The 257,645-nt window shown below is 29.1% G+C and overlaps 30 protein-coding genes across 37 annotated transcripts in view; 18 read left to right on the top strand and 12 right to left on the bottom strand.

Annotated features, from left to right (window-relative positions):
• The first annotated feature begins 33,183 nt into the window (after positions 1-33,183).
• Positions 33,184-33,800, top strand: LOC123294504 (NADH dehydrogenase [ubiquinone] 1 alpha subcomplex subunit 6). Its single transcript, XM_044875555.1, has 3 exons — positions 33,184-33,371; positions 33,433-33,548; positions 33,614-33,800. The coding sequence occupies exons 1-3, from the start codon at positions 33,251-33,253 to the stop codon at positions 33,737-33,739; spliced, it is 363 nt and encodes a 120-aa protein (XP_044731490.1). The 5' UTR covers positions 33,184-33,250; the 3' UTR covers positions 33,740-33,800.
• Positions 33,801-34,866: 1,066 nt separating this feature from the next.
• On the bottom strand, positions 34,867-36,421 carry LOC123294497 (venom serine carboxypeptidase). Its single transcript, XM_044875546.1, has one exon. It carries the CDS (start codon positions 36,285-36,287, stop codon positions 34,872-34,874), a length of 1,416 nt encoding a protein of 471 aa, XP_044731481.1. The 5' UTR covers positions 36,288-36,421; the 3' UTR covers positions 34,867-34,871.
• Positions 36,422-38,448: 2,027 nt separating this feature from the next.
• Positions 38,449-46,414, bottom strand: LOC123295861 (zinc finger protein 236-like). Its single transcript, XM_044877323.1, has 17 exons — positions 46,321-46,414; positions 46,078-46,248; positions 45,484-45,609; positions 44,858-45,025; positions 44,664-44,781; positions 43,135-43,715; positions 42,719-43,049; positions 42,176-42,341; positions 41,848-42,085; positions 41,695-41,791; positions 41,389-41,525; positions 41,155-41,328; positions 40,520-40,979; positions 39,730-40,001; positions 39,396-39,639; positions 38,643-38,904; positions 38,449-38,497 (listed from the first exon to the last, which is right to left on the bottom strand). The coding sequence occupies exons 2-17, from the start codon at positions 46,225-46,227 to the stop codon at positions 38,449-38,451; spliced, it is 3,573 nt and encodes a 1,190-aa protein (XP_044733258.1). The 5' UTR covers positions 46,228-46,248; positions 46,321-46,414.
• A 2,361-nt stretch (positions 46,415-48,775) lies between these two features.
• On the top strand, positions 48,776-49,658 carry LOC123294502 (WASH complex subunit 3). Its single transcript, XM_044875553.1, has 4 exons — positions 48,776-48,877; positions 48,958-49,122; positions 49,188-49,495; positions 49,564-49,658. The coding sequence occupies exons 1-4, from the start codon at positions 48,827-48,829 to the stop codon at positions 49,646-49,648; spliced, it is 609 nt and encodes a 202-aa protein (XP_044731488.1). The 5' UTR covers positions 48,776-48,826; the 3' UTR covers positions 49,649-49,658.
• Positions 49,659-51,501: 1,843 nt separating this feature from the next.
• LOC123294506 (60S ribosomal protein L44) lies at positions 51,502-52,238 on the bottom strand. The gene is made up of 3 exons (XM_044875557.1): positions 52,088-52,238; positions 51,745-51,918; positions 51,502-51,675 (listed from the first exon to the last, which is right to left on the bottom strand). Exons 1-3 carry the CDS (start codon positions 52,088-52,090, stop codon positions 51,538-51,540), a joined length of 315 nt encoding a protein of 104 aa, XP_044731492.1. The 5' UTR covers positions 52,091-52,238; the 3' UTR covers positions 51,502-51,537.
• Positions 52,239-54,148: 1,910 nt separating this feature from the next.
• LOC123294505 (acidic leucine-rich nuclear phosphoprotein 32 family member B-like) lies at positions 54,149-58,433 on the top strand. Its single transcript, XM_044875556.1, has 3 exons — positions 54,149-54,356; positions 56,980-57,151; positions 57,221-58,433. The coding sequence occupies exons 1-3, from the start codon at positions 54,246-54,248 to the stop codon at positions 57,274-57,276; spliced, it is 339 nt and encodes a 112-aa protein (XP_044731491.1). The 5' UTR covers positions 54,149-54,245; the 3' UTR covers positions 57,277-58,433.
• A 4,130-nt stretch (positions 58,434-62,563) lies between these two features.
• On the bottom strand, positions 62,564-63,342 carry LOC123295860 (serine/threonine-protein kinase 33-like). The gene is made up of 4 exons (XM_044877322.1): positions 63,241-63,342; positions 62,987-63,166; positions 62,699-62,917; positions 62,564-62,575 (listed from the first exon to the last, which is right to left on the bottom strand). The coding sequence occupies exons 1-4, from the start codon at positions 63,292-63,294 to the stop codon at positions 62,564-62,566; spliced, it is 465 nt and encodes a 154-aa protein (XP_044733257.1). The 5' UTR covers positions 63,295-63,342.
• Positions 63,343-64,883: 1,541 nt separating this feature from the next.
• On the bottom strand, positions 64,884-72,404 carry LOC123295859 (facilitated trehalose transporter Tret1-like). Its single transcript, XM_044877321.1, has 5 exons — positions 72,258-72,404; positions 66,085-66,660; positions 65,731-65,931; positions 65,560-65,682; positions 64,884-64,894 (listed from the first exon to the last, which is right to left on the bottom strand). Exons 1-5 carry the CDS (start codon positions 72,361-72,363, stop codon positions 64,884-64,886), a joined length of 1,017 nt encoding a protein of 338 aa, XP_044733256.1. The 5' UTR covers positions 72,364-72,404.
• A 7,670-nt stretch (positions 72,405-80,074) lies between these two features.
• On the top strand, positions 80,075-82,755 carry LOC123295858 (facilitated trehalose transporter Tret1-like). Its single transcript, XM_044877320.1, has 3 exons — positions 80,075-80,186; positions 80,629-81,221; positions 82,744-82,755. Exons 1-3 carry the CDS (start codon positions 80,075-80,077, stop codon positions 82,753-82,755), a joined length of 717 nt encoding a protein of 238 aa, XP_044733255.1.
• A 1,399-nt stretch (positions 82,756-84,154) lies between these two features.
• Positions 84,155-87,046, top strand: LOC123295857 (solute carrier family 2, facilitated glucose transporter member 8-like). The gene is made up of 3 exons (XM_044877319.1): positions 84,155-84,258; positions 84,950-85,418; positions 87,031-87,046. Exons 1-3 carry the CDS (start codon positions 84,159-84,161, stop codon positions 87,044-87,046), a joined length of 585 nt encoding a protein of 194 aa, XP_044733254.1. The 5' UTR covers positions 84,155-84,158.
• Positions 87,047-88,958: 1,912 nt separating this feature from the next.
• On the top strand, positions 88,959-94,137 carry LOC123295064 (facilitated trehalose transporter Tret1-2 homolog). The gene is made up of 2 exons (XM_044876276.1): positions 88,959-89,156; positions 92,508-94,137. Exons 1-2 carry the CDS (start codon positions 89,033-89,035, stop codon positions 93,860-93,862), a joined length of 1,479 nt encoding a protein of 492 aa, XP_044732211.1. The 5' UTR covers positions 88,959-89,032; the 3' UTR covers positions 93,863-94,137.
• A 13,676-nt stretch (positions 94,138-107,813) lies between these two features.
• Positions 107,814-113,090, top strand: LOC123295856. The gene is made up of 4 exons (XM_044877318.1): positions 107,814-108,558; positions 108,618-108,919; positions 108,984-109,729; positions 113,087-113,090. Exons 1-4 carry the CDS (start codon positions 107,814-107,816, stop codon positions 113,088-113,090), a joined length of 1,797 nt encoding a protein of 598 aa, XP_044733253.1.
• A 3,361-nt stretch (positions 113,091-116,451) lies between these two features.
• On the bottom strand, positions 116,452-117,067 carry LOC123295855. The gene is made up of 2 exons (XM_044877317.1): positions 117,002-117,067; positions 116,452-116,946 (listed from the first exon to the last, which is right to left on the bottom strand). The coding sequence occupies exons 1-2, from the start codon at positions 117,065-117,067 to the stop codon at positions 116,452-116,454; spliced, it is 561 nt and encodes a 186-aa protein (XP_044733252.1).
• Positions 117,068-118,857: 1,790 nt separating this feature from the next.
• On the top strand, positions 118,858-128,309 carry LOC123295854 (facilitated trehalose transporter Tret1-like). The gene is made up of 5 exons (XM_044877316.1): positions 118,858-118,870; positions 121,093-121,483; positions 121,832-122,252; positions 126,581-126,773; positions 126,985-128,309. The coding sequence occupies exons 1-5, from the start codon at positions 118,858-118,860 to the stop codon at positions 128,307-128,309; spliced, it is 2,343 nt and encodes a 780-aa protein (XP_044733251.1).
• Positions 128,310-133,501: 5,192 nt separating this feature from the next.
• Positions 133,502-146,720, top strand: LOC123295559 (globin). Of its 5 annotated transcripts, none has more exons than XM_044876953.1 (4): positions 133,502-133,527; positions 145,662-145,833; positions 146,224-146,449; positions 146,527-146,720. In XM_044876953.1, exons 2-4 carry the CDS (start codon positions 145,667-145,669, stop codon positions 146,683-146,685), a joined length of 552 nt encoding a protein of 183 aa, XP_044732888.1. In that variant the 5' UTR covers positions 133,502-133,527; positions 145,662-145,666; the 3' UTR covers positions 146,686-146,720. The 5 variants fall into 5 exon arrangements, with proteins under 5 accessions (XP_044732888.1, XP_044732886.1, XP_044732887.1 ...); XM_044876951.1 differs by lacking the exon at positions 133,502-133,527 and adding an exon at positions 133,557-133,812; XM_044876952.1 differs by lacking the exon at positions 133,502-133,527 and adding an exon at positions 133,557-133,816.
• A 1,990-nt stretch (positions 146,721-148,710) lies between these two features.
• On the bottom strand, positions 148,711-150,645 carry LOC123295586 (60S ribosomal protein L38). The gene is made up of 5 exons (XM_044876993.1): positions 150,509-150,645; positions 150,352-150,392; positions 150,218-150,278; positions 149,730-149,852; positions 148,711-148,764 (listed from the first exon to the last, which is right to left on the bottom strand). The coding sequence occupies exons 2-5, from the start codon at positions 150,352-150,354 to the stop codon at positions 148,739-148,741; spliced, it is 213 nt and encodes a 70-aa protein (XP_044732928.1). The 5' UTR covers positions 150,355-150,392; positions 150,509-150,645; the 3' UTR covers positions 148,711-148,738.
• A 1,512-nt stretch (positions 150,646-152,157) lies between these two features.
• On the bottom strand, positions 152,158-153,412 carry LOC123295493 (deoxyhypusine hydroxylase). The gene is made up of 2 exons (XM_044876868.1): positions 153,068-153,412; positions 152,158-153,002 (listed from the first exon to the last, which is right to left on the bottom strand). The coding sequence occupies exons 1-2, from the start codon at positions 153,345-153,347 to the stop codon at positions 152,371-152,373; spliced, it is 912 nt and encodes a 303-aa protein (XP_044732803.1). The 5' UTR covers positions 153,348-153,412; the 3' UTR covers positions 152,158-152,370.
• Positions 153,413-154,633: 1,221 nt separating this feature from the next.
• LOC123295429 (protein C10) lies at positions 154,634-155,331 on the top strand. Its single transcript, XM_044876775.1, has 2 exons — positions 154,634-155,226; positions 155,264-155,331. The coding sequence occupies exon 1, from the start codon at positions 154,822-154,824 to the stop codon at positions 155,179-155,181; it is 360 nt and encodes a 119-aa protein (XP_044732710.1). The 5' UTR covers positions 154,634-154,821; the 3' UTR covers positions 155,182-155,226; positions 155,264-155,331.
• A 6,093-nt stretch (positions 155,332-161,424) lies between these two features.
• On the bottom strand, positions 161,425-181,186 carry LOC123294542 (epsin-2). 3 transcript variants are annotated; one of them, XM_044875605.1, is made up of 9 exons: positions 181,028-181,186; positions 166,099-166,154; positions 164,255-164,522; positions 163,908-164,191; positions 163,357-163,568; positions 163,161-163,293; positions 162,335-162,733; positions 161,867-162,254; positions 161,426-161,551 (listed from the first exon to the last, which is right to left on the bottom strand). In XM_044875605.1, the coding sequence occupies exons 3-8, from the start codon at positions 164,520-164,522 to the stop codon at positions 161,871-161,873; spliced, it is 1,680 nt and encodes a 559-aa protein (XP_044731540.1). In that variant the 5' UTR covers positions 166,099-166,154; positions 181,028-181,186; the 3' UTR covers positions 161,426-161,551; positions 161,867-161,870. The 3 variants fall into 3 exon arrangements, with proteins under 3 accessions (XP_044731542.1, XP_044731540.1, XP_044731541.1); XM_044875606.1 differs by lacking the exon at positions 181,028-181,186 and adding an exon at positions 180,643-180,771; XM_044875607.1 differs by lacking the exons at positions 166,099-166,154; positions 181,028-181,186 and adding an exon at positions 164,858-164,882 and having other exon boundaries at positions 161,425-161,551.
• A 1,601-nt stretch (positions 181,187-182,787) lies between these two features.
• Positions 182,788-183,862, top strand: LOC123295013 (transmembrane protein 53-like). The gene has a single exon (XM_044876212.1). The coding sequence runs from the start codon at positions 182,910-182,912 to the stop codon at positions 183,780-183,782; it is 873 nt and encodes a 290-aa protein (XP_044732147.1). The 5' UTR covers positions 182,788-182,909; the 3' UTR covers positions 183,783-183,862.
• Positions 183,863-185,506: 1,644 nt separating this feature from the next.
• LOC123296476 lies at positions 185,507-186,349 on the top strand. Its single transcript, XM_044877955.1, has 2 exons — positions 185,507-185,632; positions 186,087-186,349. The coding sequence occupies exons 1-2, from the start codon at positions 185,587-185,589 to the stop codon at positions 186,320-186,322; spliced, it is 282 nt and encodes a 93-aa protein (XP_044733890.1). The 5' UTR covers positions 185,507-185,586; the 3' UTR covers positions 186,323-186,349.
• An 801-nt stretch (positions 186,350-187,150) lies between these two features.
• On the bottom strand, positions 187,151-199,664 carry LOC123294519 (splicing factor U2AF 50 kDa subunit). Its single transcript, XM_044875575.1, has 5 exons — positions 199,517-199,664; positions 189,641-190,335; positions 187,875-187,997; positions 187,448-187,771; positions 187,151-187,383 (listed from the first exon to the last, which is right to left on the bottom strand). Exons 1-5 carry the CDS (start codon positions 199,536-199,538, stop codon positions 187,252-187,254), a joined length of 1,296 nt encoding a protein of 431 aa, XP_044731510.1. The 5' UTR covers positions 199,539-199,664; the 3' UTR covers positions 187,151-187,251.
• On the bottom strand, positions 196,299-199,321 carry LOC123294518 (integrator complex subunit 8). Its single transcript, XM_044875573.1, has one exon. The coding sequence runs from the start codon at positions 199,272-199,274 to the stop codon at positions 196,314-196,316; it is 2,961 nt and encodes a 986-aa protein (XP_044731508.1). The 5' UTR covers positions 199,275-199,321; the 3' UTR covers positions 196,299-196,313.
• A 1,106-nt stretch (positions 199,665-200,770) lies between the features above and the next one.
• Positions 200,771-203,666, top strand: LOC123295853 (ribosomal L1 domain-containing protein 1). The gene is made up of 3 exons (XM_044877315.1): positions 200,771-201,139; positions 202,571-203,136; positions 203,218-203,666. Exons 1-3 carry the CDS (start codon positions 200,808-200,810, stop codon positions 203,664-203,666), a joined length of 1,347 nt encoding a protein of 448 aa, XP_044733250.1. The 5' UTR covers positions 200,771-200,807.
• A 3,389-nt stretch (positions 203,667-207,055) lies between these two features.
• LOC123295612 (ankyrin repeat domain-containing protein 40-like) lies at positions 207,056-209,522 on the bottom strand. The gene is made up of 3 exons (XM_044877023.1): positions 209,160-209,522; positions 208,780-209,084; positions 207,056-207,452 (listed from the first exon to the last, which is right to left on the bottom strand). The coding sequence occupies exons 1-3, from the start codon at positions 209,288-209,290 to the stop codon at positions 207,130-207,132; spliced, it is 759 nt and encodes a 252-aa protein (XP_044732958.1). The 5' UTR covers positions 209,291-209,522; the 3' UTR covers positions 207,056-207,129.
• Positions 209,523-210,671: 1,149 nt separating this feature from the next.
• On the top strand, positions 210,672-212,873 carry LOC123294896 (probable enoyl-CoA hydratase, mitochondrial). Its single transcript, XM_044876084.1, has 4 exons — positions 210,672-210,829; positions 210,893-211,215; positions 212,219-212,611; positions 212,679-212,873. Exons 1-4 carry the CDS (start codon positions 210,742-210,744, stop codon positions 212,742-212,744), a joined length of 870 nt encoding a protein of 289 aa, XP_044732019.1. The 5' UTR covers positions 210,672-210,741; the 3' UTR covers positions 212,745-212,873.
• Positions 212,874-213,982: 1,109 nt separating this feature from the next.
• On the top strand, positions 213,983-216,376 carry LOC123295177 (probable enoyl-CoA hydratase, mitochondrial). Of its 2 annotated transcripts, none has more exons than XM_044876424.1 (4): positions 213,983-214,054; positions 214,859-215,181; positions 215,770-216,162; positions 216,233-216,376. In XM_044876424.1, exons 1-4 carry the CDS (start codon positions 214,027-214,029, stop codon positions 216,296-216,298), a joined length of 810 nt encoding a protein of 269 aa, XP_044732359.1. In that variant the 5' UTR covers positions 213,983-214,026; the 3' UTR covers positions 216,299-216,376. The 2 variants fall into 2 exon arrangements, with proteins under 2 accessions (XP_044732359.1, XP_044732358.1); XM_044876423.1 differs by lacking the exon at positions 213,983-214,054 and adding an exon at positions 214,654-214,777.
• Positions 216,377-216,994: 618 nt separating this feature from the next.
• LOC123295580 lies at positions 216,995-221,347 on the top strand. The gene is made up of 2 exons (XM_044876984.1): positions 216,995-217,162; positions 218,212-221,347. Exon 2 carries the CDS (start codon positions 218,382-218,384, stop codon positions 220,863-220,865), a length of 2,484 nt encoding a protein of 827 aa, XP_044732919.1. The 5' UTR covers positions 216,995-217,162; positions 218,212-218,381; the 3' UTR covers positions 220,866-221,347.
• Positions 221,348-226,976: 5,629 nt separating this feature from the next.
• Positions 226,977-231,341, top strand: LOC123295852. The gene is made up of 3 exons (XM_044877314.1): positions 226,977-227,196; positions 228,416-228,664; positions 231,303-231,341. Exons 1-3 carry the CDS (start codon positions 227,044-227,046, stop codon positions 231,339-231,341), a joined length of 441 nt encoding a protein of 146 aa, XP_044733249.1. The 5' UTR covers positions 226,977-227,043.
• A 12,041-nt stretch (positions 231,342-243,382) lies between these two features.
• LOC123294880 overlaps positions 243,383-257,645 on the top strand; it is a 14,445-nt gene continuing 182 nt past the window's right edge. Inside the window, exons 1-4 of the mRNA XM_044876064.1 lie at positions 243,383-243,970; positions 244,059-244,214; positions 253,917-254,100; positions 257,177-257,645. The exon at positions 257,177-257,645 is cut by the window's right edge and continues 182 nt beyond it. Of these exons, the coding sequence (XP_044731999.1) occupies positions 243,437-243,970; positions 244,059-244,214; positions 253,917-254,100; positions 257,177-257,574 (1,272 nt within the window). The 5' untranslated portion in view covers positions 243,383-243,436 and the 3' untranslated portion in view covers positions 257,575-257,645. The remainder of the gene's footprint in view (positions 243,971-244,058; positions 244,215-253,916; positions 254,101-257,176) is intronic.

The following is a 257,645-nucleotide window of genomic DNA, read 5'->3' as shown; positions in this document are numbered from 1 at the left end:
TTTCCATTTGTCAAGTTAAAACAAAACAGCACATCTATGTGAAAGCGGTAAATTGAACAATAGGATACGAAACTGTTATATGACTGGAAATTACTAATTGTAAAACAATATTTTATAATTTTACACAGATAATTATTGAAATTAACTGTAAAATTAACGATAAATATGTGAAGCGTTCAAATCAATCTGAATGAAAATAATTAACCATCTATATACCTTTTATTCAATTTCCAATTAAATACATAAATTGGAAATTGAAAACATGTAATTTTATTAATACAAATAAATAATAACTACCTACGTATTTACGAACAATTTTAATATGGTCTTTGATTGTCATTAAAAATTTGATTTCAAATATTTGAAATGTTGTATCGATTTAAATCTTATTAATATTAATAAATTGAATCATGTAATTTTTTATTTACCTATTCAATTATCGCTTAATGTTTTTCTCAAATGTCCAACTTTTGTTTTAAAATAAATGAACAAGTACTTTTTTTGGTCAATTTTCTTCACCGATTTTGACGAATTATTAATCAACAAATATTATTAAAGTAATTGGGTCACGCAAGCAAAATCTTCAAAAGTAATATAGGGTATTATACTATTTTTGAAAAAAGTACTTCAAAATGTTGATTTTGCTAATAAAAAGCCACCACAAAATTAATTTCGGAAAAATACACACACTTTCTTGCCAAAAACTTAAATTAAATTTTAAACCTTTTTTAAACTGTCAAAAACGCGAGCATCCAATTTGATGACGTAGTATGGGTATCACTATGCGAATTAACACAAATAAGTTTGACAGATATATTCATAAACATCTGATTATAATAAATATAAATACTTATTATCTATGTATATATTATACCCAGCTGTCTACACTGAACTAACTGATGGTCTATGAATCATACCGCTATGACATCACAGCAGGGCTTACCCGCGTTTTGGGTCACGTGATATATAGTTTAAAAATTACGATTTTTAATTTTAATATTTAAGTATATTTTTACATAAATTTTAACTTTTTTCAAATTTCATGATTTATTTTTGACTAACGATAATACCCTAATCTGTAAGAAAGCAGAAGATTAAGTATTTCTCTAAATGGTTGAAAAAAGTTAACTTACAAACTATCAATATATTTTTTATAACCAGTTGTAAATCTATTATCCAAGCAAATGCTTTGATTTAAGTCGAAATTTGATTTGAGTCTGCAAAATAATTAAAGAATTTTGATTTGAATTAATTATTTGACTATGAATTAATTTTAACAAAAAACAAATTAAAAATTTCTCTATAATTTCATTTTTTATAGTTTCACATGACTTATTTTATTTATGCGGTTTATTAAAAATTAATTTCGAACACATTTTTTTTTTTTTTTTGTTAAATAAATTTTAATTGTTTAAAATTATTATATAAATTAATAACTTTCTAATTTTTTATATTTTTTTGCGTTTTAAAAATTGCTTTTTGTTAATAATAATAGTAATAATAATATTGAAAGAATTTTTGTATTACATAATCCCACCAAAAACATAAATGTGTAAAAAGGCGTAGATGAATTCCAATAAACTCAATTACGTCAGCCCAAAAAAGTTGTGAAATCCCGTAGAGAAAAAAATTCTTCGAAAAAAAATTATAAAAATGGCATAAATTTATTGCGTAACTTTTCCGTAAAGAAACATTAAAGTATTACATTAGCAACTTTTCGGTGACTTCATACCTACACGCACCTGTATAGGAGAACAAAAGATAATCGTTAACCCCCTACTATCTCCCTCCTCCCCTCTAATGTTATGACGTAATAATTTTTTCACAACTTTTATGAAACATCAAAATTTAAATTTAAACAATCAAAGTATTCTTTAGATTAAAGTCAAGCACCTACTTAACAAAGGCCTAATTTTTTTTACTAAAGTAAGAAAATTATTGGTTTAAATTTCTTGTCAAGTTTCTCCTTAGTACGTATTTATTTAATATTTTACTTCGCAAGTTTTCGGAATATAAAAACGAATCTAAAAATAAAAAACTTGCGAAGTAAAATATTAAATAAATACGTACTAAGGAGAAACTTGACAAGAAATTTAAACCAATAATTTTCTTACTTTAGTAAAAAAAATTAGGCCTTTGTTAAGTAGGTGCTTGACTTTAATCTAAAGAATACTTTGATTGTTTAAATTTAAATTTTGATGTTTCATAAAAGTTGTGAAAAAATTATTACGTCATAACATTAGAGGGGAGGAGGGAGATAGTAGGGGGTTAACGATTATCTTTTGTTCTCCTATACAGGTGCGTGTAGGTATGAAGTCACCGAAAAGTTGCTAATGTAATACTTTAATGTTTCTTTACGGAAAAGTTACGCAATAAATTTATGCCATTTTTATAATTTTTTTTCGAAGAATTTTTTTCTCTACGGGATTTCACAACTTTTTTGGGCTGACGTAATTGAGTTTATTGGAATTCATCTACGCCTTTTTACACATTTATGTTTTTGGTGGGATATCACTTCTTTTTGCCAGGCAATAGTATTTAAGTTGAAAGTGTTTGTAACAATTTTAACTCACCATTATGCATACATTGAATAACTGTTGAATACTGAGCCTCGTACGTCAAGAAATATGCCGAACAAGATGTCATCAAAATTGTGTTATTTATAAATATTATAAGGAAAATTTCATTTTCATATAACTGATATTGATTATTATATAATACATTCTATATAATTTACGCCTAATTTGCGTCCTCATGGGTAAACAGTCATGTTTTCGAAAAAATGTTTTATGCAAAAGTTGGTTATTTCTTTATAAGGAATATTTTTTACATTAAAATTTTTGTTATGTCTCTAACGGTTTACAAGATGGGTTCCACAGACCCAGGAATCAATTGACGTATAATGATCATTTACGAACTTGACCTCACTTTTTACGTCCTGAGTACGCTATAAAAATTTCATCTTAATATCTCTTTTCGTTTTTGAGTTATCGTGTTGGCAGACAGATGTGCAGACGGGCAGACAGATATTATGTAACTGCAAATATTTAGGCCTTATTTATGGGTAATACGCACAGCTTGATTTCATATAATAGTTCTGCACATGGATTGATCCTGAATATTACAACGGCTCATACAGGGGCCTTATATTTTGTAAGTGCGCATATTTGGGTCTTATATATTGGTATTGCGCACACTTTGATCCCATATAATTGTTCTGCGCATGGGATAATCTGGAATATAACAACTGCGCACACATTGACCTTAAATTTTGTAAGTGTGCATATTTGGGTCTTATATATTGGAAGTACGTACAGATTAATCACAAATTATAGTTCGGCCCATGCATTTATCCTAAATCTGACAACTACGCATACGCTGAATTTATATTTTGTTACTGCGCGTATGTAGGCCTAATATATTGCTAGTGCACGCATGTGGATTACATGAAATATTACTGCGCATGGGTTGATTCTAAATATTACAACTGCGCAAACAGGGACCATATATTTTGTTAATGGGCATATTTGGTCCTTAAATATTGAAAATGCGCATAAATTAATCTCAAATTATAGTTCTGCGCATGCATTTTACCGGAATCTTAGAACTGCGCATTAGCTTAGTTAATATTTTGCTACTGCGCATATGTAGGCCTTATATATTGCTAGTGCGCACATGTGGATTAGATGTAATAGTACTGCGCATGGGTTGATACTGAATATTACAACTGCGTATACAGGGACTTTATATTTTGTTAGTGCGCATATTTGGGTATTATATCCGGGAAGTACGCACAGATTAATCAATAATTATAGTTGTGCGCATGCATTTATCCTGAATCTTGCAACTGCGCATACGCTGAATTTATATTTTGTTACTGCGCACATGTAGGCCTTAAATATGGCTAGTACACGCATGTGGATTACATGAAATAGTACTGCGCATGGGTTGATTCTAAATATTACAACTGCGCAAACGGGAACCCTATATTTTGTAAATGGGCATATTTGGTCCTTAAATATTGAAAATGCGCATAAATTAATCACAAATGATAGTTCTGCGCATGCATTTTACCTGAATCTTAGAACTGGCATTAGCTTAGTTAATATTTTGCTACTGCGCATATGTAGGCCTTATATATTGCTAGTGCGCACATGTGGATTAGATGTAATAGTACTGCGCATGGGTTGATCCTGAATATTACAACTACGCATACAGGGACTTTATATTTTGTTAGTGCGCATATTTGGGTATTATATCCGGGAAGTGCCCACAGATTAAACAATAATTATAGTTGTGCGAATGCATTTATCCTGAATCTTGCAACTGCGCATACGCTAAATTTATATTTTGTTACTGCGCACATGTAGGCCTTAAAAATTGCTAGTGCGCACACGAGGATTACATGTAATAGTACTGCGCATGGGTTGACCCTCAATTCAAGCAAGTCTCTGTCGAATGTCCAAAATTGCATCTTTCTATAATTTAGAAGTCCCTTAGAATCGGTATGGCTGAATCATTTATAGATAAATCAATTATAGTGGAAGTGATGGAAAAATAATAACGCCACTAACCTTACCATGTTTTGTTATCAAATCTAAACGTGTATACAAAATTTCAACTCAATCGGTTGAAGATATCTGCTTTAAAATTTAGTAATAAGATTCCCTCCCCCCCCATTTAACAAAATATGGCGGAAGCAACGAGAAAATTCGATCAAGTCAACCATAAAAATTCAAAGTCAGCGTGCTTACAAAATTTCAACGTAATCGATTGAGGGTGTCGGCTTCAAAATTGGGTTGCAAGATTATTTATTGTTGAACATAACAATACCATTGTTTTTAAGAAAATAAAATTCGTTGTCATTGCAACAGTTAGTAGTAAACACTACAAGACAAATAAGCAAAATGGTTTAAAACTTCTTGTGAAATTATATTTATACTTTTTTTAAATTTAAGGACAAAAATAGTTGGATTTTGCATTAACGAAAAAAACAGGAGTGGTTATTTACTTTCTCGAGGGAAAATGATTGTTTTTTCGAAAAAATGTTTCAAACAAAAGTTGTTTATTTTTATGTAAGGAACATTTTTTACATTTAAACTTTTGTTCTATCTCTTACCGTTTTTTGGAAAATTGTAATTTAATTTTTTACTTTATTTGCTTTTCACGGGAAAACAATTACCTTTACAACAAAATTTTTCATACAGAATTGTTTAATTTTATGCAAGGAACATTTTTTGCATTTAAACTTTTGTTCTATCTCTTACAGTTTTTGCTATAAAAGCAAATTAAAATTTTCCTAATTAATGTAACATAATAATTTTAATATGTTTTCTACATGGTACTTTGAATTTCATAGGGTCTTATTATTTTATTTAATTTTTATAATATTTTAAGTTGGAAATATTGAAATACACAATTAATTTTTGATTATTTATTTAATATTTATTCAAATTTAATCAATATTTAATTAAAATTATATAAATAACAAATTTTTAAGCGTATTTAAGTTTTCCCATACAAATTGTATAGGAAAAAAACTAGCCTTCTGATTGGTTCATATTTTACCATGTATTTTTAAATGGGGAAAAAATGCACCTTCAATTAGCGAAATTTCCCATTTCCCGTTAAAAATTTTGATATTTGGTATTTTTTCTGGGGTATGATTTTTCTCTAATTTATTTTAATGAAAACCGCATCTTTCTACCATTTCTCAGTTTTGCTGTGAATTTATATGAGTCAGTAACAAAATTTCGGGGCGTGGCCGTTTTTTGACGCGTTATTGCTCGGAAACGATGAGAGCCGTGAACGTGAGCTTTGATTTACGGCGTCCCAGGGTAAATATCTACTTAAGTTGAAAGTTTCAACATTATAGCTCCAGTAGTTTCTGAGATATAAGGGTGTGAAAAAGGGCTATTTGACGTCCTGTATATATAGTCACAACAAAAACATTCACATTTCACATATACATCATCATACATCATCATACATTACCCTTTCAATTTTCCATTTTACTTATCTACGCTAACGCACTGTTGTGCTATATGATTGGTGTACGATTTGTTTTTTATATAGAAATGTATATTTTTAAGTATACAGGAAGGTACTTTTTTAATTGTCTGTAAACTAAATTGAATTATTATGATACATTTTTGTAGCGATAACAAAATACGGTACTGTCCCAGTTTATTGTAATTTCCAAAATTTATTTTTGCATTTATTTTTAACCCCCGAACTAAAAAAAGGGGTGTTATTAGTTTAACCGCTATGTGTGTGTGTCTGGCTGTGTGTGGCATTGTAGCGCCTAAACGGATGAACCGATTTTAAATTTTTGAGAGTTTTTTTAGCTATATGTCTCATAGTGTGCAAGCTTACAGTTACGTACCCGAAAAAATTCAAAAATTGGCGATAATCTTTATATAAGATAATCTATATATAATCTTTATTAGATAAGGCATGACATATAATTTTAACATATAAATAATTACTATGGAAATGAATGGTCAAAAAAATAACCTGGCCCAATTCATTACGAAAAGGGAAATGATAAAATAATTAGGTAATTTAAATCAATAATTCAAAAAAAAAAGTCAACTCAAATATTTCAATTTCAATTAAAATATTTCCAAAAATTTGTCCAAAAAAAATGATAGCTGCCTGAGTATCCTTTTCATTTCATCTGATGTCCTTGACCATCACTTTGATATTGATTTAAGAAGGAGTGTTATAAGTTTAAAGTGTTTATCTGTGCATCTGTGTGTTTCTCAGTGGCATCGTAGCCCCCAAACGGTCGAACCGAATTGATTGAGGATATTTTATAGCTAAGTTTCCAGAAATCGGTTTACAATGAATAAATTGCATTCGGGGGTTTTTTAATTTTGTAAATTCCACTTGTTTCACTTAAAACAATAATTACATCAAGTCAAGAGTGATTAAGTATACATAAAAATTCAGCTTTCGTATGTTGATGGCCACAAAATTCTCAAAGTAGTCGATGGATTGCCTTGAAATTTTGACAATTCCTTGCATTTATACCCAAAAATTGTCATACGTATTTTGCATGCCGAAGTTCGTCTTTATTTAGGTGAGCAATCAAAAGCCGATTATATTTATAATACAGATTTGGAAAAGTAAGTTAATGAAATTGTATATTTAATATTTATTTAACGTTTACATCGAATAACTGTCAAATTGAAGTCTGCGGAGATGATCGACTACTCTCCTAGCCACGTGAAATAGAATTTCTAATTTATGAAGGAGAATGTAAAGATGAGATATACGGTCGAACAATATATATTTAAGAAGCAGCTTACCGATAACAATTTGTATGGACATTTTAGTCAACTCCATCTTTAGAAATGCAGCCGTCCATATAATAAATATTTAAAAAAGTTAATTATTATTACAACAGTTGTTATAATATCTTTCAATTAAAATTAAGTATGATTTTTTTATCTGTCCAATTTTCTTTTTTTTTTCGCTTTTGATAAATAATGACCTCGACATTTACATAAATAATACCACAAATATATAAATACTTTGTGAAACAATAATGTTAAGAAATTGATTATTTTGACAAAACAGATTTCATACATTTTAAAATGCATAAAGATATGTGTAATATATATTTGTTATTTGCATGTATTAAAAATAGTACAATATGTTACAGAAAAAAATTGTTTTTTTTTTTTGTTTTTTAAATCCGACTGCGTTAAATAATAATAATAAAACAAGCCCGGTAGTTTACATAGCGACTTTAATAGTCAGGACCCATTAAAATCAGTTGTATTATAGAATAAACATGAATTTTTTAATGATTGAACCTATAGAAAGTTACAATGTGAGCGAGAATTAGTCCGTATCTCAAAATAATCTCAAAAACTATTCGACCAGTCAACAAATGCACCCGCTTTTTGTACTTTTTCTGTCAAAATTACCTTATATACTGAGTTTCATCAAAATTGGAGATTAAATAAAATTTTTCGATTTTTTGCAATTTTTTTACAATTGGGTTGGGTTGGAAAAATCGAAAAATGCGCAAAAATAATTTTGTTTTGGAATTTGATGAAACTCGGTTGATGGGGTAATTTTGATCCAAAAAGTATAAAAATCCAGTTAATTGCATTCTTGGATGCAGTGTTTCTGAAATATCGCAATATTTGGATCGATTCTAGTCCGTGGAAAATGTGGAACTATATATACAAAACACTTTGACTATATTTACATACGTGGATAGAAAACGGTATGCTTAGGGTAGCGGGTTCGATTCCCGCCGTTGCAACAAAATTAATTTAATTAATAGTTGTAATGGGCTGGTGTAATGCACATATATGGTATCACAATGGAATCCCTTTGAAAAAATCGATAAAATCGGATAAAAATTTTTGTTTTGATACAACTCAGTGAACAATGTCAATGGGGTAATTTTGATCCAAAAAATATAAAAATCACGTTAATTTAATGATATATGACGGCTATAACGTGATAGTCTTTGTTTTAAAAAGGAGAAATTGCCCAGCAAAGCGGACGGGTTTCTGCAGTCATATCAAATAAACGACAAAATTTAACTAACTTTTTTTTAAACGCGTTTTTGAGCATACAAAAAGAGAGTGCCATATCAAAAAACGAATGAAGATTTCGATGTTAATATTAATGCTTAAATTAATAAGTTAAAATTAATGCATAGGTTATGGCTATATTGACTGTCTTCAAAGGTAGACAGATATATAGAGTCCATTGTGATACCATATATGTGTTTTTCCACCCTTTTCGTTGATAATTTCATTTATCGGCTCCTCATTATTTTGAGAAGTCGAGTGCACCTCCTTCATGCATATACCATGGACTACACCAGCCCATCACAACTAATTAATTAAGTTAATTTTTTTTGTGACGGCTAGAATGGAACCCGCTACTCTAGACATACCTCGAACGCAATTGATTACGCTTTAACCAAATGAGCTACTAGGGTTGACAAATTAATACATAAGTCACGAAATGCGTAGAAATGAAAACTGAGATTTTAAAATAATTTTTATTATTCCGTTACTTATTTATCATCTTGTATATATTTATTTATTATTTGATAAGAATTATAAGAGAAGTTTTATTTTTATTACCATTCTAAATATCATTTTATTGATTAGAAATATAATTTTGTATTATCATATTTTTAGTATTTATACTTTTATAGTAAACAACTGATACCCCTTTCTTTTTGTACAATGAAATATAATTAATTATTTTGTTATTATTGTCTCTGAACAACAAACTGCTATTGTTTTTACTTTCATTGCGAGAAAAGATAACGCTTAACGTTTACACGTTTACAATTGAACTTAATGCAACCGTTCATGAAATATTCAGCATTCATTGCTCCTATATGCAGTTTCATTTTGACGATGTGTCTCGGAGCAAGCGTTTGACAATCTGATTGATATTTAATTTAAGTGAATCGTGTAGGAACATAACAGCAGAATAAGGTCGAAGATATGACGACAAGCTTTATTATTTATGCTTTGGAACTGTAACTAGGGACGTTTTTTACGAAATTAATGGTATAGGCTTGCCTGAAAAAATCGTTCATGAAAAAATTAATTAAAATAAATTTAATTAAAAACAAGTGAAAACAAACAATTGACTGAGTTAATTGTTGAAATACCACACAAAGACAGTGTTGATTACTCTATTACATTACACATACATAAATGTCACACATACATAACTGATATTCTCATATAATCCATACTATACAATTTATGCCTAATTTGCGCCTTCACGGGTAAACAGTGATGTTTACGAAAAAATGTTTCAAACAAAAGTTGTTTAATTTTTGATAAGGAACATTTTTTACATTTAAACTTTTGTTCTACCTCTAGCGGTTTACAAGATGGGTCCTACGGACCCAAGACCCAATTGACCTATGATGCTCATTTACGAACTTGACCTCACTTTTTACGTCCTGAGTACGCTGTAAAATTTTCAACTCGATATCTTTTTTCGTTTTTGAGTTATCGTGTCCACAGACGGACGGACAACCGGAAATGGACTAATTAGGTGATTTTATGAACACCTATGACAAAATTTTTTTCCTAGCATCATTATTTTTAAGCGTTACAAACTTGGGACTAAACTTAATATACCATGTATATTTCATATAGCCATTTTTCGATAAAAAGAATATGATAAGCATGTTTAAAAATCAATACAATTTCATAAAAAATATGTCTCAACTGGTGAATCAATGGGTGAAGATCGACCTTATACCGTCTCTTGTACTAGAAATACAATGAAATTTTTAATTTCACATAAACTTTGCGACATGTATCGTTTTTGGAAGCCCTATTTTTATAGTTATCAATGCAATTTACGAAATTTTGTAGAGTTTTGTATTTCACAATAAAACATTTGTGCTATTAAATTTTGTATGTAATGTTACTACACGTCATGGGAAAATTTAATTTGAAAACTGAGACAGTTATAAACAATCTTGTAACAAATTCAACATTTAAAAATTTTGTAATTTTGAAATATTTTTGAAAAATGATTTTATTAAATCCCTATTTTCATAATCCGCAGTGAAAATATACGTAGATCTAAGCTCTGTTACGTCAGCGACGCAAAATACGCAACCTCCCAGCCAGAAGTCAAAGCAAATAAAAACCGTCTTAACTCGCTCAGCTACTGATCCGGCTAACTATTATAGATTAAAATGACCCACACTGTATAAGATATTTTTCGTTTTCATATTTTACTGTTAGGTAGGTACATCACTACATATTATAAAATAAAGTCGCTTTTTCTGTCCCTATGTCCCTATGTACGCTTAAATCTTTGAAACTACGCAACGGATTTTGATGCGGTTTTTTTAATAGATAGAGTGATTCAAGAGGAAGGTTTTTATGTATAATACATCCATATTATAGTAGAGTAAGGGGTTGAAATAGGGGTTGAAAGGGATATGCTTCAAAAACTAAAAAAGTTGTGCATCGATTAAGCTCAAATATTGACACGATATACAACCAGCTTCAAAGATCTATTGTTTTTATCTACTTTTAACCTTCGGAGGGTAGAAAGGTGTAGCGAGAAAGTGGGAAGGAATTATCGAATATTTACAAATATACCTAATTGGGGTATCAAATAAAAGAGCATGACGTGTACATTACAAAACTGTTATCCCACGCAAGGAAATGTGGAGGGAGGGGTGCAAGTGGGGATGTTGCCCAGCAAAGCGGGTAGTTCACAGCTAGTAAAATTATAATTTATTATCAGTTGTTAGTTTCGTTAATAATTTTAATTCATGATCGTTTGTGGGTAAGTTTTATTATTATAAAAAAATTAATATTTAAAGTATCATCATAAAAATTTAAACGTCATATGTAATGAAATTATATTACAAAAACACTTGATAATATTAAAAATAAAAATATAATTTGTTATACATTTTATTAATTAATAAATTCATAAAAATAATTACTCTTACATAATAAATATACTTATTTATAAAATAACATTTTAAAAGAATGACCTGCTAAGTTCAAAAAAGAATACTTCATCTGAATAATTAAAGGTACATGGGAAGAAACTGACAAGATCATACTCCAGTCGCTAAAATAATTAGTGATAACTTTTACAATTTGTAATTTAAGAAAAATTCCAAAAGTAAAACCCCCGACGTCTACAAAATCGACACTAGAAAGTATGAAACAACAAAATCTCATCTGAAATTGTTACTATAAGTAAAATCGTCATTTATCGGGAGTTTTCTAAAATATTGCACATCTATAGGGAGCAAAAGTAAAGAATCGGCTTCGCCTCCGGCAACAAGCCACAACTTCGTTTAGCACAGCAATGGTTGTTAGTTTGGAATGCTATCGTACATGTAAAACCAATATAGAGTAACTGGATATCCAAGTTTTAAGGACGTTCATGCGTGTACCTGTTTTGCTATGTGCGTTCATAGGGAAACAGTATGTAAATTTTAAAAAATTTTTAAGAATTTTAAATTAGTATAAAATAGAAATTTTTTTTGAAATTCTATTAAAAGTTTAAATAATAGTTAACTGGTAAAAGTTTCAAGTATGGTTATCGATATAATTTTTGAAAAATATCGATTTATATTTTCCATTTAGTCTCATGTTAAACCTTAATTCGATAACAGGATATTTTTCCTGTTTTAAATCATAGAAAATCATTTAAACTATCGCTTTATCATATTGTTTTTAATTTCTCTACTAATATCGTTGACGCATGAACGTCCTTAAGCCAATAAGAATATCCTTCAATTAAATGATCGTCGACTGGAAGTTATTTGAAATTAAACAGTTTCGAGTCAGAATCAATTTAATTTAAGAACTGGAAAAGGTGATTGACATTGTAATCAAATTTACAATAAAAACCGTTCATCGATTTTGTTTATTAATCAAATTGTTATTATCAAAGATAAAGATTATATTTACTTGTGCACATAGAAACACCAAAGAGCGTGTATTCAACCATATACAGAATGATTCAGGGAAATATGATATTTCCGCATAGATTGAAGAAAATTAAAATGGCGTTTTGTCTCTTTTTTCAGATGAGCCAATCAGTCGAAATCGTGGACGAAGTTAACGTTTTTTTTTTTTTTTTCGAAGCGGATATCTTCGGAGTGGTATAACTTCCGCCCCAATGAAGATTTTTCTTTGAAATTTTAATCTCAAAGTTTTCTCTTTTCATTATTCGAAAACAATTCCCAAAAAATGTTTAAAAAATTTGCTGTCACACAGGAGGACTTCCTTAACACGGGTAAAAGACATCTACTATTTGACAAAAAAAAAAAAATTTTTGATAGAACTTTAACAATTTTTGAATAGAAATAAATTCAAACATTGAAAAGGGCATTTTTTAGTAAAAAAGCCCAAATGACCTTTAAATTGTTAATCCGTGACAGTTTAAAAGGACATTTACGCATCGCACAACCAATTGTCGACAACATCTGTTGGTGATGAATCAGGTGGTGTGATACTTGGAATTCATTTCTGAACCACTTTGTATATTTTGAAACCCGTTGCTACCGATTATATGAATTAAATCAATAATTCATTATCAATTAAATTAAATATATTTGAAATATATAAAAATAATAGAATTAAACATTTAAAAACAAAAATTTATTACTTTATTAAGTCTAGACCATTGACATAATGTACCATATACTCAATATACATTCCATATTTGTATGTTTTACTAGCAGATACCCGTCCGCTTTTCTGGATAATTACTCCTATTTAAAACAAAGACTATCACTTTATAGCCCTCACTTATAATCCCTTTTGTTCACAATTTTATGGACTTTAATTTTTCGGTGGGGAACTCTAACTTTTTTTAAAATGAAGTTTTGCCCATGATAATCGCTGATATTGTAACTTTCTATAGGTCCAATCATTAAATTAACCTGGTTTTTATACTTTTTGGGTCAAAAATACCCCATCAACCGAGTTTCATCAAATTCCAAAACAAAATTTTTTTTTTCCAATTCAAATTTAATTTAAAAGTAATTTTGACCCAAAAAGTACAAAAACCGGATGCATTTGATGACTGGTCGATTAGCTTTTGAGATACGGACTAAAGTCGATCCAAATATTGCGATATCTCAGAAACTCTACCCACCCGCTTCGCTGGGAAATTGCAATTGAGTGTTATATGGCGGATTTTACTCTCCTGAACCTTAAGGTAGTACCTACACGAAAGTGATATTCCAAGAATTTCTCAAAACTCAGAATATAAAATATTTAATTCATAATACACTTGCTGTTAAAATTAGAAGATGATTTACCATGCCATACATGAGATATTAGCAATTAAAAGTGACGCAATTTGTACGTGTACATGGGAGAAGTGTATAAAAATACACAAATTTACAAATATTATATTTATTTACCAATGAATGACGTCCACCATCTCTATGAAAAACTAATATAATGTAGAATACTATATTTAGAAAATATATAAATAAAAATAAAAATTATTTACCATATAGTTTCGATAAAAAACTTAAATAAATAACTCGTTTTAGCGATGATTTTTGTGGAAAGCATATAAAAACTAATGGTAAAGATAGATATCAAAGTATGTGTGTGTATACGTATAGAATATATAATTGTGAGTAACTACAGTCTTTTGAAAATAATATATGGTATATGTATAATAGTCATAGCACAGATAATGCACTGAATGATAGTATTAATCCAAAACTTTTTGACTGGACGGTCGCGGAGGAACTACCTTAACAACTAAGACATCGTTAATATTGTGGAGGACGATGCATTTCAATCCTCATACCAAAATCTTTCTTTCACTTAATAATTCTTCTTTATATATTTATTTATGTTTTTGATGGGATAGCTATAATTCTTTAAAATATTTCACTAAAATATGTAGCACTATAAAAATAACGCAAGACAGTATAACGGGAAATTACAAATAATAAATTCGTACCTATAGCTACTATAAGACTATTTTTAAAAAAAGTGTTATAACAAGGCTCTTTCGCTCACTGAGAAATGATTTTTGTATTGAAGAATAAATTTTTGTTGTTAAAATTAATTGATTTCATTAATATTCAAAGGTCAGTTCAATAATGAATTCCATTTGATTTTAGTTTAATTACACCTATAATCCGAATACATGCAATAAATATATATAAAAATACTTAAAATCATTTAAGCGCGTCTAAATCAAAAATATTTTTGATATTTTATGTTTGAAAGTAAAATAATAAACATGAACATGCATAGTTTGATTTATTCAATAACTAGAATCTGTTGTATTTCGAAAGAATCAATTGATGTTAACTTGCCTTCCGAAAAACCGATAGTAAATACCTGAAAAATCGTAGAAGTGTGGTTTAAAGAGACACTTTTCGGTTATACGCGACCCGGACTTGTATATATGTGCGTTCCGTAGAATTTTTATTGAATGTAGGAACCTGCAATATCCTTATTAAGAGTTTAAAAACCAAAACAGTCATGCCATTTATTCAGTTTTTTTTTTTAATTTCGAAAGTATTTTCTAGAATTTTTTCTCGTTTTTCGAGAATGTTTCACAAGATTACTAGTTGAAGCTACCATCAAATTTTCAAGTTCCTATCTTTTATAGTTTTTGGAGAAAAGGGACACCAAAATTTTGTCCTAATTTTCACCCTTACGAGCAAACAGTGATGTTTACGAACAAATGTTTTAAACAAAAGTTGTTTATTTTTTTATTAGTAACATTTTTCACATTCAAACTTTTAATCTATCTCTAACGGTTTACAAGATGGATCCTACCCAAGATAAAGGTGACCTATTTTGCTCATTTACGAACTCGACCTCATTCTTTACATTCTGGACAGACGGACAGACAACCGAAAATGGACTTTTAAGCGTTACAAACTTGTGACTAAACTTAGTATACCTTGATATATATTACATATATACATGGAATAAAAAGTGTGAATTTCTCAACGACTTTTCTCGACGATTTCTCAACAGATTTTGCACAAATTTTTTACTTGTTTACAAATAATTCAAAAAATGTTTATACTGGCTTCATATACGTATTGCTCATCACATGTTACTGTTCGTATGAAAATATTATATAAAAACACGATAAAATATTTAAAAGTAACAAAAAACTAATATAAAGGTGTTTCAAAGTTAATAAAATAAAAATAAAAAATCGTGAAGAATGTGTGTAAATCGTGTTTAAAGAAAAAAAATTTAATATATATTGCAATAAAAATATGTTATTGTATAATGGTTGTGTATATGTAAAAATCGCGAGGTGGATTATAGTAATGTTCACCACACTCCACATGCGAATACTTTTTTTTAATGGCTTCAATTATTATTTTTCGTAAACCACGATTTATCCATATAAAAAAAAACTGAACATGTATAAAATAAACATGTCTAAAATTAAATTGATACAGGCTTCTTCAACAAGTGAAATTTACAAACTTTACCCCCCCCCCCCTCCAAATTTTTCAGTTACGGAACCCTAATCTCGCACTTGAAGCATATACAAAATCACTCTCCATTAAATAATCTTTTTCCTTAAATCATTTTGAAGATCGTCGCCAATTTTTTTGTTTTTTTAAGATACTGAACTCTAAACTCGCACATAACTAAGAACACTCTCCGTTAAATTACCTTTCAAACGAGACCAAAAAAATTAAAATCGGTTCATCCGTTTAGGCGCTACGATGCCGCAGACAGACAAACACATATTGCGGTCAAACTTATGAGACCCCTTTTTTTTAATTCGAGGGAACACATTTTCGCGGACATACATTTATTGTACTAAAAAAGTAGAAAATATATTTTTGTATGAGTCACTCATACACGAATATTTGTAAAAGCTGGAGGTGCTGAATTTAAGATATCAAGAATGTATCAGAGCGCCTCAAACTTTTAAAGATAGATGTGTATGAGTGAAAATTATTTTCTACTTTTTAGTACAATGAATGCATGTCCCCGAAAATGTGTTTTTTAACCCTCGAACTAAAAAAAAGGGTCTGGTAAGTTTGACCGCTATGTGCGTGTGTCTATCTGTGGCATCGTAGCACCTAAACGGATGAACCGATTTCGATTTCAACCCATTTAACATAGTTCTTCGACTTTCATTTTTAGCCTATATATTATATATGTCTTTGGTCTTATTTGTGGCGCTCTAGAAACCAAACTCATGAGCCGATTTTAATCATTCTTACGTGAATCGATTAGTCTATGTAATAACCATTAATTGATATTGATTGATTTTCTTTTTCATATAACATGGCGTCTAGTTGTTGCCATATTGAATTTTCATTAACATCATTAGTGACACTCGCAAGATTAGGATAATTTGATTGACGTAAGAATCATCTAAATTGGTCCACGCGTTTAGGCTCTAGATTCGCTTTATTATGGACTCACTATACCATGTGTGTTTGTACCATCTAGGCATATACATATCTGTAGTATGACAGAATACATCCGTTTAGTAATGCATCTAAGCGAGAGGTATTATATACATGTATTGAACATTAGTTGGAAGACGCTTGGAGAGTGGGAGTTTTTTAGCTACAGATAACTAGTAAGTATGCAACAAAACTCCCACTCTCTGCATGCATACAACAGAAGATCTGTCGTATCGTATCTGTAGTCTTACAACACATGTATATAATACCTCTCGCTTAGACGCATTACTAAACAGATATATTTTGTCATACTACAGATATGTATATGCCTAGATGGTACAAACACACATGGTATATTATGTTTGTAAAAGTTGTATATAAGTAAAACAACAAAAAACCATATTATTTTGATTTCCATTTTAAAAGAAAACTTCTATAAATCATTTTTATTAGGTACATATATATTTTTTTTTAATTGATATACTTTTTCAATTATACAAACATTAGTTAATAATCAATTAAAAAAATATTGATATTTTTAATCATAAAAATCAAATATTTATACATATGATCAATTTGCACGTGTTTAATTCAACAAAACTTCATATTTAGAATGTGAAAATACAGTGAAACCTCGACAACTTGAACCACTCAAGAGTAATGCAAAATATTTCGAGTTAATTAGTTTTCGGCGTCACAAGTAGTTCACGAGATACAGAGTCTCATATACATCAATTAGGGATTTCATGAAGCCAAAAAACATTCGACTTGATGTAAATACTTTCTCATTATAAATAACATTGAACATTAAATAATGGAACCACCTTAAAAATATAAGGATATATAATATATATATCCACACATGATTTGTATCGTATCAAGTAATTTAATATACATAGGTACTTATATACAGGATGTGTCATATTAATCTATGTATACACCAAAATATCTCGCTGTGATGTCAGTTTTTCGCTAGCTAACACTTATGTGCTTAATTTCGGCATCAAACCTCCACATTCTTGAAATCTAATAGAGCTAGGTTAATTTTGATCATAAATTAGAAAAGTATGGCCCAAATTTAATAGGATTACATACTTTGTTTATCAAAATTGGATAAAATTTGGATGTGATAGAGAAAAATTAAATTTTTTGGATTCTGATGACGTCATAAAGTTAAAAAATTTGATTTTTTTGATAACAAAGGCAAATTTGATCCGATCTTATTGGAATTTTTTTTGAAACCCACTAATTTTGGGTCATTCTTTTCAGCTGTGATGTGAGTTTTAGGTTAGCTATCACTTATGTGCTTAATTCCGGAACCAGGACTCCACAATCTTGAAACCTAATAGAGCTAGGTTAATTTTGATAACAAATTTGAAAAGTATGACCCATATTAAGTAGAATTACATACTAGGTTTATCAAAATTGGATAAAATTTGGATGTGATAGAGAAAAATTAAATTTTTTGGATTCTGATGACGTCATAAAGTTAAAAATTCGATTTTTTTGATACCACAGACAAATTTTATCCGATCTTATTGGAATTTTTTTTGAAACCCACTAATATTGGGTCATTCTTTTCAGCTGTGATGTCAGTTTTTGGCTAGCAATCACTTATGTGCTTAATTCCGGGGCCAGGCCTCCACATTCTTGAAACCTATTAGAGCTAGATTAATTTTAATCATAAATTTGAAAAGTATGACCCAATTGGAATTTTTTTTGAAACCTACTAATATTGGGTCATTCTTTTCAGCTATGATGTCAGTTTTTGGCTAGCTATCACTTATTTTCTTAGTTCTGGGAAAAGGGCTCCCAATATTTATCTACAATTTTTGTTCAAGTTATTACTTGATTGGTTAAGTTCAAAACGAGATATTTAGGTGTATAGAATAAAATAGCCCAGCCTGTATATACATACATACATGCATACAGGTAAATAACGTAGATACATACAATATTATTATGTTATAGGTACAGTTAAAAAGTGATTGGCCTTTCTAAAATTAATTCATAATTAGCACAAATTCCACAAACAAAATAATATTAGTAAGTAATGTGTTATTATTATTATTATTATTATTTAAATATTATTATACATATATTTTTATAAAATGATTTCACATTTTGTTTCAGACATATTTATTTGTAATAATAATTGTTACATATTTTTTTTTTTTTCAATATTTTATGATGCAATTAAGGTCGTTCGATTATTATTAACAAAAAGATAAAAATCTGAAATTTTTATTCAAATTGATTTGAATTTTTAATTGTTTTTCATTAATTCAGAAGATTATAGAACAAATGTCGACCATTCAGATATTTCGGAGATTTCCCAAAATCAGTAGCAGTTAAAATGGATTTAAAAACGAAACAGTTATAGCTTTCAAAGATTATTATTGATCTATGATATTTGATTCTATTTTATGGTAGGATAGGTTATATTGGCTGTCCACAAAGGACACACTTATCCTATAGAGCCCATTGTGATACCATATATGCGTTTTACCACCTTTCCGCTGATAATTTCATATATAAGTTCCTCAATTTCAGAGGCTAGGTGCACCTCCTTCATGCATAAACCATGCACTACACCAGCCCATCACAACTATTAGTTACCGCGGACGAAATTGGTTACGCCTTAACCAACTGAGCTAATAAGGCGACTATTTTATGGTAAGTCATAAAAATTATACTCTATTTTTATCTTCCCGGATAAAAAGGCACTAAACGGAAACTTGCAAATTAAATTTAACTGCAGCAACCACAACAAAAAAATCACTGAAAATATAAAACGAACGATGGCTTCAATTATTCTAGAATCTAGAATAATTGAAGCCATAGAACGATTCTAGAATCAAAAATTTAAACTATTCATCCGATTGAAGAAATTAAGCATAGTTACTCTTTTTAAGATGTAGACGCTCACAAAGAATCGATTTTTGGAAATTTAACTTCTAGGGTGATTAAAAAGGGAATGAAACTTTGCATATGCAAACCCCATAAGATCAACGATTGCTAAAATGTCTGTGTTACAAAGGTTTTTTTTAAGTTTATGTGGTTTGAAATATTTACAAAAGATGATTATAACTATCCTTCTCATAAGCAGTATGTTACGAATGATTCTTTATAAATCGAAAATCTGATATAATTGTTATAAAGTTATATTCATAAAGATTTAATTAGCTAAAAAAGTCGAGGAGAAACCAATTGAAGATAGGAACTTGGAAAACTTTTTACGAATCTCTAAAGGAAACACCGTATAAAAGATTTTCTTACAAAATCAAATATCATAGAACGAGCATATTTGATACACAAATACTTACAGTTACAGTTCTGTAAAATATCTACTAAATTTTTCTTTCCTCTCATGAACACTTTGTTCCTATTCATATTTTAAGTATTTTAAATTGGCATCGAATTTCTGTTCATATAAAAATAAATAATTAATCAGGAAACTAAAATCAACTCCAGTTTTTTATAATACATATCTACACGCGTCGATTGACATAATCGACGATTGGCAAAACTGATCGACTGGCATAATCAACGCACAGCCCCAAAAAGAAATCTTGGGGCTAGGACCGTGAAAATTTGCATGTGAGCTTCTTTGACACTGTAGGGGGGACTAAAGAATATTTTTAACTCTTAAGGTGGTGAGAAAAAGAGAATGCAATTTTATGTGTGCAATAACAGATCAAAACTGAAAACTAAAATTTCGGATCCTTATCTACTTTCTTTTTTTTTTCTATTACTGGCGAGTCACCCTCCTTAAATTATATAATAAGAGACAGTATATCTTCATCATTCACGTGAAATTTTAAAACAATACAGCAGCTATTTATTACCTAAAAATTAAATTGCTAATCATTTGGAAACAATTTCTAATCGAATTTCTTTAGAATAAAATAATTTTTATGTTTTCAATTTGTCATAGCTTTTATATTTTTGCAAAAATAAAAAATAAAATATTTTTTACACTTTTAATTCACATTAAAAAATATGTAATTTTATTTTATATGGTTATAATTAAATTAGTTTTAGTAAATTTCATAGCCGCCTGTTTTAGGTAGCAAACCCTACCTAACAGTACGGAAATAACCTGAATTTTTATTTTGTGTTTTGCTCTATTTAAGGACACTTATATTGGCTTATATATAATCTAGAAGTGGTGCAAAGCCGTAAGAGGTAAGTTATATCTAAGAGTGTTTATATACATACTTAAATTCTCACGGGAGCGAATATATAAAATAAACGGAAAAAAGGGATGAAAGTACATGCCAAATTTGTGGCTACTAATTTATTCACTCCCTTAATGAATGATATCAAGCAAGGCAAAACAGCGAAGGATTCGGTGAATCCCCAGAATAATATATAATAATCTCAAAAACCCTCAGGGCATTGTTTTCTTAATATAATTATTTAAACTGTGTTTTATATTATCGGAACGGAATAAAGCTGAATTTTTTCGCCGCCATTTTGAATTTTTTACATTTTTTATGGTCAGCTTCGAATTTAGCAACCCCAAAAGCCCTCAAATTGGTATTTCCATCCTCATTTATTATTTTCAATACGTTTCGGTAACTCTGGGGTTTAAAAGTCGAATTTCCGAAAAAAGGGAGCAGAGAAGAGTCACAAACGAATTTAAAGACCTTTTTCTAGATGCAATTATGAACAAAATAAGATCCTAAACATCAAAATCGGTTCATTATCAAAAAAGTTCGTTTTAAATACCTTTATTTCTTGCACTATGTTAATATAAAAATTCAAAAACACAGTTATTCCAAAGTTTTAAGTTTTCACTTCTGTCGACCTTTAAAAATCTGTTAAGAAGATTATCAGACCCTAGATAGAATTCATAGAGCATTGCTTCTTAGAATAAAAAGCACACAGTTTTTAAAACAAACCCAATTCTATTTTTTCTGATGTAAATAATTATTTATGGGAAAAATCCTACTGTATTGCACAATGTTCTAAGAAAACTAAATTTCATTGATATATTTCATGCAAAACATATTTTTGATTCTATGAGAAAAATAATTTTTTCCCTAAATGTAATTTAATCGTTTGTGTTAAGCAATAAAATTTTATTTATATATGAAAAATAATCTAAAACACTTGAAAACTATTGTAAAATTTTCTTCCATTATTAAATTTTTATTAGAAAAATCATTTCAAAATAAATAAATAAATAAATATTATAGGTAACTGAAGAATTGAACAAGTTATTATTGATTTTTCAACTTAAATAGCAGTCACAGTATATTCAAAAAATAATTTAAATTCAGTTTGACTGTTCATTTAAGTATTTTATAAATTGAATAAATAAAAAACTAAACCGTTATTTGATGATACGGGCTAAATCAATAAAAAAATATACTAACAAAAATTATACTTTTAAATTTACCTCAAGAGTTCTGTGAAAAATCAACGAAAGATTCCAAAACAATGCCGTTTTGTTAAAACGAATTTTATAAAAACACAATTTTTATTTTTTTAATACACAACCTTTTTTTTTAAGAAAACTTTTGATTTTACATTTTTCACAAATTAATTTTTAAAAATAAACTAAAACTAATAATAAAGGCACTAAATTAATATATATATTTTCTTTTAATTATTGTTTTATTAAGTATCGTGTTGTCTCGATATAAAGTTTTTTTAAAATACCGTTTTTGTTGTGTTATAACAGTACCACATGTGTATCTGACAGCTATGTCTGTCCAAATGAATTTTAGTACTCAACTTGTAAGTGTGAGTGCAGAACTTTTACCAAGTTGTAGGAGTTGGAATACTTCTATGAATACTGAATACTGTCAACGTGGTCAGTGCTCACAATCAGTGTATTACAAGTGGGGTATAACAACAACATGCATTTTTTTTATACTTTATAGACTATTTGTCGTGTGTTAAAACGTTTTTTAAATGCAATTCAATTACTTGTTGCATTATTAAGTTTTTTTTTTTATTTTAATTTATATAATCATTTTTATTATTTTACTAGAGTGATACCCACCCGCTTCGGTGGGTTTAAAAGTAAAGATTGCTCTCGGTTATCTCCTTTCTATAACATTCGAAATAATGGTAAAGATGGTTTTACACAGATAATATATATGTATGGTTTTCTAATGCTTTCTATGGCCGTAATTATTCATTGTTTTCTATGGTCGTAATTATTCATATATTGACTATTTTTACAGAAATCTGTAATTTATGGTAATGTCAAATGACTACTTTTACAGAAATCTGTAATTTATGGTAATGTCAAATTAAATTAATTTTCAATTTTTTTTTTTTATTTTTTAAATTAATATATCTTTATAAATTATATCTCATGTGTTATTCTAAAGTATGAGCTATATTGCTGTACAGTTTTATTAAAAAACCATTCACTAGTTTTAGCGTGAAAGCGTAACAAACAAACAAACATGCTTACTTTCGCATTTATAATATAAAGAAATAGAGATAGAGATAAATGGAAATATATTTTACGTCAATAATTCAGTTTTTCTGATAAAAACTTTTTAATAAATATTACCTATTCATATCAATTAAAACAATTGATTGGAATGAAAAGGAAATGATTGCTTCAATTTTCTTTCTTTTAATTAGAAATAAATTGTATCAGTTTTTCTTTTTTATTTTACTAGCAGATACCAGCCCGCTTTGCTGGACAATTTCTCCTTTTTAAAAGAAAGGCTATCACGTTATAGCCTTCACTTATCCCCCCTTTTGTTCACAATTTTATGGATTTTAATTTTTCTAACTTTTTAAAAAAATGTAGTTTTACTCGCTGACATTGTAACTTTCTATAGGTCTAACCATTAAAATAACCTGCTTTTTATACTTTTTGGATCAAAATTAACCCATCCACTGAGTTTCATCAAATTCCAAGACAAACATTTTTTTCCCGATATTCTCGATTTTTTCAAAGGGTAGTACCCCTTATAAAAATTTCAAAAAATCGAAAAAAATTTTTTTATCTCCAATTTTGATGAAACTCAGTATATAGGGTAATTTTGACCCCCAAAAGTTCAAAAATCGGGTGCATTTGTTGACTGGTCGAATAGTTTTTGAGATACGGACTAAAATCCATCCAATTATTGCGATATCTCAGAAACTCAACCCACCCGTTTTGCCGGGCAATTGCAATTTTAAATATAAAGACTATTTCTATAACTATTAATTTATACACTCTTTTAAAATAACCTAAACCTTAATGCAGAAAAAATTAAAAATACAGATCCCAATATGAAAATTTTCGTCTAATCTTTCAAGATTAATTCGCATATAAAGCAGTACGCAAGCAATTCGCAATATTCGCAAACAAAATCGTATATTATATTAATTTTTAATAATTCATGAATGACATAAAATTCTAAGCGAATTTTTAAAAACCAAAATAAAATTTTTTAGAAAGTTGTTTAAAAAATTTACATTTTTATTCAATTATTTTTATTTCATTTTTTTTGTAAAAAAAAAAAATATAACTGCCGGTTTTTATACAAGAAATGTCTATAACATATGTTTATAATACCTTTTATAATAACATAATTATCTTAAAAAACATTTTTTTTTTTACAAAATATGTTAAAAATTGCAATGTAAGTTTTACCTTAAATAATATCATTAAGTAATAGTTTTCAAAATTAAAAATATGTTAAATTACTTTTTATTTTTTTGAATCAACTTCGAAAGTTGAATATTAATTTGCTGAAAACAAATTACAGTAACCAGCAAACCTGATTCTTCATTATTGTATGTCAATAAAAAAACCAAAAAAAAAATCGAAAGGACCTTGATCCCACACGGAAGTTGATCTATTCAAAGACATCAATCATTCTGATCAAAAGCTCTCTGGACAGCAAAATTTTCTAACTGGTAGATTTCGCGCTACGGGTGATCAAAGCTACACCATATTATAGTTATAGTGTTTGACTACCGTGTGTGGTATGTGTTTTTTTTATATAGAGGCAGGAAAATGCGTTTACGTATCGTCAGGCTAGTTGTATGTCGGACTCAGACGGTCAATACCGACTAAAAACCTCGTATTTTCTCTTAACTTTGCCTTCCCGTGGTACAACCACTAGGTATTACTTCGCGGGGAGGCTTCTTTCTCCAGTTAAGTTAGCTAAACGTTAGCTAATCTTCTGCTACGCTACTAGGTGTCCCTGATGCGTTCTTCTTTGCGCAGCTCCTTCAGAACAGTTGCTGCATAGTTTCAGGTGGCTATCAATTCAACTTCTCCTGTTAGTATACCTTCACTTAAATTGTCTGGTATTATAATTTGACCCAAAACTGCTTCTAGATGATTTCAATGGTGAAAAAATCGTGTACAATCGAAGAATACATGTTCTGCATCCTTCACCTGGGACCCAAGACCCAATTGACTTATGTTGCTCATTTCCGAGCTCGGTCTCACATTTTATGTCGTGAGACAGACAGACGAAACAACAACCGGAAATGGATTTTATGATTACCCATACCAAAATTTTGTTCGTAGCATCAATATTTTTAAGCGTTACAAACTTGGGACTAAACTAAGTATACCTTGATATATTTCATATATACATAACATAAAAATTGTTAGCCAGACAAGTTATACACATTTTTTTTTAGCTTCGAAAATTCCTAATAAATAGCAATTAACAAATTGTTATAAGTCTGGCAGGCATAACATATTTTTCAGCCATTTTCACGTTATAATCTTGAAGTGTTCGATTGGTTTCTTTTTTGTCTTTGGCGCTTAGACTATAAGAAGATATTCCGTTAGTTGTATAATATACATATTGTCAAAAAACTACATTTAATATTACAGATTTAAAAAAGTGATGAGATATAATCAATTTTTGGATATTCATTATATTTATTGCATTATAATTAATAGAGCGTAAACATTACAAGTACTGTTGACTTATTATAGCGAGAGCGAAATACAATCATCTTGAAAATGTCTAATTGTTATAAACTTAATTACAAAACTTGCGATATCTCAAAAACTCTGCATCCAATCATTCAATTAATCTGATTATTATACTTTTTGGATCAAAATTATCCCATCTACCGGGCTTCTAAAATTCCAAGACGCTAACGCTTAACAGCGTACTCAGGACGTAAACAGTGAGGTCGAGTACGTAAATGAGCAAGATAGATCAATTGGGTCTTAGGTCCGTAGTACCCATCTTGTAAACCGTTAGAGATAGAACAAAAGTTTAAATGTAAAAAATATTCCTTATAAAAAAATAACCAATTTTTGTTTGAAACATTTTTTCGTAAACATCACTGTTTTCTCTTGAGGGCGTTAATTGTATACTATGTATTATATGGGAATATCATTTTGTGTGACATGTATATGTGTAATGTGATAAAGTAATCAACACTGTCTATGCATGGTATTTCAGCAACTAACTCATTCAATTGTTTGTTTTCACTTGTTTTTAAAAATCATCTTAATCTTTTGTTTCACATGTTCAAGACCTATACGAACTATAAAAATATTGAATTACTAACTGGTTCAAATAATTATTACATTCAGATTCAGATACAGATACACAATATTTAACATTTTAATAATATACAAATCAATATCGATTAACGCTCAATTTTATAAATAACAATTTTCAATCTTGATTGTTCTAGTTTCTGATTGGATATATGTTTATATATTTTAAGCAAGATATTTGAATAAAATTTATATGTAAGCAAAAATAAATATATGTGAACATTGACGTATCTAAATCATTTCTTTGCACATTTTACACCAAGTACACTGAAAAAATAATTAAAATAATGACGACCTCATACCGAAGTTGGCCGTTTCATCTATATATATAAAACAAAGTCGTGTTAGTGACACTACTTATAACTTAAGAACGGCTGAACCAATTTAGCTGAAAATTGGCAGGGAGGTAGTTTAGAGCCACGAGAATAACATAGGATACTTTTTATCCCGTTCGACAGCATTCCTGTGGGACTTCATAATTGCACATATACCATTTATTTATTAAACAAGGATAGTTCAAACCTACTTACATTTAAATCTTATATGTCGATCTTTATTTATTAAATGTTATCTGTACTGTATATATCTATTTAATATATGTTTCGAGCTATCTTTGTTTAGAATATTCATTTTATAATTTAGTGTTCTCTTACAATAAATTCTAAATGTTTGTTAAAAAACTAATGTAATAAAATGAATAACAAATATCTTGGGTCTATGTCCAACTTATTACTGTGTGTCCGAAACAGTAATGAATCGTAATTGAAATGAAAAGGACAATTTCGGAATAATTAGATTCAATGCGGAATAATTTCAGAGACAGAACGGAATGAAAATGTTGGCTCTACAGTCAGATTCATAAAATATATCGAAAATTGCTCATTTAATGGTCAAATAAACACGATTTTTGTAATTTTCGGGTCAAAATTACCTTATAAACTTAGTTTTATCGAAATTGGAAACAAAAAATTTTTTTACACTTTTGCAATTTGTAAAAATAGAAAAAATCATAAAAAATTTAAATAAAAAAAAATTTTTGTAATTTTTGGTTGGGTTGGGTTAGGTTGGGTTAGGTTGGGTTAGGTTGGGTTAGGCTGGGTTAGGCTGGGTTAGGTTGGGTTGGGTTGGGATGAGTGTGGGTGTGGGTGTGGGTGTGGGTTGAGTTGGGTTTTTTTTTCAATTTTATTGATCTGTATATATAAAAATAAATTGCTGTGCGTTAGTCTCGCTAAAACTCAAAAACGGCTGGACCGATTTTCAAAATTAAACTAAACTAAATTAAAAAAAACCCAAAAATTAAACTAAAGAAATCAAAATTTATTAATTTTGTATCGGAATCGCTATTGTTACGCTTGATCCTCAAGGTTCCAAGAGTGTTCCAAAATTGTTCAATATATAGAAAGATACGTACAAGTATACTGCGAAGTTATACTATTTATTTATATTCAGTTTGTAAAACATAACCAAAAATTTCAAGAAGAAACTCAAGAAGAATGTTTGTCATTACTTTTGTTTTATTTGTGTTTATTCCCATATTGTTTATATTGTGTATGTTTATTAACATACCAAATCGCAAGAATTCGAGAAGAATTTCCATGCTTCTCGCATGAACAACTATATGGCGCGTGTTCACGTGTAGGAAAGCCATCGTCTTTATATATTTCCGAAAAACCAAACTAAAAACGTAGTATATCAAAAAGCTTTAAATTGAATAGATATACATATTTATTATGTTTTGTTATGTATTGATTATATTTTGTTGTGTTAATAAAACACATAAAACATGTTAAAATGACCAACAAGTTTCATTTAATAACCTAATACCGTTTTAACCGTAGATAATACAACCAGTGTTAATTTTTGACAAAAATAAATTAGAGTCTAAAGGTTGACATAATCACGAACCAAAAGTTGTAAAAAAAAAAGTTGCAGGTGATACGAAGTTCACCGGGTCAGCTAGTATTGAAATAAAGTAAAAAATAATTTCAAACAATTTCCTAATGATTGGAACAAGTACAGCTAAATATTTGTATTTACAATAGAATGAGATTGAATTTAAAATATGAATTCATTGATACAAAATCACTAAAGTTAAATAAACAAAATCATTACTTCTATGAAAAAGATTGATTTTATTTTAAAGACATGCATTTTATTAATGGAAAATCAAATTGTACTTAGTTGGAATATATAATCGAGTAAATAAAGCAAATATACAAATTAAAATAACATATTTACGAAAACATATCTATCATACCTAGTCCAAATGTGATTGAGCCAACCAGATGAAGATTGTTGTTACTAATAGACAGTGAATTTGAAATAAACTAATTGATCATCTTTATAGTATATAGGATATTTTTGTACTTTTTAACAACCATTGACAGCGGAATTGGTAGAGCAGTGGACTTAAGACACTAAAACCAACAGTATACCATATGTCGCTAGTTTAAATCCGACTCGAAGAAATGTCCGCGGTATGCTTAGGGTAGCGGGTTCGATTCCTGCCGTCGCAACAAAATTAATTAAATTAATAGTTGTGATGGGCTGTTGTAGTGCATGGTATATGCATGAAGGAGGTAAGCTCAGCCTCTGAAATTGAGCTGATAAATGAAATTATCAGTGGAAAGGTGGTAAAACAAATATATGGTATCACAATGGGCTCTATAGCCTAAGTGTGAAGTATAGCCTTCCTGGGCAGCCAATATAACCTAACCTAACCTTACCTATGCTCAGGAATAAACCTTTTATTTTTTTTGTTACCTGCTCATGTAGTTGTGACAATCACACCAGTATTTTGTTCCAGTAAAAATGCTCAAAATGCGAGTGCTGACGGATTAAGCTAGTTGATAGAACTACATGGACGGGTGCAAATAGATTAAATTCTTTGTAGAAATTCAGAAAAATTTAAATTTAATAATAAAATTTAACGAACCCAAGTATCCAATAACTACGCTACTGGTAAACTACGATGTATTTAATGTAATCAAAATACAACCGACTACTTAATAAAATATACGTAACAATGTAAGAATATGGTCTTATAAATTCCGGTTGTCTTGCTTGAAGGCTGGGTGTGGTCTCCAGAACGTTTCATAAATATCCACATATTATTTTACAGTATGCCTCACGTATAATAAACACATCACGTTATGAATAAAACTTAATACAATAATAATTTTGTACTTTCGAAGTTCAATCGAAAATAAATAATTACGATTAAAGAAATTAATCAAGAAATTCGAAACAAAGTTTTATGAAACTTAATTTTAAAACATTTTAATTGTAACCATTTTTTCTGTGAATCGGAATTTATTACTAAATAATGTCTTTTTTTCAAATAAATTTTTATTTAATTTTATTTTTTTGTTTCATGAGTTTCTGAGATATTGCAATATTTGGATCGATTTTAGCCCATAAATCAAAAACTATTTGACCAGTCAACAAATGCACCCGATTTTTGTAATTTTTGGGTCAAAATTACCTTATATACTGGGTTTTATCGAAATTGAAGATAAAAAAAATTTTTCGATTTTTTGCCCCTTTGAAAAAATCGAGAAAAACGCAAAAAAAAATTTGTTTTGGAATTTGATAAAACTGGGTGGAATGGGTAATTTTGATCCAAAAAGTATAAAAATCGGGTTAATTTAATGATTGGATGCAGTGTTTTTGAGATATCACAATATTTGGATCGATTTTAGTCCGTATCTCAAAAACTATTCGACCAGTCAACAAATGCACCCGATTTTTGAACTTTTTGGGTCAAAATTACCTTGTATACTGAGTTTGATCGGCATTGGAGATAAAAAAAATTTTTTCGATTTTTTGCAATTTTTTTAAGGGTACCCTTTTGAAAAAATCGAGAAAATCGGAAAAAAAATTTTGTTTTGAAATTTGATGAAAGTCGGTGGATGGGGTAATTTTGATCCAAAAAGTATAAACATCAAGTTAATTTAATGTCTGGAATTATAGAAAGTTACAATGTCAGCGAGTATCATAGGCAAAACTTCATTTCCAAAAGAGTTCCCCACCGAAAGAGGGCTATAACGTGATCGTCTTTATTTGAAAAAGAAGAAATTGTCCAGCAAAGTGGGCGGGTATCTGCTAGTTTTCTATAACAATTGTAAACTTTTTTCACTCTAAAATGTAACCTTTTTACTACCTTACGAGCATATTTTCCGATGATCATATTTTTTACGAAATTTCAACATTTGATTATAAATCAATAACAATTTGATTAGTGAACACACAGTATTTTTTTTGAATAAAAGCATTACCTATATTGATTTCGTAATTTCATTTGTGAAAGGTTTCTACAACAATTAAATATATTACATATATTTTTGTACATATATCCATAATATATACTGCAAAACTTCATATAATTATATTTACTTACCTGATCTTAGATTTAAATGTTTCACTTTTTTTTTTTATCTGAACAACTTTCTGGGTTCAAAAGTTATTTTTGGATATCAAACACAAATACACAAATCAAACTTTCCTTTCCAGTTTGATACTTAAGTCATTTAATTTAATGCTACATAAAGAGTTTTAAACATAACCAGTACCTAGTACACTTTACTTGCTAGACCCTTAAGGCATTTCGATATCAAAACGATATTGTTACCAAAAAACAGAAACAAAACGATTTACTTAAATGTGCTAATCTATTTTTTAAATGGCCTTTTGCCTCAAATTCACCACTGTAGGATAATATTTTTATGCCTCAGCCTGTACACGAAACTAAAAAATGTTAATTTTCTCCTTATAAATTTAGAAAATAATAATAATTAAATACACTTACTGAGATTTATTAATTTTTTCATTATGTTAAATAGATAGGTAGATAATGCATATACAGAGTGATTTAAAAAAAGTTTCTACCCTTGTATTCAGGGCTGAAACTATTATAGGGCAACCGGAGCCTCCTGCTAGCGAAAAATTGACATCACAACGAAAAAGAATGACCCAAAATTAGTGGATTACAAAAAAAATTCCAATAGGATCGGATCAAATTTGCCTGTGTTCCCAAAAAAATCGAATTTTTTAACTTTATGACGTTATCAGAATCCAAATATTTAATTTTGCTCTATCACATCCAAATTTTATCCAATTTTGATAAACCAAGTATGTAATTCTACTAAATTTGGGTCATACTTTTCAAGTTTGTGATCTAAATTAACCTAGCTCTGATGGGTTTCCAGAAAGTGGAATCTTGATCCCGGAATTCAGCACATAAGTGAAAGATAGCGAAAACTGGCATCACAGTGGAAAAAAATGACCTAACTTTAGTGGGTTTCAAAAAAAATTCCAATTGGATCGGATAAAATTTGCCTTTTTTACCAAAAAAATCGAATTTTTTAACTTTATGACGTCATCAGAATCCAAAAAATTTAATTTTGCTCTATCACATCCAAATTTTATCCAATTTTGATAAACCAAGTATATAATCCTACTAAATTTGGGTTATACTTTTCAAATTTGTGATCAAAATTAACCTGGTTCCAATAGGTTTCCAGATAGTGAAATCCTGGTTCTGGAATTAAGCACATAAATGATAGCTAGCGAAAAACTAGCATCACAGCGGAAAATAATGACCTAAAATTAGTGGGTTTCAAAAAAAATGCCAATAAGATCGGATCAAATTTGCCTTTTCATTGTCGAAATGTAGCGGTGGAAACTATTTAAAAAATCACTCTATAGGTTTAGGTATTTATTTAAATATAATGTAATTAAATATCAGTAATATCATAGCGCTACTTTTTAAAATCACTTACCTATTAATTTATATCAACAATTATAACTTTATTTATTATTTTAATTAAGATAATTAAAACTATTTAATTATTTCATCTTTATAATAAATTCTTACATAATATTAAGTACTTACCTACGCTAAGTCATATGTAACAAGCCGTTCTTACCGAACTAAAGGGTCAATGTTTTTTTTTAACAAAATACCTTATTAAAAAGGGCGTCAAACTTTTAACTTATGATTAAAAACTTAGAAAAATTGTTAAGCTTAAAATTTCCAACCGATCTGTATATTTTGATTATTCCCAATCTTTCGCATTTTCGAAATAATCGATATTTAAATAAAATTCTCCAAAATTGCATTAAATCATATGGAATTTCATCTAATTTGCCGGGAGTAATAGTTAAATAAATGGAACGTAGCGATCGAAGGTAAAGGTGCGAAGAGTCCACATTATATTGCTACAATTGCTAATATATGGATTACTCAAGTTAATTTGATTTGATTGTACCACTTTTGCATTGTTATGTGTGTATTTATTAATTTAAAATTTTTAACAAATTTTTCAAGGCATCTTAATGTATTGACCTTAAGGCAACAAATTCTCAGTCCAACCTTGAATAAACAGTAATCATAATCAGCTGTATAATATTGATTTATAAATTTAATTTTGCGATAATACAAAATTTTTGGGCTCAAGGCCCATAACTATATAAATGTGCCTTAGGGTATTTTCTACAACTTTTAATGCATATATGTTATGAGACTGCAGTAAAAAGGTGATTAATAATTTTAAATGATTGTCTAGTCTATTAACCTACGATAATGAATAGATGAATTTAAAGATAAAACAATAAAAAATTAAGAACAATTCATTATTTCGTAAATAAATTAATATTAATTATTATATTGGTTTTTATAATTGTTACAAACACTATAATCTGACATCTATTGTAAAAAATATCAACTAATAGATAAAAATCATGATAGATCGGTAAAGTAGGTAACAATAGAATAACTGTCAAATAATACATTCTACACTACTTTTCATTTAATTTTTTGCCATAAAATGGCTCAAGCAGTGAAAACTCTTCGACAGGTTAAACCGATCCTGTCCACAGATAAAAATGGAGCCAGAAGTCGTGTAATTACTTTGTACAAAGCCTGGTATCGTCAAATTCCTTCCGTTGGTAAATATCAATATCATTAATTATGTAACGTAACCTCTATATAAATTTGCTTTATTATTAGTTTTTGATTACGATATCCCAAAAACGGTACCAGAATGTCGAGCAAAACTTCGTGAACTCTTCGAGAAGAATAAAAATGTAGAAGATATTCGAGTAATTGATTTACTTGTTATTAAGGTAATAAAATATTGAGTGTTGAATGAATTAAATGCTACTAAATTTTTTTTTATTTATTTATGCAGGGTCAAATGGAATTACAAGAAACAGAAAGAATTTGGAAACAAAAAGGTCATATTATGACTTACTTTAAAGAAAGTCAAGAACCTCCACCAACTGATTTCTTAAGTAAATTCTTCCAAGGGTCATAGATAATTGTATATAATTTTCAAATTTTAAGTGTTTATAGTTAAAATAAATTAGAACGTTGGTAATAATTATAGTTTTCTGGTTTAATTTTACTATAATCCCGATAATAGGAGTAAGAAAGATTCTGCTTCACTTTTATGGTGAATAGAAATGTATGTATGTTCATTGACTCCATGCCTGTGAGTGTGTTACTGAGTCTGTCTAGCGCAGAGGTTCTCAAACTTATTTTGTCTATCACCCACTTTGAGAAACAATTTTTCAGCGCTCCTTATATTTAATTTTTAACCGATATTTTATGTTTTAATGTGTGAAAATAAATTAAAATTGAACCCTTACTACCCCCCTACATTTCCAAAATCCGTTGACTACGTTTTACCTTCTCCTAACATTGAGAACAGGTTCTCAGTAAAGATTCCTTCCAGACAGAATTGGGAGGAGAAACTAGTTAAGCCAAAGGGCGTTGTTTTCTACACTGACGGATTTAAATTAGAGAAGAAGGTGGGTTGTGGGATCTTTTCTGAAGATCTTGATCTGCGTCTATCATTTCGGCTGCCGGATCACTGTAGTGTGTATCAAGCGGAAGTGATGGCTATTCACGAGGTTTGTGAATGTCCAAGACTGAACACCCTTAGGTGCAGGGACATTACAATCTTCACCGACAGCCAAGCGGCTCTTAAATCCTTCAGCTCAGTCTGTCTAACGTCAAAGGTAGCACAGGACTGCCGTACGTCCTTAAATGAGCTAGCGGAACGAATGAATGTAGACCTGGTATGGGTACTGGGACACAGGGACATTCCAGGAAATTGTGAAGCCGACAAGGTTGCCAGAAATGGCACGATGCTGCCGGACACAAGCATCAATAAACACCCGGGAGTTCCATTTGCGAACTGCAAGTTACTCCTGAAAGAAGATATTCTGAAAAAGGACAATCTTAGATAGAGGGAAGAACGTACTCGTGGTACTACAAGACAGATATGGTCTGTCTCACCCCAGGACAGCCACTCTAACCTAACCTAACCTACTCGAAATTCCTGTGGCCCTATGACTTTTATATAAAGGTTTCAAAAATCAACATTTTTATTTAGACAAAAATATTTTATTAAATATAATTTATAAATCTATACAAAACAAAATTTATTCTTCTGTAACAAATGGTTTATTAGCAACAAATCTAGATATAAGATCTAAAGCCCATTTGGGTTGATCTGTAGGCACCATATGTCCAGCATTCCTTACTAAAACTTCTGTAAGATTACCAGCAGTTTTAACGTATCCAGCTAACTCTGAATCAACATACCACAATTTACGTGGTGCAGTTTTATATTCGTTTGCACCATTAAAATTTAAATTCTTTAAATAATTCACAGTTAATGGATATGCCACAATAATATCCAACTGACCATTATAAATCAGTACACGATAATTGGCTAACAACTGTATAATCCACGGTGCTACCGACTGCATTACATCCTGTTTCAAATGATCTTCAACCTTCGACGTTTCAACATTAAATGTTTTATTACCAACATGAATTGCTTTTCGAATATAATTTTTTTGAACATATGAACTCATCATATCCATGCTATCGTAGTCTTCACTATGCAAATAATTAAAATAAAAATGAAATCCAGTTATATTTGAAAATAAGGATGAACCATTAATCGTATCACCATTTAAGAGATTATCGAATGTTTCAAAAGCTTCAATCCAATTGCCGCCCTTTATAAACGCTCTACATTGATCTTCAACTTTATGGAAGTAATCTCTTCCGTTGCTATCTACCAAACCTAGTTGATACAAATAATCACCGTATAATAGTTGATTTCCAGGATCGCTCAATCCGTTTCCCATTGCAAGTCCTTGTAAATTAATTTTTAAACCCGCACTCGGATTTTTTGTATGGATTGTATATGAAAAAGCCGGCACATATTTTCCAGCATATGATTCACCAGTGACAAAGAATGGATTCTTTTGTAAATTTGGAAATAGTTTGAAAAATTGTACTAATGCATTATACAAATCCTCTCCAACCGCTGTCTCATTTTGAGCATATCCTTCATCTTTATCAGTAAAACTGTATCCAGTTCCCACTGGATTGTCTATGTATATTACTGAATGATATAAATGCCAGGAATATTTACGCAATTTTACACCATGCTTAGTTTTTATAACAAATGGACCGTTTTCAGTAAATAATCCAATAAGTGATGTTGCTCCTGGACCACCTTGTAACCACAGTATAACTGGGGCATTTTCAAAATCGTTTAATGCAGGGAAAAACCAGAAAAATAAATTTGAATTCGTTTTTTCATTAACAGTTAAATATCCAGCGTAAGATGTTGTATTTTTAAAACCGATCCAATCAACTTTTGCCGCATTCTGTGCTTCAGATATTTTTCCAGAATTTATTAGTGGTGTTAAAAATAATGGTGCACCTGGATCATCAGGATCAGGAGCATGCTGATATGATTTTAACTTTGGATACACATTTGGAAATTTACACCAACTCGATACAACGAATGTAAATAAAATTAAATTAAAAAACAGCATCACGAAATCTTATTTGTAACATTAATTGTAAACATGAAAATGTTTCAATGTAACTAAATTTTATGGTTATTATCTCACTTTTATTATTGCTTGAACTTCACCCTCTTCTCTTTTGACCCTTTATTTATTTGTACCATATAAGTACAGAAATCAACAGCAGCTGATGATCATAAATAAAGAGAAAATAACTAAAGACAAGATTTTTATGTTTAGAAACATTCTAAATAGTAGGGGAGAGACGCAAAGAAATGGGAGGCTTGCAAAGTTTGTTACCCGTAGTAACTCGAGCGTAATCAAAATTTTTTCATATTATCGAAATTTACATTTTTTAGCATGTAATTAACCCACCATATATTAATCTGGTGCTCTCGAGTTAATTCACCTATCGCAATTTTGTTTTTACTAATCTGACCGTCTGCCCTACGCGGGTCCCCCCATATTTAGGGCTAATATTTGGTGGAAGTACTAAGGAAGACCCAAGGAACCCCCCTTATTTTAATCTGACGAGCTCGAGTTACTACACAAATCCCCTCTTGGGCTCTCCTACTAAAAAGGCTTTATTATTTACTTTGGATTCAATATACACATAACGTAAAGAAATTGCATTTTAAATTAGATCAAAATTTTCCGAAGGGTCAAGTTGTTCATGTTGACTTTAGCGTATAGGTACACTACACAGGCTCAATGATAAACTCAGAAAAAAAAAATGGCAGTCATAGGGACTGCCGATAGAAGTGAAAAGTTCGCTTCGTATGTATTATATAGTGTGAAGTCAGTGTGGCTTTGTCAGTTTTGGATATAACAGGTTATAATCTATAAATTACAAAACAACTTTTATTAAATCGCAATTTGTTGAAAAAACTTATAAATGCGTTGAAAAACTTTCAACGCATCTGAAAGACTCTGGCCTTTTGCAACCTATCCTTAAGTAGATTAGACCCTGTTTCTCGCTCAGTATGGATCACAACGGCTGGAGGAAACCAATCCAATATTCAAACAAAGCTTTTAATGTGTATATAATTTTTGAAATTGTTTTTATGTTGACCTGTGAATATATACAGCTAAAAATATAATCCATTAAAATACCAATTGATAAGGATGATGATAGTGTTTCTTTTGTATGAATTCGTGTCAAAGATTATAGTTTTTAAAATATAATTAATAGCTTATTTATTAATTTCAAACGAAATCTTAGTTTATTAAATCAAAGTACATTATGAATTCGATATATCGAATTATCATAATCAGCGTTTTTAAATACAAAAATTTCACAAAATCAACTAAAAATTCAAAATTTAATAGTGAGATCTATAATCTAGCTAACTATTTTTACTGTGGGTCCTTGAAGGGATATATTTTAACAAAATGCATTATTATACCATGCATATATGAAATATACATAGTATATTAAGTTTAGTCCCAAGTTTGTAACGCTTAAAAATAATGATGCTAGGAAAAAAATTTTGTCATAGGTGTTCATAGAATCACCTAATTAGTCCATTTCCGGTTGTCCGTCCGTCCGTCCGACCGTCCGTCCGTCCGTCCGTCCGTCTGTGGACACGATAACTCAAAAACGAAAAAAGATATCGAGCTGAAATTTTTACAGCGTACTCAGGATGTAAAAAGTGAGGTCAAGTTCGTAAATGAGCATCATAGGTCAATTGGGTCTTGGGTCCGTAGGACCCATCTTATAAACCGTTAGAGATAGAACAAAAGTTTAAATGTAAAAAATGTTCCTTATCAAAAATTAAACAACTTTTGTTTGAAACATTTTTTCGTAAACATCACTGTTTACCCGTGAGGGCCCCAATAAGGCGGAAATTTTATAATATGTGTACAAACTATACACTAAATGTCGGTCGGTAATGCAGAAACCTATAAAGTCATTTACATATGTACTATACTTTATTAGTTATGTATATGTCACATGTTTGTATATGTGTAATGTGATAAAGAAATCAACACTGACTATGCATGGTATTTCAACAATTAACTCAGTCAATTGTTTGTTTTCACTTGTTTTTTAGATTAAATGATTAACACATTCTTTCCAAAATAATTAAAAATATAAAATTTTATTAGTGTATAAAAATAAATTATTCTATATAATCATTTATACATTTTTATTTAATTTTTCTATTTATATCATAATTTTTTTAAATCAACTTGCTAGTAAAGTATCAACAGTAACTTTTCCAGATTCATGTGTCCTAAAAATAAAAATTATACTTTTCATCAAATTTCAAATTAAGTCTTTATTCAGAGCCGGAACTATAAAGGAAATCTGCCCCGGAACTCAAATAATAAATCACCACTTCATCTCAAGTTCCGGCCCTGTCTTTATTATAAAATTACCTTTGGATATGAGTTTTTAAATTTCCTTTTTGAGTGAACTTATGTTCACAATGAGGACATTCATATGGTCGATGGTCTAAATGAGTTTTTAAATGCCGATCTAATGCATTCTTCTGATTGAATGATTTGTTACAAAAATTACAAACAAAAGGACGTTCTCCAGTATGAATACGTAAATGACGTTGTAACTGACTAGACTTTTCAAAAATTTTCAAACAAAATCCGCATAAAAACATTTTCTTTTCTTGAACTTCTTGTTCGGCTGAAAAAATAACTTTTTTTTATATAACGCATACTAAGATTCGATACAAAACAAAGCTTAGGGATGCAACATTCATGACTTAAAAGTTCAAATGGACCTAGAATGGGCAGTTTCCATATTTTTTGAAAATAAAATATATCCTGGTATAGGGATGGTGAACCAATAGCACATATGATGTATTACATTAAGAGCGAAAGATGGTGCTTTTGAAATATCTTGCACAATTTCTAAAGCATTATTGATTTTGTTACTAAATAAAATAGAAGCAGTTACTGCCTGACGATTGATCCCAGGGGGCCAAAATTGTAGAAAATTTAATTCCTATCAACTATGGTAATGATCTCCTGATTGTAGCCACGGGTAGCGCACTGCGGTATTCCGCACGAATCGAGCTGGTTTAGTATTATTATTATTTTCCCAATAATCACGAAGTCAAAATTACTTAACGACACGTCTTTGGTTTAAAAATAAATAAATCATGGTGCTTTTACCATTAGGAAAATTATTATGATCCTGAGTTTGAATTAAATTTTGAGTTATTTCACATTCATTATTAGTTACTAAATTTTGTGAATCCACAGATTGAACAATAATTTCATTGAAATCCATACATTCTTGAGAATTCAATGATTTCAAAACATCCGCATCTAATGGACTTATAGCTATATTTATTGGATTTTCTTGAAGCTGTGATAAATTTTCCATTTCCATTTGTTTTTGTACGAAATAAATGGTCTAAAACAAAATAAATAAATATATAGACCAATTATTTTGTTTTAGAAACAACCTTAAACTTGTTTAAGGAAATTTAGTATGTTTTCCCACCTCGAAGTCTTGATTTTCGTTATTTTTATCTGTTTCATTAACCAATTTATTGTCGACATTATCAGAATTTAAATTTGATTCATTTTCTAATACGAAAATACCATCATGTAACTTTCGCATTTTATTTTTAGTTCGAAAATTTTTTGAACTTTTACTGTTAGAATCACTTTTTTGTCGTTCAATTTCTTTTAAATGTGCCTGATGGTGTGCCAATTTATGACCAGATGTACGAAATCGCAGTCCACAGTAATCACATGGAAACGGTCTTAAACCTAAAACATTATAAAAATAAATAATAACTTCGACCAAGCGTAGTTTTAGTGAGTCATTTCAGAAAGGCTGAAAATTTCGTAGGGGTTAGCCAGCACTGCGTTCTAAATCATTAGCCTATTTCGCATTTTCGAAGCGAGGAGTTGTGACTCTAATAGAGTACCAATGATGCAGCGCCTGTCTCAAATTTTAACAGATTCTAGAAAGGATATAACCGGTTTGAATCGACAAACATTTCAAAAATGTCAATGTGAAATCTTTCGCAATGGTAGAGTAAGGGTTTAACTGGTACTAATTTCCTGATGAGACAGAACCGACACATTTAGCATTATGTACTAGCTATAGCTCTCCCCCACACTACCATTGCGAACGATCTAAATCGCTAAATTTTTGGTTCTCTATTAGACCCAAAGCCCCCGAAGAGCGCCGAATAGGTTAACGATTGAAATCCGACCATTACGGTGGGTATACTATGAATATAAAAGTTAATAAATTATATTAATTTTGATTTATAAATTACCAGTATGTAATCTCATATGAACTTTTAAACTTCCTTTTGTAACAAAAGTTTTACTGCAAACAGTACAAACAAAATCTTTGGTGATTGAACCATGAATTTTTAAATGACTTTTTAGAGTAGAATTCAAAGAAAATTTTTTATTACAAATGTTACAAAAAAACGGTCTTTCTCCCGTGTGTGTGCGAATATGACGTGTCAAATCGGATGGTTTACGAAAAGTTTTTGTACAATAGGTGCACTGATTTTTCTTCACTTTATTAACATCCTCAAAATTTATTATTTCAGGTACTAAAATACTATTAGGATTCGATGGTGCTTCTGGAATGTCTTGTACAATTTCTAAAGCATTATTGATTTTGTTACTAATAAAAAAATCAGGAGCAGTTACTGCCTCAGTGGCTAATGTTACTTCTTGAAAATTATTTAATGTATTTTCTTGTTTTGACACTTCTAATAACATCTAAAACATAAAACATAAATATTGATTAAATTTTATGTTACAAAATTGTTAATTAAATTTGTTCTTGTATCATGATTTCATGAAACTACAACCAGAGAAACATGGCAAATATCATTGATGTAACACTTTTATCCTTATAGATATTTAATTTTCTTGTACTAATATGGATACTTACATTATCATTCTCTTCAGAAACCGTAAATACAACATTTATGGGATTGTTATTTTCAACATCAACGCTTTGCAAAGTTTCTGATACAACATTTGTTTCAGTTATAATATCATCTAAACTTTCCGATGTTGGCATTAAATTTTTGTCTAACGATTCTTGAACATTTAGTAGAATATCCTAAAAAGTTAATATTATGAAAGTATACGATGAAATTGATAACTTTTATATTATTTTTACCACAGGTATATTGGATGTGTTTAGTTCTGCTAGAGTAACGTTTCCAGTTTCATCTGCAATTAACGTATTTATCACATTTATCGCCTGTGTTGCAGATACATTAATACAATTTTCAGCACTTGTCACATTTACCTCTTCTGTAATTAAAATTTTAGAAGTTATTTTTATTACAATTTTTTTCTAACTAAACCTTTTTCAAACAAAGTCAAAACAGTTAAAGTCGAGTTAGGAATTTCCCAAGAGTCTTTCAGGCGAGAAGAATTAAACTAAAATTAAAAACCAAAAAAATATTTAGATGTAACTTACCATTACTGATAGCTTGAGTATTTTGATCAGTCGTATAATTTATTCCTTCATTTAAAACAGTTTCATTTGTTGCTTTAGATTCTTCATCTTGCTGAAGCTATAAAAGAATTTAAACTAAACAATTGATATATTATATAACATTTATAAACTTACAGCGCTCATAGCTACATCAAGTTTGTGAGTTGTTATATGTTTTCGACAATTTGAAAAGGTTTTAAAACTTTTATGACAATATGGGCATAAAAATGGTCTTCTTGTACTATGTGATAATAAATGTCTTTGCAAACTTCCACTTGTACTAAATACTTGATTACATTCTTTACAGCTATACGGTCGTATTCCATCATGGGATCTTTTATGATTTTTTAAAACACCAGAAGATCGAAAATTTCTATAAAAATAAAATTAATTAATATTTATTACAAACATTAAAAACCGTTTTAATATCGAAACACGTTGAAAAATAAAATTAAAAGTATACCTGTTACAAATATTGCATGCAAATGGTTTCTCATTGGAATGTATACGCAAATGTTGTTTTAAATGACTCATTTTACGGAATGCTGCGTTACATTGCATACATGTATGAGGTCGAATCTCTGAATAATTAGTACGATTTTTCGGAGACACGTATGATTCTATCGTACCTAGAATACAAAATTTACAATTTTGTTGATTGTTTATTAATGGTATAGTGAAGGAATTCCTTCAGTACTTTTTCTTAGGATCATCTTGATAATATGAATATTCTTTATAAGCTTTTTTGATTTGCTAAATTTATTATTATTATTATATTATTATTATTTATTAGAATATCATTTTTGATAATATAAATATCATTTATACCATCTAAATAGAGTATTTTTTTAAACTGTGATTTCTTCTAAATCTAAAGACGTCGATATCTCAGATAGAAATAAAAATTTTACCCTCTTAAGAAATTGTAATTTTAGATATTCTCGTTCAACTACTTGTGAAGGAACTACCTTAAAAATGATTCGTTAAATTTAAGTAATTAAGTCACCTTTATCAGTCACATAAAATGGTTCATGCAATTGAATATTCGAAAGTAAACTTTTATTTGAATTTAAATTCGATTTTAATTCATGTCTTTTAATGTGTGATTCTAATAACTTTTTGTTTGGAATTTTTTTATTACAGAATGGACATTGATTGGTAACTGTAATTTCAGTTGAATTCTCTGGATTATCTACGGCAGTTCCATTTCCATTTCCATCACATATCGTATTTTCTTTCTGTACTCTTAATGGTTTTTTTGTCTTTTGATTTGTATGCGTTCTCAAATGAGATGTTAAGGTTGTTTTGACTGTAAAACTTCTTTCACAAATGTGACACTGAAAATCATTTAATAATTTAATAATGAAAAAAGTATTAAACAGACGAAAATATTTTAAAATCGAATCCAATTCGAAAACTTACCTTATAAGGTTTTTCATTTGTATGGATTCGTATATGCCTAACTAAATCCGACGGTTTTTTAAATTCTTTCGGACAATACGAACATTGATGCCAACGAATATTACCAACTTTACGTTGATAAACAACATGTCTACGAAGTGTACCATCTGGTCCTCGATCCGCTAATGCAATTGGTCGTATTTCAATATCATTGGTCGTCGCTGATGTTGTTTCAGATAAATTCTCATTCTTAATTTGAACGGTTGTATCTTGTGATTTATTTATTTTGTTATTCTCACTATTATCCCAAGAATTTTGTCTGGACGTTGTATCTTGTATAGCTGAATTCTCAACAGCTTGTTGTAATATATCAGTTGATTTATCATTATTTACAGATGTCATTGCTTTGTTCAACATCATTATTTCTTTTATAACATTGAATGGACTCGATGAATTTTCAGTAGGTAGATTATTGTGGACACGATTTATATGGGCATTTAATGTACTTAACTTCCTAAAGATACACTCACACTCATTGCATGGAAAAGTGTTTCCATTTCTTTCTAATGAATGAACTCTAATGATATGTACGCGAAGATTACCTAAATAATTATAAAATAAATATTTAAGATTCAGAAAATTCTAAATTTTTTTTATACTTATTAAGGTTATTATAAAACAAGTGAAAACAAACAATTGACTGAGTTTATTGTTGAAATACCATGCATAGTCAGTGTTGATTTCTTTATCACATAACACATGTATAGACAGTATGTATAAAATGTATAGACAGTGTCATACATTGCGCACTCATTTGTTTTTTTGACGTCACGTAAATAACAAAAGATATTCACTTTTAAACAAACACACATACAACATACAAATACTATAAAATTTGCACCTAATTATCGCCCTCGTGGGTAAACAGTGATGTTTACAAAAAAATGTTTCAAACAAAAGTTTTTTATTTTTTTATAAGGAACATTTTTTACATTTAAACTTTTGTTCTATCTCTAACGGTTTACAAAATGGGTCCTACGGACCCAAGATCCAATTGACCTATGATGCTCATTTACGAACTTAGCCTCACTTTTTACGTCCTGAGTAAGCTGTAAAAATTTCAGCTCGATATCTTTTTTCGTTTTTGAGTTATCGTGACCACAGACGGACGGACGGACGGCCGGACGGACGGACAACCGGAAATGGACTAATTAGGTGTTTTTATGAACAGCTATGACAAAATTTTTTTCCTAGCATCATTATTTTTAAGCGTTACAAACTTGGGACTAAACTTAATATACTATGTATATTTCATATATGCATGGTATAATAATTGCCATAAAAATTTGAAGTCGATTAATCGTCTCTAACTCAAGATAAATTTAAGTAAAGTTCGGATAATTAAAAATATAAAAAAAATACATGTACATATTCTCTATTGTAATTAAAAATTAAATATCTCGGGAAATATTTTCCCCTAATTTTCTTTTACTTTTTTGACGGAATTCGGTACTTTCTCAATGTCTTATTATTGGCGGGTTTTCTCTTACCTATTTGACCAAATGCAGCTGAACACAGTGAACACTTATATGGTCGAGTTCCAGTATGTTTATGCATATGTATTTTTAAGGTATTCTTTTGACTAAACGCGCTCCCACATGTTTTACACTAAAAAGATATATTCGATATATTTTTTCAACAATTATATAAATACATTTGGTTGATATACGTGAATAATACTTACTTTAAATGGTTTTTCACCACTATGAACTCGAGAGTGTCGAGTTAATAAACTATACTTGGCAAATGATTTAGAACAAACCATACACACATGTCTGCCTATTTTATTCCGTTTAAAACCTGCTCGTTTACCAGTTGATTTAGTTTTTAATGTACTTAATAGTTGGCGAATCTAAAAACATTAACGAATTCCCATCATTGAACATACAGTTTAAGTTTAAAGCAATACAATTTAACTAATCAAGTGATACTATATAATCACAATATTTTGGGCATGCCACCGATCACAAATCGTGGACTACAATTGAAATTTTGAAATGAATCATAAATTAGTTAGTCAAAAACAGTTTGGCCTGTCGCATGGCCTGCGTAAAACTCCAGTAATCAAGATGGGCTTACCGTAGACATTCTTTGATTCAGTAAATTACAGAGCATCTTGCTATAGGAACGACAGTAAAACAAAGATAATTATTTAAAACTATTAAAATAAAAATTCTGTTTAAAGTAATCGAGGTCAATTTTAGTAATTCACTTTTTAGATTAATCTTTAGTTTCTTGCGCGCAAATGGTAATTAGAAAGCATAAAAAAGCTGAAAAAAATATATATTAGCTTATAACATTAATTTATACCTTACTATGTTCTGCAACATGGCTTCTATAGGAAGTTTGATTGGAAAATTCTTCTTTGCATAAACGACACTGCCATGTATACTTTCGAATTTTGTCATGAGTCTTCATATGTATGTCAACTTGCAACTAAAATTTTTAAAAATTATATTAAAGCTGTATTATAAACTTAAAGTTGAATGGCACACAATTACATGTGATTTTATATAACAACTTATCATTGGACCTAAGAAAACAAACCACACTCATTAACACATAGTTTGTTTGTTTACGTACAATAATTTAATGTTTTTGTAAAATAATATAATCCAATTAAATCATGTTATAATTTAAAAAAATCCCTACCTTAGTTGAATATTATTAAATGAGATTTACTAATATCTTCTGATTATTATTGGCTACTGGTTATCGAATCATAGTCAGTAGATAAACAAATTTATCAATTTTTGTATTACCTGTAGCTCCCAAATTAGGGCTCAGATCCAAATTTGGAAAAGAGTTTTTCTATTGCTCTTGATGAGCTTATTTTGGGAAGTTAGGTTTCTGCAGTTAATAACAGAACACATTGTAGAAGTAGATTAATAGCTAAATACTTACTTGTGTATCAAACGGTTTTTCACATTCAGGGCAAAACAATTGATCATCACTCTGATGAATTGCCAAATGTGATTTTAAACTTGCAAAACGGGAAAATATTTTATTACATATTGGACATTTTAAAGTTTTGTCCTCATTTGAACAAAGCATTTGATGTAATTGAAGATTTGTCTAAAAATAATTACAAAATAAGTACTCATAAACTTTAAACTTTTAGTTTCAAATCAAAATATTTTAACTTACAAGAACATTATATGAAGCCGAACATTTTTCACATTTGTAAGGCTTTTCTTGTATATGTCCTTTTTCGTGTTTTCTCAACAATATCTTATTAGAAAATTTTTCATTACAGTATTGACATACAAATTTATCCTAAATAAAAAATAATAAATCGAATAACTCAAAATGATAATAATGGACTAAGAGCCAGCGTCTGCCAGACATACGTTAAAGTATAAAAGCTGAAATTTTTTTTGGGTATTCTCACAGGTGTAGGGAACAATCTTTGGGGGTTACAAACCTTGACTAACGGTGCCTTCGATAGGTATCAGGTAATCAGGGGCGCAGTACCCGAGCTCTCTCACGTTGTAGTATCATGGAAGAAAATGTAGATGTTGTATTTTGTGCATTTGACCTTCTACCGCGTCTGTAGGAGTGTTAGCCCCTTCGGATCGGTCTGTCTTTTTCAATATTGACTTAAAATGGTCATTTGAACACTATGTGTAAATTTCAGCTTTTATACTTTAACGTGAGAGAGCTCGGGTACTGCGTCCCTGATTACCTGATACCTACCGAAGGCACCGTTAGTCAAGGTTTGTAACCCCCAAAGATTGTTCCCTACACCTGTGATAATACGCAAAAAAAAATTCAGCTTTTATACTTTAACGTATGTCAGGTAGGCGCTGGCTCTTACTCTATAACAAGAGTAATTTTAATAAAGTATAAGTTATTACATTTTCGGTACAATTTGATGTGACTAATATTTCATTTGATTTAGGATCAACCAATAACTGCTGGTCAAAATAATTATTAACTTCACCAATCTGAGCTACAGGAACCTACTCATAAAACAGAAATATAAGTAATAATAATATTTTAATTAAAAATCGCAAATGAACAACCTGTGGTCCTTCGAGTATAAAACTACCATCGTCTAAAGTTTTTAGGATATATTCCGATTGTAATTGATCACTAGATATTGTATCAATATTCTGAATTGGGATTGTAATAAATGTAAAGTTATCATTCTTTTCAGAATTTTCAATTGTTGATGTAGAAACAGTATTAAAATCCATTTTCTATTTGTACTTAACAATAACTTCCCGCCCTGAAATACGAAAAAGTATTTTTGATATGAAAAATGTTTTTTTTGTATTAATACGCGTTTACATGTGTATGCAATACATAATTATTTTATTTTACCTTTGTCCTTTGTATAAATTATTTGAAATGAAAATCATTACTGCTCTAGAAATACTTTAGTGTAATTTTTATATAATCTAAATATGTAGATTTGACAAGAAGAAAACTAATCTGTTCTTTAAAAATATTATAATGGCGGAAGAAATCATCAACTTATATATTTGACAGTTCCTTAGGCGCCACATAAACAAATTTTACGTCACAAAAAGAACAACGTAATAATTCAAGCTTACAAGGATAAGGACGTAAAACTCGAAATAAGGAATGAATTCAAGCTACGTAATTTTTTTGATAATCTACTATTTTTCGGCACAATGAAAATAATTTGCCGATTAAGTGGCAGTCTATGGACAAACATTGGGTACTTTCACATTTATATCTTCTGGACTTTATAATAAAAAAAAATACGTTCTATCCGGGAGGGGGCGTGGTCATAGAAAATACTACATGAAGTGAGGGGAGGGGCGTTCTAAAGAGGCTGAAATTAAGACACGTAGTTTATGGGGAAAAGTTCTTCTTTGCTTCCAAAACTTTGATAGTACAAACACACAAACTTGACAGATAATTGGAAAACCCTCAGAAGAACATTTATTTTAACTGTGTTTTATACTATCGGGAGCGAAATAGGGATTTCTGATAAAAACTAAATTTTCGGAAACCATTTTGAATTTTCACACATAAAAATTGGTTCATTATTATTAAAAAAAATTAGTTTTAAATATCTTAATTTCTTTTACTTTTACTACTTCGTCAAAGAGGGTGTTTCTACTGTCAAAAAATCAGTCAAGCTAAGTAAAACACTGAAGTTGGATATAATGACAAACCAAATAATAGACATATTTTCTTAATACTCGATTTCCATTATCCAATGCAAGTGTTTCCTGTGTTTCCTGCAACAATACAAAAAATTGTTTAGCAGCAAGGTTTTTTTTATTCGGTCAAAGCTACAATGGAAATAGTTGTGTTTCGGCTCGGTAGAAAGATAGAGTTCATGGATTTTTTGACGCGGCATAGCCTAAACTATAGACATTATTTGATAAAGAACCCACTAAATACCCTTTTAAAAATATTGTATCTACACCTATGTTTAAAATAAATAATTTTCTTCATCGAACAACCAGATTCATAAGTATGACTGTCTCTGTTCAATGTATATGTAAAAGTATACTTGTCTCTGTTAGGTATACTAAAATAGATATAAGGAATCTGTTTGTCCAGTCAATTCAAGTAAATAAGTAAATACCATATAAAAATTTGTTAAATTATTAGAGTTATTATTTTAGTTTGTTTGCCAAATATTAAAAATTTGAAATTAAATTTCAACCCTATGGATATAAATTTACCACCGGGAGTCGATCCCGATATTGATATTCAAGAGGTAGAGAATACCGCAAATATTTACATTAGAAAATGCAATTTTTATATTTTTACCGTTTATTCTCTTTCTATAATTTTTAGGTTGATCCAATAAATCAAAAACGTTCATTAGCGTTTATAAACCATTTTATTTTAAGAACAATTACATTTTTAAATACATTCGCAAGTACCTGTGAATCAAGATTTACAGATTTTGAAATAAAATTACGAAAAATTGAAGCTAGTGTTTGTATATTAGAATCTAAAGTAAGTTACATAAATCAAGTACAATTCTCAGCTTTTAAAGCTTATAAAATTATTTCGTATTGTAGCTTTCTTCAATTCCAGAACTAAATGATACTCCTGTAGTTACTAGTCAACCAGAGGAAATAAATACTAAAAAAGATGTTTTAGAACAACATCCTGAAGATGAAACACCTAAATCTGTAGTTGATGGTAATGTATCAAATGTTTCGGAAAATATTAAAACTGATGATAATGAAAAACCAGTAGAAAATGGAATACGTATCAAAGACGATCCTACATACTCCAAGTATTTTAAAATGCTTCATTTTGGTGTACAAGAAGAGGCTGTGCGTTTAAAAATGCAAGCCGAAGGTTTAGACCCGAATATATTAAAGTAATTATGATTACATAGAAAAGTTCTCTTTTTTTTACAAATTGTTATTTGAAAATTTCTATTTTTAGTGAACCAAATAAAATTGTTCCTCGAGTGGAAGTGAATACCAACAGTATAGAAGACGACTCAGATTCAGGAGCTAGTTCTGATTAATTTATGATTAATTTAAAATTGTAAATATTGTAATAAAAATAAATATTTCTTATTTTTTAATATTCCAGATTCGTTGTATCCTAGAATTTTAAAACCAAAGTAATGTTCTTTTTGTGGTGTCAAATTTAATTCATTTTGGCAAATATTTGATTATACTCTGGCGAAAAAATTACGATTTAACAAAGGACACACAATGAACATGTCCCAAATCTCTTGAAATTTTGAAAATTTATACCGGGTGTAATAAATTATTTTCACACCCCAATTTTGTTAATTTTAGAAATAAAATTGTTACATTGGCTTTTCAATTTGATAATGTTAGTTGACGATCACTTTTTATACCATGTATCAGGGGCGGATTTATGTGTAGGCAAAGTAGGCCTGTGCCTACGGCGGAAAAAAATTCGTTTCAATTATTAAAAATTTTTTTGTTTAATAAAAATGTAAAAATGTCAATTTTTTTCAATTTTAGTCAGTTTTGCACTGCAGTGGCAAATTGTACTGCGGAACGTTCATTTTCATGCTTGAAACGTATCAAAACTTATTTGCGTTCCACGATGAAAGAGAACAGACTAAATTCTTTGGCCATAATTTGTATTGAAGTTGAAACTTTGCTACAAGTTGATCTGAACAAAATCATCGATACATTTGCTGTTGAAAAAGTCCGACCTAAAAATGTACATTGAAATAATTGAAAAATGATTAGTTTTTTTGTTTTGAACGTTATTTCATTCATTATATTTTATATTTTTCAATTTCCAAATAAATAAAACAGATTTTTGTTTATAAAAAAAGGCGGCATTTTGATGCCTGCCTATGGACGGCAAATTCGTAAATCCGCCCCTGTCATGTATCTTTGAAATATATCAAGACATACTAAGTTTAGTCTCAATTTTGTAACGCTTAAAAATATTGATGCTACGAACAAAGTTTTGCTGGAATTTTTATAGCGTGATCAGGACGTAAAAACTGAGTTCGTAAATAAGTAACATAGGCTAATTGGATATTGGGTCCGTGGGATCGATCTTGTAAACCGTAAGAGACAAGAATTTAAATGTTAAATTTTCCTCATAAAAAATTAGCAACTTTAGTTTGAAACATTTTTTCGTAAATATCACTGTTTACCCGTGAGTGTGCGAATTAATTTATAACATTAAATGTGTTATATGAGAATATTCATTTATGTACGTGTATCTGATACCACAGTCGTGTTATATACACACGACTGTGGCTATCTAAGAGTGACTATCATTCTTTACTTACCAATGAAAAAAAAAAAACGAATGCGTAATCAACACTGTCTACACATGGTATTTCAACAATTAACTGAGTCAATTGTTTGTTTCATCATGTATTAGGTATTCGAGAAATTAACTAGTCAGTTCTTTTACCAAAAAAAGTTTTCAATTTTATACACAGTTCTTAATTTTGGTACGATTTTAAAGCTTAAAACTTGAGGAATATTGAGGATAACTTGAGAAAGTATTTTATGTAAATGGTAAAACATTTTTAGAGGCACTTATTGACTATAAAAACCAAAATTTATTACGACTTCTTCATACACCAAAAAGGGTTGTCTTTGAGAATTAATTTACCGTTTACCATTCAGAGAATCCACTTGAAATTTATACAGAAGGTGTATTAATTACTCATTGACAGCTAAAATTTCAGTTTTTTGGTAACACTTTCGTTTTGGTATCGAAACACCTTAACAGGCAAATGAATATGTATTTAACCTAGAGATAATGATTACTTAAAAACATTTACACAAACAACTTAAGTACCGGTTTTGTTTAAGAATTTATGGAAAAATATTAAGATTTAGAAATATAAACTCACATTGTTATTTATAAACAAATTTTATTAGACGGTATATTACAAAAATTAAATTAAAATTGAATCATTTGTCCTTTACGTTTTTTGTCACCACCTAATTCAAAATGTTTGCAACGTTTTAATGGAATCTGTTTACGATATTTACATTCGGTACATTCCATACGCAATACGATTTTCTTGGTTGTCTTGGCCTAAAACAACAAATTAAATTAATTTACAAATACACAATTTACTCTAAATAACAATAAAATGATACATACCTTCTTTCTGAAAATAGGTTTTGTTTGACCACCAAATCCTTGTTGTTTACGATCGTAACGACGACGTCCTTGGGATGCATGTCGTTCTTTTGATTTCTTATATTGGGTTACTTTGTGGGGCTTGTGGACTTTACATTTTTTGCAGAATGTGCGACGTTGTTTTGGAACGTTAACCTATAATAAATATAAAATGTTTCATTTCAATATGTAATTGTTTTTTTTAGCTTAATAATATAATTGAAAATTGATGGAATATTTATTCATAAATACAGCTAGTTTAACAAAAACAACAAAAGTATGGTATTTGAATCAGATGGACGTAGATAATTTCTTAAAACCTTACCATTTTGACAAAGTTATGTCCACAATCACTCGGTATACTATTAAAAAGATTTACTAAGAATAGTTATTCTCTATAACAAATCCTATATCGTTGTCACTTTTCATTCAGTATCTATGAATCTTTTTAAATTTTTTTTTATCGAATATAGTTGGCGCCACTAATTGTTATAAAATAGCCTGAATATCTGTTTCCGTGTAACAAAATTTACGTATCGTTGATTTTCGTTTTTCGAGTATGCATTTTGAAATGTTTTATAAAAATGAAGAAAATCCCCTCCAACTTATTATTTTATGGATCATGATCTTCATAATTTCAACAAAAAATGTTATCAATTTGTTTGCATCATTTTCATTACTGCTAAGTTACTTCGAAGTTTAATATTTCATGCAATGCTGAAATTAATTAAATTTATCCATACAAAATAATAAAATTTCCATTCAAATTTTTTTTAAATTTTGTAAATCATGTTTGGCCTGTTTTTATTCAAATTTCGATTTTCTAAATTTTCATCAATAACATTCTCAGTAAAGTCACAAACCATTTAAAACGTATAATGAAGATTGGTATTCTATCGACATAACAAAATTACAACGCCATTAGCCATACATACACTTCTAGTATGTTCTTCGCAGCGACTATCAGTAGTAAGAAACAAATATCTGAATTGGAAACCACGAGATTTATTGTATGGTCAAAAAGTGTGTCCCTTTTAATAAATTATAACAATATTGTGTTTGTTTTAGAATAATTGAGTATTTCTGCTCATCTAAAAACGTAAGGTTTATACCAAAATGCGCTGCTAAAAAATGATTTATTTCCGTGTCTGTTATGTAGTTATCATAACAAAGCATATTTTCAAAAATATACATTTTTTCTCATATTACTTTTGATAGGGAATTCAGATAAGTTAATTTTCGTATGTGTTTAAGATTGTTATGAATTTTATAAAATCTCAACCTATGGGTAAATTATAAATATTTTCATTTTCAAGCTTAATCGTTTATATTTTTTTTTATCTTAAAAAAAAAACCTATTTATAACAAGGTTATGTTAAAAAAACATAAATTAAAAAATTTTTCTTTTTTTATAATGGCGTTCAATTTTATGATTATTTAAATTTGCATTATTTTTATTAATTAGCACATAAAAATTACCCGGATTTCTTGCAATTGTAAATTTTTTATAGAAACAATATTTTTTTTCAATAAAATTATTTAAAAAAAAAAAAAAATTTTAGTACAATTTTATTGAAAACCATGTTTAATAAAAAAAAAAAGTGTGCTGTGATTCAACAAATTTTAAAAATATTTCACAAACTTTATCGAAATTTGATTACGCAATAATTGATGAAATATGGGGATCCAATGAAAAATAAACTTGAGATAATCTATCTAGGTTTTAATTAAGTAGTGTGCATCTGGCTTTGTTTTACACAAATTCCATAATTATGCTACTTATATTATTTAGTTACTTTTCTTTTTTTACTTATTTATAAGAATAAATTTATTTATAGTATTAAAAATATGACCCAATAAAATTTGAAAATTGAAATAATTCTTGTATGGTTATTGCTCTTAAAAAAGAGTGTTTATTATTCTTTAAGATTATCATTCCCTCTATCATGTTTGAGTAACTTGAGAAGGAGTTCAAATTTGGTGACTTTAGTACCATACTGAAGTACTCAATTATTGATTATTTGATTCATTAATATATTACCCTGGATATAAAATATATTTCACCCCATTTACAACTTAAAAAGCGAATTTATTAAAGCACCTGGTGTTAGCTTTTCAAACTAGGTGAGCTTTTCAAATTTAATCTCCTGCCCAGATAAAACAGAAACCCTATCATACTCTCGAACCCCTCCCTTGTTACACAAAAAATTTAATAACTATTGTTTTAATAATTAATTAAGGATAATTTTATTTTTTAAATAATTAATAATTTATTATCTTTGATTCCTACATAACAAATTTATAAATTTATTTTTATTTTAAAAACCGGTATATTAACCAATCAAACCACGTATTGAATACAGCGGCGCCATCTTCGTTTTTGAACAAAGCGAGGTGTTTGCCGGTCAGTCGTGCGTTTGGTTGTCTTAGCGTTCACATCGATTACGCTCAATTTTAGTTCAAAACTTTATTATTTTACTATAATGAGTGCTAAAGAAAATAATTCTGAGGTTGCCTTGGAAAAGGTAGCAGATAACGATAAAGCCGCTGGTGATGGAAAATGTGAAATTAAAGGAACGAAAAGAGCAGCGGAGGTATGTACATTTTTAATATTTATTTTTTCCCATTTTGTGATTATAAATTTTTTTTTATCTTAATTGATTTTTTAAAATGCTATATACAATTTTTTTTATGAAGTCATACTTAAATTAATCGCGGTGATTGTATATTTAAATCTAGTAAACTGTTTATTGAATGATGCTTCCGTCCACATTTTGGACTAGTAAGAGATATTGATCAAGTATTGTTTATTGTAAATTGATTATAATATGTTGATATCAAATTTATTTTTGCGTATTTTTATTGAAATTAGGCCAAAATAATATTCTTATGACAGAGCACGTTTTTAAATAACTATTTGTAAATGCTTAAAACATGGTGGTTGATGGCGTCCCGCCATAGTTTACATCGGCGTCCCTGTAGGAGGCTTAGGTAACTTCATGTGAACATGGCGGTCTTTTGAATCAATATATTAAACAATATTCGATAATAGATACAATTTTTTAATAATAATTTTATCAATTTGTATATATTTTTAAATTTATTATGAAATTTCAAAACATATTAAGTAATATCATTTCCTATATTTATTTGACATGTTGTTTTTTAATAAAAACATGGCGTTTATGAATTTTAAATGTTTATGACAACTTAAAATATTTATTAAAATGTTTGTGTAATAACGATAGTTTACGTTAATTGCCCTTTTTACAAATTGTAAATGTAAGAATTTATGAATAGAATCCATGAATGAATTAAAAAACTTTCCTTTAAATGCCATGATTGATTAGTTCGATAGTATAACTACTACTACACAACTTGGCGCATGCGTATATCAATTGTATATGTTTTCAATATTAACATCATGTTGTCTTTATCATTTTGTGTATATTTTCAAACGGATTTCATATCTTTATCTTAGTTGAATACCAAATAAGAACACTATGCAAAATAATATACATTTTTATAATACCTCGAGAAGTGTAACCAGTTTGCTTATAAACAAGGTTAGAAAGATATGTACTTATTTGTGTTAGGAAATGATAAAAATATACACTTTTGCAATTAATTTACCATCAAGCGTTTTCGTTCTATTGAATATTTTCATCTCATTTTTTATTATTTTTATGATAATAGTAAGATTATTACCACAAAAGTTGTATAAGATTTGCCATTTGCTTGTTAACCGACTTCAAACAAAAACGGAGGAGGTTATCAATTCGACTGTATTTTTTTTATGTTTGTTACCTCAGAACTTTCGACTGGGTGAACCGATTTTGATAATTCTTTATCTATTTGAAAGCTGGTGCTTCCCGTGTGGTCCCATTTCATTTTGGTCGAGTTCTGATTACGGTATCCATGAGAAAATCATAAAAGTCTTAAATTTGCATTAAGTATGCACGAATAACTCAATATCACGCCAATCGATTTCAATGATTCTTTTTTTAGTGATAAATTAGTTGGTGCACTTCAAGTTCACTAAAAATCACTAAAAAGAACTTTTAACAAAAAGAAAACCGACTTCAAAAGAAAAACTTTTCCAAAACAAATTAAAATGCACTGAAAAGTAAAAAATAACGAAGAGCAAAATGACCTATCGTAACGCTTTTATTCTGTTTACGCTTAAATGAACATCTTAAAAAATTTTGGAATATAAAAAAACCTTGATTAAATAGCTTAGAAAATTGTACTAGAGGTGTTTCTAAAATTGACGCGTGCTTGTATATTCAAGAGAATAAATCTAAGGCGCCAAATTAAAATTTGACCCCCAAAGCGGGAATGTAACAGATGCCTGCAAGCGCGCCAACTTGGTTTAACGATATAGGAAAAATATCCAAGAGGCTTTCTTAGGCCTTAAAAAATTGATCTACGGCTTGTTTTTTAAATTGGCGCGTGCTTGTACATTCTTGAGAATAAAGTTAAGGCGCCAAATTAGAATTGGACCCCTAAAGCGAGAATGTAATTGTTATTTAACAGATGTCTGCAAAGCGCGCCAACTTGGTTAAATGATATAGAGAAAAAAAACCAAGAAACTTTCTAAGGCATTATCTTGGAAAAATAATTAAGAGATTCTATAAATAAATTGGCTTGAACATTTAAACCGTTGCAAGGATATTTGGTTTAAAAGAAATCAAGTTGCGCCTAATTGAGGCATGAAAAATTAATAGCATTGGTTAATATGAAGCAGCGTTTCAGTGCATTTAAAAATAATTTGTTTATTGACTTATACATTGTGTTACAGATTTAAATCCTTAGTCAATATATCTCGTTTTAACCATAAATGCGAAGAAGATCGCGATATCTTTAAAGCTAAGCGAGGTCTCTAAAGTTTGGTAATTTAATTAATCTTATCGGCGTCAAAAATCGCAATCATTCTTAGATATTTCTCCAGCATGTTTTTATTGTCCATGCCTTATAAGAGAAAAAAATAAACTTACAGTCCAAAAATGTACCGTTTAGGAAAAATCAGACTAGAGGCAAACATATTTCCAAAGTAGCATGTTCTTTTAATACTAATAATCACGGATATCGGAAGCCACGGATGCTGTTTACTGCACGGGCCGAGATAGTTACCGTAATTCTCAGTTAACGCTCAAATGCCACAAAAATATGTATAAATATTATTGATTATATTCATGTTATATTTTTAAATTACAGGACAAAAATGACGATGTAAAAAAATCAAAAAAAGAGGCTGAAAATGGAGCGGGCTCTGATGCGGAAGATGTAGGAGATGAAGAAGAAGACGATGACGAAGATGTTGAGGGAGAGGAAGAAGATGATGAAGATGATTTACCAGTAGGTGAAGAAGAATATATAGGAGAAGAAGGTAATAACTAATTAAGTGATGCGTATATGAACTATTTTGCTAATCATTCTTAATTTGATGTTTTTGTAGATGAAGAAGACGAAGAAATAGAAGCAGAAATAGAAGAGGAAGATGAAGATGCATAATACTGGTGCACAGTGTGAATAAATATTATGCGAAAGACATTGACTCATGTGCTCATATTTAAAAATGAAGCACTATTCATTTTTCTTTGAAAGTTTGGAGTTATTTTCGTGTTGAATTATTCTTCGTATTTAATTTTTGTCTTAATTTTTATATAATTTTTAATTAAAAATAGCTGTTCATTATTGATCTTTTTGTAATTTGTATAAAGTATAAACTAAAATAGTATATAAAAAAAATATTTTTCATATATATAATATCTTGGAAATGATCGTAAAATCATTATTCACATATTTAAATTAAAATAAAATGACGAGGACAAAAAGGAAACCAGTAAACAAACACAATGGATAAAAAATAACTCCAGATTTTCAATAAGTTATAAAAGTGTGTCGGAGGTTTTTTTTAATTAAAATAAACTAATTATTTAATAAAGAAAATATGAAAATATTACGGTGGTCTGCAGTAAAAAAAACAAGTAATATATCTGATGTGTCAAATATTGTGAAGCTGAAGCAAGGTCCATGGACACCATGCAATTATGTCAACAGCCTGGAGTTTGAGGACCGACCACACTCTCACGCATCATCATTTAGAATGAACCTAATATTTATTTTTGAGAACAATGACGTATAATTAACATCAAAAATTGTATAACAAAAAAATGTCCAATCTGTGTAAAATAGTTTTAAATTTTTTTTAGAGAATAAGTGAATTTTTTGAGTTTTTAAAATTGTCATTGATATTAAAACCCGTAAGTTTTACTTCTTGTACAAAAGTGTTTTCCAAAAAAAATACTTAAAACGATATAAAAAAAATAGCAGTTGTATGGAATAAAACAAATGTTCTAATTTTGTAATCCTTTGATGTTTTTTTTTTTGTTGTATTTCTTTTTTTTTTTTACAATTTATTTAAAAATAATGAGAATTGGGATGTCAAAGGATTAGAAACTTAAGTAAATTGTACTTTATTTATAGAGTAAACGCAATAATCGTGTAGTGAATGCTGTTTTTACTGCTCTGCTGTGCTATTCTCTTCGATTTGATCATCCAAAAAAGTATAAGAGAAGCGCCAGTGAGTGACAGTTTTAGTCTAATCTGAGTTGTGTAGTCTATGTGAATTGTATGTATGAGAATGTAATTATATTTTTTTTAACGAACTTTTCGATTGTTTACAATAACAAAAGTTCACGACTTAATAAAAATTCATTTTTATCCAGTCAAATTAGTCCATAAAATATAAGTAAGGTTACAAAAATTTCCATAGAGCTAAAAATTGGTATGAATGTTCAGAATACTATTAAAAATGAATTGTGAAAAGTCCCCATCAATCCCACTTGTGCAAAAAAGTTTTATTGAGGGGGGAAGTTTGCAAAAATAAGTTTTTCGCGTTTTTCAGCAAAAATAGTTCAGACATTTCATTTATAATAGTATTCTGAACATTCATACCAATTTAAGCTCTATGGGAATTTTTGTAAACCTTCAAAGTGTAATTTGACTGGATAATTAATAAAAAATTTAATTTTTAGCGCCAAATTGTTGTAGCTAATCCAATTATTAATGTGAACTTTTGTTTTCTCTGCGTTCGTTTTCATAAAAAAAACCTGACTCCGTAACAAAAGAAAATTTTAAACATAAGCATATGGAATATACTCCGGATTATTTGAAAAAACAAAAAAAGAAATAAAAAAAAAACTTGGCTCAATATTTTTTACTACACATACCAATGTTTACAAGACTTTGAACTACTTAAAAAATATTATTTAAAATAAAAAATAATAATAATAATAAAAATGATGTTAATAATATGGGGTGAATTTTTAAACAAGTATTAAAAAAATACAACAGATTCTTGCTGAAATAATCTATTTTACTGTAAAAACATTTAAAAGATTATAAATTAATTTTTCTTATTTCATCATTCCCGAAAATTCGTTATCTCAAGATTTCTTTTTGTGTTTCGAGAAAGGAAAATCGTAATTTTTCTTTTTCTCATCTATTTTTTAAAATGTTACTGTTTGGTAATAGTTGTGCGATGTTCTGTACTTGGATTTGATGTGTCAGATACTTTTCTATCTTTGTTCAAAGGTATACTCTTCAAATGTATTGATTTTTCATCCTTTTCCCTTCTACCATACACATTTCTCGTGCTATCATTATTAAACTGTTGTGTTTTTCTTGATTTAGGTTTGGGAAGTTTGTTGCTTTCCTTGTCATTTACAGGTCGTGATTTTTTAATAAGAGAAGTGTTCGTATTTACGGTATGATCACTATTATCATTATCTTCAAAAATTGAATTCATGGTTAAATTTGCCGTCGTTGCGATATTATATGAATTCTCAACAAGTGCTTGTGATGTTGCAATCCAATCACATTCACTTCCTACAGTTGTCTATAAAAATAAAAAAAAACAATTAAAGCGTAAATCAAATACAACATTCATTTTTCATTTTCTTTTTGATATAATTAGATTAGTCATTTAATTTATTTGTAATAAAACAATAATAAAGTTTATTTGTTTATAAAAAATCAATCATCTTTTAACGAGAACGATTTATCAATTTAGAAAATTTCGTTGAATAAAGTTCTTGTTCAAAGTAAGTATTTTTAATTATAGATTTAGCTGAGGGGACATAATTTTTTATTTGAAAAAATAAAAAAAATGTTATGATTAGTGAGGTATAAAGATAAGTAGTTCAAGTATGTTGTAATTATGTAGATACTGTAGCTTCCAAGGGCAAATAGTTAAAAAGGACATTTATTGAGGGTAAAATGGATTCTAATGCATCATGTCTATAAGATAAGGTAAGAGACATAGTTACATGACATCTATAGTTCTAAAATGAAGTGAATAGTGACTACTAGTACTGCAGTGCTGATTTCTGGAACAATCTAAGTAATAAAGTTTACAACAGATGGCATAATAGCACTGATAATTAGTTTTTAGAAGAACAAATAATAGTGGTGATCGTATTTTATGTGATATTAGAATTCTATAACTGTTTTTCCAGGTCCAATATTCCAATGCAGTTACGTAAATCAACGAGGGGTGATTCAAAAGTTTGTGATACTAGATATTTTTATTCATTCATTCAATGAGAGGTTGTTTGGAGATCTTTAATCTGATTATTGATCGGCTTATTTTGTGTTCTATTCATTAAAATTAGGTGATTTACTAGGTACGATTTATAGAACACAGTTATTCGTGTCCAAAGTCAAAAATTTTCGTTTCAGTTTCTTTTTTGAAAGGGTTTTTTTTCAAATAGATTTTTAATAATGTATCGCAACTGCCAAGAGATATCAAGCTGAAGTTTTTATAGCGTGCTTAGGAAGTAAAAATTGAGGTCGAGTTCGTAAATGAGCAACTTAGGTCAATTGGGTCATGGGTCCGTAGGACCTATATTTGAAACTTTGTTATCTCTAAACTGTCTTTATCTTAAATGCTGTACATTGTATGAATGAAATATTTAACATATCGTAAAAATTGAAAACAAACCATCATTTCATTTTTCCAAGTTTTCATCATATCTAAAATATTAGTATCGTGATACACTTGAGACATTCTTCGATTTAAGATCCATGGATGTTGTTCAATTTCTGATGGAGCAATTCGAAATATGGGGTCTTTTGCTAGCATTTTTGTTAATAAATGAAATCCTTCCGGATTTAGATTAATCCCTTCTAACGATGGTTCTTTTTTCCGTATAGATTTCATTAAATCTTTTTCACAATGAGAAAAAAAAGGAAATTGTCCTTTTAATAACAAATACATAATAATTCCCATTGACCATACATCGCATTGTTGATTGTAATTATGAGCCAACATTTCAGGTGCTAAATAATTAATTCTATATATAATTAATATAATTTATATCATATAAATAATTATAATAATATTATTTATATGAATATTATTTAAAGCCTTTGAACATGAACATCTTAATCGAAAATATGATTGACCCAATCTATCGTTGTTTAGATAAAAATCGATCCGAGGTATCGTTTTTCTCAAAAACTATTCGCCCAATAATCGAATGAACCCAATTTTTGAATTTTTTGGGTCAAAGCTACCTTAAAAACTGAGTTTTATCAAATTCCGCCACTAAAAATTTTTTTCTCGATTTTTCTCTAAGGGGTACCCTCAGGGGCGTAGGAACGAAATTTTTGCTGGGTGGGCAGGTTCGAAATTTTTTTTTTGCTGGGTGGGCAGAAAGGTCAATTGTTAGTGAAAAACTATTGTTTTGCCCTTAAAATTATCCTACACGAAATTTTAATAGAGCAATAAAATTTTTAATCTCTTCAACAAAGGGGCATGGCCCACCCAGGGAAATTCCTGGGTGGGCAGCTGCTCACCCTGCCCATACGGCTCCTACGCCCCTGGGTACCCTTAAGAAAATTTCAAAAAATCGAAAATTTTTTAATATTTCCAATTTCGATGAAATTCAGTATATAAGGTAATATTAACCCAAAGATTTAAAAAATCGGGTTTATTAAACGCTTAGACGGATGGTTTTCGAGATAACTTCAAAAATCGATTCGAGGTATCGATTTTCTCAAAAACAATTCGCCCAATAGTCAAATGAAGTCGATTTTTGAATTTTTTGGGTCTAACTTATTTTATAAACTGAGTTTTATCAAATTCCGCAACTAAAAATATTTTCTGGATTTTTCGATTTTTTTCTAAGGGTACCCCTTAAAAAAATTGCAAAAAATCGAAAAAATTTTAATGTTTCCAATTTTGATGAAACTCAGTTTATAAGGTAATTTTAACCCAAAAAATTCAAAAAACGGGTTTATTTAACGCTTAGGCGGATAGTTTACGAAATTACTTCAAAAATCGATCCGGGATATCGTACCATAGAGTTCAAAGTCGCCGCCAAGACGGTTGATCGCAATAGAGAGATTGACAAGATAAGAGAGGGATATATAGTTGTCTTAGCCACTCTTATACGTGCTATAACCAAAATAGCAATTGACCATCACATTTGCGTGAAACATTTTCGATTAATAAAAGTAACATAATACAAAATTAACAAAATATTCAGAAACTGTTTACCCATGTACGTGAGGGTACCACAACAATCATGTAGCATATCATCAATACCAATTCCCTGTCTAATAACTCCTAGACCAAAATCATTTACTTTGATGTATAAAAGATCTTGGGGATCTTCAGGATTTTTAGCCAGTAAAATATTTTCTAGTTTTAAATCACGATGGATTATTACTAAAAGTATAAAAGTATAGAAGAATATTTAACTTTCGTTATCTTTGTTAGAGTTGGTTTTTTTTATGTTGGACCCTACGAACAAAGAGAATAAATAATAATACATATGTAATATTTTTAGTTCTCTTTGTTTGTAAGGTCCAACATAAAATAAACCAACTCTAACTGAAACTTACAATTTTTATGTAAGTAGCATACAGCCGAAACAAGTTGTTTAAGTACATATCTGGTTTCGTCTTCTGTAAACCTTTTCTTCTTTTTAAATGCTGTTGCTAATTCTTCACGACACAATTCGAGTATAAGATAAATTTTTTTTGGTGATTCAAATACTTTTTCAAGGTGTATTATATGAGGATGATTTACCATTTTTAAAATAATTATTTCTCGTTCAATAGATCGAAAACTTTCACCACCTAACTGCCAACAATATAAATATAATTTTTAAGTACTCAAAAGCTTTTTTAATGCTTTAAAAGTATATTTTACAGTTTCATTCGCCTTGGATTTCAGTATTATTTTTATTGCCCATTTTTTCTCAGTTAATTTTTCTTGTGCTTGAACGACAATTCCAAAACATCCGTTGCCTAACTTTTGACCAAAATTGTAATAATGTTTTAAATCGCTTGCATCAGTTATTCGTTGATGGACGTAAACTTGATTTCCACACTAGGTACATCCACAAGAAATGCTAATTTGATTAGTTTCTCGTCAGATAATTAATCAAAGATCAATGAACTTACCAGAACTGTTTTTTCATTTTGCATAATATATTTTGTGTATGGTAAAAGACACATTTTGACAGTATCATCAGTAATTTTCAATTGTTTGTTTTGTTATTATTTTTAAACATTTTAAATACAACCCCAAAATTTCATTATTGAAGAATACATTTTTATCAAAAAAGGGAATCAACATGCGGAATTTCACTAGTAAGTTGAATGTTTGTTTTTTGGAAACTTCTTTACAGTTTAATATTGAATTCTGTAATATAATGATAGACATTAATATATGTAGACTGGCGTAACTAAGCTTTTTGTTGTGTTGTTTATGAAGGCATCCGTCTAAATCGAAGCAAAAGGTATAGTGCTATGCTATTGTCACTCATCAAAAAGCATGTTGGGCGAAAGTTGAGACATACAGCTGTGGATTTAAGTGGCTTGATTCACTCTATAAAGTGCTTGGCCTATGAGCTGACCAAATTCAACATAAAGTGGTAAGTTCTGATGAGGTGACGTGGAGTGAAACATCTCAGGTTTCCGTGAGTGCCAAGTTCTGATGAGGTGATGTGGGGTGAAATATCGCAAGTTTTCTTAAAACAGATGAATTAATATAATACATAACGAACGTTCGTATGTAGTAATCCCATCAAATTAGGTGAACTTTACTCTATGGTGCTTACTGCTTCTATTGGTATAAAATATTTTAATAATTAAAACGCCAATTGAATATCAGAGATAAATATTTCTTATTTTCCCTAATTATGGTAGGTTCCTGTAAAAAGGTCATATATCACTGGATTTTAGAACACAATTACGGGAATCATAAAAACGATGATTTTCAAAAAATTTCATCGAGATTGAAGTAAACCTTTTTTTCGATGCAGTATGTAAAAAGGATAAATAAACGCATCTATTAAAATCTTTAAATAATTTATATATTTTTATTCTATTTACATTTTTTATGGCTATTGGGAAAAATATTATCAATATTAATAATCCACAATAATAATATTAATTAAATGTATAATGTGCTATATACGTCAGGTCATTGTCAATTTCGAACAATCGATACTTTGTATGTTATACGTAAAATGTTGCACATCCAGGGCCGGATTAATCCTCAACGAGGCCCTAGGCAACCATCAACTTGGGGGCCCTTTTTCCACGTCCGTTCCCTTCTTTTTTCGATTAAAAAATACAAACTTAATCTGACTCAATGCAAAGTATACCTAACATCTCGAATCGCTCTTGTCGCGTTGTAGCTCTTTCAGCAGCTTTGATTTTTTTTAATTGCGAGAAGGATCGTTCGGCAGAACAATTTGTGATCATTAATGTTAAAAAAATCCGAAGAGCTATTTCTGTGTTAGGAAATACATCGGCTAATTGATCTTCCATTAGAATCTTATACAAATGACTATAAGTTTTGTCAAAGTAGTCGGAAATGTCCTTTTTAGGAACTTAATTGTCTAGTTCGTCGGTCGTCGCCTTTTGAATGCGGCCAATTGAGTTTTATTTATTTGAGTAAAATTTATTTTCAGTTCTGATTATATTTCCTTTCACTCTCTAGAATTTTATGTTTGTAAGAAAATTTTAGAAGGCTTTTTCATTTTTTGGGGGCCCCCTAAAATCGGGGGCCCCAGGCAACTGCCTATTCTGCCTACTTGTTAATCCGGCCCTGTGCACATCAAATCATATTAATTATTGATATCAATATCAATAAAAAAACGAAACTTCAAAATAAATTGGAAATGTGCTGTGCTCGTCAAGTCATTGTCAATTTCGAACAATTGATGCTTTGTATGTTATACGTATACACACGCATTACTAACAAGATATCTATCTATAACAGAGGCCACCCACATCATTATTCTTTTAATATTTATTAATTTTATTCTAGTGAGGTGAAGTCGGTTATTTCGATCTTATCCAAGCGACGACAGTTAGATTAATGTTACCGCCCCATTAATTCTAATTACTCATATTGTCGCTGCATGGATTCGAACCCACAACCTCCCAGTCAGTAGCCAGTTCATTCGATCATAGGAATTTTACTCAGTCATATTTTTTTCATACCGGGCGCCTTATACCCAAAAAAAAAAAAATGTTAAGATAAATAAACATTATAGCTATAATATCACACACTTTATTTTAAAGAATCTTGTATTTCAGACAATGTTTTATTTTTAGTCTCTGGTAAATAACACAAAATAAATACCGCTGAACATATTGAAAACAATGAAAATATCCAAAAGATCACACACAAATTAAATTCATGAATAATAATATGATACACTTGTATAATTAAAAATAACACAATTGATTGATATATCCGTGTTATACATATTGCAATCGCTTTAACATTCGTTGAGAATAATTCACAAATACATATATGTGTGATTGGTCCAATACCAATACTCTCAAATATTTTAAATGTTAATAAACCGATCACTGGTAAATATGATATATATGATAAATATATAAAATTTATTGATTTTAAATAGAAATATATACCAATTAAAAATAATGCAATTGATACACCAATACATGATGTTATGAACAATGGTCGACGACCCCATGTATCAATGAAATATGTGCATATCCATGATGAAATAAATACAGAAGATACAACTATGATTGAATTCACTTGTGGTGTGGTCGATGTATCAACTTGTTGGAATATTACTTGTACATATGACATGATTATACCATTTCCTGATAGTTTTAATAAAGCGATCAAACCAAATACAATTAAAAATGATTTTTTATTAATTTTTAATAATTTCCAATAATTATCTTTATTTATTTTATTATTTTGTACAAAATCATTTAATTCATTCAATTCTTTATCAATATGTTTTGTTTGACGTATTAATTGAATTGATTTTCGTGCTGATTTTAAATCATCTTTTAATAAATAATAATATGGTGATTCTGGTATCCAAATAAATGTTATTAAAAATATAATTGGTATAATTAATAATAACAATGAATTTAATTGTATTGTTAAATATGATCCGATTATAAATTGTAATAATAAACCGATATTTAATTGCATAAACATAAAACTGCTTAAGGTACCACGTATTTGTGGTGATGATATTTCTGATATGTATAAGAATATTGTTGAACGATTTGCACCAACTGTGATGCCACTTAAAAAACGTCCAATAAATAATAAATGTACATTTGTTGCAATTGCATATAAGATTGAACTAATTATTGTTGGAAATGCTGATAGAAGTAATGTAAATTTTCGACCCATTCTATCTAAGGTGTATGTAGCTATAATTGATCCACATAATGAACCCACTTCTAATAATGAGACCAGCCATGATCCTTGGTATGTGGTGATTATAATAGGTGAATTGTAACCAGTTAATTTTGGTAATGCTGTACTTATCCATCCCATTGACATACCACTGTTGAGTGCCATTAAACTAACTGAAAAAGAAAAAAAATTAAAATTAAATATATATATAATAATATACAGGTTATACAGGGTGTTCTATTATTGACTGCAGAACTATTGTCTGTCGAAAAAGCTGAGAAAAAAAAGAAGAAAATGTTCTTTACCAAATTTGGATCTGATGCCTAATTTACGAGATAATTATCCTATACTCTTATTATAATCAATTAATGAAAAATACACTCCCCAAAATCAAATTCATCCAATCAAACACTACTGAAACAGAGAGTGTGTTTTATCATCATGGACAAATACTGGCAAACCAGGACTTGATTTATAACCCTTGGCATGGGCAAGAGGTGGCTAACCAAGGTTTGGTAAACCAATGCTGGGCCAGGCTCAATCCTATCATCAGGTTTGGTGGATCCTCTATTGGTTAATTAGAATTCAGTGGTTAATTTTCTAACATACGGCGTACAGGAACTCCTAGAGTTCTACCGAAGGGTCTACAATTTTTAGATTTTAATTCAGTAATTTTTATTAATTTCTTGTTTGTAGCAAAATTATATATCATCGATAAAATGACTTTTATGGTTAAGAAGAAACTCGATAAAAATAAAATTAGCTAAGTAAGCAATTAGGTTATATAGTCAAAATTCACAGGCGGGAATTCCAGATTATATGTATCTTGCCGACAATAAAATTTTTAATTCATTATAACTTAAAAATAAATCTATTTAAACTTGCAAATTCATGTAATTTTGAAGGACGATAACTACTTTTCTGCAAAAAAAATCAGACTAGCACTCAAACAGAATAATATTGAAATCAAGGTCGCATTTTAAAAACAAAAAACCCAGAATAGAAATATTAATAATTCTTCTTATAAATAATGAATTTAATTTTAATTAATTCTGTATCATATTATGTAACCTATTATTCAATTAAGGACATAAAATGTTCTTTTATGATTATACAGAAAGTTTATCAAATATTTCAGGTGATATTACTTCTAACACAAAGACTAGAAGACTTGTTTTTCGATAATAGAGATTGAGAGTGCTATAAATAAAAACCTGTGCATAATACAGAAAAAAGTTTTAAATAAAGGTTATAGAAAATATTTTTATCTACGAAAATAATCCTTTCTATTTTTATCGTACGGCCCACGGTTTATGAGATATTTGATAAAACGGGCATTCCAAGATGGCAACTGAAGTTCGCACCATATATCCCACCAAATTGGGGTTACATTCAGGTATGATAACCCTGAACATATTCCAACAAGAAAATCCCTTCTGTAGAAAATTGGAGAAAAAAAGTACCCGGTTATGGTACTAATTTTGAAAATTTTGAACCGATTACAAGAACTTCCCTGTACTTCATGGGAAGTTAAAAACTACAGTTAAAAGATGTTTTATGCTTGTCAAAATTTGGGTATCATAAATTTGATATAGAATATTGTTTTGTATACAATTTTTATTAAAATTTATTTGATTTTATATGCAGACAAATCTTGTTTTCATATATTTATAAAATAAAATTTCCCATAAGCGTCATGGAGAAATATTTAAATTTTAGTAATAACAACTTGTCAATTTTTTTTTTTTTGATTTCTTGTTAATAAAAACATGTTAAACTTTTATTGGTCCGGGATCATTATTTAAGTTTTTGGACGTATTTTTATGAGTATAACTAGTTTGATATCCGTCCGCTTCACTGGGATTAAAAGTAAAAACCACCGCTTTATAGCCTCCACCTATTTTGATCTCACTTATACCACGTTCATAACAATCAAAGGGATTGTTTTACACAGCTAAAATATATGGACAGTTTTCAATTTTTTTAAGTAAAAATAATTTAATAATAATAAATAGTCATAATTCATTGAGTACAAGATGAATTTTTTATAGCGTGCTTAGGACGTAAAAAGTGACGTCGAGTTCCTAAATGAGCAACATAAGTCAAGTAAACCGTTAGAGATAGAACAAAAGTTTAATTGTCAAAAATGTTCCTTATAAAAAAATAAACAACTTTTGTTTGAAACATTTTTTTGTAAACATCACTGTTCACCCGTGAGAGCGCAAATTATGCGCAAATTGTATAGTATGTATGTTATGGCTATATCAGTTATATATGTGTGACATGTATGTATGTGTAATGTGACAGAGTAATCAATCTATATAAGATATTTCAACAATTAACTCAGCCAATTGTTTGTTTTCACTTGTTTATGTAGCGTTTAGTCAGCTAGTATGAAGCACGGGCTCTGCAAATCAATCTAAATTATTGTATGTTGTAAAATATCTCACCTCATTCTCACCTTTACTAATCTTATGTATAATTAAATAAAATTAATTATAGTTATACAGACTTACACTATCGTTCAATTAACATAAATTACTGAAGTGTTTTATGCTTTAATAAATGATTACTTTACAAATAGTTCAGGAAATAAGAAATAATATTTGAGATCAGAATATAATAGTAAAACTCCGATTTTTATGGGACCGGGCGCAAACTACATCCGTATGAGGGTGCAGAAGAAAAGTCAGTTTGGTATACATATCAAATGCTTTGTCCCTGAATGACTGACGGATCAACGCACAACCTAACATGCTGATCGTAGAGACCTGAAACTTTGTTCTTTGTATAATGTAGTGTAGGCATTCGAGGATTTTTTGAAATTCTACTCGGGCTGAAAAACGGAGATAAAGTTTGTATGGGACAACGTGATTCCTTGGTCCAATCTAAGTCAAATTTTGCATAAACATTCTTTAACAGAGTTGATGGAAGACATGTTTCGTATTTGATTGAAACTCATCGCTTATTGAGATTAAAAAGGGATAAAAAGTTATTTTGGGGATGATTTGCATCGATGTTGATATTTTTGGATCAAGTTATGTTATCAGCGAGTATCGTGGGCTAAATTTTATTTTCAAAAAAAATTAGGATTCCGAACCAAAAAAATAAAATCCACAAAACTGGGGACAAAAGGAACGATAAGTGAGGGCATATAACACGGTAGTATTTGTTTTTAAAATTGAAATTACCCAGCAAAGCAGGCGGGTATCTGCTAGTAATTTAATAAAAATAATTTCAAACAATAATAAAATTAAACTGGTTCAGTATTCTGAAGTATTAGTCACTTGAAACAATAATATTTTTCGAAGAAATTTATTAAAAAATAGTGTAGATGCTATTTCAACAGTTTTAATTTGTAAACCGTAATCAAGTTCGAAGAATCTTAAATCAATTATGATTTAATATAACAATAAATTTTGGCATGTTTGATACAATTAATAATTTTTTTATTTTCTTCGAAAACTAGAAATGCGAAGAGTGTAGGGAATATAATCACAAACTATAATATTGAATTGATTGTCATATAGCAAGTTTGCGTAGGTAGGTAGGTTCAATGTTGACTACTTCACTGTCATCTATGCTGCCTTGCTATACGTTCACTTTAACATTTTTACATAGTAAAGGACATCGTATTAATCAATCAAATGGAAAAGGGAACAGTCAAATCTTTAACTAACTGCAAATGTAGTTTGTTGAACTTCATTATATCTAAGATACCAAAATTCGTCAAAACCGGAGTCTCCGGTAATAAAAGATTTTTAAGCCATAAATTTGAGAAGTCCTGGCTCCTTCGAGTCCCTGGCTCTATCAAATCAGGATCTTTTCGATGTCAAATAGCTTTTTGACGCCAATTTTCCAATATAGCTGCGCGAGAGGCAAAGATACGAGGTAGCAAAGTAGAAATTCAAAAAGAACACCTCAAAATCTATAAAATCACCCATTTTGAAAACTCACGGAAAACTTTCTAGGTAACTCCTTTTTACGAACCAAAAAGACTATGTATTTATGTAGTTTAATTTTTTTTTTCAAATTTCGAGTAAACAATGAGAGAAATCGAGTCTTATCACCAAAGAAAAAGCTTTAACAATAGTTTTGACAAAATAGCGAAACAATAAAGTTAAATAAAACGAATTCTATGGATACATTTTTATATTCCGTGTATTATTGCTTGAGTGAATAACAGACAACAAGGCCAATTCTTTTTAATATAATTATTTAAATTAAAAAAAAAATGTTTCTTTAATAATTTCGTTTGGTGTTATTTTCATTTTCTTATAACATATAGAGTGTAATTTAAAACAATTTAATCATTTTATCAAAATTTTATTTTTTATAAATAGGTCACATATACAAGGTGAGCCATTTTAATCTCTACAAACATAAGTTGCAGAATTAGGAGACATCATGTTCTGACATCAGATTGGACCTTCGGATTCTTCTGGTTTCTTTAATAGCCAATTTAGATCCTAAACGGTAAGAGATAGCATAACACTCATAAATAACTACCATATTTTATTTCGAAACTATTTTTAGACAGTTGATTCTCATAAAGAAACTAATAATTCTTCGAAAACCGAAACCGAAAACGAAATAAGCGATGCTCAAAATACAAAACGATTTCAACGCAAAAAGATATAAAAAAATTATTCCTCGCTATTTTAAATCACACCTAATATTTAAATTATAATATTATTGTTTTTGAAAATATTAAAACATAAATATTATTAAAAAATCACACGTTTAATTTATAAATATTTTATTATTTAATTGACAGTTAGACCTTTATTTGTTGTTAAGGTAGCTCTCTCAAGAAATAAGTTTATTATAATATATTTGCGATTACGGTTCAAAATATTGAAAATGATTTCGGTTTAAAATCTATAATAGTTTTAGAGATATCAGAACATGAAAAATATGATAAAAAACTCTATCTCAATTAGAATTTAGAAAAGATATCAATGATGCTAGGTCAAGCTACCCCATTTTCTCGCTTCTGCCTCGAAAGGGGTTGAAAAGTATATCAATTTTGACCAGAATGAATAATAATAAGGTTTCCAATCTTCGAAACAGTCACCTTTTTGGCGGCTATGAATGAAATTGTCGGTTATTGAAATAAAACTTAAAATTTTTTAAAAAGCGTTTTAGAAGTTATCTGCCATTCGAAAACATGCAGGTGAGTCACAAAAATATTGGTATAAGGTTAAATTCGATCTTTCTTTAATTTGGAACATTTAATTCGAAGTCTTTCAGGTTCAATTAAAAGCTTACTTTATTTAATAATTGGTAAAAGCTTTCAAAATTTCGAAAATCAAGGCAGATATCGAAAAAATTTATTCTTATTTCTCGCCTACATTCATGAAGTTTTAATCAAATTCATCATCAAAGTTGAAAATAAGATAAAATTAATTTCAACCCTAAATCTACCCTACTTCGCTTATATGGATAAAGACACGTGGTTTTTTCTTTTCTATGTTTATAATATGTTTACTTTCTATAAAATATTTTTTTAAAAATTTGTTTTCATTCGTTTCAAGTGAAAATTGTCAAAAACTTTCAAAATATGTCGTTATTTGAGATTTCTCCATAAGAGCAATGTATTTTATATCGATTTTCAATGTTTTTTTTTCTTAAAAATTTGCATTGATACCTCAGCAAAAATTTAAACCACATATTCTTTGAATAAAAGTTTACATTAAACATATTTTTAAGCCTTTAAATCAAAACATTGTTGTCATGCTTAAACATCCTTAATAAAAGGAAAAATTACCTGCGAATGATATCCAATACTGATTCGTATAAATTGCTTTAACATTTTCACTTTTTTCCTCACATTGTTTTTCATTATTACTTAAACTATCACTAGTTACTTTCATTATTAAAATTTACAAAAAAAATTCAACTATACTTATTAAAAATTAACACATTAATAAACGTTTTAAAAATAAACTGAACAATGTCACATTATTCTTTCATAAAATGGCAAAGAATATATATTTAAAATTCAAAAAGTTTTTTGTTTTTTAAAATCAATTTTAAAACCATAACATAAGTAGCATATCAAAATACACAATTACATAGTTTGATAATTATTTTATTTTATTTGAAATATGAGAATGATATTAGAACAACACAAAGATTATGAACGAACAATGAAATAAAAATCTATTGATTTTTTTGTACATAGAATTTCATAAAATGATTCACACAGACGGAACATTTTAAACTAAATTAGAATTACAACAAACATTGATTGCATGGTGTAAATAAAATAAAAGAAATAATTTAATAATGTAAAATTATTTTTTTGAATTATAACAGATTATAAAATATACAATTCAAGTTTACGTCATCATAAATTCAACGAAGACTGTGTATTCTTAGATAGACGGTATTGTTTCAATTGAAAAAAATTTCTTTTAGGATCTATATGTTTTTTTTTATACCATGCATATATGTAATATGCAAGGTATACTAAGTTTAGTCACAAGTTTGTAACGCTTAAAAATATTGATGCTATGAACAAAATTTTGGTATAGGTGTTTATAAAATCACCTAATTAGTCCATTTCCGGCTGTCCGTCCGTCCGTCTGTGGGCACGATAACTCAAAAACGAAAAAAGATATCAAGCTGAAATTTTTACAGCGTACTCAGGACGTAGAAAGTGAGGTCGAGTTCGTAAATGAGCAACATAGATCAATTGGGTCTTGGGTCCGTTGGACCCATCTTGTAAACCGTTAGAGATAGAACAAAATAATATTCCTTATCAAAAAATAAACAAACTTTTGTTTGAAACATTTTTTCGTAAACATCACTGTTTAGCCGTGAGGGCGCAAATTAGGCGTAAATTGTATAGTATGTATGTTATGGCTATATCAGTTATATATGTGTGACATGTTTGACAGAGTAATCAACACTGTCTATACATGGTATTTAAACAATTAACTCAGTCAATTTTTTGTTTTCACTTGTTTTTTAATTAAAATTCATTACTAATAGTAAATTATTTATAAATACATGTTTTTTGATTCAAGAACTGGTAATTAGTTCGCTTTGCATCTGTGTGTTAGTGTGCCTTGAGTAGTAGTATAGACAGTGTTTAGCTATAAATAATAAAATAGAACGGGCAAAAAAGTTGTGGGAATTATTGTTTTTGAAGGAAAAATAATGACTTTCTTATACAAAGTATACTAAGATATACTAAGTTTAGTCTCAAGTTTGTAACCCTTAAAATTATAGATGCTATGGACAAAATTTTGGTATAGGTGTTCATAAAATCATCCAAATAGTCCATTTCCAGTTGTCTGTCCGTCTGTCCGCCCGTCCGTCTATTAAGAGATATCAAGCTGGAATTTTTATAGTGTGCTTAGGACGTAAAAAGTGACATTGAGTTCCTAAATGAGCAACATAGGTCAAGGCCTTGGGTGTGTAAGATAGAACAAAAACCCTTAGAGATAGAACAAAAGTTTAAATATAAAAAATGTTTCTTATAAAAAAATAAACAACTTTTGTTTGAAACTTATTTTCATAATCATCACTGTTTACACGTGAGAGCTCAAATTAGCTTAAAAACATTATACATGTATATTATGTATACAGGTACCTATTGTTTATATTTTAAATTTATACGTTACATATATTATGTATGTGTTTGTTTATGTTTCTTTCCTTATCAGACGTAAATTTTTTTCAAGAGTCCCCCATACAGAATAGTTTTAATAAATTTTTTCATTTTTTATTTATTTTACCTGTACTAATAAACTTGAATTAAACTGAATAAAAAATTTGATTTGATTTTCATTTCGTCGTAACCACAAATTAGGCGGAAGGCCCTTCAGTTAATTTTTTTTAAATTAAAAATTTATTCTTGTTTATACATAAGAAGTATGTACGTATTTTTTGTTTGTTGATTTTGGTTTTAGAACTTCACCATAGAAATTATCATCACCGTGATATCGAATGAACCTTCAGTTGCATTATTATAGAACGAATTAAGTTCATATACCCTGTTTCCCGCTTGAAATACGAAAAAACTGGGAACGTTCGTCTACAAATTTGAAATATAACCCAAATTTGGTTGGATTCCATACTTAGTTTAATAAAATTTTATATAATTCGGATGTCATAGAGCAAAATTTAACTTTTTTAAATTTCAATGTCGTCGTTAAGTTAAAAAAAATCGATTTAATTGACAACACAGCCAAATCTTATCCGATCTGAATCGTATATTTTTGAAATCCACAAATTTTGGGTATAGGGGTGATTTTTGGGATACTCTGTATGCTTAGTTTTATTTTCCACAAATTGTTATTTGAAATTCAATACTTAACTAATCCGTAATGACCATAATTATAAATTTGTTATTCATTTTTGATAATATTAAATAAAATCTATATATATCACACGAAAATTAATGATTTTAAAATTTTTGGATAATAATTTATTTTGTTTTCATTTCATTGCAAAATATTATAATCATTTGATATTTGGTAAGTGTTTATTATTACATGCAGGGCCGTAACGAGGGTACATCACGCCGGTGGCAAGTATTTAGATTGCACCTTATATATATCGGGGTCGGCTCTTACGATTTTGATGAAAATTCGTATTCTGATAATATTTAATATAAGAGTTAAGTCAAAATTGGGGAAGGTAGCCATAATTGTGTCTTTAACCTTAAAGAGTCAGTACATTTAATTGATAAACTTTTTAAATTTATTCAAATGATAGAGTATCAAATTAAATTATTGATTTCACTCTACGTTTGCTAGCAAAACATATTTTTAAGGAACTCATTACTCTCCCAAATGATACTGGGTTTATCACCAAAGTCAAAACTTTGTTGATAATAAATAAAGTAATTGTTTTATAAAAAAAATCGTATTTTTTTAACTTTATGACGTCACCAAAAACCAAAAAATTTAATTTTGCTCTAACACATCCAAATTTTAACCAATTTTAGTAAATCAAGTATGTAATCCTTCTAAATTTGGGTCATATTTTTCAAATTTGTGATCAAAATAAACCTAGCTCTAATAGGTTTCAAGAAAGTGGAGTCCTGGCCCCAGAATTTAGCACAGCAGTGATAGCTATCGAAAAACTGGTATCACAGCTGAAAAGAATGATCCAAAATTAGTGGGTTTCAAAAAAAATTCCATTAAGATCGGATCAAATTTGCTTGTGTTATCCAAAAAATCGAATTTTTTAACTTTATGACGTCATCAAAAACCAAAAAATTTAATTTTGCTCTATCACATTCAAATTTTATCCCATTTTGATACACCAAGTATGTATTCCTACTAAATTTGGGTCATACTTTTCAAATTTGCGATCAAAATTAATAGCGACGCACAAATGCCTTTGGCTGATATGATATTCCACACACAAAGCCAAGGAATACGGAATTTAAATTTCGAGGTCTCGTAATTGTCTTTGAACAACAAATATTCATCAAATAAATTGTTTGTAAGACGAAATTAATAATATTAAATATAATTTAATTTATAAATTACAATTCATAATTAATATTAATTATCAGTTAAAACAAAAATATCGATTCAAAAATTATCAACATGAGTTATTGACACACATACTTTTTTATTTACGAATTTTGTAAACATTTCAATAAATTTATTGAAATTGACTTTTTTTTTTATTCAAAGTTTGATAAAATCTTCTTTGTGCTTGTTATACATAAACGTGTCAATATATTTTACATTTTTTATGATTGAATTCGATTAATTGATATTCTACATTAGTAACTTCCGGGTGTAGGAGTTCGGACAAGTTTTGTATGCAAATTTTATCAAATTATTTTACAGATCTGGGTACCCTTGAGATATTGAACTGTTATCTGAGATAATAGATCTCAAGAAAGTTTTATTTACCTTACTTTATATACGTCAGATTTAATCATAAACTACATAAGGAAAGCCGAATTATTATTTTTGAATTCATATTTGATTCTACATATTAAGAATGGTGGGAAGCACTCCATCATATCAATCGGACAGGAAGTTTTAGATGTCTTTGCTCAATGAACAAGTTGCCCTAAATATCCATTGAAAAGTATGACGATTTGTATTTTTTCTTTTCTGTGTTCGCTATAGTGTTGTTAACATTTCCATTTCTCTAGCCAAGAGTAGGTGGATGTAATGATTTAGAAGCAACAGTCAATTTTGTACACGCTTTCGAAACAGTGTAACGTAGTTACCTCGAAAAATTTGAACAGTAAGATGCATTTGAATGCATTCGATTCCCTAGAGCGCCAGGAATATCGTGGCTGAATCGGCAACCCGAAGTACTCTGGGCGGAAGGTATCTCGGAGACCAATTCTATCACGATATTCGTGTTCAGCTGCTCCAAAAACTCCGAGTAACAAGTTTGGAATCATTTTTATCACTATTATCCGAATTTTTGTAAATGAATTTAGGTTACAAAATTTTCTCACACTCTAATAAATCGATTGCAGAAAACCACATTCAAATCCGTTTTACTGTTCAAATTTTCAAGCTTTAGTGCTTCGTTTCCGCGACTAAACATATGCATTTTTTGTAACTTTGCTAGATTATACATTGTATTGATAAAAAAAATTTTCAAAACTGGTTATTTACTATAAATTGCATAAGCATCAAGCAGGTATTTTGGAAAAAAAACCTTTTTTTAGCTAACTCAAAAAAAAAGTCAAAAATCAAAAAAATCAAAAACCCGACTGTCTGAAATAAAATCTGAAAAGCAAGAAACAAGTCCGGTAGTTAATATAGCGACTTTAAATGAGGATTCATTCAAACCTATGTTCAAATTTTTCCAGTAATGGGCCCCTGCTCGATAGATTTGGATAATTTGTTTTTATTAATGTATTACTCTTTCGAACCAAAAATCCGCCATTTGATTGTTTTTGTTCAAACACCTACCTAAGGACAGTTGGGTTTTAAGCACGAATACGATACCTTAAATGTCAAAATCCATCGAGAAGCTTGGACGATACGAGGTAAAAAAGAAATTTACAAAGAAACATACATAAGTACAAACAAACAAGATACGAAAAACATAACCACTCCTTCACAGTCGGGTAGAAAAAAAAAAACAATTAACAAATTTTTACTAGTCAGGCGGTCGTAGCATGTTTTTTTTCAGCCATTTTCTTCAATTCTTTCTTAAATTCGGTAAGTTTACTACATTGGAAAATATTTAATCAATTTTTCAAGGTTACAAACACATGTGCGCAATACTTACTAATTTGGCCTTAATCTCATTAAATTATTTATAAATTTTATTGCAAGGTTTATACATTTTTAATAAGCTAGTTCTAACAAAAATTATTAGTCCTAAATTTGGCTTAAAGTATTAGGTTGTGCATCTCCAAAACACAGACCATAAGGAACTATAAAAAGTAAAAAACATAAATATCACTTGATATTGTAAAAACAGTCTTGCAACCAATAAAAACCATCTTGCAACCATCTTGGGGTAAAAATAAGTTCTAAGAAAATGAACACATAGGTAAACTTTGTGGAAACATGTATTGTTTGAGGAGTAGAATAAAAAAAATGGAAATAGTTAGATCATTTTCTGGCCAGATAAACTATGATTGCAAATATCTCCGAAAATATTGAAGCTATTTATTTTGCACAGAAATCAAATCTATAGGTTTAAAATGAAATGTGCAATCATTGTTTACAAAAGTACGAGCGAAATGCGTGCAAAAAATGCAAATAAAAAGTTATGAACAATTGAATTGCTTACGAAAAAATTACTCGCATAAACGACAGTGATTTTCGGATAACATACAAAACCATTGACCGAAAGCAGGAAAACCCACTCAGCGGCCGTACTTTTATAGTTCTTAGGCCGTGTTATAATAGTTACTGCAGATTTTCTTTATATTTTGTGTACTGAAGTTTCAGTTTTTTAACTTTTATTTAATTTTTAACTTTTTTTACTTTAAATTTCGTCATTTCATAAAAAGATTTGCTGTCTGTATATCATATCACAATAAATGTATTCAAATTTACTGTACTATAAAGTAAACATTCCAAAATTATCTTTTACTAGCTTTTTTTTTGCAATTGACCTGAAAGGTTATTAAAATTTATATAATTATATTCATTATTTCATTGATTTTAAAAATAGTGCATATCGAAATTATTTTTAATGTTATATATTTGCAAATTCATTGCCAAATTATAAAATTATATTAGACCACTATAGAGGTTTTTCAAATTAAAAAGATCTACATACATTATTTAATAAATTACTATGGTACGGAGAGCTGGCGATGGTTTAAAGAGTTTATTTTAAGATGACTTTATATTGGATAATCTTTTCCTGATTGTACTTGGAAGAGATGAAGTGGATACGCTATCAAAACAACCAAATTTCTGTTTTGCAAATTAAGATTACATTCTTTAATCGTTAGACTAAATAAATCTATACTACACTGTAATAAAAAGTACACTACAACATTGTAGTCAATGAAATAATGTAAACATATAAATCTATACTACACTGTAATAAAATATACCCTACACATTGTAGTCAATATAATAATATAGACCAAGCAAGTCGGAAAATTGGTAATTTAATTAAATTCTGAAATGTGCAATTTCCCATCGTAAAGATGTTTAATTTTTATACCCTGTATATTTGAAATATATCAAGGTATAAGTGTTCATAAAATCACCTAGTTAGTCCATTTCCGGTTGTCTGTCTGCCTGTCTGTCTGTCTATGGACACGATAACTCATAAACGAAAAGAAATATAAAATTTTTGTTTTGGAATTTGATGAAACTCAGTGGATGGGGTAGTTTCGATCCAAAAAGTATAAAAATCAGGTTAATTTAATGATTGGATGCAGAGTTTCTGAGATATCACAATATTTTGATCGATTTTAGTCCGTATTTCAAAAACTATTCGACCTGCAGTCAACAAATGCCCGATTTTTGTACTTTTTGGGTCAAAATTACCTTATATACTGAGTTTTATCGAAATAGGAGATAAACAATATAGTACAAAAATCAGATTAATTTAATGATTGGACCTATAGAAAGTTACAATGTCAGCGATAGTATCATGGGCATAACTTCATTTTCAAAAAAGTTAGAGTTCCCCATCAAAAAATTAAAATCCACAAAATTGTGAAAAAAAGGAAAGGGATAAGTGAGGGCGATAAATGTGAGAGTCTTTGTTTTAAAAAGAAGAAATTGCCCAGCAAAGCGGGTGGGTTTCTTCTAGTTATATGTAAATATATATAATTTGCCAGCTGCTGTAAAAGTAAGGACGGATTCCGGAAATAAAAAAGAATATTTAAAAACCTACAACTTCAAGAAGCAATGTTCGGAATTTAACGAAAATCGTGAAATAAGTAACTAATTTCCCTGGCTTAAATAATAAGACTATTTATAAACTTAAAAGAGCTTTTACATGGGTAGACAATAATCTATCATTATCGTAATAAATCGTTATGCAAATATATAAGTTGTTAAACTGATTCTTGAATTTATGGTTAATTAAATTGTTACTTATCATCAACGCCAGTTCACATTTTAGTTAATTAAGGTACCTTACTTGAAAAAAACATTTCACAATATGAAAAATAAAATATCAATTGGTATAAGTCGCTTATTTTCAATAAGAGACAGTATTGAATTAAATGATAATCAAGAAAGTTATTGGTTTCAATATTTTGTCGGATTTATGGGTAAGTCTATACTATGAGAATATGGTCATTCTTGGTGTCGGACCCAAAAATTTCGTAAATTTCTATATGTATTTTGCATTTTCAAAAACCAATTCAAATTTACTTCGAAAACAATGTAGAATGTCATGGCTTCTTGAATGACATCACGAATTAGCATATAGGTAATCATTTTTGTGTATGAAAGTTTAAAATGTAATGTTGTTGACATAGCGTCATGGTGTTTCGTAATACTTTCTGGTTGGTGTTTGCTGTCACGTGACTGAATGCCTAATTTTACTAAAATTATTTTATAAAAATAATAATAATCCTTACTTTTTAAGAAAAATAATTTTGTTTTTTGTTCTCTACATATCATGATTAATCATTACAAACTTTTATCCAACCTAATTATTCCTAGTGGACAAAATCCTATTATTAATGATATTAAATTTTTATTCTTTAGCGAGCTTAGCAATGTTAAATTGTGGAGTACAATTAACATGGTTTGGACCAGCAGTAATAATACTACAAGATGAAGAATTATCACCAATTGATGTTGTGACAAATACTGAAGCTTCTTGGATATTTAGTTTCTTACAAGTGGGAGCATTACCCGGTTCTCTATTTGGATCATACCTAGCAAATAAATTTGGTCGTAAAAATACGTTAATATTTACAATAATTCCTACTGGTTTATCGCATCTTCTAATAATATTCGTGGAAAATGTATATATGTTATATGTAGCACGCATTTTTGCTGGATTAAGTGTAGGTATTACAATGGTTGCTTTACCTACATATCTAACAGAAGTATCATCACCAAAAATACGTGGAATATTAGGAACATTTACTTTAATTGGATCGGCATCCAGTTGGATTCTTCAGTTTATTATACAGCCAATTATGACATTACAATTAAATAGTATTATAATTTTTTCAATCAGTTTTGTACAGTGTTGCGTTGCTTTATATTTTTTGCCAGAAACACCACACTATTATATAATGAAAGGTAAAGTGGAACTGGCAAAAAAATCATTACAAAAACTACGTCAACGAGTAAATGTCGAAAATGAATTGTTTCAAATCAAAGAATGTGGAGCTTTAGAAAAACAAAACAAAATACCATTTTTTGAATATTTACAAATAAAAACGATACGAAAACGGATACTAATACTTCTCCCAACCGTTCTTGGGCAACAATTTAGCGGTGCTTTAATAGTTAAAGGCTATATTCCTGTCATTTTAAATGAATCAATTCCAATAGTATCAACTTATTATGGTTCGTTAGTTTTAGTGGTAAGTTTTATTTTAGGAACGACTTTATCTACTCTATTTGTAGATAAATTTGGACGGCGTTTTTTATTTATTACTTCAGGTATTGTTATGGCTATTTTTACAGCCTTAATAGGAGTATATTATGTATTTGAATCCATACATGGAATTGAAACAGTTTCAAAGTATTCTATAACATTATTTGTGTTATTATTTTGTTATTTCATCACTTTTGCCTTTGGCCAACTTTCAATGGTGAACATTTATGTTGGGGAATTATTTGAGACACATTTTCGTGCAACAGCTGGATTAATAGCGTCGGCGTCCAATGGATTATGCGGATTTTTTGCAATACAAGCATATGGTATTATTTACAGAAATTTTGGTCTTCAATATATATTTTTATTTTTTACTGTATGTTGTATTTTATTTACAATTTTTGGGTATTATTTGTTGCCTGAAACGAAAGGTAAAAGTTTACAAGAAATTCAAAAAGATTTTTTATCATAATATTTTTTTATTATATTTGTTTGTATTTTTGAGTTTATTGATTTGTTTATTTAAATATATGTCAATTAGTTAAAATAAGTTTCAAAGTGTTATTTTTATTAAGAATAATGTCGATAACTATACTTGAAACGTTTACCGTTTACTTTTAACATAATTTCACAAAATTTTCCAATTTTCTATTCATTTAAGCTTTTTTAAAATTCACATTCTGTTTCCCGTTGAACCCAGATAGGAAAGCAAATTGGTCACTTACGTCCTCATTAGTCTAGTCGATAAGTTCAAATTGGTAACATATAGAAATACTGGTTGTAAAAATACGTGTGATAGCTCGTTTATGTCTAGAAAAAGGTGCTAGAAGCGTTTTTCGCACATAAAAATAACTTAACAATTAAAGATGGAAAAAAAGTATTTAGTTTTTGGCCAATATTTCATATTTAAAAATGTATAATATACAAGGACTTAAAGTTTCAAATGCGCAGTAGCAAGTACTATATTACTACTGATTTATATTTCATACTGACTTTGATGAGACTGAAATAGACTTGGTATTCACTTAATTAATATATTAATTCCTTAATTTATTCCGAAAGGTTTAATACTAATAAAAATATAAGTACTTAATCTAATATTTATTTTAAAACAAATATACACAGGTAAATATAATTAGTTTTGTTATTACTGAAGGGATTAAAAATTATTGTAGTTTGTCTGTTTAATCAGTTTTTAGATCAGACGCTAGATAGAATTGAGTGTGCAAAAATAGAGGAACGTATTTCGTCAATTGATTCTTGTTCAGGAAAGTTTATAGATTCATATTCCGGATGTTGCAGTCAAATATCAATTTTTTGAACCAAATAAAGCCATCCGAGGTCCATGCCCTTATATTTGATATCAGACTTGGGTATATTTTAAAATATTCGATCGTTCATCCCCACTTTCACCCTCACCAACATATTCCCTTGCGTCGGGATTACAGTTTTGTATGTAAACGCCATGCTCTATTATTTGATGCCCCACTTAGGTCTATTTGAAAATATTCGATTGACCATCTTTCCAACCCGAATTATAAAATTTATAAAATAATACCTGAAGCTGGTTGTATATCTTGTCAAAATTTGAGCTTAATCAACGCAGAGCTTTTTAATTGTGAAGCACATCATTTTCAAGCCCTATTTCAACTCCTTACATCTTTTATTTGGTATTTAAGAGTAGCCTATGTCTTTCCACAGGGTCTAGACTATCCCTGTAGCTTTCATTTAAATCAGTTCAGTAGTTTAGCTGTGATTGTCGAAAAATACATACATACAGACATACAAACAGAGTTACTTTCGCATTTATAAGTAAGCATTATAATTCCATGTAAATAATTAATAGTAAAGTGATTCGCTGGTGTGCATATTGTATGTAATCATATTCGATCTCTAAATTTAAGAGCTCCAAAATTTCTTTATCCGTTTATCCTTATTTATACCCGGGTGCTATTAACGTGGAATCATCAATAACATGGAAAGCAATGAATTTATTAATAATATGTATACCGGTTGTCTTACTCATGATTATATTGGCAACTTTTAATACATTTATGCAAAACAATTGCCTCCATTTTAAAATTATTGAGACAATTTTTTGCACGCTAGCACAAGAAAATTAAATAAAACAAAAGAAAACAAACAATTGACTGAGGTAATTGTTGAAATACCATGTAAACACATTCCGCAGTTGTTTATTAGGTTGAAAAAACTTCGTATCAAAAAATGGATCCTTTCTGAGATGGGCCTAATCTCCTTTTTTGAGAGGTAGTTGAGGTTTTTTATCAGTTTTTACTAAAGTACACATAAACTATGCATCAAATAAAAAAAAAATTCAAGAAAAGTTCTAGCTGATTTAATTGTGCATATTTTTTTTCGATTTTCTAGCTTCAAAATTGACATCTGATGTATATCTGATCAGCCGGAGTTATGTAAAGCGATTGTGAAACATTTCTTACACGAGTTTTTATTGTGCTCGTGTATTTTGTACCCCTGGTTCACAGTTATTAGCTCCGCGCCTGTATGTAAAATACCGGTGATTTAGATGATCACTAAAAATCTTAATTACTTGTTATGTAAATAGTTTATCTGTGAAAGTAGAATTTTATTGTTTAAATTACCCACAGTAATTATTTGAGTACAATAATTATTCAATGTAAATTAATATTGCACATTGAATAACATGAAAAATAAAATAAGTCGATTATTTTCGATACATGAAGATATTGAAGAAAATAGAAATCATGAACTATACTGGGTACAATATTTTTTTGGATTTGTGGGTAAGTAAAAAAAATTATTATGACAAGTGAAAACAAACAATTGACTGAGTAAATTCTTGAAATACCTTGTATAGACAGTGTCGATTACACTCTCACAAAAGTTTTATATTTCTTCATAAGGAACATTTTTTACTTTTAAGTTCTTGTTCTATCTCCAACAGCTTACAAGATGGGTCCTACGGATCCTGACCAAATCGACCTATGTTGCTCATTTAAGGACTCACTGACGTACGGACAACCAGAAAAGGACTATCTAGGTGATTTTATGAACACCTATACCAAAAGTTTGCTCGTAATAGCAATATTTTTAAGCCTAAGTTACAAACTTGGGACCAAACTTAGTATACCTTGATATATATTACATATATACATGATATAAAAATATATATCTGTCGTAAATTCTAGATTACTAAATGCTTTTTTTAAATAAACTAAGCTTTACCCGTACGGAATTCCGTAAAACAGGAGAGAAATAATTTATGAGTGATAATTTGGTGATAATTTGTTTACTTTATTTTTTTATAGGCAACTTTATTACAGATATGATATACAAATTACATAATGAACAAAATTAAATCTTAATATTATTTCTCTAATATTTTTAATTAACGATTCCTAATGGCGAAAGTGTTCCTGGGTAGGGAGGATACAAGTTGGATCATCTGGTATTAATTTTAATTAATTTTTTTAGCAACCTTAGCCATGTTAAATTGTGGAACACAATTATCGTGGTTCGGACCAGCATTACCAATACTACAAGATGAAGAATTATCACCAATTGGTGTTGTAACAAATATTGAAGCTTCTTGGATATTTAGTTTGTTACAACTTGGGTCATTACCCGGTGCATTATTTGGATCATACCTAGCAAATAAAATTGGTCGAAAAAATACTTTAATATTTACAATTATTCCGTCTGGCTTTTCATATTTATTAATAATATTCATAAAAAATGTGTATATGTTATATGTGGCACGCATTTTTGCTGGATTAAGTGTGGGTATTACAATGGTAGCTTTACCCACATACCTTACGGAAATATCCTCACCAAGGATACGTGGAATATTAGGAACATTTACAGTAATTTCTATGTGTTTCAGTTGGATTATAAATTATATTTTGCAGCCGATTATTACAATACAATTAAATTGTGTTATAATGTTTGCAATCACTTTTGTTCAGTGTTGCGTTGCTTTATATTTTTTGCCAGAAACACCAAATTATTACATCATGAAAGGGAAAGAGGAATTGGCAAAAGAATCATTACAAAAACTACGTCACCGAATAAATGTCGAAAATGAATTGCTTCAAATCAAAGAATGTATAGTTTTAGAAATACAAAATAGAACACGATTTTTTGAATATTTACAAACAAAAATTTTACGAAAAAGTTTATTAATATTTATTGTACCTATCATTGCGCAAATATGCAGTGGTCCTTTAATGGTTTTGGGTTATGTACCAACAATTTTAAATGAATCAATACCAGCAGTTTCAACCTATTACGGATCAATAGTGCTCAACATAAGTTTTTTTTTAGGGGCAGCTTTATCAACTCTATTTGTAGATAAATTCGGACGGCGCTTTTTATTTATTACTTCAGGTATTCTTTTAAGTATTTTGACAACTTTAATAGGAGTATATTATGTATTTGAATCCATGCACGGTTTTGAAACAGTTTCAAAGTATTCTATAACGTTACTTGTGTTATTATTTTGCTATTTTTTAGTATTTTCTTTTGGTCAATTTTCCATGGTGATCATTTTTGCTGGTGAATTATTTGAGACTCATTTTCGTGCAACTGCTGGATTAATAGGTTCGGTGGGAACTGCAATATGTGGGTTTTTGGTTATACAAGCTTATGGTATTATTTACACAAATTTTGGTCTTCAATATGTATATTTATTTTTTGCAGTGTGTTGTATTTTATATACATTTTTTGCTTATTATTTATTGCCTGAAACTAAAGGCAAAAGTTTTCTAGAAATACGAAAAGAATTATTAATCTAATTTTAGAGCGGATTGTAAGAAAGTTTATACAAATATAATTAAAAATAAGGTAATTGTTTTTAAGATTAATTGTTGCATTAATAAATGTTGATTTTATATTGTCTACAATATTTTTGAACTGTATGAGTCATGGCATTGCCATTTCCCTCTCCAGATAATTTCCCCCCTCTGAAATGTTTCTGATTTTAAAAATATAAAAAGAAACAATAAAAAAGAATCATCAAAATTGGAGCTGCTGTGATCATCAAAATGTGACGAATAGTATTGTTTTATAAAATTTTTCAGAAAAGAAAACTCATATTGTGTGTTTACTGGATTTTCTCATTTCGAACTTAAATTGCTCGAAAAATTTTATTTTTCAGATATGAGGGCTTATTGAACGTAGAGCTTTATTTACTTTTTTCCTATTTTCCCGAACACTTTTAATCTAATATTGACTTATATAAATTCCCAAATTTTTTGTTTGAAAGTATGCTAAAAAGACTTCGCACAAATTAGATGTAATATGCATTTCGGTCAAACTTTTTTAAATTTTGACAAATGATAGTTTATGTCATTATGAAGAAAAGCTCCTATGGTCACAAGTCATGTAAATGACAGGATTTCATTTTATAGCTAAATTAAGGTTGTAAAATGTACTTATTTGTATAATATATCCCTATGTGTGTATAGGCAAATACATATACAGATATGTATAACTACATGCATACGTGTGTTTTTTAATGTAAGGGTATTGTTTTTTAATTCTTGTTTTTTTTTAAGAATATTACAATTATAACTTGAAATCATGTCATTTTCATGACTTGTGACCATGGAAACTTTTATTCAGAATGACTTAAACTATCATTCCCCAAAATTTGAAAAGCTTTGACCGAAATGCAGATTACGTATAATTTGTGCGAGGTCTTTTACCAACAAATCTAAAACCGTGGGAGTAAAGCCATGTTAGATATTTTATATTGTATAATTGTATTATTTGTTATTTCAAAAGTGGCTGACTCAGTGTTTTAGCAAACAATTGAAAATACTTGTTTGACCAGTTTAAAAAAGATACACTGAGGAAAAATTATATAATACCTTTGAAAAAAAAAACTCTTGGAAGTGATGTGAAGTATGACAGTTCGGTAAAAATATAATTCGTGTATAAAGTTAATAAATAATTATAACCACATAACTTTTTGTAAAATCACAATAGTACCTACTTATTGTAATTTTCTTAAAAATAAACGTGGCATTAGTTTTAACCGAGTGCTATCCATTTTGAAATTCTTATGGGCAATTATATAGATATTTTTTAAAAAATAATTCTATATTTTTAAATATAATTATTTGTATTATATAATAATAAGCTATTTACAATTTGTTCCTTAAATAATCGTTTATGTTAAAAACAATTGAGGTGTTAAACAAGCATTTTTGTTTAGTAAAATATAATGCCGGTATTCCACTAAATTAAACTGTCCGATTAGTGGAAAACCAGTTTCATAACAAAACTGTTTTTATTCTTTTTTTTTTAGTAATTTGAAAGTTACATATACAGTTTTAAAAAACTTTTCAAAAGAGAAACGAAATATGCCCGGCAAAATCCATCATTGAGCATGATTAATTTTCGCATGGAAAATTTTTGCAGGATTACGTTTTTAACATGCTAATGAACGTAAAAGTGCAGGATGCCGGTGGGTAACCCGGAAGGATATTGCAGGATCGTAACTATGGCGTGGCATAGGATAGGAAAATTCGATTTTTCTGATAACACAGGCAAATTTGATCCGATCTGATTGGAATTTTTTGAAACTCACTAATTTTTCGCTAGCTATCACTTATGCGCCTAATTTGGGGGCCAGGACTCCACATTTTTGAAACCTATTAGAGCTAACTTAATTTTGACGACAAATTGAAGTATTTACTGCGTGACGAACATAGCACACTGTGCTTAAATAACGTTTGTAATCTATGCATTCTTTTCTATATTTTATTCATTTTAATTAACTTATATTTAATTAAACAAAGCTTTTAAAAATGTTTTCTTGGCGAAGTTCAAATTTATTTATGATAAAGCACTGAAATAAAATACAAACATTGATTTTAATTTTTTATTCAACAACCCAAAATAAAATATTTAATATTTTCAGTTGTCCAGCTCACAAATATTTGATCAATATTTGACGTCAGCAGAATCCAAAAAATTTAATTTTGCTCTATCACATCCAATTTTATCCAAATTTGATAAACCAAGTAAGTAATCCTACTAAATCCTACTCAAATTTGTGATCAAAATTACCTTAACTCTTCTAAGTTTCAAGAATGTGGAATCCTAGTTCCGGAATCAAGCACCTAAGTGATAGCGAAAATTGACCTAGCGAAAATTGACATCACAGCTGAAAAGAATGCCTCAAAATTAGTGTGTTTGACAAAAATTCCAATAAGATCGAATCAAATTTGCCTGTGTTATCAAAGAAATCTAATTTTTCAACTTTATGACGTCGTCAGAATCCAAAAAATTTAATTTTGCTGTTAACCTGCCACATAATCTCCATACAGAATTTTAATTCGTACACGGATGTTATGTGGCGGTATTATGTTTTGTTATTTAAAACTGTATAATAAGAGATGTTTTTCGTTTATTATTCACATGGTATGTATTGTGGATTGAAACTATTGAACATAAATCAAATGTGTGCCATCAGAGTTATTGTGTACTTCTTATTGTTGATATTTTAAATAGAAAACGTAAAACTAATACTGAATATAAAAAAAACCAAATATGGTTAATAAATTAAAATTTAGTGATTTGTTCTCAATTAGTAGGAAAAAAAGATCAAAACAAAATGAAATTCAACAAAACACGGCGGATGTATATTGGATACAATACGTTGTTGGAATTATAGGTAAATATCTTTGTGTTTGTGTGAAGGTTATTTAAGGCTATAATTTGTAATTAAATATGTATTTATTATATAAATTATTTTATTTCAATTTTTATAAATTAATACTGAATTTTCATGTAAAATTACAGATTATTTTTTTGATTCAATTTGCAAGATATAGTTCACACTTTCTCTTACATGTCTTAATTCAAAGACAGTAAGTGAAAACAAACAATTGAGTGAGAATATGGTGAGAATATGGCAGCCTTTCGGGCGCCATTTGTTTTGGTTTTGAAAATTCTGAAAATTTCCGAAAGCATTTTCTAGAAATTTTCTTCATTTTACGAAAATCTTTATAATACTACTAGTTGAAGTTACTTACAAATCCCTATCTTTTATAGCTTTTGAGAAAATAGACACGAACGTTTACATCGTGGGTAAACGATGATGTTTACGAAAAAATGTTTCTAATAAGAGTATTTAATTTTTTTATAAAGAAAATTTTTACATTGTAAATTTTGTTCTATTTCTAACGGTTTACATGATGGATCCTTTTTTTTTGATTGAATGAGCAAAAATGCACCATTTTAAAATTGGCAAATCTCGCTCAATTTGGAAGGTAGAAATTGGATATAAAATGTGCTCAATTAAATCAACTAGAACTTTTATTTATTTTTGTAATTTGTAAAAATCTCCCCAATTAACCCCCAAAATGGGGGTTTACAGTGGTGTACATAATTTGTCCTACGGACCCAAAACCCAATTGACCTATGTTGCTCATTTACGAACTCAAACTCACTTTTTACGTCCTGAGCGCGCTATAACTTTCAGCTTGATATTTCTTTTCGTTTTTGAGTTATCGTCTTGACGGGCGGGCAGACAGACGGGCAAACGGAAATGCCCGGAAACGGAAACTAATTAGATGATTTTATTTACACATATTTTGTTGATATCATAAATATTTCTAAGCTTTACAAACTTAGTTGTTGGATAGAGTATAATTAATTCACTAAAATTCCAAGTTTGTAGAAAATATTTCAAAAATAATTTGAAATTTTTTTAAATTTAACAAATATCTAATTTATTTTAATCATTTAATCATAGTACAGAAAAAGATCGGCTAATAAAGAAAAATGAAAAAAATCGCTCGCAATTTGCATAACAACATAATTGCATATTAATCATTATTATTATTTAATAATCTTTTTTTAATCTATCAAAAATCATTAATTAGTCAGTGTCAGTCAGAGTCGAGTGGTTTTAATATTTAGTTATAATGCTTCTGATTGGCTGCCTATTTTCATTAATAGCTAACTATCCGTGCATAGGATCAAAAAATGGAAGAGGACTTTTCATCTTAGAATTTTATTTTCTATCTGATGCAACAAAAGCGTGTGGTAGTTACGGGACACCCTGTAGAATATAGCTAGATAACACTTGAATAAATCATCTTAGCTTAATATTGCCTAGCCACTTGTTTACTCACTAATTGAATAGGTACCACACAAAAAATGTTGGTGATGAAATAATAGCAAGTTGCTGATATTTTTATTGCAAAGGTGATATTAGGTACTTTTTTTTATTGGAATTATTAAAATAATTATATAAATTTAATGTGAATTTTATAACATCCATATCTAGATTTCTGTATCGCAAACTCTTAATATTATAAGTTTTTCCAAACATCACCTATCCGTTAATATGCAAAAAATTCGAATGGATAGAAAAATACTAAATACATTCAACAAAATATTTCGAAACTGAAAAGAAGTTTACTTAAGCTTAGTTCTCGTGTCTTTTTATACAAAATTATCCCTTTTTTTAACCCTTGAACTAAAAAAAGGGGTTTTTGTAAGTTTGATCGCTATGTGTGTGTGTGTGTCTGTCTGTGGTGTCGTAGCGTCTAAACGGATGAGCCGATTTTGGCTTTTTTTTGGTTTCGTTTGAAAGGAAATTTATGGGGAGTGTTCTTAGCTTAGTCAAGTGTGCGTTTAGGGTTCTATACCCTAGAAAACTAAAAAATTGGCTATGACGTTCAAAATCGGTTCAATTTGGAGCATGCTTTAAGGAAAATGATAATTTAATGGAGAGTATTCATAGATATGTTTCAAGTTCTAGTTTAGGGTTCCGTACCCAATAAATTTGTCGAGGGTTTTTTAATTTTTGTAAATTTCACTTGTTATAAAATAAAATCCATTTGGGATTATTTTATCGACGAATGCGATCCAGATCATCTTATTTACATAAAAGAACGCGTCCAAAAAACGTATTTCAAAATTTCAACATTTGATCATTTGATGAAACCTTAATATTGATTTTCTAGGCCATAAACATAACCTTTACGATATAGAGGTTGTATATGACTAATTCATATGTTAAATATTATACAAAAGTACATTATTTAGCACTAATAAAAAATGCCTATTATTTATGGCTAATTATTTATTTTATTCATTTAATAGTACACAATATCCGCCAAGGCCAAGGTAACAACAAAAAGTTATATAATAATAATAATAATGTGGTTTAACCTCCGTTTCCCTGACATATTCGCCTATTACAGAGGACACTCACATCATTATTTGTTAATCTTTATTTATTTCAACTTCATACATGTGTACAATTGCAATTTGATGTGGATGGATTCGGTTGCTTCGTTCTTATCCAAGCGACGACAATGTGATAAGGCCTTAGACCGCTCGGCCATTTAGGCTCTAAAGTTATATATTTTATATTGTTCATTTTAAACAGAGTAGCTTTATTTTAAGATGATGAAGTGATTTTCAAAATATTAAAGATAGTCTTACCTAATGATTAGCTAATAAATTATCGTTTGGGAATTTATCTTAAAGTTTATTTTTCAACAAGTTAGACACTTGTTTATTCAGAAAAATTTTTTGAAATTTTCATTTTCATTGTAAAAAAAAAAAAATGTTGACAATTAAAGTTAATTTATTCAAATGCCATTTCCCTATATTTAACCCCCGAACTAAAAAAAAGGGTGTTATAAGTTAGACCGCTATGTGTGTGTATCTGTCTGTCTGTACGTGGCATCGTAGCGCCTAAACGGATAAACCGACTCTGATTTTTTTGTTTCGAATGAAAAGTCATTTCATGGAGAGTGTTCTTAGCCATGTTTCAATTGCAAGTTAAGCGTTCCGTACCCGAAAAAACCAAAACTTTGGCGATGATCTTCAAAATCGGCTTAGTTTTTAAAAGGCTTTAAGAAAAAAGGTAATTTAATGGAGAGTGTTATTAGATATGTTTAAAGACAAGTTTAAGGTTCCGTTCCCGAAAAATTTGTCCGGGATTTTTTTAATTTTGTAAGTTTCACTTGTATCTCATGTTATTCAACTGTTTTCTTTTTTTCAGCTTCATTATCAATGACAATAAGTGGATTACAATTAACATGGTTCGGTCCAGCTTTAGTGCAATTAAAAGACGAGACATTATCACCAATTCATGTCGTGTCCAGTTCCGAATCAGCATGGATCAACAGTATGCTACAATTGGGTGCTGTACCAAGTCCATTTTTAGGATCGTTTTTAGCAAATAATATTGGACGTAAAAATGGATTACTTTTAACAACTATACCAAATATTATTTCATGTTTATTAATTTTTTTCGTACAAAATATCTATATGCTTTACGCAGCACGATTTATTTGTGGAATTTCCGTTGGTATAGTTTTTTCCACATTACCAGTATATCTTTCTGAGATTTCATCGCCAAAAATACGTGGTATTGTAGCTACAATTGGATCATTAACATTACCAGTTGGAACAGTTGGGCAATTTATTTTATTCCCTTTAATGACCATACAAACGAATAGTTTAATAACACTTATTTTAGTGATAATTCAAGGAATAGGTACTTTTTTTATTCCGGAATCACCATATTTTTATATAATGAAAAATAAAGAAAAACAGGTTGAAAAATCATTAAAAATATTGCGTCGAAGTGATAACGTTTCAAATGAATTATTACAATTACAGAAAGGTTGGGAAAATGAGAACCAAATTAAAGATACATCGTTTTTTCAAATTTTTAAATCGAAAGTAAATCAGAGAGCTTTGATTATTATCAGTGTAACAATGGTATGCCAACAAATGTCCGGACCACTTGTATTATTAGGTTATATTTCGGCAATCTATGTAGATTCGAAAATTCCAATATCTTCGTATGCCGGGTCGATTTTATTGATAGCTTCATTTGCTATAGCAACTTTAAGCAATGCATTCTTTATTGATAAATGTGGACGTCGACCGTTATTTATTACTTCCACAATATTAACGGGAATATGTGCTATTCTAACAGGAGTATATTTCTTTTGCGAAAAATTGTATACTGTTGAAATTGTACGGGAATATTATTTATTTTTGATAATAACATTAACAATATATATTTTATCAGCGGGTGGATTAATTGCGTTACCATACATTTTCGCTAGCGAATTATTTGAAACTAAATATCGTGCAACGGCTAGTTCGTTATTATCGGTGCTTGGTTCAATACTTGGTTTTATAACAATACAAGCTTATGAATTTATACAAGATAATTTTGGTCGGGAATACATTTTCTGGTATTTTGGACTTGTTTGTATTCTAGGAACATTGTTTAGTATATTTTGGTTGCCAGAAACTAAAGGTAAATCGTTTAGTGAAATTCAAGCGGAAATGAATAAAACTGTCAATAATTCAACTGATAAAAATGATGATACAGTTTAATTTCGGAGTTCACGGAATAATTGGGGAAAATATTTAGGATTTGTAATAGATGACAAAATGTTTTATTGTTTTTAACTGGTTGGAAAGTAGTGGTTGGTTATTGGTATCTGGATAATCTTGATGCTTTTATGTGACAAAAATTGTTATTAGTCACGTTGGGCTATCGTTGAGGCTATCAATATATACAGGGTGGGTCATTTTAATCTCTTATAGCTAATAGCTCGTTTTGTAGTTAACCAATCAAAAAATAAGTTAAACAAAAGTTGCAAAGTTTGGTAGAAGGCATCATGTTCTGACATCAGATTGCACCTAGTTCTTCGGGTTTCTTTAATAACTAATTCAGATCTTAAACGATAAGAGATAGAATAGCACTTTAAATTAAAAAGTTGACGATCATAAAAAAACATTTTCACCTAACCATTTTTTCGAAAATCGTTAGCTATCGGAGAAAATGCGACTTTAAAATATGTCATTATTGCATTTAATCGAAAGAAAACACACTAATTATGGAAAAATACTTTAGCCAAAAGTTGGCAAGGGCCATAGACGACATTCGCCTGTGTCCACTGTCCATAACTTTGACCTTCAATTATTGATAAACTTTAAGCGTATTTTCTTTCGATTAAATGTAATAATGACATATTTTTAAGACGCATTTTCAAACAAAAGCAAACGTTTTTTAAAGCCAAAAATTATTAGTTTAATATGAGGATCAACTTTCTAATTTAATGTGTATCTATCTATCTCTTGCCGTTTAGAATCTAAAATGGCTACTAAAGCAACCCGAGAAAGTAGGTTCAATTTAATGTCAGAACATGATGTTTCTCATCAAACTCTACAATTTTTGTTATTTTTTTGATTTGTTAACTAGAGAACGATTAGCCACAATAGATTAAAATGACTTAGCTTGTATATTAATTTAATCTTGGTACTTTCCATAATATTTATATAATCAATAATTAAAATGAGCTTATTATTAAATGAAATTTGTTTTATGGTATTTATTAAGGAAAATTCTGAATTTTGATGAAGAAATAATGACCCAAGTCACTCATGATAATGATCTCACATTCATTTGTTTTATTGTAAATTTTTTTGAATTTTAACAAATCTTAAGCTGACGCAAAAGTACACACTTAATCGTTTATTTTAGTACAATAAGATGTGATAAAAAGCGACTAATTATAAACTCCTAATTGTTTATTCATTTGTAAAAACCTGGTGGAATGTGTTTCTTATGTAATAAACAATTAATTGTTCATTAAATGAAACGATCCATGTAATAATTGATTGATAAAATTAATAAATAGGCAACTTGTTTTGCGTTTATGTTAAACATGTAGAATAATTTTTCAATTATTTGACAACACTCACCTATATGTAATATAAGTTGCCTATTTATTAATTTTATAAGTCAACATCGATTGTTTCTTTTAGTTAATAATTTATTGTTTATTAACAATAGATTATTAACTAGAATTATTATTAAATAGAAAAATTTGCGCAACTAAATCATAGTTTAAGAATGATATTTGACACCTACCTTACCAGGTTTTATAAAAAAATGAGCGCTTTATAACATTTTTCTTTATTAGCCGTTTTTTGGAAGCTTTACGTTATAACTTTTTAATTTTTATTGTGTATAATTTTAAGTTTTTTTTGTTAAATTTTTTGTATTTTAATTTATTAGAAAATAAAAAACGTTACAACGCCTTAATAAAGGAAGATTTTGGCAATATCGTACTGCAATTTAAATCGTATCATTTTTTACAAAATAATCCAGTACTGATTTTTAACAAAGGCCACAAATTTTTGTCAGTTGAAGGTGCCTTTAGAGCATTGCTTGTTGTCATTCATACACGACTATTTGTAAAAGCATGAGGCGTTCAGTTTAAAATATCAAGAAAGAATCGAAGCGCCACATCTACTCCGCGTACCTACTTATTTTTTGATTCACTCTTGATATTGAGTGGCTCAAGCTTTTACAAGTAGCTGTGGTGGAAGCAATGGGAAAATCGACGCCACTTACCTAACCATGCATTGTCAAATTTCAGCTCAATCGGTTGACGATAACTGCTTCAACTTGTAAAATATGAATAGATTTGGCAGAAATTGAATGTAAGTAGTGCCGTATCGAGGATTCTAGGTCATATAATTTCTCTTAAAAAAGTCTCTGTGGACAGCGGAAAAATAAAATCCCAACGGACAGAAAAATCACAGAAATGCAAATAACAATATTAACATAAACGTTTCATCGGTAATTCTATAATTTATCTAGACTTTTAGGTTCAGCCCTTATTATTAATATCGGACAAAGCTTCAGCGAAACGTAGCCGGGCGTAGCTAGTCGTAAATATTTCTTTTAAAAATCAACAAAAACATACAAACAAAATTTTTTTAATAAAAACGTGAAAAAAAACATAAATTTGCATACACATTTATAAAATCTCACAAAATCTTTACCCATACGCTTCCAAAGGGTAAAACCCAAAACTGGTAACATCCATAAACAAATATTAAAATGCCAGAATAAACTTTAGCTCGCCTCTGGTAAATATATAAATAATTGTATAATAATTATATTATTTTATAAAAATTATTATTTCATTTCAAGTATTTTTAAGTAGGTATAATTAAATTTATTTAAAAAATTCAGGATAATAACCTCTAATACAATTAATAAAAAATTAAATCATTTATGTCCAATTAAAAATGCATTCATTGATCATCAAACAAGAAACGATTTTTTTTAAATATAAATCAAACTTCGGAAAAATTCCCAGAAAGCTGGTTTTTTGCATGAACCTTCCTTCTATTTGCGGTACAAAAGTTACTCGGGGTCAAATACTTACTTCAAAAATTTAAAGTATGAAGTAGTTTGAATTTTTGATCGTCCAATCTTTTTGTAATGCTTATTTCATTTTTTTTCTTAAAAACCGTTAGTCTCACGAAATTACATACAAAGATAACCACTATTTTTTCGATAACAGTGACCGTTGACGAAATATTCGAAATATATTATCCCGAATAACTTTTGTAGCAATATTCGGATCGTTTATTGGGAGTTACAAATAGAAGGTTCATGCAAAAATCTAGTTTTCCGCATTTAGAAAAAGCGCCTTAAATTAGATTGTGGCCTTTCCCGACTCTGTTTTCGGTAATTCTGCTTTTGTTACCCCAAGTTCCCGAAACGTATTAAAAAAATAATTGAGGATGAAAATACCATTGTGGGATCTGTAGGGGTCGCTGAATTCGTATCTCATCATAAAAAATGTGAAAATTCAAAATGATGGCCGAATACTTCTGTTTTTAGTCGAAATCTGTACTTCGAATTTCGATAATATAAAACACAGTTTAAATAAATATATGGAGAAAAACATGTTGTCCTGGGGGTTTTCGCGGAAAGTGAATACCAACTTGGCCATAAAAATATGAACATTCGAAACGGTGGCTGGAAAACCCAATTTTAAGCTACTCGATTAAATAAATATATCAAGTAATTTTGTAATTTTGGAGGTTTCTGAAGTCACTGAATCCTAATCTCAACTTTATTAGATTAAAAACCAAAATGGTGGCTGGAAAATTCAGTTTTTAGGCAAAAAAAAAAAATCAACAAATTTAATATATCACAAAAATAATGCTTTCTAGGTTTCCGTTATTGCCGGATCCAAATATGTATATACTTGAACAATATGAAAATTCAAAATGGTGGTCGGAAAATTCAATTTTTAGCTATAAGCCCGCTTTTGACTCTTGATAATATAAAGCGCGATTAAAACAAATATATTAAGAAAATAATACACAATTTTCCTACATTTATTACCTATAAACTAATGATTCTTACCTGTACAAAATCTGGTAACATATATATATATAACATCGCAAAATGAATACAACTTATTCATTATCCAATATAATTTTAACTCATTTGATATCCATTGTTGTGTGTTGTTTGCCTTCGTTCCTGGATGCAGCTCTAAGTGTTATTATCAATATTCAATTCACAGTAAGTTTTTTTTGTTGTATCCTTTTTTTAAAGTAGGCTGTGTTGGATAGAAATTTTTAATGCAACTCCTTGAAATTGTCTTATTGAAAACAATTGTTTTAATTGAGGAAATAAATCCGAAAAATAGTTTAACCAAGAAATTGACTCCTCATCAGTTGATCTTAATGGGAGCTGGTGGAAAATGTTTGTCTGACTGTACTCGAAAAAGTCATGTATGATATACAAGGATATATCGAAAACGGTGGGGAAAAAGGCAAAAGGTCATATAGTTTTCACATCAAATTTTTGACTAGAACCACAAAATTAGCTTAATTTTCGTCAATAACGAATTTTCGGAAAAAAATCCGTACTTTATTTTTTTTATCATTCTGCATGTTATTTTATCATTTCTCCGTGCGATGTGTTGACGTCACTGGCGTTTGAATTTCTAGTTTAGAAAAACCATTTTCATCAAAAATCAATTAAAAAATAATAATTGGTAAATTTTAGAAAACTTTTGAAAAAAAAATTAAAATTAAAAAACGTGCAACTTCTCTAGCGCTTTCAAATAAAATTTTTGACAGGAACGACAAAATAATCTTTATTTTCGTCAAAAACAAGTTGTTGGCGAAAATTCACATTTTTGGTTTTCAAATTCTTATATCTCGAAAACGGTGAGGTTAGATAAAAAACATCAGGGCTTAAAAATGTTTAGAATTGTCCAAAATATGAAATCCAATAGTTTTTTATTTAATGTTAAATAAAGAGAAAGCGGTGTCCAGAAATAGAGTACTTCTATACCTCCTATGGGGGTAAATCGAACGACGAACATTTTGAACCAGCTCCCATAAAAATCAAGTGACGAGGAGTCTATTCCTTGGTCAAATGCTTCATTTTCTACAGTATTAATGATGTAATAAATACATGTTTCAATTATATATTACATACAGTTACAAATTGATATACGGTAAATCAAAATAACTCTAATCACACGTATTATATAAAACATGCTCGTTATCATGTTAAGAGTACCAAAGCACAACTTAAATGTATTCGAATATTGTCCATGGCTCAAAATATTTTAATGAGTTATCATCCCATATAAAGCTTGAATCTAACCAAAGGAATTTGAAACCGCCTGCAAAAATTTACTGCTGGATAATTTGTACATCATTTCTGGTCAAATAAAATTGTTATTATTATATGCATTATTGTACGTATTTTTATTACTATACAGGCGTAATTAATTCCGTTAAAATTACCAAGTTTGATGACATGTCTTCCTGAAAAAATTGTAATTTTAAAATTTATTGAATTTCCCTATTTAAGATTCCGTAGAAACAATGGAAGGCATATTGATCATGTCAATATCTCTAATATGCCTGAACTTTGCTATATAAAGCTTGAATAAAGCTTTGTACATAATAATTTTGAAATTATTTTTTCTGTGCATAGGAATGTTTCAAAATATAATTTCAATGAATAGTATCTAATAAAAGCTCGTACAAAACCTTCTTATCTTTCATATTTTCTGAAAAATCTACAATTTTCCGTGTTTTTTGTCGATTTTTTTTAATTTTCCTTAAAAACTGAGCATTTTAGGAAATATTTTGTATAAGTACGACCATACTTAAGACTGTTCTATACACATTTTTGATCGGCGTGAAATCAATCTTTGATTGCGTGAAACTTTATAAGTTTTTTAAGAATCCTTTTTAATATTCATTGGTGGAAAAAAAATTTATAAAGGAAAGCGGTTTTCCAGATAAGAATGACTATACTCTTTACTTTATCGATTTGTAAATTTGAATATGTTATAGGTATTCTTATTCTACCTGCCCTGGGTAATTTTATTTAGATATCGATTTTTCCGAAGATGCAAAAGATTGGGAATATTTAAAACATACAAATCGGTAGGAAATTTCATGTTATTCAATCTTCATTTGACCTATTTTTTTTAAATGCATAGTTTTGGAGTAAATAAAAAAAAATTGTGGAAAATCCCCGTTTTTTTCTGCGGAAATAAAATGTTTTATCAGGTAGTATAAAAAAACTTGTCATAAGTGACATTACTGCCTCCAAAATTACTCCGAAATCGTTGTTTGCTCAAAACAAGAATTCCTGTATGATGTAGGAATTTGCTTTAAATTAAAATTAATTTCTATGTATCAAATAAGATTATAAAAATTTCCTTGAAATGCCATCCACTAATTACCTACTTAATATACGACGTCATTATTGAATAACAATTTCAACATAAATTTTCAAGGAAATCTACTAAAAAGAAGTCAATAATCTCAGTTTGTTTTCAATCAATGATTTAATAAATAAATACCCTTGAATATCATAAAAAATCATAATTATTCAATGCAGTTGCATTAAAAACAATCTCAATATATGCAATTTTATATACATTGATGTAATATCCACAGCCTATATAAACGAATATAAGCATAATTAACTTTTATTACACTCATGTGCGTATACAAAGTATAACATTAACCAGTTTTTTTTTTATCAAATTTTTCTAATCCAACTAGATTATAATTATTGGTACAATATTTTAACAAGTAAATAAAACAACGTTACAACAAATAAGTTAGTCTGTGGTAATAATATAACAAACGTTTGAAACATCATATCCAAGTCAAAGTTGATGATGACGAAAATCTTTAAAATTACACATATTATCAGTGGTATCAGTAATAACCATCATGGACATAATAATAATAATACGAGTAATATAGAAAGTGGAAACGTGAATTCAAATTCAAATCATAAATACTGGATAGAATGTGTTTGTACATTTATAAGTAAGCATAAATTATTATTTTTTTAATTATTATATTTTTAAAAAAAATCTATTCTAACTTTCATAAGTAAGTTATTCTTTTTTTTTAAATATTTTTCTTTATTCTTCTTTCTTGCGTAATTTTAATTACGCACCCACCTAAAAAGTGGCCCGTTTTCGCGGTTTTGACAATGAAAAAACAAAGACATAGACCCGCTCGCTTCGCTGGATGATCTCAGTTATGCCCTCCAAGCATAACACTCGAAATGTTGCTTTTTATTATGAAGCAAAATTATTTTGCTTTCTTTATAAATTCTAGCCTATGTGTTATTCTTATTTATGATCTAAATTATTTTTAAGTTTCATTAAAATAGATTCAGTAGTTTCTGAAACCGTCCAGCGAAGCCGGAGGGTAACTGCTGGACCCTAAAAGATCTCCCTAAAATAAAATGTAATTTAAATCAAAAGCACATAAAGAGTATCGATGCAAATCACCCCCAAAATAACTTTTTATCCCTTTTTAACACCGTTAGTTTTGTTGAGTTTCGACAAAATATGAAACACGCCTTCCGTCAAATCACGTTGTTCCATACAAACTTTTTCTCCGTTTTTCACCCTCTTAGAGATAGAATTTCTTATCTTATTTCTTATTGGATACCTACGTCATACAGAGAACATACGTACAAGTTTCAGGTCTCTACGATCAACGATATAGACTGTGCGTTGATTCGTCAGTCAGTCAGTCAGTCATTCAGGACAAAGCATTTTATATGTATATATTAAAATAATATAGCATAGTTATTTGCGATACTTGTGGGAGAACAGTATTATTAACGTACGACTGAGAAACTTGCACACCAAGTGCGTAGCACGAGTTGGACAATCGTAGAAGTACGTTAATAATGCGCTATCACATGTGTATCGTACAAAACTTTATCTACGCCTCTAAAATGTGAAAATAAACGATTATTATTATTTAAAATTTATCATTGCTTATTGAGAAAAATTAAAAAAGTTACTAATAGTAATTTAATATTCATTTTGACGGTAATTTGGAGAAATGTAATGAATTCATTACGATACTATCGCGGTAATGAACTATTTTTCCTACGCATACTGAGTGAGATAAGTACTTCTTACTCACGGGTGCAGATAAAATATAATTACGTTGTCTTTTGTAAAAAAAATGGGAAATTTTGAGGATATGTTTAAGAATTTAAACAACAGCTGATCATTAAATTTGACAGGCAATTAAAGTCAATTCAGTTTTTAAAAATGTTTTTAAAATTTTAAATTTATTGTTGATGCATATTTTTGATCAATAAAATATATATTGTGTTATTTTATGATAAATTTTATTGTATCATTATTTCATTGACTTTATAGTTTTATATAGACTAAGCATCGTCTATCTTTCCGTACAGTGAGAAACGTGTCAACATCTGAGGTAATTGCTTAGGTCAGCTAGGGATATTTATTAAAAAAAAATACATTTATCAAAAAAATATAGGGACATTTATCAAAAACACGTACATTGAATGTCAAATTTTCATATCACAAAATGTTTTACATAAAACATCGTGATTTCACATGAACATTTTCACTTTTTGACTTAAAAGAAATGCTTATCACGTATCACTTTACATTTTTTCTTACGAATCTACAATGGTTGGACCTAAGCAATTACGTCAGATGTTGGTACGCTTAAAATCGTTTGACACTCAGTCTATATAACTCTAACGTCAATGCATTATTTGTAAAATACAGTTTAAAAATGATTGCTGATTTGAATAATAATGCTGGGCAAAGACAAAGTTCTTGATATTTTTCATATATTGTTATTTTGACACAGTCATAAGAAGTACAAATAGTGTACACATTTATTGTACCTACAAAAGAACATAAATTTTATTTTAATGTGTTGGTATTCCACACATATTAAATGTTTATATACCTGTACATTATTATTAGCATTTTTGAGATAATATAGACGTAATAAAAGTGCCTTAAAATTATCAAGTTTGATGACCTTTCAAAAGTTGTAGTCGTAAAATTTTTAGAATTTTCCCGTTCAGGGTTCCGTAGAAACAATCATTACCTATAGAAAATAGCTTTGGTGTACCTACTTAAAGACGTAACACATGTTGAATGTTTTTGCATACATTTTTTATACAAAGGTTGGATTAAATTATATTGGCTGCCCCGAAAGACACACTTAGTATATAAAACCCATTGTGATACCATATATATTTTATGATATTTTCTGCTGATAATTTCATTTATCAGCTCCTCAATTATTTTCTGAGGCTGAGTGCATCTACTTCATGCATATACCATGGACTAAACCAGCCCATAACTCATCAGAACATTAATTAAATTAATTTTTCGTTGTGACGGCTTAACCAACGCAGCTACTAGGGTTGACATGCATGCCAGTATTGTAACACTTAAACAAAGAAACCAAAAGTATTCGATCTTGTTCATATGTTGAATAAGTTTGGTTATAAATTATATTTTTTTCCTAGGAGGATCATTATAGGCCACCTTCCCCTATTGTGTGTTTCAAATCAGTATTAAGTTTTATTATCTTTATGAATATAATTTAGGAACAAAAGGTAAAATTTAATTACATGCTTGCTCTACGCTTTATATTATATAAAAATTTATTTATTCTTTGATAGCATTTTTTTGTACTCAAACGTAATTAAACTTAATTAATTTTGTAAACAATTTCTTGTTTGTGTTTATTTTGTAAGATTGTCTAATAATCCAGACGCTGTACATAAAAATCGAATGCAAGCCATACTTGATTCGGAGAATCTCTGACCGGATTTGTGAGCATCTTCAACTACGACCATATTTTAGCCTTTTCTGTAAATTTACAATCTTAAGAATTAACTAGTTCATATTTTGAAACCTTTGGATTTCAAATTTGAGACCTGTGGTGCTGATACTTCGAGAACTACTATTCTCAACGCAACGGCGGAATTGTTTTCGTCAGGTCAAAATTAGCCTAAATTGATGTTTTCACGAAAATTGGAGAAAATTATTTTTCATCGAATTCTTACGATTTTCTTAAGAGGTACCCTTGGAAAAAATGTAAAAACTAGAAAAAATTTTCTCTTTCCAAATTTTAATAAAACTTATTTTCTAAGGTAATTTTGACCCAAAAATTATGAAAATCGTATTTATTTGATCATTTTGTCTGCTCTTTTCAAGATTTGATGTTGTAAGTTCTTTAGATTTCAAATTTGAGCTCTGTGGTTCTGATATCTAGGCGCCGGGTGTTAAAACAATCAACTCCGTTATTTGTACTTTTCATATGTGCATATTGTAAACTATAGCCAATAAGAGTTTCATCCGTGTATAATATGCTTTCTTATTATTAAGTGCAATGTACAATACTGGTTGACTAATTAGGAAACACAGGTGTATAAGTGGTATCTATGTATATAAAAAAGGTGCTCCCAAATATTTATCTTCTGGAGGCTTTATGGATGTTTGAAAGAGTTTTGCCCCGGTTTCAAGTTTGAATAACATGCCATATTAATATAATAAATAACATTAAAAATAAATTAAATAAGGTAATGAAACCAATAGTGATCGGGCTTCTCTGATAAACGCACATTTAAACAAGTGAAAACAAACAATTGTTGAAATACCATGCAAAGTCAGTGTTGATTTCTTTATCACATAACACATACAAACATGTGACACATACATAACTGATAATCAAGTATAGTACATATTATAAAATTTCCGCCTAATTGGCGCCCTCACGGGTAAACAGTGATGTTTACGAAAAAATGTTTCAAACAAAAGTTGTTTATTTTTTTATAAGAAAAATTTTTTACATTTAAACTTTTGTTCTATCTCTAACGGTTTACAAGATGGGTCTTACAGACCCAAGACCCAATTGGCCTATGATGCTCATTTTCGAACTCGACCTGACTTTTTACGTCCTGAGAACGTTGTAAAAATTTCAGCTCGATATCTTTTTTCGTTTTTGAGTTATCGTGTCCACAGACGGACGGACGGACGGATGGAAGTAGAAGAGTCATGTATGTTTCAGCCCAAAAGAATGGTACACTTTTCAAAAAAGGGCAAACCTAGGTGAATGTTGGAAACCTCGGAAGTTGGAGGGGATAGATGACGTCATTGACCAATAGTAAATCAAGATGGCGTTGGGAGGTGTGGTGGGGCGTGGCTGACAGAGCGTTAGTGTGTTTCTTGGCGGAAGTGGGGCTTAAAGTGGTGGGCGCGGTTTTGGAAGTGGGGGTTAAAGGGGGCGGGAATTGGACGTTAGATAATCGAGCCCAAAGTATGGTACACTTTTCCAAAAAGGGCAAACCTAGGTGAATGTTGGAAACCTCGGCATTGACCAATAGTAAATCAAGATGGCGTCGGGAGGTGTGGTGTTGGGGAATAATGGCTGCCTAAGCATTGATGACGTCATTGGCTTTGACCAATAGTAGCACTGTAAAAATCAAGATGGCGTCGGGAGGTGTGGTGGAGGAGAATAATGGCTGCCTAAGCATAAACGGGAAATTACCAGGTGACGTCATTGGCTTTGACCAATAGTGGCGGAGAGTGAACGGGGGGTGGGACGTTGACATTAGTCAGCAATTTTCAAGAATATGTTAATTTGACCTTGAAAAATATTGTAATTTGACACTTTATACATGATAAAATTCAAGATACGTGACCGGATGTTAATATTTTTTTATGATTAAGCAATGTAATATGACACTTGAAATTTTCATAATCAAAATACATGTTCAAACTTGTTTGAATGGACTTTGATCTTAAAATAATTTTACACAAGTCAGCAATTTTCAAGAATATGTTAATTTGACCTTGAAAAATATGATATCATCATCTTGTAACAAGTTCAAACTTGTTTGAAATAATTTTACATGTGTCAAAACACGTGACCGGATGCTAATATTTTTTTATGATTAAGCAATGTAATATGACACTTGAACGTGTTAGATAATAATTTGCAAATCTGAATTCCAAGAAAAGAATATTATGAGTCTGCAATTTTCAAGAATATGTTGAAATAGATATCATCTAACCTTGAAAAATATTGTAATTTGACACTTTAAGTAGACATGATAAAATTCAAGACACGTGACCGGATGTTAATATTTTTTTTTTATTGAATTAGCAATGTAATATGACACTTGAAATTTACATAATAAAAATACATGTTCAAACTTGTTTGAATGGACTTTGATCTTAAAATAATTTTACACGTGTCAGCAATTTTCAAGAATATGTTAATTTGACCTTGAAAAATATGATATCATCATCTTGTTACAAGTTCAAACTTGTTTGAAATAATTTTACATGTGTCAAAACACGTGACCGGATGTTAATATTTTTTTTTTTATGATTAATATGTTAATTTGACCTTGAAAAATATGATATCATCATCTTGTTACAAGTTCAAACTTGTTTGAAATAATTTTACATGTGTCAAAACACGTGACCGGATGTTAATATTTTTTTTTTATGATTAAGCAATGTAATATGACACTTGAAATTTACATAATAAAAATACATGTTCAAACTTGTTTGAATGGACTTTGATCTTAAAATAATTTTACACGTGTCAGCTATTCTCAAGAATATGTTGAAATTGATTTGACCTTGAAAAATATGATATCATCATCCTGCTACAAGTTCAAACTTGTTTGAACATGTTCAAACTTGTTTGAACATGTTTAAACTTGTCTGAATTCCAAGAAAAAATAATTAGTTTGAATTACGATTATAAAAATATCAAATTACAACTTTTTTAGTGGTGGGGGTAATGCTATAAAAAGTGATGTACGTAGCTGTTGAAGTATCTCTTTTGAAATTCACCTTTGCTTCAGTTAGTTTTTCCGCATATATTTTTTACGTTATTTTTATTATTATTATTATTATTATTATTATTATTATTATTATTATTATTATTATTATTATTATTATTATTATTATTATTTTGTTTTTGGTATATTTATTATTCTAAACTTAGTCTATATATTTTATACAAAAAACAAATATTACTCAGTTGTAAGTTAACTTTAGTGTTGAACGTTCGGTAACGTATATTTTGCTTAGTATTTGAAAATATAACGGTAAGTGTAAAATTTTTTAAATATTATTGTGAAACTTAAATATAATTTTTTGAAAGATGGACACCTACGAACGAAATGTTATGCAGACGCTAAACGTGGTACCTCAAGGTGGTAGCACTGATATGATGAAGAAAGTGGAGAGAGCGTTGAGGCTCATCAAGACGGTGGAGGAAGCTGAGCGATGGATGATACTTAATAAGCAGAACATCCGCTTATTCAAAAAGATGTTGATGTTAAAGAAAGAAAATCCTCTGCGTCTTGAAGCTAATATTGGACTTTGTAAATCATACCAGCGGCAACTTCACCGACTGCGATTAGATTTAGTTAAACAAGGTGGTGGAGTCACCAAAAAACAAAATCGACATCTAATCTGGGAGACAATTGAAACCCACCATCAGGGCAGGGTGAAGACTGGTATGATTACAAATTTGGATTATAAAGATCCAAATATATTTTTCAACCGGGCATTTCCAATGTTTAGAAGACACGTTCGGCGTGAGCTAGTGAAGCATCCCCTCAAGGTAAGTAAAATTTAAGATTTATAATTTAAATAGTCTAATGAGATCTTGAATTTTCTTTCAGGTGTATATTATGTTCACGGGTAATTTTATTAAGCCCACCACCAAAGAGGAGGATTTGAAAACTTTTATAACGTCGGCCAAGGAAATGTATCTGACAACGGACATGCAGGAGTGGTACAATGATCATGTCAAAAACTATTTGCTGAAAAAATTGGAAGAATTCCAGGAACGCGATAGCGGTTGGGCTCTTGACATGATCATAAATATTCGAGTCCACATGAATAAGTACTCTCCGATCACAGCTGGAACATTTTGTGAACTACCACCAGTTATCAGAAATAAATTGGCTGTGATTAATGTCCAGAATGATGACCAACATTGCTTTTTATGGTCGATAATGTCAGCACTGTACCCGGTTGAAAAGCATCCTCAACGCTTGAATAAGTACCCGCACTATAAATATCATTTAAAATTTGATGGATTAAAGTTTCCCATGTCTCTGGATCAAATTAATAAATTTGAAAAGATGAACCCGCAGCTATCGATTAACGTGTACGGCTACAAAGATACGTTTATACATGGTTTGGAAATTTTCCCTGTACGCGTTAGTTCGAACACTGTGGGGAAGAAAATTCATCTATTGGCTGTGGAGAATGGGAACAGTCACCACTTTTGCTGGATAAAAAATTTAGCAAAGTTGAGTCGATCGGGTGTAACAAAACACCGCCGCCAAATTTATTTATGTGATCGATGTCTCAACTATTTTGCTACAGAAGGCAAACTCCAACAGCATTCAGTAAATTGTGGTGAAAAAGAAGCGGTGCGGGTACGAATGCCTGAAACTGATGACGAGCGGTTCGTTGAGTTCAAAGATTTCAACAGCAAGGAACGTGTTGAGTATATGGTGTACGCTGACTTTGAGGCGTTATTGGTACCACAACATCATGAAGACATGGAAATGGATCATGGGTCTTATACAAAAAATATTCAAAAACATGTACCCTACAGTGTAGGTTACTATGTTCATTGTACCCATGATCCCAACCAATCGTTTTATAAGGCATACCGTGGTGCTGATTGTGTCAAGTGGTTTGTTCATGAACTGGAACAAGTAGCGTACTCATTAGAGCAAAAAATAAAACACGTTAAACCAATGTATCCGCTCACCGTCGAACAAGAACTGGATTTTATGTCAGCAGAGAAGTGTCACATTTGTGGTAAAGATTTCGTATCCAATTCCATACGTGTTCGCGACCATTCACATCGCACAGGTAATGCAGGTTATTTATTATTTTTTAATTTCATCTAATTTTATATTAATCTATTTTAGGTATCTACCGTGGAGCAGCACACCAATTTTGTAATCTGCATTATCAAGATTCAAGGGTGATACCTGTTGTGATGCACAACTTAAGTGGATACGATTCGCATTTTATTATTGAAGCTCTGCTGACGGAAATCGACGGTCAAGTTGATGTGTTGCCCATCAACAAAGAAAAGTACATCAGTTTCACAAAGCACGTCTCGGACATTCAATTAAGATTCATTGATTCCTTCCGATTTCTCGCAGACAAGTTGGAAAATCTGGCCTCATATTTAGATAATGATAAAAAATCCATTTTACATAAAGAGGTAAATGATAAAAAATAATTAATTTTTAATACAGGGTTGTAATTTGTTTTTTAATTTTTTATAGGTCAGTAATGATGAACAATTTCAATTGCTAACGAGAAAAGGTGTATTTCCATATGAATACATGAGTAGCTGGGGACGTCTCCAAGAGACAAAATTACCACCAAAGGAGGCGTTCTACAGTGTGTTAACAGATGAACACATAACGGATGAGGATTATAACCATGCGATACAGGTATGGAACACATTCAATTTACATACACTAGGTGATTATTCAGACCTGTATATGAAAACTGATGTGTTACTACTTGCGGATATTTTTGAAAATTTCCGTAACACTTGTATTCATAGCTATAATCTCGATCCTAGTCACTATTACACACTTCCTGGCTATACGTGGAGCGCCATGTTGAAATACACCAATATCAAATTGGAATTGTTCACGGATATTGATGACTTGTTGTTTATCGAGAAAGGAATCAGAGGCGGTGTAAGTCAATGTTCTAATCGCTATGCTAAGGCAAACAATAAGTACATGGAAGAGGGGTATGATAAAACTCAAGAAGATGTCTACCTTATGTATTATGATGTGGTGAACCTATATGGTGCAGCAATGTGTGGATACCTACCAACAGGAAATTTTAAGTGGGTCGACACACCAAACATCGAGGATGTTGCAGATGATTCACCAGTCGGGTACATTTTAGAAGTAGACCTTGAAATACCCCAACATCTACATGATAACTTTAGCGATTTACCACCATGTCCGGAGACAACGAAACCACATGGATCAAAACAAAAATATCTTCTGTCAACCCTTTACAATAAGACCAACTATGTCGTGCACTACAGGAATTTAAAACTGTATACACAACTCGGTGTTAAGGTAACAAAATACCACCGTGTGTTACAATTCGATCAATCTGCATGGTTGAAACCATATATTGATTTCAATACCGAGATGCGCAAGAACGCCTCAAATGAGTTTGAAAAAGCATTATTCAAACTCATGATTAATGCCATCTTCGGTAAAACCATGGAGAATGTGAGGAAACATCGGGTTGTGTACATACGAAAAAATTGGGATGGAAAACATGGTGTGAAGAAATTAATTGCCAATCCCAATTTTCACAGTATGATGGTGCTCGACAATGACGTCAGTATTGTTGAAATGAAAAAATCACAGATACGTTTCAACAAACCCATCTACATAGGCTTCACAATTTTAGACATATCGAAAACGTTTGTGTATGACTTCCACTACAACTACATGTACCAACGGTACAACCCCACAAATGTCAGGTTATTATACACAGACACCGATAGTCTAATTTATAGCGTGAAAAATACTGACGTCTATGAGGTCATGAAACAGGATATTAATCGTTTTGATACGGCTGACTATGCACCCGACAACATCTATGGTATGCCACTACGTAATAAGAAAGTCAAGGGTTTAATGTCCGATGAAAATAATGGTGATGTTATGCTAGAATTTGTCGGATTACGTAGCAAAATGTATGCTATTCGGGTGCAAAATAAAAAAGAGACTAAACGATCCAAGGGTCTCAAGAAGTCAGCTATCCGAAAACTTACTTTTGAGGACTATAAGCGGTGTTTGCTTGAGAACCGTAACTTTTACCATGTTCAGCAAAGCATCCAATCCAAGCGACACCGCTTACATACCATCAAACAGCAGAAAGTGGGCTTATCACCATTTGACCAAAAACGATACATTACTCACAATTCATGTGAAACAAAACCATGGGGCCACTATAGCATTATTTGTTGAGTGTAAGTATTTTATATTTTTTGTTTTTAATATTTAGCTAATTTTTGCTGTTGTTTCAGAAATGTGTCCTGCTGTTGTGATGATCCTCAAAGTGGTTCGGTATTGTGATAGGTGTACAAACAATTGATAGAGTAGTGCGCATGAACAATTGATAGAGTAGTGGTGGGGGTGTAAAAAAAAAACTGATAGTTAGGTAGAATTATTGTAGAAAACAATTTAGTGTTAGTTTAAACATACAAAATGCAAGACTTTGGTAATCATAATAGTGATAACAACTGTATTGTTAATATGATTAAAGATAATTGTAGTTTAAGTACTTTAAACAATGTGTTAACAAAGTATTTTAAAACATTGGTTAATATGGCAATTAAATGTGGTCGACCGGAAACTTTAAACTACCTTATTGATAAGGTAGAACAAATGGACTTAGAAGTGAAATTTTCCCCATCATCAGGCGATGAAGACAAACAAATTTGGAACTGGATTTTAAAAAATATCCACTCTGGACAAAAAGATGGAATTGTAGGACTATCCATTTTTGAACAATCTTACTACAGTGTATTTACATCAGACGAGTTATCCGACTATGTTCAAGTGAAAGAAATAATTGAAAATTATCTTATGAAGAAAGATGATGATGATGATGACAATGGACACTTTTCAGAATAATAATTATAATGTATTTTCGATAATTTATAAATATATATTTTTTAAATATTATTATAATACAACTCTGTTTTTATACTTTTCAGAATAATAATTATAATGTATTTTCGATAATTTATAAATATATATTTTTTAAATATTATTATAATAAAACTCTGTTTTTATATGTTAGAGATAAAATTTTACAATAAAAATAATATTTTTACAATGTGATATTTTTTATTTTTTTTTATAAATCACAAGTATGTTCACAAAAGCGGTCCACTATGACAAATTTTTGTTTGTTACAAGTATGTTCGCAAAAACGTTCCACTATAAAAGGAGACTTTTTTGTCAATATATGAATTGTGTAAAGAGTCGTACCCTAACCGGACTTTAACTTTGGATCCACGTTTAGCTAAGACCTTTTCCATTAAATAAATGTTCGGATCGTGAACTTTTTGTAATTCTTCGGCATAGAAACCACCCATTACTTGAGGAAAACAAATATAATTAAATAACAAGTTTATAATAACTTTATCAAAAATTAAAAAGCCGGAGTAAAATCGGCGAAAGTCGGAGCAAAATCGACGAAAACTGGAGTAAAACCGGAGTAAAATCGGCGAAAGTCGGAGTAAAACCGGTGTAAAATCGGCGAAAGTCGGAGCAAAATCGGTGAAAACTGGAGTAAAACCGGAGTAAAATCGGCGAAAGTCGGAGCAAAATCGGTGAAAACCGGAGTAAAACCAGAGTAAAATCGGTGAAAGCCGGAGTAAAATCGGCGAAAGTCGGAGCAAAATCGGTGAAAACCAGAGTAAAACCGGAGTAAAATCGGCGAAAGTCGGAGTAAAATCGGTGAAAACCTGTTTAATACTGATCTGTATCTGTTTAATACTGGTCTGTAGCTGTTTAATACTGTTTTTGACCTGTTTAATACTGGTCTGTATCTGTTTAATACTGGTTTTGACCTGTTTAATACTGGTTTGAACCTGTTTAATACTGGTTTTAACCTGTTTAATACTGGTCTGTATCTGTTTAATACTGGTCTGTATCTGTTTAATACTGGTCTGTATCTGTTTAATACTGGTTTTGACCTGTTTAATACTGGTCTGTATCTGTTTAATACTGGTTTTAACCTGTTTAATACTGGTTTTAACCTGTTTAATACTGGTCTGTATCTGTTTAATACTGGTTTTAACCTGTTTAATACTGGTCTGTATCTGTTTAATACTGGTTTTGACCTGTTTAATACTGGTCTGTATCTGTTTAATACTGGTTTTGACCTGTTTAATACTGGTCTGTTTAGAAAGAGGTTTTCAAATCTTACAAGCATCATCAATCAACCCATATAATATGCTCTTTATATGGAATATAATAAATCAACTTGTACTATAGATTAGATAAAAAAATTTTATTTAAAAAATTATAATTTTATATTAAAACAAAATACATAATCATCTAATTTTTAAATATTATTTATACTTAAAGTGTCAAATTACAATATTTTTCAAGGTTAGAATACATAGATGTCCACAAATCGTAATATTAAAACTGTGATTGCAAAATAATATTGAATGTCACATCAGTTAAAATATTTAATTATTTCCTATGATGGCTTTAAGTTATCAAAGCTTGCAGTTTATACTTTTTATATACCGTACAGTGTGTAACACTATTTTTGGATACATCATGGTTGATAATTCCTGTTTCATATTTATATGATCTTTTAGGTAGGGTGTCACACATAAAAACACTACAAAAATACGGAATTTTAAATTGTTTAGCATACGCACGTAGCTCCGTATCGTAAAGTGCTCTACGTGGTAGCGTTTCAATTAGTTTTTTGCTAAATATAATCCCATGCCTTTGTTGTACGGTCTTAAATACAAGCCTTTACCCATTGCTATAGCTTCCATTGTTTTGTTGTGTCTTTGACTCTCATTAAGTTGATCACGAGCACTTTTATAATTTGTAACGGCTTTAGCAATACCCGACGCTCCACCAGCCAAAGCGCCTAAAGCAGAGAGTCCTGCGAATATTGGAATTAATGGAAGTACACCACCAGACTTTGGAACTGGTATTACACGTGTGGGTGCTTTAATACGTTGACCTCGCACGGCTGCTTTTGCTATTTTTACAGCTGCTTTTAAGTCTGTTGGTTGTGATTTTTTCAATGCATTTCGTGCCTTTCGCACTGATGCTGTAAAGTTTATAGTTTTCTTTGTCTTTTTCGTCTTTTTCTTTTTTAATCCCATACCAAGGGAAGTTTTTGTATTCATGGCGCCTGTAACGAATAAAGCGGATGCTTTTTCACCAATTGTTGAATCAGATGCTTTGGCACGTTTGCAAGCGGCTTCAGCTAATTGTTTATCTGCTAGATGACGCTCCTTTAAGTCTTTACTTTTTGAATATGCTATATCATGTACCATACAAGCCTGATCCAATGCGTTTTTTTGGTTTATCACCACGCGCTAATCGTTCTGCTAGCTTAGTTCCAGGTCCACAATATTGATAAGTTGGTATGTGTAACTCAAACGGTAATTTATTTATAAGTGTGTTAACAATACCTCTTCCTTTGTGTTGTTGCTTCTGATGTGACATACTACTAAATGATTTAAACAATTAAGTTCACATATATTTAAATGTTTATAAAATGGGTTGTATTGAAATTTTAGTCTTAGTTACATTAAAAATGCGTTTTCATAAACAACAACCCGCTCTGAGTGTTGAAAATTTAATACCAGAAAATACAGACACACAAACATATCATGGTCCTCTATTTTCAGATTCACTACGAACAATAATATGTGGCCCTAGTGGTTGTGGTAAAACCAATGTTATGTTGAATTTAATTTATGATGAAAACGGTTTACGCTTTGAAAACATTTATGTGTACAGTAAATCTGTTTACCAACCGAAATATCAATTACTAGAAGAGACTTTAAAATTAGTGGAAGGGGTTGGCTATTTTTCCACTTAGTGATACTAGTGAAATTCCTAGTCTGAATGAAGCTCGAGAAAAAAGTCTTTTCATTTTTGATGATGTGAGCTGTCATTCACAACAGAGAAGTAGAGAATACTTTAGTATGGATCGTCATCGAAAAATTGATTGTTTCTACCTATGTCAGAGCTACGCACGTGTTCTAAAGCATAACATAAGGGGCAATGTTAATTGCTTGGTGCTATTCAAAACGGATGAAATGAATCTAAAACACATATTCTACAATCATGTTGGCTCTGATATGAATTTTCAAAAATTTCATGATTTATATCGACATTGTTGGAGTTCACCAAATGGATTTGTTGTAATAATGAAAAATTTCTCTATGAATGCAGGTCGTTATAGGAATGGATTTGATGAATTTATTGAACTGTAGTGTCACCAATACTTTGTGTGTTTTTTCAGATTCATAATAATAATTTTTTTCTGTAAATTTTTTTTTAAAATGTAAATTTTAATCATTAATAAATAAAAAAAAATATTTATAAGATTTTTATTAAATAAAACCTTTATTCTAATCTCATAACACGTGTAAAATTATTTTAAGATCTAATGCGATTCAAACAAGTTTAAACATGTTCAAACAAGTTTGAACATGTATTTTTATTCAAACAAGTTTGAACTTGTAACAGGATGATGATATCATATTTTTCAAGGTCAAATCTATTTCAACATATTTTTGAAAATAGCTGACACATGTAAAATTATTTTAAGATCAAAGTCCATTCAAACAAGTTTGAACATGTATTTTTATTATGTAAATTTCAAGTGTCATATTACATTGCTTAATCATAAAAAATATTAATATCCGGTCACGTGTTTTGATACATGTAAAATTATTTCAAACAAGTTTGAACTTGTTACAAGATGATGATATCATATTTTTCAAGGTCAAATCTATTTCAACATATTCTTGAAAATTGCTGACTCATAATATTCTTTTCTTGGAATTCAGATTTGCAAATTATTATCTAACACGTTCAAGTGTCATATTACATTGCTTAATCATAAAAAAATATTAGCATCCGGTCACGTGTAAAATTATTTTAAGTCGATTAAAACAAGTTTGAACTTGTAACAGGATGATGATATCATATTTTTCAAGGTTAGATGTTATCTATTTCAACATAAAAAAAAAATAAACATCCGGTCACGTGTCTTGAATTTTATCATGTATATTTAAAGTGTCAAATTACAATATTTTTCAAGGTTAGATGTTATCTATTTCAACATATTCTTGAGAATTCTCTTTCTCCTGTCCCGTTAGATTTGGATATGAACCAGATATGAACTGAGAAATCAGAGTATTAAAGCAGATATAAAAACAATTTTATTAAAAAAATTGAAAAAATCAGAGTATTAAAGCAGTTATCAAATCAATTTTGTTAAAAACTTATAAAATCGGAGTAGTTTTTAACAAAAACTTATAAAATCGGAGTAGTTACCAGAAATATTCACCATTCACGAGGTGAAACTTACAAACCCAAGAACATATTTATTGAAGGATTACAACAACGAAGATATAAAGGGTGGTTTCTATGTTGAAGAATTACAAAAAGTTCACGATCCAAACATTTATTTAGTGGAAAAGGTCTTAGCTAAACATGGATCTAACGTTAAAGTCAGGTGGTTAGGGTTCGACTCTTTACATGATTCATATATTGATAAAAAAAGTCTCCTTTTATAGTGGAAAGTTTTTGTGAACATACTTGTAACAAAAAAATTTTGTCATAGTGGACCGCTTTTGTGAACATATTTGTGTTTTAAAAAAGGAAATGTATTTTTTAATATGAATATATATTAGACTAGGTTCATGAAATTTTATTGAAGCAATTTTTAACTAACACAAAACAATATAAAAATATTGTTGTAATACAAATGTTTTTTGATTCATGTTTATTACTCAAAATTACTTGATGGTGCGAATATAATTATCACAAACAAGGTGTATTTATAACCTGAAAATAAGGTGGTGAGGTCATTTCATAGATAAAACAAAACAATGATTAATTAAATTATAGGTGTTTTTTATTGTAAATACAAACACATTTTAAAAAAAACTTATCATAGACAATTATATTCATGTTTTTATTTCTATATACAATCATGATCATCACTATTTCTTCCACAATCACATCTGTCTATTTCATTACAATTTGTAACACATATCCATGGCTCGAACCATTTCGGTATATTTCCACCATCCATTTGTTGGTATAGCATTCTACAGAGAATTTCAGGATCTATTTGTTGATACCATAAAAACATTCTCTCATCATGTCTAGCACTATCACCAATCCATTGTTTTCGACGGATATCGTATGTACCCCAATTTTTTCTCAAGTTACTTCCATGGATAAGATCATCACAACATTCATTTAGTAATATTTCAAACTGATTGAAATCTCTTTTAAAGTAGTTGAACTTTTTCGCATAATTTACAAATAAGATTGCATCCAAACAATTTCTTACTATAAATGCAGCAATATGAAAGCAATCATCAACTTCTAAATAAGAATACCGTAATGTGTCGATTAACTTTGTAGGTATACTCCAACGACATGCCTCCATAAGTTGATAAAATTCCATCTATAAAAATATTTGGCTACAATTTTCTAAACAGATCTTATCAAACAATACTCACATTAAAATATTCTGGGTAAATCATCTCCGAATTTTGAAACAGATCAATATGATTTTGTAGCGACATTGTACCCCATAATTGTAATGAATTAAAATAAACACCATTTTTTACAAAAATATCCATAATTTATTTAGTATTATTTTTTTTTTTTTTAAATATCAAAAACATAAACTTTACAATTTTTTTATAACAATAACAATAATATATATATATATATCTTGCAGTAATAAAATTCAATATAGGAATGATTTGTTAAAAAAAATTTTGATGTTCTTGAACATAGTCATCATCACTATCACCATCGTCTTCGAATAGGCGCAGTCTCAGTTGGTGACTTCTTCCAATTTTCTCCTCCACCCTCAAATACCCCGGTTTTGTGTTAAATAATTTAATCATGTTGTCCGTCAACACTGCAAACCTAGATGGTAGAAAAACCCCCTCGTTTTCTGTACCATCTAGGCTTATATCCAGTAAAACTTTTATTGATGGCCCATGTATCGTTAGAATCCGCTCCATTTTTAGTATTTTTAATTTTTTTTTCAGTGGCAAGTCGTCCATTTTTATGCATGGTCGCACTAAACAACTATCTAATAATTTTAATTCTGCTCTATTCATTTTGATTAATATTATGAATATTTAATGAAAACTGATATTACCGTAATGTCGAGCGCCTTTTTTATATGATTACCACCACTCCAAAAATCCCCCCACCAACAGAAATTATTATCTAATCTCATAACACGTGTAAAATTATTTGAAGATCTAATGCGATTCAAACAAGTTTAAACATGTTCAAACAAGTTTGAACATGTATTTTTATTCAAACAAGTTTGAACTTGTAACAGGATGATGATATCATATTTTTCAAGGTCAAATCTTGTAATTTGATATTTTTATAATCGTAATTCAAACTAATTATTTTTTCTTGGAATTCAGACAAGTTTAAACAAGTTCAAACAAGTTTAAACATGTATTTTTATTATGTAAATTTCAAGTGTCATATTATATTGCTGATTCAATAAAAAAAATATTAACATCCGGTCACGTATCTTGAATTTTATCATGTCTACTTAAAGTGTCAAATTACAATATTTTTCAAGGTTAGATGATATCTATTTCAACATATTCTTGAAAATTGCAGACTCATAATACTCTTTTCTTGGAATTCAGATTTGCAAATTATTATCTAACACGTTCAAGTGTCATATTACATTGCTTAATCATAAAAAAAAAAAATTAACATTCGGTCACGTGTTTTGACACATGTAAAATTATTTCAAACAAGTTTGAACTTGTAACAAGATGATGATATCATATTTTTCAAGGTCAAATTAACATATTCTTGAAAATTGCTGACACGTGTAAAATTATTTTAAGATCAAAGTCCATTCAAACAAGTTTGAACATGTATTTTTATTATGTAAATTTCAAGTGTCATATTACATTGCTTAATCATAAAAAAATATTAATATCCGGTCACGTGTTTTGACACATGTAAAATTATTTCAAACAAGTTTGAACTTGTTACAAGATGATGATATCATATTTTTCAAGGTCAAATTAACATATTCTTGAAAATTGCTGACACGTGTAAAATTATTTTAAGATCAAAGTCCATTCAAACAAGTTTGAACATGTATTTTTATTATGTAAATTTCAAGTGTCATATTACATTGCTTAATCATAAAAAAATATTAACATCCGGTCACGTATCTTGAATTTTATCATGTATATTTAAAGTGTCAAATTACAATATTTTTCAAGGTCAAATTAACATATTCTTGAAAATTGCTGACTAATGTCAACGTCCCGCCCCCCGTTCACCCCCCGTCAAGCACCACTATTGGTCAAAGCCAATGACGTCACCTGGTAATTTCCCGTTTATGCTTAGGCAGCCATTCCTTCCCCCACCACACCTCCCGACGCCATCTTGATTTTTACAGCGCTACTATTGGTCAAAGCCAATGACGTCATCAATGCTTAGGCAGCCATTATTCCCCAACACCACACCTCCCGACGCCATCTTGATTTACTATTGAAAGTGGGCTCGATTATCTCATCTAACGTCCAATTCCCGCCCCCTTTAAGCCCCACTTCCAAGAAACACACTCCTGTCAACCACGCCCATCACTATTGGTCAAGCCCCGTTTATGTCATTCCTCACCCCCACCACACCTCCCAACGCCATCTTGATTTACTATTGGTCAATGACGTCATCTATCCCCTCCAACTTCCGAGGTTTCCAACATTCACCTAGGTTTGCCCTTTTTTGAAAAGTGTACCATTCTTTTGGGCTGAAACATACATGACTCTTCTACTGATGGATGGACGGACAACCGGAAATGGACTAATTAGGTGATTCTATGAACACCTATACCAAAATTTTTTTCGTAGCATCAATATTTTTAAGCGTTACAAACTTGGGACGAAACTTAATATACTATGTATATTTCACATATACTTGGTATAAAAACAAGTATTCAAAGACTAATTCATTTCATATTTAGTGGGCTATCATAGACAAAAGAAGCAAACCCACCTATACACAAATACGCCTTGAATTTATTATGGACTTTCCATAATAAACAGTATTCAATAAACAATAAACAGTAACAATAAAGCCAATATTATAACTTCAAAAAAAAAAAAAAAAACTCTATACATCCGTAAAGAAATTCAATATTTTTGCGTCAACAACAGTATTTTTATATAAGTAGTTAGAGAAAGTGAATATGAACAGTAAATAAAAGATTCAATTAATATTACTCGTTACTTACTTAGACAGATATATTATTTATTATAATATTGACAAATAATTAGGTCAGTCAGCAGTCCTTAAGTATTCAAAAAATATCTTAAATGGTTTGTCGTGGGCTTTTATTTTTGATACGTTTTACAGTTTAAGGATGCCTTTTAGGTCCGTCATTTCAGCTGCGATGTCAGTTTTTCGCCAGCTATCACTTTTATAGTTAATTCCAAGATCAGGATTCCACATTCTCGCAATCTATTAGAGCTAGGTTAATTTTGAGCACAAATTTGAAAATTATGACCCAAATTTTGTAGGATTACATACTTGGTTTATCAAAATTGGATAAAATTTGGATGTGATAGAGTAAAATTAAATTTTTTGGATTCTAATGACGTCATACTGTTAAAAATTTGGTTTTTTGATAACACAGGCAAATTTGATTCGATCTGATAATTGGATACTTGGAATTTTGTTTAAAATCTACTAATTTTGGGTCATTCTTTTCAGCTGTGATGCCAATTTTTCGCTAGCTATCAATTATGTGCTTAATTCCGTGACCAGGATTCCACTTTCTTGAAACTTATTAGAGCTAGGTTAATTTTGATCACTAATTTGAAAATTATGACCCAAATTTAGTAAGATTACATACTTAGTTTATCAAAATTGGATAAAATTTGGATGTGATAGAGCAAAATTAAATTTTTTGGATTTTGATGACGTCATAAAGTTAAAAAATTAGATTTTTTGATAACACTGGCAAATTGGATTCGATCTGATTGGAGTTTTTTTCAAAAGCCACTTATTTTGGGTCATTTAGGTCAAAATTATGACCCAAATTTAGTAGGATTACATAATTGGTTTATCAAAATTTCCAAAATGGTACTTTTTGTGGTACAGTTTAATGAACAGGGAATATATTAATAATAACTACAATTTTAATACAATTTTGTTTGTATTACTCTGTATTCATTACTTTATTTACTATCAACAAAATTTTGATTTCGAAGATTAATCATTTCCTTTGCAAAATTCCCCAATATCATTTAGGAGAGTTATGAGTTCCTTAAAAATATTTTGCTCGCAAACGTTGAAAGAAATCAATATTTTAATTTGATACTCTCTCATTTGAATAAATTTAAAAAAATTTATCAATTAAATGTACAGACTCTTTAACGCAAAATGGTCCGATTATGGCGACTCTTCGCCATTTTGCCTATAGTCTTATATTAAACACTTTCAGTTAACGAATTTTCATCAAAATTCTTCTTAGGCAACTTCTTAGATCTAGTATACCGTATACTTGTCTTGTTTTAGTTATTAATATTTTTTTAATTTATTTCAGTGTCGTTGGTAATGTTTTCCGGTGGTATTCACTTATATGGAATGGCTCCCACTTTACCAATACTTCAAGAAGATGGATACTATTCAATACCACCATTAACAGATGATCAAATTCAATTAATACCAATGGCATTCACCATTGGTTCATTACCTGGCGTTAGCCTTGGTTCATTATTAAGTGATAATTTTGGTCGTAAATTCACGGTATTTGTTGCACTTATACCTTGTATAATATCACATGGACTTTTATACTTTGCAAGCCATGTTTATATGATATATTTTGCACAATTTTTACGATGTGTTAGTTTTGAAATGTCTTTAGTGACGATATCAACGTATGTTAGTGAAATATCATCACCGAATGTTCGTGGTACATTAAATGTATTTGTAATGTTGGCAATAGTTTTTGGATCATTATTTATTTACGTTGTGGCACCAATTTTAACAATTGATTTAACGGTTTTAATATGTTTTACATTAACAATTGGTGAAATATTCTTATTATTTTTTGTTATTGAATCACCATATTTTTATATAATGAAAAATAAAGCTATAAACGCTCGAAAATCACTGGAGATATTACGTCAAACAAAAAATGTTGATGATGAAGTTACAAAATTAGAGAATGCATGGATAATTGAACAAAAAAATCAAGCATCAGTCTTTGATATCTTATTTAAAAATCAATATCGTAAACCATTTTTAATTTGTTTAATGTTATTTGGTATTTGCCAATTTAGTGGTTTACCAATTTTAACATCATATTGTCCAACATTATTGGAACAAGTTAAAAATCCACCAATTACTCCATATTTTGGTGGAATTTTAATTACAATATCATCAATTACATCTGTTTTATTTAGTGGTCTATTAATTGATTATTTAGGTAGAAGACCTTTAATGATCATATCATCAGGAGGTTGTAGTTTAGCCACGGGTATTTTAGGTATATACTATTATTTGGTTTATATAGATTATACAAATTTACATCATTTGTCAATGATACCAACATTAGGTTTAATTTTGTTACAAGTTTTACATAGTATTGGATTACATTCGTTACCGTGCGTTATGACATCTGAGTTAATGGCAACAAATGTTAAAACAAAAAGTATAGCTTTATTATTGGTCGGTGCTAGTGTTATGTCGATTGGTATTTTAGTATTTTATTCAATGTTTCCAATGTATGTAACATTTTGGTTTTTTTCGAGTTGTTCTATCGTTGGCATTCTGTTTGGTATTTTTTTAATACCAGAAACTAAAAATCAAAGCTTAATTGAAATACAAAATCAATTGTGTGAGCAAAAATCTTAAATGTGATAATATCTTTATGGGCAATAAATGCTTCGTAAAGCATGGTATAAGGGCTGGGATCAAATATGGCTGTGTATATTTATTATCTTATATTTTATCAATAATATCCACTCAAAAATAGTGGGTAAGTAAGGGCCTGGATTAGTGAGAAACCTCTATAACTGGAACTCAAGCAGAGGTCCCAACACTTTGGCACTGAATTACCTCTGTTAGTGGGACGATGCAAACCTCTATATCTGAGATTGATTTGTAGTACCAACGCATGAATGGAAATTATGACAATCGACTAAATATTGTGTAAGTTTTGACCCATTTTTCGGGCTAATTTTGGCTATAATATAAAATTATAACTTGTAAATATATCAATAAATAAAAATGTATAATGCGTATTTTTGTTATTTATTTCATTCAATAACTAATTTTTTTTTAGAACTAATTTTCACTTTTGGAATTGCTAAAATCTCATATTTTAGTCATAATTGACATAATATTTGCCCAAGAGAAATCGTAGTTTAGTAGGTAAACATTTATATGTTGGATCAGATTTAAATAAAGTTATAATTTTGTAACTAGGAATGTAAATAGTGCAATTAATATACTTTGATGTTTCATTCAGTCATTTTTCAAATAAATGAAGCGAGAGCATAAATATTGAAGCTTTTTGAAAAAAAGAGAGTGTCTCGGCTCCAATTACCCAGTACGGATAAAAGCAACAAATCGTGCACAACCGCACGGCTAAGGTTTTATGCCGTTTCTTAAAACTTATCAATTAATTTTCTCCAACCTTCTTTTAGTAATATTACCTACTCAGTAAACAGCATTCCACTGTGTACATGAGGCAAAATGCAACAAGGAAATCTTTATTGGACGAAAACTCGTAAAATTGATATTTGATCCAAATTAATTGATTGTTATGATTTGTTTTGAAACCTTCTATAATAGGTTTTTTATATTCTATTATTTCTCTTGCATTTTACCTACATTGAAAAATTGTACAAACCATGAAAACAAATTATTAAATATCCTTGAAGTGTAGCGTCTTGTGGTTTTATTTTATGCACGATTTAATTTCATACAGATGCATTGAATTTTATTGATCATTACAAAAAGGGATTTTTAATTCTTATGTTCAACTTTATTCATGAATTATTATGATACAAAAATTAGAGAAATATAGTTTCCGCAAAACTTCTATAATAGTGTCCCATTTTTGAAGGCTAGAACTAAAAACTTCAGAACCGAATCAACTCTTCTGTAGGTTGTCGAAAATTTTATAGTCCTCCGAGTCTATAAAATTTTCAGTCTATTTACCCGACTAAGATTATAAATAATAGAGATAGACTTCCTGGAGGTTTAAGAACCTTTTTTTTTAATTTCTTAAATACTAATATTTTACGAAATATTGACGGAAAACGTAATATCTTTTTTTCTTCATTTTTAATTGTTTATAAGCTTTGTAATTTTGTATATGCTGAAAAACACTTCTGGCACATTTTTCCAGGCATCATTTCGAATCCAACGAACTACCACACGTATTTTTACGATCATTATTTCTAAATTTCAGCACTTTTCGACTAGACTACTTATTAAGTAGTTTTGATGGTGATCAATTGGACTTTTTAAATGAATAGTTGTTTATTAAGATATTTTTTGAAATGTTAAAAAATTTTCCAATATATATCAATTTCATACAATTATTTTAATACAATAAACAATTTGATTTATTGAATACACATCAATATCGTATATAAATATGGAGTCTTCCATACGTCTACAATAATTTTGATATTACAGCCGATGCCGTTTTAGCAATGGAATTGAGATTAGGTATATTCAATAGAAATGTTTTAATCTCCAAGAGGATGCCTTTCGGAGGATATGTTTATATTAGTATAATTAATACAATATCAAAAAGGTACCTCGATCTCACAGCAGTAAGTGGCCTAAAAGTTAAAAAAAAAAAGTCAAAAATTCGTGCATTAACGTATAATGGCATATCTGAGCCCGATCTAAGCGGGACCGAACCGGACAAATGCCCCAGAGCCGCAAAAATAAAAGAAGGTAAAAGTGGGAAAGTCAGGCGCTTCCACGGAGTCTTCATTTTTTTTATCTTGGAGAGAAAAATCATTAAAATTACCATGCTTTGCAACCCGATAATGAATTTTTTTTTTTGCAGCTTTAAATAATTTGGCTGATCAATAATAATGTGTAAAAGATATTAAAATATAAATGAAAGCATTTAACATTTACCTATAGAACTCACCATAGAAAACGTTTAGAAAAAATCTTGGGCGTCGCTAAAGGGGGGCAGATAGAGGCAACTGCCCCCCTTTAAATATTCACAAAAATGGTTCAAAACATCCACTTTAAAAAAAGTAAAATTCTAATGAAGTCAAAATTTCAGTTATCGGGTGGGTTTAGTATGAAATTACCTACAAAAAGCAACTAAATTTTTTCCCTAATTTTAACCCCCACGGGGAAATTATTTACTCAAAAATGTTTCAAACAAAAGTAGTTTTTATGAAACAATTTTTACATTTACACTTTTGTTCTTCTTTTTGCGGTTTACAAGACCCAATAGACCCATATTGCTCAATTACGAACTCAAGCTAACTTTTTGGGCCCTAAACACGATATTAAAAAGAATTTAGTTCGATATCTCTTTTCGTTTTTGAGTTATCGTATTAACGGCCAACGAAAATGGACTAATTAGCTTAATTTTATGAATACCAGTATCAAATTTTGATTTGTATAAATATTTCTAAACGTTACAAACTTGGGACTAAACATACTATACTCGGACTTTTCATATATAGGGTATACAAAATACATCCTTTTTAACAGCAACTTACGTAGGAAAAGGGCCGCCATACGAAAACACAAAAAAAGTCCACGGATCTCACCACTTTAAATCCGGAATACAGTATCTGCGACTCCCCAAAATTTTACATTAAATCCACGTCTGTTTTCATGTAATTTCCATTGAAATTAAAATAAATTTCCATCGACTGGCGACGCTCGATTGGCAAAAGCGGTCTATAAAAATATATTATTAATATTTTAATGATTAAAGACAGTTTTTTTAAGACATTGTTATATATTATATTTAATAAAAAAAGATAAATATGTGTAATTCTGTTCTCAGACCTTGATAATTATTCATTAAGTTTGAAACGTAAAATTAAAAACTAAAATTACATGTTTTAAGATGGGTATGTTACCTGTTGTGTAGGTCAAATCTTGTTTATTGGTAATAAATTCAATCGGAAAATTTTTCTTTTATTTGTATTTATGGATTCAGTTTATAAAAGTTTACTTATCCTCAACATCACAAAAAGGTGACTAAGGTAAGTAAAATATTTTGTTTTTATTTGTTCAAGAAAAAACTATCACTATTACCGAAAATTTAAATTAGTAGATGCAGAAATAGCACTTAATTAAGGACGTTCATTCAGCAACTTATTTTGATATGTGTGTTCATGGGGAAACAAAAGTTTAAATAATTAGTAACCAAAAAAAGTTTAAATAATTAGTAACCAGTAAAAGTTTTAAAGTATAGTTATCGATATTATTTTTGAGAAATGTCGATTTATAATTGCCATGATGTTAAACGAAATTAACTCGATAACAGCATTTTTTTTCTTTAAATTATTCAATATCATTATTATCATAATTATTTTTATTTATCTATTAAAAAATGTCATGAATGTACGCCTTTAAGCTTTATATAGTTTAAATTATTTTTTAAATCGATCATCATTTAGTTTTAAATAGTCTTTTAACGAATTAATTTCGTATTTCTTACTCGTAAATTTAAAAATTGCAGTTTATAATTATTTTATTTTACAACCGTGCATAAGTTTGTGCTTGTGCTTGTTTATTCGTCGTCACTTTAGTTCGATATTAAGAGAGAAATCGAAATAATCAATAATTTCGAAATACTTTCTTTTTATTTATAGGCAATTTTATTACAAATATGATATAAAAATTACATACTGAACAAAATTAAATCATAATATTATTTCTCTAGTCTGATTTCCCTTGGCGGTAAATTTTTTGACCGTGAGTCTATTTTTTTGTCAATTACCAGATCTTAAACACAAAAGGATTTTGCGTGGACAGAAAAAACAGGCCAAAGAAATAATACATAATATTAATTATATAATTTATTGTAGATGAATAATAACACTCAACATATTCTGTCCAAACCTACAGAATTGCGTTGTTCATACACTGAGTTGGCTAACGTGGATGAACACAATGAAAATAAGAAATCTTTGGATAATTTATCATCAAACTTAGAAAATACAAAAAATTCAAGAAATGTCCGAAGGGCACATAAAATTCAATATGGCCTTGCGGTTTTATGTAAGTATGAAATGAAATAATTTAATTTTCAGGTTTTCAGAAAATAATTTAATTACAAGTTGCCTCTCAACCACTTTACTTTTCCAATTAAATTTCCTTCGCTTTGCGAGTTGTGTAATGAAAAAAGAATGGCGAAAAATTTGTTGAAAATGTTGGAAAAAACTCGGCAGTGACTATCTTTTACCATAACTGACTATCTTTTTTTTTGTAGCAACCATGGCAATGGTATCAGGTGGAATGCATTTGGGATGGATTGGACCAACATTACACAAATTATTTTCTGATAATCCCCCAATACAAATAACTAGCAACGAAGGTTCATGGATGGCCAGTATGAATGCTTTTGGTGGTATATTTGGTCCGATTTTTGGATCAATATCAGCCGATCATTTTGGCCGTCAAAAAGCTTTGATATTTTTAACCGTACCATACATAATCACATGGATATTAATATATTTTGCCCAAAACGTCTACATGTTATGCGTAGCACAATTAATTAGCGGTTTTGGTGCAGCTGCAGCATTTACCGTATTACCCATGTATATTGGTGAAATCACATCACCAAATATCCGTGGAAAATGTGGAACATTAATAAGTATACAATATAATGTTGGCATCTTAATTGAAAGTATAATTGTACCATATTTTTCAATAAAAGCCAACGCAATTATTGTATTATCTCTGCCAGTATTTTTATTTATCGTATTTCGATGGATACCAGAAACACCGTACTATTATTTAATGCGAAATCAACCAGAGAATGCAGCAAAATCTTTACGAATATTAACACAAAATGAAAATGTTGAAAAACAACTTGAAACAATAAAAACATTTATTGATGAAGAACGAAAAACGAAAACAAATTTCTTTACAATTTTCAAATATCAACATAATCGTTTAGCACTATTAATTGCAATTGGTGTGATTACAATTCAAGAATTATCGGGAATCAATCCAATTGTATCGTATGCTCAAGTTGTGTTCGAACAAACTGGTGCATCGTTAGATGCAAATGTTAGTGGTATTATTTTATGTACAGCAGGATTAGTTTTTCGTGCTTCGTGTAGCTTTTTAGTAGATTCATGGGGTAGACGCCCCCTGTTAATACTGTCATCTTTGACTTGTGCATTACCACTGTCAATGATTGGAGCATTCTTTTCTATGCAATACATGCAATACGAATATGAACATTATTTTCGCTTAATGCCAATCATTGCTTTGGTACTTTATAAATTAACATCTGGCATCGGTTTAGGCCCATTGCCACCAGTAGTTTTAAGTGAAATGTTCGCAACAAATGTTAAAGGTTATGCATCGTGTATTGTATGCACCTATGATTTTATTGTAAATTTTATGCTAACTAAATCATTTCAATTGATTTGTGATAGTTTTGGTGTACATGTAACTTTTTATTTTTTTGCGATTGGTTGTTTATGCGGTGGTTTGTTTGTGTATTTAATTGTACCTGAGACTAAAGAGAGAACTTTAGAAGAAATACAATGTAATTTGAAGAAAAGAGGAAAAATTTGTATATAAATAAATGTGGTATGTATATTTGTTGGTTACATGAATATTCGTAAAAGCTTGAGGCGCTCAGTATAAAACATCAAGCTTTTACGAATAGTCCTGTATGAATATCTCCTACAACATTATTTCCTACTTTTTAGTACAAAAGAAGATTGAATCCTTTAAAAAGTATTTTTTTTAATTTAAATTGTTTATTGTAAATTTCTATTTAATGCAACAATCGTACGATTAATTAAATTTTATGATTAAATAGTTAAATAAAATCGTAAAATAAAATTAGAAATATGTAATATATTATTTATTTCGTTTGAATTCATTTTATAATAATTGCTTTCAAATGTTTCAAACATTTTTTTAATTTCTAGATTAGCATAGTTTTTTTTTAAATAACTTTTTGGCATTAAATCAAAAATTCCAAAACACATTGGTGAATATGATCCTTAGTTATTGGACCAATAACTCTCCAATTAAGTAAATTTTTATATTCTACAACCTTTCTACGAAAATATTGCGTTTACTTCCTTAAACAAGTGAAATTTTCAAACTTTAATAATCCCCTGACAAAAATGAGGTTTTTTGCTTGTACTCTCTCCAAACTGAACCAATTTTCTTTAAGCATAGCTAAGAACATTCTCCATTAAATTACCTTTCATTAAAAAATAATTCAAAGTCAGTTCATTTGTTTAAGAATACGATGCCACAAGCAGACACGCAAGCAGACAGGCAGACCGACAGAAACACATAAAGGTCAAACTAAAATCATCCCTTTTTTTGCGCCGGGGGCTAAAAATAAATCCTATAAAATAGCATCAACTTTTGAAAAGTTATAATTGCATTCATATAACTTCGAAGATTTTTTTTCCAATTCACATAAATAAATTTTCTTTTTCCATAACTAAGCTCACACCTTATAGCTTTTAATCAAAGTACAATCAAAGATTAATTTTAAATTTTCATCGAAATCGGTGCTATAGATCAAAGTTTACTAGAGTATAAATGGTACTAATTATAATAATAAAATGGATATTGTTTAATATATAAATGTAGGCAACCATTTAAGCTTTATATGCATAACAGGTTGCTAGACTATTATTACTTTAAGGATGAATTTTTGTTGACTTCGTGCTGAGACATAGTTATTGAAATAAATAACACGATACTCGAAAGTCGAAATAAAATTGTATAGTAAGAAACTTTATTTAAAAAGTTAGCTAGCTACTGACGATGATTGACGGTTGTATGTTTTTTAATTATATTTTTTAAATAAAATTTCTTAATATACAATTTTATTTCGAGTATTATGGTATTTATTTCAATAACTACTATTACTTTATTTTACTTTTATTTATTACTTTGATTTATGAAAAAAAGTTGTTGGCGTACTTTTAGTTAAGTTTTTCGATCACTTACGATCGCTACCTTACTTTGCACACCCTCCTAAGCAGCTGACGGTCGGTTCACTTATGTCGTAGAAGATTAATTATCGATATCAATATCAGCTGGCTTACTGAGGCTTTTTAATTTTTAGCTCTCAGACTATTATGTATAATACATATTACATACCCTAGTACCCTACACCTACAGTAGACTTGTGCTGCTACAATGTGATATGATATAACAATATAATCATTATAAAACAGTTATTATACTTAGTTAGCTTGTGTTTGTTTGTATTTAAAGTAAACAATGTATGTACCTTACACAAAGCATCCACCACATCGCTTCACATACCTATTCTATGTTCACTATCTTATTTTAAATTTGTTCATCATTTTAATGGCTACAAAAAAGCCAAATCTGTCGACAAAAGTGATTTCATGCTGGTAATACCTTAACCTATCGCGTCTCTTGCAATTTCCAGAAAATTTCAGTGATCAAGGAGTGTTCTAATAATTTCTATATCTTAAATGCAAGTTTTCACGCAATAAGTTTACCATTTATGTAGCAATATTGCCTATATTTAAAAAAATAATATTATTTCTTGAAAAATATAAGCCAATCCTATATATTATATTATAAATGCGGAAGTGAGTTTGTTTGTTTGTTTATTACGCTTTCACGCATAACTTTCTTAATAGTTTTGAATGAAATTCTACAATAATATTGCTCATACACCAGAATAACATAGGTGAATAGACCCATCGTAAAAATCTAGTTATGTTTTATATATCTCTTCTTTTAAACTTCTTTACATGTTCGATCTAACGCCTGTTTTAATGATAAATTTAAAATTTATTTCATAACTATTCATTTAGTAACCAGTCTTAATACGAACTGACGATTTCATCCTTTAATTTTGAGGTCTTCGTGTATATCATAAATATGAATACATAAGGTAAATGTACCATATTACAGGATGATTAAGCATAACGCCTAAAATTATTGACAGTTAGTTTTAACCATTTTCCCACGCCTAAGTCTATAATTTATACTTAAATTCCGTGATGAAATTTGGCTTTGATCCTAATAAAATTATCTTAACATAAGTAATCATTGAAAACTAATTTAAATAACAAAATAAAAGTCAAATTTACATTTAATCTCTTTACACTGTGATACTCCCGGAATTACGTACATAAGCAAAAACCCTACTCGTTATTCCATGAATTAGAACCATATTCAATATTCCTGATAAAAAAACAAGTATTTTAGAATTAATTATACAAATTAAAAAAAAATATATCACGTAATTACCTCAACAAAGTCTATGGTATTCACTGCTTCTATTGGTATAAAATATTTTAATACTAATTACGGTATACTCTCGTAATAAGGTTCACTATTACCAGATGTAAGAACATAATTACAGGAATCGCAAAAACGATTTTATTTAGAGGCTGTTTTATTGTTTAAAATTAAAAATTTATTTAGTGTTTCTTATTTTTTTATTGAAATAAAAAAAACTCTTGCATTTATGTACTATCCCGTAAGAATGTACTTCTACCTTATATGAATATTAAAGGTATACTTCAAATAAGTTGAAGAAGACGAATATATACTACCTTCTCTTGACTATAATTCTGGTTGCAATGTTGGGTTGTTACTTAACATTGTACATTGTCATCCTAATCATTAACAGCAAACAAAACCCTTGACAGAGAGAAACTCTTGAAAATATTTCAACAATAACGTCGTAATAATTATAATTCTCGAGAAAAATGTGAAAACTTAAATTAGTTATTTTAAAGTGTACATTTACTTTCAAATAATGACATATTCTACTCTTTACGGGCATCAACTAAAACTTAAAATATCAATATAAGTTTCAAACTATTTAATTTTTGTAAATACACTAAAAAATTGAAAATATTTCAAAATAACTTTGTAAATAACGCACACAATTTCCAATAAAATTTGTTTGGAGAGGAAACGTAAATATGCCCAACGACACCAAAATCATCAAGTTTTAATAAATAGAACGCAATATATGCAAAAAAGTTATTTTCTCAGATGGCGGAGAAAGGGTTAATTTCGGAGATATGCAACATCAGATTTAAGGTCTCCAAAATCGAATGAATGAATGAATAATAAAGTTCGTCTCGAAAACGTTTAGGTCAGTCCGTAACTGCGCTGGATTATAAAACTCCAAGTGTAAAAAAAATCTAATCTTGATCTTTCCTTCATTAGCAAAGCTAATAATAATTGATCATAAAATGTCATCATTGGTAATTAAAAGACAACTGACAGTTAAAGACATTAAATTCTATCGACCTTGACGGATGAATACTTAAATCAATATCATACGAAAATAAAATTTTATACGATGATCTCAGACCATGCGTTTCAGTTTCGAAATAAAAGATTAGACAGCAGCCTATCGACTCCCACCAATTAACAAATAAAATATATAAAAAATTAAAAATATTTTTTAATTATCTACTCGACTCATATATTATTCGCAACACATTCTGTTTGATTAAATATTATCTTATTAAAAGTTTATTATTATCTGAAATACTAATAAAAATCTGGCGTGAGCGCCACAAAACCTCCGTATACCTGCATATGAAAGAATAGTATTTGGATACGAAGAATCGAATATACATTCAGTAAAAAAAACCTATTTTCGCGACCTTTGACTTTGAAAAATTTTTTTTTACACATGATTTTTCAATGTATTTTTCATAGGTTATTTCTTGCATCCAAATATAAATAATCTCGGCGAAAAAACTTCGAGTGTTTTGTTGCCTTATTTCTCTGGGATTCTGGGTAACAGCTCTAACGTTTAGCGCTGGTTTGTAACACCAGAGGTTGCGGATTCGATCTCTAATGGAGTCGACTCCATTGGAGATCTATACTTGTAAGATCTATAGACGTCTATACGTGTCTTCATATTAAATATTGATGTCAAAGGTTTTAAAAATGTTTGTTATTAAGTCTGTACACATAATTGGGTATAATCGTTAGTCAAAAATAAATTATAAAATTTGAAAAAAGTTAAAATTTATGTAAAAATATACTTAAATATTCTTTTTTATTTCGAGTCATAAAAGCACTTTTTCGGGCTAATCTAAATCGGGCAACCCGTGCTGTGATGTCATATCGGTATGGGCCATAGACCATAAGTTAGTTCAGTGTAGACAGCTGGGTATAATATATCCATAGATAATAAGTATGTATTTTTATTATAATCAGATGTCTATGAATATATCTGTCAAACTTATCTGTTTTATTTCGTATAAAGATACCGATATTACGTCACCAAATTGGATGCCCGCGTTTTTGACAGTTTAAAAAAGGTTTAAAACTTAATTTAAGTTTTTGGCAAGTAAGCGTGTGTATTTTTCCGAAATAAATTGTTTGTGGCTTTTTATTAACAAAATCAACATTTTGAAGTACTTTTTCAAATATAGTAGAATACCATATTCATGCGTTTAATACGCAACAATTCACGACAAAAAAACTATAATACGTATATTAACTAAACAGGGACTTGAATTTAAATATCTCTTCATCATTTAATAAATGAGCAAATAAAAAAATAAAAACTTTATATAGTAAATAAATATTTGTTTTATAATATTTTTTCAATTAAAAATATTCACAATCCATTTACAATAAATCCACAAAATAAAAATTAAAAAAAACTGAATATTGTTCGCGCAATCGCCTCATATTATAAATTGTATGCGCGATTTTAAATGGAAACAATAATAAATATATGAAACGATTTAGTTGGAGTTTTATAACAGTTAACAGTCCATCAGAGAGAGGCAGGAATTATAAAGTAATTTGATTTGATAAAATATAATAAAGTACTTATTTAGTATTTGTATAATGTAACGAACAACGACTATAACTCCACTTATATTTTATAAAAGAGAGTGTTTGTATCATATCCATAATATAATAATCCATCTGATTAATATTCTAGTTTCATTTATTTTATGTGACAATAAAATTTTAATTTTTGTTTAAAAATAAAAAAATAGATAGACACAACAGCCTTATCAATTTATCATATATAGTTCAGTTAATTAATATTGAAGGTTGCTCTTTATTCGAAAAAAAAGTAAGTAATTATTGTAATAATAATAGAAAAATTTTTTAAACAATTTATTTTAAAATATTTTACGTATAAATGTAAGAATTACAATATTATTTATTACGAAGCATGAAACAAATTTTTTTTATTGTTCTTTTCTTTTCAAATTGAAAATTTTTTTATTTTTGGGTTATGAAAAGTAATTAGATATGTAGGTACACTTATTGACCTTGATTTGATTTGAATCGATTAAAAAATTACCGATTTTTTCGTACAAATCAAGGGAACAAAAATTGATCTTAAATTTTTTTTGCATTCCATTGTTATTGAAACGTAAAGTGTCGCTTCCTTGTGAAAATAATATAAGTTTGAAAACATTGTATATAGATTGATCCAAAAATCACTTTACTTTTAATGATTTACACACATGGCGGCAAATATCTTACAGACAGGTACTTACTAAAATGTGTGATACACCATCAACAAGAATCACTAAAGCGGAAGCTGAGACGTTGATCGTGATGTACTGTAAGGCCTTGAGATTCCGCAAATAGGCTATACGAGGTCCATTAGTAGATGGTAGACCCAAACTATAGATGGACGTACCCAAAAAAAATGAGTTTTTGAAAATATTTGAGATATACATTTCAAATTTTGGGGTGGATTCTGTTAGAACTTGGGAAAATTAGACAAAAATTAAAAGTAAAAGTTTTCGATATATATCAGAGTTTTAGAAATATTGATGCCTAAAGATTTAGAGAAAATCACTTATAGAAGAAATAACACACAAATACCATTCATTTCATCACTTTAAATGTATTTTATGGAAAAACGAGTGCCGCTTGGAGTAATTTTCTTTATAGGAAAATATTTTTCATGCTTTTAACTAATGAATATTAGTTATCCAAGTTAATCTTAAGAAAATTAGCCTTAATACATAATAAAGCATACCTTTAAAAACACTTCAATATAGGATTTATATCTTAGAAAAGCGTTTTTAAGCGTGATATCTTTGAAATGTTTTTTCATTTACTACGTTATATATGAACCTCCTGTATATTTTATATTAGTATAGCCAACGTGTGTAGGTGTGTCAGCAACCTATGACCCTTCATCCTTGGGCCATCAAGTGACCCATTTGATAATTTTAAGTGACCCACTTGAGCATCGAAAATAAAGATAATAGCATAGTTAATTATAAAAACATAAACATGAAGCGGACACTGAATATACTTAAAAAATTACGGAAATTAAAAATGTGAGAATGACATTTTAGTCTGGATAATAAATTTTACTAACGAATATGGTGGGTGGTAGTCCAATTAAAATGGAAATTATGATTAAAAAATCGAGTTTAGGAATTTAAAAAATAATAGTTTAAAAAAATACGCTTTTAATTAAAGTTAGCTGAACTAACAAGAAGAAAATAGTTTCTATAAGTTCGTAAAATAAAACGATAAAACATACTTTTTACGATAAAATGATTTCTTTCTTAATTACTCTATTTTTTTTTTTTTACTTATAGAAATTATTTTCTACTTTTTAGTTCAGCTAGTTAAAAATGCGTGTCTTTTAGTTTTTAAAACTAATATTTATTAATATTATGAAGTATTATCTGCGCTTCCACCATCAAAGGTTTTTTAGGAAATCGTTAATCCTAGAGATCCTGATCATCGGACAAACTTATTAAATTATTTTATTGTCATCGGTCCTTGATAATTTTGCTAAGTTTCAATCCAATTCAACGTTTTGATGTGGGTGAAAATCACGTTCAAAGATTCCGTTACATAGATACGGAATGGTGAGTGTTAGATTTAGGAATTAGCGGCTCTTAGCCACAATGAATTGTAGAAACTATCAAAAATTTAAGCCTTATTTAATACCAAGTCAGCACCTAAAAATTTCACTATAATCTCTTCTCAAAACTTTCACAATTTTCACCTATATGAGGACATCATTTTTAATCAGGGTAGCTTTTGCCAAATATATTCCAATAATTTTGGATGATGTAAAATTAAAAGTTAACTACTTATAATAATGATTAGAATTCTATTTTTGTTAAATATTTGATAAAAATGATAAGTGATTTATTATAAACTGATAAAAATGACCTCAAAATGATTTTCAAAAATTTTAATAAATATTGTTTATTTACAATTTCCAATTTAACGTCAAATTTAGAAAATGCAATTTTATAATTTAAAGTTAATGGGAAATCTTTCTTTTAAATTACATTTATAACTTTTTCGAATTTTTACAACCAAAAACTTTATTCAATTAATTTGTATTCCAAATTTTTCGTTCTGTCTGTAGAAAATTTTTTTTTGTCTAATAATTGAAAATGTATCTCTATAAAAACAAATATTATAATTTATCGACTGATTGCAGACTATTTCTGCCGAAGGTAGCCTAGGAATCAATTGTCTGTAATATATTTTAGTCCATCAAGACGAATAATTCTACTTTAAGAGCTATAAAATGACATAAAAGTATAACGAGGTCCGTGCTATCCTTTCGGACAAAAGTAGTATACACATACTCGGGATGATTAATATTAAAATAGTTAAATAATTTTCTTTTTATTTTCTATTATTCTATCTCCTCTTTTTATTATTCATTATTAATAGTGACTACTAATTAAAATAATAAAATTTAATCACTTAAGCTTCTTATCTTTAAAATACCTATGTATAAAAAAAAAACAATAAATAATAATTCATTCATAATCACATATTAAGCAAAATTTTATTTGTTAGTTAATTTTATTGTCATTCTCATATATAAAATATTGAATATACTTAGGTACTTATTTTTATCTAATAAATGGCAAAATATAATTCCACTTCTTATGTTCCATGTTCACGTGCTTCAAAATTATTCATTTGAACAGCGTATTCTAATACCATTTATACGAAACATAACAAAGTATAAGAAATTTAGTCCCAAGTTTGTAACGCTTAAAAATATTGATGCAATGAACAAAATTTTGGTATAGATGTTCATAAAATCACCTTATTAGTACATTTTCGATTGTCTGTTCGTCTGACTGTCAACACGACAGGTCAAAAACGAAAGAAGATATCAAGCTGAATTTTTGTAACGTGCTCAGGACGTAAAAAATGAGGTCGAGTTCGTAAATGAGCAACATAGGACCCATCTTATAAACCGTGAGAGATAGAACAAAAGTTTAAATGTAAAAAATGATCCTTATAATGAAATAAACAACTTTTGTTTGAAATATTTTTTCGTAAACATCATTGTTTACCCGTGAGAGCGCAAATTGTATGGTATGTATTATATCAGTTAAGTATGTGTGACAAAAAATCAAACGATTGTGTAATCAACACTGTCTTTACATGGTATTTCAACAATTAACTCAGTTAATTGTTTGTTTTCACTTGTTTTTTAATTTTTTTTGTGCTGAATTCGTTCGGTTTTCGAAAAAATATTTCAAACAGATGCTGTTTTTTTTAGGAGGAATATTTTTGTAGCTTTATAATAAGGCCCATTATTTAAAACGCAACTTCAATTTAACATTGTAGCTACTTTTTTTGGCTATATTGATGTTTTTTCTTTAATTTGACATATACGTGAATCTGCCAGAGCGAAGAATTATTAAATTATCGGGATGTGACAATTTGTGACATAAGGGGAGAGGTGTGGCTAATATATACTTTGATTCAATGTTTTAAAGGTGTAAAAGTAGTATTCAAATCGTAGTCTCAAGAAATTTTTACTTACTATAAAAACGTCAACAGTGAAGTATTCGCATTTAGGTACTTCAATCGAGTAATTTTTTACAGTTTAATAAACCCAATATGGTGTTGAAAAATGGATTCATGGAGTCCGAAACATGTCACAATATATTACAAACATAACAAATGTGAAAAAGCAAATAAACAAAAATTCTTGAAATAATAATTTTATTTTTATTTTTATCAAAACATTACCAAATATAATATGTTATTCATATGTCTCTATAAATATCTGGTTATAGAGGATTATCATATCAAATTTTAATTGAATTGAATGAACTAGTGATAGGTGTTTTAATATAAAATGCATTATAAAACTATCATTATAGGTATAATCATTTCGGATATAATACCAAACATATTGATGATATCTGGTAAAATATCAAACACTAATTGTTATGTATCGAACATATCGAGCAAGCAGAAAATGGTACAGCCCATAATGTGAAAATTATTATGATACATTTTATCTAGTTTTTGAACGAATGATAAATGCTATTTTGATTATTAAGAAAATTGATTTTTAAACCTAGTCTAAAATGGTAGAAACGAATTTCTTTAAGTTTTAGCTAAATTTCAATTATTGTAAATATTTCATAGACATATATTGGTAAAAGTAAAGTCATTATAAAATATCTTAAAAAGCACCCCACGCTTTTTTACGATAAAATGATTTTTTTGAATTAAAAGAAATTATTTTCGGTCTTTTAGTTCAGTTAGTTAAAAAAGCGTTTTTTTTTGAGTATTCTATTATTTATATATATATTAGTACTTCAAGCCTCAAGGACTCATGGCTTCTGTCTTTTTGACAATTTGCTTCCACTTTTTCCTGTTCAAAGCATCCTTCTTCCAGTTCTGTACTCCTATCTGCCGGAGATCTTCTATGGTGGACTCTAACCACCGTTTCTTCGGCCGTCCCGTTCTCCGCTTACCACCAACTCATTTATCAAAAATTCAGTATAAATATATGGTGGGAGCGCAAATAAATGTATATATTTTCAGATATGAAAATCGTTAATCCTCTCCTAAAATTGTGTACATTTACCTTAAATATTTTTCGGCCAAATTATATTACACAAAAGTGATTATTAATTCATTCATGATGATGACTAAATATATTTAAGGTGTAATTAAATAAATAATTATAATTTAAGTTGTATACAGTACAAAATACAAAATTAAAAGTATATTTTATTATTGTCACGCAATTAATTATAAAATTATTTATCATTGTTAAATTATCTATTAGATAAACAAAGATTGTTATAAAATTATTATGTTAGACACGATTTATTTATTAAACTAATAAATCATAACTAATTAATTATAATTAGTTTTTATTGAATATTTTATTATTATAATAATTGACTATTGAAAATTCATATAACGTGGGTCTGATGTTTTTGATCTAGGATTTGACGTGGTTATGATTATCTATTAGCATGTCTAACATATTATAAAGATAAGACAAATGCGACTGTCGATTGAAGTTATTTAAATTAAACGCGAAAACAAGTAGTAAAACAATTACACCCCGACGAATGCGATTTATTCCTTGTAAAACGCTTTTTGGAAACTTAGCTATAAAATGTTCTCAATTGAGTTGGTTCGATCGTTTAGGGGCTACGATACCACTGAGAAACACACAATAGCACAAATAAAAACTTTAGACTTATAACACTACTTCTTAAATCAATATCAAAGTCATGGTCAAGGACATCAGATGAGATGAAAAGGATACTTAGAGAGCTATCATTTTTTGGGACAAATTTTTGAAAATATTTTATTTGAAATTGAAATATTTATGTTGACTTTGTTCTTTTGAATTATTGTTTTGAAATACCTAATTATTTTACCATTTCACTTTTCGAAATGAATTGAACCAGGTTTATTTGACCATTCATTTCCATAGTAATTATTTATATGATAAAACTATATGTCATGCCTTTTCCAAACTTTTTCATTATTTTAATGAGAGGGTATTTTTACCCGCCCTGGAACTAAAGAAATTTTTCTTATTACACTGTACCTGGGTGTGCAAAATTAAAATTTGAAAATTAACATAATTTTCGAAAAATAAATGTACCCAGGGCAGGTAGAATATGAATATACCTATAACATACCCCAATTTCAAATCGATAGAGTAAAGGGCTTTAACCATTCTTACCTGGAAACCGCCAATCAAAGAATGTTTAAAATTTGAATTCAATTATAACTGGTAAAATGTGCAGTATTTAGCGGAACTTTAAACTTTATGTATGAATTAAAGTTACATCTTTAGTGATACTTTAAAAGTAAAGTAGAAAAATTTTCATAAATAAGATTTTATTATTAACAAGTGAAAACAAACAATTGAATGAGTTAATTGTTGAAATACCATGCATAGTCAGTGTTGATTTCTTTATCACATAACACATACAAACATGTGACACATACATAACTGATAATCAAGTATAGTACATATAATAAAATTTCCGCCTAATTGGCGCCCTCACGGGTAAACAGTGATGTTTACGAAAAAATGTTTCAAACAAAAGTTGTTTAATTTTTGATAAGGAACATTTTTTACATTTAAACTTTTGTTCTATCTCTAACGGTTTACAGGATGGGTCCTACGGACCCAAGACCCAATTGACCTATGATGCTCATTTACGAACTTGACCTCACTTTTTACGTCCTGAGTACGCTGTAAAAATTTCAGCTCGATATCTTTTTTCGTTTTTGAGTTATCGTGTCCACAGACGGACGGACGGACGGACGGACAGCCGGAAATGGACTAATTAGGTGATTTTATGAACACCTATGACAAAATTTTTTTCCTTGCATCATTATTTTTAAGCGTTATAAACTTTGGACTAAACTTAATATACTATGTATATTTCATATATACATGGTATAAAAAGTAAATAAAATTTTATTTTTAAAATGTAAATAAAATTTTATTATTAAATATTTCGTACGCCAATTCATTATACAATATATACGAAAAAAAAACTATACAATATATTTGTTTGTTGTCACAAATTATTATTTATTCAGACTCGTAAAATGTTGTCATCAAAAATTGAATATTTGTAGGTATTTAAGCAACCTTGTAATTTCAAGTTTAAATATATTTAACAATGAAATTATTATTATTATTAATATTATTTAAACGCACTAGCGAATCGAATCTTTATGGGTAAAAACAACACCAGCAGGTGTTTTGTTATTATCAAATAAAATTAAAATTACAATAAAATTAACTATCCGTGATAAATTTGGGGTTTGGGAACCTTATCAATAACTTTCTGGTCATGTAATAATTGTATTTCATCGATTAATTTTAGAAAAATTCATTCTCTACTTGCTTGTAAACATTTCAATTTCAACATTTCATTATCACACTGGTGGACAAAATATGATTTTTTTTTGTCACATTGAAGCAATAGAACATTTCTTATAGTTTTTGGGGTGCTGAATTCGAATTCAGCTTCGGAATTTCTCTAATACTCAAAGTTTTTGGAATATTTTTATTTTATATCTACACTTGAAACGCTACTAAAATATAATTTATTTCTACAATTTATAGAACAAGTTATTTATAAGATAATTTTTAATTTTTCAAAAATCCAAAGAATAAAATCTAATGAATGGAAAATTTCCATCTGCAGTCATGGCTGACGTCATTTACAATCCAATCGATGATAGTTGTAGCATGCATCTTCATTAAAGTAAATAAATAGTTTAAAAATCCAAAAAAAAACACGCTTTTGTAACTAGTTGAACTAAAAAGTAGAAAATAAGTTAAAAAATTGTGTGACGAAGAAAAAAATCATAACTTTTTCCCTATTGAATTATCACAACATTTTCCCAAAATTTTTCACCCTTGGCCGCACGAGTAAACGAGTAGTGCATGCCAATTTTCGCAGAATGTTTTTATGATGAAACTTTAATGTTTTACATCGAAATGCATTTTGAAAACTCGGAAAAGTCCCATTCTTTTTCTCATTTTACGCAGCCCTTTGAGCCCATTCGGTCGTTGTGAATTGCATGCCATCAACTTTTAAAGCTTGACTTTGTTTGCACTACCTTATGTTACAAAGACATAATATCACGGAAAATCTGTATTTCATATTTTAGGGTCAATTATTAATTCTTAAAACGCCATGAAGTAGAAAATGGGAGACCGTTTTCTGTCATTATCTCCCGGTCTATTGGGGGATAAATACGAAACGAAAAAGGCTTAACGTAAATTTCATCTTCGAGACGAAAACAATAACTTTCTACCATAAAGATAATAATATTTCAATAAAACTAAAAAACTATTACAGCCTTGTAATTACCTAATTAACTATCCTCTATCTGTTATCCATTAAATGTTTAAGGAATAACCAACCAAATATCAATATTATGCAATAAAATATTTAGTGTAGGTACAGATGTTTTAATTAAAATTTGGACATAAAATTTGACAAAAAAAGTAACGTATGTCATGTTAAAATACCACCGCTTAAAATGATAGGTAGGGATAAATATTAATTAAAAAAAAGTAATTAAATACATCGTAATTTAATCACTTTGATGTATTAGATTAACGATATCAAAATCTGACATTTAAATGCAAGGGTAGATTTTATATATTAATAATTAAATTAGTGTTTTAAAAATTAAAAAAAAAATGGATATACGTCGATTATTGCAATGTAAGTTTATTTATTAATTTATATAAATAATATAAATTCAATTATTTTTAATTACTTAATTCTACCGAGATTGTAAATATAATTGACTAGTGAGCTCATAGTGAAGTGTAATTTATACGATTCTTTTCGTCTGGGATTGATAAAATTTGAAAATTCAGAAAAATGTGTAGTACTTGTATAAATCAAATTTTACTATTTTGACGATTTTTTATTCCCTATCGTTTATATTAAAGGATACATTGACCTCACAATATGCAGAAACAAATGGAAGGCAGTTTTAAACTTCCAGAGAAATTAGAAATTAAAATTAGATTTTTCAGCTTTTTCGAAAGTTTTAAACTCCATACAATTGTTTGTTCGTACTGTATATTAGTTAATGACTTTTTTTCTTGAATGTTCAAAATACAGCGTGTTTTTTTAAGTAGACATTTGCAAAAAAAATGTATGACACAAATTTGAAAAAATTCTTAATAAAAACATTGCTTACATTCTAAGAATTTTCTTAAAAAACAATAGTTCCCACGTAAAGTTAAAACATTTTATTGTAGAACAGAAACATCTATAGGTTATTGTAGAACAGAAACATCTATAGAGTATGGTGGTTGAACAAACATAGCTATATTAACATAATTTTATTAGCTACAATTTGAATAAAAATAATCAAATTCATTTGTAAATTTTTAATTAGTTGAAAACATTTAACAATTTTTTTTAAATTTGTTTTTCTATTTGAGTATTTATTAATTCTTAAATATTTTTGTTAAATTTTTTTTACCTAAGCACTAGCTACTATTTAGTATTTTTATAAAGAATGTCATAAAATCTAAGTCGCGAACATAAACTATTATTTCTATAACGCTAATGTTTTCTTTTTATTTTACTGTCTAATAAAATATTTAAAAAAATTCATAGTTGTTAAAAAAAAATAAATTTAAAGCAAGTCGTGGTAGATATGACTACAGGCTGCCATACCAATTATTCTGGGATTAAGTAAATCAAATTTTTTACAATCGATTATTTGATCAAATTTTATAATCAGTCAGATATTTAAAATAATTCTTAGTTCTTAAAAAAAATAATTGGAAAATAAGCAAGTCGTGGTAAATATGACTGCTGGATATCATACCAATTACTCTCTGATTAAGTAAATCAAATTTCCACAGTCCTAGTCGATCAATTAGACGCGCAATGATAATCATCCCTTTTCTGATATATTAGGATAATAACTTTTGAATTTTAAAATATAAAGATTTATAATTGATTTCAATTTTCAGGGGATATACAAAAATTATTTCAAAAAGTTAATAGTGAATCTAATATTATTAGAATTATTTTGTTTTCTTTTAAAAAAATTTTAGTATAATCATAAACTTGTCAAAAAACACATTTAACATTTAAAATATTTAGGTAATAAAATTTCTATTTTAGCAAATCGTATTTTAAAAAATTGGACCTTAAAGTAAATATAAGTATATATAATATAATAACTGGCACGAAAATCATCTTTTTTGACAATTTTTTTCTAAAATTCGATTATCGCAGGGTGTCTCTATTGATGTGCGGTCTATCGAAGTAAGGTGCCTCCTATTAGTGAGAATGTACTGTATTACATTTGACTATAAATGAGCGCTACAATTTGATGGTAATAATTAATTAAGTTTATGGATAATAAATTAATTTAATTTAAACCAATTTGATGAAATAATATTTTATGCTAGTATCCAAAAATTTTTTACTGCGCAAATTGAAATTAATTAAGATTGTAATACCTATCAGTGGACTTATTTAAACTTCATTTATTATTGTACTTATTTCATAACTATTAGCTAAACATACCTATCATATTAATGTATCAATTGTGTATTTAAAAACGTGGTGTGAGCGTCATACGACCTCCATGTACACAATTATAGCTCACGATAGAAAATAATAACAAGTTTATAATAGGCTCTCAAAAAGTAGTTTGGGATTTGAATAATAACTTTCTGATTCCAAATTTTGAATCCCAATTTGAAGCATTTTAGTTTAAATCAAATATTAAACTAAGCTAAGCATTCTTTACATTGTTCCAAAATTGTTGCTACATCTAGTAAGAACTGTAAAAATAACTTTTAGAACAATTGAAAATATACAAAATCTTTAGTATTTTTCTAATTTTAGTTGAAAGTTTAAAACTTGTTTCGTCAAAGTATAACTCTCAATTTTTGCTAAAACTCCAATTACGCAAAAGGTTCTATTTGTTAATAAATAATAAATTGTTAAGGTCTATCTTAACTTAAAAATGCTGACTTAAAAAATTAATAAATAGGCAACTTGTATTACATATATGTATTATTTGACAAAACCTCACATAAACGTGATACAAGTTGCCTATTTATTAATTTTTAAGTCAAATTTTAACAAGAACCATTTCATTTAATTAACGTTTGCATTGTATAGCTTTATATGCAAGTCTCTTCTCACTCCATATTACGATGAGAATCCAATGCCTTTACGGACGATATTTCCCCCAGCTAGTTTTGACTTTTTTTGATTTGTTGATGCAAAAAAAGAACTCAGGGAACGAAGTTGCTTATCGTAGTCTATCTATCCAATATACAGAGGTATATAATATTTATTCGAACATATAATGTAACATGTATTGTTGTTATTAATTCATTAAGGAATCTATCTATCATTATACATAATTGAATCAGACAGTCGCCATTTAAATTAAATTATCTATTCTTGTTGTGTATTATTATCACAATGATAAAGATCAGTCTTTTGATTTGTACCTAAAGTGTTGTTGTAACATGAACGCATTTAGTGTTAATTTAAGTAACTAATATATTACTATACTACCTCCACCCGTGTGGAATTACACAGTGCTGTACCCGTGACTAAAAATAGTGACAAATATCAACACTTATTTACTTTATTTTTATTTATAGGCAATTTTATTACAGAAATGACATGCAAATTACAAAATTAACAAAATTAAATGTCAGTATTATTTCTCTAGCTTGTTTTTTCCTAAGCGGATCATTTTTAGCGTAGCGTCAGGGCTCGATAAAAGAGGGCCAGCGGAGAAAATTCCCAGAATGGCAAAAATAGGGGGCGGATAAACTGAGAGCGCCGGACGATTCGATGAATGTGTCAGTTAAATCTACCCTAAATACTACTATTGCAACTTTAAATCCTTAGACACACTCTCGTGGATACTTGTTTAGAAGCCCCAGTAGACCTACATATGTGAATATTATACAATTCCAGCAATACCATACTTTTTTCATCTCTTCTTTGGAATAACATGCTCATGACTTATATATAGTGTTAGTGAAAAGGGCGACGAACATTATTTTTGCCCGGAGAAGGAAAATAGATAGATCAGATTCCGCTTAGCGTATTTAAATTTTACAATTTCGTTATTATAAAATAATTGTCATTTTTTCAGTAATCATGGGAGCTTTAATGAGTTACATATGGGGTCCATCTTTACCACCGGATTATGATGTGCCAGATGAAAAAACCGGTATTTCACAAAGAGATAAAGATAATGTGCAACAGGCGTGGGAATTGATCTTGAAAAAAGGTGTACGAGAAATGGGTATTTCATTATTTAGTAGGTAAGTGAAGTTCTTAAAATTTACGCAAGCGAAGTTGTAGTACAGTTACAGAATGAATGTATTTTCTATCTAAATCTGAAATCATTTTCCACAGAGCTTCAGATGTCTGAAATTACGAAAAAAGTTCTAATTTTCTTAGTTTTTGCAACTTTTTTTAAAGAAAGTGTACACCGCTTCTAGTTGTACATATGCATCAATACAGAACACATTCCCTCTTTGTTTTATACATAAGAATTACGTCCATAAAAACTGTACTTACTTCATTTATTATAATTGGCTATAACGAGATGATTTCCAAGTGGTATACTTAGTTTAAATTTGAGTAGTTTTTGTAATCCATTATTATTGGCAAGAGTAAAAATATTAATAATCTTCTTATTTTTCTTACAGTTTTTTCGAAGCCTACCCACATAATCAAAAGTTCTTCAGAACGTTTAAAGATACACCAATTAGTCAATTGTCACAAAATTCGTTATTTCGAGCACATTCTAGTAATATAATGCATGCGTTTACAGGAATTGTTGGTTTGTTAGACGATCCCGAAGCATTAGTTGAAACATTATTAAAATTAGGCTCCAATCATCGTCCAAGGAATATTGGCAAAAAACCATTCGAAGTATGTATTTCATATAGGTCAGCTGTATTTTGGAGTCGCGAATACCAACATAATTATATTATTGAACTTTTTTTCAGGAATTCCGTGCAGCATTACCACTATGGCTATCAAAAGAGTTGGGCTCACAGTTTGATAAAGGCAAAGAAGAATCATGGGATAAAATACTTAACTTAGCATGGAGTATAATTTATCAAACACTTTTAGATGAAAAAAAACAAGATACCAAAGAATCATAACATAAATTAATTTTATTTGTAAAGCTTATTTTTTACATATTTTAAAAACTAATATAAACTGATGTCCTTACTAACATTACTAAAAAAAAAAAACATAAAAAATTATTAATAATGATTGACCCCTAATAAAATATAACCATCTCAAACGATATAAAATTTATTTTAAAAAATGACGAATTACTTGTTCATTGATTTTGTAATGAATTAAAAGCAATAATAATTTTTATACAATGTGTTTTTATTATTATTTATACCACATATAAGAACATGAAACTCGGAAAGGGTAGCAGGTAAAAAAGCGCCTATCTAAGCTAGGTCTAGTCCTCGATGGTTGAGCACTTTGTACTGCGCATCAGGATGTCTCTGCTTTTCAATCAATTGGAAATGATTGATGATGTTCCAGTTATGGAGGTTTTAAACAGGTTTTACTACAATTTATAACTAATCACGGTGGCCTCTGTTTTTCTAAAATGAAATCCCTGACTTTCCTATTTTTGTCAGTTGATTTGAATTCAAGCATTCCCTGACCAAGTTAGTACTATTAAATTGCTTTGAAAGAAAGTGGAAGTTTTTCAAATAACGAGCATGAAAAATCTCATAACTAAATGTGACTCAAGGTATTAGGATCACAATTCTCTTTTTCAGGGAATTTCCAATATTAGAATTTGAAAAGAGACCGTTATCGGCATAATTTATGTATTAGTAAATAATTACCATTTTACGTTCCAGTAAAAGTGCTACCAAGGACCAATTTGAAAATTTTTATCAAGGTAAGTATTAAGTTAATTAGGTATATGATTATAAAGAAGACGGGTGGCTGTGTGGGTATAGCACTTGACTATGAAACCAAGGTACGATGTTTCGTACCCTGGTGTGATTGACATTTTTACTTTTAAATAAATTTTTCCTTATGTTAAAAACTTTCCTCTCTTTTTATAGTTTAAATTATGTATATAACCCGCCCTCTTGCTATAAATAACGTCAGTTATACATATGTCATAAATCACTATTCTGTCATGGGGTGGGAATTTAAATATTTATAAATATATTTCACTCTTTAATATCATGCTCTAATGTTACAAAATAATTAAAAATATGTACAAAAATGGTTTGGTTATGATAAAATATGAAATTTTTTTAATTGGAGAACTTAGTTTATCTCACTCATTTCTTCTATTACAAAATATTAAAATTTGTATTTATAAAATTAAAAAATCGCTCGTCAAGACTAAAATTTGAAATTTTGTAAAAGGAGAACAAGTACCAATTTCAGCCTAGCTTCAATGAATACGTATCATCTACAATAAAGCAAAATCTCATAAGTTTCCGTTTTCATGCGCCTTGAAATCTTTAAGAATCCATCCTTAAGGTAGTACCTACACGAAAGTGATATTCCAAGAATTTCTCAAAACTCAGAATATAAAATATTTAATTCATAATACACTTGCTGTTAAAATTAGAAGATGATTTACCATGCCATTCATGAGATATTAGCAATTAAAAGTGACGCAATTTGTACGTGTACATGGGAGAAGTGTATAAAAATACACAAATTTACAAATATTATATTTATTTACCAATGAATGACGTCCACCATCTCTATGAAAAACTAATATAATGTAGAATACTACATTTAGAAAATATATAAATAAAAATAAAAATTATTTACCATATAGTTTCGATAAAAAACTTAAATAAATAACTCGTTTTAGCGATGATTTTTGTGGAAAGCATATAAAAACTAATGGTAAAGGTTTGTATCAAAGTATGTGTGTGTATACGAATAGAAGATATAATTGTGTGTAACTACAGTCTGTTGAAAATAATAATTGTATATGTATAATAGTCATAGCACAGTTAACGCACTGAATGATAGTATTAGTCCAAAACTTTTTGACTGGACGGTCGCGGAGGAACTACCTTAAGTCGAATAGATAGAAATAATGACGGGATATTCGTCAAAATCTTTGATACCTATGGATATATCAAATAATAACACTGGAATGATTTTTTTAAAGTTTATTTTTGTACAAATAATACATAATAATTAACCTTATTTAACTTCTTTAACTTGTAAACCTGAAAATAAAATAAATTTAAATTAAAATCTCATTTAATTTATTTGAAAATAATATAAAGGTGGTAATTTGTCAAAAATTGAATTTTAAAGTTACGTTTTTGATTACTAGTCATAAATTTACGATGACTTTGGCAATAGGGTATTATCGTTAGTCAAAAATAAACAATGAAATTTTCAAAAAATTTAAAATTTATGTAAAAATATACTTAAATATTCTGTAAATATATTTAAATTAAAAATCGTAATTTATAAACTGTATATCACGTGACCTAAAACGCGGATAAGCCCTGCTGTGATGCCATAGCGGTATGAGTCATAGACCATCAGTTAGTTCAGTGTAGACAGCTGGGTATAATATATACATAGATAATAAGTATTTATATTTAATATAATCAAATGTCTATGAATATATCTGTCAAACTTATTTGTGTTATTTCGTGTAGTGATACCCATATTACGTCGTCAAATCGAATGCCCGCGTTATAGAGTTTAAAAAATGTTAAAAATTTAATTTGTTTTTGGCAAGAAAGCGTGTGTATGTTTCCGAATTTTTGGTGGCTTTTTATTAGCAAAATCAATATTTTGAAGTACTTTTTCAAAAATAGTGGAATACCCTATTACTCCCATCAAATTAGGTGAAAATTTATAAACTTTTGTAATTAGAAATAGTTATGAATGTCGTTATAGACTTAGAACATAGATGGGGGAATTTTTGATTGTTTCTGGAATAAAAAGGTTGACTCAACGCACAATCATTTTTATGTTTAAAACATGAAACCAAAAGTAATTAAGAGGTTATACAAATGTCGCTGGATTTAATTTCAATTTGTTTATAATTAAACAAACCGTGGTAAGCACCAGCATTTTATCTCCACAGTATAAAACGTCACTTAAAATATTAAAAAAATGATAAATGAAGCTGGAACTGTGGAATTATTAACAACATAAAATGTAAATAATTTACCTGGTGGTAGAGATTGTTTTAGTTTTTCTGCCTTTTCTTTGTCGGTGATTACAAGGGTGTATAAAAATCTAGAACAGCGAACCTTGAATTTAACATTTTCTGGGTTCTTCTTTATTTTAACAGCTAGAAATAAATAAGAAAAAATATGTTATAAAATTGTTGAATCGATTATCAAGGGGAAAAGAGTAAAGCTTTAATCTAGAAGCAAGCTTTCGGCAATTAAAAATTGTATGATACGTTGTACTATCTAAAATCATCGATCAAAAAAAGTTGATCAATATTCTGGATTGCATGAATACCATCAAGGATTTTTTTTAAATTGTCACTGGATTTAATTTCAATTTGTTTATAATTAAACAAACCGTGGTAAGCACCAGTCTTTTATCTCCACAGTATAAAACGTCACATAACATATTAAAAATGATAAGTGAAGCTGGAACTGTGGAATCAAAAAATAATACTGATAGAAACTGTTTAAAAAAACTTACATTTTGCATCTTTCCTTCTTGCTTTAAGGAGAAAATCCTTAATTTCTTTAATTTCACGTGGCTGTAATTAAACAAAAATGTATTAATAAAATATCGTCAATAAAAAAAATGTCAGGTTATATGTTGTAACTTACCATGTTTACGAATAACCTTTGCGGAAATACTGAGGAGTACCCTTAAATATAATGAAAATTAAATAGAATTAATGATTACATTGAAAAATAATGTAGCTAGCTACATTTATAAAAAATATTGAAGATGATGTTTTGAGATTAAATAATTTTTACTCACCACAAGCACTCAGATACACGCAAAAATTATAAAAGAAATAAATAATTTTTAAGTGTTACCAACACACTTTTTTACAGTGGAACCAACTAAACAATAAATTTAATAAAGTGTGTGATATAATGTGCTGTAAAGGGTTCGGAAGCTTTTTTTGTGTGATGTAGGTTGTTGCTACTGTAATTTGATCCTCCACAAAATTTTGTTTCAGGTTAATTAATAATAAATCTATTTTAATCCATTGTTGGTCGTTTGTTCTTCATTGTTTGATCATTGAAATTATTTGTTCGATCGATGTTTATTTATTATATATTAAACAATTATTTGTCATTAAGTTAGCCCCCCCCCCCATAGTTTCAACCAATGAAGAACAAACGACGAACAATAGACTAAGAAAAAAGGTCAGTAAGAAAAACAAATACTAAGTTTAAAAAAACAAGTTTATTGAAAAAAGGAGAGTAAAAGGTATCTATATTACATTATTGATTAATATAACATGTCAATGGTGGAGTAGTGGCTAGCCTAGTCGACTCCACCTGCAGTATCTAGCAATGTCCCGGTTAATTTTTAATTAAATAATTAGATGAGATAATGTGTTTTTTTTTTTTAGATAATTGTTATAAGAAGAACCAAATGCGACAAATAAGTAAGAGAGCGAGGTATATTTTATATACCCACCCCCTGACAGAAAAATGATTTATGACACAAGTAGGAAGGTGGGACTAACATAATTAATTTTTGTTTGTTTGTGAAATAACATGTTCTCCTGTTACAAAATCTTATAAAATTTCATTTAACAATAATAAATTTTTAGCATGTACAACAAAAAAGCAAGCAAAATCAGTATTTTTTAATATTTTGTAATAGGAGAATATGAGTGAGATATATATATGACATGTTATCTAAAAAGTTCCAAATTAATAATAATCAAGCCAATTTTATACATATTTTTTAATATTTTGTAACAGGAGAACATGATTTTAAAGAGTGAGATATATATTTATGATTATATAATTCCCACCCCCTGTCAGAAAAGTAATTTACGACATTAGTATAACTGACGTTATTTATAGCAAGAGGGCGGGTTATATAGATAATAAACTAAAGTAAACTAAAAAAGAGTGGAAAATTTTTAACATCAGGAAAAATTCATTTAATTTAAAAGTAAAAAAGTCAATCACACCAGGATACGAACCAGCGTATCTTGGTTTCAAAGGCAAGTGCTATACCCACACAACCATTCATCTTATGTATTACCATAATAAATAATTAATTAATTAATAATTTTGTTCTTAAAGAAAAAATAGGGTAGAAAATTTAAAAAATAAGACTGATTGATTTTTGCATTTGTTATTTATCTTCCCATTTAAATATTACTCTCATCAATTTTAAGTTTGCCAAGCAATTATGAATTTTCAGGCCCTCTGAAAGAAAGGTCCTCGGCTATATTCTAAAATTTTTTCGACGTAAAGGAAAATTTGCTAGACACGACCTTTACAACATCCTCCAAAAGTAGCACTTCTATAATGACTGTCAAATACTACGCTATCTAGACCTTAAGTATACTTCATTTATCCCTAAAGAAAAAAGGGGATCATTAAAAAAATATGTTAAAAATTTTATAGAAAATAATCTTTATTAAAATTTATGCAAGAACAATACACAGAAAATGAGACAGTGATAAAATATTGCATAATACAACTCTCAAAATTTTAGCAATGCCATTTTGTTTTAATTCGAAATCACAATCTTATAATAATTAATCCGTACTCTGGATTGAATCCAGAGAGTTGGCATTTCTAAACCTGATTTCTGAATATTTTGAATTTTAGCTTCGTATTTTGAATGAACTTATTTTATAAAATATATTAAGAACTTATTTGAACCAAAGTATTTGCATATTGAAATTCAGGACTATTTTCATATTCACTCATATCTAATGCAACTTCACAACTTTCTTTAACAACTCTTTTATCATCTAGCAAGTACTTGTTTAATATTTCTAAACAATCAGGTGTAGCGATAGCTCCTAACGCTTCAGCACATTCATGTCTTACCATTTCATTCTCATTTTTATTCTCCAACGATTCTTTTAAAAATGGTACACTATGTTCACTTTGTAATTGACCCATAATAAATGCTACTTCGTGTCGGAATAATGCACTTTGTCCTTGTAGTAATCCTGCACCTAATGCTTCAACTGCTGGTTTACTGATAATATTACGTAATGAAAACATTGCTCGGTATCTTTCAAATAATGGAAGAGATTCATCTAAAAGAATATTTTTTAATGTTTCAACATTGTTAATATTTGTTGGAGGTGCAGGATCAACTGATGCATAAGGATTCGATGAAACAGATTCATTATCTTTGTTAAGCAACCATTTTATACGATTTAAAGCGATTTCACATGTTTCAGATACTTCAATTACAGGATCATTTCTGTATTTTTCTAAAATTTGAAGGGAGTTTTCGGATCCTATAGCACCTAATGCTTCAGCTAAACAGAAAAGTTAGTAATTAAATCTTTATTGATGTTCCATCGAAATTTAATTAAAAACGTACCTGCTTCGTGTCTCACCATAGGTTCTTGAGCTACATCTTCTAATACTGAATTTAAAATAGGAATAGCATTTACATCTTGCATTTGTCCCAAGCAATACGCTAATTCATGCTTTAATAAAACAGAATCATCTTGAAACGTGTCCTTAATATATTTAATTGCAAGAGGCCCCCCTATATTACGGAGAGTGAATAATGCCCTAAAACGTTCTTTTAATGGTCTATTTTTATCTTTTAACACCTCACCAATTTTTGCAATATTTTCATCTGTAAAATTAGTCATATTTAAAATTTAAGTAAAAAATTTTATGGTTAAAGTAACAAATTATGACATTTTGTGAACATGTGTTTTCAATTCATAAAAGTCTGTAGATTTTTTAGCTTTGGGTTTGTTCCCATACTCTCTACGGCGAACAGAGTAGCAAAAAGGAGAAATTGCTTACGTCGTAGTAATTACTTAATTTTTTTTTATATATAAATTATATTTGACATAAATCAAGTTAGAAATCTTTTAAACATATCCGTACAAAAAAATTATAATAACTAAAACTTAATAGTATATATTTGCGAGGGCTTAGTAGAGAGATGTCAGTCTTTTTATCAAACTATATCGCAGATACGACGTTACTGTTATCATAAGCTTTAAACTAGAGCAATTAAGTATAGATTGAGTTGTAGTCAGTCCCACTTAATGTAATTCCTCCCTTTCTTGACCTGCAGTTCTTGGACAGTCCTCTATCAGATGCTTCACACTTTCTGTTGAGTCACACAACACACATACTCTAACTCCACCAACTTTCACACTTTCCCATACATTCTAAAATTTGCAATCAAGTATCTCTCACTTCTATTACACACATTCACATATCTAGCACCTAGTCTATAATGGTCTAAGGTTATAAAGGCTTAGACTCTCTTTCAGTCTTATATCATTCAAACTTTCACGTATCGCTAACTCTTCAATTTCTTTCTTGATCTTTGATCTCACACATCCCTCATCCAATTCATTCAACCCTCTTTATTATCGTTAGTAAAAAATAAATCATGAAATTTGAAAATAGTTAAAATTTCTGTAAAAATATACTTAAATATTCTGATTTCGAGCCATAAAAGCACTTTTTTCTTTTAAAATATTAAAATTAAAAATCGTAATTTTTAAACTGTATATCACGTGACCTAAAACGCGAGTAAGCCCTGCTGTGATGTCATAGCGGTATGAGTCATAGACCATCAGTTATATTTATATTATAATCAGATATCTATGAATAAATTTGTCAAAATTATGTTATTTAGTATAGTGATACCCATATGACGTCATCAAATTAGATGCGCGTTTTTGACAGTTTAAAAAAGGTTCAAAATTTAATTTAAGTTTTTGGCAAGAAAACGTGTGTATTTTTCCGAAATAAATTTTTTGTGGCTTTTTATTAGGAAATCAACATTTTGAAGTATTTTTTCAAAAATAGTGGAATACCCTATTGTAGAATAGGCTTTAAGAAGTGGAACAAACAGTAATAGACATATTGTGATGGATACAATTTATGTCTGTGAGATAGATAAATAGAAATAGGAAAAACTAAGAGAACAAAAGGCATATTAAGGCGATTGGGACTTAAATTAGAATTAAAAGGAAGTTAAAGTTATTATTTAAATAGTTTTCTGGCTTATTATTCATTGAAAAACCCGCTCTACTTTATTATCACTGAATTTACCAAGTCTAGTGTAGTGTTTACAAATAGTAAATAATAAAATTTACAATGTCAAATTTTACAGTTGAAAATGCTATAGCAGCTTTGAATGATATTTTAGAAGAATTAAATACAGAAGAGAATTCATCAAAACTACAAGAAGCACGTGAGAGTATCGGCAATGAAATGCTAAAAATGATGCAATATGTATTTCCAATGATTATGGAAATTGAAATGAATGTTATCAAAAAATACGGATTTGTGGAAGGTCGTGAAGGAATAGTTAAATTTTCACAAATGATACGACAATTTGAAAAAGAAGATGCAGAAGTAGCAAGATTACATAATCTTTTGAGAGCGTATTATTTACCATCGGTTGCTGTAGCTACAACGGCTGATTGCCCGTATGAAGTGTCTGTTGAAACGTAAAATCGTTTCGAAAGGGTTATCAAATATATACAGATAGCAGTTTAACCAGGAAAAAAAAAACTATTATATAAAATTTGCAGGCTCCCCAATTTGCATTAGGTGTTTGGTTGAAAGAATGTGTGACGAAAGAGTTTCTACAAAATTTTGTTTAATTAACTTATAAATTTATTTTTGTTTATATTATTTCAATTGGTAAATCGAAAATTTGTAGCCAAACTTTTTTATCCTACATATCTTTCATCAATCATATTTAAAAATCGTATGTCAGACAGGGACGAATTTACTTTGTCTGAGGACTAACCAATAATGTATCTAGTAGGGGAGTTGAAAGTAATGTATTAGCTTTTATCATGGAGGTTAGAGAGAAGGAGAACGATCGCTGTAGGAAATGGTGTCCCAGAAATACGGACAAAATAAGTGAGGCGCTACGATCGCTAAGTTATCTCAATAAAAGCGGGCTGTTGTTCTCATAAACAGCTAGCTTTTTCGTCATACTACTTTTCGTCGATACTATTTACCAACGAATTTTCAGGGACTGTTGCATATAATATACAAGGTCCAAAAATATCAAAACGGTCCAGCTTCAAGGTTGCCATTTCCAGTTTAAAGACTCATCTACTCCATTGAATTATTTTTGTTTGATTGCATAAATTGATTGATCGGACAATTTAGGGGGGCAAACATTACAAGTTTTTTCTCAATTTTTTGCGCTTGGATTCCTTATATTCTAAATATTTTGTTAGCATATAATTATTGACTTATTTATAATTGTTTAATGACTTACCTTTAGTAATTTTAGAACTAAACGTTAGACTAAGTATTAATTGCATTTTAACAGGAATAAAAGGCATATATATATAAAATATTTATTATTTTTAGAATTTTTATTTATTTATTATACAATATTTTATCATACAAATGTAGACAAAAATATTTCTTAAGTGTTAATAAAACACTTCATCACTTTTTAGCTCCTTTAAGGCCGTATTGTTTACATTTTAAGATATTATACTGAAAATTGTATTTTTTGATTTTGTAAGTTTTTTTTTTTTAATGTATTGAGTGTTTAATAAAGAGTGTTTGTTTATAAATTAAAAAATTGTTAAAAATTATCTTTAAAAATAAATTGGTTTAAGCTACAAAGCTATCAAAAAATTCAGACTGAAGTCACAGAAGCGTCGATTTAAACGCTCATTTGTTAGAACTACATTCTGGTAAATAGTGACCAAGTTTGTCCTAAAACGCACGTTTGAGGCATTGTGTGGTCTTGAGCCTTAGGTATTAAGCTCGTTCCAATAAATCCTAGATCTGCTAGAGACCAGAGACAACATGTACAGAATTTCAATGCTTTAGTAACACAATGAATAGAGTTAGCTTTAGTTATTCAACCACTAGATGCCATTGGTGTCGCTACACAAATAATGCCCTTGTTAAAAATGGAGACACTGTGAAAGACGGCATGCTATCACGATTATAGACAGATTTTATATCTATGATCACGGTTCTATATGTTTATAACATATAAGTAATACTCCTATATGGCCAGTTAACATGAGACAGAATGTCCCAACATTACGGTGCCGATAATATATTATGTTTTGTATCCTCCACGAAAGTTTCACCACGATGCATATGCTTATCAACTTAACAATTCTATACATGGTATTAAAATAAGAGAAGCAGATGCGTAGGGGAAATGTGTTGGTCTGAATCATAGTCTAATAATTTATGGCATCCTTATTATTATTAAATTAGGAATATCATATAAGATTTGACTAAACCATATGAACAATCGGAAAACGGAAGAACATTTCATCATTACGGTGCCAACTACATTTCTACCTCCTTCAAGGCACATTGTTCCTGGTTATCATATGCAACTTATACCTAGTATGCTAACAGTCGCTCGTAGAAAAAGGAATATGATACATTACTTGTGTCACTTCGACGGAACAGCTTTCTTACTCATAGATAACTTGATTAAAGCGCCACTGATTTGCAGTTGTTTACGTTGAAGCGGCGCAATAAATAAGCTGTTATTATGTTCGAAAGCACTTGTACATGCAGTTGTAGCTATGGATTGTACAATTGGTTGTGTCCATAATTATGATCTGAAAGCGCACGCTGAATTTTTTAGCATCCTGTGCACGGAATTTAATTTCAAAATTTAACATAATGAAATGAAAGATTTTGAAAATCAAAACTTTACTACAATACCATTAAAAAATATACATTTTCAGTGTTGTTTTTAAAAAATGTATAGTACTTATCTTTGTTCAACAGAACTTTATTAAGATTTATTCTTAAAAAATAGTATTTTTATTAAATTCATTTATAAATTACATTTGAGAGATTTATAAATTGATATTTTATCATTAAAAAATGTTACAAATATCTAACATCCAATTTATTTGTACAAAACGAGTTGAAAATGATTTGCATATTTACAGGAAAAATACATTTAAAATATTTCAAATTTTTCTAATTGGGAAACTATATCTGGAGCTATCATATAAATAAATGTACTGAAGTCTAACAAGTCTCTGTTTCCGAGCACGCATCTTCTTGGATCTCTCTAACTCTTTAGTAAAAATTTTAAGACTTTTCCCGGTTCATCCCAAAAATTACCAAAGAATAAAACGTTACATTTTTATTTATATTATATATCCAGAACTAAACAGTCAATTATGAATTTATTTGAGCAAACAAGTTATGGAAAAATTATTATAAGTTGTCTATGACTACGAAAATAGTTCATATCGATCCGTCAAATTTAAGAACAAGAAAATTGTTCAGTCACTGCAGCGAAGTATCGAAGTGCTAATTATCAAGCAAGAAAAAATGCAGTACCATAACTATTAGTTAATCGTACAACTTGTTGATACACTTTTCATTTGCTACACAAACCTATTGTTCCAAATTTGTTGATTCCGTCATTATTTTTCACCATCGCCAAAAAAACAAGTCATAAAAGTAAATTGTGCTTTATTTTAAAGCTTAGATATTGAAGTTTTGTTATGAACAAATTATCTTGAAAATACCGACCACGAATCCTTTCACAGGAGTCAAATCAAATCATCTTAAATTTATAATGATATTGTTTTTACAACTAAGTTGACTTATATCACCACATCGAAGCTCCATACCGTTTTAAAAGTTGAGCCGAAAAAATCTTTTAGGGTTTGACGAATCAATTTTTATATTTTAGATGAAGTGGTAAATTTATAATGTAAGCGATTAAAAGCGCAGGAGCAAGAGTAAATTAAATGAGTAACATTTATTAAGACACACTACTCGTTCAATCTGGGATTGCTAATTCAAAAACATCCATTTTGAAATATTTATAGTATATATATAGTATATGATAGCTATAGCATCGCACTTAAAATATTTATTTGATTATTTGAGCGGTTATTAATTGGGTATTATCGTTAGTCAAAAATAAATAATGAAATTTGAAAAAAGTTAAAATCAACATTTTGAAGTACTTTTTCAAAAATAGTGGAATACCCTATTGTAATAGTGCTCAGCTCTAACGTTATAATATGTACGAGGATTCGTTTGTTTCAAATTGTAGTTAGTATAAAAATATATTGGAAAAATTTCGAAAATATTTGAAGAAAAAGGTAACTTCAACATGTTTTATACAATTTTAATGATATTAGTTCATAGGCAGTTTTAATTTCGAAGAAAAATATGAACTATCGTTAATGAATTTAATTTGTAAACAGTAATGTGAAACACTTCCGACAACAACTGAACAATCATAAACAAAATTTCAAATTTGTGCCAATTCCAAGAGCAATTATTTCTATCACACAATCATCAATATGATTTAGCTAATTATTCTCCGTAGAAAGTTAACAACTTGTTAAAGTTATAAAAATTTTAGGCGTGTTAGCAGTTAAATATATTTAAGAGTTATTATTCAATAAACAATTTATATCTATGAACATTAAATTCTGATTGGTATGATCGTCATAATAGTCCGAGCTGGTGGCAAATTTAGAGGAAGAATCTGACCCATCTAGTTATATAGCATACAAGTATCGTCTATGTTAGTTGTATAGAGAACGATTAGTTTCACTGGCATTCACTGGTGGGACATGTACTGCGCAAGGTAAAATTAAGGAAAATTATGTGTCGATATCTAAATCGACATGCTTTCACTCAATAATCACATCAGGTCAAGAGTTATTAAGACTTTTGAAATGATCACACTAGATAATTAGATGGGTCAAAACCGTGCTCTAAATGTGTCACCGGTTCTTGGATTATAACACATTTTAAGTTTACTGTGTGGTTTGTCTAATATCTACATCGAGTAAAAACAGTGAAAGAATTGCTGATTGTATCGACTGAGTTATTAAATTTTATTATTGCAAATTATTAATATTAAGATGACTGGGTAAGACTGAATGAAATATAGGTAAATTTGATCTATTTAGCTTCAAAAATCACTTTCTTAACTTCTGTCTAAGCGGTAGCGTGTGTAGATACGAAGCCTTTGTGTCTGTATAAACCAAATACAGTTACACAGTATTTGTGCCTCAACTATTCCCCACGATATGACCTTGTTTAATTCTGATAAATATTCATAAATTAACTAACATTGCAGATGTTTATTTGACGCAGAATTTCGATGTTAGGATGGATTGTAGTTGACCTTTTGAATATTTTTATGCTTAAGAGTATGATAAGTGATGGAACATTATAAAAGATATGAACTTACTCTAATTTAATTTAGGTACTAGGAAAACAAACGATATGAGTTTAGTATCCTTAGAATCAAGTTAATTTATTGTAAGAAATAGCAAATCAAGAACATTATTATTAAAAATTGCACAGTTTTTTTTAAAATCCTTTTTATGTATAAAAATTACACCACATTTGAATCTATACTAATTCGAAGGTGTTATTATACAGGAAGAGCCAAGTTAAAGATTCAAATAATTATTTTATAATTTAGTACATCATTTAATTAATTTTAACTTGTCTTGTTAAGTGCGTTGAAATTGTTTAATAGTTTTTTTAGTCTTATTTTTTAGGAAAATACTCAGTGCTGTTAGAATAATAATTTTTCGAAAAGTTTACTCTTTTGGAATTGCTAATATTTGTCGGCTCATCAAATTCACCGGACAATTGTTGGCATGTATGTGAAAACAAGGCAACTATGTTTGGGTCCTTAGATCTATCAATCCTGGGAGAAATCCTCGCGTAGACGCTTTCTTTTTCATTGCATCAACGATTAGTTTAAACACAAAAATCACTGGTAAAATTATCTAAATCAACACTTTCAAGACCCGCCACATGATTATAATATTACACACAAAATAAGGATCATTTTAATCAATATAAAGGGGATTATTTTACCCGTAACAACATATTTGAATACCGCCGCCTATTAAAATGTGTTATAATATTATTAAAAGTCAACCGAGGCCAAGAGTAAAAAAACTAACCGGCGAAAACATCGCAATATGTCTTTGTTCAACCATTAATTTGATCACTATAGAAAAATATAATAGATGGGTTTAATGGTTCAGTTAAAACAACGCGGGATCATATTTTAACACTTTCCCCTACATGGTCATTACTCATTTCATCCACTTTAATCGTATACAACTCTTTTTCAATTATATAACAATGCATACAAATTTTTCTTTAAAATTATATTTCCTATCTAAATATAAACGTGAAAATTTTAAACTAAGTAATTATCAAAATCGAGAAACATTTCATAAGAAGAACCTACCTTTCCATATTAAACAAAGTCTTAATAAATAAATATGGCTCTAATTGGCCTTTTTCGGAGCTACAGTGCTATTATAACTCCAATTACGAACAAAACAATCATAACCTTAACCGTATTGATAGAAAAATTTCTAAATAAATAACAAAAAACACAATGTGATGAATATAAAGTTCTGAATTAACAATAAAATAAACAAAACAATGATAAATGCACAATTTTGTATAAGTTAATCATTTAAAATGGCTCGTTCTGTATTATAAGAACTATGAATTAATATTAATTAATGAATTTTGTATTATTTAAAAAATAATATTATTGATATACAGTCAATGTATTATTTATATATTATATATATAATTGTAAAATATATATTATATACGTTGTAAAGAATAATTAATAAATATACACAAATATCCTAAATATAATAATAAAATAATAATATATTACTAATACAAATTATATTAAAAATAAATTTCATGGAAATTTTCCAATCTACAAATATATATATAAATATATATCAGTGCCCTTACCGAATAAAAATATGGACGTTTACAATACTTTTATCATTTTTGTTTTTATTTTTGATTTTTATTTTACTTTCAATTTATTAAACGCCTGAAAAAGAAATAAAAGTTATTTATATTTTATTATATGTTGTGATGGTTGAGATTGCTTCAATAAAAATACATTGAGGAAACACGAAAATGATATTAAATACAGAATCATGAAGGTTCTTGTTGTGGGCAGAGATAAGAAGAATCATCTCTGTATACAGGGCGTTCAGTTATTGACTGCAGATCGTTATTCTGCAGAATAAACTCATAAAGGAGAAGGAATTATTTTGAACGTATTTTAAATGAAATCAGTTCTTTGAAATGATAGTATGAACGATAAATGATTTTAAATCTACAATCGCTACTGATTATTTACCTGGTTATGAAAAAAATGGATTCGGTTGATCAAAAGGTTTCATCCAAGGTGTTTGATTTTGTGACGTCGTTGTATTTACTGGTGCCCATGGATCTTGTATGGCAGGTTGCATAGTAAATGGTTGTTGTTTAATTTGATTCATTGTTGGTCTAGGTTGAATTGTATCGGCAAATGGATTAAATGGTGGTGATACTGTTGTATTTGTATTTGCAGGTGGTTTTGTTCCCAATGTTACTAAATTATCGAGATTGACAAGTGATGAATTTTCGCCAAGAAATGATTGAGGTGTTTTTTTCGTAGCACCAGTTGATGATGAAGTAGTATTATTTGTAGGTAACGTATCACCAAGTAAACCCAAATCAAATGGATCTGAAGTACCGTTTGTTTGCTAGAATTAAATGCATATTTTAATCTCAAGTTTCTATTTAGCCAATGTATTTGTAGAATTGCCCAGAATTAAATACAAACCTTATTATTATTAGAATTGCCATTTGTTGAAGTATTTCGATTTGAAATTATATCAAATTCATCTAAATCTGATGAAGGGCTAAGTAATGAAACTCCAGTATTAGATGTTGTTGTTGCGCCTCCTAATCCCGCTAAAATTGGGCTGGTAACACCTGAATTTGAAATATTATTGCTTGATAATGTACCACTTAACGGGCTAATATTGGGTGGACTGATTGTTGGTGCCCATGGATCTTTTTTTGTTGGTTGTGATGAAATTGCAGTTGTTAAATTACTGGTTGATAAAGATGTTTGCCAAGGATCTGCTTGAGGTACAGGTGTTACCGATGTTACTGGTGCCCATGGATCGGCTGGTGTAGGTGAAGTACTACCTCCTGATGTCACACTCCAAGGATCAGTCTAAAAAATTTCAATAAATTCATATAAATTAATTTTTAAAAATAGCTATTAAGTTCAATTTATAAATTATTATTGCCCTACTACCTTAAATTAGTTTAACTAATGGAGGGTAGAGCTAAGAAGACCATCTCCGTGTATGAAAGTATCCGTCAAATGAACATGGATATTTCGATTTTCTTGAGTCTAGCTTTGAACAGAGGGGTCAGATCAAAAAAAGTTTTAAAAGAGACCGTTCTCCTTATCTCTACCCTCCATAGTTGTAATTTTAAATATTGTTTAAATAAAAGCATATCATAAAACTTACCAAAGAATCGTAATAATAATCAATATCCAAAGACTATGGATTTAAATGTGGACATAAAAACTCATGCATTAAAAAAAAATAAAATAAAAATAAAACATGCATTGATCTTAAACAAAATTTTACCTGTGGTCTAGGCGGCTGAGGTGGAGGCTGTATAGGTAAACCCCAAGGATCTGTAGATGCTGCACTGGCCGTATCACTTAAATTTACATCTAATAAATCTAACATATGGCTTTTTTTAGGTTCTTCTGGTTGTCTAAAATTTAAAATTATTATTATTAAAAGAGTTATAAGCATTTGATTGAACAAATTTACTTACTGAAAATCATTTTGACTTTGTGACAATGCTAATTGTAAACGAACTTGATCTGAACGACGTCGTGCCGCGTCTTGTTCCGCTTCCTCTCGTGACATTGCCAAGGCTAATTGTAATTGTAATTCTTCTTCTCCGGCAGTTTGTGGTCTAGCACTTTCCAATTCACCAGCAGGAACTGAACCTGAACTAGGGGAACTATCCCATTGTCCTCTAAACTAAAAAAACATCATAGCAATAACATTAGAATATTAAAAGTTCTTACAAATATTGTTTTGAGTAAAAATGAAACTAAAAATTTTCTTTCCCAAAACAGTTAATTTGACTTTCTTTAAAAATGGACCCATTAGAACTTGACTACATGTCACGATATGTTTCTAGGATGATTTATTGATTTAAAATCATCTAAATCTTGAAGGTATTTTATAGTTTAACAAAAACAAACCGAGATATATCGAGATTTATTTCGTTAAATCGCTGCGCCGTGGATCCCATTCTTTTGAAACTTATTTTTGAAAAAAAAAAAACAATTTTTTAAATTAATATTGGATACTTACAGCTGGATATTTTGGACTTGTTGGAGTATCAATTTGACCGTCACTACCGAAACCACTTGCACTTTGTGCAAAACGTTCTTTTGCTTTTAAAGCTCGTGCCCTTTCATTTCTTAATCGTTCTTCGTCATTTAATAAAGATACTAATTGTTTCGCTTTTTCTCTAACATTCAAACCTTGATCTTTCCCTTCTTCTAAATATTGAAAATCTTTTAATGTTTGTATTGCAAAAATATTTTCCCTACATTGTTGAGCAACTTTTTCATTGCCAGTTTTAATCAAATATTCTAAAAAATACATTTAATTAGGTATAGATTTTGAATAATTTTCCAAAACATAAATTTTGTTACCCAGTAAAACAAGTGCTTTATATACATGTCTCCAATTTCTACCGTGATCATTCAGTCTTCTCCATACCATTTGCATAATTTCTGTAAAGGCCACAACGTTATAAGTCAAATCGGCAATTTCTGCCATAAGTGTACTGCTCGGACCCCATGGATCATTGCTGGTCGCTTCACGTACTTTTACTTGAGCATTTGAATAATTATGGGCAATATTTTTTGTCCACCGGCGTAGTCCAGCTACGTTTACCTGCATATCGTCACGACGCTTCATCTATAAAAGTAAAAGTATTTTTTTAATCGATGTCAATATAGGATTGAAATATTAGTCTGGTATTAATTAACCCAGAATTGGGGGATTGAATTAAGTTTATTGGGGAATTAAGTTTATTAACTATGCCTAAATGACTCATTGGATTTTTTTTTTTGGACGTTTCTGTGAAACTGATTTTCATTTTCATTGACCCCTTTAAGTTTAGATTGCTAGATGCATCAACGAGGACTGTTTACAGTTACATAAGAAATGCTTTATCCCAAAATGTAACTATTTCTGAACTTGAATAGTGAATAGAGAGCAGTCAATATTGGAATTTGATAAAATAAACTTACCAACTAAAAAATTCATAACAAATCTTATTTGTTTAAAAAATATGAATAGATATTTGATATATGAAATTAATAAAAGAAAAAAAAAATTTTGAAAAACACTTTAGAAATTAAACAATTTAAAATACATATTATTTTTAAATGTAATGGAACAAAACTTAATGAGTAGGTTCTAGTATCTATAGAAATATATGATTATGAACAGACGTATACCTTTATCAGAAGTGATAAAATCCTCTAGTGTTTATAAAATATTCGATATCATTTACAGATATAGATAGATTTGTTTAAAACAAAGTATATTTATATTTATTATTTAATATTTATTATGTTCATTATAATTACAGCCCATTACCAACAAATCATTACATAAAATTCTAAATTTTTAGTTATCTAGTAGCCCCCAGTTATTTGGTTCTCAGCAGTTACCTCATAAGGGATTGCTTAGAAGTTCAGTTTCAAAGTTCGTAACCCTTACAGATTTTGAAGAATTTCTTTTAGATTTTAATTAACCAAATTACTTATCAACAAAATCACAATTTGGATAAAAAATGCAAATTTTTTCATCTGGCCAGTTTTACGCAAAGAAAAGAATATTCATTGCAGTGAATAAAACGCAATATTAATTTCGTTTTATCTTTTTATGATAACAATTCCCTTATCTTTATTATTATCCTATCAGTTAATTATCACAAAAAATATCCTACTTAAATTTAGAAACTTTTGTAATGAGCTTTAGATAGACTTGGAGATACTGACACAAAAGTATTCCGAACTTTTTGTTACAGCATGGCAATTTTATAATAGATCGAATTTCAAAATTGGGAAGGTAATGATTTTTGATAATTATTTTTATTAAAAAAAAAATGGATTATTTATCATGCATTTTTAACTCCCGAACTAAAACAAGGGGTGTTATAAGTTTGACCGCTATGTGTGTGTATCAGTCCGTCTGTCTGTGGCATCGTAGCGCTTCAACAGAAGAACCGATTTTGATTTTGTTACGTTTGATAGGTAATTTAATGAAGAGTATTCTTGGCTATGTTTCAAGTGCGAGTTTAGGATTCCGTACCCGAAAAATTTGTATATCAACACAATAAACTCCCCTCTTTCTCTCACCAAATTTGTGTTTGAAACATTTTCTTGAAGAAACTAATTTTTCGAGTAATTTGCTAGTGTTTTCAGGTAAGATTATCTAGATATATACATAATTTTGTTAGTAAAAATTAAAAAAAAAAACTTACTTTTAAGCAGTTTGTATCAACAATGTATTAGGATAGCGAATATAATTGAGCAGCGTCTGTGGACAAATTATTGTTAAATTAGCAAAACCACACTAATTATTGTTGTTAATTGAAAGCAAACCATATCAATAAAATTTTTAATATATTTTCATTTTTTAACATTATAAATTTCACTTAAATTAACTAAATTCTTAATTTAACTTTATGTAAATTAATATTTCTAAGAAATTGTCAGCAAATGTTAACCAGTGTTTTAAAGAATAAAAAAATTCAACTGATTAATTTCGTCTACTTCTTTTTATTAGTATTTTGTATACGATCAACTATACAGTTTTTTTAATTTTACATTATTTATTCGAATGACTGATATAAACATAAAATCTTCTGGCAATCGATTAAATAATTAACTCTTTAAAAGCACAAACATATTTTAATAATTAATCGTATAAATTATTAACTGATTAACAATTTATAATTAATTCTAATTATAATATAATAATTTAGGCTTATTTCTTGAGTACATACGAACATCAATGAAGTTTTGGGAACATAAAAATTCGATTCTTTACAGTTCTCACGGGATATCTGTAAATAATTCTCAAGCTATTGCTTCTTTCATTTCTAGGTCTGTGGTATCGTAGCTGTCAACGGATGAACCGATTTTATTAAAACTTTAAATTAGGAAATTGTTCAACTTTTATTAAAAATATTTTATCGTGGACTCGACAGAAATTGAGTTCGAAATTCTAATTTATATGTAAAGAACTTTGCATAGAAAGTCTAGTAATAGAAAGAAAAGTAACGATACAAAAAAAATTTCTGCCGTACTTTTCTAACACCCCTGTATATACTATTCATTCAAATTAAAATTTTCTCATAATAGAAACGCTGTATGCTACTATTTGTTAATTTATTAGTAACATGGACATTTAGTAGTACTAGATAGTAATAGTAATTAGTTTACTATCAAAATAGTATATGCAATAATAAAAGCGTTTATTTTCAATTATTACTTCTAAAACATAGTAAAATTGATAGTAATTAGAAAGTTTTATGCTAGCAATTAAGTGAAGTCATGTTGTTTTATTAGTCTAAGAGCTAATATACATTTTTATGTCAAATCTTAACGTTCTGATAGTTTATAGATTGAGATAAGACAAGACTTTTGATTCCTCTGCACTTGATTGAGAAACCCACCGTTTTCGGATAATTGGGGAGTTTGGGAGTCCAATATTTTGCTTATCCTTAAGTATTTTTTGCTGAATTGTTTAATATTTATTAATGTTATCAAGTGGTCATAGTGTTCCACAAACTCCTTATCATGCTCATTTGAAAACGCAGCACTTTCAAAAAAAGTCATAGGGAGAAAGTTTGGTAGACTCGCGAAAAGGAAGCCACTCAGGAAGTTTCAAGTATCTGTTAATCATTTAACAAAAAGAGTGTTGTTCTGTAGGCTACAACCTAATCATCAAACGGTTGGATTTTTTTTACATAAAAATGCATGTCAGCTCCTATACTATATGTAACGTACCAGATCATACAGCACAGTTTGTTGTTCGTTATGCTGTAAATTAGAATCATTCTTCCAATAAAATGATTATTTTCATTATCTTTTTCGTTCAACTAGAAAGTTGCACATCTACATTTTATGTTTTAATTTTACATAAACATTTTGGTCCTATTTTTAAAATTTTATTAAACGACAAAAAATATATGTTGAAGTTATTAAAATTTACCAACATTATTGATAAATTTTGTCTCTAGTTTGAATAATAATGAAAGTTAACTGAATATTATAAATATTTACTAATAAATGGAGGCCATACAAATTTTTACAACATCGCAAATATTACCAATTTAAATATTTTTTGGTAGATTATTTAATGCCCGGAATACTTAAGGCCAGTGTTTTAAGTCAATTTTTGGATTTCTTGGGAATGTAGGACACAAATAAATTTTATTTGATTGTTAATTTTTGGTTTGCCAACGTTTCGGCCAAATTTGAGTCTTTTTCAAGCCTCTAAGACAAATTTAATAATTAATAAAGTTTTTCTATTTTAATAGTTATATATTTAAAAAAAAAATATAATAAGTTGAAATGTATTTTTAATTTATTCAAGTAATTGAAACAATTGATTATTGAAATTGTTGAATATTAAATGACCGCCAAATGTGGTGTTATTAAACTAAATCACGTCTAGTAGTGTTAAGGCCATACAGCCATACAGTTCTCCATAATATATGTCAAGACTGGGGATTTACTACAAAATAGATTATTACATCCTTTCCAATAAAAGTACACAATATTTGTCCATTGTTTTTTTTTTTTTTTGTAATACTGAAGTGCTTCATTAATTATACAGGATATAGCAAACGTCTGGGAACATGTGTATACAGGGTGTCACGGGACTCGATGGAGATAGCTTAAGAGCGTATTCTTTGGACAATTTTAAGTCGAAAATGCCTTATATACTTTTGTCCAAAACTCAATAGTAAAGGAGCATTCAAGCCAAATCGCAATTTTCAACTTTTATAGTTTAACGATTTTTTTTTTATGGTCTGGATCCATCATGTTCATCAAATGATGGATCTTCTATGAACTTATAATTAAATTAAAATTTTGTTTTTATATCATCGGCAATCTTATAATTTTATGATATTATTATAAACTACAAGATTGTCTAAATATTTTAGATAGTTTTTTATCACACTCTCTAGATTTTGGAAAAGAAATATCCAATTGAAAAGGATAACCTATATGATTCATCATTTTTTCAGTCAACTTTGAACGATAAATTAATAATAAAAAGCCCGATGATCTACGAAGTTTTTGTGATTTTTGGAAACTTTGTTATTAAACAAGTGAAAACAAACAATTGGCTGAGTTAATTGTTGAAATACCATGTATAGGCAGTGTTGATTACTCTGTCACATTTCACATACATACATATCTGACATATTTAACTGATATTCTCATATAATGCGCAAGTGTTGATGCGCAATCGTTTGTTTTTTTGACGTCACGTAAATAACAAAAGATATTCACTTTGATATTCCTATATTAATACATACTATAAAATTTGCACCTAATTAACGCCCTCGTGGGTAAACAGTGATGTTTACAAAAAAATGTTTCAAACAAAAGTTTTTTATTTTTTTATAAGCAACATTTTTTACATTTAAACTTTTGTTCTATCTCTAACGGCTTACAAGATGGGTCCTACGGACCCAAGACCCAATTGACCTATGATGCTCATTTACGAACTTGACCTCACTTTTTACGTCCTGAGTACGCTGTAAAAATTTCAGATCGATATCTTTTTTCGTTTTTGAGTTATCGTGTCCACAGACGGACGGACGGACGGACGGACAACCGGAAATGGATTAATTAGGTGATTCTATGAACACCTATACCAAAATTTTGTTCGTAGCATCAATATTTTTAAGCGTTACAAACTTGGGACGAAACTTAATATACTATGTATATTTCATATATACATGGTATAAAAAATGTAGATTATAAAGTTTTATTGAAATCTCTAGTATTATTCAATCCTATCTCCTTAAGGTAGTACCTACACGAAAGTGATATTCCAAGAATTTCTCAAAACTCAGAATATAAAATATTTAATTCATAATACACTTGCTGTTAAAATTAGAAGATGATTTACCATGCCATACATGAGATATTAGCAATTAAAAGTGACGCAATTTGTACGTGTACATGGGAGAAGTGTATAAAAATACACAAATTTACAAATATTATATTTATTTACCAATGAATGACGTCCACCATCTCTATGAAAAACTAATATAATGTAGAATACTATATTTAGAAAATATATAAATAAAAATAAAAATTATTTACCATATAGTTTCGATAAAAAACTTAAATAAATAACTCGTTTTAGCGATAATTTTTGTGGAAAGCATATAAAAACTAATGGTAAAGGTATATATCAAAGTATGTGTGTGTATACGTATAGAATATATAATAGTGAGTAACTACAGTCTTGTGAAAATAATATATGGTATATGTATAATAGTCATAGCACAGTTAATGCACTGAATGATAGTATTAGTCCAAAACTTTTTGACTGGACGGTCGCGGAGGAACTACCTTAAGGTCATTTTCTATGTTTTATGATCCGTAAGATCAATTTTGCATGATTTCAAAATCATCACTAAATCCTTTTCTGCAGTTTAGTTTTATGGAAAAACATCTTCCAATCAAAAGAGAACCTACCTACTAACGCCTGCACTATTTGAAATAAAACATAACTATTTAAATACATTTTAAAAGGTTTCATCATAATAATTTACTATAAACCAATAATCAAATGTCATGGCCACTAAATGGTTACATAAATATTTAAGTAAACATAGAAGTACTTGTTTAAATGATTATTATTGAATAAATACAACAAACAAAACAAAAAAACTAATTATTCAAAGTGGTAGACACAAAGGAATTATTGAGAAAACCTCATAGGTATTATTGGACGCTATACATACATATCATTACGTAATTAATTGAAAAATAAGAGAATATTAATTAATTTTTCATTAATTCAATTTATCAATAACATCAATTAATTTATTGTGTCTTCATTACTTGGAAAACGTCGCAGCACAACGAACCTGTTCACATAACATTATACTCTTTAATTTTTATTTTACGCTAGGAGATACCCGCCCGCTTTGCTGAGCAATTTCTCTCTTTTAAAACAAAAACTATCACGTTATAACCATCACTTATCCTCCTTTTTGTTCACAATTATATGGATTTTAATTTTTCGGTGGGGAACTCTAAATTTTTTGAAAATAAAGTTTTGCCCATGATACTCGCTGACATTGTAACTTTCTATGGGTCCAATCATCCACTGAGATTCATCGATTTTCTCGATTTTTTCAAAAGGGTGTACCCCTTAAAAAAATTGCAAAAAACCAAAAATTTTTTTTATCTCCGTTCGATAAAATTCAGTACACAAGGTAATTTTGAACCCAAAGAGTACAAAAATCAAGTGCATTTGTTGACTGGTCTAATAGTTTTTGATAGTATAATATAAATATTTATATTATCTATGGTTTTTGAGATACGGACTAAAATTGATCTAAATATTATATGGTAAGAAATGCATGGCGTTTACTACAATGCTAGTATACTATACATAATTAGAGACTGACACATAATTATAGTATTTATATTAGCAAAAGTAATATTATAGTACTGAATAGAGCTATCCACCAGAAGTATTGTGGGTATCGCCAACTAGTATGGACCAGATGCCCATACTGCATTGACTCGTCCGCCATAACTATTGCTAATCTTAGTCACTATTCCCTCACAAAGTATTAAGTATGGCGTTTACACCGATACTGACATAGAGATATATCTATAAAAAATTTCTTACCATGTAAAGACTTTCAACCGTCCTTATTCAATCTGGAGGAGATATGCAGATACACAGCGCTTTTCCTTTAAATTACTAGAATAAACTATCGCTTTAAAAACATTGATATGTTTTGTAAACAACCTTCTATATCAAATTTTCATTTGAAAAAGTATATATAACAGACATTACCAAACCCTTTAAATGTTATAGATGCTACAAAAAGGGTTTTTAGCCCCCACCCACCGCCACTCCTCTCTATTGACTTTTGATACAGTGCACAAGTCTATATTTTCGTAGCCAATATGACTAAAAATATATTTTCCAATATTAATGGAATATTAACTAAGTTGTACAATGTACAAGAGTACAGACGACGTATTTTCCGACTAAAGTAGCTTTTATTTGATTTTATTCGTCAAGGTTATTTCAACAAAACTCAATTTACAATACACATTCATTTAATAAAATAACAAAGTGAATAAAAAATCGATTATTTTTACTATAAATAAACATAAAAACTAATGTATTTTGCCGTACGTCATATTAACAATTATGACTTGAGTTTCCACGTGAAAACTTACATAATATTTACTTGTTTTAAACGAATAAATAAAAAGTTAGCTTTTCAAGCGGCAATGTTGTAGGAACAGTGTACAGAGTGAACTAATATAATATAGTATAAAATATTGCAACGTTACCCTCAACGCAAACAGAGGGTTGTTATAAATCGTGTTTATCTACCTATCTCGTGTTTTTTTCTAATTTAAAGTGTTTTTCTATTTCTTACCTTTTAGGATCTAAATTGACTATTAAAGCAACCCAAAACAGAATGTCCACCATCAAACTCTTCAACTTTTGCTAAGGTTATCTTTTGATTGGTTAATTACAAAACTATTAATTCAAATAAAAGCTTAGATGCGTTGCTATAATAGATTAAAATGCTCCACTCTGTACAAGTATAGATACAGCTAGAAATGCAGGAGAATGTAGAAAATGTACCAATCCGTAGCTACTTAGGAGGCAGGGGTCTAAAGAGACGAAATTTGTCATAGTTTATTTTATGAATACTTTGGGTTTCGACCAAAATCAAAGCAATGACCGAAATTTCGGACTTCGAAAATGTAGATTCGTTCGAATACAATTGTTTTGTTAATTAACCCTGGAATTTTCAAAAAGTTTCAAATATTTTTACATTCGGGGTGTGTAATTATGAACGAATTTAATCGGATCAAAGTATTTTAATTTTTTATTTATTTTATTGAAACCATATACGTTTTATATTTGACACTAATTAAATGTATATCAAATAATTAACGATATGCTGACAAACACTCATTTTTCTTCATATCTATTTTACAGAATGTAAGGAAACGCTCGTTATGAAAATATTGTACCTCTATCTAGGAAAATAGGAAAAAACTGGGTTAAATGATTTTATTTTCAATAAACAAGGAAACCGAAAAAATCTTCTATCTTTTTTTGTTACAACCTTTTTACCCGACAGTCAAAGGGTGGTTATGTTTTTCGAGCGTATCTTTTTTGAATGTGTAATACATGTTTTGAAAGTACATGTTTTCAATACTTCGAAGATTTGTGGAATAGTTTCAAATGAATGGAGTATATAAAAAAAGTTGTTTATTTACTAAAAATTAAAAATAGTAGTAAATAAAAAGATCATTATATTGTTATTCTTGCATGACAATGTCAATGTCCTAGAAATATTTGCAATGTTTAAATAAAAATGTCTAATATTTTCATTTCATTGATAATTTGAAATTTTTGTATTACTAAAAAATTTACGATTCAATGAGAAAAACAAAAACAAGCAATTTGCAACCTCATTTAAATTCTATGCAAATCTTTATTAATATTATGCGAAAGTAACGCTGATTATCTACTTGCTTGGCTCTCACAGCTAAACTTTCGGATCAATTTTGATAAAATTTGGTATGATAATCTTGAACACTGAGAATATACTCGAGTAAGATGGGCTGTAATTTATTTTCAAAAATTCAGCTCATTGGTCGTGCGATTTATATCGTCTTTAAAACGTTCGGCTACTGATTGGAAGGTGTGTGAGCAATTTTAATTAATGGGTTGGTAAAATTGATCATACTGTCGTGGTTTGGATAAGAACGAAGTAACTGACTCCACCCACATAATGAAAATTAATTATATATTGGATTCAGTTTAAAATAAAATAAATAAAGATTAAAAAATAGTTATTTTCAAAAAAATTAGGGAACCACATCAAATATTTAAAACCAATAAAATTGTGAACAAAAAAGGGAGGCTGTAAGTGAGAGCAAAGGAAGTGAAGGTTTTAAAAGTTGAAATTTCCTAGCGAAGCGGACAAACAAGTAACTGCTAGTAATATTATAAAAGCGAAAGTAATTATGTCTGCTTATCTTTCACGGCTAAACAGCTGAACAGATCTGACTTAATTGGATATATGTAAATATTTTGGAGATGATTTCGGAGAATTTTGTTTCTAAAAATGAACCCCTAGAGAGGTAAAATGCTCGCAGCATTTACACAGCGAAGTGAGCGGGTAACTGCTAGTGTATATATAAAACTGGCTCCTTAATGGAATAAAAATTTAAATCATATGAAACCTTGATTTTATAAATAATATACATATACACAAAGTGTATTTATATTTTTTATTTCAAAAATCATTTCAAGATCAGTAGGCAGATTCAAGGACCTTTATGTTGCATTTGCATTCATATATGATAGATTAAATAACTATAAAAATAAGAATTTTATTATAAGAATAACAATTCCGTGTTTATCAGCTTCCGTATTGAACATTATTTGTAATTGGATTCTACAGTTTATATGACCTCAAGCTGTAGTTTATATTTATCGTATAATTTCTTAATTAAATGTGAAGATCAGCTTGTTATTTTGCTATTAAGTCAACAAAATTTTCGCCACAAACATTCAACTCATGTCTTCTTTCAGATGTAAAAGACCCAACATTTTTAAAAATAATTTTTTTCAAGTCCTTCAGAAATTGTAAGAATTTCTCTTATCACAAGAGTAATGATATGAGCAAAAAAAATTAACTTCGGAAATTTTCGGGTCTGTTCGTGTACTTTCGTTAGTTTAATATAAGTCTTACTCAGTAAATTAAGAAAACTTTTGATAGAGATGTGGTGAAATTAGTTAAAATGGATATAACACGAGTGCAGACGGGTTTAACAAGGATGTGATACATACAGATCCTATACGGCATCGAAAATTCATGACTTTATTAAAATTTCGTTCAGTAACCTATACAAGTAAAATTAGTCTTTGCTTTGTTTACATTTTCGTGGAAATATATAAACATCCAAATATTTAAATTTAGCTAAAAAAGAAAAACGTTTAAAGATGTGTCATAAACATATAAAATAATTGCTCTAAAAAACATCTAGACAGAAGTGAAGGACGGACAATCATGAGACTAATAGACAAATAACAAAAAAATTATGATATTTGAATGATTTAAGAAAAACAATTATGGTATCGAATTAATTTCGGTGAATTTTAAGTTTAAAAGGTGGCAAAAAGCAAGATTTAACAAGGGACTAATGGGAAATAAAACTATATTCGATATTCGATAAATATACTTGAAACTTTGACCAGTTAATAATTATTAAAACTTTTAACAGAACTCTCAAATTTACAAACTATTTTCCTATGAGTGCACAGGTGGATGAATGAATAATGAACGTCCTTAATAACTCTTGGTTTTGAATTTGAATGGGATTTCAAATGAATTGAAAAAAATATAAGTTGAAAAAAAGTTTTAACAACTATCTTATTCCATGTTTATTTCGTTTTATCGTTGTTTAAACAATGTAATTATTATTATTGATAAATTATACAGGAAGTCCTGAGCTCAATTAATAGAAAACACTGCAAATGATTTCACACAAATTTCTATCCCCGATTCTCCATCTTTTGTATATCAATAAATGAACCTTGTTGAGTTTCTTCGCATTAAAAATTCTAAACAACTTTTTAAGTCCGATTTCGGTTTTTCGACCGAAATAAGTAGGTATATAACCCGATCATCTTATTCAAGAAAGGGGGGGGGTCAACCTCGAAATCTAATGAAATAAATAAAACAGACTGAGAGGATACACGACCTAGTCTATTATACGAAATTTTTATTTAATTATTCTTTAAATTAATTGAACATTTCATCTAATTCCAAATTTATTCCTTTTAAATACTATTTTATCAATTCTTTCGATTTTTCTAGAATATTTTTTCCATATTCTTTTATTTTAGAAATAATTATGGATATTGTTACATATCATAATAATAGCATTGCGTCATGAATAAACACACCGATTCTAATGAAATCATTACTGAAAATAATTACATTAAAAGTTGAAACGAATTGCTCACACGACCTCGATACACAGATATACATATATTATTATATTTAAATTATTCACGTTGATACTCTTCATTCACTGCTAAGCGATAATTGAATTGATCCTTAGGGCGTAAAATCCATCTGGCTAGGTTTCATTTATAGAAAGAGTGGTTTTATCCGTGTTTTCAGGAAAAACTGAAACATTGACTGCAAAATAGGAGTCTTCCTGACATCTATCGGCGACGAAATAAATTAATTTATCGAGACATTCAAATTGGTATTTGTGTAGAGACATTTTTAATGGTTTAATATTAGTGATAAAATTTTTGTTCTTTTTAACTAAAAAAATACCAAGTTAAGCTCGGCCATTCAGGTACTCGCATCATATATTCTTCTATAAAAGTTTGAATATTTCTATTTCTGGCATGTGATCCCAAACTGATGGAAAACTGGGAGAAATTGCAATAATAATTATTAAGAAATGATGGAGTGTTTGTATATTTAATAATGGTCCACCGCATGGAGGTAACAAAAGCTAATTAAAATAACAAATATTTAAAAATAAGCCGTGGTGAGTATTGCTTTTGTAGCCTAGACCATTAAAGTACTTTTAGATGAAAGCAAAGTTGCAGAGTTTGATGGAGGTCACCATATTCTGACATCAGATTGGACCTAGTACTTCGGGTTTTTTTAATAACCAAATAAGATTCTAAACGGTAAAGATAGAATAACACTTTAAATTAGAAAGTTGATCCTCATAAAAATACTAACAATTTTTATTTAAAACATTTCTTCGAAAATCACTATGACAATATATCCAAGGTGTTACAACATGTTTGTATCTACACCATAAAAGGGAAAATTTTTTTGAATTTCAGAGAGGAAACGACAACTTTCCACCAGAGAGTTAAAAATTCATATAAATTCATTGACATAATTTCTAGTTGGAATTTTTTTTTTATGTTTATTACCCATTAACAAACAGTTTTAACCAATTTTAAAATTATGATTTTATGGTAGGTATTAAAAATATGTCGCACCGTACCGAACGCGTATCAAACATTTTTAAATAGAGAACAATGAAATATAAAAGCAGCGGTGCCAATGATCCTAGGATAATATCCTAGGATTTCGTAAATTCACCTTTTTCGAGATACTAACACTTTAATGTTTGGAAAAATTCCCAAACAAGACATTTTCAAAGGTGAAAAATAATGCTTATAAATTAAATTTTTGTGCTTATCATATTATACAAATTGTCTAATTCTAAAACCTTAATTTTTAATTCTTCAAAAGATGTTAAAACATGTCAAGAATAGCTCTAATAGGTTTCAAGAATGTGGAGTCCTGGTCCCGGAATTAAGCACATCAGTGATAGCTTGCGAAAAATTGACATCACAACTGAAAATAATGACCCAAAATTAGTGGGTTTCAAAAAAAATTCCAATAAGATCGGATCAAGTTTGCCTGTGTTATCAAAAAATCGAATTTTTTAACTTTATGACGTCATCAGAATCCAAAAATTTTAATTTTGCTCTATCACATTCAAATTTTATCCAATTTTGATAAACCAAGTATGTAATTCTACTAAATTTGGGCCATACTTTCCAAATTCGTGATCAAAATTAGCCTAGCTTTCTTATGTTTCAAGAATGTGGAATCCTAGTCCCGGAATTAAGCACATGTGTGATAGCTAGGGAAAAACTGACATCACAGCTGAAAAGAATGGCCCAAAATTAGTGGATTTCAAAAAAAATTCCAATACGATCGGATCAAGTTTGCCTGTGTTATCAAAAAATCAAATTTTTGAACTTTATGACGTCATCAGAATCCAAAAATTTTAATTTTGCTCTATCACATTCAAATTTTATCCAATTTTGATAAACCAAGTATGTACTCCTTCTAAATTTGGGTCATACTTTTCAAATTTAATGTCAAAATTAACCTAGCTCTAATAGGTTTCAAGAATGTGGAGACCTAGTCCCTGAATTAAGCACGTATGTGACAGCTAGGGAAAAACTGACATCACAGCTGAAAAGAATGGCACAAAATTAGAGAATTTAAAAAAAAATTCCATTAAGATCGGATCAAATTTGTTTGTGTTATCAAAAAAATATAATTTTTAAACTTTATGACGTCATCAAAATCCAAAAATTTAATTTTGCTCTATCATATCCAAATTTTAAATAAATTTTGACAAACCAAGTATGTAATTCTACTAAATTTGGGCCATACTTTCCAAATTTGTGATCAAAATTAACCTAGCTCTAATAGGTTTCAAGAATGTGGAATTCTGATCCCGGAATTAGCATATTAGTTATAGCTAGCGAAAAATGGACATCACAGCTGAAAAAAATGGCCCAAAATTAGTGGATTTCAAGAAAAATTCCAATGAGATCGGATCAAGTTTGTCTGTGTTATCAAAAAATCTAATTTTTGTACTTTATGACGTCATCAGAATCCAAAAAATTTAATTTTGCTCTATCACATTCAAATTTTATCCAATTTTGATAAACCAAGTATGTAATCCTACTAAATTTGGGTCATACGTAACATTACTGACAATAATCCATAATATTTTACCCTTTTAAAAAAATCTTCGCGCCTATAGAAGTTTTCATTTCAAAAATTTTTTTCCTTCAAAATTAGCCTTTAGTTAATGGTAATTTATCACACATTTTTTTACGAACACTACTTAGAATATTTAGATAATCAAATAATAATTATTTTTAAACTAATTAGATTATTATGTAACAGTTTTTGAAACCTTGGTAGATACCGTAGTTTCAAATCCACTTTATTGACACGAGTTCGTTAATGAATCATATTAAACAAAATTCTATGCATAAAAAATTTCGAAGTAAGAATGATACACCAAAAATCCCAAACAAAACTTAGTTTGAGACAACAATTAAAATTACATAAAATTTCAATAAAATTAAAACTTTGCAAATCAACTGGAAAATAAAATTATTAATTAGAAATGTTGTTTTTATTCAAGTTTATATTTTTATCATAATCGGGGCGTGCTTCTTGGGAAATTTTTTATTTTAAACCATGTAGTTTTAGTTATTTGATGTTATATAATAAATTTAGACCTGTTTGAATGTAATAAATCATTAAATTCGCAGAAAATTTGTTTAAGATGGATGTTGAATTAATTCGAATTAAATAAATGTAGAGCAATCATTTTAGACAAAGTGTAAAGTGAGAAATTTTTTATACTTCAAACTATTGGGCCAATTTTTTTTACATGATCAGGAAGGTCCTTAGATCAAAATCTACATCTAACTTGGTGCCGCCAAAAAATTAGGCCATTGTTATTAGCCAAATAGACAAATTATTGGAATCCATTTTTTGAGGTGATTTTGATCCTTGAGAAAGTATTCTCAAGGGTTTTCAGTGTCACTGATCACGATTCCGAAAATCAGAATTCCAAAACACTTCCTCCCCTGGGGTAATTCGGCCCTTGCTGTAAAAATTCAACGAAAAAGGCCAGAAAAATTACTCGTGAGTTTTTGGGGTCCACTAATCACGATTCTGAAGTCAGAATACTGTCTCCTTCTTTGAGCAATCTACCCCTTGGTCCAAAACAGCAATATTCTATAAATATTCAATAAAATAGGCCTAAAAAGTATACTTGGAGGTTTTTTGGGTACCTGATCACGATTGTGAGTTCTAATATACATCTCCCCCTCTGACATAATTCATAATTTTGTCGAATATTTATAGATATTTGCTATTTGGACTAGCGAGGGGGAATTACCCCAAAGAGAGAAAATTATTTTGAAATTATTACTTCAGAATCGCGATTAGCGACCCCACAAAACCCAGTATTATACTTGTTGGTCTATTTGTTGAATATTTACAGATTATTGCTGTTTAGGACCAGCGGGGACCGAGTAACCCTAAGAGGGAGTAGTATATCGGACTTCGGAATCGTGATTAGCGATCCCGAAAACCTCGAGTACACTTTAATGGCCCATTTTAAAATTTTCGATATCTAATTTATTTTTCGAAATATCAAAGAATATGAACTTATTATCAAAAATTTCATTCTGATCTAGGTAAGCAGAAGAAATCCGCGATATTGTTCATAGTTTTGGTATTAAAGTCCTTGTCAAAGTTTATTTGTCTTTACCTACTTGTAAATTTTTGGTATCAAGTTGTAAAACTAAATCTAAAAAAATTGTTTTCTCTTTTTATCCTTAATTGTTGAGTTTTAAAAGAATAACTCATCAAAATTTTCACCCAAGAAATTCGTAAATCTCCCAATTCCACCTTCAACATTTTGAAAACATTCTGTATACTCAAATATTCAACTAGTTCTTTATAGATACAAATAATTGTTAATATTAACCATTATCGTAACATTCGTAACATCGATAGCGAATATTAAAATTTTAGTTCGCAAACTAAAGCAAAAAAAAACCATGCAAAATATGAAATTTTTTTTTGGTGATTTTAGAAACAGCTTTGTAATCAGTTTTAAATGAAAGTTGATAAATTAAAAATTATTCAGCTTCACCTACAGATTGATTGACCGAGATTTTATTAAAGTCTTAATTTATACAATTTTTTAGAAATTCGAAAATATACATAAACTCTACAATTATTTATTTTAGTAATAAAATGACCTAGCAATCGTCCTTAAAAATTTTATTGATATTACACGTTCATTAACAATTCAACCTTAAATTTATCATTCTGTCAAAATTAACACATCGTAATGATAAATAACAAACAATAAATACGTTTCAAAAAATGAAATACCTTCCATGAAATTCACTCACGATAAACTAAAACATTTCGAATTACTACTTTTTTTTTACTTCAAACTTTTAAAAAATAACCTTAAAACCTGGCACAGAGACACAATACGATACTAATATGGAAAAATGTAATACTTAACTGGTTTGCTTGATAAAGATTATTTAAAAAAAAAAAAGTAGTTGACATAATAATCTTGTAAACATAGACATGACGTAGACAAAATACAATAAAAGATGAGCTGACTTTCATAAAAAAAACATTTTCAATCTAATCTCGTATTAAATAAACAAAAAAGAAACTCTCAAAATAAATGAAAATATTTTTGGAGAATTCAATTTTTTTTAGTTAAAACACTTTAAACAAAAATTCCAGTTTAATAACTTACCTATTTCAAACAATAATAGTACAAATATTATACACTTAATTATACACTTAATTAAAAAAAAAAAGAACTATTCACACATACACTTTGAAATCACATCAAATATAATTTTAAATTAGCCACCAAATTGTTTATTAATTTACAAAATTATAAAAGATTTTTTAATAAATTTTGACAGGTTACACGAATTTATTTTTTTTTTAAAAAGGTGGATAAAATCACAACGAACTGTGTATGTAGATGACAATTCATTCAGTCTTTTTTTCTTTATGGAGCTGTGACGACATAGAAATATTTTCAATATGGCTTACTTGTACATCCGTTTCTGCATTGCAGTTGTAAATGTTTAAATTTTACCGCAAAATAGTAAGCGTATATAGTTGACAACAAGTTTATTTAGGTATTTCCTTTTTGAAAAGTTTAATAACAAAAGTTATTTACATTCGCGACTATTATTCATTCCTAAAACTAGTTAAATATTTTAATTTTACTCAAACTAACTTTATCAAACTTTAAAATACCACATCTAAAAAATTGCTTTTTGTATCCATTTTTGTAATATTTTATTTTTTTTATTCAATTGTATGAAAATAGGAAACTCATTTCCTCCCAAATATTTCGATATGTCTATCGAAAGTCAATCGTCACACCCTGTTTTATGTTTTCAGAATTGGTGTTATATATTATTTTCGATAATAACCAAACATAGTATTTGTATTTTAAAATACGAATTGGAAGTATTTTGATTACAATAAAAATTATGTTATATCAAAAAATTCATATCGAATCACGTGAAAATGATTGTCGTTCCAAAAATCATGAATACATTATGTATAGTAGTTTCATGGAATGTTGTTCCTTCTAAAGGACCTCGCACAGATTAGATGTAATCTGCATTTCGGTCAAACTTTTTTAAATTTTGGCAAATGATAGTAGAAGTCATTCTAAAGAAAAGTTCCCATGGTCACAAGTTATGAAAATGACAGGATTTTATGTTGTAGCTAAATTAAAGTTGGAAAATGAACTTATTTGTTCAATATATCCCTATGTGTGTATAGGCAAATACATATACAGATGTGTATAACCACATGCATAGGTGTGTTTTTTAATGTAGGCGCTGTTAGTAAATAATTAATAATAATGTCGAAATAAATTACTAGGTAAATGATAAAAATTATACGGTGTTTGAATTAATAAAATCCATAAGGATCAACGTTCAGTAAATCTACTCTAGTAGATGCATATTATAATGAGCATATTTGGTACGGAACAACGAAACCGGCTTGCAATATTTATTAATTTATTAATATATGTTAATTAATGCATATTAAAATTTGTATCAATCATTAATAAAATTAAATAAATATTAATTTCTAGAAATAAATCGTCAATTTCGATTTTAAAGTGTTCTTAATTCAAGCGAACATCAGTGAACTAAATTACACGATACACATGAAATAATTAGTAAACTGTAGGTGGCTGTACACAAAAATGTAGTGACATGTTAAGAAAAATTGTCTACATCAGCTGATAATGACATACTGAAAGTACAAAAACAAAAAAATTACTTCCATAAAAGAGTGGTAATTAATAATTAACTTTTAAATAACATTAAAAAACTCTCCAATTATAAAGTTTTAACTTTGCATTTTAATTTAATTGCAATACTAATAAATTATTCCGATTATTATGATTAAAGTTCATTATTAAATATTTTTATTAATTATAAGTAGGTATTACATATACAAGCAGCGCTAAAAATAAAACAAAATTAATTTAAGTCATTGTGTTTAGTTAATGTTGTCTGAAACATTTGTAAAACTGATAAATAAACATTATCATTTTAAAATTAGTTATGATATATTGTAGAAAATTTGTTTAAAAAATGTTTACACGGTTACATGCTCTTAAAAGTGTTGTGTTTAAAACAAGTTTACCAAAACAAAACATTTTAATTGCAAACATTAAAATGTTACACGATTATAAGTTAACACCAAATATAAATTTATATAGTGAAAATACATTACATAAAAATGAAATTAATCAAAATAAACCGTTAGTGATTATTATGTCATGGATGATGGGTAAACGAAAACATTTACAACGTTACACAGAAATTTACATTGACAAAGGTTGTGATGTTCTAACAGTAAACATTACACCATGGCAATTAATGTGGCCGACAAGTGGAAGTCAAATTGTTGCAAAAGAATTAGTCAATATTTTAGAGCACGTTAAAATGCCATTATTGGTGCATGGATTTTCAGTTGGAGCTTACGTATGGGCGGAAGCTTTATTAATGCTTGGTCCAAATCATCCTGTATTATCACGTATTTATGGACAAGTATGGGATAGTGCTGCCGATTTTGCAACAATTGGACATGGATTATCGTTTGCTATGTTTCCAAATAATTTTATTGCGAGGAACATGTTAAAATATTATATAAAATTCCATACAATACTTTTCCATTATTTTTCGGTTGTACATTATCGTAAAGCTAAAAATCATTTTTTTAATGGGGCATTAAGAGCACCAATGCTTATTTTTTGTTCGGAAAATGATTTAATTGGTACCGCATCGGAGAATCGAGTTTTGATGAATGGGTTTATAGAACGTAAAATTCCAGTACGTATGAAGTGTTGGGAGAAATCCGCTCATGTAATGCATTTAACCATACATAATGAAGAATATATGCATGAGTTGAACAAATTTCTAGATGAAATTGGTTTCCCACCATTACCTAAAGCAAAATTATAATGCATTTGTTAAGCACATTCCTACATTTCCTTATATTTCGCTTTCACTTGAACTCTAGAAAGGAATACATATACCCACGATCATGAAGTGTCAAAATCACTTGAAAGATGATTTTGATCGCTATGTGTATCTCTCTTTGGCACCGCAACTCTTAGCCGTTAAACCTATTTGAATTCGGTTTTTTTTGTTTCAAGAAAATTTGTGGGGGTTGATTTTTTGTTTGTTTTATTTATACTGTTTGTAATCTCAGAAATAATAACAATTGCCATTAATAATCTAAGAAAGTGAGATAATTGGATAATTTAATGCGACGATAAAGACAGCAAAATGTTTGTTTTCAGTTTTCACTGCTCAATAAAAAAGTGTCCGCCTAAAACTTCTTCAACGAAGGGTTTTGCAATGTTTTCTTTACTGGATACTCTTTTGCGAGGGTTTTCATTGTTCTGAAAATAAACATTTCTGGAAAATATATTTTCCGGAAACGTCGGGGTATATGTGGTCCACTTAGAACACTAGAGGACTTCTATTAATAATTTTTTTTTGTTATTGTACCTACATTTGTAAATTTGATAAATAAATATGATAATTCTACAAATTGTTTACAATCAAAAAACATTGAAATGTATTAATTAATTTATTCTTAAAGAATTAAAAATAACTTTGGTAATAGACTAGAACAACTTGTCCCTGACCCGAAAAGCGAGTCAGGATTCTGATCCTGACGCCACAAAAATCAATTGTTGGGTTTCCTTTAAAACAGATGTCTAGCCTATTCCGAAATAGGCTATGTGTTTTTTTAAACAACATTTAATTTGAGTGGTGTCAGAATCAGAGTCTCGGCCCATTTCTCGGGCTAATTATGTCACGATATTTCTGTAGGTAATATCTTTAATTTTTGTATTTATCTTTATATGTAATTTTAAGTATGTTACATCAAATTATTATTCATAAATAATAAAGCATTATATTTTAACACAGAAAATGTTTATTGTTTTTATTCGCACCGTGCGTGAGTTTTATTGGAGGCGTTTCCATGGTAACGATACACTACTTTAATTATGGAATTGTATGGATGCATATATAATTGTATGGATTGCAATTATGACTTCCATTGAAAATTTATTATTGTCTCACAAATTTAAATAAATAATTATGATAATTTACATTTGAAAAATAATATTTGTGCAATTTGATTTCTTATTTTCACAATTTTTAATGCATTAAGTTTAATTAAGTGTTTTTCAATAATTTAAATTTGACATTTTCTTTAACATTAATATGTAAAGAACTGCAAATTATCCTCCTTTATCGCCAAAATTTTTCACTGGAAGCGCTGGCATCGATTTTATTACAACGAATAAGCTTTTCACATGTTTTGTAGTAATTTTTCACTCATTAAAATAAATTGAAAAAAATTCTAAACCTTCTTAGTATCGAAAACGTATCAGGGAAAAAATTTTTGTGAAAAGGTAACTTATATCTCCCGAACCAACTAAACTGAATGATAAGAATACATGCGTAAGTAATATGTAAATAATTTTGTCTCTTCTTTGTCCAAATAAAGAAAACCTGTTTTAAAAATCTATTTTTTTAAAACAGTTATACGTACCTCTGACTAATGAATAATTATATTAAAAATTAGAGCATTCTTTATGATGATAAGAATTTTTATCTAAACTGATAAAATTCACCTGTATCAAACTTTTAACAGGGCGTGTTGATATGAGTAATTTTACTTGTAATATTATTTCACAAACAATTTTTGTGTTGTATCAGAATATAAAATTAATTAAAATAAACGAAAATGGCTAAATTTAAAAGTGTATTAGTTTATACAATGGTTTTATGTGGTAAGTAGAAATATATTCGAATATAAATTTTAAATTGTAATTATATTTCAAGCAAGAAATCTAATATAAACACTTCGTGTGTGATCCATTGTGCTTGATATCACAGGTATCTCATAAATCTTAATTCATAATATGGAAATTTTTCAAATTTCTGCTATCTTTTTCAAAATTTACGAGACTACAATTAAAAGCTATGTTTGATCCCGTTATATCTAACAATAACTGGTAATACAAGTAGCAGGTATTAAGAAGGTTCAAGTTTTACAACATTTACTTAAAATGTGATTTCATGATAGATAAATACAGATAAACAAAAAATGCGATTAACTGTTACAAAATTAATAAGAATATTCCTAAGACTAGTGGTCCATGCACTAAAAGGTCTATAGTTCTCTCTTTTGTACGATTTATCGTGCATAATTATTAAATCAATTATGTTTTATTTGAATTGCAGTATTTATATCCATGTTTATGGTTGAAGTAGAAGCACGGAGAAAAATTTTAAAAGGAAGAAAAACCTTAACAAGAACATATGTTAAAAAAGGTGGCTTACCTGCATGGTCAGTTGTCGTTTTGCTTGGACTCGGAATGGTAGTTTGTGGTGGTGTAGTTTATGCTATAATGAGAAAAGTTATAATTCAAGCACCTCCAGCACATACTTACACACCTGCAAATCAATTAGAATCGTAAAATGAAACCTGAATAATCTTCGTTTATCTATTCTATATTAATGAACATAAAATAAAATGTTATTTTTTATTAGTGATTATATTTTATATTAAATTAGTAAACGTATAGTATTTAGCTCACAATTCGGGATTAAAATAACGAGAATGAAAATTGGCAATCAAAGAAAAAATAATGACAATTTTATGTTTTACAAGTGGATGTTGAAGATTAAATTTAAATATATTCTTGCATTATTTCTCTAAGGAATTTTCGTCCAGGTTCCATTTCTTCCTCAGTACTTCCATCAAGTGTAGTTAATACGGTGTCATTTTGAAGTACTTTACTCTTTGATTCTGATACCAATTTCGATTGGTTAACCGATCGATGTAGTTACCTATATTGGCTTACCTGTTAGCCAAAAAATTGGTATCGGAAGAAAGATAATTAAAAAAATAATGGTAAGGCTTGAAAAATACGAATTAAGTTAATTTTATTTAATTTTTCAAATACATCAAGAAATATCATGAATATCAATTATTAAAAATTTAAATTATTACAAGTTTTTTTTTAACAATTGAATTAAATAAGAGAAAGAAAAAGTTTAGTTTGTAATTTTTTTATGTATTCTTCATTGATTTAATAACAAAATCAATAAATTATATGATTATTACTTATATACAAAATCGCAATAATTCATCTATTAGTGTTCTGTGTTGTAATTCTTCTTAAATGGACCTTTTTTTTAATATTATTCTATAATGAGGTAAGATTTATTTCCTTTTGAATTATTTTTATAGCTACTTAACATCACACATAAACATAAAAAATAAAATTTTGAACAAAAAGAAAACTGGACCTAAAAATACATATTTGTAAATCTTAAAAATAGAAGCATTACTTTTATTATTTGAGATAAAAACTATAAAAGCGCTCGAATGGTTTGTTCTGTTTTAAAATTCTCTTCGATGATATTTATCAGGGTCAAAGTATGACGTCACTACAACACGATTACTAAATTTACGACCTGTTAATGTATGTTGCGCTTTTTGACAATCCAAAACAGAGTTAAATTCAACGAATACCTGAAATAATAAATTGATTGTAAAAAATAATGATTGAGAAAAATAATTTTAATAAAAAACTTACTTTTCCACATCCTGGAACTTCTACGCCATCAATTGGACGTGGAATTTCTATACTTCGTACAACACCATACTTGCTGCATTCTTCTTTAATGTCTTCAAGAATATCTTCATATTCTTCTTCGTCTCTAAGTTCGTCTGGTGTGACCATATTAAGTAAACATAATACTTCCGTAGCTGGTCCTGAAGTTCCAACCATACTTAATCCTGGTACTTGAATCTGTACTGGTGCTACTTGTCCTAATGGTGCGTTCTTGGCTCCAACACTTGCACGTTGAACAATTAATTTTTTGTCACCCAATTGCATACCATTTAATCCAGCGATTGCCTTAAAGTTAAACAAATATTACTTTTATAGGTACTAACAGTTCCTCGAATGTTTTTAAGAAAACTACTGGGTTTGAAAAACATGTTGACTAGCGAATATTTACCTGATCTGTCATTGTGAAATCAATGTATTCGGCAAATGCATATCCTTTACTTAAACCAGTTGCCGAATCTTTAACCAAATTGAAAGCTCTAAGTTGACCAAATGACATGAGGAGTTCTTTGACCTACAGAAACATATCAATTAGTTTTTTGCCATATTTAAAAAATGATTCAAAACCTTAAACAATAATTACTCAACAGTACTGTTTTATAATTATTGTTTAAGTTTTTAATTGTTCTTCCAACACAATAAATTTAGGCTACATGATCAGCCATTTAATATTTACCTACCACTTTTTTTTTAATGAAAGGATTCAAACGATCCTAAATGATACAAGAAAAATAATAACAAAAAAACAAAAGTAAAAATTTGTGAAAAAACGTACGTGTATTTTGTAAAATGGTCTCAATGATCCTAATTGCTCTGAAAAATCATGACTATAGAAAAATCAAAGTCTTTATTTGTAACTTGCCTTTTAGCTTCCCAGCGTTATTTGTGAGAGAACAGGCGCAATTTTGCAATTATTAATTTGCAATTGTGATTTGGCCGATTGGGCACTGTGTGATCAGACTAACCCGCGAGAACCTAGCTATGGAGGGCAGATAAGCAGACGTACAGATCAGTCATATGTACTTGAGTATTTTTTTAGAATTCGAATTATCATTATATACCCCCTTAAGAAAATTAGCCTGTGATTATTTTAATCATACTAATTTGTTTTCCTTGTTTTGGTAAAATTAAGAAGGCATAAAACGATAATTCAAATTCGTCAACTGTAAAATTAAAAAGATTTTTCACTTGAAAAGAGCAAAAAAAAGTCCTGAAAATTTTGATATTTTTTTTAAACTTTCTTCAGACTAGTTGTAGAGCTGAAAACTAAGATAATTCGCGATTTTCTTTACTTTTACATTTATTTGAATATATATTTTTTTTAAATTATTTATCATCTGAAAATAAATTGTTGTGCTGAAATAGCTGAAAAAATTGTACGTTGAAAATAAAATACTTTCGCGGCTGAAAAATAAATAATTATATTTCAAACATAAATTCTCGATTTCTTTTGCTGAAAATGAACTACGCAAATTCTTTCACAACATATCTTAAATGAGAGAGTATTTAAACCGATAGACTTTAACACCCACTGAAATTTTCTTTATTTTGAATATTTTTGCAAAACGGAATCAAACGAAATATAAGAAAATCATTTTAATTTATTCAATTCAAAAGTGTGTTCTAAGAATTGTCATCGTAGGAGGAAATAAACTGAAAAGAAGCTAGTACAAAGACGTCGTTGTCGTTGCTCAGTATACCTACAATTTAATTAAGAGAATTTCGTCAAATTAGTTTCTTTTATAATCGTCTCCCACCCCCTAGAATTGAATTATCGCAAATGGCCGTGGTTATCCAGTACAAGAAGCCCTTTACGCGTTGGCACTCTTTCTAAACATTTAACATTCCATTTATCGATAGATTATTTTTTATTTAAAGAAAAATATAAATTATCAATACATGGAACGGTAAATTCCCAAAGAGGGCATCGATGTATAAACCCTTTTGTATCGGGTAACTATGGCCAATGAAACCAGAATATAGAATGTGTCGTGTATACCCCTGCAATGATAAATTAAGCTATTTGGATCATGTACAAAGTTGTATCGCCTAAAATAGGATAGCCTCCATCACTAAATTGCACCCAAGTCGAACCACTTACCTAGCTACGGGAGAAATACAAAAAAAAGAATTCATTTAACCTCCAACTTCGCTTACCTGTTCTTCATTCAAATAATTAGGCAACCCTCCAATGAATATTTTATGTGGTGAATCAGGAACAACAGTGCTTATTACTCCAGCAGGTACGTTTATTGAAGTGCTATCTGTCATGCCTGGCATTGGTTGGTAATCATGTGGTCGCCTTATTTTTAAACTTTGTCCTTTAAAATTAATACCATCAAATGCCATTGCCTGAGTTGTTTCATCGATTGATCGAAATTCCAAAAACGCAAAATTCTTGTCCAAATTAATTTGACACGCCAGTACAGGATTTCCTGCAGCTTGAGCTAAACCACTTAAATGCATTTGTTGATTGAAAAATTCCATCATTTCGTCTTCTGTTACACCGAATGGTATATTTCCAACATAAAGTCGACGTGCTTGTCGAGTTATTGTCGATCCCACAACGGGAACAGCAGCTTGTGGAGTATCTGCTACTATATTTGCAGGAATCTGTCCAGCCGCCTGCATAGCTTTGTATTGTAATGGAGTAATATGTTCAAAACCAGGTGGAGGAACATCCCAGTAAAGTGAAGGCTTGCGTCTACGTGAACGGGATTTAGTCCTTGGTGAGCCAGAACGACTGCGTCGACGTTCTCGTCTATCACGACTACGTGATCGAGATCTTTTTCTATGTTCTCTAGAACGAGATCGTCGCCTACGTTCTTTATCGCCTGATCTATCATCTCGTTCTAAAATTATATTAAAAAATATAATGAATAAGTGTTAGTATTTATTTCTCTATTTTATACACAAGTTTCTCTCACTTCCAAAATGTGAGAATGTAATTTAAATAGACATGAGAAATCCTCTGAGACATGTAAATGACACTTTTTAACCAAGAGGCTTTTTAACATCAACGAATTTTAAAAAATTTATCTATTAAATGACTGATAAATTTAAATAAAGTTTTAGAAATTGAAAAAATTCAGAATAATTGAGTGCTAAATTGGTGTTCGAAGAATATACAAACGTAATTCATTTATATTGATAAATGGCAAGTAACCTGATAGTCTAAATTGGAACTACTTGTTGTAGATTTTAATTGGGCAGATAAATAAAGAGATCACATTACTTAGCGGTATAAAATTACTTCTATATTTATAATTTATTAATTAACAATTTATATACTAATTATGCATTTGAGTCAGCAATAAATATTACTTCATACATTTTATTTACAACACGCACCCATAATTAGAACATAAATTTAAAATAATATAATAATGATTACGTATATAATAATTTTGTGAACAAAACGAAAATAATTCAAATAATTATCGATAATGTCACAAAATATGATGACATGATGTCAGCTTACGCAGGTGGATGTTTTGCTGCCCTCTTCTTGATTTTCTTGACATGTTGCCTGTAGATACAGTACAACAGCTCAATTACGTTAACGGCACAGATGATGTATAAGCAGATTAGCATCTCAGTATTCTGCACCACCACTGCATCTTGAATCACCACATTATTATTAACATTCCCAGTGGTGTCCACTGTTTTCTTTTCTTCTGAACTTTGTGTCGTACCCATAATTATGCTTTGATATAACTAAGTGAAGTGTTAAAAATTATAAATTATTTGTCCAATTTATTTACTACAAATTTGCAATGTCAGTAAATAATTTATAATAACCCCAATTTGATGTTGCAGTAATTATGTTTTTCCTTGGTGACGCCTTTAGTTAACGAATCAGCGCACATTTCTTTTGAAGGCAAAAACTTAATGACTATAGTTTCATCATTAACCTTTTCACGTAAATGATGGTATCTTAGATCAATGTGCTTAGTTCTTGGTCTAAACCCATCATTTAATGCCAACTTTATTGCGCTCTGGTTGTCGCAATATAACACAGTCGGTTTAATCATTGTATTTTCAATTTCACCCATAAGCTGCCTCATCCATATAGTTTCCCGTAATGCGTCTGAGATCGCTATATATTCAGCCTCGGTACTTGATAATGCAACGATTGGTTGACGTTTACTGGACCATGCGATTGCGGCATTTGAAGATTTGATTACAAATCCGGAACAGGATCGCCTGCAATCGATTTCTGAAGCCCAATCTGCATCACTAAACACATATATATTTTCTTTATCACCTTTTGTATATTTTAACTTTAAGTCGATTGTGCCTTTGAGATAACGAAATATTCTCTTCACTGCCATCCAATGAATGTTTGCATGATTTAAATTAAAGCGGCTAACATTATTGACAGCGAATGCAATATCCGGTCTCGTAGTCTGTGTCAAAAACAAGAGGCTACCGACAGCTTCCTGATATGGTACCTTGCCCACAAGTGAATTACTATCATTAACATCATCTTTAGATAGTTTCTGATTAACGTCACTTGGAGTACCAACTGGCTTACAATTGTCCATACCAAATCGAATTAATATTTCTTGGATGTAGGAACTCTGATCAATCTCAATTGAATCTTTATTTTGCTGAATATTTATACCAAGACAGCTTTTTGCAATGCCAAGATCTTTCATTTGAAAAGATCTATTTAAAAACAATTTTAATTCATTTAGAATTTTTGAATCATCATAAAAGATTAAAAAATCGTCCACGTATACAGCTATTATTAAATTCGATTTTGCATTAATATAAATACATGGATCGGTCTGGCATCTTTTTAATCCAAATTTTTTGAGTGCGGCATCCAGCTTTATATTCCACTGACGTCCCGCCTGTTTTAAACCATATATTGCTCGATTTAATTTACAGACCTTTTGGGAACCGTCATTGAAACCATCGGGTTGAAGCATATATATATCTTCTTTTAGATCACCATTTAAAAATGCTGTAACTATATCCATTTGATGTATTTTTAACCCTTTCTTTACTGCGAATGCCATCAAAAATCTAATTGAATTGTATCGAACCACAGGCGAATAGGTTTCATCGTAGTCTATGCCATACTTTTGACTACAGCCCTTAGCCACTAAACGCGCCTTATATCTTGCAACATTACCATTTTCGTCACGCTTGATTTTAAAAATCCATTTTGATTTTATCGCGTTTTTACCTTTTGGAAGGTCCACTAACTTCCATGAATTATTTACCTTATGAGAGCTTAATTCATCAAGCATAGCTTGTTGCCATTCATCTGCTTCATTGCAGTTTTTGGCCTCATTTATGTTTTTTGGTTCTACAAACAAACCAAAATTGAAATCGTACGGATGCACTGATTTTGTCTTTGACCGTGTCGTAATTTCCGATCGTGCATTTTCATTTATTCTTTCAAATTCATTTGTAATATCCTCCACTTCCGGTTCATAATCCGGATCATTTACGTCATTTTCCGACGCATTAGAAATGGAATCAAGCGATGATTCATCTATTTGATCAATTTCGTTTTTTCGATCATCAAACGGTTCATCATCGTCAACATTTATCTCTAATGTGCCATTTTTATCCGGTTTACCACCTTTTTTAATCGTTTTTTGGTGTGTATCATGAAGAAAAATAACGTCTCTACTTATGGTCAACTTTTTAGACACCTTGTCGATACATCGAAAACCTTTCGTATCATCGTCATAGCCAACGAATACCATTTCACTTGATTTTTTGTCCCATTTCTTCCTCCGTTCCTTAGGTATGTGAACCATAACGGTTGAACCAAATAGCTTTAAATGGGATAAATCTACCTTTTTCCTAAAAAATATCTCATCTGGAGTTTTATTGTGGGATGAGCATACGCTTCTATTTATTAAATAAGCAGCCATATTCGAAGCCTCTGCCCAATATTGCTTTGGTAAATTTGCATCGAATAACAAGCATTTGGCTCGTTCAATAATCGTCCTATTCATGCGTTCTGCTACTCCATTTTGTTGCGGAGTATAGCTTTGAGTTGACTGATGTTGGATACCATGATTTTTACAAAACTTATCAAATTCTGTCGAAAAATATTCCTTTCCATTATCGGTTCTTAAAATTTTAATTTTTTCATCTGTTTGATTTTCTATACGATTTTTAAATTGTACAAAAGTTTCAAATACTTCAGATTTGTGTTTTAAAAAGTAAATGAAAACCTTTTTCGAATAATCATCAATGAACGTTAAAATATATCTCGCATGACCAATTGATTTAGTTTCCATAGGTCCAATTACATCAGAATGAATCAACTCCAAAATTTGCTTCGATTGCGTTTTACTGGCCTTAAAAGAATTTCTTCGTTGTTTTCCATATGCACAGGTGTTACAATTTTTTATTTCCGTATCGTCATCAGAAAAATTGATACCAATAACAGCACTACGCATTTTTTTTAAATTTTGAAAACTTATGTGACCTAGTTTCCTATGTAACATCATAGCTGGTTGATTTTGCTGACTAAGCAAACATGTGTCTATATTATTTATTGCATGAATTTTATAAACACCATTTTCAGGCTTGCAATTAAAAATTGTGACATCGTTTTTGTTTTTAATTAAGCAACCATCCTTATTAAAAATGACAGTATTGCCATTTTGAACGATTTTGTAAACCGATAGTAAGTTTGCACACAATGTAGGCACGTGTAAAACTTCTTTTACCTCGATTTCATTTTGCTTCACGTTAATTACCGCATTGCCCATGTTCTCTACTTGCATTTTCGAATTATTTGCGCTTGTAATGTGTTTCACGTTCGCCGGTTTCAGATCGTTTAACATCCTTTCATTAGGTGTCATATGACATGACGCACCTGAATCTATATACCAGTCAAACGAATGTTTATTTTCACACATCATGGCATAAAATGAATGTTTCGAATTTCCAGACTCTCTTCTTGGTTCCCTTTTGGGCTTGTCGCATTTAGGACTTAAATGTTTATTGGAGCCACAGTTGTAACATTTCTTTTTAGGCTGCTTCTTTTGGAATTTTTTGTTGGTATTTTTCGAAAAAAATACTTCATTATTACCATTTTTATTTTCTTGGGCATCAATTAACTTCGAAATTATCTGATCCGAAGTTATTTGGTTCCCTGATGCCTCAATTCCCATGATGAATGGCTTAAATTGGTCACTCAAACCTGCTAGCAATATTGCACCAAGCCATTCGTCTGTAATGTTAAAACCAATTCCTCTCAACTTGTTCGAGCAGGATATTATTTCATCGATGTACGACTGCATACTGTCACTGTCTTCTAGCCTTGTGGATATTAGGTTCCTTAATAGACCAATTTTACGTGATAAACCCTTATCCTCGTATAGTTGTTTTAATGCTGTCCAAATACCCAATGCTGAATCACAGGCCTCGATATGTGCGTATATCCATGTTTCGACACTTAGTGATAATAACGCTTTACAGCTTTCTAATTTGTCAGTCTTCGTTTCCGTTACCGGATTGCTTATACAACCTGACAAGCCTTTGTACGCAATCACATTTTTAATTGCAAACGACCAAGTGTGATAATTCTCACTTCCTTTCAATTTTTGTATATCAAAATCTTTTGACATTTTGAAGTGATTTTGAAGTCGATTTCCAGGTATAAAATATTCACAAAGAATATAATTTTCCACAAACGTTATATTCACACAGAATATAAGTTTTCCAAAAATGTTTTTACATTCACACAGAATATAAAATTTTTTTTTTTTTAAAATATTTTTGTATTCACACAGAATACAAACGTAGAATAAAAATATATTAATCACGAAGAATATAGTTTCTTTCCTAGTATTGACCGCATACCATTTATATTTTTCACACAGAAATATAAATTGAATTTTTCCAATCTTTTAATTAATGCCCAAAACTACGCTCTGCTACCATGTTGTAGATTTTAATTGGGCAGATAAATAAAGAGATCACATTACTTAGCGGTATAAAATTACTTCTATATTTATAATTTATTAATTAACAATTTATATACTAATTATGCATTTGAGTCAGCAATAAATATTACTTCATACATTTTATTTACAACACTACTACAAACGGATTCACTTGCTGTTTTAATTAGTACGAATTATTTTCGTCAGTTGGCAGGGATGCAAGTTATCAATTATTAAACAAACGCTAAATAAGCCATTAACATATTTCTATGTATACGAGTGGCTTCTTGACGAAGATATCACAACTTCAGAAATAATTGAACACAAATTATCTAACAGAATAAGCTGAATATTTTTACAAACCTTTATTTTTATACTACAAAATTTTGTTGTCTCAAAAGTCACGTATTAATACAGGTTTTAGAGAAGCTAGTTACTCTTGTCCATAATGCATTAAATTACGGGAGTTATTATTTTATTTAAATAGGTTCAGTATCACGTACTGAATGTACTTATATGCACGATTTGATGGTAAGTTTGATATTTGGAACTCTAAGATACTATAGGTAGCACTTAGAAGAAATTTATTTTTTTTTGTTATTTAATTAATATAAGATAATGATTACAAGCTCTTGAACCACTATTGCAGTGCTTCCTATGAAATCTTGGAGTCACGAATTCGTTATCTGAAATACAATTGGATGTCGAATAGGTAGGTAAAAATAAAAATTGATATTAATCTTGTACAAATTTTTAAATATTAAACTACATTATTATTAAAACTTATAAAATAAACTTCAACACACTTAGTCTTTTTTTATTATGTTACAAAAAAATTAATAAAAAATTTGTTTAAAAAAAAAAACATTATTCAAACTTAACATTTATGATAATTGAATTTCCATTCAAATTGGATACTTAATCACATACTGTTTTGCCATGGCACGCATAAACTTTCGTTTTCGTATTTCAGAAGCTTCACGTTTAATCTCATCTGAATTATTCGAATTTAATTCTAATTGTCCAATAATTTTAATAGCTTCACGTTTACGATGCTCTTCGCCACGTTTATGATGTAAATAAATTAAATATTCTAAAAGTGTTGTGTCCCAAATACAACTATAATACGCGTCCATTGCATCTTGACAATTGCCTGGTTTCATTTCACTCAAACATTGAAAAGCAGTTGTGTAATCGACTTGTTCCAAAAATTGACACAATACTACAGCTTGCGTATAACAATTTACCTCGATACAACATTTAATCATACGCTTGACAGTATGATCATCAAATAAACTTTTTTGAACCGATTGTGTAAAATATTCTGTGGCCACAATTAATGATTTTATGTAACATTTTAGGGCAGCTTCAGGATATTCATTACAAAAATTCATATCTCCCATTAATTTTAACCATGATGCATTATTTGGATAATGTTGTAACGCTATTTCCAATGTTTCCCAAAGAATTTCGCTAACACTTTTACTATTATATGAATTTGCATTACTAACAACAGCTGGCCAAAGTGATAAATGTTCCACAACTAATTCCAAACTACTTTCATCTTTTAAAATATTATATAATCGTGCTAATAAAGCTATCATTAAACTTAGTGCATGTTCGTTACGTAAACTTCCAATAAATCCTAATAAATTCAGTTTATTCTTAGCATTAGGTGAATCACGATGATGAGAGTTTGGATTTCCACGTTTTTGTTGTTGATTCTGGCTCGAAGGACCAAAAACTGGTAATACTAATTCCCAAACATCTTTATTTAATTTTTTTGTCCCTTTATATTTAATTAAATCTTGGCATGCATGAGCCACTGTTGTCGTCAATTCAAAATAATTCCAACGTTTTTCTAAATTTACGATAAATTCCCATTCTCCAACGTTTAATAAAAATAATGAGAAATGTTCTATTAATTCAGTTCGAGGGATAACATTCGAAACATAATCAGTTGGTTGAGATAACAAGCATTCTTCACACTTAGATATTAAATCTCGTTTATCATCTTTGGATAAATAATTCGCAGGCCATTCTTCCGTGTATTGAATAACTTTTACCAACAATATTTCCCAAGAAACAAGTTTCCATAATTTAAGAGTAGCAGGATTTGTACTATTCTTAATCGATTTTGTATCGAATTGAGAATACATACGTAAAGAATTTTTATAATCTTTAGCTAACATTAATTCTCGACCTTTTGCTAATATTAAATAAGCAATACTTTGTAACATGGGATCCTCTAACGACATAACAACACTTTGTAAAGGAATGGGTAATTGCCATTTTGGATTAATTCGTAATAATGATTTTCCTTGAGTTTTTTTATGCCATTCAACAACTAAACTTTGTAATTTTTTAAAATCATAGCATTGGATTATATTACGTTGTAGTAATTTTTGTTCGAAAAACACATTACAATATTCCTTCGAGATATTTAAATTTAAATTTGTTTCAAAGCAAGGAACCGATGTTGGTGCAGGATCAAGTAAATTATTTAATTGTGTTTTATCATTATCAGTAAAAATTCGAGATAATTTTGGACTTTCATATAATATTTTGAAATTTTTATTCATATATAACGCCATATGTATGAAAAAATGTTTAAGATGTTTACATTCTGTTTCGTTTACTTGATCAATTACGGCAATTACAGCAGCCAAGAGTAAATCAAATGCTTTATTGCCGTGATTTTTTAACAGGGTGATAACTTTTGTCGGACATATGGTATTACCTTCCACGATGTCTCGTACTAAATTAAGGGTAGCAAATTGTATGAGTATATCTTTAGCAACGTAATATTTTTCACAATATAAGGCACCCATAGTTTCAATTTCGGTCAATTGTCGATGTATTAACGGTAATGATCGTTCGACGTTATCTATTTGCATAATATTAACAGTACCAGCAAATCCATTTCGAACTGATAAGTAAAATTTATACAATAAACTTGGTTGATACCCATTAAAACTTTCCCCAATCGCGATCAAATATCCTTTTAGTTCACCCAAATACTTAAAATTTAAAAATGATTCTTTCTGTAATTCTTGATTTTGATAAAATTCTAAACACTTTATAAAATGTACTTTACTCTGTTGCCAAACTTTTTGATAAAAATAAAAAGTTGCTAAATCGTAATGAATTTGTGAGTGAAATTCATCAATCGAAATTTTCACGGTAGCATCCCAATTTTGTTTCACTTCTGAGTTTGTATCAGTTAACGCGACAAATGTATCTACCGATAAAACTTGGGGTACACGACCGTTATTCAATAAATCATGTAAAAATTTAATACTATCTGTTACAAGATTATCGATAAATCGATTAAACTCTTCGGAAATTTGTGTATTTCCGATTGTGTTATCAAACGGTAATTGTATGTTTTGCAAACGAGCATTTTTTTGTTGAATACCACGATAAACTAAACCGGAAACAATCCATCGATGCCAAAGTGTTGCAGCAAATAATACTTCATTTGGGACCGATTCAATGTTAACCGTTAACAATTGTTTAGCCATTCGAGTCACTTTTCCGGTGGTTATATAAACTAAATCTTCCAATAATTTTATTTGAATTGGTAGTGGTAATTTTGATTGGAATATTTTCACATCCCATTTTAAATATGCAGCTATTTTTAAAGCTAATATTTTAAGGCCTATACCACGGAGAGTGAATTCTTGAGATTCAATATTATTATTATTTTGATAGCATGTTAATAGTTTTATTATTAACTCCGTAGGTGATGGTTCAGGTTTTGGTTTTGATAAATGAGGTATTAACAATGATGGATCGACTAGAAATTCGAACCACAACATTGGATTTTTGTCCATAGTACTATTATTTTCAATATCCACTTCCATTTTTAATCTCAAATATTAATTTTTATGCACACAACAATCACTAATAACTTTACTATACAATTGTAATAAAATTAATGAAAAAAATTGTTTTTTATTTATAAAATGTGTTGATTTATAAATGAAATATTCATGATTATTAATTTTACAAATAAGAACGCGTCAACATGTCTCATGAGGATGTTTTCGACTGACTTGTTTCATTATAAAATCTTTTTATAATAGTATGAATAATTCGGACTTACCTCCTTTATTTTCTTCACCCATTTGTTTATATATTAAAACTCAAGTATTAAGACACAAAAACTATCAAATTAATTAATTTTAATTAACAAATGTTTTTTAACATTCACAGTTTGTAAAATGGCGGAATGACGCCGGCCATCATATATCTTTTTCTCACTCTTTTGGTATTTTCACTTCACCTTTCACCCAGTAGAATGTAATTCGGTTTAAATCCTGTCAACATAGTCAAGGCGTATAGGAAAAACGAGTACTCGTACCGTGGTTTTACTTTGAACTAGGGCTTTTTGAACCATTGCGGTGGAGAAAAGAGCTGTTTACAATATCAAAGAAATTAGACAAAGGTCTTTGTTGCTATCACAAAACTAGAATGCTTCCAAAATTTTGATATTGTGATAACCCAAATTATTGACTACTTGGATGAAATCGTAATGTTCAATACCCTTTGTAAATGATCAAGAACCGTGAAAGACTGATGCAACAAAAGTGGTGCCGTTTAATTTTCGGTTAAAGTTAAAATATTCCATTTTGGTACTTTGGAGTATTACATATATGGGTACAGTCAACTTTTCCCAAGAATTTACTTTGAAATATACTCCCCAGGTTTACATTAATTTTAAAGGGTGTTCCTAGTTCAATTCAGCTAGCTGACCAGGATAGGTTAGTATCGGCACTCTACGTGTCTATAGACCTCTTCATTTCAATTACGATTCATTACGTTTCGGACAGGCGGTAATAAGTTGGACAAAGTCACAAGATATTTGTTATTCATTTTATCATTTTAATTTCTTAACAAACAGTCCGAAACTAAAGGTAATCACTTTTTAAAATGAAAAGATCTATTAGTGGTGCGACATCGTAACTAGTTTCCAAACCAGAATCTGACGCTGGGCAAAATGTTAAGAATGAGCCCTATTTACCAATTTGTAGAAGGGTGAGTTTAAAGTTCTGATTTCGGATATTAAGTATCTTAAAAAATGTGACCCATCATCTAGTATGACTGTGTAAAATTTCAAATCGATATTCTTATAACGAAAATATGAGAGTGTCTTCATCTTCAATGCGACACTTTGTATATATAGCTGGAGATTTTATATAATGTGGGCTACTCAAAAGAAATTAAAAAAGGCGAGTTGCTCTGAGTAAGGCCATTTTGTTTTTTATTTCTCGACTTTATTCATGAATTCGATATTGTTCCACAATTATTATTTGTCAAAAGCATGGCGTCAAATTAAAATTTATCTAACCTCAATAATTAATATTTAAAAAAACACGTGAATATTATTGTGAACCATGGCAAAAATTAAAAAAGCTATTAAAAGTGTAAGTAGCAAGAAAAAAGAAGTGAAAAATATAGAAAATGAACCAACGATTGAAGAACTAAATGCCGAATTAAAGAAATTAGGATCTAAAATTAAACAAAACACTGAAGAACATGAAAAAATCTTAAATGAAGAATATATACCTGAAAATCAAGTTAAATCTGCTTTAAGAGGTTTATTAGCTCTAAACAAAAAGAAAAACTCTTCGAACAATAAAAATTCTTTATTAAATGAACATGGATCAATTTTTCTTCAAATAATTGCGATTAAAATTCCCAAAACACCAAGATATTTTTTAAGAATGTAAGTACCACACTTAATTATTATATAAATTTGAAAAGTCATTAAATATTACATAATATGGAGTGCCCATAATATAAATGATATTAAAATTGGCAACTGTATTTCATAATACATGGTATATAGATTGTTTTCTGGGTATACATGGTGGACGGCACCCCCTATAGACATATGTAGCTAACGCCACTGTATTTCATAATACATGGTATATAGATTGTTTTCTGGGTATACATGGTGGACGGCACCCCCTATAGACATATGTAGCTAACGCCACTGATTAAAATAAAAATAATTGGGTGTGTTAAATGTGTACAGTGATTATCCAGTTAAATTACACTTTAAAGGTTACAAAGATTCCCATAGAGCTAAAAATTGGTATGAATGTTTAGAATACTAGTATAAATGAATTGTGAAAAGTCCCCATCAATCCCCCTTGTGCAAAAAATTTTATTGAGGGGGAAAGTTTGCAAAAGTAGGTTTTTCGTGTTTTTCAGCAAAACGGTGAGTTTAACAGCAAAAATAGTTCAGACAAAAATTGTAGATCATTCAATTTGCTACAAAATATATCTCTGCAATTTTTTTAAATAAGTGCTGCCATTTTCGTGATATAGCGGTTCAAAGAATTGCAAAAATTATTTTATTCGTTGAACCGTTATACGAGTAAAAATATGAGTCACTATATCTTATACATACAAATTCAAAAATTTTTAGAATATAAATCAACGTCAAGAACTCCGTCCCTATTTTTATTTAGTAGCATGACCTGAGTAACATCTGTCTTCCATTCAATTGTCAGCGTGGTGATGCTCGTATACCTGCCTCGTTTCAAAGGTCTCATATTCCACAAAATACTGTTAGTCGTAAGTATTGAAAGAGGTGGTGAATTTTCGGAGTACCTGAAAGACCAGTAATCTGTAAAAATTCATGTGCAGTGTCGAAAAAATTATACTCGAAAGAGTAGCATTGATGCTGTGTAAAGACAGCGCCAAGAAGAAGGAGCTGGTTCATCAAAAATAAGTCCTCATATTTTTACTCGTATAACGGTTCAAAAATGTATTACGAAAAAAATAATCTGTTCAATTCTTTGAATCGCTATATCACGAAAATGGCAATATTTGGAAAAAGGGTGTAGAGACACTTTTGGTAGAGAATCGGATTATCTAAAATTTTTGTCTGAACTATTTTTGATGGGGACTTTTCACAATTCATTTATAATAGTATTCTGAACATTCATACCAATTTTTAGCTCTATGGGAATTTTTGTAACCTTACTTATATTTTATGGACTAATTTGACTGGATAATGACATCATAGAAATTATAAAAGGAACTGATTTTTTGGGAACGTCCTTAAGCCTCCCGTAAAGTGGGCTTTTCTATAACCTCATTATTTGCAAAAATGTTGATTTTAATGTAAAGTTGTTTTAATTTCCAGAGAACTTCCACATAATTTACTAAGTAACACAAGTGATGTATGTTTATTTGTACCTGATCTTCATAAAGGTCGTAAAACTGATCATGAACCTACTATAGAACATTATGAAGATTTACTACGAAGCCATGGTGTCAAAAATATTAAAACTATAATTCCTATGCGTCAGGTTAAAGTTGAATACGATCAATTTGAATTGCGGCGAAAATTATTGGGACAATTCGATTACTTTTTAGCAGATGCAAGAATCAGTAAACACTTAAATCAAAAGTTGGGTAAAATATTTACAAATAAACGAAAAAATCCAACACCTATTCGATTAGATGCAAAAGATTTGAAAAAGGAAATAGAGCGAGGTTTAAGTAAAACATTAATGCCAATTAATTCGGATGGTGATACATTTACGGTTAAAATTGGTCATACTGATCAAAAAATTGAACAAATTACTGAAAACATTTTAGCGGCTGTTAAAAAATTGGCAACAAGTTTCCCTGGAAAATGGGAAAATATACGTACCATCATTTTAAAAACACATGGAATTCTTCCTATTCCAATCTATATTTCCCTTCGTAAGTATAATCAAATTACGATTATATTAAAAAGAAAACTTTTATATTTAGTTCAATTTCTATTCTGTTTTCTTTTTTCAGGCCCACCAAGTGAAATTTCAGTTCCAGTAGTAAGAGCTAAGCGACCGAAAACATTTGCACCAGTCGAAGGTGAATTATCGACATATTTGAATCGAAAAGTGAAAGTCACTCCTTATGGTGATATAGAAATAAGTGATAATGGAAATGAAACTTTATTAACGGATGTCGAAGACGACGAACAATCAGATGGTGAAGAAAGTAATACAAAATCAAATAAAACAAACACTGAAACAAATAATAAAAAAACACAATTAAAAAATAATAAGAGAAAAATCGAAAAGGATGCTGAAAGTAATGAAAATGAATCAGACGATAGTGACGATGAAGAAAATAACGTTTTGGCAAACGCTGAAGAAAAATATTTAGTAAATTATGTACATGAATTAAAAACTGTAAAAAAAGCTAAAAAAGGTGAAAATGCTAAGAAACCTAAGAAAACAAAAAAATAGGCTGGTTTAGTTTTGTTGTTAATTTGTATTTTATTTTCTAAGATATATTAATAAATATTTTGAGAAAATGTAGTTAGTTTTTTATACGAAGTAATTGAAAATTCCAAATTTCCACGAAAGTAAGTATTTTTTAACCGACTTCAAATCAAAAAAAAGGAGGTTCCCACGTTTCCGACCCATAGAGTACCGTCGGCCTAATCATTGTTTTGTAAATCCGGGCCTTCACCGATCTTGATACCATTGGAGATAGCAAGATGCTTCTCAAGGTACTGACTACCTTGCTTCCTTTTTGAAGCCTATTATTAATCTCCATCTCTTCATCCGCATTTGCTGTAATTAAGACACCTAGGTATTCAAAATCTGCAACACTTTGGAAGGAGCACGTTTTCTTAGGTGTTTGAAGTTTTAGATCACTTTCAGCTTCACCATCATGGTTTTGTAAATTAACATACTTTGTTTTACTTTCATTAACTGTTAGCCCATATTGTCTAGCTACATGCTCTAGATTTTTAAAAACGTTCAGTAGTTCGACTTTGCTTTTGGTGATAACAGCTAAATCATCTGCATATGCTACGATTTGATGCTTAAAGTGCTTAACAGTACCTTTTGTTTGCAATCCACATTCCCTGATTATGCCTTCAAGCACTAAGTTAAATAACAGTATAGACAACGGATTTCCTTGCCTTAATCCCTTTTTTACACAAAAGTCTTTGGAAATTCCCCATTCCCAAGTTACTTTACTCCATGTTTTATGCAACGTCATCTGAACTAGTTTGGCCATTTTTTTTAGGTATATTTAGATTTATCAAGGCTTCTAACATCTTTTCTCTTATAATCCTGTCGTATGCTTCTACGCTGACAATGGGAAAACAAAAAATATTATATACCCACAAATATTGCAAAATTAAACTTAATTTCTCATCCATGCAATCATAATGTAGCACAATAAATTAAGGAATATTGTAATAAAATTTCAAAATATACTTTCTAAAATTATTTTATATAAATTTCATATAAGAACATAATATAAGTATAAATAGTTAATAAATTTTGGGTATTTCATATAACGAAATAAATAAAAATAAAACAAAAGTTTTATAAAAATTCATAAAAAGGTTCTCTCACAACGAGGATTAAAATATTATATAATAATTCTACATTCTACTTGGATTTTTAACTTTGAATAAAAAAGTATAGCTTTAGTATTAAATTAAGTTTTCAAGAAAATTGAATTTAAAATGTTAGTACCGTTTTGTGTTTAAAAGATACAATTTCTCAAAATAGACTACGGAAGTAACTACAAAATTAATTTGGTATTTACTATTTTAGGAGGTTCTCTATCATGCTATCGTTAGAAGCACTACTGGTACTATCTAGCATCCTAAAGCGGCCACCCACAGCAATATTGTTCTTTTTAGGTGGATTTTATACCATGTATATATGAAACTAGCAGATATCCACCCGCTTTGCTGGGCAATTTCTCCTTTTTAACACAAAGACAATCACGTTATGAAGTTTTGCTCATGATATTCGCTGACATTGTAACTGTCTATAGGTCCAATCATTAAATTAAGCTTATTTTTATACTTTTTGGATCAAAATTACCCAATCCACCGAGTTTCATCAAATTCTAAAAAAAAAATTTTTTTGCATTTTTCTCGATTTTTTCAAAGGGGTACCCCTTAAAAAAATTGCAAAAAATCGAAAAAATTTTGCTATCTCCAATTTCGATAAAACTCGGTATATAAGGTAATTTTAACCCAAAAAGTACAAAAATCGGGTGCATTTGTCAACTGGTCGAATAGTTTTTGAGATATGGACTAAAATCGATCCAAATATTGCGATATCTCAGAAAATCTGCATCCAATCATTAAACTAACCGGATTTTTATACTTTTTGGATCAAAATTACCCCATCCACCGAGTTTCATCAAAATCCAAAACAAAAATTTTTTCCCGATTTTCTCGATTTTTTCAAAGGGGTACGTACCCCTTAAAAAAATTGCAAAAAATCGAAAAAATTTTGCTATCTCCAATTTCGATAAAACTCGGTATATAAGGTAATTTTGACCCAAAAAATACAAAAATCGGGTGCATTTGTTGACTGGTCGAATATTTTTTGACTTGTACCTACCACTTTCAGGCAGTTGATGAGCGTTTAATTACTAATTTATTTTCTACTTGACTAAATTACTGCTCTAATTTGACATAGGGTTAAACTAATTTTATACTTAGAATTCCCAGAAGTTTAACTAACCTTTACTAATATTATATAAAAGAATAAAAAACAAAAAAATGTTTGCCGGTATATTTTCCCTTCTTTTACGTCAAAGCGATGCAACGGATTAACATTATTTTTGGCACAAAGATAGTTCAATGACTTGGATGATAGTGACACTATCATTCCGCGAAAATTGTTATAAAAATTTGAAAAAGCTCACAGACAGAACCGCTTTTGATTAATAAACGATACCTTCAGCCATAGAGAGACTACCATTCTAATACGACCTCATCTGATAATCTCGCCATTTATTATTGCTTACGAGCAGCTGAGTTTACTCACATTTGTGTGTTTCGTATTTCTTAGACTTAGACTCGAAATAAGTTTGTGATAACTAATACTTATAAAATTAATAATCAATAATCGTGTGCGATGTTAACTAATATGCGAATTCACGAATAACATCGGTTTATCCCAACGATAATCGCCATTCAGCAGATTTGAACTTACCAACAATAACTTTGTAGCTACGAACGATGTCAAAATGACAAATAGGGAATATTCATGTATTTTTTTTATGTTTTTAATTCATTGTTTACACCGTTATAACAAAGTAAAAAATATAAATACTGCTTAAAAATGCTGTATTTAAGTGTAAAAAATATTTAAAATACATTATAATTTTGAGATATTTAAACGCAGTTTTTTGGCGCTCTATGTTGATGACGTATAAGTACGTGATCTGTCAATTGGTGACAGTTCAATGTATAATTTACACTTTAAAAAAATTTACAACACAAAATTTACACTCTTTATTATTAAGTGTTCTAATAAAAAGCCGTAGAATAATATAATTTAATGAAATACCATATAAAATGTAAGTAATTAATATCATACAGTATATCAACAAATTTGACAAGGCCGTACTATGATGTCACGTCCGTATGAAAATTTGAATTTCCGTTTTATAAATTTTTAAATGCCCTCACTGAATTTGTACTTTTATTAATTAATTTTAAGTAATTAAAAAGATATTAATTACTAAAATAATGGTTTAGTTGAAATGTCCAGTCATTAAAGTTACGGAAGAAAATTATTTGAATCAAATTTAAATTTCATGAATATTCCCTATTGCATTTAAATTTTGATTTTCAATTAAGACATTTTATACTTATTTTGGGGGTGTATTATTATAATTATTTGTGCATTTATTTCTAGTGACAGAGGCCTATTTTCTAATTTTTTAATATAAAATTGTTTGATCTTTATTAGATGTAATTGATTGGTAACCATTATGAGATATGTTATTATTTGGCAACGTAGTTGGGGTTGATGGAAATAATACTAATTCTAAACATTGCATATTGCTTAACCGTTTCACATCACTGTCGTTTCTTAATCGGGTATCTGGTAATTTACGAATTCGTGTTACTGCTGAACTTTTTACACCCAATTCAGCGGAGCATAATTCCAACAAAGAATTATATGTTAATTGTGATTTTAGTATCTCTATTTCAATAAAATCTGGATCTGATGAATTTGCAACACGAATTTTTAATACCAAATCTAGAAAAATTAAAAAAAATATTCTATTAGATTCACATTAAAATGAATGGGAAACTAAAATTTTGCATATATGTAATATGCAAAGTATACTAAGTTTAGTCCCAAGTTTGTAACGCTTAAAAATATTAATGCTATGAACAAAATTTTGGTATAGGTGTTTATAAAACCACCTAATGAGGCCATTTTCGGTTGTCTGTCCGTCAATATCAAGCTGAAATTTTTACAGCGTACTCAGGACGTAAAAAGTGAGGTCATGTTCGTAAATGATCAACATAGGTCAATTGGATCTTGACCTAAGGATCCGTAGAACCCATCTTGTAAACCGTTAGAGATAGACGAAAAGTTTAAATGTAAAAAATCTTCCTTATCAAAAAATAAACAACTTTTGTTTGAAACATTTTTTCGTAAACATCACTGCTTACCCGTGAGGGCGCAAATTAGGCGTAAATTGTATAATATGTATTATATGGAAATATCAGTTATGTATGTGTGACACGTATGTATGTGTAATGTGATAGAGTAATCAACACTGTCTATGCATGGTATTACAACAATTAACTCAGTCAATTGTTTGTTTTCACTTGTTTTCATTAATATGGATCGAAAATTTTGAATGGATGGATTTTTGAAGGAATCTTAAGGAAAAATATTGTTCTATCTCTTACATTTTAGGATCGAAATTGACTATTAAAGCAACCTGGAAAACTAGGTCCAATTTGATGGCAGAACAAGATGTTCCCCATCAAACTCTGCAAGTTTTGTTTAAGTTATTTTGATTTTTTAAATACAAAACAAGCTATTAGCCATAAGAGATTAAAATGGCCCACTCTGTATATTCAGTGTTCGATTTCTAGAAATAGATATACCGTAACGGTAACCTTTCTTAGGATTGGAGGATTTTAAACTGTGAGAAAAACTGTATTAATTGCCATGGTTCGTAGCATTGCTTTCGAAACAAAAACGAATCAAAAATTATTTTGGTATATTGGTTAGGTTATATTGGCTGTCCACGAAGGACACACTTAGGGTATATAGCCCATTGTGATACCAATACATGTGTTTTACCACCTTTCCGCTGATAATTTCATTTATCAGCTCCTCGAATTCAAAGGCTGAGTGCACCTCCTTCATGCATATACCATGCACTACACCAGCCCATCATAACTATTAATTCAATTACTTTTGTTGCGACGGCGGGAATCGAACTTGCTACCCTAAGCATACCGCGGACGTATATAAGTATTAATAAAATTTGTCAATTGTTAGTGGATTTATTCTATTATTTTCTATTTTCTAACACTAAACATAAAATCAACTACAGAAATACCTTCAGTATGCGATGGTAAAGTAGTACTTTTCATATTAGCTATTTCAGAGGCATGTAATCGTCTTCTTGGTCCAATATCAACTTGACCATTTAACGGAGGATTTTTTAAATAATTTGGTTTAAAAATATTTTCGTTAACATTTATTATTGGCTGTCCACCTAATAATTTCCTAATTTCGGGATCAGTTGCAACAGCCAGAGGCGTTTCTCCTTTATCATTCAAAATACGTGGATCAGCTCCTTTCATTAATAATTCTCGTACAATTTCAGCGTGTCCACGTTTTGCCGCCCAATGTAACGCAGTCCTAATAATATTAATACAATAAAAAAACATAAATTAATTTGCTTAAATTTGGGGTATTCATAATCAATATATATACCATCCATTGATTTCATGTCTGGCATTAATATTTGTTTCTTGAATTAAAATGTCAATTGCTTCAATATCACCCAAACATGCTGCTTCTCGTAATTTTTCTTCTTTTTCCTTTGCGATTATATGTGGATTCATAATTATTATTAATACAAGGTTATATTTTTTTTTCACTACCTGTCATATTCAAATGTAATCTTAAAAAATATTTGTTCGTAAATTTATAGATAATGTTTGTTTTTTTTCAAACAAGTCCGTAGGTCAAAGTTGGACTCGTTGGACCAATCAACTGTTAAATAATATTTGAAATATCACTTCTTACTTCCCACTTTCATAAACAAAACAAAGTCCGATCTGATATCTTGTGATACCATTTTTATACCATGTATATATGAAATATACATAGTATATTAAGTTTAGTCCCAAGTTTGTAACTCTTAAAAATATTGATGCTATGAACAAAATTTTGGTATAGGTGTTAAAATCACCTAATTAGTCCATTTTCGGTTGTCTGTCCGTCTGCCAACACGATAACTTAAAAACGACAAAAAATATCAAGCTGAAATTTTTACAGCGTACTCAGGACGTAAAAAGTGATGTCAAGTTCGTAATTGAGCAACCTAGGTAGGTCAATAGGGAATATTCATGTATTTTTTTTAATATTTTTAATTCATTGTTTACACCGTTATTACAAAGTAAAAAATATAAATACTGCTTAAAAATGCTGTATTTTAGTGTAAAAAAATATTTAAAATACATTATAATTTTGAGATATTTAAACGCAGTTTTTTGGCGCTCTTTGTTGATGACGTATAAGTACGTGATCTGTCAATTGGTGACAGTTCAATGTATAATTTACACTTTAAAAAAATGAATTTACAACACAGAATTTACACTCGTTATTATTAAGTTTTCTAATAAAAAGTCGTAGAATAATATAATTTAATGAAATACCATATAAAATGTAAGTAATTAATATCATACAGTATGTCAACAAATTTGACAAGCCCGTACTATGATGTCACGTCCGTATGAAAATTTGAATTTCCGTTTTAGAAATTTTTAAATCCCTTCACAGATTTTGTACTTTTATTAGTTAATTTTAAGTAATTAAAAAGATATTAATTACTAAAATAATGGTTTAGTTGAAATGTCCAGTCATTAAAGTTACGGACGAAAAATAATTGAACCAAAATTAAATTTCATGAATATTCCCTATTGGGTTTCGACCTATGGGTCCGTAGGACCCATCTTGTAAACCGTTAGAGAGAACAAAAGTTTAAATGTAAAAAATCTACCTTATCAAAAAATAAACAACTTTTGTTTGAAACATTTTTTCGTATACATCACTGTTTACCCGTGAGGGCGCAAATTAGGCGTAAATTGTATATTATGTATTATATGGAAATATCAGTTATGTATGTGTGACACGTATGTATGTGTAATGTGATAGAGTAATCAACACCGTTAATACATGGTATTTCAACAATTATTTCAGTCAATTGTTTGTTTTCACTTGTTTCATTTAGTTGTCGAAGTTACTAAGCTCAGCTGGCATTCAGTTTTTTTTTGATACCAATAGCAAAATCATGTCTGTGTTACGAAACATTTATGGAGGTCTTAAAGTTAGCCAAGGACTTCTTAGCAATAAACATTTGATGAAATATAGTACAGCAGGTATGAAAAATATCATTAAAATGAATTCGCCATTTTAATACTTTTCTAAAAAAATTATTTTAGCATCATATGAATATATTAAAACTGATGTGGTCGGAGAAAAGAAAAATGTTGCTTTAATAACATTAAATCGACCAAAAGCATTAAATGCTTTATGCGATGGCCTTATGACAGATGTTGCAAATGCTATTGCAAAGTTTAATCAAGATGAATCGATTGGAGCAATTATTCTTACTGGTTCGGAAAAAGCTTTTGCTGCCGGTGCAGATATTAAAGAAATGCTTAATAATACTTTAGCTTCAAATTTAAAAACCAATTTTTTGGGTCACTGGACTAAAGTTGCAGAAAGTAAGAAACCGGTTATCGCTGCTGTTAATGGATATGCTGTAAGTATATGTTTATTCTGAGTAAATTCGATCAATAAAGTATAAGATATTTGAATGGAAAGTGATTTCATGAATATGAATGAAATATTTTTCCAATTTTTCATATTTTTGTGATAATAATACTAAGAGTGTGTCTATGACAGTCTATGGGTTAATAGTACCACAGACTATGCTATAAATAGACTGATGCCTGTGCTGTAGATAGGTTGTACATATCGAGAGTAAAAGCATTTTTATTAAAATATCGTTAATTTTGATGGCATTAATTTCTTTAAATAGGGTATTATCGTTAATTAAAAATGAACCATGAAATTTGCAAAAAGTTAAAATTTATGTAAAAATATACTTAAATATTCTGATTTTGAGTCATAAAAGCAAATTTTTCTTTTAAATTATTAAAATTAAAAATTTTTAAACTATATAGCACGTGGCCTAAAACGCCGGTAAGCTCTGCTGTGATGTCATAGCGGTATGAGTCATAGACCATCAATTAGTTCAGTGTAGACAGCTGGGTATAATAGATAATAAGTATTTATATTTATTATAATCAGATGTCTATGAATATATCTGTCAAAATTATTTGTGTTATTTTATATAGTTATACCCATATTACGTCATCAAATTGGATGCCCGTGTTTTTGACAGTTTAAAAAAGGTTTAAAATTTAATTTAAGTTTTTGGCAAGAAAGCGTGTGTATTTTTCCGAAACAATTTTTTGGTGGCTTTTTTTATTAGCAAAATCAACATTTTGAAGTACTTTTTCAAAAATAGTGGAATATCCTATTGCTGTTTAGAAACGGTATTTTTACGATAATATATTATGGTAAATGTTTTTCTATCTGTACCAATCCTAGTTTTTTTTTTTTGGCCACAGTGGCGCTAGAATTTTAAGAAACGTAAAAATTTGGACAAATAAGTGTAGCTGACAGAAAATTCTATTTAGATTCAATTTCTATAAAATTTGTAAGAGGTCTTTGCACTTATTAAATTCAAATTATTTTAGCTTGGAGGTGGTTGCGAATTAGCAATGATGTGTGACATAATCTATGCTGGAAACAAAGCGAAATTTGGACAACCGGAAATTGCAATTGGTACAATACCTGGAGCCGGTGGTACTCAACGTTTAACTCGTGCTGTTGGAAAATCGAAGGCAATGGAAATTGTCTTAACTGGAAATCATTTTGGTGCTGAAGAAGCTGAAAAAATGGGTCTTGTGAGTAAAGTGTTTCCACCAGAAGAATTACTTCCACAAACTATCAAATTAGCTGAAAAAATTAGTTCACATTCACAAATAATTGTACAACTTGCTAAGGACTCCGTTAATAGAGCTTATGAAACAACTTTACGTGAAGGTTTAAATTATGAACTTAAACTGTTCCAAACCACTTTTGCAACGGTAAATTTTTATAAAATAAACTTGTGTTAAATAATAGCTAACGTAATGATTTAATATTTTTCTTTAGGAGGATCGTAAAGAAGGTATGACAGCATTTACTGAAAAACGTGCACCCAACTTTAAGAACCAGTAAGCTTCTTTGGATAAAGATATGAATTTATGTAATTGTTACAAAAATTGTTTTTGGAAAAAATATGAATATAATTGTTTTGTACTTGAATTTTTACTTAAATATATAAGAAACTATTTTACTAAATGCTTAGCTTTTCTTTCATTATAACAAAAGGAAAATTTTAGTGGAAGGTTAAATGCGTGATGGTTTAAAAACAAAATATTAGATCTTCTAAAAATATCGGATAAGAGGATAAGTTGCTTATAATTATAGAAAATATGTAGCAAGAAATGGTGATCATACATATTATGTCTCGTAAATTCATGCTTTTCCCAAAAATTGGGTTGGGTTGGGTTGTCATTGTTTATATTGCGAGTGTTATGGAGGGAGGATAAGTGAAGACAAGGAAGATGAAGGCTGTAACGCGATTATCTTTGTTTTTAAAGTTGAAATTGTTCAGCGAAGCGGAAAAATTGTAGAAAACTTATTTAAAAAAAATTGTAATTTTGATGTATATAGGTACGGTGGTGTGAATAATTTAAAGATTATCTGCTTATCTCAATTTTTGTTTTTATAAATAAAATTTAATCATTGAATAATAAAAGTGGGCAGTGTTCAAAATTGTTCATTTAAAGATACGCAATGTCATGCTAATAGGTCATCGAGGTCGGCAGTTTTCATATCAATTTTTTTTTTTTAATATTAAATTTACACACCTCTTTGATAAAAATTTTAATTTTAACAGATTATATTATGGCATTTGTCTATTAAATAGAGAAATAATTAACTGAGTTAATTATTGAAATATCATGTATAGACAGTGTTGATTACGAAATTGTTTTTTTTTTACGTCATGTAAGTAAAGAAAGATAGCCACTCTTCCACACAAAGTATTAAGAGTTTCTTCTCATTTCGGCTGTGTACATTGTAATAAACAAACACATACATATATTTTACGCTCTCACAAATTTGCGCTCTATTTAAAATCTACGACAGCTTAAATCTTCCCAATGATGGGTCCAGACTGAGACTGTTAAATTTAAGTCGCTATGTTTACTACGAGGCTTGTTTTATTCTCTAAGATTTTTTTAACGCAGTCGGGTTTTTTTTAATCAAAATTTTTTTTTAAATAATTTTTTTTTTTAACTAGATAAGATTAACAGGTAAACTGCAGGTACAAATTGCATCTAATTCTAATGATAAAAAAAATAAAAAAACGCTGTAAATTTTGATAAATTTTTCTTTCTATTCATAAATCATACGGTCTCAATCAATTCTTTATAGAAATTGTGTGATTGGTATAATGGAATTGAATCCGGAAATAACGACAGGTAAAATATAAAAACTAAGACCATTATTAAAACAAAACAATTCAGGGTTTTTGTGTTAGTATAACTGACCTGCAGATGCCGACCTGATGTTCCTTTTGTAAAAAAAGTTCCTTATAAAAAAGTAAACAACTTTTGTTTGAAACATTTTTTCGTAAACATCATTGTTTATCCGCGAGGGTTCAAATTATTTTACAACATTATACGGTATGTATTATATGGGAATATCAATTATGTGTGTGTGATACCACATTCGTGTTAATATATACACGACTGTGACTATCTGAGAGTGACAATTGCTTGTTTTAACTTGTTTTAGAATAATTTTATATAGAATGTATTGGATCTTACGACTAAGGACTATGTGCACTTCGGATTATTAACTTCTGTTATTCAGCAACATGTTAGTCATAGATGCATTATTTAATAAAAAAATATACTTGTTTACCTGTTAATCTTATCTAATGGAAAATTTAATTAAACCATTGGACTTTATAAGTGTATATTTATATGTATATAAACAATTATTTAATATTCTAAGCTAATATCATTTTTTTAAATTTGTGCTAAACACCAGAATTGAATAATTGGGTATATCCTATAAAATTTCAAAATTTAAATATTGAATAATCATGTCGTTTGCTTTAAGAAATATTTGCAAACAAATTTTAGTTAATGATCATCATTTATTAAAAAATAAACAATTACTTAAATATAGTTCAGCAGGTATGAGAAATTAGTAATTAGGTATTACTACCTACATATTTTTAATTATTTTTTCAACTCTAAAGTCTAATCCATTTTTAGCTTCATATCAGTATATTAAGACTGATTTGGTTGGAGATAAGAAGAATGTTGGATTAATTACATTAGATCGTCCAAAAGCATTAAATGCTTTGTGTAATGGCCTTGTTGCAGACATAGCAGATGCAGTAACAAAATTTAACAATGATGAATCTGTTGGAGCAATCATTATCACTGGATCCGAAAAAGTATTCGCGGCTGGCGCTGATCTTAAGGAAATGTTAAAATTGGATTTTGCTTCCCATGTAAAATCAAATTTTTTAAGTAAACGTACATTTCTTACTGATAGTAAAAAGCCGGTAATTGCTGCTGTTAATGGTTATGCGGTAGGTATATAAAATATATTAATTTCAAAATGATAATATACTTTCAACTTCGATAGGAATGTTAATGGGCGTTTAGAAATGTAGACCTTTTAAAGAAAGGAAACCAACCAGATAAAGATAAAGGGAAAAACGAACTAAAGAACTGTTTAGGAATGAATTGTTAACGATGGGAATGTTTGGACTACTTCAATTTTAAATTAAATTTTCCAAATTCAACTTATAAAACGCGTTATCTTTTATCCTAATTAACCAGTCATCGTGTTTCAAATGTTTATTTGCTGATTACATTTAATGAATAAACAAAATATTTAATACAGGACATTTATTTTTCTTACTTTTTTTTTATCTTTTATATTTTCTGAAAAATCAATGTACAATTTTCCGTGTTAAGAATAAAATTTCCAACTGATTTGTGTATTTTGATTGTTTCCAATCTTTCGGATTTTCGGAAAAATCGATATTAAAATAACATTTTCCGTAGTTTTTTAGAATTTACTCCACATTTTTACAAAAATGCTAAAGAATGGGAAGGATCCAAATATTTCATTTTAAGAAATCTTAAATTACAATGAATAATTAAAATTTTAGCTCGGAGGAGGTTGTGAATTAGCTATGATGTGTGATATAATTTATAGTGGCAATCAAGCAAGATTTGCACAACCAGAAATTACAGTTGGAACAATTCCTGGAGCCGGTGGTACACAACGTTTAACTAGAATTGTAGGAAAGTCAAAAGCGATGGAAATGTGTTTAACTGGAAATCAAATTACTGCAGAAGAAGCTGAGAAAATGGGTCTTGTTAGTAAAGTATTTCCACCAGAAGAAGTTCTTCCTCAAGCGATTAAACTAGCCGAAAAAATTAGTTCACACTCACAAATTATTGTTTCGCTTTGTAAGGATGCAGTTAACAGAGCTTACGAGACAACTCTACATGAAGGATTAAATTATGAAGCTAGACTGTTCCAAACTACTTTTGCTACGGTAAACAAAATTTAGCTACAATTAAATTTAACCATAAAAGAGAGTTAATAAATTTTTATTAATTTTATAGGAGGATCGTAAAGAAGGGATGGCAGCATTTGCTGAAAAACGTGCTCCTAAATTTAAGAACCAATAAGTATTTGTGATAAAAATAAAAAATTAAGCGTTATCGTCTATTTACTTTATAAGTTGTAAATTAAAAGAATTAAAAACATTGTTAAAAAAAAAATTTCTTATACACCTGGTGAAACCTGGTTAAGTAAGGCAGCAAGGGACCTGCAAATTTGCCTCACTTATGAGAGGTGTTCCACTTACCCAGTATCTCAGATACCCATATATAAATAAATATCTGTCTCATTTAAAGAGTGTTCCATCAATAGAGGATATTTACTCCAGTTTTTCACGTATTGATAACGATTTGTTTCGTATTATCAATATTTCTAAGCGTTACAAACTTGGGACTAAAATTAGAATACCTTGATATAAATTTCATATACACAGGGTATAAAAACTATCTTCAAATAAGCGTCTGCATGATAATTTCATGGAAAATAAACTAATTAATATTTTATTATTTTTCATAACTTTCTTTTAAAATTACGAAAAAATTGATAAGTTTTTGTAATTTTTTTAAACAAGGAAAATCTGTATTAAAAAATGGGGGTTTTCCCAATTCGGAGAGATATGGGGGTGGTAGTTATTACGGTCATTGCATAGATATATATCAGACATGTGTGACTGTTCTTGGATTTTTGGTTTTAACACTTATGCCATATTATGCAACCTTTTGTAATATTATTTGCTTGCACCATATGATGTTGTACTCCTGTATAAATTTGAATGGAAATCATTTCTTTTATTCAATGTGTAACTGACCGTCGTATAACTGTAATATAAGTGTCTTGTTTTCATTTTGGGTGGATTTTTAGTAATTAATTCTAAACAGTGACAAAATAAGTTCGCCAAAAAGTATTTCTTCACAAATGGTCAATTCGTAACGGTAAGTAAATTAACTTAGTTAAAGCCAACTCCATAGAGTTTGAATCCCAGTTCGGGTTTCATACCATTAACCATCTGAATTACTTTTTGGATGATAGTTGATTATAATTCAATCTTTGCTTGGTTCCCGAAATGAATTAATACATATTAAATTATATTATAGCAGTGTGAGTGATTTTGTAAAAAATTTTTTTGAATTAAAAACAATTTTAATTTTTTATAATAATTTCTACGATAATGAAAAATTTATTAATTAACGTACTGTTTATTATTAAAAAATATATTTCGTCAGTGATTAGTTATTAGAAAAATAATTATATTCTAACCTTTGAGTTTTGACAACTGTCAGTGAGATTGAATTTATACAGTGAGATCACTGAAAATATATCGAATCGATAAATTACATAACAACTAAAGTATACACGGTATTTGCACCGTGCATGAGCTTTTTTTCAAGAGTTTCCATGGTAACAACACACACGAGGGAGCAATTTAATCGATTGCGGCGCTGATCTCTTGAAATGAAATGAAATTAGCAATAAATCACACGTTTTATTTTAAAATATGACTATTTTTCAATTGTTTACATGTAATTGGTATAGTAAATGACAAATAGAAATTATTAAATAATAACAATTAATTAAACTTGTTTTTGCAGAAATAATATTTTCAAATGTAAATTAAGTTAACTAACTTATTTAAATTTGTTAGAAAATAGTATTAAATTTTCTACGTAAAATATATATAGAAACCACAGACTTCATTCAGAAGTCCATTCATTAAATTATATTAATAAAGTAGTGTGTCATTACCATGGAAACTACGGAAATAAAACTCATCCACGATGTGAATAGTTTCGCTATAGAGTGACTATAACCGTGTGAAAAAATGAGATCCTCACATTTTGTAAACTCACGTATCTCCAGTTAAATAGTAAACTTATTTCAAGTTTTTAGCGACGATCGAATAGTTGACGCTGATTTGATCTTGAGTCATTCTTGGATTGTAAATAATTTTTGTCTACGATTCTAACATGTGTTTTTGTTTTAGGAACCTTCCACCTCCACCTGGGCCGAAGTTTGCTTATCATTGTGTGCCAATACGACATAGACAAAAATAACTTGGAGCAATACACACTGGAATCAGTAACGAGAGTAAGTGTTCGTCAATAGACGCAACATTGTTTCACTTTTAAAGAGGAAACTTGACACCCAGGGAAAATGGTTAATTGCTTCATTTACGCAAAAGATTTTTCGGGCTCAACGGATCGAGTAGACTATTATCATAACAACGGCTTGAAAACACTTGATCAGTTCCAAGGGGACGTAGAAAAAATAAAAAAAGACTTACTGGTTTCTGGAGAACCTCCAACAGAATCGAAAATAGTTTACTTGCACTGGGGTAGCGAATGTTGGGAAGTCGATGAAGACGAAACAAGAGAAGCATATTTATCACGTAAATCTGGACTTATGGGTACATATCCGGAATGTATTATCAAATGCCTAAAAGAAAAGCGTATCGTTGATAAAGATGATAAAATAAAATTGCTGTATCTCATCACAGATGGATTGATTGACAATGACAGTGCAGAGGAATGTTTCGAATTGAACCAGTTTATGCATTACGAAACCGTTGTTTTCCATGCAATCAATGAAAACCCGAACGCAATCGACTTTTCAGTAGCAACGTCTTTTTTCAAGAGCCGTTGCATAGTTTATCGTAATAACGAACTCTATGACTGCATTGATATTTCCGAGGAGTTTGACTATGGCAAAGTCAATGTTAATAACTTTGCTGCCGAAAAAGATCAGTTGAAGTCTTATATTAGGTTGAAATTTATCAGAAAGGAATTGGCAAAAGACGCTATTGCTTTAAAAGAAATAGACAAATTGAAAAAGCTAAGAGATCGATTATTTGACGAATTGTCATCGAACAGTGGAAAAAGCGAAGTTAACCTCGAAACAAAGGATAGAAATATATTCCTTCGTGCATTCGTTGAGACGGATTGGTACAAGAATCTCAATGCTGCGGTTTATTCAGATAAGGTTGACATTGAGAAATCCATTTCAACTTTGATCAATTACATCGTCAGCGACACAAAATCGTACTCGTTTGACGCCTTGAAGTTCGACAAGAAATTTGACAAGTCCGTTGAAGAGGAACAAGTCGTCGATGTTAATTTTACACCCGAGCAAGAAATTGAATTCCCCGATGTAATACTGGACGACGAGAAAGGCATCCCTGTTGTAATTTTAACGAAGTTCAATTTGATGGAAAAAATTATTTTCCATAGAACTCTATTGGTAAACCAAGTGACACCTGCCAGTTTTAGCAAGTTCAAATCGACCATGGAGTGTCCGCTGTTTTTGGTTAACGATAAAGATGTTAGTGAGTCCATCGGTTACTTTTACACTTTGAATGTTTACAAACAATTGCTGGCAAACAATACAAAAAATGAGCCGCGAACACGAAGACCCTTTTATGGTGGCCTTGTGCTAACAGATACCAATCAATTTGATAAATACAACGACTACATTTTGTCAGCGACATATTTTGATCGTAAGAAGATCAATTACAATGTTGGGTTGTTTTACTTTGTGCTGTGGAAAAACTGTGAAAACAAAGAGTGGATGGACAGAAATGTCGTTGACCAGTTCCAAAAATACGCTATGCGACGTATCAGTGAGACTGTGTGCAAAATTGGGCTGTCATCTTTGCCGCTGGACCCTGATCAAAATACATCACTGCTAACTGCGTTGTGGTACTGCGTTGAATTGTCGTCAGTAATTTTCAAAGATAATCCTCAAAACTTCACGCAGGAACGGCTGAGGTGGTTTCATGGCGTAGCGGGTTATATGATTGAAATTTTGAAGTACTTCAATTACGATCTAGATTTGGAGTCTATCAAAAAACGAAGAGAGCTAATTAGTTACGTGATGCTTTTGAAGAAAATCCAAAAACCTACAGATAAAGTTTATTATATTTTGAATAATATTTTCACGACTACAGATGGTTTTCTGATCAGCGAAATTGAAAAACCGTTTAATCTGTACAAGCTCAATTACCTTAAATTGAATCACAAGGAAATATTGCGTGACGATGTTGTTGAAGAGAAAGTTCATCTGAATGACTATGTTCACTTAATACATTACGAATATGATTTGGATAAATCAAAAACCGGGAAAGGCACGTTTGAAATTTGTGAAAAGACCTTCCGACCCTTTTTTACCATCGACAAAAACAAATCATTCTACACAGAATTGGTCCAGAATACAAGGAAAGTAGTTATCAACAATGACGACGATAAAGATAAAATTGACGTTACCTACGAAGCTATCGATTCGCTTGAATTTGCCAGGATTTTATCTCTATACAAACTTTTTATTGATTGTGTGATAGAATCACAAAAATATCCCACCTTGGTCGAATACGTCGAGTTTATTTTAAAAAGAAAAAAGTTCTACGGGGACTTGGTAACCGTTTTTCCGCCCAATGTTTACTCCGCTGTTAAAGACGTGTATGAGCGCTATCAGAAGGTTGTGACGAAAGTTAATGTTGATGAATTTATTAAAGTATGTAAAACTTATGTTAGTCGAGCTGAACGTATCAAAGCAGAAGAAAGAGTGAAGTTCAGTAGTGACGATGATATCAACGAATTTATTTCTAGGGAGGAATTGAAAGTTAATTTGAAAAAGAAAACATAGTTACTTAGTCGGTAAACGATGTATTATGATACCTCATAGAATTAGTCCAAGGGTAGCGAACCTTTATGTATCAAAGTGTCATTTTTCCTAAAGAAGCGTTTAATGAGGTCATAGACGTGACATCAAATAATCTTGATTTCGTGATTATTAGAAAAATAACTTATATTAGGGTTCTAAGTTGTTACTTTTAGCAGAATGCATACTGAACTAGAGTCATCTGTCAAACGGTTTCTAAGCGAGTCTATAATGTTTCCCATATCTGAAAATGGCTCGATGGCATAGTTAAATGAAAATATGGATAAAATAGTACGAGCGTGCTTCTTCAAACTTTTAAATGTGCCTGGTAACAAATTCCATGTTACCGAAATTTGTTTATTGGCATTTTTACTTTTATAGTTGTGAACGTTGGCGTGCTTCAAAATATAATATCCCTGAACTAAGCTGTTATTGGCGTAAGCTTTAAAAAAGTAATAAATGTGATAACTGACACAAAAATTTTGTCAGTAATTATTTCTTGTATAATTCAGTTTTAAATTCTTAATAATTTTTGTATATTTGTGATTGTTTTAAAATCATTACACTGTGTAGAAAAACAACATTTTGTAAATAAATTATTGTAAATAAATATTATTTAATATTAACTGGGTGCTGTTTATAAATTAAATATCTCAGCCCTTTTTCCAATACTTTTTTGTTCGTTTTTGCAGGGCAGTCACATTTTTTATTTTTATTTCATACATTTTTAAACCATTATCTATTTATAATGTTGCGACAGCATTATAAATAGATATGTATAAAAAGTTGTCTATCTTTAAAAAAGTGATAATTTAATGATTGGATGCAGAGTTTCTGCGATATCGCACTATTTGGATCGATTTTAGTCCGTATTTTAAAAACTATTCGATCAGTCAACAAATGCACCCGATTTTTGTACTTTTTGGGTCAAAATTACCTTATATACTGAGTTTTATCGAAATTGGAAATAAAAAAAATTTTTCGATTTTTTGAAATTTTTTTAAGGGGTACCCCTTTGAAAAAATCGAGAAAATCGGGAAAAAAAATTTTTGTTTTGGAATTTGATGAAACTTAGTGGATAGGGTAATTTTGATCCAAAAAGTATAAAAATCAGGTTAATTTAATGATTGGAAGCAGAGTTTCTGAGATATCGCAATATTTGGATCGATTTTAGTCCTTATCTCAAAAACTATTCGACCAGTCAACAAATGCACCCGATTTTTGTACTTTTTGGGTCAAAATTACTTTATATACTGACTTTTATCGAAATTGGAAATAAAAAAAATTTTTCGATTTTTTGAAATTTTTTTAAGGGGCTTTGAAAAAATCGAGAAAATCGGAAAAAAAAATTTTGTTTTGGAATTTGATGAAACTCGGTGGATGGGGTAATTTTGACCCAAAAAGTATAAAAATCAGATTAATTTAATGATTGGATGCAGAGTTTCTGAGAAAAACTATTCGACCAGTCAACATATGTACCTGATTTTTGTACTTTTTGGGTCAAAATTACCTTATATAATGAGTTTTATCGAAATTGGAGATAAAAAACCTTTGATGCATTGCCAGGCTTGAATCTCGGGAGTCGAACTTCATACCACTGACTATCCTTTTTTTAGGTGACCTACATGGATACACGCATATAATTATGATGCGTTATAAGCTATTGTAATAAACTAACATACATATACATACGCTTTTTAATTATGTAGGTAATAACATATAATTTTGTTATATATAAAGATCTTGTTCCTCAATTGATAAAAACTATTTTAATATTATTATATATTTTCTGTGTAGGATATTTAATTATAATAAATATATGACCTAGACTTTATTTAATTAATAGTGTACTGTAACTTGAACTAATGCAAATTGAATCATTATTCAATAAACAAATTATTTAATATAATTCTCATTCATTTTTTAACATTTATTATAATATAATATTATATTAGCCATCATAAATTTATATTATTATCATATCTTTTATTATATTGGATAAATTAAGATTACACCGATTATTTACACTTAAGTTTTGTATGAAATTTAATTAAAAAATATATATATCTGAATATTTTAAAACTGTGATGCTATCCAAAAGATACATTAGGAGATCTTCCTTGTTATCAAATTCCATGATTTGTCCCTAATTTTAAAGCTTATCGCACTGCCAAAGAGAAATAATATCAAGATTTAATTTTGTTCGTTATGTTATTCGTATATCATATCCGTAATAACATTGCCTATAAGTAAAAAGATAGTAAATTACTATTGATAGTTTGTATGATTATATACTATTTTTCTAGCCTATTTTTAGCCACGGGCAATGCGGAATTTCGCACTGCGGCAAGAGTTTAGTTAACGTCTGGTTACGGCTGAAGATGTAAGTATTGGATGAAAAGATTCAAAATGAAAATTTTCAATGAAACTACAAAAAGGCCAAAATACTTTTGTAAGTAGGTGGCTTAACGAGCTTTTTATATTTTCGCCTTATAAACTTGGGAAAATTTTCCCTTACATGGCGAAAATTGGAGAAAAAACAGATCAATAATTATTGATCTGATCAGATAACGATTCAAAAATTGCAAAAAAATCGAAAAATATTTTTTATCACCAATTTCGATAAAATTCAGTATATAAGGTTATTTTGACACAAAAAGTACAAAAATCGAGTGCATTTGTTGACTGGTTGAATAGTTTTTGAGATACGGACTAAAATCGATCCAAAGATTGCCATCAGTCTAAGTACCAAAAATCTATATCCGCCACTGACTACTGAGTTTCTTATTTGCCTCTTATTACACCGTCTCTATAAAAATATTAATAATTTTGTATAATAAAATTACATATTTAATAATGTGAGATGATTCTATAAAGAGGATTTATTCGACAAATAAATAATTATATCAAATTATAAAATTTTAATGCCATCACAAAACAAATCGAGCTTAAACTGTACAAATAAAAGATATTTTTGTAATTTTTATTCCATCAAAAAAAAAAAAAATTGATGCAGGTTTACAGCCTTGAATCATATAACAAAAGGACCCGTACAAAATTCGTTGTACAAAGAATTAATGATGATGTTATAAAGTAGCCGAACAAAAATTATAACGCGGTTACCTATCTTCGAGGAGTACCTAAAAAAAAGTTTTTAAATTTTCGGTATTTTTGCATTATTTACCTTTTTGTATATAATTTTTTCAAAGTTTATATATTTTTTAAATGTAAATCAAACTTTACTTTCTGGCACTATATTACAACGAAAATTATAATTTCGCAAATACAATTAGTAAATTAAAAATGATTATCTTTGTGGGTATTGGACAAAAAGAAAAACAATCGTCAGTTCGGGACGTTTCGTTATTTGTAATTTTTTTAGGTCTGAAATTGTATAATAATTTTAAAGTTTAAGATTTTCATTTAAAAAATGATATATATAAAGTTTTAAAGATCCTTAATGAAAATAATAAATTATTTTTAATAATTTTTAATAATTGGATATTTAAAATTATTCTTGTTTATTTGAATTTTAATAGATATATGGTAAGAGCCATCCTCACCGTGGGATCATAGTGGACCGTCGTTTTCGGGAGGTTGCTTATCTTCAGGGGTGTTTCTTGCTTGGCGTATCTTGAAATTAGTGAGTACATGTAAATAAACTGTCTGAACCACCTGACCCGATTTCAGAACCCGTTTTTAAAGATAACGACGTTAAAAAGTAGTATCTCTAATTGAGCAGCGAATAAGGTACTTGAGTTTTTCAGTTCACAGAAAAACGATACACGATAAAAAAATCGATAAAAGTTTGGGTTTTCTATACTTCTGCTTAGGTGAACAACCCGCAGTAATGTACGATCTAACGTTTTTTCAAGATCTTTTTTGAGATCAGTGAAGTGATAGACTCTAGAATTGCATTTCAAATTTGTAGCATTTTAAGGCCTAATGAAAACGTGTTAGTTATCACCCATAATTCTTTAATAAGAAAATTTTGAGACACGAAATTTTTATTTTATTTTTTATGTTGGTATTAAATCACGAAAATATTAAATAAAATTAAACATATTGAAAATGTCATTTTCGTGATTTATTAATAAAAATAAAAAAGAAAGAAATCTCTAGTTTCAAAATTATGGTATTAGGTTAAAAAAAAAATGTTGTCAAGATCGGAGGGATACAGATATCTGAAATGAGAACAATTTTGCCAGAGGAGAAACAAAAGAAAAAAAAGTGCTATAGCTAGTAGAAATAGGCTTAAATTTTTTCAATTTTGAGCCAATTTTCTAACCTCTCGCGTATATCTTCTGTGAATCTTTTTCTATTTTCATATTGGAATTTAAGAATTGAATTTTTTGTCGAGTATTCTTCGCCGCTGCTGTTGGGCCTCGATACATTTATTTCTATGCTGGCTCCTGGAATAAAAAATATTTCCCTTCAAATCAATACATATATTATGTAGTGCTAATTAATATTAATTTAATATAAAACAAGAAATGTGAAGGTGAGAATTATAAATCTTAAAGATTATATTTGGGGCGTAACAAAAAAAATTTAGACCGGGAAATATTTCAATCTCACCAGTAAAAAAACAGAAGAAAACAGCAGATAATAAAAAACAAAAATCAAAGTAAATTATTTTCAACTTTCGTCCTCAACTGCCTCATCTTCAGTATTTTCAGACTTATTTTTCCTTTTTAAAATCAATTAATAAAAATTAAAATCAATTTAATTAAAATATTTTTTTTAAATTTCTTCATGGGCTTTTCTGTGGTTTCAAATGAGTGGAAATCGGGGTTATTTCGGATTTATTGTGTAATATTTATAGCTGAAAATAACCTTTCCATGGTAGCGTATGATCTTTCCACAAAAAAACAGTACAAATTAGGAATGAAACAGAAAATAGAGGCGTTAATGTAAAAACAGCAGATCTACTGTTAAACCAGTAGGGTTGGTAACACTGCCTACCTTCCACTGCGAGAATCAATTATTTTTCGGCGCCTCCAAAGTAGGTAGGTTTCAATTACAGATTAAATTGTTTAATATTGAAAGAAAGTTCCAAATTATCCTTACATTTCGCCCTCTAATTCCTTCTACGGAAATGTTATCGCCCACTTCTTGAGACATCTGTAGGCTCTGAGCTTAAGGTAGTTCGGCTTTTTGAGTAGGTACCGTGAATGTTCATTTTTTGCGGTAAATTATAGTACAAAGTCCCTTGATCACAATAAACACAGTTTTGAGGCCTTTTTTGCGGCAAAATTTTGAATTATTTTAAAATTGTGATTTTTAGCACCGTACTTTATGGAAGAACTCACAATAATGTTAATTGTACAAAAATTAATCGGTGATTGAGCTTCAAAAAAGTGTTCATCATGATGAAAATTTATCACAGATTCTATTCATGCAAAAAAAAACTTGGGTTTTTGACGCTTTTACGATATTTTTAGAGCATTTTATTACATTTACGTCATATAATTGGCTAGTTTACGATACTTTTAGAGGCATTTTATTACATGTACGTCATATAAATTGCCTAATAGATTAGTCACGTGATGGCCGGACTACTTTAACTAGTCTCCAGTAGTTACACTACTGAAGAGAAACTGGTTTCTTTAAGGAAAAACATCATCAACTTTAGTTTGCTTAAGAAATTAGTTTTGATTACAAGTAATAACATAAATTAAGGATGGACTTTTCAAGAGCGTTAATTGGAATGTCTTTCAAAAAAATGTTGTAAACAAAGTAAAAAAAATCTTTAATTTTAAGTTACTCGAGTTTTAAAAGATTTTATATGTAAGTACACCATAAAAGTTTTATTATCAGTATATTGAAGAGATTAATGGAGATTCATATAAAATTTACCTAATTTATTAGTAATTTGCATAAATTTCATATAAATTTATTTCAAGTAACAAACGACTTATTAACTGTTTTTCAATAAAGAAATAGTTGAGTTTGTTGTTTATAAATAATCATGGACAACGAATCAACGAATCAAATTCAAATAATTCCAAACATATTAAAAAACGATAGTGATATTTCTTTCAATGAAAAAGATTTAATAATATTTACATATAAAGAGAAACAATTTTTAAAAGTATTTGATTATGGTTTTTGTTTGTTTATAATTGCACCATCGGTAATTAGTATATGGCGTGCAATATGGATGGAAATGGATTTACACGAAGACTATTTTCCAATGGCTCTATCATTTTGCTTTGGTGGAGCTTTAAATTGCGGATTTACGATGACACGTGATATACAAAAAATCTTTTTTGTTAAACGTTCGAAAACAATTCGACATCAATTTGAATCATTTGTAAGTATTATCTTTTGTTTTAGATTTATAAATAAAAAAAACTTTTTAAGGGACAAGTTTTTGTAGTAGAAAATAATTTTTTCTATGAGTCACTCATACACGACTATTTGTAAAAGCTGGAGGTGCACAATTTATAATATTAAGAATGAATCATAGCGACTTAAGCTTTTAAAAAAAGTCGGGTATGAGTGACTCATAAAAAAAACTATTTTCTACTTTTGAGTACAATAAAAACTTGTCATTTAAAAAGTATTTTTTACTAATTTAAAACTTTAAAAAGTATATGTATATCAAATATGGGTGAATCAGCTAAAGTTCAAAAAAATTAAAATCGGTTCATTCGTTTAGGCGCTACGATGCCACAGACAGACACACACACATAACTTATAATTTAACATCCCTTTTTTTTAGTTGGGGGGTTAAAAAAATACATTAAAAAATGCAGTTTTTGAGGCACAAACGAGGGAAATTATTTCTGAATAATCTGCAATATCTACAAAGTTTATAAATACCTTCTAAAACGTATTGCAAAAAACTGCATTTCGATCCATCTTACTTCGGAAATTTCAAAGGTAAAAACGATATTTGTGTGCAAATTTTCGCGTCCATTGGTCGGTTAAACTGATACACAATTAGAAATGAAATGAAATATGTAGGACAAGTGTGGAATGCGCTAAGTAATTTCAATGCAGTAATAACTAGAATTCCTATAATTGCAATGTGATCTTGAAAAATAATGAACAATAAATACGAGTCTGTTATCTGTGTTCTTTATAATTCAGTTTATAACACATAAGGCGGTACCCTCTAAGACATTTAGATTGCGTTCTTAAATAATATCGAGATCAGTTCTAACGATTTTGATGAAATTTCGTATACAGATAGTATTTACCATCATAATTTTTTTATTGATTTTATTGAAGACTGTAAAATTAAATTGAAATTGAATAGTCGGCTGTCGCACTTTCTTTCTGACACCCATTGTACAGAAACTCGTGAATACGCAAACTATCAAAACACAGCTAGAAAAAAAACACAGTTATTTCAAAGTTTTAAGTTTTCACTTCCGTCACAGACCCCATGACTGACTATCTTTTTTTGTTTGTTTGAGAAAATCATCCATAAATTTGTTTCGCGGTATGTATACTCAAAATTCATAACCAGAACTCAAAACTAAACAGCTCTAAATCAGTTTAAAAAATACATTTCTTTATTTCAGCTCTACCGTCGCTTCTATACTTACTGTTTTTTGATTGCTACTATTCTACATTGGCGTTCTGGATGGTTAATTTTGGATAGTTTAAACGACTATTTCCATAATAAAAATGCAAATGCCATAGCTGGAATCATTTGTTGGATTTTACTCGTAGTTTTTCGATCAACACGTAATGTTTTTGCACCGCCCTTATTAATTGCATTGGATACGGAAAAATTAAGCTTTGTGTACCCAACAAGATTTAAAACAGATGTAAGTATTGAAAATTACTCTAGAGTAGTAAAAAGCTTTTTACTTATGTAAGTCATATATTACTTCATTGATAAGGCATCTCGCAAAATCGATACTTATCATTATCACTTATTACTAATCTCATTTCGATCGTATATGCAAGATGGACCATTTTTATCGATAAGTCTAAAATTTGAACACGATTTTATTAGCTTATATGATGTGTCTCTGTTACGGAATATTTGAACGTGATTTTCATCCATTTAAATGTGTCGGATTAAATTAAAACTTCGAATACTTATCAAGGATCGATGAAAAAGACTTTTTTTTTTCAAGTCCAATTCTTGGCTCTAAATTATGGACTTTCCTTGGTAAATATCGTTACTACAAATTTAATAACTTTCATTACAATCCATTGCATTGTTTGTAGTTTTTCACATGATAAAATTTTAATATGATAAAAAAAAGTTGACTTTCTCTAGCGTGACGGGGCTCATTTTTGGTTACACTTTCCTTTTATAATTGAAATTTTGAGTTCTTAGTTTCTATGATGGCTAAAATGTATCATATGATGCATGTGACATACTCATATTTCAAAAAAATTCCAAATAACACGTAATTTTAAAAATTTTATGATTTATTGTTATCATTTACACAGTCAAGGTGTTGTGTTCGCAATAATCAAAAGTTAAAAATATAATTTTCTAAGAATTCGTCTTTATTTATTCAGTTAGTAGACAAAGTTTTAAATTTTGAGCTATTTATAGCTTTTAATTACATGATTACAATTTATTAATAGTTATATGAAAAATATATTTATACCCAAAATAGTACGTCATATCGCAGATATGAATACAAAGTTTATCTTTGATCTTTATTCTTTTAAAATTTTGATATAATTGTTGTAAAATAAGGTGTAGCACAAAGATTTACTGATTGGCCTTATTGATTGACCTAATAATTTTAAATAAATATTTTTTAATACACTGGCTAATTAAAAATAGTTTGATTGCATGAAAATTATTGAATCATGTTTAAGAGTGAAAATATTAGAGCAAAGGAATAATCTAAATAATTAAATTCATTTTATCCAATTTTACCATATTTCTAACACAAGGTGTTATAATTTACTGAGTAGCACTTATGTCAAACTAACGAAAGTACACAAACAGGCCTTTAAATTTCCGAAGTAAATTAACCTTTACTTTTTGGTGTTGGAATGCTTTAGTGCGCTCTTCCATGAAGAAGAAAATTTAAAGTGCTTTTAGCTTCATACTAGAAAATTCGCTCGATACTATTACTTAAACCAGTTCCGCTTCTTTCTCGAAATAAGTTTTGAATTTTATGTATTAAAATATTACTATTTCTTTGTAATACTACGAAAAAATATTCTTAAATCCAAGTGTATTATTAACTAACAAATTTTTTTTAAGATAAATAATTATAACATTCATAAATCATAAATAAGATTAAATTCTTAATTCATTTTTCCAAAAATAAGTAAAATGTAGCTAAAAATAGTAAATCTAGGGGGGTAAAGATTATTAATATGTTTTTTTAATTACTTTTCTATTTTTGAAGAGAGTATTAATTTTTTGTATTGGGTTTTTTTTCTGTTTTTTTTTTTTTTTTTTTTTTTTTTTTAAAGTTAAGGTAGTTCTATCCCGGAAGTCCAGTAAAAATTCCTCCCCTCCCTCTTAGATTATGTCTTGCGGACACCTGTTAGGTGTATAAAAAGTACGGGGGGTTGAGGCAAACGAGAAATTCCAATTTCTTCTGATGAAGGGAGAATTTTCGATTAGAATTAGAAGGTCTTGGACGTGTGTGGAAATCGTGCGTTTTATAATTCATAAGATCCGTCCTTAACCCTCAATGAAGAAGGATGGTATATATGCCTCATACTAGAAAAGCTCTATGCTGCTACTTAAACCAGTTCCATATCCTTCTCGAAATCCCTTTTGATTTTTTTTGTAATCAAATATTATTATTTCTTATCAAATCTTGAGTATGTTGGTAATACTAAGAAAAATCCTAACGTATTGTTAACTAACAAATTTTTTTAAGGTAAATAATCATTTATAACTTCCATAAATCATAAATACGATTAAATTCTTAATTCGTTTTTCCAAAAATAAGTAAGATGTAACTAAAAATAGTAAAGTTAATCTCTTGGGGGTAAAGATTATTAATATGTTTCTATTTTTGATGATTATTAATTTTTTGTAATGAGTTTTTTTAAAGGTAATTCTATTCCGGCAGTCCATTCAAAAAAATCTCCCCTTCGATGATCCTGCGCACGGGCCTGTTAGATATAAAAAAACTTATTCTAAGTACGGGAAGTAAAGGCAACCGAGAAATTCTGAAAATTTCGAGAAGGAGGCAAAATTTTTGTAAAGAATTAGAAGCTGTTAATTTTCGCTGGTAGCTTTTTTCTGATCGAATTTGAAAAACTAACAAGCCCAATAGTTTACATAGCAACTTTAACAGTTGAGACTCATTAGTGGAAAGATTTGAGCTGATTTAACTTTTAATTCCGACTGTTAAAGTTTGTTTGATAAACTACTGAACTTGCTTTTTTCTATTCAGTTTCTATTTAACGCAGTGGAGTTTTTTCATTTTTAAAATTTTTATTAATCTATAGACTTGTAAATTTATTCAGAACTGCCATAATTCAGCAAATCGTTTGAGTTCTTTATAGCAAACACAGCCTATACGAAGCGACTAAATGCAATTGTTTCCTTCAACTTGGTTTTAAATCTATATATATAAAACAAAGTCGTGTTAGTGACACTACTTATAACTAAAGAACGGCTGAACCGATTTAGCTGAAAATTGGCAGGGAGGTAGTTTAGAGCCACGAGAATAACATAGGATACTTTTTATCCCGTTCGACAGCATTCCTGTGGGACTTCATAACTCTACATATACCATTTATTTATTAAACAAGGATAGTTCAAACCTACTTACATTTGAATATTATATGTCGATCTTTATTTATTAAATGTTATATGTACTGTCTACATCTATTTAATATATGTTTAGAGCTATCTTTGTTTAGAATATTCATTTTATAATTTAGTGTTCTCTTACAATAAATTATAAATGTTTGTTATAATTTTTTATTAAATAAGGATAGTTTAAACCTACTTACATTTAAATCTTATATGTCGATCTTTATTTATTAAATGTAATGTCTATATCTATTTAATATATGCTTAGAGCTATCTTTGTTTAGAATATGCATTTTATAATTTAGTGTTCTCTTACAATAAATTTTAAATGTTTGTTAAAAAACTAATGTAATAAAATGAATAACAAATATCTTGGGTCTTTGTCCAACTTATTACTGTCCGAAACAGTAATGAATCGTAATTGAAATGAAAAAGACAATTTCGGAATAATTAGATTCAATGCGGAATAATTTCAGAGACAGAACGGAATGAAAATGTTGGCTCTACAGTCAGATTCATAAAATATCTCGAAAATTACTCATTTAATGGTCAAATAAACACGATTTTTGTAATTTTCGGGTCAAAATTACCTTATAAACTTAGTTTTATCGAAATTGGAAACAAAAAATTTTTTTACACTTTTGCAATTTGTAAAAATCGAAAAAATCATAAAAAATTCAAAAAAACACAATTTTTGTAATTTTTGGTTGGGTTGGGTTAGGTTGGGTTGGGTTAGGCTGGGTTAGGTTCGGTTGGGTTGGGATGAGTGTGGGTGTGGGAGTGGGTGTGGGTGTAGTTGTGGGTGTGGGCGTGGGTGTGGATTGAGTTGGGTTTTTTTTTCAATTTTATTTATCTGTATATATAAAAATAAATTGCTGTGCGTTAGTCTCGCTAAAACTGAAAAACGGCTGGACCGATTTTCAAAATTAAACTAAAATAAATTTAAAAAAAACCAAAAATTAAACTAAAGAAATCAAAATTTATTAATTTTGTATCGGAATCGCTATTGTTACGCTTGATCCTCAAGATTGCAAGAGTGTTCCAAAATTGTTCAATATATAGGAAGATACGTACAAGTATACTGCGAAGTTATCCTATTTATCTATATTCAGTTTGTAAAACATAACCAAAAATTTGAAGAAGAAACTCAAGAAGAATGTTTGTCATTACTTTTGTTTTATTTGTGTTTATTCCCATATTGTTTATATTGTGTATGTTTATTAACATACCCGTGCGCCTGGCCTTTGCGATGATCATAAACAAATCGCAAAGCCAGTCGTTGCAAGTTTGCGGGATTAATTTAGAATTTCCATGCTTCTCGCATGGACAACTATATGTCGCGTGTTCACGTGTAGGAAAGCCATCGTCTTTATATATTTATGCTCCGAAAAACCAAACTAAAAACGTAGTTTATCAAAAAGCTTTAAATTGCATAGATATATTTATTATGTTTTGTTATGTATTGATTATATTTTGTTGTGTTAATAAAACACATAAAACATGTTAAAATGACCAACAAGTTTCATTTAATAACCTAATACCATTTTAACCGTAGATAATACAACCAGTGTTAATTTTTGACAAAAATAAATTAGAGTCTAAAGGTTGACATAATCACGAACCAAAAGTTGTAAAAAAAAAAGTTGCAGGTGATACGAAGTTCACCGGGTCAGCTAGTATCAACATAAAACATACATTTGCATATAACATCCTGGTTTCAAGTTCAAGGTTGTTAAAATATAAAAATATCTTGGCATCGAATTATTCTCGTAGGTACTAATGTTCGTGCCAGACATTGAAATAGAAATTATTATGGACATTATTATCCTTCCGGTGTGGAATTGGAATATACAGAAAACTAAACTATGAAACAAGTACGTATTTTGTGTTATATACTTTCATTTCAACCTACACATAAAATCATATGCTATAATTATACCATGTATATATGAAATATACATAGTATATTAAGTTTAGTCCCAAGTTTGTAACACTTAAAAATAATGATGCTAGGAAAAAAATTTTGTCATAGGTATTCATGAAATCACCTAATTAGGCCATTTCCGGTTGTCCGTTCGTCCGTCTGTGGACACGATAACCCAAAAACGAAAAAAGATATTGAGCTGAAATTTTTACAGCGTACTCAGGACGCAAAAAGTGAGTTCAAGTTAGTAAATGAGCATCATAGGTCAATTGGGTCTTGGGTCCGTAGGACCCATCTTGTAAACCGTTAGAGATAGAACAAAAGTTTAAAAATGTCCCTTATCAAAAGTTAAACAACTTTTGTTTGAAACATTTTTTCGTAAACATCACTGTTTACCCGTGAGGGCGCCCATTAGGCGTAAATTTTATAATATGTACTATACTTGATTATTAGTTATGTGTCACATGTTTGTATGTGTAATGTGATAAAGAAATCAACACTGACTATGCATGGTATTTCAACAATTAACTCAGTCAATTGTTTGTTTCACTTGTTTTAAATAATATGCCTATTTTACAATGGTTTTTAATCAATGACCAGGGGCGGTTCGTGAATTTGTGGGACCTTGGGCTAATACTACTTAGGGACCTGTCTAATTAGTAACTAATTGCCATTTTGTCCAAAAACAATATCTGTCTAATAAGTAGTTTAAAATTTTTACATTATCCGTATTTCTTTGTCAGATTTCTTGTCATCTCTTTTAAGGAGATATGTAAGGATTGAATAATACTAGGGATTTGAATAAAACTTTATAAATACATTTTTTGATTAACAAAATTTTTCAAAAATCTTTTTCAATTGAATATTTCTATATCAAAAAATCTAGAGAGTGTGATAAAAAATTATCTAAAATATTTAGACAATCTTGTAGTTTATAATAATACCATAAGAATATAAGGTTACCGATGGTATAAAAACAAAATTTTAATTTAATTATGAGTTCATCGAAGATCCATCATTTTATGACAGAGACGATTATAGTTAAAGTATTGATGATTGAAGAGCGATATCTATATTATCAAATTTATAAGCATCACTTGTACACAATATATTATATATTTTTGTAGTTGCGTGGTATTTTAAAGCTAAAAATATCTCATTACTTGACTACAAAGCATGTATTTGGTTTATATGTATGTACCGTGCAATAAACCAAAACTTTTTTGCAAAACTGTAAGTTTACAATCACCTTAAGGTATTTTCATATTTTGTTAAAAAATTGTCCTATGAAATGAAATGATAGTGAATTTATTTCGTTTTTAAAAACGCGAGGATACTTTGTTATTATTGTTTATTCATAATTAATTATCAAAGATTAATTATTCAACGATTAACTGTGAATGATAGTAGAAAAGAATAAATACAGCTGGCTACAAAAAACGTGCAAAATGAAGACTAAAAAAAAGTAAAAAAAAAAATTCAAAAATAGACAATTTTTTAAGGGATAATTCGACTTCTGAAAAATTGGCTGTTTGTCTATAATAGTCAAAACTGTAAAAAAAACTATGAGCCTGTTTTAGTAAATAGTTATATTTATAAACCGGCATGGCTTTCATCAAACTAGAGTGTCAAAACATCTAAATCCGCACTGTGTCTTCTATATAGCCTTTCAAATGCGGTAGTTTCGGGACACTCTTTATAGTTATTTAATGAACTGTATAAGAAAACGCAAAATGTAAGTAACTACAAAAAAAGGTGAATTGATTAGAATAATAACGTATAATATTATTGTCAGTTTAATATTAAAATTAGATATTCACTGATCGGTAGACATATGGAAGAGTTTGTATTTTCATATATTCTTGGAAATAGTATTACATCGATTTTTACCATAACATATTTTTATGATAAGTACTTATGTATTTATGTATAATACGGATAGTTAAATATTTTTACTGCAGAAAAATACAATTAAGGTAGTATAGTATTAGCTTGGCAGGAAATAGTGTTTGATGAAATCTGCAATTTTTTCCGAGAAAGAGTTTTCATAATATTTTTTCATTTCATTTAAAAAGAGACAAGATAAATTTGATAAAATATTGCGATGATTAAAAATGCGATATATAATCTTCAACTAAATCGGTCTGTATATTCAACCGTTGAGTCTCTTATGAGGTGAACCTTAGCTTCCACACTTCGCAGATGAATACTTCTTTCAAACAAAGTCAAAGAACAAGACTCAAAAAAAAAGTCAAAGAATGTACCGAGCTTAAAATATGCATGGATATCTGATTCGTCAGTGGAAATGCGTCTCGTAAATGGGAGCATTTACAGGACTATATTATCAATTCAAAATTTACGTGGACAGATTCTCAATGGAAGGGGTTTTGACCCCCAAAACCCCTCCCTTGTGCACGGGCCTGCTTAAACTACTTTACTCAACAATGTCTTTACTTTATTGGTTAAATTCAATAGTGCCTATAACTCTTGAACTGTAGAGTTTTGGATAACAGTATATAAGACAGTTTCGACTTAAAATTGTCAAAAAAATACGCTCTTAAGCTATGTCCATCGAGTCATGAAACACCCTGTATATAGAATAGAAAATTCACGATTTATAGGGATTGATCGATGGACACTATCTTTTAAAATTGATCTCATGAACATAATATAGGTCAAAGTCGTTATCCTCTTCGCTATTAAACAAAAAAATTAAATATATAAAGCACGCCACATTTCTAAAATTTATTTCTGCCATATATTTAAAACTATTTGATTATTTTATACTTTTTAGTCTTTTTTAAAACGTAGTACATTAAAAGAAAAGCATCCCACTTAAAACGATTATCGTTACATTGATTACTGAGTACTATTTTCGTAGAAAGGGTACTCAACTTACTTGGACGGATAAGGATTATATTTCTAGAACTAATTAAACAAACGAAATTTCATAAAAAATAATACTAAGCAGTTGTAAGAAGTTTCTCTTACATTTCCTGGCTTTCACTTAGGAGGCTCGGGTTCGATTCCCGGTATCGGAACCACAATATAAGAGGTTGCTCTTATATTTTGATGCAGAAATGTGGAGAATAAATAATAACGAGGGCAATTGGTAGTTAGTGTAACCAAAGTAATACATACGAGATGGTAACCATGGGTCTTATTGGTCTTGTATACAAAAAAAGTAAAAGTCAATAGCGTAGATTTAAAAACTCCATTGAAAAGCCCACTCAATATAATTTATTTTCCATATAAACATATATTTACATATTTATATTTAGTGTTGTTAACTAGGGTAGTATACCAACCACAACCCTACAAAAACATTTGTTAATAATTTAAACTTTTGTCACGCAGCGAATAGGTATCACGTTATTTTGAAAATTATTATTATTTTATGCTACTATCCGATACGACAAACATGTGCTGTGGAAACTATTAGTAGAAAGTGGTAAAATCATATTGTGATTAAATATTTAATTTAATTTGAAACATGATCTATAAAAAACGTTTTGCTAGAAGGAAAAAAATTAAGAAGCGATTAATTAAGTTTAAATTTGATGAATTTAATGAAATTGAACTTAAGTTGTGTTATAATGATTGACAAATACTATGTATTTTTCTTTAGGTAAAAAGTTATTTAGTTTTATGATTAATTAAATTCCGTTCAACCTTTTTGTTGTGGTTTTGTGAGTTAAAATAAATTGTGTGTTTTAAAATATTAACCGATTAAGTGAAATTTAATATAGCAGTTTATTCAAATTAAATCATATTTCTGAGCAGTATAGCCCAAAAATAAAAGCTAGAAATGTTTTGAGGGAAAATAAAAAATTGTCAAATGCATTTCGTACATAAATTAACTTATAGCTTCGAAGTATACAGGGTATTACAAATATCCATACCGAGCTTTTCTATATCGGATTCTACACTAACTACTCCCTGCAAATTATATGAAAATTCATATGATTTACTGAAGTTTTGGAGGCAGCAATTTTCATATGCACAGGAAAAAAGGGTAATTTCGGGAAAAATAATCGATTTTCCTCGTTTTCCACAATTTTTTGCAATTTTTTCCAATTTAGAGGAAAACAATGCGTTTTAGAGGAAAACAAATTTTAGTGCAAAGTCACCGGACGTAAAATATTCAATCAATTTGTATATAATTCTTTCCTATGATAGCTACGTCGCTGTTTGCAAGACTCTTTGTGTACAGTATCCTGAATTGTACAGGTATGACACAAGTGTCATTGCCTTACTTCTAAATAGTAAAAACGGCTCAAAAAGACCCTCTAGATGGAAATAACATTAAATTATGACTTCTGTTATAAATACAGATTTTATTATTTAACACGAAATGAGCTCGTGTTATTTGAAAATAAAAATTATTTTATTGAAATAATTCAAGTGGAAAGACTAAGCTTTACAAATAACACAATCAATATAAAAAAAAAAATAAAAAAACCTTAAAGGATTGTCGTATTTTTTGAATGATTGTCGAAATTTTACTACAAATTATTAATATGTATTCTTAAAATAGAGATGATTTTAATTATATTCAAAAGAAATTATTTAAAAAATGAATGATGATTCATTTACCATAATCTTTATCGATAATAATCAAAGTAAAATGTATTGCTAATAATTACAATTTTGCAATGATAACATTACAATTCATTTATCTATTTGAATTTAAAACTTAAAATGTACGCCATCTATAAATGATATGTGTTCTGTTGAACTTTTACGAGTGAAGTGTGTTTTACTTTATCAGACCACTACTTTTTTTATTATCAGTAACTATTTTTGGTTTACTCTATAGAGCAAACTGAGCAGTTTTCGAAGAATTCTGAGCAAAAATTTATAAAAACCACTTTTTTGAGCATTTATCGCAAGTAAAATGTCAAACAGGAATTATTTATTTTTTTACTCGCTTTTACCCGCAGATTCGACCCGCATTTTTGCCCTTAAATAATTGGCAAAGAGAATCAAAAAGTAATTAAAATAATATGAAACAAACAGGGTGAAGGAGATATAATTTATGGACATCTGTTCAACCAAGATTATCAGACATACATCTTACAAAAAAATAAATTTGTTTAGAAACATATTAACTATTGCTTGAAAAATGGAAATAAAAAAAGAGAAAATAGGATTAAAACTAATCGTGAAACTAAACCTACTTCTTTTCAATGAATATGCAATAATCAAAAGTACACTTTTTCGAATGTTTTACACATATAAAAGTATGTATGTCCATAAATTGTGTCTCCTTCACCCTGTTTTATGAAATGTCAAGACAATAAATATAATTTTTCAAAAATATGTTTATAGTTTAAAGCTCATTCTGATGTATGAGCTATATTATTGTCAAGTTTCATTCAAATCCATTCAGTAGTTTTGGCGTGAGAGCGTAACAAACAAACAACCTTACTTTCACATATCTATATGCTAGCTACATAAGCAATGTTATTTTATTTGAAAGTTTGTACTGCATACGCTTTGAACTTCTTCGAAAACGATTCAATTTGGACAAAAATCCCTTTGAAAATCTTTAACTTTACGTAACAAAGAGTGCGTACGTTAAGGTTGATTAAAAGGAAGATGTTGTTACAACCTCCTTAAAAATGAGGGGTGGTTAGTAGTAAATGCGGCAATTTTGCAATAAGAAATGTTTATTTTCTCAATTTGGGTTCCTTATGAGCAAGGGTTCTTTACATTTTACTCACAAAACTACAAGTAGAAAAGCTGCTCTATTAAAAATGAAACAAATCAATGTAAATTTTGTTATTTTATTTTTACTTTTGTTTGTACATTTTGCATTAATTGGATTCGTGCATGTTTGAAATGTAATGTCTGAAAGTAGAACAATGTCAATGTTTGTTGAATATAATAATACAGTCAACTGATATTGACTGTTTTGTAAAATAAAGTTTTTTAGAACTTAAGTGAACTATTAGCAAGAAACATGTATATACATATATGAAATATACCAAGGTATACTAAGTTTAGTCCCAAGTTTGTAACGCTTAAAAATATTGATGCTATCAACAAAATTTTAGTATATAGGTGTTCATAAAATCACCTAATTAGTCCATTTTCGGTTGTGTGCCGTCTGTTCGTCTGCCTTATAAGTATGGGTAAATACCGAACATTTTTTTGTAAATATCATACTCGCTGACATTGTAACTTTCTATAGGCCTAATCATTAAACTAACCTGATTTTTATACTTTTTGGATCAAAAATACCCCATCCACTGAGTTTCATCAAATTCCAAAACAAAATTTTCTTTCCGATTTTCTCGATTTTTGCAAAGGGGTACCCCTTAAAAAAATTGCAAAAAATCGAAAAATTTTTTTTATCTCTAATTTCGATAAAACTCAGTACACCTATATTAGGTAATTTTGACCCAAAAAGTACAAAAATCGCTTGCATTTGTTGACTGGTCGAATAGTCTTTGAGATACGGACTAAAATCGATCCAAATATTGCGATATTGCTTAAATCCTGGAAGAAAAATCTAATTTCTTTAAACTCTATAAGTAATATTAACATTAAGCAAATAAAATTTGCTTGGTTGTACTTTTGATAAGGGTGAAAAATCAAGTATTAAATGTCCTTAATTATATTGGTTTTGTTAAAGAAAGTAATTTTTTTAAGAAGCCTTGAAATCATTGCTTCGCATAGCATAAATCTTTGAAGACTGCTCTTGATTATAAACATCTAAAACTTTCTTGTCTTAAAAGAAAAATTTAAGTAATGATTAAAATAATAAATTATTTGGGAATATTAAACAAAAATTCCTTTTTCAAATTTTACTGATCTATTTAATCAATCAATGTTATTATTACCATGGCGCTACGTAAGTTTCAAGGTCACAAGTTGTAATTTATTGTAAAACGGTATGTTTATGGAATCTTAATTTTTTCTGTTGTATATTTAAACAAATCGTCTTGATTTAGTAAAATAATATTCTAATTGTTTTTAAATTACTACTATTAATTAGTCTAACAATTTGCAACGAGGTCAAATTATTCAAAACTAGCAGTGACCAGCCCGTTTCGCTGGTCAATTCTATAGAAACTCCTTGATTCCTCCTTGGCTATCCACTCTTTATGCACCCATGGATCATGTTCACATAAGATATTGATTTTCCTTTACACTCCTCTGAACCCATCCTCTTCCGTAAATCAATTAATTTTCCTAGGAGATTGTTTGCCTCGGATTCGTAGTATACATTATAGTATCTGTTACATGGTAATTCAATAACAGATGTCCATAAATTGTATCTCCTTCACCCTCATGTTTTATTATAACTAATGTATTCTTCTGATGTATGAGCTTTATTATTGTTAAGTTTCATTCAAATCCATTCAGTAAATTATGCTTGAAAGCATAACAAATAAGCAAACAAACAAACAACCTTTCTTTCATATTTATTCTTCAAAAATGTATGATTTATTGAAATTTTTTATGCATTTTTAAAATGTAACTACTATTTTCAAATGCATATTAGTATGAAATATTAATATATATCAATCAAAAACTTTTCAAGAAGCATCCTTACAAGTTACAAAGAAACATTTATAATGCGGATATTTAAGTTTCAACATATTTGTAGAAGTTCTTAGAACTGTCTCAAGGATAATAATACAATTTTATTTTCGTGTGCATTTTGATTATACCTGAATCGAAGTGACTTGATTCCTGAATCGAAGAGACAAATATGCCATTACGGGTAAAATGATCCCTATTTTGTGTGTAAAATTATAATAGGTAAAATGATCCCCCATCATGTGCGGGTTTTGAATGTGTCAATTTAGATGATTTTACCAGTGATTTTTGTTTTCATATACTAATCGTTGATGTAATTATGTAAAAGAACAATTAATATTTTACATAAACTCTTTGGTAAAAAATACATTTTACCCACCTATTCTTACAAGGTTAGTAAAACGATTCCTTTTGAGTAATATTGAATAGTTCTAAAAATTTGAACAAATCAAAAGAAATTGGCATGCCAATATTGCAACACCTGAATAATATTTCGACTTTATACATATCTCGAATAGGCTATAAATTACATTTTTTCTTAGGGGGTCATTTCCTCTATACGTATATCATTATATATCTATTAAAATGCATAAGATATAGATCTACTGAAATTTTGGATTAGTTATAGCTCGTATATTGTTGAAATTTTTGATGTAGGACTTTTGTTGCGTCTAGCCGTGAACTGCCTTGTATTTCTAAGTTCAAAGAACATCAAACATTTTCAATGTCTGGCATAATTTAAAAATCATTTGCCGTTGATTCTAGATGTACTGAAATTGAGACTGTTGCACCATCTAGCTGTGCATGTTTCTCATGTAATTATCTCTTGTGAACTCCAAAATGACTGACGGTATGTATATGTATATTTTCATACAAACTTCCATCCCTTATTTAACCTCTTTAGGGGATGAATTTCGAAAAATTCTCTCTTATATGACATCCACAGTAAAAAAACAATATGAACTATAAGGAATAATTTTAAGGACTAATTAACTCAACAAATTAGCATATTGTTCATATATTGATAGTAACCATTGACTGATAATACCTAATGCATATTTTCCGTCTGTTGTTATGATAAATTGACTTTAGTGGTCTATTATTATAAAACACTTTGTCTTTATTTCTAGATGATATACAAACATATTCGGTTGATAAATGAAGAATTAAGTATATAATGTAATAATTTGTTTATACGCTTAGTATAGTATATGACCCCCGATTTACAAATAAGACAATATATACGAGTACCACATATATACAAAACATTATCAACAACAACGATGATGATAATATAGTCTCGTGTATCCCCTTATTATGTCCACCATTATGGCGGACGCATAATATTGATAATAATATGTACAAAAAAAAATATATATAATATTCAATGAATTATTTATTTATTATTATTTATTATAACATCGGCAACATCCATCATTAAATTAAAAACGTTAAATGTGTTTTAAGTGAACCAAAAACTTGTGCACATCATCATTTAATTAAAAATATGGATCAAATGTTATAAATTAATTAAAGTCGAAAATTAGCAACATACACACAGATAAATCAAGTCACAATGTCATCCGAATTACCATCATCAACTCTACGAAATAAATATTACTATTACTGGTGTTTAACATCCAAGAAAATATCGATCATAATCAGAGATTTTTTAGGTTTGATTTTGATATTCAAATTCAGATTCAGTTGGAACTTTGAAACGTACCGATGATAACATCTCTCTGAAGCTCCTAAAAAAAAACATTTGACTGACAACTCTCATATCTTTATACAAAAATTTGTAATGTGTTTACAATAATTTAAATACATTTTATGAACAATCATGTATATTATTTATTGTCGTCCAAAAGCTTAATTAATAATCTTTTTGTCGTCACATAATAATTAATCTCGTATCTGTTCACACAAAAAAAATAGATAAATCGTTAAGTGCTCCATTTTTTATCATTTCACTATAAATATCAAAGATTTTATACAAATTTATTCATTCCACAAAACACAACTGCGATTTGCTCTTATTTATTCGATTTTTTAAGTGATTTTATTTTATTTTTTTTGAATTTACCAAAGTGCTGTGATAGTGCCAAAAGAATTATTTTATATTAAGTGCTGTTAAAAATTATTTTTAAAATAAAAGTGATTTTTTTTGTAAATAGTTTTATTGATTAAAAACTCGAAACTGGATCGACAGCAAGAAATTAAATTTGCAAAGTGCCATAAGCACTTATGGGAATTTTTTAAATGATATTTTATTATTAAAAATATTATTTAAAAATAAATCAGTATTCTTTAATTATTTAAAAGATTAAATAAACTTTTTAAATAAAAGACACCAAAGCTTTTAAAATGCGTGGAAGTACAGCGGGTTTAACAGTGTCGGGTAAAGGGAAATCACCAGCACATTATGCATTATTATCGGTACTCGATTCAAGTCTTGCAATTTTTATATTATCACCAGCGGTTGTTGGTTACTGGCGTGCTGTATGGGAATTAATGTCAATTTATGTTTATCCCGAAGATCCATTTACAAGTGCATTAGTATCGGTTATATTTGGTTTTAGTGGGCATATTATTGCTGGATTATATCAAAATAATTTTGAAAAATGGTTGGATCCAGATAAAAGACGTTTAACATACTTAATTGGTTCACGACTTTATACGATTATATTTGCATGTGCTTGCGTTAATACATGGCGTGGTATTTGGTTATTGCTGGATACGTATATGGAATCAGAAATTCTTTTGTTAACATCATTAATTGCTAGTGTTGTGGCGTTAATTTTAATGCGTTGTACACGAAATTTATTAGCGGTACCATTTTGTATAGTAAATGATAGTGTTCAATCTTACTTTGAAATACCTACTTTTTATCGGGTGCCGGTAAGCCATAATTTATTTCAAATTTTTCCAGTAAATCTTTTCTTTGATTATTAAATTTGTGATTAATAGTTTTTTTCTATTGTTACAGAGTTGCGAAAAAAATCGACCCGCATATGTCTTGGATTGTCTTTTTTCTGTATTCGTTATTGGAACATTGGTGGTTTTCGTTTGGAGAGGCGCTTGGGTTATTTGCGACATTTATTTATATCCGGATGATGAAGGATCATCGGCAATCGGCAGTGTGGTAAGATTTGAATTTTCTTGTTTTTTCTAACTAATTAATCAAACTAAATCACGATTTGATCTCCCCGCGTAACAACTCCAATTGCCAGAAATTAATACAATTTTTATAATTTTGATTCTGAAATTATAAAGAACTGCCGATTTTTAGGTGACAGAAAATAAATTCCCCAAATTCGACCTTTACCCTTCCAAACACGAACGCTATATACGTTAAGCTTATGGGCTTATTTTAGATTGAAACATTTCTACTATGAAATTAATGGACTAAATAAATTAATTGTATCTTAGTTTTGAATAAAAACAAAATTGTTTAAATACTCTAAAATATTTCAAATAATTACTTAAAATTTTGATATGAAAGCAAGTATTAAGAAAAGCTTTCATAGAAAAAAAAATCACGCAGATTATTTTCAAATTTAAGATATTTAAGCAAATTCAAAATCTAAAATCAACTTTGAAATTATGTTCGGGGAGGTTAAAAAAATAATTATTTCAATTTAAGATTGACTAAATATACCTAAGAAAATCTATCAAAATTAATCTAAAATCTATTACTGGAGTTTTTTCGATTTTTAATAATTCGTTTAATCTTGGGAAGAGATGCGTCTTTAGTTAGGTAATCAAGTAAGGTTTTTTGGTCATTTTAAATAATTTTTTGACATTAATTTAAGCTTGTAATTGCATTTATCAGCTCCTCAATTTCAGAGGTTGAGTACACCTCCTTCATGCATATACCATGCACTACACCAGCCCATCACAACTATTAATTAAATTAATTGTGTTGCGACGGCGGGAATCGAACCCGCTACCCTATTGGTACGCCTTAACCAACTGAGCTAATAGTTAAATTAATTTTGTCATAATTCTAAAAGTGATAATGAATCTTTATTTAACTTTTCTGGTGGACTCTAAATTTTTTTACACCGCATTAAATAAGTTTCATAAATTAATAAATAATCAAAAATAATTAAAAACTTTGATTCTCATGCAAATTACCATAAATTTTAAATAATTTTATTCTGATAATAATTAATTAGTGGGAAGAATGATGTGTCCTAGTAGATATATAAAATATTGACTTTAGTTGAATGAACTGAGAAATAAATCAATTTTTTAATCATTGTTTATAAATTCATGATAACAGTGCTATTTGGTCCATTAACAATAATTAATTCTGGAAATGAAATTCATCGCTTATCTACTTATCTGTGTCAGATTTTTCTGAATTACCTTTTTATACCATGTATATGAAATAAACCAAGGTATACTAGGTGTTCATAAAATCACCTAATTAGTCCATTTTCGGTTGTCTGTCTGTCTGTCTGTCGTCTGTCTGTCATCACGATTACTCTAAAACGAAAAAAGAAATCAAGTTGAAATTTTTAAAGCGTGCTTAGGACGTAAAAAGTGAGATCAAGTTCGTAAATGAGCAACACAGGTCAATTGGGTTTTGTAAATTTTATACATAACTTATTTCCGTTTTTTTTTAAATAAAAAAAGATGTGTTATTTCTAAAAATTAATAATCGCGTGATCTATTTGCAAACACCCGAGAAAATTTATAAACAAAAAAATTAATTTTGTAATAAATGAATTAAAAACAAAACCGTGTGATCAATTACAAGTTAATTTTTATTATTAATTGAATCAAATCAAATTATTAATATTTGATTATTGATAAATAAAATGAATCTTTTATTTTGTCTCTAATAATATTTGTTTAGAAATTATTAGTTATTGATATAATAACAAAAGAATTATGTAGTAATTATGAATGTTTTAGTATTGTTATGGAATTTTCCCAATTAAACAAAAGTTTAATGAAATATTGAGGGCAGTATTTACCGTTTGTTTAAGATAGCTAAGTACAAACAATCAAATACGATTTTGAATTAATAATAATTTAAGAATGAATATTCTAGATCTTGTAAAATAGGCCCAGTAATAAAATTCGATTTTAGTCTTTATCTAAAAAACTATTCGATCAGTCAAGAAATGCACCTGATTTTTGTACTTTTTGGGTCAAAATTACCTTATTTACTGAGTTTTATCGAAATCGAAGCTAAAGATTCGATTTTTTGCAATTTTTTTACTCCTTTGAAAAAATCGAGAAAAACGGAAAAAAAAATTTTGTTTTGGAATTTGATGAAACTCGGTGGATGGGGTAATTTTGGTCCAAAAAGTATAAAAATCAGGTTTATTTAATGATTGGATGCAGAGTTTCTGAGATATCGTAATATTTGGATCGATTTTAGTCCGTATCTCAAAAACTATTCGACCCGTCAAGAAATGCACCTGATTTTTGTACTTTTTGGGTCAAAATTACCTTATATACTGAGTTTTATCGAAATTGGAGGTAACAAAAATTTTTCGATTTTTTGAAACATTTTTAAGATGTATCTTTTAAGAGATTAATTTAACACCACTTATTCCAGATAATAATCTTGAGATTTGCTCATAAAACTTTTATCCATATTGCGGTGTTTCTTCAAAAATCTGATAATTGATTATATTATGAAATTCCTTGAATAATACAATTATAATTCTTTTTATAACGCCTACATTACATACGTAATACATGAACGTTACTTAACATTATTTTAGTATATACGATGACCTTGCTATAAGGAAATTCGTAGGTTACGTATTTACTAAGGAAAACTAATTTTTTTACAAATTACCGACCTTTTATAATATACAGTATGATTAAAATGACTTATATGAATATGACTTATAATGTATTACATATAGGTTATCCTTTTCAATTGGATATTTCTATATCAAAAAATCTAGAGATTGTGATCAAAAACTATCTTAATTAAATATTTAGACAATCTTGTAGTTTATAATAATATCATAAAAATATAAGGTGGTCGATGATATAACAACAAAATTATCATTCAATTATGAGTTCATAGAAGATCCATAATTTGATGAACAGAGACGATTATAGTAAGAGTATTGATGATTGAAGAGCGATATCTATATTATAGAATGTATAAGTATCACTTACACACAATATATTATATATTTTTGTAGTTGCGCGGTATTGTAAAGCTAATTTAATAACTCATTACCGTGCAATTAACTAACACTTGTTTACAATACTGTAGGTTTACAATCACCTTAAGACTTAAAAAAGGGAAGGTTTTTTTGATTGATTTTTCTTATTTTCCATGAACTATACTTTAGAATAACAGATCTTAGATAAATCTTTACTATGCTGCATTATTATACCATGTATATATGAAATATACATAGTATATTAAGTTTTGTCCCAAGTTTGTAACGCTTAAAAATAATGATGCTAGGAAAAAAATTTTGTCATAGGTGTTCGAAAAATCACCTAATTAGTCCATTTCCGGCTGTCCGTCCGTTCGTCCGTCTGTGGACACGATAACTCAAAAACGAAAAAAGATATCGAGCTGAAATTTTTACAGCGTACTCAGGATGTAAAAAGTGAGGTCAAGTTCGTAAATGAGCATCATAGGTCAATTGGGTCTTGGGTCCGTAGGACCCATCTTGTAAACCGTTAGAGATAGAACAAAAGTTTAAATATAAAAAATGTTCCTCATCAAAAATTAAACAACTTTTGTTTGAAACATTTTTTCGTAAACATCACTATTTACACGTGAGGGCGCCAAGTAGGCGCAAATTTTATAATATGTACTATACTTGATTATCACTTATGTATGTGTCACATGTTTGTATGTGTAATGTGATAAAGAAATCAACACTGACTATGCATGGTATTTCAACAATTAACTCAGTCAATTGTTTGTTTTCACATGTTTTAAATTAACATAACTCACCTAAACATAAAATGAATGTTGAGTAATGTATAAGATGATGATCTAACATAAATTAGGCCAATCTAGTAATAAATAATTAATATATAGTTCAAGTAAACATCCTATATATATATATTATAAGTAATAGTTTATTTAGTATTTGTACTATCTTAACAAATGTAGTATAAATAATATTTGTAATGTATAACACGTAAAGTTCATCATATAATTGCATAAATCAACTAAGATTTCCGGTGTAGCAAAGCAAACGTCATTTATAAGTTAAGTATATTAGATATAGACTATATTATATAGTGTTATACTTATATTTAATAGTTTTATAGTATATGCTATAAAAATAATGTATTAGTAAGGGAATGTGTTGCACCTGAAACTAAACTTATATTTATGTGCTTTTTTAAAGCCCTGCATTAAATTACTTATTGTTGTTGTTTACATTTAATCATGCACACGATATTTACATCATGGTCTATTCGACTAATTTTGATATATAATATGTTGCACATTCGTAAACTAAATATTGACAAATATCTTGTCTAGTAATCTTCATTAAAGAGAATTGAAAAAAATACACTCGAACCAGGACTCGAACCCTGCATTAAAATATATTGAACCAAAGTACAGTATATTTTTATAAAAGCAAATTTGTTTACACAAAATTTTACCAAAATTTCAAACAACTGTATCTCTGCGAAAATCATCGAATTTGGAACAACTATAGCTCGTTTGAAAACTTATATTTTCTAGTTTTGGAATCTATTACTCAATAATTTTTATCATCCCGTTCCGCTTTGCACAGAAGATGGAAAGAGTGAGAAATACTATCACAAAATTTTATATAAAGCTTAGAAAGGTATACAAATTTTAAAAATTATTTTACAACAAATTTTTTAAGATCACTCCAAAATTCGAAAACAAAATCACTCTTTATCCTACCAGCCAATCATTCTTTATCCTACCAGCATTTTTATAAAATAATCTGTAGCTCTCCAGTAAATAACAAAAGGTACACTTTATTCTAGGTTCTACATCTTACCCTACTTATAATATGAATTGAGATTATTACTTTTTATTGTTATCACTGATCACTGAACTTTAATTTGTTAAATTTTATGTTGTAATCTGAATATTAACACATTTATTTGTATTGGTATTCAAATTAGATATTTCTAGAATATTTCTAGAATAGAATAGTAGCCATCATTTGAATGCTGGAGCACAGATTTATGTAATATAATATCTATTAATATTTCTTTGTCCTTAATTTATATCATTATTTATAAAAACGTAAGAGTCTCTTACCTAACTCTTATCTGGCGATGTATTGGAAATATTTTCGTTATTCTTAAGACAGTTTTTCCCACTTTTTCGCCTTTAAAAGTTAATGAAAATCAGTGTTGCAATTATATTCCATAGAGCACGTAATAAAAATATATCAATAATAAAAAAAAACTTCTACATCGTTCACGTTTTGTTTTTTCGCCAGTAAGAATTCGACCACAATTCTTTAACTCTCGTTAATCCACCGCTTGTCTCTCTAATTAGAATCCTCATCAAAAACTTTTTTTACGTTGCGTTCGCGGGACCCTGAATTGCGTTGGACCTGAAGCATTGGTAACTCTTGCTTTATGGCAAGTTCGCTAATGATAAAAATAGTAATCTATATATTGTTAGGCCCTGGGCAGCGTTATCCTTAAAAACGTGGTTCTAGCACACTAAATCATTCATATTATTATTAAGTAATAATATTTTAAATAACCTAATTTAAAATATTTATTCATTAATCTAGTCAGCAAATTTATATTATTAAATTAACAATCATAGTATTTGAAGGTGTAATACAATGGCTTGGTTTTGATTATATTTAGGTACTTGTCAGCAAAAAGCAATATCCAATATTCAATTTTTACGTCATTTTTGACCTAATTGTTTTATATTTAAAGGCAAACTAAAATAATCAAAATTCATACAGTGACTATTACAACTTGAACGTCAACTTGATTATACTGTGATTATTACAAACTAAGTTTTAAAAACTATTAACTTCAACATCAAGTCAAACAATAAAGTGATATTATCAAACATAAAAAAAAATCGTTTTCATCCTACAAGGATTTTCCTGATTAATCCTTCACAATAAACAATCAGGTGGTGGCAGCATCTTCCCCTGGACCCCTACACAAGGCAGTTCCGTAACAATATATACAAATGAACCCATATTCTTTCTGGTTATCGTATCATGCCTGAACGGATGGGACAGTTTCGCTTATTCTTTTTTTTGTTGTGTTCATTATTACCAGAAGAAGGTTTGTATCAAAGAAAGAATTAAGAGAATTGAGTGAAACATTAGAAAATTTATGAAAAAATATTGAATGCAATAAATGGTGGGAACGCATATAAATAATGCATTATATATATATTATATTATGTACTTATGTATTTATTTGCGCTCCCACCATATTTATCTAGAATTGTGATGAGGTTTTCCCCATTTATTCGTTTTTACATAGAAGTCATTAAAAACCGTATTAATTAATACTTGGGGGAAAAAAACCTATGTTAGGTTGAACAATGTTGTTTTGAGATAAACGGATTTAAAATTTTTATTATTCTGTCTAATCTGGCTACTTTGGTATAATTTTGACTGTATAAACATTTACTAAATAAATGATTTTTAAATTTTGTAAACAAATTTTTTTAAATTTCAATTATTTCTTGGAAAAAATTGGAAAAACAAGATATTATATATACATCTAGAAATATTACCTAAAAATATTTGTTGTTGTTGTAATAATAGCAAATCAATACTATAAATCTAAACATTTATACTTGGATATATCGGAGTCAGATGATTAATAAGATCTATAAATAGTAAATAATACCTATATTTAATCTATAAACGTCAAAAAACAACACACTGAACGATGTAATGTTTTAATACTTAAAGCATTTTGAACTTTTGATAAAGACGAATTACATAGAATTTTGATAACAAAAGAATATTGATTATATTGTTTTAAACCAATTGAAATAAATCATTTTCCTGCTTATAAATTAATAAATTTAATGATAAAATATATTATTATTATTAAAGTATCTATTAATATGCTTGTTATATTATCTAATAAAAAATTAATTAGTTATAAGATTATTAATTTTTTTTTGTTATATTAAATTTAAAATTATGCAAAAATATTTAATAAGTTGGATAATAATACAAAGACATCCATTTGGGGCTTTTTTCAAAAATTATCAATAACAATAAAATCGTCTCTACTTAAATACCTCAAATGCGCATCAATGTTTTTTTATCATTGAATTTCAAAAGTCAATTTTTAATGGTCATATGATTATGACTAATGATATATATAATGACCATTCATTAAAAACGTGTACTACAATTTTAAATTGAGAAATCATATGAAAAATCGACAATAACAAACATGTCTTATAAAAGATTTTGATTGATCAGCATAATATTTGTAGCATAACTGTGTGAAGTCTGACGGCCTAATTTTTAACTTTAATCATATTTTTTAATATTTATTTATGGAAATTGTATAAAAAAAATTAGGGTCGTGTTGGCTATCTTATGCCATAATGTCAAGATCGTTAATTTTTATTGGTTTTTCAAATTGATTTATGAAAAGCTTAAAATTGCGTCACTATTAGGATAATATTGATTCGAGTCCGTCATTAAAGACGCGTTGAAGTAAAGGTCAGAAGCACAAATTAGAGAACAATCGAACGTTTATACGCTTGAGGCGAATGGTTTGGTTGGTGATATGCTAGTGTGATATCGCCAGAGATGTACTTTTGAAATGTATCCAGATATAGATATACAGATACTTACAGTAAAATATGTCTAGATATAGATACAGATACATTTTTTTAAATGTATGTAGATACCACTGTTCTTGGATACTAAAAATTTAGATACATTTAAAGATACTTTTTAAATTTGGAAAATTAAAAACTTTTTATAGTTTTTATTTAAGACTGTTCTATATATATTTTTAATTGGCGTGAAATCATTCTTTGACTGACTTAAACTTAAACTAAAAAAATAAAGTTTCACGCAAATAAAAGAATGATTTCACGCACATTCAAAATGTATAGAGTAGTCTTAAACAATAATTTTTATTTTATTACTTTTTAATTCATACACATAGCCAAGGTCTTACTTAAATTTCACAAATTCAATTACATAAATATGAATTTATAGCTATCTTGCTGGTAAAAATTGGGTGTAATCTTAATAGCAATCTCCTAAAACAATAAAAAATATATTAAACCTTATTATTCTGGAATGAGACCCACGAAATAGATTTTTTGATTTAATAAATGCCTAAAATTACTTTTGTGTTTCATTTTCTTTATTTTATGTGAGACAATCTTGGCTTCCGTGTTGCATCGTATGAGATTTAAGGCGATTAGGGGAAATACCAATTTTGTTTATTATCTTAGTTTAGACTAAATGAATAAAAGCTTCTTAGATTGAGACTTAGACTTGCTAGTTAGATCATTCGTCTCTTGAAGGTACGAATATATTTACGTACTATTTAATAGATTCATCTATTAAATAGTTAGTGCCATCTTTACTTAATCTTATAATTGATTAACTTTTCTTAAAATATGTTATTAAAGTAACCTTCTTTGATAATAACTTAATTGTATTATATCATTTTTTTAAACTATGAAATGATTAATAAGTTAATTATATAATAGCATTCACAGAATATTAAATAAATGTATTAATGTGTAAGCATATTTAAAAAAAAATAATATTGACTCAAGCTAATTAAAGTCATTAATTTATATCAAGAAAAAAACTTCCTTTTTGAATTCAATTGAATGAGCCGTCTTTTCTTTAATCTTTGAAGAAAACTTCAAGGAAATATCATTCTTAATCAAAAACTGCATATGCCTATATACTGTATCCTCAGTAAACGGAAATGATGATGGATATTTTGCTCAGTGTAACTCTAACATACAGTTCACTTTTAGTTGAGTCATGTATATTTTGCAAGTTGAAATTGCTTTGATTTCTTAAGATATCGGAGGCAAAATTATTTCCGAATAAACCGTGAACCTATTTAGTATACCTACGTACTAATAATGAAAAATAAAGGCTCCTTAAAAACTCATAATTATGCCTTGATAATGAATTTAGAAGAAATATCTTTTCAAATGATGTATATATCTGGCCTTTATACTCAACTTTCTGTAAGCCGCATTTGACATAAAGAATTCTAGCTAAGTGAGAGCGTCCAAGAAAATATGAATTCTATAATCGAATACTGATGTGATGAGTGATTTTCTCACGTGTTCTGCACATGCGACAGTAAAAAATATTAGAGCAGAGAAATAATCTAAATAATTAAATTCAATTTGATAAATTTCATCATATTTCTACACAGCTCTTTTTTATTTTACTGGGTACGACTTACATTAAACTACCGAAAGTACATGAGCAGGCCCGAAAATTTCTGTTAATATTTTTTTTACTTACACTTTTACTCTCGTGGTGAAAGAAATTCTCACAATTTCTGAAGGACTTGAAAAAAAAACTTTTTTTTATAAACTGTAGATTAGTTGAAAATTATATGAAGAAAGAAAACCACATATATCATTTGAAAAATAAATGTTATTTATGTTTTTAATCGAGGGTGAGCAAAATGCTCATAGTGCGAGTGCTGACAGGTTAAAGAGATCATACTTCTGACTTTTATTAATTCACAAATAGTTTTTTAATTCACAAAATAGTCACAAATTACGCAAACTTTTAAACAGATCATTTGAGACCCTTAAGGAGCTTTTTAAAAATGAATAAAATTGTAGTTTTACTATAAACGAGCTTTTTTAATTTATAGATCTTTTTTTTCTTTTTAGATATTGGGTTATATCGTTACCATATCAGCATTTTTAATTCAACCTTTAATGAAATGGGTTTGCGAGAAAACAACTGGTTTACTAAGACTATGCATAGCAGACATTTATTTTTTGTTTGCTTTTATTGGGACTGTAAATGTATGGCGTGGTATATGGAACGTTTTGAATCTGTATTATTTACCAGGTATGACATGGAAAAATTCTTATATTTTTTTTTACTTTATATTTTTGGCGCCATTGAGTATTTAGATTATGAAAAGTTACAGAAATTTGATAAAATTGTTTATCATTTGCTTAGAAATCGCAAATATTTATTTTATTTTTTTACTAATTTTGAATTGATTTAATTAATAACGAAAAAGGGGAAGTACAAAGTTTGGGGAAGTACAATCATCACCGTTTATCCGTGATGTCGCAAGGTATGGAGTTGAAAATTTACTTCAACTAATGGTCTTGTGAAACATTCTCGAAAAAAAAAAAAAATATATAGAGAATAGTTTTCGAAATTTGCGAATACCAAATAAATGGCGGCTGAAAGACCACCATAACTGTTTTAAACCCTTCTAATTTATTAAAAATAATACAAGCACTGATATTCAACACTTCTTTGCAGGGTATTTCAACAACTCAGTCAATTGTTTGTCTTTGCTTTTTTTTGAACTTATAGAAATTATTGTCTAGTTTGTAGTTCAGTTAGTTACAAAAGCGCTTTTTTAAAACTTTCTTAAACTATTATTTATTAATATCAATGAATATCATGTTATTTGCGCTTCCACCATCAAAGATTTTTTAGTGAATCGTTAATTCCGAGGATACTGATCAGAATAATTGAACGACCTTGATAATAAACGGTCCTTGATAAGTTGTTTCAATTCATTCTGACGTTCTGAAGTGGGTGTAAATCGCGCTCAAAGATTCCGTTACATAGATAGGTACATATCACGTTAAAAAAATGTGTTAGAAAATGTTGCAAGTCGGCCAAGACTGAGGTAGTAGGACATTAGGCTTGTCATTTTCTCGCTGCTTTCTTAGAGTAGGCTAAAAAATGTTTCAGTGTTGAAATGTTCACCGAAAATGAAGGATATTCGATAGTGAACCACTAGTTAGCATATTGAAAAAATTCGTTTTCATTTTTGAAGTTCTTAATCTCACTTTTTTCCACCTGCGTGATATAGTATTTTTTGAAAAAAGCTACAGGCAAACTATATTGTTTTTTTGAGTATTTAATTTCGGCATTTTTTGTTCAAAACGTATGTGCGCAAAATTTTATAAAGATCTAAACTTTTTAAATATTAAACCCACAATCTTACTTGACAAAAATCAGTATTATAATAAATTACAAATTTTTCGGTAAAAAAATAATTATTTTTTATCTCAAAATTTGTAAATTTTATAAGTAAAGACAACTAAATCCTTTTTTATTATTTATATTTAAAGTTAAAACCAGATACTGATATATATTGCTTAACTTCTCATAGGATTAATGGAATTAAAACTAATAATCCTTTGTTAAGCATATTAAAAGTATTTTATTCTATTGAATTCGATTTGTTTATATCTAAATCACATGGTTTGTCGGTAAAATTAGGCTATTCATTACAAAAATTTATCATTTTCAAATATCAGTAATCAGGCAAATAAGTACATTCATTTTGTTTTCATGCAAGTTTTAAAAATAGACTGAGAGAGATTTGAGTGCGCAAAACGGGCGTAGATAAATAACTTTTTTAAACGTGACATTTTTCATAGTTAAAAAAATAGTACCTGTTTAAGTAACAACATATTTGATTTCAGTTTCAAGTATAATCAGAATTAAAAAAGGAATTATTGTTTCCTATTTTTATTTCAATTCAATAATAATCACTGTAATTAGCAACTTGATGCAAATCAATTTATCTATCACATGTATCAATCATACTGATTGACCTATGTAATTGATTGTAGTAATCAATGACTTGAAACAATGATATAATACTATTGGTTCTAATCAAAACATGTGGTAATGTAAGTAATGTAACGTGCTGTCACCAAAACAAACTATTTAGATTAGGTACTCGAAAATCTCCAGAATATTTGACCTTCTATTATTTTGTCATTCGGTTTTTAAGTTTGTACACATTTGGACTTTCACCTATGTGTGTCCATTAATTGCATGAGTTTTATGAAACTGCCAGCCAAACCCTTGCGGAATTTCGTAGAGTGGTTCCGGTGGCCATTGCCATTGGGGGCCCATAAACAAAAACGAGTTATATATATATTCTTCTATGTTGAATAGGCATTTTTTCTTTCCTGTTTTTCTCTAGTTGTTTAGTCATTTTTTTAAAATAAAAATGGCCAGAGTACTTTACTTAAATCATTAATTTTTATCAGTATTATTTTATACAATAATCATTGGGAAATATTATTTTTCAAGTACCTAAATTTTTCCAATTTTTTTTGCTTCTTGAATACGGAAATTTTAATTTAAGTGGACGGTCGGTCGGCCTCTGTTATGTCATACAATATCTTATCATTTTGTTTGTTTAGTAGCTTCTTGTCTTTTATTTAGATGCTTTAGAATCCTAGAAGCTTTTATTGAATTTCTGCAGATAAATATATCGTTCAAATACTCAAATAATCAATTAATTGGTTAAATAAGAGCTTTCCTTAACAAAAATGAGTGTATTTGTTTTTCCAATTTTATTTAAAAATTACAAAAATTGATCTTATTTGAATGTTTTTATTTTGGGATTTAATGTTTGTTAGGTCATTTGACTTTAAATTTTCCATCCTATGAACCTGATGTATCTAGAATTAGAATTGGGAACGGTAACTCGCATGCACATTCTCATGTGCCCGCATGCACAGCCGCAAACCAGCCACCTGCTTAACTCGCCCCCTAAACATACCACAATACTAAATAATACCTCAATAATATTTAAATACCTGTTCACAATTCTAGATAAATATGGTGGGAGCGCAAATAAATACATAAGCACATAATATAATTTATATAATGCATCATTTATCTGCGTTTTCAACATTTATTGCATTTAATATTTTTTCTTAAAGTTTCTTAAGTTCCGTTCAACTTTCTTAACTTTCTTAACTTTTTTTGATAAATATTTAGCACAACAAAAAAAGGATTAGCGAAATTGTTCCATCCGTTCACGCGTGATTCGATGACCAGAAGAAATAGGGGTTCATTTATATATAAATTATAATGAATGCTCTTAAACATTGATTCTACTTTCTAACACAAACCGTATATTTTGTTTCAGATGATCCAGAATTAAGCTGTTGGTCCACACATACAATATTCCTAATATTATTGATATTATTAAAATGTTCCAATTCAGTATTAGTGCGTGGTGTATATATTGATGCTGAAGAACCCGATGGTAAATGTGTTGTATTTCCATGCTATTATTTACGCTTGTATTTCCAAAATGAACGTATTAAAAAACATTGTTTACAATTACAATCGTTACGTCGTAAATCTGATATTAGTTGCGGTGATTTTACAAAAGTTAAATCAATGCAACATGAGACAACAGCACATTTATGTACATGTCACATGACAAATGAATCCGTTACAAATCATATTACTGTCAATATACCATTAATGAATCCAATCAAAGAATGTAATATTAATGATAACCATGATGCTACGTTATAAGAAAACAATGACAATTTTATCCAAAAACTCATCTGTAAAATATAACAATCTTTGATTTGAATAAAAAGTTA

Source organism: Chrysoperla carnea, chromosome 3 (genome assembly GCF_905475395.1).
Source record: "Chrysoperla carnea chromosome 3, inChrCarn1.1, whole genome shotgun sequence".
NCBI classification, from domain to species: Eukaryota; Metazoa; Arthropoda; class Insecta; order Neuroptera; family Chrysopidae; genus Chrysoperla; species Chrysoperla carnea.
This window is presented reverse-complemented; position numbering and strand designations above follow the sequence as displayed.

Bases quoted from the DNA above. Each gene is read 5' to 3' on its own strand.
- LOC123294504 (XM_044875555.1), top strand. From the start codon at position 33,251: ATGGCTCAAGCAGTGAAAACTCTTCGACAGGTTAAACCGATCCTGTCC. The intron at 33,372-33,432 runs GTAAATATCAAT...CTTTATTATTAG, and splicing joins TCGTCAAATTCCTTCCGTTG to TTTTTGATTACGATATCCCA. The intron at 33,549-33,613 runs GTAATAAAATAT...TTATTTATGCAG, and splicing joins TTGATTTACTTGTTATTAAG to GGTCAAATGGAATTACAAGA.
- LOC123294497 (XM_044875546.1), bottom strand. From the start codon at position 36,287: ATGCTGTTTTTTAATTTAATTTTATTTACATTCGTTGTATCGAGTTGG.
- LOC123295861 (XM_044877323.1), bottom strand. From the start codon at position 46,227: ATGCTTTGTTCAAATGAGGACAAAACTTTAAAATGTCCAATATGTAAT. The intron at 42,086-42,175 runs GTATACTTTTAA...TTATTTTTATAG, and splicing joins GCATGCAATATTTGTAACAG to AAATTTTCGATCTTCTGGTG. The intron at 38,498-38,642 runs GTAATTTTATAA...TTTTATTTTTAG, and splicing joins TTAAAAACTCATATCCAAAG to GACACATGAATCTGGAAAAG.
- LOC123294502 (XM_044875553.1), top strand. From the start codon at position 48,827: ATGGATATAAATTTACCACCGGGAGTCGATCCCGATATTGATATTCAA. The intron at 48,878-48,957 runs GTAGAGAATACC...TATAATTTTTAG, and splicing joins CCGATATTGATATTCAAGAG to GTTGATCCAATAAATCAAAA. The intron at 49,496-49,563 runs GTAATTATGATT...TTCTATTTTTAG, and splicing joins TTAGACCCGAATATATTAAA to TGAACCAAATAAAATTGTTC.
- LOC123294506 (XM_044875557.1), bottom strand. The intron at 51,676-51,744 runs GTATGTATCATT...TTGTTGTTTTAG, and splicing joins AACCTATTTTCAGAAAGAAG to GCCAAGACAACCAAGAAAAT.
- LOC123294505 (XM_044875556.1), top strand. From the start codon at position 54,246: ATGAGTGCTAAAGAAAATAATTCTGAGGTTGCCTTGGAAAAGGTAGCA. The intron at 54,357-56,979 runs GTATGTACATTT...TTTAAATTACAG, and splicing joins GAACGAAAAGAGCAGCGGAG to GACAAAAATGACGATGTAAA. The intron at 57,152-57,220 runs GTAATAACTAAT...ATGTTTTTGTAG, and splicing joins AGAATATATAGGAGAAGAAG to ATGAAGAAGACGAAGAAATA.
- LOC123295860 (XM_044877322.1), bottom strand. From the start codon at position 63,294: ATGTGTCTTTTACCATACACAAAATATATTATGCAAAATGAAAAAACA. The intron at 63,167-63,240 runs GTAAGTTCATTG...GGATGTACCTAG, and splicing joins AAAATGAAAAAACAGTTCTG to TGTGGAAATCAAGTTTACGT. The intron at 62,918-62,986 runs GTAAAATATACT...TATTGTTGGCAG, and splicing joins AATCCAAGGCGAATGAAACT to TTAGGTGGTGAAAGTTTTCG.
- LOC123295859 (XM_044877321.1), bottom strand. From the start codon at position 72,363: ATGAAAGTAACTAGTGATAGTTTAAGTAATAATGAAAAACAATGTGAG. The intron at 65,932-66,084 runs GTCAAACAAAAC...TAAAACTATCAG, and splicing joins AAAATCAATTCAATTAATAC to GAAATGGTATAATCATGTCA. The intron at 65,683-65,730 runs GTATATATTTCT...ATTTATCATATA, and splicing joins AATTGCATTATTTTTAATTG to TATCATATTTACCAGTGATC.
- LOC123295858 (XM_044877320.1), top strand. From the start codon at position 80,075: ATGAAAAATAAAATATCAATTGGTATAAGTCGCTTATTTTCAATAAGA. The intron at 80,187-80,628 runs GTAAGTCTATAC...TTTATTCTTTAG, and splicing joins ATATTTTGTCGGATTTATGG to CGAGCTTAGCAATGTTAAAT.
- LOC123295857 (XM_044877319.1), top strand. From the start codon at position 84,159: ATGAAAAATAAAATAAGTCGATTATTTTCGATACATGAAGATATTGAA. The intron at 84,259-84,949 runs GTAAGTAAAAAA...TAATTTTTTTAG, and splicing joins ATATTTTTTTGGATTTGTGG to CAACCTTAGCCATGTTAAAT.
- LOC123295064 (XM_044876276.1), top strand. From the start codon at position 89,033: ATGGTTAATAAATTAAAATTTAGTGATTTGTTCTCAATTAGTAGGAAA. The intron at 89,157-92,507 runs GTAAATATCTTT...TCTTTTTTTCAG, and splicing joins ATACGTTGTTGGAATTATAG to CTTCATTATCAATGACAATA.
- LOC123295856 (XM_044877318.1), top strand. From the start codon at position 107,814: ATGAACCCGCAGCTATCGATTAACGTGTACGGCTACAAAGATACGTTT. The intron at 108,559-108,617 runs GTAATGCAGGTT...AATCTATTTTAG, and splicing joins CGACCATTCACATCGCACAG to GTATCTACCGTGGAGCAGCA. The intron at 108,920-108,983 runs GTAAATGATAAA...AATTTTTTATAG, and splicing joins AATCCATTTTACATAAAGAG to GTCAGTAATGATGAACAATT.
- LOC123295855 (XM_044877317.1), bottom strand. From the start codon at position 117,067: ATGTCGCTACAAAATCATATTGATCTGTTTCAAAATTCGGAGATGATT. The intron at 116,947-117,001 runs GTGAGTATTGTT...ATATTTTTATAG, and splicing joins TTTACCCAGAATATTTTAAT to ATGGAATTTTATCAACTTAT.
- LOC123295854 (XM_044877316.1), top strand. The intron at 122,253-126,580 runs GTATTTTATTCA...AATTTATTGTAG, and splicing joins TTATGTCGATTGGTATTTTA to ATGAATAATAACACTCAACA. The intron at 126,774-126,984 runs GTAAGTATGAAA...TTTTTTTTGTAG, and splicing joins ATATGGCCTTGCGGTTTTAT to CAACCATGGCAATGGTATCA.
- LOC123295559 (XM_044876949.1), top strand. From the start codon at position 142,201: ATGGATATACGTCGATTATTGCAAT. The intron at 142,226-145,661 runs GTAAGTTTATTT...TCATTTTTTCAG, and splicing joins TATACGTCGATTATTGCAAT to TAATCATGGGAGCTTTAATG. The intron at 145,834-146,223 runs GTAAGTGAAGTT...TTTTTCTTACAG, and splicing joins GGTATTTCATTATTTAGTAG to TTTTTTCGAAGCCTACCCAC.
- LOC123295586 (XM_044876993.1), bottom strand. The intron at 149,853-150,217 runs GTAAGTTTTTTT...ATTTATTTCTAG, and splicing joins AAGAAGGAAAGATGCAAAAT to CTGTTAAAATAAAGAAGAAC. The intron at 148,765-149,729 runs GTAAATTATTTA...TTTTATTTTCAG, and splicing joins AAAACAATCTCTACCACCAG to GTTTACAAGTTAAAGAAGTT.
- LOC123295493 (XM_044876868.1), bottom strand. From the start codon at position 153,347: ATGACTAATTTTACAGATGAAAATATTGCAAAAATTGGTGAGGTGTTA. The intron at 153,003-153,067 runs GTACGTTTTTAA...TTTTCTGTTTAG, and splicing joins TATGGTGAGACACGAAGCAG to CTGAAGCATTAGGTGCTATA.
- LOC123295429 (XM_044876775.1), top strand. From the start codon at position 154,822: ATGTCAAATTTTACAGTTGAAAATGCTATAGCAGCTTTGAATGATATT.
- LOC123294542 (XM_044875605.1), bottom strand. From the start codon at position 164,522: ATGAAGCGTCGTGACGATATGCAGGTAAACGTAGCTGGACTACGCCGG. The intron at 162,734-163,160 runs GTAAAATTTTGT...GAAATTTTTTAG, and splicing joins CTCAGCCGCCTAGACCACAG to ACTGATCCTTGGAGTGTGAC. The intron at 162,255-162,334 runs GTTTGTATTTAA...ATTTAATTCTAG, and splicing joins GCAATTCTAATAATAATAAG to CAAACAAACGGTACTTCAGA.
- LOC123295013 (XM_044876212.1), top strand. From the start codon at position 182,910: ATGTTTACACGGTTACATGCTCTTAAAAGTGTTGTGTTTAAAACAAGT.
- LOC123296476 (XM_044877955.1), top strand. From the start codon at position 185,587: ATGGCTAAATTTAAAAGTGTATTAGTTTATACAATGGTTTTATGTG. The intron at 185,633-186,086 runs GTAAGTAGAAAT...TTTGAATTGCAG, and splicing joins TTATACAATGGTTTTATGTG to TATTTATATCCATGTTTATG.
- LOC123294518 (XM_044875573.1), bottom strand. From the start codon at position 199,274: ATGGAAGTGGATATTGAAAATAATAGTACTATGGACAAAAATCCAATG.
- LOC123294519 (XM_044875575.1), bottom strand. From the start codon at position 199,538: ATGGGTGAAGAAAATAAAGGAG. The intron at 190,336-199,516 runs GTAAGTCCGAAT...ATATAATTTTAG, and splicing joins GGGTGAAGAAAATAAAGGAG to AACGAGATGATAGATCAGGC. The intron at 187,998-189,640 runs GTAAGCGAAGTT...ATGTTTCTGTAG, and splicing joins ATTATTTGAATGAAGAACAG to GTCAAAGAACTCCTCATGTC.
- LOC123295853 (XM_044877315.1), top strand. From the start codon at position 200,808: ATGGCAAAAATTAAAAAAGCTATTAAAAGTGTAAGTAGCAAGAAAAAA. The intron at 201,140-202,570 runs GTAAGTACCACA...TTTAATTTCCAG, and splicing joins CCAAGATATTTTTTAAGAAT to AGAACTTCCACATAATTTAC. The intron at 203,137-203,217 runs GTAAGTATAATC...TTCTTTTTTCAG, and splicing joins TCCAATCTATATTTCCCTTC to GCCCACCAAGTGAAATTTCA.
- LOC123295612 (XM_044877023.1), bottom strand. From the start codon at position 209,290: ATGAATCCACATATAATCGCAAAGGAAAAAGAAGAAAAATTACGAGAA. The intron at 209,085-209,159 runs GTATATATATTG...TAATATTATTAG, and splicing joins AGACATGAAATCAATGGATG to GACTGCGTTACATTGGGCGG. The intron at 207,453-208,779 runs GTATTTCTGTAG...TAATTTTTCTAG, and splicing joins TTTACCATCGCATACTGAAG to ATTTGGTATTAAAAATTCGT.
- LOC123294896 (XM_044876084.1), top strand. From the start codon at position 210,742: ATGTCTGTGTTACGAAACATTTATGGAGGTCTTAAAGTTAGCCAAGGA. The intron at 211,216-212,218 runs GTAAGTATATGT...AAATTATTTTAG, and splicing joins CTGCTGTTAATGGATATGCT to CTTGGAGGTGGTTGCGAATT. The intron at 212,612-212,678 runs GTAAATTTTTAT...ATTTTTCTTTAG, and splicing joins TCCAAACCACTTTTGCAACG to GAGGATCGTAAAGAAGGTAT.
- LOC123295177 (XM_044876423.1), top strand. From the start codon at position 214,684: ATGTCGTTTGCTTTAAGAAATATTTGCAAACAAATTTTAGTTAATGAT. The intron at 214,778-214,858 runs GTATGAGAAATT...ATCCATTTTTAG, and splicing joins ACTTAAATATAGTTCAGCAG to CTTCATATCAGTATATTAAG. The intron at 215,182-215,769 runs GTAGGTATATAA...TTAAAATTTTAG, and splicing joins CTGCTGTTAATGGTTATGCG to CTCGGAGGAGGTTGTGAATT.
- LOC123295580 (XM_044876984.1), top strand. From the start codon at position 218,382: ATGGTTAATTGCTTCATTTACGCAAAAGATTTTTCGGGCTCAACGGAT.
- LOC123295852 (XM_044877314.1), top strand. From the start codon at position 227,044: ATGGAAATGGATTTACACGAAGACTATTTTCCAATGGCTCTATCATTT. The intron at 227,197-228,415 runs GTAAGTATTATC...TCTTTATTTCAG, and splicing joins GACATCAATTTGAATCATTT to CTCTACCGTCGCTTCTATAC. The intron at 228,665-231,302 runs GTAAGTATTGAA...AAATTTATTCAG, and splicing joins CAACAAGATTTAAAACAGAT to AACTGCCATAATTCAGCAAA.